Source organism: Phyllobates terribilis, unplaced genomic scaffold, assembly GCF_046119375.1.
Source record: "Phyllobates terribilis strain yellow unplaced genomic scaffold, ASM4611937v1 Scaffold_9__5_contigs__length_417890890, whole genome shotgun sequence".
NCBI classification, from domain to species: Eukaryota; Metazoa; Chordata; class Amphibia; order Anura; family Dendrobatidae; genus Phyllobates; species Phyllobates terribilis.
The window spans coordinates 57,939,103-58,227,460 of NW_027362769.1; the positions used below are offsets into that span (position 1 = coordinate 57,939,103).

Sequence of the window (288,358 nt, forward strand, 5' to 3'; positions counted from 1 at the left end):
CAGCCGGATATGTTACGCATCAGCTGCAGATATTCACAGCAGAAAAAAAAAAACTTAGGTTTTTGCACCAAAAATGCAGCATAAACCTGATACCTGAATTTTTGCACTTACCCATTGCTTTCTATGGGTAAAAAAATGCCGCAAAAACACTGAAAGAAGTGACATGCTGCAGTTTGAAAACACTTTTTTTCCGGATATGGAAAACTGTGTGCATGAGATTCCTGAAATCTCATAGCTTTTGCTGGTATTGTAAACTGCAGCAAAAACGCAATGTGTGAACATCGCTTAATATGCCGCCAGATTCTCAGCGGCTAATCTGCAGCAGAAAATTTGATCCATTTTCACACCATGGGAATGTACCCTATTGGCCCTTTACAAGGTGATCCGGTCATGAGCAACACACAATATAGCATGCTGTTTAGCCCTCAATGTACTTCCATTAAGGCCTCAGAGACATCAGTGTTTTTCACGTATGAGAAAAACAAACCAACTCTGAATGGACTTTGATCATTGTGTGAGCCGAGTGTCAGTTTTTGTCGGACGAGAAAAAAAGTTTCTCCACATTCTCCATTCTGACAGTCGGTGAAAATTGGGTTGTACCCGAATGTTATCAGTGTTGTCCGATTTTTTCACGGAACCATAGACTTGCATTGCTGATTTTGATCCAACCCTTGGATCTAAATCAGACATGTCTCCGTGATTTTTCACAGTCCGTGTGGTCTGCGAAAAATATCGGACATCTGAATGGCCCCATAGACTCACAGTATCTGTGAAAACTATGGAAGCATTCGTATGCGAAAATCTGATGTCTGAATGAGGCCTAACATAGAGCAATCATCCACAAGGGTAAACTTCATGGGGATGTTGGTGGTTAGTCTCCATACAGTGTGCATATTGTCAGCAGTGTATCCCTCGTTTACACAGGGAGATGTGCTGCCAACGAACAAGGATTGTAGGCTTACATAAAATAAGAAAGTGATCACTATTCGAACGATTGCATATTTGTTGGCTGATCGCTAGCATATAGATATGGGGCTGGGTTGCTGGCCTCCTACGGCCCCCTCCATGTCTCCTGGTAGCGGGGTCTCCTGTATATGGGGCAATGATCAAACTTTCCTATAAACGTCTTTCGGGCAATCATCAGGCCTTGTAAAATGTTTTGTATCCATTTGTCTTGATAATGGCATCACACAGCAATGTCACATGGCTTGTTCACAACTTTTTGGTGTAGAAAAAGTCCTTAAATATGATGATCACAGCACAAACGGTGAGAAAAAAAACAGCAAATTTTATTACATTTGATAAAATGTACATACACTTTCTTGGCTAATTAAATATAGGGCATGTTTATTAATAGTTTACATTGTGCTTGAAATAGAGAATTCAATACGATAAAAAATAATGGGCGGCAAGAGGAAAGGGAATGGTTTCCTATCAGAGATTTGATACCCACTCTAGTAACCAAAGGATTATTTTCAGTTTTTAATCAAAAGTAACAAAGCAAACTGTATATATAATCTACAATATGTATAGGTTAATTGCACAAATCAATGCTTTACCTAGTATTTAAGGACCTGTCTGTCTCATGTATCTACTGTCCAATGCTTTTCTACAGGGTTGTGCTTGTGAGGTTGGTTGTTTTCTCAGTTAATCCGCATTGAAGTTTATGGGGCAGACTGGTACTTTTAGATTGATTATATCATTATGGCCTGAAATAAGCATGGCTCCTAGTCTTGGGCTCCAATCTGTTCCCTAGTCCCCAGTTAAGCCTCATTGATGGTGATGAGCTTTGTAATCAGAGCTTGAGTTGTCCAAACTGGATGGTCCTTGGAGTATAACATTTTGAGAAGCTCGTAAAGAGTTAGTTTATAAACCCTATTAGGAACGTCTACGTTAAGAGAGAAGATGGGGTGGGGGGTCCTCGGTTCAGGATCATCAGCTCTTGGCCAGAATTTAGAAAAGTTACAAAGAGCATCACTCTCTCTGGAGAGTCTGTCCTGTGTCCTGCATTACACACACACAACCCATTGATTTGAATAGGAACTGTGCAATAAGGGGGACACTTCTGTTTATCGAGGGCCCCTTTCTAACAATTAGACATGGTCTAAAGTGAAGAACCCCATTTAAAACCATGCTTCATATATGTTCATTGAACAGGGACTCCGTCCAAGCCCATTTACACTGTACGTTCGGTCAAATAACTTTTTGGGTTTTTCATATGCGCAATGACTGATATAGGATTGGAGAGTGCGCCAGTGAAATCTTCCCAAAACTTGAACCGTTAACTTTAAAAAAATGAATGGGATAAAGAACAAAAGAACATTTGATTTATGATGAAGATCATATTTCTGTGAACTTAACACTACAGCTGGCCATATACATTAGACCATCCAATGTGTATAGGGAACACTTGAGCGTTCATGTTTATGGTGGTGGTCAAGAGAGCTGTTCACTGAATAATGTTCATCCATCATCTATGTCCAGCCTAAGTCAATGTACGGTACTCATTGAAAGTAGGTATTTTGGTGGTAACAAAATATTGTATAATATTTTGACAATCTTTATGACTGCAAACCTGTGGTTCTCAAAATGCTGGAAAACTTCAGCTTTCCCTTTTCTGTGGAGTTCTTGGATGAGCTTTTTTTTTTTCCCCTGAAGTGGTTTTGAAGAGGTGTTTTTTTTGCAGCCTTTTGCTTGGACAGTGCCTAGTTTTGGTGCAGATTCCATCAGGAACTATTGCAAAGAAGTTACATCATGCATGTTTTCCTACCAGACAATTTTCAAAACCTCTTTAGGGAGTAACAACAAGCTAAAGAAACCCTTCCTCATATGAACAGCAAAGTGAATTTCCTAGAGCAATGAATAGAAGTTTTCCCAATAAGTTTTTGGAGCAGATACGTGCCAAAACTCATCAAACATGTGTAAACATAGCCTTAAAGTGTGTGACAGTCAGAGCATAGTGTGAATTGGCACAAGCTAGAGCCCGACAGGTTGAAGACCATCATCCTATACTGACTGCTAATATTGTTGGGATCACTTGTAATTACAGCAGGTTATCCAGTAACAAAAGAAACGCTGAGTGTACAGCCAACGCCGACAACGCCAACAGCCCACAGTAAAATGACAGTAATTTAGCCACTTGGCATGGGAGACTAGTGGTCTGCCAAGTTCGTGTTTGTCATATAATTCATCTTGTTCTGTTGTGCAGCTCTCTGATTCAGTATCGCAATAAATTAAAGTTTTTATATTAGAAAGCACGAGAAAAAATATATTTCTAAAGAAAACAAAATTGGCATTTCTGATGGCATTAACACATTTAGCAATGCTCCTATTCTATTAATCAGTGGTTAGCACTGTAGCCTTGCAGCGCTTGGGTCCTGGGTTAAATCCCACCAAGGACAACATGTGTAAGGAGTTTGTATGTTCTCCCCGTGATTGCGTGGGTTTCCTCCGGGTTCTCTGGTTTCCACCCACACTCCAGAGACATACTGATAGGGAAGAATTAATGGCACTATATAAGTGGAGTAAAATAAATAGAGCAGCATGGATAAATGCGAATTGCTCACATGTATGGTGTCACTCCATTTGTCCCACTAGTGGTAAAGTACATATTAGTGCTCGGGCCATGGCTACCATAATCCCGACAGCAGTCACAATGGGCAGAAGTACATTCCATAATTTGCTCCCTCCATCCAGCCATAAATAGAACAGCGCACAGGTTAAAAACAATAGGCAAGGCAAAGTATGCTGCGGGCAGGAATCTTTCCTTACATCTGCCGCTCACATACTGAGCTTTTCAGAGACGGAAAACACAGCACGGTTTAACCTTCAGTCGGTAAAAGAAGACGCTATGAAAAATAAGTCCACGCTGGCATAATTATTCCTAGAAGCCCGCTGAGATAAACCTGCTGAACTGACTTTCAAAGTATATAGGAAAGTATTTCTCTAACCGGCTTAAGGAAGTCCACAGGGAAAACTTGTTGCAGAAAGTGTTACCAGCTGCAGCCAGTGATTAGAGAAGACACAAAGGCAAGGAAGGCGACTGTTCTGGAAAATAACAAATGCTCGGATTTACATTTACCATACATTTCAATGAGATATTGCATTAAGACGATGGAACAGTTTCCTGGGGAAGGATATAAATCTATATATGTATTAAAATACATGTGGATGGGCTCTTCATTCACTATTGTGATGGGAAAAAAAATTGGGGATTATCTTGGAACTGTACTTTCAACACACTTGGCATAAATCAATAATACAGGCGGCTATAACAAAAAAATTGTAATATATCCTATCAGAGAAATCTGCTCCTTCCCCACTTATAACACTGTTGTTTACCTCCATCTAAGCCTGAACTTGTCATCCACTCAGAAAAAAAAACAAAAAAACACAGCTCAAATCCATTTTGCTGCCACCGCATTGTGGCTTGATGTGACATAGCCCATTATAATCTATGGAGTGAGGAGAAAAGTGAGGAAACAGGCAGAGGAAACACAGCAATATTGTGTTGAGCTGTCCAACAAGTCTTTTACCTTCCCCCAGAGCTGAATTGTCATCCATACAGCTCAGCATTGCTGTATATTGTCCTCCATGCTTGCTGTTGCTTGTCAGATTGCTAAAAAAGTAAATAGCAAGAATCCCTCTCTATGTACTGTTCTAAATTTATGAAGGTAAAGTGAGTCTTCATGTGATAGATCTATTCTAGGGGACCGTCAATATTACGCAACACAATTTAATGCTATGGCTGATCAATGTTATTACATGCTTAGTATCTTATCTTAGTATCTTATTGTTATTAAAGTAGCGGCCATAATTTTTTTTATTAAATGAATTAATTAAATTAGTCCTCCAATATATGTAATTCAGCAAGCATTACCTTATTTAGTTGTTTCTATCTAAAAACTCACTGGTTCGGTCTCCTGACTTAGGTCATGTGATGTTGTGGTGACCCCTTTGTGAGACGGTAAAGGCATGTAATTCCAAGGGCAGGGACAGCACATGACCCAACTGAGTAAAAGGAATCCATGAATCTCAGCCACCAGAAAAGCCTTTATAATAAAAGAGCATGGACTGTAATCACTGAAGTTCTCCACAGGGGAAGGGGGCAGAAACTCCTATCACAGTTACTGATGATGATTACACATATACAATGGACTTAGAAGAGTGAATAATCACATAAGGCAGAGATGAAACTGACTCTAGCTGGTCATGTGATGCAGTACTCATGCATCATGGGATTAATATCTGAGCATAGAGGAAAGAAATGCAAAGTGAAATCTGGGACTTAAGATGGAGACTGAAGAGAAGAAAGTGGAAGCTGAACTGCATAGAGCTATAAGTACAGAGATCAGAGAAGTGCAGAGTGTGAAAGGGTGCAGGAATGGAAAAGTTTTACTGGACCATTTCTTTGTTTTTTTTTTATTATTATTATTAGGGCCTGGTTTTGGACTAAATGAATGAGACTGAGGTCTTATAGTATATTATAGTATAGCTAAACAACTACAAATTATAGGAACAGTGTAGTTGATCCAACCTTACAGACCCAGCATTGATGTAGGGAATTATCAAATAAAGCATCTAGAGATGTTATCACTTCTACAAACAGTCCTTTGTATTTGTTTCAAAGTAACCCTATGGCTAAACATTTTAGGAAAAAGTTACTAAAAGAGTAGCTGAAAAATATAATTAGGATAGGTAAAACAAGAAAATACCATATGTTCAGTCAATGCTTCGCTAAATCTTTACAAATTGGAAAATCCCTTAAAGTCTGTTGCTCTCTTGAAGAATTACTGCATTTCAACCGTAAAATTTACTATTCCTGCCATTTTTAGAACTGGAAAATACTGTACCAATCATAGTAACATGTCTCAGATTAACATTAAGGAGACCCCTCTACCATACGCATGCTATAATTCCACCTGAACTATAAGCAGTTACTTTAAATCTGGAGAAAATCCATATCATTGCTGGACAATGGAGTCCAGAGTGTTTTCACCTACACTCCAAAACAAACATGTATTCTAAGCTTACTAATACGTTTAAATATTAATACTTGCGGTGCGGGAATCCTGCGCTATAATTGCAGTAAACGAAGCACGCGTGAGGCCATCCAGAGCTCCTACAACTCATTCTAAAGGTTTTATTCTGTCCGCTGCTGACTCAATTACAATTTGGCCACCTATGGTTTGCCATTTCCCTTTGAAGACGTGCTGCTCTTAAGGTCACGATAACCTAATTGCATCATAATTGACTCCGGTTGCTCTCATCCATTCAGTAAGTGCAGAGTGAAGGAGACAGAAGTGAGAGCTGCCTTCTGCGTACCGAGCAGGTGTCAGGTCTATTTATCTGCACAGGATTGAGAGGTGAAACAATTCAGCTTCAAGTGGGTTATCGAAAGCTGTGTAACCAGAATAAATAAAGCCAGTTACGTTCCTTTTATCACAGGCTAAAAGTTGATTTAAACAGTCAATATATCGATTTAAAGAGCTTAACGTTGCAAAACGTTAGAAGACAAGAAGCACGTTTGGCGCGGCCAGTCACAAATTGGTTTCTACGCTTTGTTGTGCATTGCAGCAGGAGCAAAATATTATAGGTGTCTCTCCTAATCTTATGGGCCATTTGTTGGTGAAGCCTTGTGAAGAATTATTACGATGGCAGGACTATAAAACGTAACCTTCTTGTGGGTGTTAAGATGATTCATCTTTTATATTGAATTCCTTTTATTGCCAATGGTGTAAACAAAACATGTTTGCCTTGATCAACTTGGTTTCAATGCTTAAGTTGGGTCCTTTAACGATAAAGGCAGAGTTTAAAGGTTATGTTTTTCTGTCTAAAGAACATCTATGTACTATGAATACTGGATAAGAGTGGGTAAGCTAGCTAAATGTGTACACAGGATCATACAGAGACATGTCAGCACACGATCCTTACCATCTAGTATACAGGGAAAACAGTCATTGGTCCTTTTACACGTTTCGGTACAACACTCGTGAATTACTGATGGTCCCAGTGAACAGCTAGTGACAAGTATATGTACAAAGCAGCTCCTTCTGGTTCCCAGAATAAGAATACTGAGTTGTGGACCTTACCGTTACTTACTATATCCAATTAATACTTGAGGAATGTGAGATATCATCTATTAACAGTGAAACGTCCCTTACAAGACATCGGAATAATATAACACTGGTACACAGTATAGTTTTATATTCATTGCAGCATACCCAAGATAAAGGCCCCATGTTGTGACCGGCACATATACATAAGATGGTACTGCAGGTTACACGCTGTGACAACTTCTTTAACCTGTTAAGAGAAATTAATCACAGCCAACCATTGTCATCAAGGCTATAATAGACTATCTCATGATAAAAAACAGAGATTTATCGAAATTGTGCAAATAAATCAGTCGATTCAGCCATCACTCACTTATCCAGTTGTATAACACCACTAATGAATATGCCTTAATGAATATAAAACGTGTTCTTATGCAAGGATGTTGATCTGGAGGCTTCTCAGTGCCTCAAACCATGTTTTTTATTCCACGGTGCAAGTCTTTAGGAATTGACCCATAAACTGGAAACACATTCTTGGTGACTTAACCATATTTGTAGGTATGTGTGCAATATGATTGTATTGCTAGGTCTCTTAGCAGCTGGTTACTGCCGAAATGTGCTTAATCCACTAAATGTAACATCCCCTTCTGTACAACCAACTCAGACTGTGGTCTCTATAGTTTCTATGATCTCAAGATCAGTCTTGGAAGGTGATACCAAGGGAGAAGGCTCCTGCCCCCAGCAACCATCTGGACTGCAGTCTTCTTCTGAACTAAGGTCTGCTCCTTCCTCTGTATCTTCATCGCATGATTCTAAGTATGGAACTCCAACTGCATTGATTCCAGAGTCCTCGGAATTAGAAGGTGAAGAGCAGTGATCTATTTTTGGTCCTTCTGTGTCTTTTGGTGGATATACCTCCTGAAGGAACTCTCTTTCAGGCCGTGACCTGATGCAGGGCGGTATAGAAGGTGGCGGTGGCTGTTGGCGCTGGACATAGCACATCTTCCCATTGATGCATTTGACCTGATAATTATCAAGGAAGAGGTCCGAGATGGTACAGTAGCGTGGAGATTCTGGTATGAATGGAGGCTGGAAGGAAGAAGCTACTTTGAGAAACTGCTCGGCCAGCGAGACAGATATCTGCATTGTGTTAGTTTCTTCCTGGGGTTCCACTGGAATTTCTGTGCTCGGAAGCTGTTCCACAGGAGTCATTGGTTGGTATACATATTTGCCTGAAACACAAAAAAGGCCTGTAAATTCAGGTTGATCTACCTCAACCTAGCACATTATAAAAACAAATTTTCACATTTATAACAATTTGAAATGTTCACCCAGGTGGAGTCCACACGCTGCGGCTGGCTGCAAGCGTCCCAATCTCTGCTCATAGTAATGCCCAATTGCACCAAGAATTTGAGACCAAATGGCAAGGCCATTGGGCATCACAGTGGGCAGAGATTTTGATGCATGTAACCAGTCAAAGCATGGGGTCTCACTCTAAAGTTTAGCACTTTCTTATTCTTACAGTGTAGGAAATGGAGACAGCACTTCTATCAAAATCACAAGCCGTGGATCATCTTATGCAATGTTTCAGCTTCTGTGAGCCATCCAGTATAACAAATGAGCATGAATGATCATTGATTCAATTATATTAACATATGGGCATTCATGCAAATCAGAGTGTAAGAATCAATACATAGTGTTATACACTTGCAATACATAAGTGCGATTCAATCTGCAATAATCTTTCACATTGCGATCCAAATTAATCAAATGTGTTAATTAACCCTATCATTTCATAATCCATCATACTCAAGCGAATCATTTCAATCATCATGTAATCAAACACCTTCCTACACCCCTATAGTACATCTTTGCAGAGAGTGTTCCAGGTATCCTGGCCACTCAAGTGCGCATGTCAAAGTTATTGACCGTCAATTCTCTGGTTGCATCAAAGTCGATGCACTGCGCATGCGCCCGTCTGCTCCTGCTGTCCCACAGCCGGAATAAAGTGTGCAGCTGCGAGTGGGATTCAGAGCACCTTGTGTGCAATCTTACACTAAGGGAAATTACACCCATGTTGGCTCCCTAGAAAGTTATCTACAGCATACTTCTTTTCACTTGTTTTTTTAACTTAAATAGGACTAGGAGACACAAGGCCCGTTGTCCTGTAGCGATAATGTCCTGCTGATAAAAAACGGATTGTATTGAATCAGCAAAACACAGCCAAGTAAGTGACATATCGCTGGACTCAGTTTCCTTATATCAGGTGCGCTCAGATTACATATCAAAAACCTGGTGACAAATTCCCTTTAATAACAGGGTGTGGCCATTCCTATTGGTGCCACAGGCTATTGTTCGGCTGATTACCCGCCCATGTAAAGGGTACTTAATTTCAGAAGGAGTCTAGAAATTCCACATTCAATCAGCAAGTGACGACATATTTTAAAGGTGCCATAATGCGCTCACTTTCTTTTTTTCTAAAAGGGGTTTTCCCACGAACGAAACTTATTATTATTCCAAGATCTATTGAATAAAATTAAGTTTCACAATTGGATGTGATTAAATAAAATGTCCCTGTGCTGAGATAATGTTATAAATGTGTCCCTGCTGTGTACTGTGTTAGGCTATGTGCCCACGATGCAGAAATGCTCTGGATTTTTCCTGAGCGTTTCTGCATCTCCCTGGCAGAAAAAATGCATGCGGATTGTACATGCGGATTGTTCATGCAGATTGTACATGCGTTTTTCCTGCCAGGGACATGCGGATGTGAAGCGTTCTTCACATGCATTTCCGCATGCGGGTTGTCAAGCGCTTTCCAAGCGATTTTAGCATCACTTGGAAAGTGCTTGACAACTTGGTCACACTATATAAATCCATGCAACCGGCATGGATTTATATAGTGTGACCGTAAAAGAATGGTAAAAAATAAAAAATAAATATTATACTTACCTTCTGATGGCCCCCGGTCTCCTTATCCGATCCGTCCTGGCTGCCGACAGCTTGCGATGGTCTAAAAGGACCTGCCATGACGTCATTTAGTCATGCGACGGTCACGCGACCGCTGACATCATGGCAGGTCCTTTTAGACCATCGCAAGCTGCCGGCAAGCCAGGACGGATCGGATAAGGACACCGGGGGCCATCAGAACCGCATAATATCCGCATGTGCACATGTAGTGATGCGGATGTCATGCAGTCCAATGCAAGTCAATGGCGGCGAAAAAGCCGCGATTCCGCAAAATTGGTAGTGCTGCGGATTTTCCGCAATGATAATCCGCAGCGGAAATTTCCGTAGCATGTGTATAACACATGCGGATTATCATTGGGGACCATGGCAGACCTTCTACCAAGCGTTTTTTAAGCATTTCTGCAGAAGAATTGCCGCATAGTCTGACCAAGCAGGAACATGGTCTGATCATACCACATCTCCTGGGCAGGAGGGAAGCAAAAGGGTATACAGACATTACAGCAGGGGATCACAGCTGATTCTGCTTCCTCCCCTGCCCAGGAGATGTGGTATGATCAGACCATGTTCCTGTACGGTCAGACACAGCCATTACACATTACACAGCAGGGGCACATATATAAGATTATCTCAGCACAGGAACATTTTATTTAAACACATCCAATTGTGGAACTTATTATTCCAAGATCTATTGATTAAAATTAACTTTTTGACAGTGGGAAAAACTAAATATGTGAAATCGTATTGAAATGTGTTCGTGACCATTGGGTTGAACTCAACAGAATGGCATAATATGGAAGTGGGTGCCAGTGAAGATGATAAAACAGATAGTAACCATTTTCTGGAAATAAATGGGTAGACGTATGTCTTCCGCAGTCTGTAACGAGTACGAAAGGATAATTTGAGAGATTGATCCAGGTAAATAATCTGATTTTCATTGTGCTCCAAGAAAGGATTTTTATCTGGATTCCTGCGGTCGAAATAAATTGGCAGCTGCTGAATTCATGGGGATTTTGCTCTACTTTAGTCTGAACCAAAACAAGGATTTAGGAAATGATGAACTTAATGGTTGTAGGTCTTTCTGCCGCCCTGATAAGATAATGGCAGAGCTGCTCTTAGGTCAATCACGGCACCAACTGCTGAGTGTCACAGTCCTGTAACTCATTCTGTGCCCGCACACAATCTGACCAGAAGGCTTCATGCACACATGTATCGGAGCTTAATACAGACTGTGAGTCCTACACAACCATAATCCAGCACCCACAGACAAATACAGTCAGTACCTCTCTACGCTTACAATTATGTGGTTTTTCATCTTTATTCAAGAAAAAAACGGCAACTGATGCCATATTACATTACAAGAACAATTCTTCTAAAAAGCACCAAATGGTGGCGTATAGAGTGCCTACTGGACCAGGGGTATTTAGTGTACCAACCTTGCAGCTTCCAACACGGCTCTACAGCGAGAATGATGTGTGATGGGGACCGTGATTAGAGAAGGTTATCACTGACTCTTGTCCCAGGTTTCCACCAGCCTTCATGTTTGCCGGTTGTTCAATAGACTGTTTATACAGGCCAACCGCACTTACGATGTAAACCGTATGATCAGTAATAGCTTGTTCTGTGTGCGTAGACTGCAGTTGTTCTCGGCAGCACAGATCCTCTTTATGCTGCCGAGAACCATGATCTTTAAAAGAAGCCAGGAGATCATTTCAATTGACAAACGAGCGCTTTGCTCATTCATCAAGTGATCGGCAGCCTGTTTAACCTGCGCGATTATAGGGAAAATAGTGTTCCTAGGAATGCTTGCTCTCTATAATCGTGCGGTGTAAATGCACCCTTACACCAATGTCAAATTGCAAATATTATGCCATTGTTAAGCAAGGACCAGAACTGTCTTAAACTTTTAAAGCAAAATTAGAACTGTATATGACAGATTAGAATTCCAAAATAAGTGCAATACCAACAGTAAGATATATCTTCCACCACTTTTGCCAGGTCCCCTGATATGTATTTTAATATATACCTGAATGGCCTATGACATAATTCCTGAGCTTCTTTTTTGGATCCCTATATTGTGCATTCGGTGTACTACTTCTCCTAAAAATGGATGAATAAATTGACAGCTGAATGTTATCACTTGAATGTCCCTGCACAGTCCTACACTATCCAATCAGTGGTTTCAGGGTGCATAGGGACAAGCCCCATTGTCAGAGTAAAATAAATATTTTTTTCTAAAGCCGTTCACTGTGAACTCTCTGGAGATGCGAATACGGCCTTGCTTTCCAAGAATTCCCTTATGAATAGTCATGAACATTCCAAAATAGGAATCCACGACATTCAGCAGAATGATTGCAATTGCACTCTTCCAATAATAAATCCTTCTTGCTGATACGCCAGAATACAGCCTGTTTGTTCCCATATTGCAAAGGTTCCACAAATACATCGTATAGCATAATTCAGCAGACAATGCAAATGTAAATTGTCAACTAGTCATTGAAAATAATCCAAAGTGAAGATCGTTGTAAAAATATTCAATAGGATTATTCGGTAAGGTGGATGCAACGTTACAAAGCAAATTAAATACTTGAGGTTTCATAAACTCCATCTTAAAGAGCATTTAATCTACGGTCTACAGTACATAGAAACCCTAAATGGAGTTGTCACAGTTTTATGCAAATTGAGCACCCCTAATGATCAGTTGATCAGAATGGAGAGCAATTGTGTACCAGCAGCTCCTCTTCTGGGGGGACAATTACTCAAATCATCAGACTAGTACCCATGTAACTCCATCCCACTGCTACTGCATCTTTCCCAGTATTAGGATCAGGACCTGTGGCTATTAGCAGATTGCCACAGCATCTGCATTTTGAAAGTGGTTGTCTGTAATGAGGCCCTTAAAGGGTGTGTGCATCACAAAATGACTGGTGAAACTAAAGCCCAGGCGCTCCGTGCGCTTTTGGCATGGCCAATTAATGTAGTGCACCTTCCCAGCTTCACGTTTTTCATCTATTTCTGACTTTGTCTTCTTTGATTGACAGCTCTGGCTCTACAGGAATGAGAAGAGGGCAGAGAAAGAAGGTTCACTGAACTGCTTGGCCACACCAAGGGTGCACTGAGCAGCTGTGCTTAATTTGAATAGATACCATCCGAGTGCTCTCCATTTGTCACGGACTGCTAGACAGAATATGGCAGAGAAACTTTTTTATTTTTTTGTTTCTCATCCGAGAACTCCGATGAAACTCGGATCACACTCTGATTAACATGCAAATGGCCATGGTAGATCTGAAGCCTCTGTCGTTCCAGCTCTATTCCCCGCCCCGCGCCACCGCCTCCTGCTTGACTGTCTGTGTTTATGCTGTGTAATTTCAGGCAAAGAAGCCGTTCATCAAGCAGGAGGCAGCACTGGCGGGCAATAAAGCTGGAGTGACAGAGGCTTCAGATCTACCATAGTTTTTCAGCCTGCTTCAGCTTGTCAATTCAAATGCCGATTTCTCCGTAATGAACTGACCATGTAAAAAAAAAAGGTATAAATAGTTTGGGGTGTGAAATCCTGCTGACAGATTCCCGTTAAAGAGGACCTTTCACTGGATTTTTCAATTTAAATTGAGTACCTCCTTCATTTGATGCTGTTTTATTCTTCTTCTGTGCCCTTCTGTTCCCAAGTTATACCCCCCCAGTAATAATGGTGCAAATTTTCCTTTCAACCAACTGGGCGTATACCACAGAACTTTCCTGTGGGTGTGTGTGTGATTTGATTGGCCAGCATTAGAGGAGAAAAAGCAAAACGCCCACAGAGAAGTTCTGGGGTATACGCACTGAAAATGTGTACAGTTATTACCCAGGGACATACCGTATATTCCGGCGTATAAGACGACTTTTGAAGACTGAAAAATCTTCTGTCTAGTCTGGGGTCGTCTTATACGCCGGTAATGCTTTTAAACTTTCAGAAATTGACATGCGGGGATACTCTGGGGGTGTTAATAAGCTGCCGTGGCCGTATCCCTGCCATGTCGGAGTTAATATAAGGTGGAGGGAGTTAAAATACGGCGGCGGTAGGTCCAGACAGTCAGCGCTTCTGTGCTGAAACGGACACATCGCTGCGTATTCCCAGCTCCGGACACAGCGCAGGGCTTCTGTGCCGACAGCTTTCACTTGTCACAGAAGCGCTGCGCTGTGTCCGGAGCAGGGAAGTTCGCATCACTTCTGTGACAATATATGAAAAGCCGGCAATTCAGCAGCGGCATAAGCCGGCACCCGACAATTTAGAATAGAAAGAATAGAGCTTCACACATAGATTAGATAGATAGAAACATGTCAGTCACATATATATGAAGTACAGTGACAGTGTTGCTTACTGTACTTGTCATTTAGTGTAAAGGATTTATTAAAACAAATAATAGTGTTTTCATGCACCGTCTCTTTAAAAAAGCCGGCCGGCAATTCAGCAGCGGTACCCGACAATTTATAACAGACAGAATAGAGCTTCACACATAGATTAGATAGATAGAAACATGTCAGTCACATATATATGAAGTACAGTGATAGTGTTGGTTACTGTACTTGTCATTTAGTATTAAAATAAAGGATTTATTATTAAAAAAATTGGCGTGGGGTTCCCCTTAATTTTAGGCTCTAGCGGAGGTTAAGCAGACAGCTGGGGCAGATGTTTGAAGCCTGGGAAGGGGGTAATACCCACGGAGCTTCCCAGGCTACTAATATCAGCCCCCAGCTGAATACCTAGTCTTTACTAGCTATTAAAATGGGGGACCCCCCCAAAAAAATGACGTGGGGTCCCCCCTAATTTAATAGCTAGCAAAGGCTAGGCAGACAGCTGGGGGCTGATATTAATAGCCCAGGAAGGGAGCCATGAATATTGGCCCCCTCCCAGGCTAGAAACACCAGCCGTCAGCCGCCCCAGAAATGGCGCATCCATAGGATGCGCCAATTCTGGCACTTAGCCTCGCTCTTCCACGCTGCCCTGGTGCGGTGGCAGGGGGTAATAGGGTTGGGGTTGATGTCAGCTTATAATGCCAGCTGACATCAAGCCCAGGTTAGTAATGGAGAGGCGTCTATAAGACACCCCCATTACTAACCCCATAGTCAAAGTTAAAAAAAACACAAACACCCAGAATAAAGTCCTTTAATTGAAATAAAGACACAATTCTTTATTGTTCTAAATTAAACCATACTTACCGTCACGCCCATTCCAGCTGAAGCCAACGATCTCCTGCAATAAAAGAAAAATAATAAACCAACCTCATCCTTACCTTTCCATGGTTCCCAGGACCGGTCCAGCTCTGCTACATCGAGATGACAGGCTGGACCGCAGCAGAACGCTGCCATCCAGCCTGTCATCCTGCAGACACTGAAGCGCAGGCATGCTTGCGCTCCTCAGTGTCTGACTGTGACGGCATCCAGATGAGCCGACAATGAACTCAGCTCACCTCCTGGACGTCCGTCACTGACAGCGTGGGAAACTTCTACTGCGCATGCGGGGAGCAGGAGAATTTTCCCACGCTGTCAGTGACGTGCATGAGGTGAGCCGAGTTAATTGGACATGATCTCGGCTCATCTGGATGCCGTCACAGTCAGACACTGAGGAGCACAAGCATGCCTGCGCTTCTCAGTGTCTGCCGCATGCTGAACGGCAGCGTTCTGCTGCGGTCCAGCCTGTCATGTGAATGTAGCAGAGCTGGACCGGTCCTGGGAACCATCGAAAGGTAAGGATGAGGTTGGTTTATTATTTTACTTTTATTGCAGGAGATCGTTGGCTTCAGCTGGAATGGGCGTGATGGTAAGTATGGTTTAATTTAGAACATTAAAAAATTGTGTCTTTATTTCAATTAAAGGACTTTATTCTGGGTGTTGTGTTTTTTTTAAATACTTTACTAGAAATTCATGGCGGTCATGTCTAATATTGGCGTGACCCCATGAATTTCGGGCTTAGGGCCAGCTGATAATGCCAAGCTGGCCCTAACCCCTTTATTACCCAGTGAGCCACCGCACCAGGGCCCTGGATGAGTTGGGTACAGCGCCAGAAGATGGCGCTTCTATGAACGCGCCATTTTCCGGGGTGGCTGCGGACTGCAATTTGCAGCGGGGGGGGGCCCAGAAAGCTTGGGTCTCCCTGCGCTGCAGATTCCAGCCCCCAGCTGCCTAGTTGTACCTGGCTGGACACAAAAATAGGGCGAAGCCCCACGTCTTTTTTTTTTAATTATTTCATGAAATAATTAAAAAAAAAGGGCTTCCCTATATTGTTGTGTCCGGCCAGGTACAAATAGGCAGCTGGTGGTTGGGGGCAGCCCGTTCCTGCCTGCTGTACCTGGCTGGACACAAAAATATGGCGAAGCCCACGTCAACATTTTTCGGAAAAATTAATTACAAAATTAATAATAATTTAGGGACTGCATCTTTATTAACCCCTCAATTGTCATTTAGTGTTAAAATAAAGGATTTTTTAAAAAGAAAATTGGCGTGGGATCCACCATCATTATAGTCTCTAGCGGAGGTTAAGCAGACGGCTGGGGCAGATGTTTGAAGTCTGGGAAGGGGGTAATACCCATGGAGCTTCCCAGGCTACTAATATCAGCCCCCAGCTGAATACCTAGCCTTTACTAGCTATTAGAATGGGGGACCCCCCCAAAAAATGACGTGGGGTCCCCCCTATTTTAATATGTTTATGAGTGACAGTTTTCCTGCTATATACCTGCATGTCATAAGAATTTAAATTAAAAAAGGACCATGTTAAATTCAAATCTGTTTTTTTTTTATTTTTACCGGTGTTTGGTATGCGTTGGAAAAGGGGTAGTCTTATACGGTGAATATATCCTAAACTCTATATTTTAACAGGAAAGTAGGGGGGTCGTCTTATACACCAGGTCGTCTTATACGCCGGAATATACGGTAACTTTGGAACAGAGGGGCACAGAAAAAAAAAAATGTTCCAGAATCAATAGAGCAGCACCAATAGGAGGAGGTACTTAGATTAAATTACAAAAAAAATCCAGCGAAAGGTCCTGTTTAAACAAGATTTTGAACAACTTGATACAAGTAGACAGCTGAATGACTTGTATTAATTCTTAACACCAAAGCGCTGGACTATATAGTCTTTATAATAGCTAGGTATGGCTGTGGCTCATAAATATGAATGCCATATACCTGGCATCTGTGCTGGGAGGTATAATTCAGTAGACTGCATGTAGAGATAGCAGCAAGTCAGGACATTAAGCCTTCAGCTGCACACTACAATTGGCAGGGTAATTGAGTCCTCATGAATAAACATTGTGAACTGGCGGATTAATGTAGTTACAATAACGGAGTTATTATGGTGATGGGAGGAGGGTGCATTAAAGTAATAAACAGAATGGGGAGCATGAAAGAGGAGGCAAAAATAGAGGTTGCAAAACAAATTGTAAAGTGGGCACATGTGTGCATCTGAATATCAAATGATACAGGGTGCCAATCCACACTCAGCACTTCTCCAATCCCATCATGTTTCCACCAATAAATCCTGCAATTAGTGCACACAAGAGAAATTAGAATTTAGACACTAAAAATGGAGTTTCCGGCACTATAGAAAGCAGCAATTATCCACCACTGCTTCTTGGGCTCAAGCACAACGTAATATTGCAATTCCATTCATGTCCAAAGCAGGAATAGGACACCCATAAAATCATACCAGACCATACTGTGTGTGATAATGCCCTGGTAATGACGTTTAAGAATTATGAGAACACTCACCAAAGCTAAAAAACCATTACAAAATTGTGTACACCATTTTATATCTTTTACTATATGAGGCAGTGTTCACACAATGAGCTTGTGATGTCTCTTTCTGAAACAGCGGTAAAATTGCAATGATTATACCATTGTCCTAGAAAATCACAGAAAAATGGGTAGTTTGGGCATTACTGACTCCAGTCCAATTTCTCGATGCCACATTCTTCACTCGCAGTACACAGAGAGCAGGTAGAGTAACAGACCCCACGCTACACAAGGAGGACAGGTAGTGAAAGACCCCACGCTACACATGATGGGCATGGAGAGGTAGTGAAAGAACCCACGCTACACATGGAGGGCATGGAGAGGTGGATGACAGACCCCACGCTACACATGGTGGGCAAGGAGATGACAAACCCCACGCTACACAGGGTGGGCAAGGAGAGGATGACAAACCCCACGCTACACATGGTGGGCAGGGAGAGGATGACTGACCACATGCTACACATGGTGGGCAGGGAGAGGATGACAGACCACACGCTACACATGTAGGACAGGTAGAAGGTGACTGACCACATGCTACACATGGTGGGCAAGAAGAGGATGACTGACCACACGCTACACATGGGAGGGCAGGTAGTGACAGACCTCGCACTACACATGGAGGACAGGTAGACCTTGTTAGATCACACACATACTACAGGTAAAGTGAAGTAAAAAATGAGAGACCCCTTACTATACAGAGATGATGATCCAGTACAGCATCAGTCAGTGACATGTAAACAAGGTTCTAATTGGTTCTGAGTGGAATGGCATCACAGACATGAAGGACTCTGGTATTGTTTCCCTCATTCAGTAACAGAATCCTATTGTGTGCATGAAGTGCGAGTACAGGACATGGGCAAGATGCTATAGACCTACAGGCAACAGGAGAAGTGTTCATGGTGCGGGTTGCAACTTTTCCTTAAAGGGAATCTGTCACCACATTTGACCTATCTAATAATGCTGAAAAAAAGTCCTACCGGTATGCCTCGTATCCGATGCCTTGTTGTTGAGAAATCATCTTTTATCACTTTATGTAAGTGACCTCCTCCACGCTCTGGGGAGGACATTGTCTGGAAGATCACACTGGTAACTACACCTTCATGTATAATAATTTCTGGGGGCAGAGTTGTGTGTAATGGCCGCTCTCTGCTCTCCAGATCTCACTGCAGAGCTGTGTGTGATTATACCTGACACATCTGCAGGCCCCTCTCAGCTTCAGCTTCCAGCTCACAGGCAGACAGGGTGTATGTAATATTGTTGCAATTTAGCAGAGCTGAGAGAGAAGCAAAAAACCAGTTTGTAAGAAGACCGATTTCATTTCTCCTGTCCTGTGTTAGTTACTTGTCTCACACTGGTAACTCCCCCTTCATATAAAATAATCTCTGGAGGCAGAGTTATCTTACAGGCACCATCAGCCACCGGAGCCTGGAAGAGGTAATTTACATAAAGTTATAAAAGATTATCATCATTGGGTGATCATGATCAGATCAGCTGTCATGAGCAGGAAAAGATGCAGGCTCAGTGCAGGAGCCCGCATCAAATGCTGGGACACGACCGAGGATATATCTATAAGTTATCGGTCAGGAAGGGGTTAAACCCTGGTGATGTGAACTATACTATTACTAGCCATGAAGAGTTTTTCATGAGGGAATGTTACACCTGTCGTACTCTCATGATAATGGTGTGGGGTGGCATAATGCACGGTGGCCGGACCTCTCTAGAATTCAATCCAGGTACACCAACAGCTCGGCGTTGCACTGATTTGGCCGTGCCAATATTGTACCAATATTTCTCCAAAGTGCCTCAGGAGCTGTTTTTCAACACGACAATGCAGGCTTGTGTTACTGTCAGCAGCATGTGTGGCCTGAACGTGCTACCACGGCATGCAGCATCTCCGTACTGTATATCTAGACGGAAATAAAATGTGACCCTTTCCCACAACCTAATATACAGCTACTCAAAATGAGGACAGAATACATTAGGTATTAGTTAAAGAAGTTTTCCAAGAATAGAGAAAAATAAACTAAATAGCTTCAATTAGAAAATCCCGCTTATTTTTTCTATACAAAACTAGAGAAAAAACGAGTGTACTGGCATAAAAAGAACTTTATTAATAAATCATTAAAATGTCATATAGATAAATACATAGTATAAAGTGCAGACATGCGGATCAAAACCTCATTAGGTCTCCAGCCCAAAACCTGTGAGGACATATACCAATCATCTAGGGCAACATATAAACGTACCTAGATCATCCTAACATCAAATCAAGCAATAAGAGAGGAGTGAAATATAAGGATACATAAGAATAGTAAGGGGTAAGATGTTTAAATGAATGTGACACAAATTAAATTGGGATAATATCGACACAGTCAAATGTTCAATATTCGCTTCCAGCGTACATAGCATTCGTAGAACAATAGTCGCTTACCCCAAAATATAGTGTCACAGATGGTGCAGGGACCACAAGAGGGTGGGTGCCAGGAACACAAGGAGGCCTCGACGCGCGTTTCGCGTGAGCTTTTTCAAGAGGCGTCTAATGGTGCATGTACCAGGACCTTTTTATATTTCCCTCCCAATCCGATATGTCACGTGTATAGTCACATGACACATTCAAGATGGCCGTGATCGGGACGGGGAGTAACGGCGCATGCGTCGGGGTGGACCCTGCCCAAGCATGAACCCACACCGCCCATCATGATGCGGGCGCGACCCGGAAGTGTCAATGGACTACTTCCGGGGAGCGCCGACACCATGGAGACAGGGGACGCGGGGGGGCGGGAGCAACCCAACGCATGCGCACATCCCCGTCCCAACCCACACAAATACCAACAAATGACAGGTCAGTCATCCTGCAGCTTTTAATAGAAAACGGAAAGGAAAGGGAAAAAGTGAAAGAAGGGGGGATGAGAACATAAGAGAAAACAACAAAGGGATAGACAGAAAACTAATAATAATAATCAATATTTATAAACAGATAAGGAGAAGAAAAAATATTCACCATAATAAATACACAAAATAAACAATAATGGCATGATGAATCATTCATCCCATAATGTTGCTAGAGCAGAACAGGAAATTCAAAGATGTCAAATCAAAAAGGTAGAGGCAGAAATAGGGTCCTTGAAGAGAGATCACTAGATAAAAGAAAAAAACACCATAGTTACTAACAAACACAATTAAAATAAATAAATAAAAATAAAAAGACACGAGAAAACCCTCTTGTGATAGAAGTATATATATTTTACAGCACAGGTTCGCAGGAGAGCATATAGACTTCAATTCACTAGAATCCATAAAATAGAGTGGCAAATGGTAGGGCATCACCTCATCACAACTAATAGAGGCAAAAAGGCGCAGAATGGGAACGAATCTCATCAAAGGAAAGGAACGAACCCCAAATTTTCATTAAGACCCCGCGGCACCAGGGTATCTAAAGTGATAATCCACCTCGCCTCTTTTTGGGCTAGAAGACGTTTGGCATTGCCACCCCGAGAGCCCCGATGTACCACATCAATGCCTCGAAGTTTCAATGACCGTGAAACAGAATTGTGAACGGCCTTGAAGTGTCGAGGCAGCGTCTTAAGCTCCCGGGAATCAACGACCGACCGAGCTGCATCAATGTCCCTCACATGTTCACGAACTCTGACACGAAGCTCCCTAGAGGTTAATCCAACATCTATCAGTCCGCACCCATGTGTGGTGCTGCAAGAAACAGTGACGAATCTCAAAATAACGGGAGCCGTCAGTTCGTGAATGACGTGCTGCGTAGGACATTGATGCAGGTGTCTTTAATGTAAGATGGAAGATTTCCAACCAATGGCCGAAGATGGCCATCAATATACCGTGAAATCGGGCCACATAAGCCGGCCAATCCGGACACAATCAGACGTCCCGGCGGGTTGAGGACGTCCTTATGAATTTTTGGAAGCAAATAAACCGTGGCTGTCTTCGGAAAGCGCACCGTGAGGGCCTCCACGGTCCGCCTGTCAATGAGGCCAAAATCACAGGCACGACCCAAAATACCCTGGAGCTCGCTAGAGAAGGAGGCCGTGGGATTAAAAGATAATCTTTTGTATGTCTGGATATCTCGAAGTTGACGTAAAGCCTCCTTCTCATATTGAGAGCAGGGCCAAAGAACGATATTCCCCCCCTTGTCTGCTGGTTTAATGACCGTGTCAGGCAAGGCCCGCAGTTGATTAAGTGCAGTGCGCTGGGAATAAGTGAGATTATCAGAACGCCTTCTTGTAGGGAGGCATTTCAGATCCTCACTCACCAGACGCACAAAAATCTCAACTGCAGGACTGAGAGACAAAGGGGGGAACCTCGTAGACTTAGGCTGTCTTGTTTGTAATGACCCACCTGTGGTCGATGATTGAGCCTGCTCTCGAAAGAGATCTTCCAGATTTTCCAAGGCCTCCCTCTCTAGCGAAGTCACAGGATCCCCCTCACCAGGCACTCTGGAATGTAATTTTTTTAGTATTAATTTCCGGGCAAACAGATGGAGGTCCTTAAGGGCAGTGAAGTAATCAAATGAGTTGGTGGGAGAGAAAGATAAGCCCAAACTAAGGACCTCCATCTGTGCCAGCGTGAGCATGGGTGGTCAAATTAATAACCCGGAGTTCCCCCCGGGAATCACTAACCTGATAGGGGGTAGTCCGTTTTTTCTTATTTATAGGTCTCGTCTGAATCCTTGGTGTAACCTGAGGTTCCGATGTAACACGAACAGTCGAACACTCAAGGGGAAGTGGTTCAGAGTTAGAGAATGTAGAGGAAGCCGAGGTGGACCTGGAGCGTGAGGGATGGGTACCCCGAAATCTAGACCGAGGTCTGTTATGCGGATTGCGCCATCTATAAACATTACCCGATTGTTTATCGTAGATGTCACGCTGTAATTTTTTTAAATTTAGTGGCATGAATTTCCTTAACCCATCTCTGACACTCCAGGTCGACCTCGTCATTGAGCTGTTTAAGTTTGGTAGCATCCAGCTCTTTCTGGAGATGTTTCTGGATAAGTTCAATCTCCTTCTCCATATCACAAATAGATGAATCGTTCAGTTCCTTTAAGAGATTCAAAAATCCGAGGGAACATGAATTCACCAGATCCTCCCATTTATTTGTAATACTCCTCGGGACCATCTGATCCATCCCCCTCCCAGACATACACACCTATTACCTGAGAGGATCCGCTACATCTCTACATTTAACAATGAGTGGGGGATGATGCGGCGGATCCTCTCACGGCATTGGAACATTTTGGGTGCGGAATCTTCCCTTCGGGAATTTATTGGAGAATCTCCATGTATGACACCACGGCGGTCGAACACTTTGGGGGATTTATTGGTATCCAGTCACTATGTCCCTCAGATAGCAAATCCATTTGGATCCCGCGGCCCCAGGATGGGCACCTTTCCTTGTGGACATTGTGCCGCCTGCATCAATGTCCTACGCAGCACGTCATTCACGAACTCTGACGGCTCCCGTTATTTTGAGATTCGTCACTATGTTTCTTGCAGCACCACACATGGGTGCGGACTGATAGATGTTGGATTAACCTCTAGGGAGCTTCGTGTCAGAGTTCGTGAACATGTGAGGGACATTGATGCAGCTCGGTCGGTCGTTGATTCCCGGGAGCTTAAGACGCTGCCTCGACACTTCAAGGCCGTTCACAATTCTGTTTCACGGTCATTGAAACTTCGAGGCATTGATGTGGTACATCGGGGCTCTCGGGGTGGCAATGCCAAACGTCTTCTAGCCCAAAAAGAGGCGAGGTGGATTATCACTTTAGATACCCTGGTGCCGCGGGGTCTTAATGAAAATTTGGGGTTCGTTCCTTTCCTTTGATGAGATTCGTTCCCATTCTGCGCCTTTTTGCCTCTATTAGTTGTGATGAGGTGATGCCCTACCATTTGCCACTCTATTTTATGGATTCTAGTGAATTGAAGTCTATATGCTCTCCTGCGAACCTGTGCTGTAAAATATATATACTTCTATCACAAGAGGGTTTTCTCGTGTCTTTTTATTTTTATTTATTTATTTTAATTGTGTTTGTTAGTAACTATGGTGTTTTTTTCTTTTATCTAGTGATCTCTCTTCAAGGACCCTATTTCTGCCTCTACCTTTTTGATTTGACATCTTTGAATTTCCTGTTCTGCTCTAGCAACATTATGGGATGAATGATTCATCATGCCATTATTGTTTATTTTGTGTATTTATTATGGTGAATATTTTTTCTTCTCCTTATCTGTTTATAAATATTGATTATTATTATTAGTTTTCTGTCTATCCCTTTGTTGTTTTCTCTTATGTTCTCATCCCCCCTTCTTTCACTTTTTCCCTTTCCTTTCCGTTTTCTATTAAAAGCTGCAGGATGACTGACCTGTCATTTGTTGGTATTTGTGTGGGTTGGGACGGGGATGTGCACATGCGTTGGGTTGCTCCCGCCTCGCGTCGCCTGTCTCCATGGTGTCGGCGCTCCCCGGAAGTAGTCCATTGACACTTCCGGGTCGCGCCCGCATCATGATGGGCGGTGTGGGTTCATGCTTGGGCGGGGTCCACCCCGACGCATGCGCCGTTACTCCCCGCCCCGATCGCGGCCATCTTGAATATGTCACGTGACTATACACGTGACATATCGGATTGGGAGGGAAATATAAAAAGGTCCTGGTACATGCACCATTAGACGCCTCTTGAAAAAGCTCACGCGAAACGCGCGTCGAGGCCTCCTTGTATTTCTGGCACCCACCCTCTTGAGGTCCCTGCACCATCTGTGACACTATATTTTGGGGTAAGCGACTATTGTTCTACGAATGCTATGTATGCTGGAAGCGAATATTGAACATTTGACTGTGTCGATATTATCCCAATTTAATTTGTGTCACATTCATTTAAACATCTTACCCCTTACTATTCTTATGTATCCTTATATTTCACTCCTCTCTTATTGCTTGATTTGATGTTAGGATGATCTAGGTACGTTTATATGTTGCCCTAGATGATTGGTATATGTCCTCACAGGTTTTGGGCTGGAGACCTAATGAGGTTTTGATCCGCATGTCTGCACTTTATACTATGTATTTATCTATATGACATTTTAATGATTTATTAATAAAGTTCTTTTTATGCCAGTACACTCGTTTTTTCTCTAGTTTTGTATTGTTCTATTTGAGTTGGCAACATGGATTTGTGGTGTGGATCATTTCTTTCCACACCACTTCTCCATACTCTCTAAAAAGTTGGCTGCTGTGTTTTTCATTATTTTTTCCATAGAAGTAATGTCTTGTTATACTAATAATATTCTAGGACAGATTTCTGTTAGGCTAAGTGCCTGTGAGCATGTGCAGTAGAAAGCACCAGGAGTGCTGAGATAAGAAGAGGCTGCTCACACTGCTGTCCATCATGTGTTTTCTGATCTAATACTGGAGATACCAGGGGTGCTGTGGTAAGATGGGGCTGCTCACACTGATGTCCACCTTGTACATCTGATCTAATACTGGAGATACCAGGGGTGCTAAGGAAACAAGAGGCTGCTCACACTGCTGTCTGCTCTTTAGGAATGCTGAGCAGCTGCTATGACTTGGAAATGACTACATTATACCAGTACTATGAAGTCATCTCCAGATAACAGTGGTCAAGTTTGCTACTGCACATACTGAGAGGTACCTGTGGAAGTATCATTCTAGGACAGGTTTTTGTCCAGAGTAACAAGACAGCAGTAATTTTCATATACCGCTTTAGACAAAACAAATAGAGATGGGAGAATCAATTTGCTGGACTCTGGTCTGGTCCATTAGTCAAGTCCGTAATCCGTGCCCTCTGCCTACAAATCTCCTTACCTCCAGACAATCAAAGTTCTTTTGATTAGCTGGGCTGGCGCAACAACGTGTGTGTGTCACGCCACGATGACGACGTCACTCCAGCCTGAATAATCAAAAGAAGAGCTGGGGAATGCTGGAAGCTAAGGGGCTTCACAGGCCCTCGGCCCAGCAGTCAGATACAGACCTGGCTGATGGACCGGATTCCTGCAAATCAATTCTCCCATCTCTAAAAAGAAGTATAAGTTGCTAATAGGACTGGAGACTGAGTACGTGCAGTAAAATACGAGCGCTGTGGATATCCAGCTCCGCACCACATTGAATATGGATACTAAAGAGGCAGACTCTGTTCTGCTGCCAGGAGCATAAGGATCTGCAAATAACAGAGGGTTCATGTACATTATGGTGAATTTACTGCATTCATCTCAGCCTGGTACCTGCCTAAAAACCTTGTGTCTGCATATTATAGCATATGCATGAACTCTCCATTGATTTTCTACGCTTTGTCATTCTATAAAACATTGCCAATAAAAGTCCTGTGCAGACACCAATTTGTCAGAACCTGTGCATAGAAAATTAAAATAGACAAATGCACATTGGTATAGACGTCATAGCAGATTACTACGGATAACTATCCTCCCGACACTTCCATCCTAATGCTCCTAATGCAGATTCAATTGATTTTAAAATGTCTTTCAAAAGAGCAACAAAGGCAATAAAGTAAAAAGGGGACGCTGTCAGACGCGCTTTTCATCTAGATAAATTGCCGCTTGAGTTTGAAAACGCTAAACTGTAATTTCACGTGGGGGTGAAAAGCTCACTGTAGTCCAGTATAAAGGAGATGCGGGGAACAATGTCCCTCCAATACATTGTGGGCAGCACGGGCTGAGCGACAGTCAGGACAATCCAATAATGGACTCTGGGTCATTGCTGCACCCAAGATCTGACTATATATATATATATTATATATATATAGTACAGACCAAAAGTTTGGACACACCTTCTCATTTAAAGATTTTTCTGTATTTTCATGACTATGAAAATTGTACATTCACACTGAAGGCATCAAAACTATGAATTAACACATGTGGAATTATATACTTAACAAAAAAGTGGGAAACAACCGAAAATATGTCTTATATTCTAGGTTCTTCAAAGTAGCCACCTTTTGCTTTGATGACTGCTTTGCACACTCTTGGCATTCTCTTGATGAGCTTCAAGAGGTAGTCACTGAAAATGGTTTTCACTTCACAGGTGTGCCCTGTCAGGTTTAATAAGTGGGATTTCTTGCCTTATAAATATGGTTGGGACCATCAGTTGTGTTGTGCAGTAGTCAGGTGGATACACAGCTGATAGTCCTACTGAATAGACTGTTAGAATTTGTATTATGGCAAGAAAAAAGCAGCTAAGTAAAGAAAAACGAGTGCCCATCATTACTTTAAGAAATGAAGGTCAGTCAGCCTGAAAAATTGGGAAAACTTTGAAAGTATCCCCAAGTGCTGTTGCAAAAACCATCAAGCGCTACAAAGAAACTGTCTCACATGAGGACCGCCCCAAAAAAGGAAGACCAAGAGTCACCTCTGCTTCTGAGGATAAGTGTATCCGAGTCACCAGCCTCAGAAATCGCAGGTTAACAGCAGCTCAGATTAGAGACCAGGTCAATCCCACACAGAGTTGTAGCAGCAAACACATCTCTACAACAACTGTTAAGAGGAGACTTTGTGGAGCAGGCCTTCATGGTAAAATAGCTGCTAGGAAACCACTGCTAAGGACAGGCAACAAGCAGAAGAGACTTGTTTGGGCTAAAGAACACATGAAATGGACATTAGACCAGTGGAAATCTGTGCTTTGGTCTGATGAGTCCAAATTTGAGATCTTTGGTTCCAACCACCCTGTCTCTGTGCGACGCAGAAAAGGTGAACGGATGGACTCTACATGCCTGGTTCCCATCGTGAAGCATGGAGGAGGAGGTGTGATGGTGTGGGGGTGCTTTGCTGGTGACACTGTTGGGGATTTATTCAAAATTGAAGGCATACTGAACCAGCATGGCTACCACAGCATCTTGCAGTGGCATGCTATTCCATCGGCTTTGCATTTAGTTGGACCATCAATTATTTTTCAACAGGACAATGACCCCAAACACACCTCCAGGCCATGTAAGGGGCTATTTGACCAAGAAGGAGAGTGATGGGGTGCTACGCCAGATGACCTGGCCTCCACAGTCACCAGACCTGAACCCAATCGAGATGGTTTGGGGTGAGCTGGACCGCAGAGTGAAGGCAAAAGGGCCAACAAGTGCTAAGCATCTCTGGGAACTCCTTCAAGATTTTTGAAAGACCATTTCCGGTGACTACCTCTTGAAGCTCATCAAGAGAATGTCAAGAGTGTGCAAAGCAGTCATCAAAGAAAAAGGTGGCTATTTTGAAGAACCTAGAATATAAGACATATTTTCAGTTGTTTCAAACTTTTTTGTTAAGTATATAATTCCTCATGTGTTAATTCATAGTTTTGATGCTTTCAGTGTGAATGTACAATTTTCATAGTCATGAAAATACAGAAAAATCTTTAAATGAGAAGGTGTGTCCAAACTTTTGGTCTGTACTGTGTATATATATATATATATATATATATATATATATATATATATATATATATATATATATATATATATATATATATATATATATATATATATATATATATATATATATATATATATGTACACACATACAGTGGTGGCCAAAAGTATTGGCACCCCTGCAATTCTGTCAGATAATACTCAGTTTCTTCCTGAAAATGATTGCAATCACAAATTCTTTGGTATTATTATCTTCATTTAATTCAGCTAATTATTAGCTTGTTTTTCTTGAAAGAAATGAGCCAAAAAAGATTTAACTGATTCTAAAGAGCCAAAAATTGTTAAAATCCTTAGGCTACGTTCCCACGATGAGCTTTTGATCAGTTTTTGATGCTGCACAATTTCGGCACCTATTATTTCAATTAGGTTGCTTGCAGTTTTTCATTGCGCTTGTGTGCATTTTCTTAACATGTGTTATCACTGCATTTTTTGGTCTCGGTGTGTCATGCTTTAAATAAAGCGGCTTTATTTTTGATCCTTCCTGTTTTTCGGCTTTGACAAAACTTTATTGACATACTTAGGTCAGATTGCATGAGTTTTTGATTCATTTCTGCTGTGGAAACACACTAAAAACGCATGTTTTGTTTTTACCTGCAGATTTTCCGCATCTAATTTAAGTCTATGGGGAAAATCAGAAAACTCAGCGTACCCACAAGAGAAAGTGACATGTTGTGGATTTGAAACACGCACCGTAGATCCGCTTATGCTGCGTTAAAAAGTTTTTTTGTAAATCGTCAACAGGTTCGTAAAAAAAATTGTTGCGAAAAAAAGCAGCACATTAGCTGCCAAAGAATTAAGAGGACTCACACATGAAGCGATCAGAAACCCATTCTCCTCCAGATCTGTCATATTCCAGAGCTGCAACCTCCCTGAAGCGTCCAGAAGTACAAGGTGTTCAGTAGAGATGAGCGTTGTTCTACTCGAACTGTTCGCCAATCTCAAATTCGAGCTGTTTTGGGCGGTGTTCGAGCCGTTCGGCGAACACGAACGATTTTAGAAAAATACGGCTGTTCGAGGTTATGTTCGGGGTGGGGGGAGGGGCAGGGGATGGATCTCTGCAGGAACAATGAAGATCTCCATTTTTTTTTTCTCTTTCCCGCATTTGCAGTGGGGAGGTGCAATCTGTCAGCCTATCAGCAGCGCACACACGGAGCGAAGTGCTTTTTTTCACACAAGCAAGGGCATGTGTCATTGGCAGTGTATGTCACATGTCCTTGCCCTATAAGACCAAGCCATTTTCCCCGTCGCCACCATTTTCTCACTGCTGCAGCTGCGTGTTAGACGGCACCGCTGTTGCTGTGTGCGCTATACCTTGTTAATTTCAAGCCAATTTTCGCACAAATCTACAGATAGCTTGGGAGTAGGGAATAGTTGTGATTGCAGTCCTTTTCAGGACTAGGTTACATCAGTTCCTATCAGTTTTTGCCAGGCAGGTCTGTGCCAGTGCTGTGCAAGTTTTTTTCACAGCATTTGGCTGAATCTAGCAAAGCTAATCCTTTTTGGCCTATTGCAGAGTGTGTTAGTCAGTGGAGTAGCCTATCTGTGTTGCAAGATATACCACCTGTGTATAGAATACCAATTTTTTTACTGCACCTAGTGAAGTAAAATCTTTTGGGCATAGCATCATTCTATTAGTCCATCTATACTGACCTCCATCAGGTTGCAAATTGAATATAATTTTTTTCTGCATCTAGCTCTGAAAAAATATTTGGGCTTCTAGCAGTGTGTGGGACTTTCTCTATTAGTCCATCTATACTGACCTCCATCAGGTTTCAAATTAAAAATAATTTTTATCTGCATCTACCTCTGAAAAAATATTTGGGCTTCTAGCTGTGTTTGGGACTTGTTCTATTAGTCCATCTATACTGACCTCCATCAGGTTGCAAATTAAAAATAATTTTTTTCTGCATCTAGCTCTGAAAAAATATTTGGGCTTCTAGCTGTGTGTAGGACTTGTTCTATTAGTCCATCTATACTGACCTCCATCAGGTTGCAAATTGAATATAATTTTTTTCTGCATCTAACCCAGCCAATAGTTTTGGCCTAATACCACAGTTTGGCCACTCAGCTCTGCTCGGTTCCCATCCATTGTTTTTTTGTGCAAACAACTCCAAAGTTGTGAATTAGTTAACCACCAAAATGAGTGGAAAAAGGCCTGCTGCTGGTGGAAAGGGGAATAGGCGTGTTGGGAAGGGGAAAAAAGGTAGTGTCCGTGGGGTAGGTGTTAAAGCAACAGTAACATCTGCAGAAGAAAGACCATCTTCCAGCCAAACTAAAATGTCTACTTCTTTTAGCGGACAATGTGATAAGATCCCTTTCTTACGGCCACGCCAATCGCTACAAATTCCAGATGAGGCACAAAAACAGCAGGTGCTTCAACGGATATCAAGTGCTCCTTTAAGTGGGCTCTCCTCCACATCAACTTCAACATCACAAATACTCCAGTTCTCAAAGGTGTCACCCCAATCGCACTTGCTTCCTCACAGCTCCCAAATCTCCAGCTGCCCGTCTGTGTATGAGGTAGAACAGATGGTTGAATCTGCAGAGCTGTTTACTCATACTATAGCCTGGGAATCAGAGGTCGACTCCAGCGCTTCTGTGAATCCAGACGAGGAAATGATCTGCACTGATGCCCAGAATCTTTATGAGTCGGATCCAGGACCAGACACAGAAGGTTCTGACCATAATGTAGACCCTCATTCCCAAACTGTAACTCCTGTTGGTGGAGACAATGAGGAAGACGATGATGAGACTCATATACCTGATTGGAGCGACAACTTTAGTTTTTTGTCAGGGCAGGAACAGGTTGGCTCTGAGGACGACGGGTGTGATAACGCACAGGGTGATGATGATGAGGTTGGAGATCCCACTTACTGTCAACCCACAGTCAGCCAAGAGATGAGGTCAGCAGAGGAGGTGGAGGAACATGCTAGTGACGACGAGGTCAGGTTGCGCCTTCCTGGACAGAGACGTAGTACTGGAAGCACGTCAACAACTGCATCCTCAAACACAACTCTGCCTCTCACCACAAGTCGTGGTGGCTCTTCAGGTCGCATGGGTGCTAAGCCTTGCATAGCCTGGGCATTTTTTCAGATCGATAAAGATGACCCAACTCGTGTTATCTGTAACATTTGTCAGCAAAAGCTAAGTAGAGGCCAAAAAATACATAGTTTGAGTACTTCATGCATGAACTGGCACATGGACATGAAGCATAAGTTGCAGTGGGAAGCTCAGTGTGCTACAATGCGGCCTAGCCGGCCGGGCCAACCACCGTCTGCCATATCTTGTGCATCCGCGGCCTCTTCATCCTCTGTGACTGGGGGGACAGCAGTCACACCTGTTTTGGGGCGCAGACCTGCCACCTCTTTACCCGCAACAGCCAGCGTGATTGGCAGGTCATCATTTTCTTTGGAGATGGTAACACCAGCTGGTGTTGAGCGCTGTCCGACATCGATAGCACCACCTTTGGATCAAGGCAACCTAACATGTCCGCCTGCATATTCCTCACAGACCGGCAGTTTGCCGGGGACACCCTTATCAACTCCGTCTAAGCACAATAGCCAGCCCTCGGTCCCTCAGATGTGGACAAGTAAAAGACCATTTCCTCCTAGCCATGAGAAAGCTAAGAGGTTGAATTTCACCATCTGCAAGCTCTTGGCTACAGAAATGCTGCCTTTCCGCCTGGTGGACACAGAGGATTTTCGAGACCTTATGTCCGTCGCAGTGCCCCAGTACCAGATGCCCAGTCGGCACTACTTCTCAAAGAAAGGTGTGCCTGCGCTCCACCAGCATGTCGCACACAACATCACCGCTTCTTTGAGAAACTCTGTGTGTGACAGGGTGCATTTCACCACAGACACTTGGACGAGTAGGCATGGACAGGGGCGTTACATGTCGCTGACTGGGCACTGGGTAACTATGGTGACAGCAGGACAAGGGGCTGCTGTCCAAGTCTTGCCGTCCCCACGAGTTGTGCGTCAATCCTCTTTATGTCAAAGTTCCTCCACTGCTTCTGCCTCCTCAACCTCCTCTCGGTCTTCCACCTGCACCCAAAGCCTGTCTGGTCATGCCACAAGCTTTCTAACTGCGCAGAAGGGATCCTGCACACCTCCTTACTATGCTGGCAGTAGGGCTCAACGTCATCAGGCGGTTTTTACATTGAAATGTCTGGGAAATGTGAGTCACACAGCTGAGGAGTTGTGGTCAGCTCTGGAGAACCAATTTCATGAATGGTTGTCTCCACTGGACCTGAAACCAGGGAAGGCCGTGTGCGACAATGCTGCAAACCTGGGTGCGGCCCTTCGCCGGGGCAATGTCACACACGTGCCTTGTATGGCTCACGTGTTGAACCTGGTTGTCCAGCAATTTTTAGCCCACTATCCCAGACTAGATGGCCTTCTGCAGAGGGCACGGTCGCTGTGTGCTCACTTCCGCCGTTCGCATCCCGCAGCTCAGCGACTTACATCTCTACAGAAGTCGTTGGGCCTGCCACTTCACCGGCTAAAATGCGATGTGCCTACCCGGTGGAATTCAACTCTGCACATGTTGCAGCGACTGTGGCAGCACCGACAAGCCCTGGTGCAATACGTTCTGACGTATAGCCTGGGCCAACGAGATCCAGAGGTGGGGCAAATCACGCTGGAGGAGTGGTCTCAGATCAGGGACCTATGCACCCTTCTGCACAGTTTTGAAATGGCGACGAAGATGTTTAGTGCTGACGATGCCATTATCAGCATGACTATTCCGGTGATTTACATGCTGGAGCACATGTTAAACAGAATTCGGAGTCAGGTGGTGGCACAAGAGGAGGTGGAGGAAGTAGAGGAGGAGGAGTTGTATGCGGAAGGGCTAACATCTGCAAGGTCCAGACGGTCGGCAGCACCAAGGCGGCAGGCATGTGAGGGTGGGGGGAGATGGTTTTACCAGGGCGCATGGTAGCAGCCAAACTAGTGAGGAAGGTGCAGGAGCCCAGGAAGAAGTGGAGGACGAACTGATGGAAGACTCATCAGATGAGGGAGACCTTGATCACATTTCTGTTGTGCGAGGTTGGGGGGAGAGGACAGAGGAAGGAAGCATGATTGTTACCTCGCCACCAACACAACAGGGACTTGGTGCTCCTGGATGCGCAACACACATGAGTGCCTTCTTGCTGCACTACCTGCAACATGACCCTCGAATTGTGAGAATTAGAAATAATCCTGACTACTGGGTTGCCACACTGTTAGATCCCCGGTACAAAAGTAAATTTGCAGAAATTATTCCTGCCATAGAAAGGGATGCACGCATGCAGGAGTATCAGCAGAGACTGTTGCAGAATCTTACATGTGCTTTTCCACAAAATACCAGTGGTGCACGTAGTGAATCTCACAGTTCCAACTTGCCAACCGTGGGACCGTCAAGTGTTCAGCACTCAAACCGTAACAGAACCACAGTATCTGCTGGTAACATCAATTTTGCAGAATCATTTCACCACTTTTTTAGCCCATCCTTTGCAAGGCCACAGGAGACAAGAAGTCTGACACATAGTCAACGCCTAGAGACGATGGTACAGGAGTATCTCCAAGTAAACATTGAAGCCATGACTGTGTCACTGGACCCTTGCTCTTTTTGGGCTTCCAATCTGGATAAATGGCCGGAGCTAGCCACTTACGCCTTGGAGATCTTGTCATGCCCCGCAGCCAGAGTTCTGTCTGAACGTGTGTTCAGCGCTGCTGGTGGTGTGCTGACAGATAAGCGCACGCGGCTCTCCACTGATAATGTAGACAGACTCACGTTCATAAAGATGAACAAATCATGGATCCGAAATGACTTTTCTACCCCTGTGTCATCCTGGGGAGAGTAAAAGCTTGATGATTGTTTAAAATCACCCTACCAACCGTTTTAAGCTTTCAAATTACTAATCATGTTTATCTGTATCTTGGCTGGAAAATAATTTGGGCTTTGTAGCAGTGTGCAGCACTGATTCTATTAGGCCATCTATAATAAGCTCCACCAGATTTAAAATTACTAATCATGTTTATCTGTATCTTGGCTGGAAAATAATTTGGTCTTTGTAGCAGTGTGCAGCACTGATCCTATTAGGCCATCTATACTAAGCTCCACCAGATTTAAAATTAATAATAATTTTTAGCTGCATCTAGCCCGGAAAATAATTTTGGGGCTCCGAGATGCGCAAGACACATAAGTGCCTTCTTGCTGCACTACCTGCAACATGACCCTCATATTGTCAGAATTCGAAGTAATCATGACTACTGGGTTGCCACACTCTTAGATCCCCCAAACTTTTCGATCAACCTTTTCATTTTAATAAAGACCAAAAAAATGGTCATTTTTGAAATTATAAGCATTAGCAGGTTATTAGAAACTGAAATCAAACAGTTTTCAACTCAAAACTTTATTCTAGGTGATGTTACATTTTCACATAGGACCCCTTGTTCGAAAGGAGCTTCTGAACTCTCTCATCCATTGAATTTGTCAGGTTTTGGATGGTTTCTGCTTCAATTGTTTTGCATGAGGACAGAATACCCTCCCAGAGGTGTTGCTTAGATGTGAACTGCCTCCCGCCATCATAGACACTCCTTTTGATGATGCTCCAGAGGTTCTGAATGGGGTAGAGGTCAGGGGAGCATGGGGGTCACACCATAAGTTTGTCCCCTTTTATGCCCATATCAGCCAGAGATGCAGATGTTTTATGTGCAGCATGAGACGGTGCATTATCATGCAAAAAAATGATCTTGCTGTGAAATACACGGTTCTTCTTCTTGAACCATGGCAGGAAGTGCTGTTTGAGAAAATCCACATACATTATGGAGTTCATCTTTAGCGCCTTCAGGGATCCTAAAGGGGCAGACAATCTCTCTCCCCAGGATTCCAGCCCAAAACATTACTCCACCTCCTCCTTGTTGGCGCTGTAGCCGTGTTTGCGTGGGGTGTCCATCAACCAGCCATCCTCCACTCCATCCATCTGGACCATCGAGCGCTGCACGGCACTCATCCGTGAACAAAATAGTTTTGAAATCAGTCTTCATGTAATGTTTAGCCCACTGGAGCCGTTTCTGCTTGTGTGAAGTGGATAGAGGAGGTCGACAGGATGGCGTATGCACAGCTGCAAACCTCTGAAGGACCCTGCATCTTGTTGTTCGGGGGACGTTGGAGGCACAAGCAGCTTCAAAAACTTGTCTGCTGCTATGACAAGGCTTTTTTGCCGCTGCTCTTTTAACCTGACGTAATTGCCTGTAGGAAAGAGTCCTCAATTTGCCCTTATCAGCACGCACACGTGTGTACTGTGAATCAGCTACATACTTCTTGATTGCCAAGACACTTCATCCTGATCATCGCACAATGTTGATTGTAGTCATGCCTTGACCTAAACACTCCACAATTTGTTGCTTCTCAGCAGCCGACACATCCTTTTTCTTTCCCATTTTGGCAGAAAATGTAGGCTGCTTAATAATGTGAGACAGCCTTCTTAAGTAGTCTTGCCTTTCATTGGACACACCTGCCAAACTAATTAGCACAGGTGTCTGCAATTGCTTACAGTGATATAAAGAGCCCTGACACACATCACCATCAATGAGTTTAACTGACAAACAGACAAATTCTTCCCTTATCACTCCTAAACATTTTGCATAATAATTTGGAACACAGTGTACATGTGCTTTTCCACAAAACACCAGTGGTTCACGTAGTGAATCTTACAGTTCTAACTTGCCAACCGTGGTCTGTATGGAGTTGTTCAATAAAGGGCCCAAAATTAAGATAACATAGATGGGAGAGGTCTCTATGAATAGGAATTCCTAAGTATTTGATACCCTGTGAGGGCCAGGCAAAGGGAAAGTTGGACTGGATGGAATCCTATATGGATTTGGGGAGGGAGACATCGAGGGCCTCAGACTTCGCTGCATTGATTTTAAAATTTGACCATGTAACAAAGTGATCTATTTCAGCCATAACAGCAGGGATGGATATATGTGATTGAGTGATATATACTAGGACATCATCAGCAAATAGAGAGCACTTGTACTCGGTGCCTCCCACCTCAATCCACCTAATATTGGGGTTATGGCGAATTGATGAGAGCAGGTGCTCCGTCACTAGGATGTATAAGAGAGGGGACAGAGGACATCCCTGCCTTGTCCCATTGGTGATTGTGAAAGGTGATGAAAATGTTCTGATGCACCCCCTGGGCCTTGGGACACCCGGAGCCGGACCCTTTTTGGTTGATGCTGGTGGTTGTAGTCTTCGTGGCGGCGACCCGGTTCCGTGGCTCAGGGTGGTCAAACCAGTGGCGGAACTATTTATGTGGTTTTGATGTTTAAATGTCCGACTACGCCACCCGTGGATTGCGGTCAGAGTGAACCGCCGCTGCAGGGCAGACCGCTGAGGCTGGTGTTGTGGGTGCAGCAGAGCATAGCATAACTCCCCACGGGAGGAGTATAGCCTCAGGGCAGTGTATGCGGAGGATGGGGGTGATGGTGCAGGGCAGCAGCAGTAACGACACGGAGTCAGTGATGCAGTCCAGGGCCTTTACTCACAGTTCTTATTATCCAGACCACGTCTGCAGGTAACGGCTGCCCACGTCGTACTGTGCTCACCAGGTGAGGGGCTCAGACAACTCCCAGATAACTTTGGAGCGCTTCACAGGACCCCCTTTGTGTGTCCTTTGTCTGGCCTTTCTTACCAACCCTTCTGTCCAGCTGCCTCGGGCCTCCTCTTGGTAAACTTGGCGCCAGTTTCCCTGACCCTATGTGGTGCCTTCCTAGCGGGTGTAGCGAGGGGCTGCGCCACATAAAATGTCACAGCCTCCGGTTTCTAGCTGAGGGTCGTTTCCTGCCTCCACTAGTTTCGGGGACCGGTCTCCCCCTTTGGCCTGACCCCTCCACGCAGGTGGATTCGGGTGTGCGGTGGCGACTCGCCCGTCCGCACCCCTGGGATCCCTTCATTCCTCGTTCCTGGAGCCTTCTCCGCTCCTCTTCCAGGCCTGGGCCTCTGTTACTAGGCCCGCCTCCGGAGCAGAGCTCATGCAGAGCCCCTGCTCCCTGCCACTTCTGCTCAGACTTCTCTGCACTGAACTAAGATGGTGCCCACCTTTTATACTCCCTTCTCAATGCACCCAGGAACTGCTTCCTCCCTGCTCCTGCACTACAGGGTTCCCCTTCCTCAGTGTTCCCTCCCCCCACTCCAGCCAGGGACAGGGACTGTCGTGCCCATCTCAGAGGCATATTGGTCGCCCTGCCCCACGGCAATGTGGTGTAATGCATGCAGGTGTCGGGTCCTGATCCACACTCCATCCTTACCTGAGAGTGAGATATCACACCTCTGGGTGAGGTGCAATACCTCTGTAGCAACCGAGCCCTCAGGGTGCTACAGTTCCATTTATCTTCAGCCTAGGTGACGTATTGTGATACAGGGCCGTGATTTTGGCTATAAAAGGGTCCCCTAGACCCCTACCCCAAGCTTTTTAAGAGAATCATATATGGCGTGCCAGGAGACTCTATGGAATGCTTTCTCAGCATCCAACGAGAGTATCTAATTACAAATTTTTAACTGCATCTAGCCCAGGAAATACTTTGTGCCTAGTAGCAGTGTCTGCTAGTCAGCGGATTATCCCAGCTGTTAAGCAAGCTACACCACCTGTAGTTTGGACACTAAATTTTTTCAAAGGAAATGCTTCGGGACCACGGGATACTCAGTGAAGAGCATCAGGTGGCACCCCAAGGCATAGGGGCTGGGACTGGCAGTAGGATGCCTTGCGGTGGACAGCTGAGCTCGATCCCTATAAAAGCTTTTTAACTGCAGCAGCTTTAGTGGACGCTACTGGAGCTGGAATTACGCGGCTGCTGGCATGAGACTTGCCCTCCAATAGATCCTTGTAAATGGATTTAAAGTGTATTCATTCAAATTAGAGAGACAATTTAAATTAAAAAGCTTAGAGCTGCCTCCACCACAGGGGGGCTCGCTCGACCCACCAGCGGACAGGCACCAGTATTGGGAGAGGGGGGCTGGCCGTCAGGGTTCACCGCGGCTCTGGCACAAACCCGGCGACACGGAGGTGGCACGGGCAGGAGCGGACTGAACGTGTCGGCTTCTCACTTTTTGGATTTTAGAAGGGCATGACATGCCTATATTTGTGTCTCCCCCTCCTTTTACTCCTCCACCTCTTTTATTTTCGCATGACTATATGTACTTGTCACTTTTCCATGTGTTAGTTGTGTCTTCTGAGCAGTTTGTCAGCTTTTGGACACCTTTGAAGGTGTTTTCTATGTGTTTCTATGTGTTTTTGTTTGCCTGCCATTGGTTTTAACGGTGTTCGAAGGTGTTCGACGAACAGTTCGGCGAACACACGGGTGTTCGACGAACCGAACCGAACTCGAACACTACGGGGGTGGCTCAACACTAGTGTTCAGTGCTCAGAGACATGGCCGAGGAAAGGAGGGCTGAAACCCGACCACCACTGAACCAGATGGAAAATGTGAAACATCAGGACTGGGCCAAGAAATATCTGAAGACAGATTTTGCAAAGGTTTTATGGACTGATTGGATGAGAGGGACTTTTGACGGACCTGTGGCTACATCAATAACGGGCACAGACCTCCACTTCAACTCAGGCTTTGAAATACAATTTTTTAATGCCATAAATTAATTTTTTTACCTGAGTTTATTTACATTTGTTAAATTGAGAATAATAACTAAACAATTGAGATGAGAACATTTTCGTTTTTCATTTAGTTGCACAATAATTCTGCACACATAGATATTCTCCTTAGATTGACAAGACCTCACTTTACCTTTCTTAAATATTAAGGTTTATTAACCTTTGGGACTGATCGACAGCACTGTAGTTGTTCAATAATAAAATTAAATCAACAAAACATACAAATTGCCTAATAAAGGTGCACACAGTCATTGTAATCCTGCCTATGATAAAAAGCCTGCTGAAAACTCGCCCTGAAAAGACAGAAGTATAGGTCTAAACAGCCCAAATATAAAAATGACAAAACAACTAATTTTGTATTTTAATTCAGATGTACTCAAAAACCTGATTTAAATAACAGATCATGTTCTGATTAAACATTCCATTGAAAAGTTACTTGTAACAGTCATTTTAAGAAAGATGTGACTGCCAATGGAGCTGCCACTGACAACCCTGAAGTCTTGAATAATAAAGCAGTCTCATTAGGGACATGCTAGATTGCCTTTTCAAATATTGCTGTACAGCTGGACAGGTTTGGAAATAAAGTAAAACTGATGATTTTATTATTACTGCTCTTTATTACCGCTGCAGACAGACTCGGGCCATATGTTCTACTTTACAGAACATTATATTTTTTATATAAAAGGGTATAGCCAGGGGGTGTTTCTCCATGACCGCATTTGTCCAGGATGCAGAGCGGTAAGAGGGGTGCCAACAAACCACTCTGCCTTGGATAGGTAATTGAGATACAGCATTAGGCCACATTCACACATTCAGTATTTGGTCAGTATTTTACATCAGTATTTGTAAGCCAAAACCAGGAGTGGAACAATCAGAGGAAAAGTATAAAAAAAAAAAAAAATACGTCACCACTTCTGTATTTATCACCCACTCCTGGTTTTGGCTTACAAATACTGATGTAAAATACTGACCAAATACTGAACGTGTGAACGTGTCCTTAGGGGAATAATCAGATATGCGATGACAGCAGGTCAACAAGTACTAATTCTGAGGTAGGGACTGAGCATGTGTCACCCACAGAACTCAGCTCATTAGGTGGACATGAACCTCGTAACTAAAAGTCAACTTTTTTTTTTTTTTTTTTTTAACAGCATGTACATGGCAAAGGTTATTAATTTAAGAAATTATATAATGAATATGATATACATTGGCAGGACAGAAGGTAACCACTTAATTTCCATAACATGGTTAAAATGTACAACCCCTAGCAAAAATGATGGAATCACTTGGCTCGGAGGATGATCATTCAGTTGTTTAATGTTGTTGAAAGAAAGCAGATCACAGACATGGCACAAAACTAAAGTCATTTCAAATGGCAACTTTAGGGCTTTAAGAAACACTAAAAGAAATCAAGATTAGAAATGTGGTACTCAGTAAGGGTAATTTTTTTCAGACCAAGCAGAGGGAAAAAATTATGGAATCACTCTATAAATTTTCATTTCCAAAACTAACACCTGCATCAAATTATATCTGCTTGTTAGTTTGCATCTAAAAAGGAGTGATCACACCTTGGAGAGCTGTTGCACTAAGTGGACTGACATGAATCATGACTCCAACACGAGAGATCTCAATTGAAACAAAGGAGAGGATTATCAAACTCTTAGGCTATGTGCCCACGATGCAGAAATGCTTAGGATTTTTTCCTGAGCGTTTCTGTATCTCCCTGGCAGAAAAAAACTCATGTGGATTGTACATGCATTTTCCTGCCAGGGACATGCGGAAGTGAAGCGTTCTTCACATGCATTTCCGCATGCGAGTTGACAAGCGCTTTCCAAGCGATTTTAGCATCACTTGGAAAGTGCTTGACACCTTGGTCACACTATATAAATCCATGCAAACAGCATGGATTTATATAGTGTGACCCGAGAGAATGTCAAAAAAATAAAAAATAAATCTATACTTACCTTCCAATGCCCCCAGTGTCTTGCTTCGCTCGGTCCCGGCAGATCGCGGTACACTGAAGGACCTGCCGACGTCAGCGTCGCGTGACCCGTCACATGACTATGACTTCAGCTCAGGTCCTTCAGTCCATCGCGATCTGCCAGCATGAGAGGAGGAGCACACCGCAGGCCGCCAGAAGGTAAGTGTGTGTGTGTGTATATATATATATATATATATATATATATATATATATATATATATATATATATATATATATATATATATATATATATATATATATATATATATATATATATATACAGTACAGACCAAAAGTTTGGACACACCTTCTCATTTAAAGATTTTTCTGTATTTTCATGACTATGAAAATTGTACATTCACACTGATGGCATCAAAACTATGAATTAACACATGTGGAATTATATACTTAACAAAAAAGTGTGAAACAACTGAAAATATGTCTTATATTCTAGGTTCTTCAAAGTAGCCACCTTTTGCTATGATGACTGCTTTGCACACTCTTGGCATTCTCTTGATGAGCTTCAAGAGGTAGTCACCGGAAATGGTTTTCACTTCACAGGTGTGCCCTGTCAGGTTTAATAAGTAGGATTTCTTGCCTTATAAATGGGGTTGGGACCATCAGTTGTGTTGTGCAGAATTCAGGTGGAGTCACAGCTGATAGTCCTACTGAATAGACTGTTAGAATTTGTATTATGGCAAGAAAAAAGCAGCTAAGTAAAGAAAAACGAGTGGCCATCATTACTTTAGAAATGAAGGTCAGTCAGTGCGAAAAATTGGGCAAACTTTGAAAGTGTCCCCAAGTGCAGTTGCAAAAACCATCAAGCGCTACAAAGAAACTGGCTCACATGAGGACCGCCCCAGGAAAGGAAGACCAAGAGTCACCTCTGCTTCTGAGGATAAGTTTATCCGAGTCACCAGCCTCAGAAATCGCAGGTTAACAGCAGCTCAGATTAGAGACCAGGTCAATGCCACACAGAGTTCTAGCAGCAGACACATCTCTTCAACAACTGTTAAGAGGAGACCTTGTGCAGCAGGCCTTCATGGTAAAATAGCTGCTAGGAAACCACTGCTAAGGACAGGCAACAAGCAGAAGAGACTTGTTTGGGATAAAGAACACAAGGAACGGACATTAGACCAGTGGAAATCTGTGCTTTAGTCTGATGAGTCCAAATTTGAGATCTTTGGTTCCAACCACCGTGTCTTTGTGCGACGCAGAAAAGGTGAACGGATGGACTCTACATGCCTGGTTCCCACTTTGAAGCATGGAGGAGGAAGTGTGATGGTGTGGGGGTGCTTTGCTGGTGACACTGTTGGGGATTTATTCAAAATTGAAGGCATTCTGAACCAGCATGGCTACCACAGCATCTTGCAGCAGCATGCTATTCCATCCAGTTTGCGTTTAGTTGGAACATCATTTATTTTACAACAGGACAATGACCCCAAACACACCTCCAGGCTGTGTAAGGGCTATTTGACCAAGAAGGAGAGTGATGGGGTGCTGCGTCAGATGACCTGGCCTCCACAGTCCCCAGACCTGAACCCAATCGAGATGGTTTGGGGTGAGCTGGACCGCAGAGTGAAGGCAAAAGGGCCAACAAGTGCTGAGCATCAATGGGAACTCCTTCAAGATTGTTGGAAGACCATTTCCAATGACTACCTCTTGAAGCTCATCAAGAGAATGCCAAGAGTGTGCAAAGCAGTCATCAAAGCAAAAGGTGGCTACTTTGAAGAACCCAGAATATAAGACATATTTTCAGTTGTTTCACACTTTTTTTGTTAAGTATATAATTCCACATGTGTTAATTCATAGTTTTGATGCCTTCATTGTGAATGTACAATTTTCTTAGTCATAAAAATACAGAAAAATCTTTAAATAAGAAGGTGTGTCCAAACTTTTGGTCTGTACTGTATATATATATATATATATATATATATATATATATATATATATATATATATATATATATATATATATATATATATATATATATATATATATTTTTTTTTTACAGATTCTATGGTACCCGGGTGCTGAGGAGACTCTCCTCTCCTCCACACCCGGGTACCATCCGCACATTAGAACGCATGGAATGCGCATCTACATATACAGTGATGCGGAATCCATGAGATCTAATGCAAGTCAATGGCGGCGAAAACGCAGCACTTCCGCAAAATAATTGGTAGTGCTGTGTTTTTTTCCGCAATGATAATCCGCAGCGGAATTTTACACAGCATGTGCACAGCACATGCGGATTATCATTGGGGAACATGGCAGCCTTCTACCATGCGTTTTTTTAAGCGTTTCTGCTGCGTTTTTGCCGCTGCGGAAATACTTAAAACACGCATCGTGGCCACACAGCCTTAAAAGAAGGTAAATCATCACGCAATGTTGCAAAAAGATGTAGGTTGTTCACAGTCATCTCTGTCTAAAATCTGGACCAAATACAAACAACATGGGAAGGTTGTTAAAGGCAAACATACTGGTAGACTAAGGAAGACATCAAAGCTTCAAGACCGGAAACTTAAAGCAATATGTCTCCGAAACAGGAAATGCACAACAAAACAAATGATGAATGAATGGGAGGAAACTGGAGTCAATGTCTGTAACAGAACTGTAAGAAACCACCTAAAGAAAATGGGATTTACATACAGAAAAGCTAAACATAAGCCATCATTAACACCTAAACAGAAAACAACAAGGTTACAATGGGCTAAGGAAAAGCAGTCGTGGACTGTGGATGACTGGATGAAAGTCATATTCAGTGATGAATCGCGAATCTGCATTGGGCAAGGTGATGATGCTGGAACTTTTGTTTGGTGCCGTTCCAATAAGATTTATAAAGATGACTGCATGAAGAGAACATGCAAATTTCCACAGTCATTGATGATATGGGGCTGCATGTCAGGTAAAGGCACTGGGGAGATGGCTGTCATTACATCTTCAATAAATGCCCAAGTTTACATTGATATTTTGGACAGTTTTCTTATCCCATCAATTGAAAGGATGTTTGGGGATGATGACATCATTTTACAAGATTATAATGCATCCTGCCATAGAGCAAAAACTGTGAAAACATTCCTTGAAAGAAGACACATAAGGTCAGTGTCATGGCCTGCAAATAGTCCGGATCTCAATCCAATTGAAAATCTTTGGTGGAAGTTGAAGAAAATGGTCCATGACAAGGCTCCAACCTGTAAAGTTGATCTGGCAACAGCAATCAGAGAAAGTTGGAGCCAGATTGATGAAGAGTACTGTTTGTCACTGATTAAGTCCATGCCTCAGAGACTGCAAGCTGTTATTAAAGCCAGAGGTGGTGCAACAAAATACTAGTGATGTATTGGAGTGTTCTTTTGTGTGTTTGTTTTTCATGATTCCATAATTTTTTCCTCAGAATTGAGTGATTCCATAATTTTTCCCTCTGCTTGGTCTAAAAAAAAATAACCCTTACTGAGTACCACATTTTTAATCTTGATTTCTTTTAGTGTTTCTTAAAGCCCTAAAGTTGCCATTTGAAATGACTTTAGTTTTGTGCCATGTCTGTGATCTGCTTTTTTTCAACAACATTAAACAACTGAATAAACATCCTCCGAGCCCAGTGATTCCATAATTTTTGCCAGGGGTTGTAATACGCATCACTAACCACTTACAGCTTCTTCAAGATAGATAAAGAAGAGTTAGAAGCGTGGAGAGGTTAAGTCTACCCTTATAGGATGAAATCTGTGGCTCTCCATGGAAATATTTGAGGCTGAGTTGAATGTTTATTTTTCTGTGCCATGTTGATATACTACTTGTTTATTCGGTATGCATCTTCTAATATCTTTTTAATTTTGTCTTGAACCTATCTTTTTCATAGCTTGTATTTGACGCGCCCCCTGGGACATATTCCTTTTTGAGGGGAATACCCGGCACCGGATCAGATGGGGGGTTGTAGTCTCCGAGCGGCTGTGACCCGGTCCCGTGCCCAGGGCGTCAAGCTCAGTGTGATGTGGCAGTTCTATAGATGTTGCTAAAGTTCTTTTGTGTCGACTACGCCACCCGTTGTGATGCGGTCACTGTGGCCGCCGCTGCAGCAGGGTCCGCTGAGGCTGATGGTGGATGCGCAGCTTGGTGGGATCACCCCCAACGGGAGGGGTATAGCCTCAGAGGGGACAGGCGCAGAGGATGGGGGTTGTGGTGGTGCGGTGCAGCCGGCAATGAAGACAGACTCGGGTTGTGCAGTTAAGGGTGTTTACTTACTGCAGATGTTGTACTGGTCACTCCAGCTGCTAGTGACCACCCGAGCCGTGCTGCGTCCACCAGGTCCTGGATCCAGCCAACCCCCAAACAAGTCCGGAGCGTGGCCCTGAGCTCTCCCTCTGTCCTTTCTTCAGCCGTCCCCACCAGTGATTCACCTAGGTCCAGCTCCCTCGGGCCTTCTGTTGGGACACCCTTGGCCCTGGGTTCCCTGACCCTTCACGTGGTGTGCCTTCGGGGTGAATGTGGTGGGTGACCGTGGCAAACGCTGCCCACGATCTCCGGTCTCTGGCTAGGGATTGTTTTTGCCCCCACCAGCTTGGGTTCCGGTACCCTTTTGCTGACTCCTCACCCGGTGCTCTAATTTGGGTTCTTGGGTCCCTTCTGTTTTCCCCTCTGGGTACTCCTTCTTTGCTCCTCTCTCACTCAGGGTCTCTCTCTTGCTGCAGGCTGACTTCCTCTCTGCTTGCTGTCTGCTCCTCTGCAGCTGTCTTGCTGTCTGCGCCTGACTTGTTCTCTGCATCTGACCCTGATCTTAGTTGGTGCCCACCTTATATACACCCTCTATGTGTGAGCTCAGGTGACCAGCACCCAATGAGCTCCTATCACTACCCAGACTGCTCCCCCTATCTGCCCCTACACTACATGGGATGTACCACCCCCCTCCCACTCCAGCCAGGAACAGGCTCGGTTGTACCTGCACATTTCTAAGTGGGAGTACCGTCGGCCTGCTCCTCTGAAATGGGATGTGTGTAGTGCATGCAGTCTATCTGAGCTCAGTTCCACACTCCTTCCTTACCCGGGAGTGGAATATCACACCTCTGGGTTGAGGTGCAATACCCCTGTAGCAGCCGAATCCTCAGGGTGCTACATATTTGTTTATGTTTTTAGTCTTTTTAACTTAAGTAAACTGTATTATTTCACTTTGTCATTGTGTGTGAACAAATGTATTCTCGCATCTTTGAATCTACTGTAAAACTGCATTTTCTTCATAAATGTGAACAAATTGGGACCAAGAAAAAAAAATTTACAAAACCGATCATTTGAGATTTTTTTTCTTGCCAAAATACATACAAAAGGAAACACAGACCACAAATGCAGACACAAAAGCAATACATAACTTATCTCACACCTCGTAAACATGAGAATGGTATTAAAGTGCCGTCATAACAGAGAAGAAATCAAAGTGTCTCCTTAGTTCTTTATGGCTGGGCAGAACACTCATACATGGTCATTATCCTGGAAAAGGTCTCTGTACCATAGAGATTTGCCTTCCAACGGGGTCTATAACTCACACATCAGACTCATAAGGACTAGAGATGATGTTAAAGTAGATGCATATTCCCACCTTAAAGGGAATCTGACAGCAAGTTTTTGCCATGTAATCTGGCAATAGCAAGATGTAGGGGCAGAGGCCCTGATTCCAGCAATGTGTCACTTAGTTTATTGGATGTAGGAGTTTTGATAGAATCAAAGTTTTCTCTGATGCTGCAGATCTAGCAGAGCTCTAAATGCTGAGCCCTTTATAACTCCCCCCACACCACTGATTGGCAGCTTTCTGTATACATTGTATAGATATAGATACAGAAAGCTTGGGGATGTGGTTGGACCATGAGGCATGCAGGCAGCTTGTATTGATTGTATTGAAACAGCAAAGCACAGCCTAGTAATTGACACATTCCTGGGAATCGGGGTCTCTGTCCTTACATCATGGTGCTCTCAGATTACAAAGCAAAACCTGCTGAGAAATTAACTTTAAATGATGATTTCTATTAAAAGAAGTGGTTCAACTCACAAATGCATTACTTTATAAAAAAAAATCACTAAATGATATATAGTGTTATCAAATGAGAACTAGCAGCGGCTTGTCTGTAAATCATGGTTGTAAATGCTTATTTTATAGCAAATTCTAGACATACTGAGAAAGTGCTCATCATCAGCACTTCTACAGCAAACCCTGCATATTTATCTGTTCCGCTTTCTATAGGTCACAACTAGGAAATCTGAACTATCCTAGCCAAATATTATCGGAATCTTCCTTTAGCAAAAAGAAGCATTTATAAGTATGATATCCTAGAAAACATTTATTTCTACACATATGAGGGAGTTAAAGAGCAATCCCCTAATCATCCCGGAATTCTTTCCCGGGCAGGTGATGGAATTCTTTCCCGGGCAGGTGATGGAATTCTTTCCCGGGCAGGTGATGGAATTCTTTCCCGGGCAGGTGATGGAATTCTTTCCCGGGCAGGTGATGGAATTCTTTCCCGGGCAGGTGATGGGCAGTTCAAAGTATATCAGTAGCTACTAGCGCCATCTATTTTGCAGCAGATGCGAGAAGCTTTGACGTCCACACGAGCCGCTATTCCTGCAGAACGATTTCAATACGTAGTGGAAGTTATGCAAGAACGAATTGCTGCAGTTCTGAAGGCCCGATAAAGTCCAGTGCGCTACTAGATGAGTGTCCGTAAACTGGTCATTCAGAGCACACAAACTATAGGCTATAACAGGGTATCAAGGAGTTTGAGTCTAAGGCCACGGCCCCACTATCAGTATTTGGTCAGTATTTTTGAGTGATAAATACAGAAGTGGTGACGTGTTTCTATTATACTTTTCCTCTGATTGTTCCACTCCTGGTTTTGGCTTACAAATACTGAGGTCAAAATACTGACCAAATACTGAACGTGTGAACGTGGCCTAAGACATAACATGTGCACAGCAATGTCGCTTTGATATTACTCTGCACCATGTCCATTTTTTGAGTTTTCATGCACTGTGTCAGGCGGAATCCACCTCAAAAAAACACAGTTCGGGACAGGTAAATGCTAATATAAGTTTTATACATGTATCTTTAGGGGCAGAACTTTTTGATAAAAGTATCTATCGTCTGTGATGTCTGTACAATTTAAATTGAGGGGTGGGGATCAGTTGTGCCACAGTCTCACCAGGATACCCGCTTGCATTATGTGGTATCCATTTGACAAGCATTTACACACCAAAAACCCACGCAATCTCGCAGTTTTTACTATGCTTAAGCAGGTTGCTGAAATGGTTCCTGATGATAAATAATCCCTGGCTTCCTCTCCCAGCTGCATACTTTCATTTATTTTCCTGGCAATTTTAGGACAAATGTGTGCATTTATGTGCCGTGTTCCCATGGCACCTCAGAAAGGATCACTTAAAAAAAAAAGAGCAGCATTTTTTTTTTTGTGCTTTATTTATATTAGGCTTTTATTATTCTATTCTTAAAAAAAAAAAAGTGGTGCACAATGCAGCCTGCAAAATCCAGTGCAGAGCACACCAAATAGAGACTTATGTGCCTTATAGATTACAGTAAGGAGCAAGATAAATATCCCCACTCCATAAAAGCCCGTGCCTACAACATGCCCACTATACCTCTATGTCCATTTTATACAGGATTATGTGCCACCTACAGTAAATTATAGAATTAAAAAAAGGAGCAGAATTACGCGCACATAGGTGGGGATTGTTGAGATGGTTGGTTATGCCTAATAGCATTATTATACCCCATGCCTGCAGCTACAGGACCTCTAGGGTGAGTATTAAGAGGTTCTGCAGTAGCTAGGACAATGAACACTTATTTTCTTATACAAAAGAGGATAAATATAAGCTTTATATCACAATATGAATTACAATTGGCACTTTAAAAAAGGAAAACGACCCATTTTCCAAAGCAAATGGTGTGTGGGCATCCCCTTACAACAGGTTATTCATGAGCCATATAATATAACATAGTACAAATGTAACCCAGCATGATCGGCATATTCATAAAGAAGAAGAAATCCGAACACAAACCCATGATCAAGAAGTCCGACCACGTGGCAGCAAATTTTTTATCGCCTATATGACTGTTTTGATGTCATAATATGTCAGAAAGCACTTAACCAATGCAAGTATATTCAATGTCATTCTTTGCCTAATGCGCAACAGGTTTTCCACCCCATTTTTAAGAAGTGGCTACATGAGTTCTTTAAAAAAGAAATAAATGGGCTCCAGCACTATTAATAAAGGGGCTTCCGCCATTATCGGAGGTGATGATGTCCAGTCCATTAGTCACCTGACACTGCAGCCAATCAGTGGCCTCAGAAGACAGGTGACTGTATAGATCATTGTGTCCCGGCAGAGATCACAAAGGCACTGGACACTTTTGAAAAAGAAGTGGAAAACCTCTTGAAAAACTTGTCACCAAGTTTTTGTCACCTAATCTGATAGCATAATGTAGAGACAAAAATCCTGATTCCAGCGATGTGTCACTTACTGGGCTGCTTGCGGTAGTTTTGATAAAATCACTGTTATCAGAGGGAGATTATCACTAGAGAACTGATAAACCTGTGCCAGGTAGTCCTCCTTATCATGAGTGCTGTATAACCCTGCCCCCACCACTGATTGGCAGCTTTCTGCCTCTGCACAGTGTACACCGAAAATCAGTGGTGTGGGCGGGGTTACACAGGGCTCAGCACAAAACTGTGGTTTTGATCAAAACTGAGGCAAGCAGCCCATTAAGTGACATCACTGGAATCAGTCTCTGCCCCTATATCATGCTGCTCTCAGATGGGGAAGCAATACCATGGTTTTTTTTTTGTTTTTTGTTTTTTTTACACAAAACCAACCAAAATATTCCTGTATTCACACATTTCACTAATATCAAATATTTTGGTTAATTAAAAAAAAGAGGAAACCTGGTAGAAACTACAATGTGACTGCAATATACAAGCTACAGCTTCAAAATCTCATTCACTACGTAAAACCGCTTTTCTGTGCTTTTTCATACACTTTATCCCACATCCTCTGTATTAGATAGATAGAGTTATCTCCATGTATAAGTCCTGCCTGTATGTCTGGAGGGATAAGATGTGTGGGGGGCGAGCAGTGAAGAGGACCCATCAACTTTAATTTTTATTTCTTTTACCCCACACAAGAAATCAGATTTTTTTTTTTTTTCAGGGACCTATAATTTAGATTATAGGAAAAGAAATCTTTGTGTTTTTACATAGAAGGCAGTAATAATTCTGCCTCCCAGATTCGGGATAAGTGCTTCTTGCACAGAATCTGCTCTGCTCTTATGTATTTAACATGGCAGCAATCATTGTATTATACAAAAAGCACAGAAAACACTGCACCAATGTGTAAATTATGTACAGAAAAAAGGTAACAATGAATCTCCAACTGCTGTAAGCAACAAGAAAAAAAAAGGTCTATGGGTCTGTGAAATTCATGGACATCTCACATTGCCATCTGTTTGCTGGCCGGTTGTAATACTTACGGGTACGAGAAGCTTTGACATTTGTTTTTTTTTTATTTTTATTTTTAACAAAACAAAGAATCACTGATTGCCAAATCCGTTCCACTGATCAGACACTGATGGAAACTGGTCCGTTTTTTAAGTGTGATAAAAAGCACTTCTGTCTGAATGAGCCCCAAGAACTAGCATCCTCCCTCCCCCGTCAGCACTGACGAATACATCTTTCATGATCTGTCTACATATATACACCTCTTATAGAGGACTGAAAACACAGGGAAATGTCAGAACCAAGGCCATCCGGCTGCGTCAGCGCAGTCCTCGGCTATAAAGCTTCATCTATAATGCAAATTGAAATAAAAGCTTTAAGAGGATTGCATGCACTTTAAATTCATTCACTCCCCTCTCCATGACTTATCCAACGCTGAATTAATCATCGTTCACAGCGTCTTATACAACTAATTCCAACTCCATTTCAGCGGTTTGCGAGGAAATGGGAGGATTAAAAGTAAAATACTTAAAGAACTCAGATGGGCGGAGAACAAAATTGTGCAGCATAGGAAGAAGAACGTGTCCGAGCTGCCAACTAGTGTCCTAGTATCCTATTATACTGGCTTCAGCAGTCACGCTGCGAGAGTCACTTTTTACTAGCTGTGTTATAGAATCTCCTTTTCCTCAATATACTTGCATAGATTAAAGAGAACCTGTCACTAGGTTTTCCCCTTATAAAGTACGGCCATCACCATAAAGGTCTATTTTAAAGCATTCTAGAATGCTGTAAAAAAATAAGTCCCCAATCCAGTCGGCAGATCCCAAAAAAACACTTATTATACTCACAGACAACACGGTCCGGTCTGAAGTTGGTCTCTAGTCTTGATCCAACGCCTCCTGTCTTCTTATGTTCGCCGTCCTTCTTCCCTGCTATATGTGGATGATGTGTCCTACGTCATCCACACAGTGTCCAGCATTGCTCTCATGCGCAGGTGCACTTCTCTCTACCCTGCCGAGTACAGAACACAGTACTGTATTGCGCATGCGCCGAGAAAGGCCAAAGCGCACACAGAACCCGGAAGTAAAGCCACCACATGGGCACTACAGTACTGTGCTCTGCCCCCGGCAGGACAGAGATAAGTGCGCCTGCGCAGCATCGTGATTGGGGGACACTGCATGGATAACAGGATGCATCATCCACGAGAAGAAGGGAAGGGAGACGGCGATTGAAAGGAGAGGAGGCGCCGATCAAGACCAGCGATGCCCATCAAACTGGACCGCCCCCTCTGAGTATAAGAAAAGGTCTTCTTGGGGATCTGCAGGGAGGCCTGGGGACTATTTTTTTTGGAGCATTCCATATGCTGTATGAGAGGCCTTAATGGTGGTGGTCGTACTTTATATGGGGAAACTACACTAGGGTTTACTACTTTAGTGTAAAGCTACATGTGTTTGTACAACAGATGTATTTTGCCATTTAAACGGGCTAATGTGTCCTTGTACTTGATAAGGGATGCATTAGGGTTGTACATCGTGGTTTACAGTAGTGCCAACCACTGTTAAGATGAAAAAGTAACCGAGAAATTAATAGCATAGATGAAAAAGACTTTGTAATATATCTTGTAGATTGTGAGCCCTCGCGGGCAGAGTCCTCTCCTTCTGTACCAGTCGGTGACTTGTTTTGTTCAAGATTATTGCACTTGTTTTTATTACGTATACCCCGTTTCCACATGTAAAGTGCCATGGAATAAATGGCACTATAATAATAATATAACTTATCAGAGAAATCTGCTTCTTTCTCCACCTGGACTAATCATTTTTTGTCAAAAATTCTCAATTATAAGGTAAAATCTGTCTACAGTGAACACAGATTTTCCCTTTATGGATATAGAATATGACAGTTGGTGCTCATAAAATTCTATGAAAAGGGAAAGGAGGGGAGGAGCAAGAGGCAGCCACAGACATTCTGCTGCAAGTTCTCCTGAAACAACAGTTGCACATTAAGACCTTAAAAAACAATTCTGGAATATCTTAATATTTTGATCCACAAATCCCAGGATCCAGAATTGTTATTTCATGGAGAATACCGAAATAACCACGTCTTGAGAGCTATGCACATGGGATAATTCAATACATGGAATAGACATCAATTTGCAGAAAAAAAATGGAAGAGAACGGACAGTGCTATCGGAGTATAGTATAAGCCACTCGTACGACGGTAAACAGAAAAATCAATCGATGTATTCTCACCTTCTATGGTTGTGCAGACGGAGCACAACGCCTAGTGGGACTACCTTGATTTATTGGGAAAAACGGGATCGACTGCAATATCCAAATAGGGTCTCAGGATCAATTAATCAGATTCCAGGTACGGAGACTTTAATTATTTTGATCTTGAGTCTCTCTCACCTGGATTCCAATATTTGGAATGGAAGTTCCAGGAGGGGGTTAATATGGCTAACATTGCTCCTCTATCTTGAAAATAACCAAAAGCTGGGGTAAATTTAGCTCCGGTGCATATAGTTAATTATCCCGTGCTGCCTGATACAAGTTTAATTAGCGTATGTCAGGATCTGATGGAAAATATCCCTGTAAGCTGACAGTAATGCTTTCAGAAGTGCATCTGCTAGGAGGAAGCGTGGGAATACGTTACAAAAATATATTCCCTCTCACAGAATATAAATATTGTATAAGGGCAGATCTGGAAGAAGGACACTCAGCGTATAGACCGCCAGGAGACTGTTAACCCTGCCCTCTAATTGTGCGCTGCGATATTAGTGAAGCACTATCAAGCGCCCACTGCAAAATGTCTACTGCCGGCACAAAGTCTCGAAAAAAAGAAAAACTAAAGCGCACCCGGATCAGTACTTTTTGTAAAAGGTTCACGGGTCCAATACAGACGTGTGGTGGAGAGTATACCTTCCCAAATCCTTATTCTTAATACAAAGATAGACCTTAGTCCTTATCAAAAATTTCCTATTGTCATCTGTAATTTTTATAATTTAGCCTCATCTGATCGCCAATACAATGATTAACAAATATCACAAAGTACTTTATTTAAATAAAATAAAATTTTTTGGGCTGAAAACAAAATTATTTCAAAAGTGCCAGTCAGTTGGGGACTTCCTTCTGTGTACCTTGTTGTCTACATAGTGACTTCCTTCTGTGTAACTTGTCTGTTAGCTGCATCTGTCTCTAGCAGCAGAGACGCCGAGATGGAATACAGAAGTGGTGTGGGGGGTTTTCCGCTTGCTCTATTGTCTGGGGAACTGCATCCATGTCATAGCAGGCAAGTCATTGGACAATGCATGCTGGAAAGTGGGAAGAAGATTCCGACACCTATAGTGCTGGCAGAATGCTTCTGAAGAAGAACCCTCTGCTGGAGATGGATGGCAAGTTACATAGCATGAGGAACAGGCCAGTTAATGGATATATTAGACTGGTATATGTACCAAAAACAGTTGTAACTTATTATGGAGGAGGTTGAAGGCAGTAAGACTATTCAAGCTTTTACCTAAGCTTTGGGTGAAATAATAAGCACATTTTAACTCATGACTTTCTTAAACCAATTGTATGTAATATTTTTTTTATACAATATAACATTTAGATAAGTAGTGGTAAAGGGAACCTGTCACCAGTTTTGTCACTTTTAAACTATGCTCATCACTTTTAAGATCATAAGAATGAGGATCCTGCAACTCCTTTATATCCTCAGAGGTGCCCCTGCATACCCCAGAGAAAGTGTTTTATACTTGTCCCGTGCAGCTTGTATATTGGGCGGTCCGGTCCAATCTGATGGGTGTCTCCACATTGTGACCAGCGCCGCCTTAGTCCCTACAAACACCGGCTTTTCTAACTGCATATAAGTGGATGACGTCTCTCCGTCATCCACATATGCACTTACAAGAGGAGCCTTTTTTACATAAAAAGTCTATTTAAGATACACAATATGGACAAAAGTATTGTAACACCTACACATTACATCTATACGGGCTTTTATGAGGTCTCATTCTGACTCTATAGGCATTAATATGAAGTTGGTGCCCCCTTTGCAGCTTCAACTTTCCTGGGAAGGTTTTCTACCAGATTTTGGAGGGTGTCCGTAGGAATTTTTTCGCATTTGTTCAGAGGAGCATTTGTGAGGTCAGACACTGATGTTGGAAGAAAGGGCCAGCCTCACAATCTGTGATCTAGTTCATCCAAGAGGTGTTGGATGGGGTAGAGGTCAGGGCTACGTGCGGCCTGTCAAGTGCTTTCACACCAAACTCACCCAATCATGCCTTCATCGCTTTTCCTGTAACTTTATGTGATCTGCAACTTTATGGCAGAGTTGTTCTGGATCCTAAACACTTCCACTTCTCAGTAATCCTACACACAGTTAATGGAATATATTGGAGGGAAGAAATGTCATGAACTGACTTGTTACACCGGTGGCGTCCTATTACAGGACCACGCTGGTATTAGTGAACGGCAGACGACATGGCGAGGGGCTAGATATTCTACACCTGTGGCAATGGGACTGAATGGAAACCTTGAATTCACTGATTCTTTAGTACATGTAATGTAAGGGTGTATGGGCAAATTTATTTTGGCAAGGCTGGGCATATTCAAAGATCCATATAGCTCACACACCACAAAAATGCTTGCTGGTACCTACATCTTTCCTTTGGACTTTTAGGAAAATTCGATCTCCTATTCAATATGGGTACTAAAATTCTGATTTTTTTAGTAAATTCATCTTATAGACAGCATATTGAGTACAGCGGTCATCTATTCCTTATGCATTGAAACTATATCTTACCACAGAGCATCCCAGAAAACTATCCCAAGTGCCCCATATATTTACTTCAGTCCATGAAAATTCTAATGATTTTCTAGCTAGAGAAAAAAAAAACAACCCCTTAAAGAGAATCAATCAGTCTCCGGGTTTTTGCCATGTAATCTGACAGCATGATGATGTAGGGGAAGAAAGCCTGATTCCAGAGATGTGTCACTTACTGGGCTGTGTTTTGCCATTTTAATACAATCAGCATTTTATCAGCAGGAGATTATCACTATAGGACAACTGCACTCTCACCACTGATTAGCAGCCTTCTGTCACTACAACAAACAGAAAGCAGCCAATCAGAGGTGTGGGAGGGGTTATACACAGCTCATTATTCTGAGCTCTGCTAGATCTGCAGCAGAGAAAATTGTGATTCTGTCACAACTGCGGCACCCAGTAAACTAAAGTGACTCAACATTGCTGGAATCAGGGTTTCACCCCTACCTCATGCTGATGTCAGATTAGATAGCAAAAAGCTGCTGACAGATTCTCTTTAATTCTACAATATTTGTATTTTTAGGATAGCCATCTATATAAAGCTCATGTCTTTAATGGTGTATGAAGAAGTTTCTAAAAACTATTCATCATAAGTATATCAAAAAAGATGATGTGAGCTTGAATGGCCCCGATCTTCTAAGATGACATCTAAGACGTGATCACATTTAATGCACTACTCGGGCCATCCGAGGTGATGGATGACAAGCGTGAGAGATGGTTCATCATATCCTTGTTCATTTCCAGCTGAATAAATTCAAAACTAGTTTCCTTCTGATAAAAAAATCACTATTGCCTCAACTTGCAGCAATGTAGCTCGCCCCTTAGGAGGTAATTATACATATTTTATGGCATGTAGTGCTGCAATCATGTAGATAAAGCTAGGGATCCATTGTGAAATGCAGTCTACGGCAATATTTTGGTGTATGTTGCTCATTGTCTATGGCACAGAATTGATCCATGTCAGTCATTAACAGGACATTTTGTGTAACGGATGACTATTCGTCATGTACGGAAACCGCTTACGAAGCAATTGTACTACTGAAACCATGATTATCATGGAACTTTGGGACTACAAGATAAAATACATTATCCAGTGACCAAGGTGGAAACCTTTTATGAAAACGTAAAGGGCACCATTCATTGATTACAGTACTGGCAGGACATAAAACAAGCATCTCATCAGTATACATTATCTAAATATAATAAATCATGTATCGGCCCCATTTCCCAGCAACTCCAGCACTCAGGAGTGATTTAGACATGGATTTGTCCATAAAATGGCCTCATTCATGTGACCGCATCGGCCATGAAGGGATGCGAGTACACGAGTGGTCAGATCTATTTCGGCGCTGCCTGACGGTCCGCACATGCTCTTTTCTCACAGCACCGCCTCAGCAAAAGCCTGTGCTGGAGGAGAAAATTACATGGCCGCCAGTGACCGTGTACACTACAAATAAGGATCTAATATCCCACACCCTACCCACTTCCCCCAGCTCTGTTACCTCAGGTGTTTGAGGTAGTGACGGTTTCACAACTTATTACCACAAATGATTGATGTACATTTTATATGTTATGTGGTAATAATATGTCGTGAATCTGTGACTACCTCAAATACCTGAGGTAACAAAGGAAGGGATTGTTATAGGAGAGTAAACCTTCACTAGTAATGAACAGTAAGGCCACGGCCCCACTATCAGTATTTGGTCAGTATTTTTTCTCAGGAGTAGGAGCCAAAACCAGGAGTGGGTGATAAATACAGAATTGGTGACTTGTTTCTATTATACCTTTTCTCTGATTGTTTCTCACATGCTTTTGGCTCCCACTCCTGAGAAAAAATACTGACCAAATACTGACAGTGGGGACGTGGCCTCATCCAGCACAGGCTTCTGCTGAGGCAGTGCTGTGAGAAGAGTGTGCGCGGGACAGGGTGGAGATAGCGACGCTATAGGAGATCTGACCACTCGTGTACGTGAATCTCTTCATGGGCGATGCAGTCACATGATCTGCCATGGATGCCATTTTATGGTAAAATCTGTGTCCAAATTACTCCCGAGTGCGCGAGTTGCTGGGGCAGATGCATAGTTTATGATTAGTAAGGAGTACTCGCCCGAGCAGCTCACTGTTCGAGATGATGGGCGAGTACTTCCAGGATGCTCAGGCAGGAGCTCGGGTCCCCGCCCCGCATGTTTGGTGCTCTTTAGACAGCAAATAAACATGCAGGGATTGCCTGACACTCACTGTAATGCTGTAGCCATGTTGGTTGTGGCATTACAGTGATTGGCTGGCCGCATAGCATCATCAGGTCTATATCAGAGCCGGTGACCCTATGCTCATCACAGTCTACCCTTCAGACAGGCAGAGTAGGGAGAACTGCAGCTGAGTGAGGGAGAGAATTGGTGATTTATTAGTTAGATATAGGCATTCCACAGCAAGATATATATCCATCTGAACTAACAGTCCTTCTAAGGACTAATCCAGCTGAATATATTAATCCTGGTGATAGCAGGAGTTAGGCAGGCAGGGTTTGTGGACAGTGTATACAGCAGAATAGGGTCTATTGCACGTTCTGTCTGCTGCTGCTGTTACAGATATCCATAGTCCTAGATAACAGGGCTAATATTCTTTTTGCTCTAAATCCTGATTATTTGCTTAAAAAGCAATAGAATACAATTTTAAGTGCTCCATTTGCTTGTTAGCAGCATAAAGCCAGATTTGTTTAATTTTACTTGCATTGCAGTATTGTGGAAGCATAGAAACTTGTCCATCCTCAGACGTGATCACAATATTACTGCTGTAATAATACAGACATTTTGTGGAGCCTGCCAAATATACTCAATTTCAAGTCCAACAGCTCTGTGTTGTTGAACCTGGGAATTGGATGTTTCGCCCCCAGCAATTCGCTCCCGGGTACATTTCGACCCCAGCATTTGGCCCCCAGGATGTTTTGCCACCGCACATTTCACCCCCGCACATATTGCCCCCAGTTCGCCCCGGTCCGGGGGAGAAACGTGGGGGGGGGGCGAAATGTACCTGGGGGCAAACTGATGGGGGCGAACTGCTGGGGGCAAATTGCTGGGGGTGAAACTTCCTATAACCGTTGAACCTATCCACACTTGGTCGATGACCAATACCACATTACAAGGCCACTGCCTAAACCCGAGGTCATCACACGTGATCCCATATTACTGCGGTAATATTGCAAACATTTTGTGGAGCATGAAAAATATTATACTATATTTAAAATGGGAATGGCGCATGGCAAGGGACGGGAAAATGGACGTGATCGTGATGGTGCACGCAAAGGCCGGCCGAGGCCATGGGCAAGATGAAACTGTGCCTGCTGAGGGAGCACAACAAACACCCACATCATGTCGAACTACCTTCCTGTCCAAATTTATAGGGGGCCACGGAACACAACTCTTGAAGCCAGAGCACTGTGAAAAGGTTGTTCGCTGGATAGCAGATAATGCTTCTAGTCAGTTTGCCACCACCATCAACCTGTCTTCCACACGGTCCAGTCTCAGTAGCCGTGAGTCTGGACCACATATTCCTCACCCTGATCCTCCTTCCTCCCACCACGTTGAGTGCCCGGAGACAAGTGATCCCACACTTGGACACTCCCAAGAGCTGTTCACTTTTCCATTTATAGATTCGGGCCTCTCACCCGGCCCGCTTCAAGTGAGGCAAGAGGAGATTGCATGTAGCGATGCCCAAATATTTGAACAGCCACGGTCACATGAAGGAGACAGTGGAAAACTGTCGAAAGAGTTGGATGATGACGATGAGACACAATTGCCACCAAGTCAGGAGGAGGCGTACGTGGAAGATAAGGTGGTGGACGATGAAGTCACTGCCCCAACCTGGCAAGGTGACATGCATAGCGAGGACAGCAGCACAAAGGGGGGAAGGAGGCGTAGCACCACAACAGGCAGGAATAAGCAGTGGGTTGGCCACATACAGAAGGTGGGCAACTGTTACCTGGAACACCAACACGAGAGAAGTTGCCAGTCCGACTGTTAGGTCTTCCAGAGTCTGGCTCTTTTTTTAAAAACTGTCCAGATAGCCCCAAAAAGGCCATTTGCAACATCGGCCATGCCAGCATCAGCAGGGGCAGCAAACCTACCAGCCTGACCACCACATGACAGCAAAGCACTCGACTAGGTGGGCTGAATGCCTGGGTTCACAATCAGTGTCTGTGGTAGACACCACTGCCTCTTCTGTTGTTGGGCGTGCACGCCAATCCCCTGTCCCAGAACATTACCCGAGCCCTCAACAATGCAGTTACTGGGAAGGTCCACCTAACCACAGACACATGGACAAGTTCTTGTGGGCAGGGACGGTACATCTCGCTGATGGCACACTGGGTTAATATAGTGGAAGCCGGGTCCCAGTCATACCCTGGGATGGAACACGTACTCCCGAAGCTGAGGAATGCAGGCCCTGGGTCAATCAGGGTTGCCCCCACATTCTACAGCTCCTGCACCTCGTCCTCTTCCTCAGCCTTTATCCCCGAAATGACCACATCAGTCGGAAGCTGGAAGCACTGCCTCGGCCAAGCGGCAACAGGCTGTGCTGAAGATAATATGCTTAGGTGACAAACCGCACACCGCTGCAGAGTTGTTGACAATTGTAAAAGAGCAGGCAGATCTGTGGCTGTCACTGCTGAACCTACAGCCAGGCATGGTCGTGTGGGACAATGGCCGGAACCTGGTGGCATTTCTGAAGCTAGGCAAGCTCGCACACGTACCATGCCTGGCCCATGTGCTCAACCTAGTGGTTCAGCGGTATCTCAAAACCTACCCTGATCTGCCTGAGCTGCTTGTGAAAGTACGCTGCATGTTTGCCCATTTTCAAAAGTCACCTACAGCTTCCGCCGCTCTCGCCATGCTTCAGCAGCGTTTGTAGCTTCCAGCTCACCGACTGGTGTCATGTGCGATGTCACGTGTTGGAACTCAACGTTGCAGATCTTGGAAAGGATTTGTGAGCAGCAGAGGGCAGTTGTTGAGTATCAGCTTCAACACGCCTTTCGTTATTCGGTCAGCCTCCGCACATAAGAACTGATGAGTGCGCATGGATGTCTGACATCTGTGCCGTCCTCCAAAACTTTGAGGACTCCACCAAGATGGTGAGTGGCAATGATGCCATAATTAGTGGCACCATCCTGCTTCTTTGTCTACTGAAATGCTCGTTGCTCAAAATTAAAGAGGAGGCATTGCACACGGAGAAGGATGGAATGGAGCAAGGAACTATACAGGGTGATGCTACGCAGCCCAGCCTCATCTCATCTCAACGCGGATTGGGTGATAAATGAGGAGGAGGAACAGGAGCTGGTGTCCTGAGCTACAGATGGTACTACCCACAGAGCTGTCATACCATCTGTTCAGCGTGGATGGCCTGAGGAGAGGGAGAATGAGGAGGATGACCAGGAGGAGAGCATGGATAGTCGTCCTCTTGGTCAGGACAGGTAAGACTTGACTGTTGGCAGTCTGGCACACATGGCTGACTTTATGTTCCTCTGCCTTTCCAGTGACCCTCGTATTGTACACATTTTGGCTGACCGTAATTATTGGTTGATCACACTTCTAGACCCACGCTACAAGGAGAACTTTCCATCTCTCCTTTTCCTGTGGCAGAGAGGTCTAATAAAATGTTGCAGTACCAGAAGGCCCTTGTTAAAGAATTATTTAAAAAAATCCCATCTGAAAACGCTGGCAGCAGAGGTCACAGTTCCTTGGACAACCAAGGAGTACAGGCGAGGGAGACACAAATACGATACAGCAAAGGCAGGGGAACACTGTCAAAGGTGTGGGACAGTTTTATCAGACCCTCCCAGCGCCTAGGCCCTGATGCGCAGGGTACTCTGACAAGGAGGGAGAAGTTTTGGAAGAAGCTGAAGTAGTACCTTGCCAACTGTACCAACGTCCTCCGTGATTCCTCTGTGCCTTATAACTATTGAGTATCTAAGCTGGACACATGGAATGAATTGGCTCTCTACGCCTTGGAGGCCTGGACTGCCCTGCGTTGTCAGAGCGGGTTTTTAGTGCTGCCAGGGGCATTATAACTGATAAGCGCATCCACCTGTCAACTGAAAATGCTGACAGGCTGACTTATGAAAATGAACAAGGGCTGGATTGGGCCAGACTTCTCAACACCATTTCATGATAGCAGCATAAACTCAAATCCAGTGGCTTTCTTGGGGGGAGGTCTATTCCCATGCACCTCTTTACACCCAGACATGGGTATACGCTTCCTAATTTTGTCTATTTTCTGTTGTCCTCTTCCTTCTCCTCATCCTCCACCACCATATCACCAGGGTGACCGTGATGCAACACCCACAAAATTTTTTAAGGGTGTTTATGATGCCAGTAGGAAATTTTTTTTTAGAGGCCTACCTCGAACATACTGTATAACATACAGGATGTTAATGTATGCCCCCAAGGGTTAAATGTTTTTCAGCCCATGCACTTAGTGCATGGGCATTGCCAGTATAGGAGACCCACTCCTTAACAATGGTAACATTTTTTTTAATGAGGACCTTCTCTATGTCTCTTCAAAGGGGTACTGGGGTGCGTCCAAATTTTTGCCAACCCCTCAAGTCACGACATACGCAATAACAGTATAGGAGACCCACTCCTTTATAATGGGAACAACAACGCATAACCGGCTGATGGTCCTCTAACAATAGTAAAGGCCGCCTGATGGCCCTGTAAAAATAAGCTTTGTGACTTGCAGAGTCCCTCCTTCATAAATAAAACAGGATGTGTCTGATCATGTCTCACACACCACATGGCCAGATAAGGTAGGAAAATGTTAAAATGACATTTACTGGTGAATGTATTTTTCACAGTTGAAAGCAATGCAAAAGTGCAAAATGCATCAAAAATGCTATGTGTGAATACAGCCCAAGGTGTGGAGGAGCATTTTTTTTGTGTGTTTTTTTTGCCTTATATACAAGTCATTATCCAGGAAAGAATGTTCCTTAAAGTTTTTTTCCAGGCAAATCCATTTTGGCTTAGTTCTTGTATGTTTTATTGTGAGTCCGTAAAAGTTGCGTAATACTCTGACAACATTGTTTACAGCAGTGACCTGGGAGTCAGACGCTTTCAGGGGTCCTCCCCATGCTGTTCCCATGTAATTTCAGCACTGTTCTCATCGATTTGAGCAATTTTTAGGCCCCCTGGAGACTTCCAGGGGAGGGGGGCCGCCGGAAAAATGCTTGCGTTTCCCCATTGACTTACATTGGGCTCGTTACTCAGGTCGAGCACCCGACCATTACGATTTGCTCGACCCAAGCAACAAGTACCCGAGCATTTTAGTGCTCGCTCATCACTATTTATTATATTTAATAAGGTATATTGATGAAATACTTGCACATCATCTCCTATGGACGTCACTTTATGGACGAATTAGAGTTCATATCATTCCTAAGTACACAAGTTGCTGGGAAATCAGGCAGATACAGATTTTATTAAATTTAAATAATGTATATTGATGAAATGCTAGTTTTATTTCCTGCCAGGTCTAGAATATATAATAGATTAATAGTAGCTAACCCCTGTAACATATAATGCAATTAAGCAGCCATATATCTTTCATGTGATAAAAACAGCAGCATTTTTGGGATCAGTTTGATGAAGAAAGTGTTTTTGCCAAATGTAGATTAATCACATAAAATGAAAAAAAAAAAAATAATTTAAAGGGGTTCAGTTACAAGAAAAAAAAAGTCATTACTTGTTGAAGCTATGATCAGAAAAAGACCTATTGTTTAAATCAGGTTTTTGTATTACATGTATTTTTACATTTTATTTAATTTGGCAATTTTTTTCTAAATAAAATTTTGCAATTTTTACAATGGCCACTGGAACTTTTTAGACTGATTCTTCCTGTCCTTTCAGGAAGAGTTTCCATGAATTTTCTTATAAGTAGAGTCAGGATTACAATGACAGGTAACACTAAACACAGCTGATGAAGGATCCACCAATTACAAGAGGTGATCTCTCTGACTTCCTCAGGGTGTATGTGAAATGTCAGAAGGCGGGGAGAGTTAAGCCAGCGAGGATTGCCCCCAGGGATCGCATGACATAATGTGACGCAATCCCCGGGAGAGTCTGTGCTGACATTGCTGGAACGGCACCGGCACTGGAGGTGAATATAAGTTTTATTTTAGAGGGGAAAACATCGGGATTCAGAAGGGGTTGTCCGAGTAGTGGACAATCAATTTTAATGGCACAAAGGAGTATTGTATTTACTGTGGACACATGAACTACTGTATGTAGAATAGTAACTAGCCAAACTAGGCTTTTGTGCTTTCGTTTTTTTTCATACCCTTGTTCCATGAGCCAAATCTTTTTTTATCTTTCTGATGACAGTCATATGAACTCTTGTTTTTTTGGCGGGACAAGTTTCAGTTTTGAATGACATCCTTTCTTTTATTATATGCAGAAAAAAAAATGGCACAAGATTTAAAGAGGAGTGAAATAATAAAAATGCAATTCTGCCTTTGTTTTTGGAGTTTAGTTTTTACAATGTTCATTCTGCGATAACAACAACCTGGCAATGAGTTTCTCCAGGTCAGTACCATTATGGCGATAAAACAAAACAAAAAAAAAAAAAAACAATTTGTAAGTTTAAATATTTTAGTGGTTAAAAAAAGTTTAGAACTTTGTAAAAAATGTCACCATATTCTGAGACCTGTAACTTTTCTGCATTTCTGTCCATGGAGCTGGGTGAGGGCTTTTTTTTGTAGGTTTTGCTTCTATTTTATTCATTGTAAGGTAAAAAATAACTTGTGAAAATGATTATCCAGGCCAATGCCATATCAAACTTTCATAGACTTTTTTTCTGTTAAATAAAAAAAAGCAAAAAATAATTTGGTTTGTGATGCCATTTTTTGAAACTCGCAAGATTAAAATTTTCCTTCCACGGCTCTGCATGAAGGAATGTTTTTTGTGCGTTGAGCTGACAATTTTAATTGACACCACACCATTTTGGAGGTACATACGAGATAGATTGATTGCTTTTTATTATATTTTTGTTAGGTAGTGCAGGAAACACAAAAATGGCTATTGTGGCCGTTTTGATTTTTCTTTTCAGTATTTAACCTAAGGTTTAAATAATTTTATAGATCTACTTTTTCAGGGACAAGGTTGCCAAATGTTTTACTATATACAGTACATACCAAAAGTTTGGACACACCTTCTCATTTAAAGATTTTTCTGTATTTTCATGACTAAACAAAAAGTGTGAAACAACTACCTCTTGAAGCTGAAGAGAATGCCAAGAGTGTGCAAAGCAGTCATCAAAGCAAAAGGTGGCTACTTTGAAGAACCTAGAATATAAGACATATTTTCAGTTGTTTCACACTTTTTTGTTAAGTATATAATTCCACATGTGTTAATTCATAGTTTTGATGCCTTCAGTGTGAATGTACAATTTTCAAAGTCATGAAAATACAGAAAAATATTTTAATGGTGTGTCCAAACTTTTGGTCTGTACTGTATATTTAAAAAATAAATATAATAATAATAATTATAATTATTATTATTATTATAACAACAATAATAACAATAATCATAATTAGATTTAATTTTAAATTTCTTTATTTTTGAGTGTGGAAAAAGGGGTGATTAAAACCTTAATTTTATTTTTACCTTTTTTTAAAACTTTTTAGCTCTTTTAGTGGATTTTGAACCAGCAAAGAGATGATTACTTATTCAATCGTATGCAAGAAGAAAGATGTATGTATGGACAGGGATCACCAATATTTAATCATATACTTTTATTGAACAAACAACTAGACAGACATTCCAAAAATTAAAAATGTTAAAAATAATGATTCTTCTCCCCTGATGAAGCCACTCCAGTAGTGGAGATACGCGTGGGGTGGGGGGGTGGGGGGGGGTCTCTTTTTTTTTTTTTACCACCTCTTTGTGTAACCTTGTATACACCACATGCATGGCATTATGGGTCTCTCTCCCAGGTAAAAGTTCTCCATTTTTCTAAATATGGTTGCGTCTACAGCATAATAGATTGTATTAATGTATCACTTCTCATGTCCTTTGCCTTTCCTTGTATTTCAAGTGGGTATTCGGTATAATGTTATAATTTTGGAGTGTGCCAGTTTGTATTTACCATGACTCTATGCTTGAGGATTAGTCCACACAATATTGTGGTGTGACTTGTCGTTACATTTAAGCCTTGTGCTTTTTAGATGTTTTTAATTTTTGGAATGTCTGTCTAGTTGTTTGTTCAATAAAAGTATACAATTAAATATTGGTGATCCCTGTCCATACATACTTCTTTCTTCTTGCATACAATAGAATTATAGCCTTTTAGTATGTGACGGGTTGAGCACTATAGCGTATTATTATTGTGGTGCCCTCTGCCTCTCTTCCTAAAAGAGATGATTACTTCTACTACATACTGCAATGCTACAGTAATTACATTATATAGTGAAATCCCGGTTCTCCTATGAAGTCCAGCCTATGGCTGAGCTTCACAGGTGAACTTTAATATGGCAGCTAGAGGTGTCTTCAGTGACTGCCATGGTAACCCATCAGTTCCTCGCAATCTCGTGTCAGGGGGAGAGGTTATGCCCAAATTTAAATTAGACTTTCAAAGATTGACAGCGGCATTTAAACCGGAGTAAGCTCTGATTCATGTAACGTAACCAGTATGAATTGGGCTCAACTCCTGAGCCAGCTTGGCTGCATTCATACCTTACCAACCTATGATTACAATGTACGTCGTTGATCTTTAAAAGGTTAATTCATACATTTCCAGGAGGAGTTACAGACAATGCAGAGTTGTAAGAAAGATGTTCTCTAATCCTGCAGCAGCATAGGGATGTCCCTAACTGTGTGATTAGGCAGGCCCATGCTGAAATTACAATACAGACACCAGGATTACTGATAGGAAAGAGTGAAACTTTTCGTCAGCTCTCATGTGTTAAAATGTTCGTACTGTACCTGTCAGCTGCGATGTTACCATGGTGACGATGCACCCCAGGAGTTGGGCTGCCAGTAGATCTGAACACCCACTGATTTCCATTAGTGCAGTGCTTTATTTATAAGACAGTGGCACTAAGTATATGTTGCAGTTCAAAGCCAGGGGAGATGAACAGTGCAAAGAAGCCTGAGTGCAGCAAACTGTCATTTACAGATATAATAGGAAAGGACAAGCCTGCTCGGGGGGACTGCACATCTAAAGGACAAAGCAAGAGCAAATCTGTCCAAAAGCAGCCCTTTGATGAGAGTGTAGGCTCAGTGATGAGCAGAGCCGGGCTGATCTATAATAAATCAGAAGCCGAGCTATGTCTTCTCTTAGATACCAGGGGCACTGAACACTATTTCCCAGGTTCTAGCTACAGAGTATGTGACTACCACATATGAGGCTGTCATGAAAGGGGGTGCACATTGGGATAGATTATCTAGTTATGGAGTTGGATACTGTCGATAGAGAACAATACATTCAGCCTCTGCAGGTCATCCTATTACCTTGGGTATAAAAGCTTCTCCAGAGAAAATTGGTGCGTGAGGATTTTTAGAGTTCATCTCGGAGTCTGCAATGACACAAAAGTGCAACGTGGCACTTGGCTGATCAGGTTTTGGCTCATTGAAATCCAATAAGGGTGATAAAGCGATCTTGTGCCCTAATGGCCAAGGAGAAAGCGAAACACAAAAGGCACAGAAAAAGTTTACTAGTTTTTTCCCCAGAGTTCTATGTCCTTGTCCTCCAACGCTCTACATGTGGAATGACAGGAGGAAGAAACTGATTGTAGAGGGATGAGAACTTCCTTTACCCGATACAGAACCCATCAGCTGCTAATGTGAGCCTTAGGCTCTCTGCTCCTCTCCGGATTATGGACACCGGCATATGGAAGCAGCAGGCTCACATAGGTGGTCGCAGGAAGGCACAAATATAGAAGGTCACATTAAAAGATGGTTGACTCTACCCTTCGCCTTCCATTAAACTCCCCTACCACATTTCTCCTAGTTTTAAAATCTCAAACGGAAGAAGACAGAGGTGCCCCTGTCACCCCTATTAATTGCATTGTGTACTGAGCCATTAGCAGCGGTTACCTATCAAAACTCCAATATCTTAGGTGTGGAAATAAAAGATACAATTTTCAAAATTTCTCTATTTGCAGATGATGTCCTATTAATCCTTACTAAGTTTCATAGTACACTACGCCTACGAGGTACAAGATTAACCCCTTAGTGACCACCAATACGTCTTTTACAGACCTGCGATATAAGAGACTAGCATCCTCTGACGGGTGACAATCCAGCAGCTGTCAGTTGTACATTATAGCTGACAACTTGCTGCATCAGCCACGATCAGTATTGGTACAGATTATGGCCATTTAACCCATTAAATGCTGCTGTCAATAATGACTACAGCATCTAGATGGTTAACTGAGCGTAGAGGCTTCCTCTTTAACCCCATCGGCACCTTGAGGTCTTGATCGTAAGGTCCTGATGTTTGCCATGGCAGGTAACAGCAAAATAATGGCCTTTAAGTCTGCTGGCTACAGTGACCTATTCAGAAGTTATTACCCTTTAGAAGGTAAAAATACATTTCTTCATTCCTGTTATGCCACTTTGCATTAATTCTTGAAAAGCACCTGAAGGGTTAATAAACTACCTGAATGCAATTTTGAATATGTTGAGGGGTGCAGTTTTTAAAAATGGTATTACTTTTGGGGGTTTCCAATATATAGGACCCCAAAAATCACTTCCAAACTGAATAGGTCCCTAAAAAAATAAGTTTTGTAAATTTCCTTGAAAAAATTAAAAATTACTGCTACATTTTTAAACCTTCCAAAATACTAACAAAATAAAACACTATACAACTAGTGCTGATGTAAAGCAGACATGAGGGAAATGTTATTAATGTTTTTGAGTGGTGTGACTAGCTGGATTAAAAGGGATAATCATTCAGAGTTTAAAAATTGCTAATTTTTTGACTTTTGAAAAATTTCTGATATTTTTTATAAATAAACGCAAAACATATCGACCTAAATTTACCATCATCATAAAGTACACTGCTCAAAAAAATAAAGGGAACACTTAAACAACAGAATATAACTCCAAGTAAACCAAACTTCTGTGAATTCAAACTGTCCACTTAGGAAGCAACACTGATTGACAATCAATTTCACATGCTGTTGTGCAAATGGAATAGACAATAGATGGAAATTATTGGCAATTATCAAGACACACTCAATAAAGGAGTGGTTCTAAGGTGGGGACCACAGACCACATCTCAGTACCAATGCTTTCTGGCTGATGTTTTGGTCACTTTTGAATGTTGGTTGTGCTTTCACACTCGTGGTAGCATGAGACGGACTCTACAACCCACAGAAGTTGCTCAGGTAGTGCAGCTCATCCAGGATGGCATATCAATGCGAGCTGTGGCAAGAAGGTTTGCTGTGTCTGTCAGCGTAGTGTCCAGAGGCTGGAGGCGCTACCAGGAGACAGGCCAGTACACCAGGAGACGTGGAGGGGGCCGTAGGAGGGCAACAACCCAGCAACAGGACCGCTACCTCCGCCTTTGTGCAAGGAGATACAGGAGGAGCACTGCCAGAGCCCTGCAAAATGACCTCCAGCAGGCCCCAAATGTGCATGTGCCTGCACAAACAGTTAGAAACTGACTCATTGAGGGTGGTATGAGGGCCTGACGTCCACAGATGGGGGTTGTGCTCACAGCCTAACACCGTGCAGGACGCTTGGCATTTGCCACAGAACACCAGGATTGGCAAAGTCACCACTGGCGCCCTGTGCTCTTCACAGATGAAAGCAGGTTCACACTGAGCACATGTGACAGATGTGACAGAGTCTGGAGACGCCATGGAGAGCGATCCGTTGCCTGCAACATCCTTCAGCATGACCGGTTTGGCAGTGGGTCAGTAATGGTGTGGGGTGGCATTTCTTTGGAGGGCCGCACAGCCCTCCATGTGCTCGCCAGAGGTAGCCTGACTGCCATTAGGTACCGAGATGAGATCCTCAGACACCTTTGTGAGACCATATGCTGGTGAGGTTGGCCCTGGGTTCCTCCTAATGCAGGACAATGCCAGACCTCATGTGGCTGGAGTGTGTCAGCAGTTCCTGCAAGATGAAGGCATTGAAGCTATGGACTGGCCCGCCCATTCCCCAAACCTGAATCCGCTTGAGCACATCTGGGACATCATGTCTCGCTCCATCCACTAACAGACTGTCCAGGAGTTGGCGGATGCTTTAGTCCAGGTCTGGGAGGGGATCCCACAGGAGACCATCCACAACCTCATCAGGAGCATGCCCAGGCATTGTAGGGAGGTCATACAGGCACGTGGAGGCCACACACAATACTGACCCTCATTTTGACTTGTTTTAAGGACATTACATCAAAGTTGGATCATCCTGTAGTGTGTTTTTCCACTTTAATTTTGGGGGTGACTCCAAATCCAGGCCTCCATTGGTTAATAAATTTGATTTCCATTGATGATTTTTGTGTGATTTTGTTGTCAGCACATTCAGCTTTGTACAGAACAAAGTATTCAATGAGAATATTTCATTCATTCAGATCTAGGATGTGTTATTTGAGTGTTCCCTTTATTTTTTTGAGCAGTGTATAATGTGTCACAAAAAACAGCATCAAAATCAATGGGATATGTTGAAGTGTTCCAGAGTTATTACTACATAAAGTGACACTGGTCAGATTTCAAAAATTTGGCTTGGTCACTAAGGGGTTAATGCCTCAAAAGGCACACCCATTGAACATTCCCCCAATATATTGGACTATCTTAAAAAAAAAAAAAAATTTTTTTACACATTCCGCTGGAAAACGGAGGCAATTAAATACCGAAGTCTAAACTTAACCTCCTCCTACAAAACCTTGTACTCCAAAAATTTCCCCTCCCTCTTTAGGGACCTGAAGAACTTGCGGGTTAAATGGAAATTATTTTCAGTTTCTATTGGGTCGCATTGCAGCAGTGAAAATGTCCCTTCTTCCTAAACTAATGTACTACTACGAGACTTTCCCTGTAAAGGTCCCTTTGGGATAATTTAAATCACTTCCAGCCGGTATAATGAGATTCATCTGGAATGATAAATGCCGCAGAATCTCTAAGCAAATCCTCATTGCTCACAAACTGCAGGGAGGCCTTTCAGTCCCAGGCATTACTAAATATTTCTGGGCCACCCACCTAAGGAGGATCCCATCCTGGGCTTCACTATGGGCTTACATCCAATGAACAGAGATAGAGAAGCTGTGGTTGGCTCCCATTCACCCGAATTCCCTTTTGTGGTCAGTCTGACCCATTAAGTTATCAACCCCTCTTCTAAGCCTTATCCAGATCACTAGAGACATCTGGCTTTCCTGCATAAGAAGCTTCGGTCTCACATGCCCAAACTCACCAATGATCGCTTTCATTTATCAGCCCTTAATTCCAAATAGTCTAGAATCGCTGATGGCTCATCCATGGACCTCAGCTGGATTGTTTAGATTTGTTGACTTGGCTGTCAGAAACTTATTGGAAATTCACTCATTTGACTATATTTAAATTTAATCCAGTTCATGCAGATTAAAACATTTAGCATTACCTCTTTCTGGTTCCACAAGTGTCTCCCAACCGAGTTTGAAAGGCTAGGTAGGAGAGGCCATCTACTAAAGGGCTGATTTCTGACATCTATAAGATAATAAACTCCTCACAGGTGGATCCTCCGGCAAAGCATTCTTATATGATTAAATGGGAGGGAATTATCGCCTCAGACCATCTAGATGAGAAGGCGGCGAAAACTTCAATATGCACTTTGTATAAGGAGAATCAATATAAGATTCGGATGTTCTGATACCATACCCCAGAACTCCTTCACAAACTTAATCCCCAGTTTCTGGATGTCTGTTGGCACTGTAGCTCCTCATCGGGCACTTTGACTTGTATCTCTGGTCCTTTCTCCAAATTAGCAAGGTTTTGGGAATCCCTGATACAGAGCGTGCTATACACAGAGGTTCCATCAGACCCCTTGATTAACTTCCTTAACATTACCCCTAAAGGGATGGGGAAAAACTCTTCTAAACTGTTCGTGCACTTGTTACCTGTGGCCAGGTGCTTGGTAGCTCTCCACCGGAAGTGGATCAACCCTCCCTCCTATCAGGATTTGCGAATATAGGCTTATCCCTTATGAGGCACCCATCAACATGTATCTGGAGAGTTTTGCTTTTGTTAGAAATGCGCGTTAGATTGCAAAGACTTATTTTAAATTATCTATTCTTTTGAGAAGAACACTAGACTAAATGACAACTTATAGGTTACAGGTTGTCCAGTTTAGAAAACTATGGCTGCTTTATTTCAACAATGGCGCCTCAACTGTCCATCAGATTTGTCTGATACTTCAACTCATGAAGTTGCATTAAAGGGGCTGTCCGCTAATGGTCATGAGCTGCAGTACCACACAGCCTGTGAATAGGTGTGGCACTGTTTTGGGAAGAAAGTAGGTTTTCCACAAGAAGAAAGAAAACAGTCCTTTTAATTCACTGGGGATACGAGTCTATGGTGCACATGGTGCTGTTTCCAGTTTACAGAAAGAAGCAAAAATGACAATTCTTGAGATGTTTATACTTGAAAAAAATGCTCCAAATTTGACCACTGATCTAAGTGCAGCAAAAACTGTCCCATTACAAAAAATTATAGCCAAAAATACACTAAAAATGCTCCCCAAAAATGTATCAGCCAGAAAAACCCACTTCAAAAACTCAGTATAACATATTTGACCTTTTACATTGTGGAAAAAAAAAACAGCGCCATATTTCGGCATGTTATTCCATTGAAATTAATAGGCCGTTTATTTATGGCATGTAAACCTGACTTCTTTAAGACGCTGGTAGGTTCTCCTAAGCAAAGCCGGTTTAGGAAAAAGGCAGGGGTCTTTTTGATGAAGTGACCTCGCTGGGGGTTTTGCCGTTATTTTTATGGGGATTCCACTGTCAGGATATAGTTTAAATGATAGAAAAAATAACACAGAAGTTGCCGGCAGGATGAAAATGACTTCTTTTAACCGCTTCATGGTTGCTGAACCTCGAAGCAATTAAAACAATTCACAAAATGATTAAACTAGTGCACAGCAATGTCGTTTATACATTGCTGTGCATTATCTTCAAGTCTTGAGGTGGCTTTGCAGCACTTTTTCAGGCAGTTTTCAAGCAGAATCTGTCTGAAAAAGATGTCATGTGAACATAGGGCATATGTAAACATTTATCATTTGCAACAGAAAAAAAATCGAAAAACGAACGTTGGTAGGAAAAACGCTGCATAAAATACACACATTTTTTGATGCATTTTTACTTGCGTTATTTTCCTATTCCTTTGTATAGGTGCAAAAACACTGAAAGGATTGACATGCTGCAGATTTGAAAAAAAAAAAAAAAGCTTTAAGTCTATGTTCCTGCTGAGCTTTTGGAAAGTTTTTGATGTTGCAGATTTTCTGCACCTATTCGGTAAATTAGGTTACTTACGTCTTTTACATGAGGTGTTATCATATTTTTGATGCTGTAGTTTTTGCCTCTTTTTGGTATGTAATATTTTAAATCAAGCTGGTTTGTTTTGGACGCAGCAAAAATACAGTGTTAAAAATTCACCATGTGCACAAAGCCTAAGGTTGCTTTTGGTGTTGCAGATTTTCTGCACCATTTTGTAAACTAAGTTACTTGCACTTTTTTCAAAAATAAGCAGAGTAAAAAAAAAAAAAAAAAAATCACCAAAAGCTCATTGTGGGAGCGTAGCAATATTAAGGTTCAAATAAGCAAGGAAAAAAATAAGCAGCATGGTGCATGAAATTTCAGAAATCTTGAAGCATATTACAGTACAAGCAAAGTGATTTATTTGTTTTCACAGCAAAAACACAATGTGTTAACAAGCTCTTAGACTATGTGCACATGTTGCTTTTTTGCTGCTTTTTTCCTGCAGCCAAAACCTGATATCTTGGCAGTAAAAAAAAGCTGCACACAAAGCAGATGTTTCTGTTTTTTTGCTGCGTTTTTCAGGATCCCAAAGTTCAGCTTTGCTTCCACTATACCAGCAAGAACAATGCAAGGTGTTAGGCCACCAATGCAAGGCATATGTGAAAACATAAAAATGTTTTGAAATAAAGGGCAATTTGATCAAATTATTTAGTGGAAAAATATTTTTAATGTCTGAAAAAAATAGTGACTATTCAGAACCAAAGAGTTCATGAAAAAATACACAAAATTGTAAATGTACAAAACAACGGGGGGGAATTGAATTTGTCAGGCATAGTTTACCTAAGACATTGGCAGAAGGTTGAGTAGGTCAGGCAATGTTTACTTTCACACATTGGTAGGGCCATTGAGTTGGTTGGACATGCTTTACTTGGGACACATTGGTTGGCCATTGAATTGGTCAGGCCTTGTGTAATTTCACACATTGGTCAGGCAATGTTTACTTTCACACATATGGCTAATTTAATTAAACTGTACTAATACTAGCATTCAAGCTCAGGTGAGGACACCAACACATTTTGGTTTAAAATTGAGGAAATCACAAAAAATAAATGTATTTCACGTCCTTCTGTACCTGCTTTTTTGTACTTACTGCTTTCTATGGGTGCAAAAACGCTGAAGAATTCACATACTGCAGTTTTCCAATTCAGTCAGGGAAAAAAACAAAACAAGCGTGTGCATGGGATTTCTCAAATTTCATAGCTTTTGCTGGTACTGTAAAAAGCAGCTTTTAATTTGCATAAAAAACACAGCAAAAACGCAACGTGTGAACAAGCCTTAGAGTATTTGAAGCAGCTTTCCTTGTCGATTTTGGAGCAGAATCCACATCCAAAAATTCCGTGAGGACATACCCTTATAGGTTTTACTAATCCTGCACAAACCAATTTAGGGATGGCAATGTTCTAGTCCAACATTTTAGCCTCTATCGGACATGTACATTGATAAAGTTATTTACTAAGAAATAAATATATAATGAAGTAGCTACAAGTATTCAACTTGGAATAACCTTCACATGATCTTACTGTATATGATTGAAGGGCTGGATCTCTAGTCCGCCCACCTATAACTCCGGTATTATTCTGCATACATTTGTGTCACTCATCTTCTATTCGCATCTGTATGATATTCAGGGACTGGTCTATGGTAGGTGTCTGTATACAATGCTTGCACACATTATAACTAGTGTTGAGCGAGCACTAAAATACTCGGGTGCTCGAAGCTCGGGCTGAGCTCGCCGTGATACTCGGGTGCTCGACCCGAGCAACGAGCCCAATGTTAGTCTATGGGAGACTCGAGCATTTTTGCGGCGGCTCCCCCGGCAGTCTTTTAAAAGCCTAACAAGTGCCCAAAACGATAGTGACAGTGCTCAAATGACATGGGGACAGCATGGGGATCGCCCCAGGAAGCATTTCTGACCCCCAGGTCACTGCTGTCAACAACGTGGTCAGAGGTATTAAGCCACTTTTACAGGCTCACAATAAAACGTTCAAAAACGAAAGTGAAAGTGCTTTCCTGTGAAATATGTTAAGGATAGTGTTGAGCGATACCTTCCGATATCAGGAAATATCGTATCGGATTGGATCGGACCGATACCCAAAAAGTATCGGATATCGCCGATTCCGATACCGGAAACCAATGCAAGTCAATGGGACACAAATATCGGAATGAAAATAAACCCTTTCTTTCCTTGTAGGTTAATTCTACATGAAGGAAAACAACTAAGAATAATGTAGAATGTATTACGCGAAAAGCCGGCAATTCAGCAGCGGCATACACCGGTACCCGACAATTTACAACAGAAAGAATAGAGCTTCACACATAGATTAGATAGATAGAAACATGTCAGTCACATATATATGAAGTACAGGGACAGTGTTGCTTACTGTACTTGTCATTTAGTGTAAAGGATTTATTTAAAAAAATAATTGTGTTTTCATGCACAGTCTCTAAAAAAGCCGGCCGGCAATTCAGCATCTGTACCCGACAATTTAGAATAGAAGGAATAGAGAATCATACATAGATTAGATAGATAGAAACATGTCAGTCACATATACAAGAAGTACAGTGACAGTGTTGATTACTGTACTTGTCATTTAGTGTTAAAATAAAGGATTTATTTAAAAAAAAATTGGCGTGGGGTTCCCCGTAATTTTAGTCTCTAGCGGAGGTTAAGCAGACGGCTGGGGCAGATGTTTGAAGCCTGGGAAGGGGGTAATACCCACGGAGCTTCCCAGGCTACTAATATCAGCCCCCAGCTGAATACCTAGCTTTTACTAGCTATTAAAATGGGGGACCCCCTCAAAAAAATGACGTGGGGTCCCCCCTATTTTAATAGCTAGCAAAGGCTAGGCAGACAGCTGGGGGCTGATATTAATAGCCCAGGAAGGGTGCCATGAATATTGGCCCCCTGCCAGGCTAGAAACACCAGCCGTCAGCCGCCCCAGAAAGGGCGCATCCATAGGATGCGCCAATTCTGGCACTTAGCCTCGCTCTTCCCACTGCCCTGTAGCGGTGGCAGTGGGGTAATAGGGTTGGGGTTGATGTCAGCTTATAATGCCAGCTGACATCAAGCCCAGGTTAGTAATGGAGAGGCGTCTATAAGACACCCCCATTACTAACCCCATAGTCAAAGTTAAAAAAAAAACACAAACACCCAGAATAAAGTCCTTTAATTGAAATAAAGACACAATTCTTTATTGTTCTAAATTAAACCATACTTACCATCACGCCCATTCCAGCTGAAGCCAACGATCTCCTGCAATAAAAGAAAAATAATAAACCAACCTCATCCTTACCTTTCCATGGTTCCCAGGACAGCTTCAGCTCTGCTACATCGAGATGACAGGCTGGACCGCAGCAGAAAGCTGCCATCCAGCCTGTCAACCCGCAGACACTGAGAAGAGCAGGCATGCTTGCGCTCCTCAGTGTCTGGCTGTGACGGCATCCAGATGAGCCGAGGTCATGTCCAATGAACTCGGCTCACCTCATGCACGTCACTGACAGCGTGGGAAAATTCTCCTGCACTCAGCGCTTCAGCGTGAGAATTTTCGCACGCTGTCAGTGACGTGCATGAGGTGAGCTGAGTTCATTGGACATGACCTCACCTCATTCACGTCACTGACAGCGTGGGACAATTCTGATATTAATAGCCCAGGAAGGGTGCCATGAATATTGGCCCCCTCCCAGGCTAGAAACACCAGCCGTCAGCCGCCCCAGAAATGGCGCATCCATAGGATGCGCCAATTCTGGGACTTAGCCTCGCTCTTCCACGCTGCCCTGGTGCGGTGGCAGGGGGTAATAGGGTTGGGGTTCATGTCAGCGCCAGATGCCATGAAGACCAGGTTAGTAATGATGGGCGTCTATAAGACACCCCCATTACTAACCTACAAAGTGTTAAAAAGAAAAAACACACTACACCCAGAAAAAAATAATTTATTTGAAATAAAACACACAATTTTATTTAATTCTTAGTTTACTAAAAAAAAATAGTTACCTGTCCACGTTCCTGCGCTGATCTCCCATGCACAGCTGTCACATCTGGAGATGGTGACAGCTGTGCATGGCTGCTGTAAGCTCACACTGCCGGGAACACGTCCGCTTCCGGCAGCGGGAGCCACTGACTGAGGTCACCGGAGTGCATTCAGGCAGCGCAGCTCCGGAGACCTCCTTTACAGCACTGCTGTACCGTGGGAATTTCTCACGATACAGCAGGGCCGTAAAGGAGCTAACCGGAGCAGCGCTGCCTGAACTCCGCGAACCCGCTTATGCAATGACGGGGCTGCTTTACGGCCCCATCATTCTAGCGGCGGCAGCGGTTCAGAGCGGTCACATTCTATGTGGCTGCTCTAAACTGGAGATCATCGTGGGACACTCGTGGACTACTACGGAGGGGTAAGGATAAGGTTGTGGTTTATTATTTTATATTTTATTACAGGAGATGGATGGCTTCGGGGAATTAGGTGTCTAGGTGAGTATAGGTGTAGTTTTTTATTTTTTACTTTATTTTAGGTGGCGATCGGCAGGGACAGGTAATGTATGAACTAATTTATTGTAGGCAACCACTGGCCACCAATGACATTATTTAAAATTTATTGGGGACACAGTAGGGCAATTTAAATAGCAGGATCAGGCTGATGGGAACTACTGCTCCCATCGAGCTGATCCTGCTGGCACGAGTGGACCAGGGACAGACATAGGCCGATGGGAGTAGTAGTGTCACATCGGTCTATGTCTGCCTGCACGCACACACCTGCAGACATCGCACAGACACCGCGCACACCCGCAGACATCGCACAGACACCGCACACACCCGCAGACATCGCACAGACACCGCACACACCCGCAGACATCGCACAGACACCGCAGACATCGCGCAGACACACGCACAGACACCCCGCACACACACCCACACACACCAATCATGACGGGCTGATCGTCTGGGAGGTGACGCTGTGCGGCCAGCCAATCACTGTAATGCCCACAAACAACATGGCTGCGGCATTACAGTGACTGGCTGGCAATCCCTGCATGTTCATTGGCTCTGTAAAGAGCGACAAACATGCAGGGCGGAGACCCGAGCTCCCGCCCGAGTAACCTGGAAATGCTCGGTGCTCGCCGAACATCCCGAGTAGCGTGATGCTCGGGCGAGTACCGAGCAGTGTTGAGCATGTTCGCTCAACACTAATTATAACCTATCTATATACCGTACCCCAGGGTACAGGTCACTTAATGAATAAAGCCGTGTAATCTTCCTGAGGATTTTTTTTCCAGACCCAACTTTTGTTACAATGAGCTTCTGCTGACCTTCTTTCATGAAAAACTTGCAACATATTACACAAATGACTGATTAGTAATAATGTAAAACCTGCCATATCCACAAAAGAGAAAGTGACAGCTCAGCTAAAACCATCTGTCATTTCTGAACAAAGACAATTTTCCCCAAAGGAACATTACCAAACACTGCTGGCATCTCAGCTAGTATATAGCGCTTTGACACCCAGACAGAAAAAAGCGCCGCTGGAAGAACAGATGAGAGTAGTGTGTGGAAGAGAACATTAGAGAGGAGCTAGAAAAATCAGCTGAGCCAGATGTAATGGCCGACTAACGAGAATTCAGTACGGCTAATGGAAAGCCTTACACTTTTGTATCCATTTCTAAAGGAGATGTGCGTGTATCTATAGAAAAATACTCTCTTACATAAATCCCTTTAAATTATCTTAAGTATATTAAAGGGGTTGTCCAGTTACAACAAGTTGATTAGTTGGTAACTTCTTGATTGGTTGGCATTTAAACACTGGGACACTTACTGAGCAGAATTTTTAATCCCCGTTCCATTCATTCCATAAAGGGCTTGACCCGCAACTCCATTTATTCCCTACTGGGCTACCAAGCACATCTCTTGGCTTCTTCCAGAATCTTTTTTCTGGCAGCCCATGGTTGGGCTTCCAACTTGCTACACATCTTGCAACAGGGAAAAAAGTTCCCCGGTCTAATGATTGGTGTGGGTCCCACTGATCATCATCATGCCCATGTCACACACTAATATATTCATTATAATCTTCTTGCGTTAACTAAAGGGTGTCTTTGTCATATGTTTGGCAGGGTAACATGTTTAGGGCACTGCGTTACACAATGAATTAACAGCGGACCTATCACAACCTCAAAAACTTCATGAAATAAAAGACCAAAGTATAACATTTGTTTTAAATATATTATAATTAGGAAAACAACAACAACAACAACAACAAAAAAAACATTCTAATTTAGTGAGAAAAAGGGCATCAGGTAAAGAATAAGATCCTGGATGGAGGAGAGTAAACGTTTCTCCTGACTTGCGTTTTGCTGATTCAATGCCTATTAGGATGTATTGGGGAATTAATTCACCTGGTTTGTGATTTTATTTTGCCGGATTTACAAGGATAAAAATAGGTGAATCAATTCTCCCATTGTAGTCTATGGGATCAGCGACTGGACAAAACACAAACAGACCTGAGCTTTCAAAGACTACGTCACCAGATTCTGCTCCCTGTAACAGTAAGGCTATGTGCACACGGTGCATTTTTTATGCAGCAAATCCGCGTGGATTTAGCCCCAAAACCGCATGGCAAATCTTATCGCGACATTTTCTATGGGATTTTGGAAGATCTGTGCACATGATCAAGAATTTTCCTGACAGGATTTCATGTGCGGAAAAAGAAGCAGCATGTCCATTCTGTGTGTGGATTTTGCCTGCGTTTTTTCCTATACAATGCATTGGAAAAAAAGCATGGCAAATCCGCAGGCAAAAACGCACATAAAAACGCATGTAAATGCAAAAAATGCATCAAAAGCAAGCAGAATTTCCTCTGCGTTTTTTTTGATGCCAAGAGGTGCAGAAACGCTGCAGAAATTTTTGCAAGCAAATACTGAACGTGCGCACATAACCTAAAAACCTTCGTCCCTGTAAGGCCTCATTCAGACATCCGTTCTGTTTCTTGTACGTAAAAACAGTCAGCGTACATTATCCATCAGCGTTTGGTCCGTGTGTCAGTTTTCATATTAGTGTACGTGACTCAAGGTTGTCTGAATGAGGCCCAATACTGCGGGAAATCAGCTGTTCTGCTAATGACATAAGGTATATCGGAGAGAAGGTCTACAATTCCATCTGCTGTCACTTTGTATGTTTTTCCCATAGCCCATAGGCCCGACACCTTTTGTATACGGGTGATCTGGTGGAGCCTACTAAATATGTATTTGGATCTATGTGAAGGAAAATAAAAAACAAAACCGTGTCTCTACTAACCCGTAGGGCGATATAAACACCGTGGCCATATAGATTACATCAGAGTAAAATCAGTAATGATTGCTTATACTTGTAAGTACGGACCATTTATCTAGAGGATGATTGTGACATGTTGGAGCACATTTTCTACTGCTTCTCCTAATTTTGGTGGCCATAATTTTTTTATTTTACTTTTCATTGACGTGGCCCTGTTTTATGTGGAATACATTGAAGCTGAACGGACATATAAATTACTTTGTTTATGCAATTCTTTTTCGGCTCATTATGGTCTGGGGAATACTAGATGCAGGTTTATTTTCATGTGATATGTAAAACCAACTTTATTTTGTGCTTAATAAATCACATTTATTGGACATTTTTCTACATTTCTTTTTTTATCCCATGAAGAGATTACTATTAAACTCTGTATACTACATTTAGAATGAATGAGCAGACTTGTGTAGGTGATTATATTAAGCTTATAGCCCAGGTTATGGCTAGGACTGTATCTTGCAGGATGAGTGTGTACACAGCCCTGGGGTCCTTTCTAGGTCCCTCAGGAGGATTGTACCAGGGTTTCCTGTAAACCTGATGACGCAGTAATCATTGGAGGAGACCCATATGATTACTCCACAGTGAAGCTTGGCAGTGCCAATCAAGGGGTAGGTGCACACCGAGCATTTTGGCTGCAAAAGACACCTGAAAATAAAAATCACTCATTGCTGTGCACATGTTCCTTCCATCTTACACAACTACTTTTAACTGCTTCAGAGTTGGAAACCTTGAAGAGGTTAAAAGAAGAGAGATGTTCATTCTTCAAGCAGCTTTGTTCAGAAGCCATCCGTACTATATACTTGAAAGCACAAAACAAAGACGCCGGTTGTCACGAAGACTGTCAGCAAGGACGCTTCAGGAAAACGACTGCCAGGATTTTCCTGAAGCTTTTTTGCATTGGAAAACTCAGAAATTCTGGGTGCGTCTTAAAGACGCTGCATTCACAGTGTCACAGTATAACTACACTATCATGATTTTAACCAAAGAAAACACTTTGGCAACGAATTTCCATATGATAGTACATACACACCACGTATTTTAATCTGTGTATACAGTCAAATTATAAAAGTGACAAGTGCAAAACTCACTAACCACTCAAACCATAGTAACACGATGTAATGTCTTACATCAATCAGTATCTGCATATTATAAAGAGACAAGTGCATACAGCATGATAGAAGACAAGTGCAATTTTACACCAACTATGCTAGCTTAGGGAATACATAACTGATTTATAGCTATGAAGTGACAAGTGTCCATAAACATAGTAATCTATAGCATTTGACCATTAAGTCAAACAGTATGAATAAATGTAGCAGATTAATAAAATTGCAGCAGGCTGTAAAAAGACAAATGCATATACTTGCAATATCCTAAAGTTAGTCCGTTCAGACCGAGTTTATAATTAAAGTTAAATGCACTTACATGTCTATACACAGAGTGGAGTGAGATCCCCTGCACTCCCAACGCGCGTTTCGCCCTTTCTCCGTCAGGGGGCAAAGATTTGAATTTTTATGGAATTAATAAAGATTTATGGTTAAATATACTCTGGTTGTTGGGCTTGTTTTCAGTGCACGTAGTTATGCTGTGATATCTACGTTGATTTATGACCTTTTGAGCAAAAGTATATGTACTTAAATAACTTAATTCTGTGATTAGTACACAGTGTAGTAAGGCTGAAAAAAAAAAAAAAAAAAACACTTCAAGAAATAAAACTCCAAAAACACTTGAAAAGAAAAATCTTCAAAGCTGCATCTAGAATGAAAAACTCCTCCAAAACTCCCCACAATAGGAGTATTACCTGTAGAAAATTTTACTAGAAACATTGTTTTTGAACGCCTCAAAAATAATGCAATGTGCACAAAGCCAAACGATTGAGATCCTTCAATTGCAGCTATTTAGACAGCTACATCCCTGCTCAGCGAGGGGCATCTGTATAGGACTTATCCTATTCTACGGCACCGTAAAGCCCCATAATGATGCCACAAAGTCGCAGCGGCAGTCATTAAGGAGTTAAACACGAGATCACGCACCTCTTAAATACACCGCATACATAAAATATGCATTTCGTTCATTTACTGTATCTAGTAGCCAAATAGCATACTTTTTTGGGGGGTGTAACTGAACGATAAAGCCACAGCCCATAGAAGGGAGGAATAGGTAAGTATAATGGAGCAAGTGCAGGGAGCAGGTTTCTGGAGCCAGAAAGGAATGTCACATGGCACTGTGACAATGATGGGAGGGGGGTGCTATTTAAATGAAGACAGGAGGCGGAGATTTATTCCAGGCACCTCACGCCCTGGAGCCTTTAAGAAATCATTTGCATAACAGAACAAAAGACGATTTCTGCACATCAAGACCAGAGATATGGGCATACAGGCAAGACTAGTTTAACCATTCTATTACCTGTATGCCCATAGTAATAGGTAAAAAATCCATAGTATAAAGTCCATAGACAGTGAGGTGCTTATTACAGGGGGAGGGGGTGTTACCGGACTAGTGTAGTCCAGCAATGTTAATCTCTTAGTGATCAATCCTTCAGTTAGTAAACAGCACGCACTTTGACAAATGAGTAGTGATGAAGCAAGCGTGTTCGTTTAACCCTTTCACAGAGCATGCTCGGGTGCTTACCGAGTATCGTCGGCGTGCTCGTATATTATGTTCGAGTCCCTGTATCTGCATGATTTATGGCTGTTACACAACCTGAACATATGCAGAGTTTGCCTGTTTGTTAGGGAATCCTCATAGGTGTTCAGGCTGTCTAACCGCCATAAATCATGCAGACGCAGGGACTCTAACATAATATATGAGCACGCCAAAGATACTCGGTAAGCACCAGTGCATGCTCGGTTAAAGGGTTAAACAAGCACACTCACTCATCACTACAAGTGGCACATCCCTGAATTCTGTGTTTCAGCCTCTATCTGCTGCTGCCCTCAGATTACATAGCAAAAAGCTGCTGACAGATTCCCTTTAAAATGTTTGTCCATGCCACGGGTGCATCGGAAATTGTACTTGGCTTGAACAGTCATTCTGTGTTGACAGAGTCCCTTTAATTAACTTTGAGTTTTAAGAGTCAGTCACACATGCAATCTAAAAACACTCATAGCCTCTCCGACATGTTTAGCCTACCGGCGTCATCAGCCGTCTCACATACATTTACTCGCAATGCCAGCACATGTGAATGGCCACTAGTACCAGTGCAATGAACTGTCAGCACCTGTGAAAGGTCTCACGTGTTGAAATAATGAATTGCACCAAGTGCTGGCAGTATTTCAATAGCTGATCAGTCTCGCATTGTGATTTTAATCAATTGTGTATTACATCTTACATAAGTCACGCTAGATTATTATTAATGGGAATAAATAAAAAGGTCAGGTTTATATTATTTGCCTCGGGCAGTTTCTGAATAGTAGTGATTTCATCCTGCTCCTGCCTGGACAGTTGGGCAATAAGTGCTGTTATACACAGCGAACACTCATCATCCGATGATGAAAATGCACGCGAGCAGGAAAACCCCTAAAAAAAGAGAGAACAGCTATTTTTGTAGCTAAAAATGACTGCTGAATAATACATAACATAGAGATCAACTACTTTGATTATAGTCATCTTAAAGGAACACTCCACGAATAAGAATCAGATGTTAGATGCAGCAGAGCTCAGAAGGCTGCCCCCACCCACACCACAGCTTTCTATGTACACGGTCTATTGACAGCAAGCTGCTAATCAGAGGATGGGACGTGTTCGGACCATTTGGCACCGAGCACCAGTCCGGGCATTGATAATACACTCATTTTATGGCAATAACAGCACAGAGTCTAATAAGTGACACATCCCTGAAATCAGTGTCTCAGCCCCTATCTCATGTTGCCCTCAGATTACATTGCAAATACCTGCTGACAGATTCCCTTTAAGCACCGATTGGTTGCCTATACCAAAAACTTTTTTTTTCGGTTAGATAATTTTGATATGTGGGGTTCATATCAGCATTTCCTGGAGGATTCCTTTAAGCACCAAGTAAATGAAGAGCAACAACGCTACATCACCTCAGCCTGTGCCAATTCATTGAATTGTGTCCATTCTAACTAATGAGTAGTGCTGAGCGAGTATGTTCTGTCCGAGTATGCTCGGGCCGAGCTCCGAGTATTTACAGCTGCTCGGTGATCAGGTTAAATCGCTCCCGTGTGCATGATTTGCAACTGTTTGACAGCTTTATTACATGTGAGTAATGTGTAAGAAATAGACATTCCTCACATGTAATAAAGCTGTCAAACAGTCGCAAATCATGCACACGGGAGCGATTTAACCTTATCACCGAGCAGCTATAAATACTCGGTGCTCGGCCTGAACATACTCGGCGAAAGGGTTAATAGAACATACTCGCTCAACACTACTAAGGAGTAATAGTTTTTTTTCTGTTTGTTTTTGCAATAAACCAAAAATGGGAACAGAATATTTACCCTGTGCCTTCCGTAGCTGAACCACCTTCTGCACTGTCTTCTAGAAAGATTTTTTTGGTGACTAAACAGGTTTCTGAGCATTTACAAACCTTCTGCAAACCCTGAAAGGGGAACCGAGATGTGAGGAAGATGACACTTCCCCTGGACAGTATACATTGCTTTTCGTGTTACGGGTTTATTCAAAACAATTAATACAATGGGTATAAATTGAATGGGTTTCCCCGGAAAAAACATACTTGTGCAAGGGTTTTCTAGGGTTCTCTCCATTAGCCTTCTTACACAGTTAGCAAACACAATGTACCATTAAAACACTGGAGTGGTGGTTGTTGGAAATGGGCCTCTATACACCTATGTAGATATTGCAATAAAAACAAGGCGTTTGCAGCTAGAATAGTCATTTACCACATTAACAATGTACATAGAGTGTATTTCTTTGAAAAAAAAGGGCTTTTCTTTCAAAAATAATGAAATTTCTAAATGACCCCAAACTTACACACACACTAGTAAATCTATATATATTTATTATGTGTATGTTATTAACTGCAATATATATATATATATATATATATATATATATATATATATACATATACATATATATATATATATATACACATATACACACACACACACACACACATACACATATACATACACAAAATGTAAAAATAGTTTCTATGGAAAATAAAAAGCAATTTAAAAAGGTTTTTTTATTTTTTTTTATTTTTTAGCGGTCCTTTTTGTGACAAAAAACAATAACATGAGGGCTATAACCGAGATCTGACTAATCAAAAGAATTCCTCCTCCCCCAATTAAAAATTACCTTTATTTATCATAGTTAAAAGTATAACATACCATTGACGTTCCCAAATTATTCAAATATATAATGGACCATCTCTTTGATATTGGTTAATCAGGAGACATTTGAAAGTAGTCCAGAGCAGTTTCTTGGAGTCCTGATGCCCAGATATGAGAAAGGGCTAGACGATGGTGAGCGGTGGCGCCAATCTTGCGTAGTGTACCTAGGTTGCCAACCTCTGTGGGCAGGTAGGGCTATTGGGACAGTATGGTCCAGGGAAAGTATCAGGTCCCTTCATTACCCCGTCCCCTGACCAGTCTAGTCTCATAGGTCACTTGGAACAATAGTGGAGATTCAAACCACTTGGGCGATTATATATTTGGATAATTTGGAAACACCAATGATTATTTATCACAATTAAAAGTATAAAAAATTAAGGTCATCTTTTATTGGGGGGGATTATTTTGATTAGTCAGACCTAGCAGTCCAATACAAAAATAAGAAATTTTTTCAATTTTTTTCTATTCCCCCCCCCCCCCAATATCTGCAAAAAAAAAAAAAAAAAAGACAAAGATTGTATGAATATCTGAGTGGAAACAGTTTTTTTTTTAATTTCTTTTAGCGTTTCTTTTAACAGCACATTATATGATTAGTAAATCTGCTGCTGTGTTGTCCTCCATATTCATGAGCTGTGTATAACCCCACCCACACCACGTTTTGCCTATACACAGTGTACACAGAAAGCAGCCAATCAGTTGTGTGGACGGGGTTATACAGAGCTCAGCATTCAGAGCACTGCTGGATCTGTAGCAGAGAAAACAGGAATTTTATCAAAATTGCAATAAGTAGCTCAGTAAGTGACATCACTGGAATCAGGGTCTCTGTCCCTACATCTTGCTGCTCTCAGATGGGATAGCAAAGCATCGATTACAGATTCATTTTAAATCAGATTTCCAGATATTTAAAGGGGTATTCCCATCTCCAATATCCTATCCCAATATGTAGTATGTGTAATGTTAGGAAATGCCTCCAGTTAGAAATGTAGTATAGTTTTTCTGATTTGCTATGTCTCTTTCCTCATGTGCAGGCATTGCAGGACCTTGGGTATCCATGGTTACGACAACTAGCAACTAGCTAACTGTCACTATATCAGTGGTCATAACCATGGTTACATAAGGTCCTGCAATGCCTGCACATGAGGAAAAAGTCATAGTGAATCACAAAAACTATACTACATTTCTAATTGGAGGTATTTACTAATGTTATTATTACACCTACTACATTTTGGGATAGGATCTTGGAGATGGGAATACCCTTTAATTTTGCCTTGAAAACCTCTTTAATTGGAAGACCATGAAATTGGAGCAAGTGTTTATACCAGGGTTGTGAAGTAGGTAAGCCAAACCTCCGACTCCTCAATTTCCATGACACAGACTCCAACTCAGTCTCCCTCATTCATGGCTCATGTTTAAGTGAAAAATTTACTGTAGCACAGATTCATCTCAGCTAAAAGTCTAGACCAGGGGTCTCAAACACGCGGCCCGCGGGCCGCATGCGGCCCCTGAGGCTGCTTTATGCGGCCCGCAGGCACAGACCCCTTGACGATCCCGACCTGGTCCAGGAGGAGCCGCCGACAGCAGCGCTGAATTGACACACAGAGACTGTCTCCCAGCACTGCATTTCCAATGCCAACCGCTGGCCAATCAGAGGCCAGCAGCTGATATCTGCGTGTCGGCGCAGCGAGTATGACGTCATTGCAGATGTCAGCTGCTGGCCTCTGATTGGCCGGCGGCTGACATTGAAAATGCTGTGCTGGGAGACAGTCTCTGTGCGGCAATGCAGCGCTGCTGTCGGCGGCTCCTCCTGGACCAGGTCGGGATCGTCAAGGGGTCTGTGCCTGCGGGCCACATCTGCAGGAAGGCCGCCGAGGGAACGGAGGACAGGTGAGAATCATCTTTTTTTTTTTCTATTTTATGTGTGTGAAGAACAGCACAGGGGGCACAGAGCCACAACATGGGGACCTGGATGGGGCACATAGCCACAGGATGGGGACCTGGATGGGGCACATAGCCACAGGATGGGGACCTGGATGGGGCACATAGCCACAAGAGGGGACCTGGATGGGGCACATAGCCACAAGAGGGGACCTGGATGGGGCACATAGCCACAAGAGGGGACCTGGATGGGGCACATAGCCACAAGAGGGGACCTGGATGGGGCACATAGCCACAAGAGGGGACCTGGATGGGGCACATAGCCACAAGAGGGGACCTGGATGGGGCACATAGCCACAAGAGGGGACCTGGATGGGGCACATAGCCACAAGAGGGGACCTGGATGGGGCACATAGCCACAGGATGGGGACCTGGATGGGGCACATAGCCACAGGATGGGGACCTGGATGGGGCACATAGCCACAAGAGGGGACCTGGATGGGGCACATAGCCACAAGAGGGGACCTGGATGGGGCACATAGCCACAAGAGGGGACCTGGATGGGGCACATAGCCACAAGAGGGGACCTGGATGGGGCACATAGCCACAGGATGGGGACCAGAGCCACAACATGGGGACCTGGATGGGGCACAGAGCCACAAGATGGGGACCTGGATGGGGCACATAGCCACAAGATGGGGACCTGGATGGGGAACATTGCCACAGGATGGGGACCTGGATGAGGCACATTAGTACAAGATGGGCGCCAGGATGGGGAACGTTGCCACAGGATGGGGACCTGGATGGGGCACATAGCCACAAGATGGGGACCTGGATGGGGCACAGAGCCACAAGATGGGGACCTGGATGGGGCACAGAGCCACAAGATGGGGACCAGAGACACAAGATGGGGACCTGGATGGGGACCATTGCCACAGGATGGGGACCTGGATGGGGCACATAGCCCCAAGATGGGGACCTGGATGAGGCACATTAGTACAAGATGGGCGCCAGGATGGGGAACGTTGCCACAGGATGGGGACCTGGATGGGGAACATTGCCACAGGATGGGGACCTGGATGGGGCACATAGCCCCAAGATGGGGACCTGGATGAGGCACATTAGTACAAGATGGGCACCAGGATGGGGAATGTTGCCACAAGATGTGGACCTGGATGGGGCACATAGCCTCAAGATGTGGACCTGGATGGGGCACATAGCCACAAGATGGGGACCTGGATGGGGCACAGAGCCACAAGATGGGGACCAGAGCCACAACATGGGGACCTGGATGGGGCACATAGCCACAAGATGGGGACCTGGATGGGGCACATAGCCACAAGATGGGGACCTGGATGGGGCACATAGCCACAAGATGGGAACCTGGATGGGGAACATTGCCACAGGATGGGGACCTGGATGAGGCACATTAGTACAAGATGGGCGCCAGGATGGGGAACGTTGCCACAGGATGGGGACCTGGATGGGGCACATAGCCACAAGATGGGGACCTGGATGGGGCACAGAGCCACAAGATGGGGACCTGGATGGGGCACAGAGCCACAAGATGGGGACCAGAGCCACAAGATGGGGACCTGGATGGGGAACATTGCCACAGGATGGGGACCTGGATGGAGCACATAGCCCCAAGATGGGGACCTGGATGAGGCACATTAGTACAAGATGGGTGCCAGGATAGGGAACGTTGCCACAGAATGGGGACCTGGATGGGGCACATAGCCACAGGATGGGGACCTGGATGGGGCACATTAGTACAAGATGGGGACTTGGATGGGGAACATTACTACAAGATGTTTTCCATTATTACTATATGATGCTAATTGTAAGACAGTATTACTGTATGTGGCCAATTGGGGGAAATAAAATTGTAAAAAAAATAAAAAATAAAATAAAGCATGAAAAAATATTGGGCACTAAAAATGCTGTTTTATATGTAAACTAAAGTAAACACAAAAAAGTGCACGTTTATTATCGCCACATCCATAACGACCCAAGCCATAAAAAAATAAACACGGCAAAAATGTTCAAAAGGTGTATACAAAAAAAATGGTATCACTAAAAATGTCACATTGAACAAAGAATGCGGCCCCCCAAATTCAAATTTTTTCCATGTGCGGCCCATATACCCAGCCGAGTTTGAGACCCCTGGTCTAGACCCTTAGATCAGGAATAGGACAGACATTTATAGGACATTTCATAACTTTCCCAAATTCTTATGAAAAAATATTCCCCACAAACTGCATTGAACTACTGTACCCAATTTATTATATATTTTAGGAGTTGGTCCATTTTATACAGACTCCAACACAGACTCCACAGCCCTGGTTTATACCGATGTGTGCATCTTCTACACTGTGTGCAGAATTATTAGGCAAGTTGCATTTTAGAGGATTACTTTTATTATTGATCAACAACTATGTTCTCAAATCAACCCAAAAGACTCAAATATCCAAGCTTAATATTTTTGGAAGTTGGAGTGTTTTTTTTTTTTAGATTTGGCTATCTTATGAGGATATCTGTTTGTGCAGGTAACTATTACTGTGCAGAATTATTAGGCAACTTAATAAAAACCAAATATAATCCCATCTCACTTGTTTATTTTCACCAGGTAAACCAATGTCAGTGCACAAAATTTAGAAATAAATAATATTTGACAAACAAAAAAATTAGTGATCAATATAGCCACCTTTCTTTATGATGACACTCAACAGCCTTCCATCCATAGATTCTGTCAGTTGCTTGATCTGTTTTTGATCAACATTGCATGCAGCAGCCACAACAGCCTCCAGACACTGTTCTGAGAGGTGTACTGTTTTCCCTCCCTGTAGATCTCACATTTTATGACGGACCACAGGTTCTCTATGGGGCTCAGATCAGATGAACAAGGGGGCCATGTCATTATTTTTTCTTCTTTTAGCCCTTTACTGGCCAGCCACACTGTGGAGTAGTTGGATGCATGTGATGGAGCATTGTCCTGCATGAAAATCATGTTTTTCTTGAATGATACAGTCTTCTTCCGGTACCACTGCTTGAAGAAGTTGTCTTCCAGAAACTGACAGTAGGTCTGGGAGTTGAGCTTCACTCCATCCTCAACCCGAAAAGGTCCCACAAGTTCATCTTTGTTGATACCAGCCCATACCAGTACCCCACCTCCACCTTGCTGGCGTCTGAGTCGGAGTGGAGCTCTCTGCCCTTTACTGATCCAGCCTCTGGCCCATCCATCGTCACTCTCATTTCATCAGTACATAAAACCTTTGAGAAATCAGTCTTAAGATATTTCTTGGCCCATTCTTGACATTTTGTCTTATGTTTCTTATTCAAAGGTGGTCGTGTTTCAGCCTTCCTTACCTTGGCCATGTCTCCGAGTATCGCACACCTTGTGCTTTTTGATACTCCAGTAACGTTGCAGCTCAGAAATATGGCGAATGGCATCTTGGCAGCTTCACGCTTGATTTTCCTCAATTCATGGGCAGTTTTTTGCGCCTTTTTTGGTCAACACGCTTCTTGCGACCCTGTTGGCTGTTTGCCATGAAACGCTTGATTGTTCGGTGATCACGCTTCAAAAGTTTGGAAATTTCAAGACTGCTGCATCCCTCTGCAAGACATCTCACAATTTTGGACTTTTCAGAGCCAGTCAAATCTCTCTTCTGACCCATTTTGCCAAAGGAAAGGAAGTTGCCTAATAATTAAGCACACCTTATGTAGGGTGTTGATACCATTAGTCAACACCCCTCCTCATTACAGAGATGCACATCACCAGATTTACTTAATTGGTAGTTGGCTCTCAAGCCTATGCAGCTTGGAGTAGGACAACATGTATAAAAAATATTATGTGATCAAAATACTCATTTGCCTAATAATTCTGCACACGGTGTAGTATGTGCAGTGATTTTCTTAAATTATACTATGGCGGTGACTCATAGGGTGCTAGGTATCTATTGCTACTATTAAAATACATGGTAATTATAAAAGCTGGTAAGATAACGGATTCTGTTTCCCATTTCATTTACACAAGTAAGGAACAAGCCCACCTACACAGAAAAAATAATCCCCTCTCCTTGTGGGCGTCCAGACACCTGTTATTATACCAGAAATAAAACAGAAATTGAGATTTGTAGTGAATATAAAATGCAGGCTTGTGCGATGTAGACGGGACCACCCTGGGCTCGCTCACTTCATGCCGATAATATATAGCACTCGGCTGCAGGGCAAACAGTGGCACCATCTGCTGAAATCCCAGCGGGTGCAAAATGAGAGAAAATATTGTTTTCTCCCTATGAGGGACACCAATTTGTATAGCTCCTTTATGATATTTTTTCTTCACAACTTATCTTTTATCCTGTAAAGTATCTGCCAGCTAAACATTAACAAATCTTCTACGAAGTCTTCGGAGAAGTAACACACTCCACGCAATTATTTCTTGACCCGTGAGATTGTGAATGCCAGGTTCTGACCTTACACGGGAAGCAATGCCTTCTGTCTCCATCATTATGAAGCATTGCTGGAGCCGAAGTTAGAAATTCAGCTACACTTATAGCTTGTACTGACAGGATGACCACTGGAAGAGATGCAGAATGCAGGCCTTACAGATGAGGAGGCATACTTCTGGTCTTAAAGGGAGTCCGATATAACGTCTGCCAAAGCTTGGCCTGGTCATTTCCATTACTGGGAGTTTAATCTTTGCATTTCATTCACCCCATACTAGCCATATCATGAATGTGTCGCCATAAAATTATTTGTTCAAAATCAGGTTTTTGTGTTACATGCATTATTGAAATAATTTTTTTTTTCATATTATCATTTTTGTTAAATAAAAAAAAACTAAATTTAGTAATCTTGCACTTTTCACTGGGGCTATTTTAGACTCATACTTCCTGTTACAGTAAGAGCGTTCAGCAGGCTCCTTATCATCAGAGGCAGGACTATATCGATAGGTAACACTTCTATATGCAACTGATAACACAAGGTACTCCAAGGCAATGTCACCGCTGATCCTGCTCCTCCTCACAATGGCCTTTCCACATGCTCACTAGATGCTTAATGGGAACCTGTCACCAGGTTTGGCCGATAAGAGATACGGCTAGCACCTTTCAGTGCTGATATACAGCAATCTATAATGCTGTATACAAGCCCCCGATTCAATCTGCAAAACAGGAAAAAGCCTTAGTTACTTACCGGTAACGGGATTTTTCGGAGCCCATGACAGCACCACGTGAGAGAGAGGATCCGCCCATCAAGGACAGGAAACCTACAGGTTAAAAAGGGCGGCCCTCTCTTCCCGCCTCAGTTTAGTTAACAGAGCATGAGAGTACCGCCAAGGTTAGTTATAACAAAACATAATCACATTAAGTACATTACTTTTCATCAATTTCCTGCAAGGGTGCACAAGAAGAAATCAACTCTACGGGAGTGCACAACACCAGTGAAGGGAGGGAATATTAAGGTGCTGTCATGGGCTCCGAAAAATCCCGTTACCGGTAAGTAACTAAGGCTTTATTCGGTCTCCCATGACAGCACCACGTGAGAGAATTACAGAGACGAAGGAAATTAGGGAGGGACCACAGCTTGAAGCACCCTTCTCCCGAAAGTGAGATCTGCAGAGTCAACCAGATCCAATCTATAGTGCCTATAGAAAGTAGAGGGAGAAGACCAAGTGGCAGCCTTACAAATTTCCTCCATGGAAAGCCCTGTCTTCTCCGCCCAGGAGGTTGATACCGCTCTGGTAGAATGCACCCTCAATCCCTCCGGTATCTCTTTATCCCCTGAGGAGTATGCGAGGGAAATGGCCTCCTTGATCCATCTAGCGATTGTAGCCTTTGAGGCATTACAACCCTTTCTAGCCCCCTGATAGCATATAAATAGGGACTTATCCTTTCTAAAGCCACGTGATACTTCTAAGTACTTTAGTACGCACCTCCTAACGTCTAAAGTGTGAAGCCTCTCCTCCTTTTGATTTTTGGGCGGGAAGCAAAAAGTCGGGAGAACTATCTCCTGGGTTCTATGGAATCGAGTGGCCACTTTAGGAAGAAAGGATTATATTAAAACCTGATCTAGCCTATCGTCCAGAATTTGCGTAAATGGAGGGCATATTGAAAGGGCCTGTAGGTCACTGACTCTCCTGGCTGAAGTTAGGGCTACTAACAGGACCGTCTTTAGGAAAATAATTTTGGGGGAGACTAAATCTAGTGGCTCAAAAGGAGGACTGGTCAAGGCATCTAAGACAAAATTCAAATCCCAGGGCTCCGGCCCCTTCCGGTGACGTCACGGGGACTTCCTGTCCGGCGCACCGGAAGTCACGTCACTAGGTCGAGCCTGTCACGTGCCCCGCCGGCGCGACCTGGATCTCCTGCGATTTGTAGCGGGGAGAGGAAGCCCGCTAGCGGCCCCACACCTGGCGGACATCTACCTCCCCGTGAGGCGATGTCGCGCCCGCCGCAACGCTCACGGAGGCGCCCCACTGAGCCCTACCGTGGCGTCTCCAGAGGACCGGGACAGACCGGCTCCAACCACCTGCTGTGGCCCTCTCTGGGACAGGAGTCCAACTTCTGCAGGTAAACCTGCGAGGTCTCCCATCATGGACAGGAAACCTAAACTGAGGCGGGAAGAGAGGGCCGCCCTTTTTAACCTGTAGGTTTCCTGTCCTTGATGGGCGGATCCTCTCTCTCACGTGGTGCTGTCATGGGAGACCGAATAAAGAGCTTTTATTATACTCACCTGAGGGGGCGGGGCGGGGCGGTCCGGTCCGGGGGACATAGCTTGTCTTGGTCCGGCGCCTCCCTTTTTTGCGATGCAGTCCTCCTTCTTGCGGATGACGCAACCCTACGTCATCCACACAGTCTCTCCAGCAACGCGCTCCTGCGCAGGCGTACTTCTCAGCCCTGACGAGGGCGGAGCAAAGTACTGCAGTGCGCAGGAGCCGGGTATGGTCATAGAGCCCCACCGTCTGTACACTGCAGTACGCCTGTGCAGAATCACGATGCCGGGGAGACTGTGGATCATGTAGGGCGCGTCATCAACACGAAACAAGGAGAACGGCGTCACAAGAAGGGAGGTGCCGGACCAAGACGAGAGACACCCCTCGGACTGCACCGCCACCCAGGTGAGTATCAAAAAAGCTCTTTTTCTTGGTCTTGCAGGTTGGATCAGGGGCTTATATACAAAATTATAGAATGCTGTATATTAGGTCTCAAAGGTGCTGGCTGTATCTCATATCATCCAAACCTGGTGACAGGTTCGCTTTAAATACCAAAGATAGGGTAAGAGTCTGTTCATTGTGGCTAATGGCCATCTGGATTTTCTGAAACAGCAAGTTAAAAAAGCCACAATGGCCAATGTGAAAATTGCAAGGTTTCTAATTTTTATTCGACAAAAAAAAAAATCAGGATTTAAACAATAGGTAAATTTCTGAGAACATATTCCCTTTAAGAGCTGTTTTCTTTAATGACACTTTCTTCTGGTGCGACAGGGAGGAGAGTGCGCGCGGCTGCACACACCCCGGCAGCATTCAGATAGCGCTCGCTCTGGGGAACGGAGGACTGTCAGATGCAGGGGAAGGGCCCCAATACGCAAATGAGGAGGCATAACCGTGCACCAAACGCTTGGCCATGCCAAGGGTGCACCGAAGCCTCCTCATTTGCATGCGTCTTAAAAATTATTTTCTCAGGCACTGTACCAGTAATAGGTCCAGTGCCAGTATGGTTGTGATAGAGGCTGTGTCCTGTACAACACTGTATAATCCATTTAAAATACATTTTAGGGGGCTGTGACTGACTCTACATTAGAGAGTTTTATTACAGTGGTGGCCAAAAGTATTGGCACCCCTGCAATTCTGTCAGATAATACTCAGTTTCTTCCTGAAAATGATTGCAATCACAAATTCGTTGGTATTATCTTCATTTAATTTGTCTTCAATGGAAAAACACAAAAATAATTGTCCTAAAGCCAAATTGGATACAATTCCACACCAAACCTAAAAAAGGGGGTGGACAAAAGTATTGGCACCCTTTGAAATATCATGTGATGCTTCTCTAATTTGTGTAATTAACAGCACCTGTAACTTACCTGTGGCACCTAACAGGTGTTGGCAATAACTAAATCACACTTGCAGCCAGTTAACATGGATTAAAGTTGACTCAACCTCTGTCCTGTGTCCTTGTGTGTACCACATTGAGCATGGAGAAAAGAAAGAAGACCAAAGAACTGTCTGAGGACTTGAGAAACCAAATTGTGAGGAAGCATGAGCAATCTCAAGGCTACAAGTCCATCTCCAAAGACCTGAATGTTCCTGTGTCTTCCGTGCACAGTGTCATCAAGAAGTTTAAAGCCCATGGCACTGTGGCTAACCTCCCTAGATGTGGACGGAAAAGAAAAATTGACGAGAGATTTCAACGCAAGATTGTGCGGATGGTGGATAAAGAACCTCGACTAACATCCAAACAAGTTCAAGCTGCCCTGCAGTCCGAGGGTACAACAGTGTCAATCCGTACTATCCGTCGGCGTCTGAATGAAAAGGAACTGTATGCTAGGATACCCAGGAAGACCCCAGTTCTTACCCCGAGACATAAAAAAGCCAGGCTGGAGTTTGCCAAAACTTACCTGAGAAAGCCTAAAACGTTTTGGAAGAATGTTCTCTGGTCAGATGAGACAAAAGTAGAGCTTTTGGGAAAAAGCATCAACATAGAGTGTACAGGAAAAAAAAAGAGGCATTCAAAGAAAAGAACACGGTCCCTAGAGTCAAACATGGCGGAGGTTCCCTGATGTTTTGGGGTTGCTTTGCTGCCTCTGGCACTGGACTGCTTGACCGTGTGCATGGCATTATGAAGTCTGAAGACTACCAACAAATTTTGCAGCATAATGTTGGGCCCAGTGTGAGAAAGCTGGGTCTCCCTCGGAGGTCATGGGTCTTCCAGCAGGACAATGACCCAAAACACACTTCCAAAAGCACTATAAAATGGTTTGAGAGTAAGCACTGGAGACTTCTAAGGTGGCCAGCAATGAGTCCAGACCTGAATCCCATAGAACACCTGTGGAGAGATCTCAAAATGGCAGTTTGGAGAAGGTACCTTTAAAATATCAGGGACCTGGAGCAGTTTGCCAAAGAAGAATGGTCTACAATTCCAGCAGAGCATTGTAAGAAACTCATTGATGGTTACCGGAAGCGGTTGTTCGCAGTTATTTTGGCTAAAGGTTGTGCAACCAAGTATGAGGCTGAGGGTGCCAATACTTTTGTCTGGCCCATTTTTGGAGTTGTGTGAAATGATCAATGATTTGATTTTTGCTTCATTCTCTTTTGTGTTTTTTCCTTGCAAGCAAATTAAATGAAGATAATAATGCCAAAGAATTTGTGATTGCAATCATTTTCAGGAAGAAACTGAGTATTATCTGACAGAATTGCAGGGGTGCCAATACTTTTGGCCACCACTGTACATGCAGATTTCGGTTCCGGCTTTGTTTTCTAACAGATCCTTTCAGCTGGAGTGCGGGGTGCTCTCCTTGCTTGGCGGGGGCGGTCTATGCTGGTGCCACTGGGAGGGGTGACAGCCTGGCTCTAGTCTATGAGTGGGAGCACCAAGCCACCAAATGCATAGAAGGCTGTGAACCTTGTCAGCAGAGCCCATTTTATTGTTTCCATGACAACTTGGTGACCAGTTACTATTATGGCTATATTTATTAAGAATATCATAAAAAGAAAGCTTAGCAGGGGGTCCTTTTTAGGGGATCAGTGGGAGACCGTTTCAAAGTGGTCAACCATGTACAGAATTAATTTTTTGTGAGATCATACCTTAGATATTTTTGGATGTGGCAATCATTTTACTCTGTAATGTAATATTACATCTTTGTGCAGTGCAAGCAATACTGATAATAGCATATGCCATTGGTGATTGTGAATATTTAACTTTGAAACCAGTAAAGGGAGATCTGTCAGCAGAAAATGACTGTCCAAACCAAGCACAGCATCTTGTACACCACAATATTGATCAGTTCTCTAGTGTCAGTATCTGTTGCTGCATTTGCCAGAAATTGTCTTTTATTCATGTATTCTGATGAGGAGCTGGGTGCACCCTTGGTGTGGCCGAGCAGTTCAGTGATTTTTCATCTATCTCCTCCCGCCCCCAGCTCCTGTAAAGTCATATCTGTCAATCATACAAGAGGACGGAGAAAGATGCAAAACAACTAGATGGGACGGCGCTGGGAACTTGCTTGGCCACCTCATTTGCATACTTGAAGAATTTTTGACAATGACAGCTGTAGATTTGGACACTAAATAATTGATTTTTATCATGGCTATGACCCCTAGAAGGTGCTGGGCTTGGCTTGAACAGTCAGTTTGTGCTGACAGACTCCCATTTAAGTACATTTACTTCTAAATTATACTTTATGTAAATCATCAGGCACGAGAAAATGATTTTATTCCTCTCTAAGCCCTGATTGAAGGTAAACAAGATTAAAAAAATACTTTCCCTTGAAGTCAGCAATTATGTAATACACAAGAGACATTAGCTATCATTAGCGGCCTTCCCGGTGTATGGTTGGTAATGAGTACTAATGCAATTCTCATCTACAGGATCAAGACCTGAGCTGCTCTGCTCCTAAAAGCACTCATGCATACATATGTACAAGTACACAAACACAATGGCTGCAATGTAACAATCATTTATTATACGTCAGCATTACATGGTACTCAGTGGGGGAAGCATTATAGTATGGGAATAATCAGCCATTATTTTACCATAGTAATTAGTTTTCACCCAGCGGGGCTGCCAGGCGACTCTGATGTCTGAGAGTCGCGGAGTAGACAGAGGTTATTAAAGACACTAACGGCATGCGCCATACGGTGATAAGACTGGAAATTATGAGACGCTCCCTTGGGCCCTTTCACTCATTCGATTTTCGCTTACTTGTTATATCCATGTTTTTCAAAGATAGAACATGTTCCTATTATAGCCTATGGGGCCGTTCACATATCCGACTTTGTGGACCGCATAAAAAACACAAGTTAAAAAAAAAAAAAAGAATAGAAGAAGAGGAAGACATATCCAAGTCACAGATCAAACTTCAAACTCAGAGTTCAAATGTATGGATAAGAGAAAACCTCAGACAGTACTCAGATGGTGCTCGAAGTGAGCTGTGCATTTTACACTGACTGCTCGGAGGACCTTGAGAAACCTTCATTAGGGTTTTTATTGGGTTATTTTTGCAAGCAAGGAAAACTGATGAAACTCTAATGGTAAAAACGGACCAAGCACTGCTGGAAATGTGATATAAAACACTGATGGAAATCCGTTTCGCAGGTTTGCAAAAATAAAAAAAAAAAATTGTGTGAAACCAACCTTACCCTTCTTTAACATGTGCCTCACCCTGAAGGTACATAGTCAATGGCACATGTACAAAAAAAAAAAAAATCTAGAAATGATAGCCATTTAATGTTATGTACAGATATATCCTACAGCAATAAAATATTGAAATAATTTGAATCCATTTTTCATATCCATTTAATTATTAATTATAGATTTCTAAAGCTTTTTTTATCCAGAGTAATACAGTTTAGATTATTGAATAGTGAGCAGTCTGTACACACAACCAGTATCAGACTGCGGGGCATGGGCCCACCACTAACCAACTCTGGGAGCTCACTGTCCAGCTACATGCAACTATTACATTACCCTCTTTCACAAATGGACCTGTGCTTCTATATAATAATAAACTAAGTAGCTTGTTAGCTGAATGATGAAACGCTGCTTCTGTCTGTACATAGTGAATTAAACGTATTGGGCCAACTACAGATCATGTTGGAGGGGTAAGTGGCTTATTCCTGCACAGGGGCCCACCAGGTGATTCACCTGTTCTCCTGTGGGCCAGTCCGAGTCTGCATATAACACATTGTTTAGGTCATGGCCATTTCAAACCTTCCGATTGCTCCTGCTTCTTATTGTCAGCTGTTTTGACAGGAACATTTCTTTTTATGGGTTAAGGCCGGCATACGTAATAAGAAGTAATCAAAATGAATGGCTTTTCATAGCTGGCACTGTCTGTAAGAGATATCTCCTCACAGAACTGAAGATGTCTGGCTAAGTACCCGGCACAATGACTCCTTCACTCAGTGCAATAGATCGTCCTTACAGATTTATTCTTCTGACCCTATAGTAAGGTCAATGAGACACAGTACAATTCCTGAATTAACCATCCTGATGCCTCTTTATGAGAAAATAATGAATATTAGACATTCCTAAAACAAGAAAAGGAAAGATATAAAGGGAAGTTTTATCATATGAAATGGAAATGTCAAGGACTTTAAACTAATGGGGTTCCCACTTTCATGCTGTCTGGCAGCCAGCTAGTCTACAGCGAACCATGGATCTAGTAAAACAAAATTTATGCTGCACCCTACCCTGTTCTGCTGGAGAGAGCAATAAGGAATTGAACGTATTAAAACATAAATCCCACCAGACTGTAAATATAACATTGGTGATGGAATCCATAGGAGACCACCATTCTTAATTTATCTCTTCCGGGTCCGTGATCTGTCAATCCCCTAAAAGAGAACTTGTCGCTGGGCTTTCCAAATTTAAACCGAGTACCTCCTTAATTGCCGCTGCTCCACTGACTGAGACAGTTTTTCTTTTTCCTCTGGTCCCCTCCATTGCAATATTATGGCCTCTGCTAATAATGGTGCAAATTTTCCCTTCAACCAATTGGGCGTATACTCCAGAAATTCTCTGTGGACATTTGTTTTTTCTCCTCTGATACTGGCCAATCAAAACACGGCCACGCCCACAGAAGTTGTGTGGTATACGCCTAGCTGTTTGATGGGAAAATTTGCACCATTATTTCTGGGGGCATAACTTTTTAACAGAGGGGCACAGAATAAGATGAAAAACTGTTCCAGTATCAGTGGGGAATTGTCAATTGGAGTCAATTAATTTAAATAAAATAAAAATACAGTTAAAAGCCCTCTATAAATATGTATAAAACTAATTCTGTCCACTACTCTGGCAACCCCATCTTAATCTGTATGTTTGCTGGCAGTAAAATAACACTTATGCTAACCTACGGTGCTGTTCCAGCGGTGTTGGCACTGTCTCTCTCGGGGCTCGGGTGACGCAACAGTGCTACTGCTCGCTCACCTCCTCTGTATGCGATACGTCCGAAGGCAGGGAGAGTGAGGTGGCCTCTGATTGGCTGCAGGGATCATTGTTACATCAAGCAATCCCTGTGGCTAGTTCACTCTCCCCACCTTCGGACGTATCACATACAGAGGAAGTGAGAGAGCAGCAGCACTATTACGTCACCCGAGCCCCGAGAGAGACAGTGCCAACACCGCTGGAACAGCACTGGCACCGGAGGGTAATATAAGTGTTAATATTTTACAGAGGGAGAAAATAGGGATTCTGAAAAGGAAGAGGTTGTCTGAAGAATGGACAACCCCTTTAAGAAGACCTTGTTCTCAAGTTTAAAAAAAATGGTACCCATCTATCAACCATTTATATATGACATTATAATCATATTTGAGCGGACCGGTCACTTCTTAAGGCAACTTTAATACTAGGGTATAATTTCAGGCAACTCATTTTTGAGCCACCCATTAGCTATTCATCCTGGAATAACTTGTCAACTGGACGATATCATTCCCTCTGTGGAAATTTGCACAGTCTGTAATTGGTCGCACTGATTGGATAGTGCCAGTGATTATAGGTACATGCTAAGTTATAAAGATGAATAAGAAGGAACATTGCGGAGTAAAGATCCAAGAGACGGTGCTACAGTCACTTCATGAGAAGTAGAAGTGTTTACTGATCTAGACATGTCAGGAGAACCGACAGCTTCTCTGTAAAAGTTCTCCAGCAAGTCATCATCTTGTTTCCATATGCCACAATATACAGTTTTGTATATGCAGATATGTTGCTGAGAATTAAAGGGAATTTGCCTCCAGATTTCTCAGTGCAAACTGGATACTAGACGGGAGGTGAAGTAAAAAAAATAAAAACAAACATACAGAAAAATGCAGCTTGAATTTTTGTCACTTCTTTATATCTGGACTTTTCTGCAGCCAGATTGTCTATCCACATTCCTAAAAGAATTCCTCAACAAAAGGAGTTTCCCCAGACAAAACTAAGTCGCCTCTAGTTTTCCGAAAATTTCACATTCAGCCGAATACAATTTTTTTGTGATTCGCTTTGTGAGGGATCTAGCCAAATGGTGTCCCAAGTTAAATAAAAAAAATAAAAAAATAGTATACTCACCTACTCATGTGTCCCACTGCAGCAGATGGTCCTTTGCTGGCTCCAGTCTCTTCTGGTCTTCATGGCGCCAATGTCCGCTTCATCATCATCTTGCTTTCTGTGCTGAATAGGTCTTGTCCGGATGTCCTGACATATGAAACCTAATCAGGAACTTATCTGGATCAAATGTTATGGCCACATTCAAGTGAACTGCCAATTTTTTCATTTTGGCACACTTGCTCATCACTACTGGATACATAACTAGATAGATATGTGATGGGGCTGATTTACTTACCTTGAAACTTCATGTTACAACGGCTGTATAATCCAGATCTTAAAATAAACAATTATTCTGATATGGATTTTAAAAGCAAGTACATCAGATGTACGAGTAACACCTAATAGTGTATGCGGATTCTATGGTGTAATCATGGGACATGGGCACTTTAGGCTCCACATGTTAAGGGTAGTCTTTGATTCTATTAAAAAATGGTGGGCAAATATATGCTGCGACGTAAGCAACTGTATGCCACCACTGCACAGTGCCATCACTGATCCTCACAACACTATTTTTTCAGATTATAAGACACACTTTTTGGTGTGAGTCTTATAATCCGAATGTAGCTTATCAGAGGGGAGGGGGGGGTGGGAGACTGGGTTAGAGCGGGGTCACAGGAGGCAGGGTCGCTGCTGCTGGAAGCTGGCAGGAGTGTGGCGATGCTGCCGGCCCTAGACTGGAAGGAGGGGGTGTTCGGTGGTACAAGTCTGCAGCGGGTCCCGGGCTTTCAGAAAATGTTGGCGAAGTCCCAGAACTTTCCATTGTTTTCACTGTGGAGGACTTCGGGAAAATGGCCGCTGGAGGCAGCGCATGAGCAGATTGATATCTCGGCTACCGAGCAGAACAATAAGCCCAAAGATACAGCCAATGTCATTAAGAACAATCTTCAGAAAAGAACAAGGAGTTCTGGAAGTGATAAGGCCCCCACATAGCCCTGTTCTCAACATCTGTGGTTAGTTCTCCAAGATGTTTGGAACATCCTCCTTAGAGTCCCTTCAAAAACTGTAAGTGTACCTAAAAGAACTGATGCGGTTAAAAGGCAAAGGCGAGTCAAACCAGATATTGATGTGATCTAGATTTCCTTTTTGTTCATTCACTTTGCATTTTATTAATTTATAAAAGTAAGCTATTATTTTTTAAAGCATTTACACTTTGCAGCATTTTTTTCACACCTGCCTAAAACTTTTAGATTGTACTGTAAAGGTGAAAGGTTGACCCCCCAAACCCGCTGTACCCCGGCCTGACAAAGTGTAACTGTAATAGAAACTAAAATAAACATCTTGAATGATTTAACAGTGATCAGAATCAGTGTCATACCAAACGACCATACAGTGAAAGGATGATGGATTTCATTATGTGTTTTTGCTCTGATCTGTTCTCTGTCAGAACCATCCGATATAAATAATCACAGCAGGAGTCCGGAAGCATAAGACTGACTTTTTATCGATTTGGATTGGATATAATCCTTGACCTAGATCATCAAGCAGGATGCTATTCTCTGGATGTGCAGAGTCCAGGCTGGAAGGAAGCAGCTACAATAGAGAGAATGTAGTGGAAAGAAGTCATCAAGTACAAGATTAGATTTAGTTTAAATCAATTTCTGATCTCCTACAGGTAAAATAAACTGTTCTAGTGGACTAATCATGAGGAGTAAGAATATATGATAGCCCAGCTGGTTTGTGATTAAAAGAAGCCATTAGATATTCCCCATCCATTTCCAGGGGCAGGATCAGGTTCACGGAGGGTGTGTAGAGAGCACAATGAGTTCATGTGTCTATTCACCACCGAACTATATCTAGTTTTTTTTCTGCTGATTATGGGGAAATTGGAGGCTTAGAGCTCGTTCACATGTAGCACATTTGATGAGGTTTTTTTACGTTCATATATATATTTTTTTATACGTTTAAGGGTATGTGCACATGTTGAATATCTGCAGCAGATTTTTCTGGACCAAAATCCAGAGTGCTGGCAGGAAAAAAGCTGCATAAAATACGCACTTTTTTTATGCGGTATTGAAGCATTTTTAATTTAGTTTTTTCCCTCACTTCAACTGAACATGAGAAAAAGCTGTAAAAATGCAAAGAGAATTGACATGTTGCAGACTTAAAAAAATACAAAAACGCTTGGATGGTTCAAATCTGCAAGGAAAAACTAAGCATCACGTGCATGAGATTTCAGAAATCCAATTCACTTTGCCAGTACTGTAAAACGCAACGTTCTTGAAAAATGTGCGGAGAAAAAAAAAAAAAAAAACCTCTGCAAAACTTTAGAGAGTGTGAATAAGACTTTACAGTAACAGGAAAGTGAATACAATTTCTAAAATCTCTTTCACACGGTGAGTTGCATATTGACTGGAGGTGCGTTTTTCTTTAAAAACGGCAGTGTGTCATTTCTTTTTATGGTAGTTTTTCTGTATTGAGATAAAAATGGCTTAGCATAAAATAAAACAAACAAAAAAAAGTATATAATTAACATAGCGATTTTCCTGCCATAGACTTTCCTAGGGAAAAAAAACGCATCAAAGATGCTAGGTATGAAGATACACATACAGGGGTAGAGACGTGCAGTATTTGCCCCTGACATTTCCGAGATATGACTGCTGCCCCCACATAAGCTGCACTGTTATCAGGGAAATATCTCGCTCACATCATGGCTGAGACAGAATGCCATCTCTTCTGTGCCAGGCGGTAATTCTGTTTTACCCAGCAATGTGTTGGCAGCAGGACTGGCACAAGAATGAGCAGTTAAAGTTACACTTAAAAGGTGGCTGCCCGAACATCACGTCACTTATCTGGACCATTTAAAAGGCTTTAACGGCACCATTAATGCTCACCCACAATGTGCCGCATTTAACATGTGAGAGGTTGTAATCGCGGCTTTATTGTAGGAATTAGAATAATTACATACAATGTACAATTGCCCAATAATGGGCTAAACACCAACTCAAAGAATCCAACCCGCGAGTATAGAGCAGAGTCAGAAGATGCCAATTAGGTAAATGAGTTCATGCAGAGCAAACAGCCGCCAAATATAATTGCCCGGTATTGTAACTCTGTCACCTTCCAAACTAAACTCCAGTGTTTTCTGTACCAAATGTGCTGGTTCCCAGAATGCAGAGCAAATTACAGATCATGCCAGGCACGAGCGCCACACAACAATTTACTAGATCTGCAGTGAGCAGCCTTCAAGTCAGAGATAAAGCGGGCTCTGCACAGTAAATAGGAGCTGATCAATGACTGGGCCCTGGGTTTGCCCCATTACTTCTTTGCTGAAACTCTTTGGGCCAGAGCTACAAAGGACTGTTCTTGTTCTGGTACACCTGACCCATGTGTATTATAAGGAGGGAAACCTACGCCTGAACTGATCTCATTCTTTTCTGATCTTGCACTGGATGGGTCCAGCAGCTGGACGAAAAATTGTCAGTCAAAAACCAGACCGATGCACAACGAACAGGACTGCATTTATCAGATGCATGATCTGGTTGAACATGACATATGTAAACCCTGCCTAAAATTACAGTTCCTGTAAATGTTTGGAGATGGCTGTAAACGCACCCCCAGCCGTGTCTGACAGACGACCCCTATGCAGAGCCAGTGTCAGTCAGTGCTGTGGGCGCAGTTACAGCGGCCGCTCTCTATACTCAGAGCAGTGATTGAACCTGCACCGGCGCCGCCACCATGCCTGAAATCCAAACACTGCTGAGGGGAATAAAGTTCATTTTCTCCCCGCAGCGCTCGGCTAAGTGCAAGCCCCGGGCAGGTTAGACTTTGATGGAGCATTGTCCTACATAAAAATCATGGTTTTCTTGAAAGATGCAAACTTTTTCCTGCACCACTTCTTCTAAACTGGCAGTAAGTTTGGGAGTTTATTTTGAGTCCATCTACCTGAAAAAGGTCCAACTAGCTCATCTTTAATAATACCAGCAAACAGCAGTACTCACCTCCACCTTGCTGGTGTCTGAGTCCATTACTGATCCGGCCACGAGCCCATCCATCTGGTCCATCAAAGGTCAATCATCTCATCAGTCAATAAAACCTTTAAAAAAAAATCTGATATTTCTTGGCCCAGTCTTGACATTTCCCCTTCTGTATCTTGCTCAGCGGTGGATCAGTGGTGGACATCTTTAAGCCTTCCTTACCTCGGCCATGTCTGTTTTCTCTCATATATTTCCAGGATTAAATCGTACCACTGCGTAACTCTGTTTAAGCCAACAGTGCCAACTAGCAGTTTCATCACATGGACATCTGTGCGGACCCCCACAATGAGCGAAGTACCCCTTCTTTAAGTGAAAACCGTGACTGATGGAACGGTTCCTGCTTGGGTGGATCAAAGTCATCCTTGTACTACATATAGAGGGCCAGTCATCTGAATGGCCATCATATAATGTTAAGACTCGGACCTTCGGAGGGGTATACATGCCATTATTATGCATTGTGTTCCTCTCCTGAAGGGGTTAAATGGCGGGAATTATTTTGCGCAGGGTCTTCCCGCTTTCCACGGGTTGGTCAGTGGGGTGTTGCAGGGGAAGATTTATTCTTCCCCTATGCGCTGCTGATAGGGCTGGAATATTTGTAAACATTGGTGGTGCAGGGTATTAAAGATGGCCGCACCAGAGGGGGGTGTTAATCCTCACCGCTGCTAATCTAGTGTTGCTGAAATACATACATGCAGTTTATTTGTCACGGCCGGTAGGGTTAGTCGTTCAGGAGACTGAATGGACAGCAGGTTTGGTATGGTAAACGGGCTTGAGCTTTTGGCTAAGCCACGGTGTCGGTTATAAGAGTTTTATTAAAGTTATTGTTTTAGTAATATATGTAAGAATTTTTAATAAAGGCCGTGGCCATAAATTTTCCAACCAAATCAATGTGTGTTATATTATTGAGTTATGGTAGTAAATAGGTTATTTAATGGTTAATATGCAGTATAATGCCATATCACCGAGTAAAACATTTCCCCTATAGCAGGAACTGCAGGGAATACGTCAGGCTGGCTATAGCATTCACTGGCACAATCAACTAATATTTAACTTTCAGACATTGTACTGTATTGTCTGATATTGTCAGTTGTCTTCTGTTTCCCGGGTGTTACAACGTGTCGGTAATCTCTATTGGAAACAAAGGAGTTAAGGCTGCGGCGCACTTCATGGCCTTCCATATTTCCTATGCGAGTTGCTTTTCAAGGCTCTTGCTTTCTATAGCCCTCGATAAAACACAATTGCAATCACTTGACAGCATGTTCTGAAATACCCCGACATAAACATTTTATAAGGTTGGTATATAATTCATGGACTTTTCTGCGCAAAAAAAAAAAAAAAGAACTTTCTTTTATATTTTCCTGAGTCTCATAAAATGTTAACAGCTTTTAATGTCTTTGTGTATTCAGGTTTTTCCTGACAACTATGACGGTACTTCATGAACTGCAGCAGATCGAAGAAAACAAAACGTGACTTTCGTAAAATCATATATATTCCCTCATAGAATACATGGTCTATAGGACTAGAGGAGGTAGACCAGTACAGCTCCTGATCATCATATCATGGAGTACATGGTCTATGGGACTAGAGGAGGTAGACCAGTACAGCTCCTGATCATCATATCATGGAGTACATGGTCTATGGGACTAGAGGAGGTAGACCAGTACAGCTCCTGATCATCATATCATGGAATACATGGTCTATGGGACTAGAGGAGGTAGACCAGTACAGCTCCTGACCATCATATCATGGAATACATGGTCTATGGGACTAGAGGAGGTAGATTAGTACAGCTCCTGACCATCATATCATGGAATACATGGTCTATGGGACTAGAGGAGGTAGACCAGTACAGCTCCTGACCATCATATCATGGAATACATGGTCTATGGGACTAGAGGAGGTTGACCAGTACAGCTCCTGATCATCATATCATGGAGTACATGGTCTATGGGACTAGAGGAGGTAGACTAGTACAGCTCCTGATCATCATATCATGGAATACATGGTCTATGGGACTAGAGGAGGTAGACCAGTACAGCTCCTGACCATCATATCATGGAATACATGGTCTATGGGGCTAGAGGAGGTAGACTAGTACAGCTCCTGACCATCATATCATGGAGTACATGGTCTATAGGACTAGAGGAGGTAGAGCAGTACTGCTCCTGACCATCATATCATGGAATACATGGTCTATGGGACTAGAGGAGGTAGACCAGTACAGCTCCTGACCATCATATCATGGAATACATGGTCTATGGGACTAGAGGAGGTAGACCAGTACAGCTCCTGACCATCATATCGTGGAATATATGGTCTATGGGAGTAGAGGAGGTACACCAGCACAGCTCCTGACCATCATATCGTGGAATACATTGTCTATGGGACTAGAGGAGATAGATCAGTACAGCTCCTGATTATCTTAAACTTGAATGTGGGTGACTGCCGCTCCATTCAAATGGGGGATACTGGACCAGGAGTGGACACAGACAGAAGAGGGCCCTGTGCAAGAACAACATATGGGCCCTTTCCAGTCCAATAGCTCAAGCACAATTCCACCTGCTTTGTAGGTAGAAGTGCCCCCTGTGTGTCTGCAAGACTGCACCAGTATTGAACCCCCTTCTTGTGATCAGTGGGGGTCCTAGTAGGAGCCTTAGGCTGTGCGCACATTCAGGATTTCATTGAAGAAATTTCTGCAATTTTCTGGATCTCTTGGCAGCAAAAACCACATGTACTGACAACACAAGTGGGGCATTAGGAGTAATGGGATTAGGTGTCGCTGACACATAACCCTAGCTTTAGTAATGAAGGTGTCAGCCAGACACCCTCATTTCTAAATAAAGAGTTAAATAAACACACACTGAGAGTAAAACACTTTATTTGAAATAAACAGACGTATTTATTAATCATTTCAATTAACCAATATACTCACTACAGGTCGGACGGAAATTCAAAAGGTTAAAGCGATGTCCCAGATTTATTTTTTCAAATATCTTTACTTAGCTCCAAAAAGCATTCATTGCTGTACAAAAACGCATAAAAAAATGCACCAAAATTGTGGCAAAACACATGTTTTTTGCTGCCAAGAGATGCAGAAACCTTGCAGAAATTTCTGCAATCAAATACTGAATGTGTCCACATAGAATCAGTGATCGTTTTCCAGAAATAAATGGCAACACAGTGATTCATATTTTTCTAGTTATTACTCTAACAAATGGTTGTTTGCATAAAGCCATGGCCACACGTTCAGTATTTGGTGAGTTTTTTTATCTCAATATTTGTAACTCAAAACCAGGAGTGGGTGATAAATACAGAAGTGGTGACGTGTTTCTATTACACTTTTCCTCCTGGTTTTGGCTTACAAATACTGAGGTAAAAAACTCACCAAATACTCAACGTGTCAATGTGACCTAAAGCCTCAATGTGTGCACGGAACCCAAGGATGACCCCAATTTATACTCCCCATTATGAATGGGGGGACCATACTTCAACTGTATAGAACGAAGTTAGAAATCAAACCAATCTCCACTTGCATCTAGGCTTCTTCAGCCTTTCTACGTGACAGAAATTCCTAATAGTGACTATGTGGGGGAAGCGACCTGTGGACAACACAAAATTTATTAATCTTTGTTCCCTGGTTTAGTACCAGCTAAACCAAGTTAGGAACTTGTCAGGGTAAAAAAGAATATATATTTTCTCTACTTTTATACGCTTTGCTTATGTACTAACCACCATTTTGTGTCTTATAACAATAAGCTTTCCTTGCTACGTGTTACTTAGATCGAAATTTATGCTAAGATAGCGCCGGTATCAGCCAGCACCTGTTTCAGAGAAGTGAAACCGAATCATCAACTGACGGTTGTCTGCCCAGAGACTGAGTTAAGGAGACATGGACCAATCAGGAGTGGCCGGATACTAGACATTTATGGCTTACCCCGCCCCGAACAATCCATTTATGGCTTACCCCGCCCCGAACAACCCCTTTCCCCTCCCCATTATGTAGTGTATTTAAGTTTGTGCATGCGGAAATAAAGGAGGAACATTGCTGAGATCGTGGCTTGCCAGTAGCCTTCTGAGCATGCTCTGAGTTTGAACCAGCTTGTTGTCTGACTCATTCTTTGAATGGTTGACCCATGCTCATAGGCTTAATTTGGAGTGACTGGAGGACGAGTGGAATGTCGCTACGACCCCGACAAATGGCGCCCAACGTGGGGCGTGGCTAGCGGTACGCCGCCCTCCCGGACCCATATTGTTGACTTCCCTGGTGGTGACCGCGGCGGCTGAATCTGAGGCCTGATCAACCTCCATCGAACATGGTAAGTCGAGATATATTTTATATGTTTCACTTGCCTGTGTGTCAGCCGCAGCGGTTCCTGTGGGGTTGTCAGTTTGGATCTGGGTGGGTGACCCGTCGAGTGGTGAGACCTCAGGCGTCCCGCGCCACGTCCTGAACCAGCAACTGTGAGACCGAGTGACGTCGCATGCCTGCGCGTGCTCGTGTGCACACCACCTCCTCCTCCCCCGGTCACTGTTCTTTTCTTAGATAGTTGCCTCCCGTGACTGATAGTCGATTCCAAGCCATCCCTGAATTGAAGTGTAAGGAAGAAAGAATCTGTGACGCATTGAGGAGTGCTCTTCGTCTACCACAGAGACTGCTGTAAAGTCAAGGTTAAGAAAGGAGATAGATTGAGGTGTCTCTCTATCTCACCAGTGTATTGAGGTGTGCTCTACACTGACGGGTGGCGACCTGTAGTCAGGGTGCCGTGGTGAGTCGCACTGTAAAGTCGCCATTCAAGGTTAGGGAAGGGGATAGATTGAGGTGTCTCTCTATCTCACCAGTGTATTGAGGTGTGCTCTACACTGACGGGTGGCGACCTGTAGTCAGGGTGCCGTGGTGAGTCGCACTGTAAAGTCGCCATTCAAGGTTAGGGAAGGGGATAGATTGAGGTGTCTCTCTATCTCACCAGTGTATTGAGGTGTGCTCTACACTGACCGGTGGCGACCTGTGGACTGCACCAGTGATCTGAGTCGCGACAGATCATTGCATTCTATAAGAAAATGTTGCGTATGTTCAAATCTGAAAGACTTCACAAGTTGCCGGATGGTGCAGTGGGAGTCATCCAGCTAGTAGAGTCACGGGAAGGCAAGAAGGCTGTTAAGAATGTTAGGAATCTATATAAAATGATAAGCTTACCCAGTACGGGCAGGCTTCAGCCTTCAGTGTGAAAGAATGCGTTATACAAAATAAGGGGAAGTTGAGTGATGTAGGACTCCTGCACCAGGCTCAGGCACATTTTAGAGTAGCAAATGATTTAAAGGTTGAGGGCTGGAAAGAAGTAGATGGTGCAGGGGGAACAGAGAATGCCAAGCCTTTGTTCGGATACATGAAAGCTGCAGAATGTGATTTGTTATGTGACCCTAAATTGGCCGTAACCCCGTTGATGCCTGTTACTACACCGAGCCCTCAGCCACCACCCTATAATGGCGGCGACGCCAAATCATCGGAAGGATGGACGTGTCGTATGTGCGGAGAGCAGAACCCGCCCTGGGCGAAGTTCTGCTGTGTCTGTGGGGCGGGCCGCCCATGGCACGATGCCCAGCCTGTCTCCAAGAACAATCTCACCCCCACTCCAACTCCTCCCTCCAACAGCCATCTTACTACACCTTTTACTTGTTGTGGGCGGCCCGGGAAACCCCAATCCGGCCTATATCCACTACTAGATCCGTCCGGTGCTTATTACCAGCCGCCAGCACAGGGTGGAAAAGCCCACAGTCCCAGAGCACCCATCTGAAACTAATGCGATACCCTCTGCTCCAGTCCACGATGCTGAGGCGCTCCCTCTGTTCCCCATGGGGGTCGCCCATAACCCTGGGGATATCCTCCTCAGCTCCCCAGAATTTCAGGCCAGACTGCTCTCCCTCCGCCAACATACTGTTACTCAAGACGATACGGAGCCAGATGAGGGATGGGCTCAAGATACTCCAGCGCCCCCCCCTTTACCCCATACGTCTCCTGTGGCATCCTCCACCCCACATTCATTACCCATACTCCGGCCCTTGCTCCAAGCAACTGCTGAAAGAGCATCACCCCCCAGCCCCTCAGAAGTCTGGGACCCCTGCCGCTCCCGGGACCTAGTAGACCCATCAGGACGCCCCGTCACTCTGTCAATAGGCTATGGTGACATCCTTACACATCGGGTGGGGGCCATAGTCAACCCTGCAAACACCCGTATGAGCCATGCTGGAGGATTGGCTCGTAAAATTGCCCTTGCTGCTGGTTCCACTCTGGCTGCAGAATGCCATGCTCACTTAGCCGAAAACGGAGAGCTTTCAAAAGGCCATGGATTCCACAAAAGCAGGATCCCTTAGTACGTATGAATCCGGCCTAGAATACATGAAACAGTTAAAAGCCTGGGCTCAGGATCGCTTGTCAGATCAAGCTGGGTCTGTACAAGATGTTCAACAAGACCCTGATGAATCTGTGGAAAGATATGCTGCAAGACTCAGCATGCATTTTGAGGATCTCGGATACAGTCCTCACGTCAAGACGCAGGCCGCCCTGTTGGTTCAGGCCCTAGTAGATGGCCTACAAGACGCTCTCAAAGATAAGGTTCTGAGGGTGCGCCCCGAGATTCGTTCTTCTTCTTTTAACGACGCGGTGGACATTGTCAAAGCTTTCCAAAAAGCTATGCTAAAAATGGAAAAGGATACTAAGCCAAAGAAGAAAGCCGCTCCTGCCATGGTATATCAAGCTCAAGAAAGCTACCCACCCCCTGGCAACCAACATGGAATCAAGTGGGTAATGGTTAAATGCACAGGTGATGATACTCCTCCCACATATAGAAAACAAGACAGAAGAAATGACAGGGGGCCACCTAGAGACAATCTCGTGATTCTGAAGGACGCATACTGTGTTGGAAATGTGGTAGCCCTAATCACATTCTCAGAGACTGTCCAACCCGCAGACAGTACCATGACCGCTCGTTTCATGACGGTCCACGCAACCATGGACCTTCCCGTGAACCATCTCACCCACGCCAATGACGGCCCGGTCAACCAGTGTCCACTTTCCCGGCTACGCACCCCACGGCCTCCTGTGGGACTGTCACTTTACAGGTGGACCATCAACCATTGAAGTTCCTGGTGGACACTGGGGCGGCCACATCTGTCATTTCTTCCACACAGCTCCCTCCCTCGGTATCCCTATCACCGGATACCCTCACCTGTGTTGGGGTGGAAGGCCAACATATTTCCTCTCCACTCACAGTCCCTGTGTCTGCAGGACCATTCACTGGAGTACTCACAAGATTCTTGGTCTCAGAAACTTGCCCCGTTAATTTGCTGGGAGCCGATCTCTTAGAGAGGATGAAGGCAACTATTACCTTTGGAAACCATGGCATGGAGCTTCTTCTGCGAGATCCTCATTCCGAACAAGGGACTGAAGACCGCTGCGTTCTCAAAGCCTTCCCTCTCATGATGATGACCATACAACCTCACACTCTTCTTGATACCTCACAGTTCCCTCACTCTCTGTGGTCCAGAGGGCCAGAGGACGTTGGCCTCCTGCAGGTTCCCCCGGTCCAAGTACACCTCAAGCCTGGACACAGGTACCCACGGTTGCCACAATACCCCCTCAAGGCAGCACAAGAACAAAGCTTGGGTACCCAAATCGCTTCCCTCCTGGAGTCAGGAGTCCTTGTCAGATGTGTATCTCCATGCAATACACCCCTCTTTCCTGTAAAAAAGAAAACCGCTCCGGGAGAGCCTCCAAGATACCGGTTGGTTCAGGATCTCAGAGCCGTCAATGCAGCTACCATTTTAGAAACTCCAGTGGTACCCAAACCAAACACCCTCTTGTCTCAGGTGCCTCCAACGGCCACCTTGTTTACGGTGTTAGATCTGGCCAACGCCTTCTTCAGCATACCCTTGCATGAAGATTCGTGGTTTCTTTTTGCCTTTACCTTTCAAGGAGCACAGCGTACATGGACCAGGACTCCACAAGGAGCCCAGAACTCTCCTAACCAATTCATTCATTCTATGAAGTCTATTCTGGAGCCATGGGTTCAAGAGAACCCTCAGGTCACTCTTCTACAATATGTGGATGATCTTTTACTCTGCGGCACTGAAGAAAATTTGCCAGAGATGTCAGCATCCCTTCTCTGGTTTCTTCACTCAGCTAACTGTAAAGTCTTGAAAGGCAAAGTCCAATGGTGTCTGCCCAAGGTCATTTTCCTCGGACATTGTATATCACAAGGTGCTAGACATCTGACTGAAGAAAGAAAACAAGCCATCATGGATATCACCTTCCCAACCACCTACTCCGCTATGCAGACTTTCCTTGGTCTCATCACTTACTGCAGGCAATGGATCCCGGATGCCTCAAAGCTTATGCAACCCCTGTATGACTGTCTTAAGGACGAAGGCTCCGTCTGGTTTCATGCTGAAGATTCACGTATCTCTCACCAACGCAGACTATGTTTTGACAGCCTTAAACAGGCTGTTGTCTCTGCCCCGGCCTTGGGCTTACCAGACTATACTCAGCCATTTCACCTCTTTGTCTCTGAATCGGAAGGTCATGCCTCTGGAGTTCTAGCACAACGCTATGATCATAAGTATCGGCCTTTAGACTACTACTCAGCCCGCCTGGACCCTGTCGCCCGAACTGCCCCCACGTGCCTTAAGGCGGTCCACGCTGCTCACATCCTCCTTGACAAGTCAGCTGATATCATCCTTGGACATGATCTAGTTATACAGGCTGGCCATGATCTCTCGGCTGTTCTGCAACAAACCTCTCCGAAACATCTAACCAACCAAAGACACCTGCGGCTGCAGTGTTCCCTATTGTTGCCCTCCAATATAACATTTACCAGATGTCTGACTATCAACCCTGCCACTTTGCTTCCACCTTCTAGGGGGGGAAGACGAACAGGGTGAAGGTCCATTGGTGGAACCTCATGATTGTATAAAAATTTTGCAGGAAGAGACTTCTGCTCCAGAGAATATGGTGGCACATCCGCTCGCACACCCTGCCTTACACCTATGGACTGATGGATCCCGTTTCGCAGACCCTCAAGGGAAGTTCCACACGGGATATGCTGTCACAACAGACCTAACAGTCCTCAAGGCTGAAGCTCTACCACCATACATGTCTGCACAAGAAGCTGAACTTGTAGCTCTCACAGAAGCCTGCCACCTGGCAGATGGAACAACGGCAAACATATATACCGATTCTAGGTATGGACATGGAATTTGCAATGATTTTGGACTCTTGTGGAAGTCTAGAGGATTCATCACAGCTGCAGGTACACCAGTGAAACATGCCTCATGGATTAAGGCCCTAATGAAGGCCCTGGAACTACCCATTCAGGTTGCTGTTATCAAGGTCAAGGCTCATGGGAGACTAGATTCCAGGGAAGCCAGGGGCAACCACCTAGCTGACCAAGCAGCCAAGACTGCGGCAGTGGAGAATGTGTCATCAAAGTGGCAGGAAAAGGAAGAAGAGATGGGGGAGACCCAGCAAACCGTAGCTGTGGCGCTCACTAGATCAAGAGCCAAGGAACAGCCGGCAGAAGACCATACAAGTCCAGCGGAGACACGAGTGGAATCCAGGGGGGTCAGGATGCCTGAAGAAAAATTGTGTGAAGAACAAAGGAAGACCCCCACTGAAGAAGTCAAGCAATGGAAAGCGGCGGGAGCCGTGCTGGCAGGTCGCAAAGATTTAAAGGTCGACTCAACTCTTTATCAAGTGGACGGAAAACCTTGCTTGCCCAGGCGCATGTATTCAGCCGTGGCAGCATGGGCTCACGGGCCTACACACAGAGGAAAGAATCAAGCCTTGGCATGTATCAAGAAACTGTACTTTGCACCCGGAATCTCTTCCACTGTGACTGCATACTCAAAATCCTGCTCTGTCTGCGCTACCTGCAACCCAACGTGTACGGCACGGGTCCCTCTCCAACACCTGGCTAAACCAGACTACCCTTGGCAGAGAATACAAGTCGACCATATCCAAATGCCTAAAGCAGGAAAATATGAGTACGTTTTGGTAGCCGTGGATATGTTCTCAGCCTGGCCCGAGGCCTACCCGGTTGTCAACATGACTGCTAAAGTCACAGCCAAGAAACTGATCACTGAAATTGCCTGCAGATTTGGAGTTCCCCAAGTCATAGAATCGGATCAAGGACCAGCTTTCACAGCAAATATCTACAAAGAATTTTGGAACATGTTGGGAACAGATTTGGGCCTCCACACTCCATACCATCCTGCCAGTTCAGGCAAAGTGGAAAGGATGAATTCCACACTCAAGACCCAGCTCTTGAAAATGACCCAAGATCATCCCCTCCCCTGGCCCGACCTACTCCCTATAGTATTGTATCATATCAGACACACCCCACAAGCTAAACATGGGCTAACTCCCTATGAAATTTTGTTTGGGACCCCACCTAAAATAGGAGAAATTAGGCCCCAAGAGTTGTCTGAAACACATGATAGAGTAGTAAAATTTGTGATTGCTCTGTCTAAAGAATTGACTAACACCCGCTCTACAGTATCTGCTTCTCTCCCAGAATCCACAGGTGATGCGGTACATGATTTCACCCCAGGCGACCTGGTGTACGTAAAGAAGTTTGTCCGGAAAGACTGTCTCCAACCCAGATTTGAGGGCCCCTACACTGTGATCCTGACTACTCCTACAGCTCTGAAGCTTGAGGGCAAGAGCACCTGGATTCACGCCTCCCACTGCAAGAGAGACAAAACGAGCCTATAAAAGATGACTACCTTCTTCTATATCCTTTCTATATGCTTACTGTCTGTCCCAGGGTGGACAGCTACCACATTTTGGGTAGATACTCACGCAAAAATCCAGACGTATCGATTTGATTACTGTGACATAGTGAATTGCGCAGGAATGACATGGTATGCTGCATAGTCCCCTTATACAGGAAAGCTATAAACAATGCTGTTCCAACCTCCGGGACCTTTTTGAATCAAGAAACCACATCTCTGTTACATGATGATACCAGTAAGGAAGATATGGAGAAATACACTCCTTTGAACAAGTCTAACCAGACCCCCCATGACAGAGTCCAATTGAGAGATTTAGTTTAGGGTCAGTTGGGAGAACTCCATGTGTTATTTAGGGTAGGGCTCAATTGTTTGGGGGCGTCCCATAAGGGGGCAGCTTCTAAGATAATTGGGTGAAGAAATCCACCTCCCCTCTCCCCACACATGGACAGTCTCAAAGGCCCCGAAGCAAGGGAAAGCTTAGTGTTTAGGGGGGAATGTCAGGGTAAAAAAGAATATATATTTTCTCTACTTTTATACGCTTTGCTTATGTACTAACCACCATTTTGTGTCTTATAACAATAAGCTTTCCTTGCTACGTGTTACTTAGATCGAAATTTATGCTAAGATAGCGCCGGTATCAGCCAGCACCTGTTTCAGAGAAATGAAACCGAATCATCAACTGACGGTTGTCTGCCCAGAGACTGAGTTAAGGAGACATGGACCAATCAGGAGTGGCCGGATACTAGACATTTATGGCTTACCCCGCCCCGAACAATCCATTTATGGCTTACCCCGCCCCGAACAACCCCTTTCCCCTCCCCATTATGTAGTGTATTTAAGTTTGTGCATGCGGAAATAAAGGAGGAACATTGCTGAGATCGTGGCTTGCCAGTAGCCTTCTGAGCATGCTCTGAGTTTGAACCAGCTTGTTGTCTGACTCATTCTTTGAATGGATGACCCATGCTCATAGGCTTAATTTGGAGTGACTGGAGGACGAGTGGAATGTCGCTACGACCCCGACAAACTCAGTGGGTCCAAATGGTTTGTTGGGCACATGATGTCTGCCATGCAGGAGTCCAAAACATAGGACGAATGTTTGTTCCTGTATTGCTCTAGGTAGGTTCAATTTTTCTACAACTGATCTAATGGTGCAAAATGACTTTATCTGGGGTCTGTTGGGTTTAATTTCATAGGCATTCTACTCTAAATGATTTAAAAGGGGTTTCCCGGTTTTGTAAATCCCTTTACCCTGGGGTTGCAGTTTGTGTTTGAAAAATAAAACTGAACTTTACTCACCCTCCCCAGGTGCAAGCCATGCAGAGCCGTTGAGCTCACAGATTGGCTGCAGCTCTATCTATGTGAAATCAGCGCTACAAAAAATAACAGACACCGGGAGCAGCAGCGAAGACTCCATGCTGGACCCCGGGAGGGTGAGTAAAGCACACGGTTTTTATCAAAAGAAAATAAAATACAGCCAGGAGACAGCTTTCTTGACTATAGAGGTGGCATACTACCAACCACCAGAAACAATATTGATGCGCGTTTCTCACACCAATAGAGGATAGCCGTCCTTGGCAACACAGGCACCTGCTCTTTCACATGACCCCCATTTAAAGGGCGCACAGTGAGAACCTTTATCAGCCCAGTAACAAGTTAGGCTTTACTGAATGCTACAGAAAAAAAATAGGACTGATAGGTAATGGCAGGCCTGCTACCCAAATATGCCTTTCATTCCATAAAAATCCAGAACCAAAAACAGCACGTGACAAAGCCCAAACTATACTTTTCTTCCTGGAGCCCAGTGAACATAGAGGAATCCCAGGGAAATAGGGCAATCCCCAACCACTTTGAATGTCCCTTCCTCACAAGCCCTAGACAATCTGAGCTCCAATTCATCAAAAAATAAAACTTTAATTATTTTATAGCAGCTTGAGGTGAGAGACTGCAAGAGACAATGGAAAATCAAAGTGGGATCAGAGGTAAGTGGCCAAATCCCCTGATGACATAACGCGCTCTACAGAGGGAATAAACCAATTACTACGATTAAGTTTTATAAGCATTTGGTCATGGGTGTTTGACCGAAGACTAGGAGTCAGGTCTTTTCTCTGACCATTCATGGAATCAGTGTTCGGTGGGAACATCCATGTGCTGCCAGCGGCGATGGCCGAGCATGGCCCGTGACAACAACAACCCAAAGACAGCAATTTCTGCCGAATCTAAAAATCTCCACACCCCTGCGACCTACTATCTGTGGGGAAATGTGAACGATTGCAGAGGAGATATATTTGTACATGGGTAACATAGCCAAAAATCAGTAATTGTGACCTTCATAATGAATCATGAGATCTGCACAATTCACATTACAGAACAGATCTCTCATTCATTCGATTGATTACAGACAAGACATAAGAGCTCCTTCCGCACAGGTCAAGCAGCTCTTAAGAATCACATTTAAAGGGGTTGTCCAGTGTTCTGTCTTCAGGAGTGCACTGCTCCCCAGCCTTCCTGATAGCGGCATGGCCTAAATTGTGCGCTCGCCCAGTCTGCAAGCACAAGCGTGCTGACGGGATCCACTGATTTACTGCAGCGGTGGCAACGAGTAGTACATTATAGAATTAGAAATTCTCCTACTCTTGAGAACAGAGGAACTTTAATAAGAAGTAAATTGCACGGTTGTTTGTTCTTATTATACCCATTTAAAGAAAAGGAGGTTTCGGTAAGTTGCATTAAACATAGAAATACAAAAAGAAAAAAATGTAACACATCTCCTTGTTATCTTGTCCTTTCTTTTAGGCATATTTGGTCTGATAATGAAGTTTTAAAGAAATCTATGTCCCAGGAGATCAGCCATGATCGCCTGCCCCTCACAATCCTGTTTGGCGCTAAGACAACTAGCTTCTTGTTAACCCTTTACGCAGAAGGTCTCTCCTGTCAATCGACTGAAGCAGGAGAGGCCGGTCAGGACCCTCCTCGGACTACTCAGTCTTCTCAAAGTATGTTTTCACTGAAACTTTGCAGCATTTCAGAGCATAACGTTAAAAATATACCTGGTGCAATCAAATTAGGGAAAATTCCCAAATTGTTTGCTTTTAAAACAGCAAAGCCGACAAAATCTAAAGGGGCAAGGCAATCAGCTTAGTGCCGACACCCTTAAAAGCATAAGGGGCAAGGCAATCAGCTTAGTGCCGACACCCTTAAAAGCATAAGGGGCAAGGCAATCAGCTTAGTGCCGACACCCTTAAAAGCATAAGGGGCAAGGCAATCAGCTTAGTGCCGACACCCTTAAAAGCATAAGGGGCAAGGCAATCAGCTTAGTGCCACCACCCTTAAAAGCATAAGGGGCAAGGCAATCAGCTTAGTGCCGACACCCTTAAAAGCATAAGGGGCAAGGCAATCAGCTTAGTGCCGACACCCTTAAAAGCATAAGGGGCAAGGCAATCAGCTGAGTGCCACCACCCTTAAAGGGATTTTATACTACAATCAAATTGATGTCCTATCCTTAGGATATGTCATTAATATCAGATTGGTGGGGGCCCAACAGATCAGGTGTTATTATTTCCAGATGCCAGATGTATACAGCACAGACATTGCTGCTCACTTCATTTAGTGACTGCACCCAGGTACTGATGAACATTTCCTATTATATGGATAGAAGTACCCAGCAAAGCTGATAAAAGCTGATCAATGAAGTTCTGGACCCTCTCCGACCTCTCCTAAGATAGGTCATTAACATCATTGTAGTGGACAGCCCCTTTAATTTCAGCCATTCATGGTGATCTGATCACAACTTCTGGCCGGTCTCTAGTGACCCCTCGATTCATTCTTTTGCATCAGTCAGTACATCTGCATATGGGGAAAGTGATATCTTCACAACCTTCCAGCATCCTTTTTGAAAGAGAACAGTCAAAGGAAAACCAGTTCACCTATTACAGAGGCCTAGTTTGATCCACGGTACAGACAGCGCTTCCATGGATGTGTGAACAGTAGAAACAAATGTGAAAAGTCCAAGACTAATAAAAACATATTCAATTATACTGCAAGGAGTTTGTATGTTCTCCCGGTTTCCTCCCACACTGCAAAGACATACTGACCGGGAATGTAGACTGTGAGCCCCAATGGGGACAGTGATGACAATATCTGTAAAGCGTAGTGCAATATGATGGCGCTATATAAGCAAGCATAATAAATAAGCATAATTTTTACATTATTAAGGACTAGAATAAGTCTGAATCATGTTGGTTAATGCAGTGATTTCTTCTTGCAACACTTTCAGGGCTGTGGAGTCGGAGTCGTGGAGTCGGAGCTCATTTTGGTGGAGTAGGTATAAAATGGACCAACTCCGACTCCTAAAATTGGGTACAGTAGTTCAATGCAGTTTGTTGGGAATATTTTTTCATAAGATTTTGGAAAGTTATGAAATGTCCTATAAATGTCTGTCCTATTCCTGATCTAAGGGTCTAGACTTTTAGCTGAGATGAATCTGTGCTACAGTAAATTTATCACTTAAACATGAGCCGTGTATGAAGGAGTCGGAGTCGTGGAAATTGAGGAGTCGGAGGTTTGGTTTACCAACTCCACAGCCCTGCTTTCTATATGGATCATGTTTTCTGATTTTTAAAAATGTTGACAAAATGAAACTGTGAAGAGGTTTTAAACATATCCTGTGGACTATTCACATTTCTTTCTATGGTTCCTCTTTCTCTGTGAATGGGCAGAAATCAACTTAGCCACTTCTGCAGTCACACATTAGATGGTATTGGGGTTGCAGTTTCTCTCTGTTTTTCTAGGAGATTAAGAGGATAACTGGAAAATACAATAAGAAGAGGTTGTCCGAGTAGTGGATAACCCCTTTAACCTTTAAGGGAATCTGTCAGCAGACTTTTCCTGTGTAAACTTAGGGCAGCATGAGATGGGGTCTAAGACATTGATTTCACTGATGTGTCACTTATTAGGCTGTGCACTCTTTCAATCAGCAGGCGATCACCACTAGAGGATTACAGCTCCAGTGCATCCTGGTCCAACCCCGCCCCCAGTACTGATTAGCAGCTCACTGTCAATAGACAATGTACACAAAAGCTGTGGTCTGGGCAGGGGCAGTTTTTGAGCTCTGCTGCATCTAAAAACACTGAGGGTATCACAATTGCTGCACCCAGTAAACTAAGTGACACATCGCTGGAATCAGGTTCTCTTTTTCCCACATTATGCTCTCAGATGAGGTAGCAAAAACCTGGTGACAGATTCCCTTTAAATACTATATTAAAACAGTGTAAAAGAAATGTGTTGTGGTTTCCATTTTTAGAGAACACAGCCTAGCACATGATAAAGATGCTTTTAATGCCTCATTTATAAATCGGCTTTTAAAAAATGACAGAAAGGTAGGGATGCCTCCATTATTAGTCCGCGGCGATACTGGACTTTCAAGAACGCGGCGAGGCTAAATTACACACGTTCAGCATCTTCTTCCAGTAAGTTCATTAGGAAAACACGATCTTGTAACAAGCAGCATTAAGAGCTGCAAATGGATGGATCCTGGGAGAGACTAATAGAATCCATTTGTTTCAGCTAAAGATTTTCTGTCATCTCTGGAATTTCCTGGCGCCCACCCATTTATGTTAACCCACTCGTAATAACCCTCCAGCATTACAGAAATAAACACTTGAGAGCCAATGCTGGCTAACATGGCAGGCAGGACGACATAACAATGGGCTATCACAGCACTGTCAGGAAGAAGTGAAAAATAAAGACCATAAATATACAACATTTTACACGTTTTTCACCCCCATTAAACCTAAAACTGCCCTGATCTGTAAAGCCTATTAACCGTGGGAACTTAAGCTCTCATAGGGGTGTAGAATCTGCCTGTCCTGGGTTAACCCTTCTCTTCTAAAAGATAGCTGTAAAATACAGGATATCTGCACGAAACTAAAGCATTGATTCTGGTAATGCGCCCAGTGTTTCCTCGCTGTTCTGGAAACTGGGCACATATGGCACGCCTGTCACTCAGCACTGAACAGTAAGCCATATGTAGCGTGGGAGTCCTGATCACTACAGAATAGCACAGCCTCCGCTGCAATCCTTTATTACTGCAGAATTCAGATATTTTGGTTTCCATATATACACACACACACGTGTACATACATACAAACGTTTTACCAGTGATTTGGTAAAGATCTGGATATCCCATAAGCAGCATCATTATACATGTATGGGGGGGATATGTGGTACCCCAATATGATACACATACACAGAGAACAAATAGGACATTTTATGTTACTTGTCACATAGAACACGTATAAAGAGCGGTGATGCAATTTATGTCTTATAGCATTTAAAGGTTTATCCACATCTCTGTCTTTAAAGAGAATCTTTTACCAGGCTTTTGCTACCCCATCTGAGAGCAGCATGATGTAGGCGCAGAGACCCTGATTTCAGCGATGTGTCATTTACTGGGCTGCTTGCTGCAGTTTTGATAAAATCACTTATCGGCTGCAGATCTAGCAGTTCTCTAAATGCTGAGCTCAGTATAATCTGGCCCACACCACTTATTGGCTGCTGTCTGAGTATAGGCAGAAAGCAGCCAATCAGTGGTAGGGGCAGGGTTATATAGCAGTTATGAGTATGGAGAACTACATGGCAACAGATTTACTAGTCCTCTCATGATAATCTAAACTACAGCAAGTAGCTTAGTAAGTGACATCACTGGAATCAGGGTCTCTGCCCCTGCATCATGCGGTTCTCAGATTAGACAGCGAAAACCTGATGGCCAAGATGCAACTGATGTTTCGATGTCCCGGCCACCAGAGACAGGGTTACAAAAACAGAATAATGCAATTGGTTTTTTTTTTTTTTTTTTTTTTTTACTATGGGTTTAAGATCTGATATCTGCCGGTCCTAAAACCCAGCGCCGGCTCAGAGCCGTTTTGGACTGCTCCTGCTTCATGTCAACAGACCAACCCGAAAGAGAAAGAGCTGCTCTGCTGATGGCATGACTACCGCCATCATCCTGACTGATAGGCAGCTCCCTGCAGTTATGCAGTGGGGAGGCGGCTATCAATCAGTATGACATCGGCAGTCACGCTCCATCAACAGAGCAGCCCTGAAGAGAAGCAGCTGCTCTGTCGACATGACATTAACGGAAGCAGCAGAATCGGAGCAGGAGCGCTCTGTGACTGCTCTGAGGAGTCAAAAATCGGCAGTGGGCAAAACAGGTAGGTAGTTACCAACTACCTGCCGGTTACTTCTTAGGCCCACAGTAAAAAAAATAAAATCGTCCCGGATAACTCCTTTAACTCACAAAGAAGTGAATGGGAGTTACAGGAACAGCCTAGCAGAGCAAGCTAGGCAACTCCTGAGCATTAATTCACCTTCATCTCTATGGGTGTTAGTGCGGTGCCACTACACTCAGCTGTTTTCGGAACACCAGCCTTTGGTGGCCAGGACCTAGAAGGGGAAGCAGAGGTGTGACAGCAGCTAACGCTCCTTTCCCCATTAAAAACACAGGCCCTCTCAACCAAACAGACTACACGTGTATGAGGGAGAGCAACAGAGATAATCCACAGACGATTGTACAGCCCTGTTCACACTGACATCATGATTTCTCATACCGGATACATAACACAAGTCAGATTTTACACTGCAGCAGTTGAAAACCAGAACAAATCTCCGTCCCATCCTGTGTGTTTGTTACTGTGTAACAGCGTAGGTGCAATGTATCAGCCTGGAGTCCGCAAAACATTCCCTACAATGTACTAAGCCGCCAACTCTGAGTTTTCAGCCTCTGGATATAAATAATGTTTTTATTTACTGACCGCAAGCAATTATCAACTGATACTGCCTATATTATATTGCTATGCTGGTGTGTATATACTCCGCTAAGAATAATGGTGACAAGAACAGCTCCAAGTGCAAATCATACTAAAAACACACAACACAGTTACAATGTCTCACTGCTCTGGTATTGTAGTTAAAGGGAATCTGTAGATTGTGAGCCCTCGAGGGCAGGGTCCTCCTGTACCGGTCAATGTCTTACATGGTCTAAGATTATTGTACTTGTTTTTATTATGTATACCCCTTCTCATATGTAAAGTGCCATGGAATAAATGGCGCTATAGTTATAAATAATAATCTGTCAGCAGATTTTTGGTACGTAATATGAGAGCAGCATAAAATAGGGTAAGAGTTTGAATCCAGCAATGTGTCACTTACAGGGCTGCTTGCCGCAGTTTTGCTAGAATCTCTCTTTTATCTGCTGTACATGTAACAGTGCTCTGAATGCTGAGCTGTGTATTACCCCGCCCACACCACTGATTGAAAGCTTGCTGCCAATCAGTGGTGGTGGGCGGGGTTACAGATTCACTGGACTGCAGTGCACATGAGACCTAGTCAGGCAGTGATAATCTCCTGCTGATAAAACACTGATTGTATTGAAACTACAGCACACATGGTAATAAGTGACACCTCCCTGGAATCAGGGTCACTTGCCCTATATTATGCTGCTCTCAGATAAAACAGCAAAATCCTGCTGACATTTTTAAAATAGCGACAACCAATATGTACTTCCATTATGCCTAATTATATTGCACTAGCTTATTGTATAGCAGCACAATTAAACTGTCTGGTACAGGATCTGCAGGCCATAATTATGCTTCCCACAGATAGGACTTTATTCACACCCTAGAGATAATAAATTCTCTTTCCCCCAACTTGTAGTCCAAGAGGGAAGACAGGGACACTTTGTGAATGATGAGGTCCTGAAAACTTGTTTCTCTAGCATTAAACCAGGTAGACATGAAAGCAGACCTGGCTGAGAATACACATTATATGGATTTGATCAGTCGTCTAGCCTGCAGCCATCTTGCCCTTCTCTCCCATACACAGGAGATGGCTGTGTATGGCGCCCCCTTACACATTAGCGTGTCGGATGAACCCATTGATAGGTTCGGCCATCATTAATCTAACGTGTATGGGGGCTCAAGGCCCCACATACACTACAGACAGCTGGATGGTTAGGCGGGCGGGTGAACTCGCCTGACCCTGCCATACATTGGAGTGCTCATTTGGCGGAGTGCTCCTGTGCTCTGTATGAGAGAGCCGCTACCAGATATGTCTGCCGGTGGTCAGTCTGAAAATCCTTAACTCTCCCCGACAATCAACTGTTGGGGGTCCCCATACACAAGACTATCAGAGGGTTTGGCCGACGTCAGTAGGGGGCTTAACAATTATTCTGTAATAGTATATTTATCAGTAATGAGATAACCGGGAGTCTTTCATTTCAGGATTTTTACTGTACAGATTTTCTACACGTTCGCACCCTAATAGCAGCACCTGCACACAATTCTATTAGTTGTGAACAACCAGATATATTTGATACAAGTTTATGGAAATACTTTATATAAGCATCATGATTGCAGAAACAACAGAAAGCTGGACCATTAAGGGGCTTCCGTACCCAAAAGTGGGCATGTTTCAGACAATCGTAAAAGTTATTTTGTTAATCTGATGTCTATGAAAGTTGCCAAACCATTAAAAACAAGCCAGACGGGCTCCTAGATTACTTTACTGGCCCCCTAATATTGACATTATTTTGTCCATTTCCGTATTTGATGCACAATTTTACGGTTGTTTTACACAGATGAGGAAAAAAAACACCATATACTCTAAGTTTCAGACAAGAACATCACATCCTGAAAAGTAGAGTAAAGAAATGTGCACTTACAGTGGCACCAGCCTAAGTGACAGCACCAATGGAGTCTGAAGCACTTGCCATGGCTGTGGGTCGCACAGATGGATAGTCCGTCACAGGGCTTGAAATCCGGTCGTCCAGCACAGCTCCGGGCCAAAGCTTGCGCTTCATCCACCTTATCGTTTTTCAGGCACTTTTGGGCAGCTGTGGCTGTCATCTCTGCCTAGGCGCCTCTTACGATGGCAGGAGAGATGTGCCGAAAGCTGAGAGAACGCAGGTTGCCTGAAACTGAAAGAAATGTTCTTTTAGAATAAAGTGACAAAACAAATGAGAAAAGTCACACAAGAGCGATACAGGTTCACAAACAGAGAAAAGCAAAGCCGACAGATAAGTGTCACTACCACATTGTTATTCCAACTGTCATAACACGGGTAAGGCTGAACACACATGCCCCCTAGAGGGCTACACTGTGCACAACAAGCTAAAAACATTGATAGCTGAAAAGCCAACACAAGTGAAGTGCTGTTCACACTTAGCAAAATGGCATCAGATGCCATCAGTAAATATTTGCTGTATATATTCAGTATATTTGATAACACCGATAGGAAAAAATCATTTGCTCCGTGAAGGACTCCAAAGACATACTGATAGGGAACTTAGATTGTGAGCCCCAATGGGGACAGTGCCGATAAGGTCTGTAAATGTCTATGGAATTAATGGCGCTATATAAGCGAGTAAAATAAATACATTTTACTATTATAGCCTATAATTCGAGCGTTATTGACATGAAGCTTGAGGTAATAGCACCTCTCTACCACTAGGTGTTGTTACATTACTTTTGTCCTCTATATTCACCCACAGGTCTGTTAGTTCATACTTATTTCCAAGCATGCCAGACTGCGCACCAACAAAGCACCAGTACAGTGGGATTGTCCATATGATGTTTGGCTTTGTCAGTGCGGCCACTTCTTCACCACACCGGGTAGCCTTGCAATTACTAATTATTCAAGTCTTATTATTGGTTGTTCACTGCTTATACACACATATTACATAAAGCTCATCATATAGGAACCTTTGTATCCCCTGAGGGAGCCAACGCTGCTATATGCCCAGGCCTAGAGACACCCCTGTCATTGTGTCATGTCATACAGACTATATAAAGCTTATTATATAGGATCGTCTGTTAAACGACCAAAGCCACCAGCATAGACAAACCCTATAGACCAGTAAGGAAGTCTAAGGTTCTGGCCAAGGAGGCTACCATTTTAATAAAAGATGAAAAAGAAGCTATCTGCTGCAGATGTGAACAAAGTATTTATCCATCCAAAACATGGAATTTCCACTGTCTGGCTATCCTTTACAAAGTCCCCTTAATCAGTAGCAAGTTGTATTGTGGAGTCATCATTTTTAAATACTGGGGAACTGCATCAAAATAATTTCTAATTAAACCCCTATAACATCAATTACAAATTGTACAAAACAAATCCAATAAACAAGCAACAAAAATCACATTACACCAGTGTAGTATGCAAACATTGAATATATGAAATTGGAACTGCATTACTGCTATAGAAAAGAAGTTAAAAATGAAGATACTTAGCGCATAAATTGGCCAATTCATGTATGCCCAATAGCCAACGAAAAGGCGACCCTCTTTGCTGGGAACCTAACCTAATATGATGCCTCTCCTGGCATACAATTTATTCATCTATAAGCAAAAATCATGGCAAAACATCCCAGCATCTTTTGAGCTTTCCCATTGGCTTGTATTGTAAAGTACTGAGTGTCTTCCAAATGGAAACCACCAGAAGAATGGAAAGGTCACTTTTCACCGTTACGTGTTTTTAGAAATCTGAACCGGTTAAAAGACGGGGAAAAGCCTGAACATCTGCACAGCGAGTCATTTTTACACAGAAATGCATATGTTCGTTCTTTTGAGTGGTTTCTGAAATACTGCAAATACTCTGAAGGAAGAGAAATTCATAAAAATAATTTTATTGAAAGTAAAATTAAAAAGTTGCAAGTCCAAAAACCCACAATTTACAAGCAAACGCGTTTCGGACCGCCATCCTTAGTCATTGCTTGAAATACTCTTCCTATTGATTTCAATGTTAACCCCTATTTGCTTTTCATATGTTCAGTCTTTAGAGCATTTTCTTTTCTCCACTTAAGTTTTTGAAAAACGCCTGGTGGAACAATAGACGGTGCATGGCACATCTTTATGGCAGATCCTAATACGCTCCAAATAAACCCAAAAAACACACATACAACAGCCCTATTACAGCTCAGTGCAAAAGGAAGCCATAATGCAGCTGCATTTATAACCTTCTAATGCCTACAGCATTTCTTATATTTGGGCAGCTACAAAAAGGAAATATAACGTCTGGAGAGGACGAATATTTCCCTAATGTCTGACGATTTTTTACAATCTTATGAAATAACGGTGGCCAAACGAACATATTCTAGGCTGCTTGCTGCAATTAAGATAAAATCCCTGTTTTATAGGCTGCAGATCTAGCAGTTCTCTGAATGCTGAGCTCTGTATAACCCCACTCACACCACTGATTGGCAGCTTTCTGTATGCACTGTGCATAGGCAGACAGCTGCCAGTTAGTGGTGGGGGCGGGTTACACAGAGCAGGAGGACTATATGGCACTAGAAACCAAGTCCTGTAGTGATAATCTCCTGCTGATAAAACACTGATTTTATTGAAACTACAATAGCAGCCCTGTGAGTGACATTATTGGAATCAGGGTCTCCGTCTCTACATTATCCACCTCTTAGATTAGGTAGCAAAACCTGGTGACAGATTTCCTTCAAAAGAGGTGAAAGAGGGCAAGTAATGACACTTAATTTTGTTAACACAAACTGTGCAAGGGAACGAGGGTATTCCAAATTCAGAAAACCCCTTTAACACGGTGAAAATTTAAAATTCTATAACAGAAAAAAAAAAAAAAAAAAACAGCATCATGTGAATACGTTACCAGCCAAACAATGCTATAAACTTTAGCTAAAAACGCTTGTGTAAATGCTATCAAAAATGCTTCAGGAGAACAAAATGCCAGAGAAATGCAGCGATTCCTGAAGCATCTTACAATTGAGAAACAGATATTTTTGACAGTCTGGAAAAAAATAATGTCAACACACCCAATCTGTCCCTTTCATGGCAACTGCAGAAATGCATGTACATGCTCCAGAAGTAACCCTGATCACATGTGGAACGGGGTTTATTAGTCTCAGAAATGTATGAAACAAGTCTGCTGAGTGTGACTATGCCCTACGGCTGCAATCACACCGGATCGGCAATTCTGTTTGTTGCATTTTTAGGAACAAAGAACGTCCAAAACAGATCCGTTGTGTAACTGGTGCAAACAGAAGCAGAGTGATCCCAATGACTACTATGGGCTTTCTCTGAGTTTCATTACTTGTCCATTTTTCAGGAAAGAAAGAAAAGTGCTGCACGTTGCACTTTTACTTCCACTCTAAAAACTGACACATAACGGAACCCAGACAGACCCCATAATAATCAGTGCGGTCCCTCTGCTGCCATTTGCATCAGGTATAAAAGAAACTTGTTTGGGACATTAATTCTGTTGGTCTTTTCCTAAAAATACAAGTCCAAATTCAGATGTGGATGTAGCCTAAGGCAGTGACATAACATTTACCAGCCTTTGACTATGTTCACATGTTGCGTTTTTTTCGCAGGCAAAACCTACTCTCTTGGCAGTAAAGAAGCTGCTTACAAAAAGCAGGTTTTGCTGCACTTTCAGGATCCCAAAATTCAGCTTTGCTTCCACCACAGAAGCATGAACACAGGTCACCAATGCAAAACATACAGGTGCATCTCACTAAATTAGAATATCATCAAAAAGTTAATTTATTTCAGTTCTTCAATACAAAAAGTGAAACTCGTATATTATATAGAGTCATTACAAAGAGAGTGATCTATTTCAAGTGTTTATTTCTGTTAATGTTAAGGATTATGGCTTACAGCCAATGAAAACACAAAAGTCATTATCTCAGTAAATTAGAATACTTTATAACAACAGCTTAAAAATGTTATTAAAATCTGAAATGTATGTTCAGTAAATGCACTCAATACTTGGTCGGGGCTCCTTTTGCATCAATTACTGCATCAATGCGGCGTGGCATGGAGGCGATCAGCCTGTGGCACTGCTGAGATGTTATGGAAGCCCAGGTTGCTTTGATAGAAGCCTTCAGCTCGTCTGCATTGTTGGGTCTGGTGTCTCTCATCTTCCTCTTGACAATACTCCATAGATTCTCTATGGGGTTAAGGTCAGGCGAGTTTGCTGGCCAATCAAGCACAGTGATACTGTTGTTTGTAAACCAGGTATTGGTACTTTTGGCAGTGTGGACAGGGGCCAAGTCCTGCTGGAGAATGACATTTCCATCTCCAAAAAGCTTGTCGGCAGAGGGAAGCATGAAGTGCTCTAAAATTTCCTGGTAGACGGCTGCGCTGACTTTGGTCTTGATAAAACACAGTGGACCTACACCAGCAGATGACATGGCTCCCCAAACCATCACTGATTGTGGAAACTTCACACTAGACCTCAAGCAGCTTGAATTGTGGCCTCTCCACTCTTCCACCAAACTCTGGGATCTTGATTTCCAAATGAAAATTGCAACTCTGGGACCTTGTGGAGTGTGTCAGTGACTGCCTTCTGGACATCTGTCAAGTCAGCAGTCTTCCCCATGATTGTGGAGCCTACTGAAACAGACTAAGGGACCTTTTTAAACGCTTAGGAAGCCTTTACAGGTGTTTTTTTAATTTACTGAGATAATGACTTTTGTGTTTTCATTGGATGTAAGCCATAATCATCAACATTAACACAAAAAACCACTTGAAATAGATCACTTTGTTTGTAATGACACTATATAATATGAGTTTCACTTTTTGTATTGAAGAACTGAAATAAATTAAACTTTTTGATGATATTCTAATTTAGTGAGATGCACCTGGACATAAAACCATTTTTGGGTAAAAGAGCAATTTGATCAAATTATTTAGTGGAAAAAGATTTTTACATTTGAAAAAATAGTGACTATTTTGAACAAAAAAGTTCATACGAGTTCATGAAAAAAATGCACAATTCCAAATGTAACAGCGGGGGGAGGTGAATTGGTCAGGAATAGTTTACCTAAGACATTGGCAGTGCATTGAGTTTGTAGGATACTGTTTACTTTCACACTTTGGTCGGCCCTTGAGTTGATCAGGTATTGTTCAATTTCACACCTTGGTCAGCCAATATTTACTTTCTTTACTAACACATCTCTAATTTAATTAAACTGTACTAATCCTAAACTACCATTCTCAGGTGATGAGACCAAGACATTATGGCTTAAACTTAAGGAAAAAAAATCAAATAAAAAAATAATCACAAAAATAAGTGTTTCACATACTGCTGTACCTTCTTTTTTTCACTAAAAATGCAGCAAAACCAGATATGAGTTTTTTACACTTACTCATTGCTTTCTATGGGTGAAAAAGCGCTGAAAGAATTGAGATGCTGCAATTTTCATAAACAGCAGTTTTCCAATTCAGTCAGGAAAGAAAACAATGTGTGTGCATGAGATTAAAGAAATCTCAGCTTTTGCTGGTACTATAAAACGCAGCTTAAAATTTTCATAAAAAAAAAATAAACAACCAAAAAAAACAGCAACATGTGAACACAGCCCTAGGGCTCATTTGGATGTCAGCATTTCTCGGATACAGCTAGTACCTATTATAGTCTATGGGACTGTTCACGTACGCAAATATTTTTTCAAGCTGCACGAAACACGGAGATATATCCAATTTGGATTCGACTCACGGTCCAAACTCGACAATGCAAGTATGTGTGTGGCTGTTAAAATCAGACAGCACTCATGAGATCTGCCGTCTGATCTTCAGGTTTGTTAGATGAGAAAAGCTTCAGAAAACTTCTCATACACAAAAAAAACCCTGTGTGATGGTAAAATCTGACACTGGTCAAACACCAATGAAAATCTGGTCTAAAACACCGATGGAATCAGTCAGTATTTCTGCGTAGAAGAAAAATCTCTGACATCTGAACGAGCCTTTACTTTTGGCACCAAAACAACCAGGGCAGGAATCTAAGACATCTACCACCCTCAAACATCTCCAATCATCTGGTGCGGAGCAGAGCCTCCAGCACTATATCTTCTGGAGGTCGCCACCCTCACCCACATCCTAGGTCTCTGTGCAGACAGCCGGACATGAATGTCTCTATAAATCACTCACATCTGCATCAGCCTAGGTCTGATGATGCCAACATGACCCATGTTAGGACTACAAGAACCGCCATTTGCCGATGGCCATGGGAAGGTCCAGGCTTTTTGGCCAGTGGCACGGATTCCTGTACTGTGGGCACACAGCCCGCATCCTCAGATTCACAGTTCTCATTGTGACTTCTTGCTGGAGCAGATCAGAGAAATGAAGTCCACATGTTCTGCCAGGTGTATGTGCTCCAGGTGTGTCCGGGGTACGGAGGGCTTCCAAAGCAAACCACTAAGCAGAACATTTCGCTGTAAAGCCCGCTCCTCCACCCTAAATCGGGTCACTCACATCTAGGACAGCACATTGGCTTTTAAACTGTTGCGTAATTTGATGGTAGACACAACGGTATAATCAGCGGCTGAGACCGGTCCCAATCCCGGAGATGAAGCAGATGCTGGGGGATAATGACACGAGGGTCTGAGCGGCCGCCGGGCACAAGGGTCACAGGCCTGACCCTAAATGTAACAGCCCCCAGGACAGCCAGGCACACTGGCATCTGCCAGCACCCAGACCAGAGACCCCCAGGCTGCACACAGCACGGTGGGCTCAGGGGACGAGTATTAACACTTAGTGGTCCAATGCATCCTCGCAGTGAGTCCCATAGATGGTAGGGGCGCTCCGCAACCATCTGTATGCCCAGTGTGCCCAGCACAAGACCCCAACACACATCCCATAATCCCCCTCCATGTACTAGCACTAGTGCGTCCCGTGCTCCCACAGACACAATGGGGGTTGTACTGCACACACAAATACACATACAATGCTGATGGATCTGCAGGTGACACAAAGTGATCAAACTCTCACCGATCTCACCCGGACGGGTGTGGGGCAGCCGGGCGAGGCAGGAGCTCCATGCCCAGACAGCTCCTCTTATTCCCCGGGGAGCGCTGAACTTCCGAGCGCCGGGATCTCGGAGCCACGAACGTCCCCGGGCGCTCAGCAGTGACAGCCGCAGCTCAGCTGTACATCCCGGCAGCAGGTCAAGAGCAGCCCCCGGACCGCTGTGTGCGAGTGAGGACGATGTGCGGGAGATGCAGACTCCACACCGGCCACTCACCAATGAAGTTCCGGCCGCTCCTCTCCCTGTACCCAGCTGAGAGTGCGGAGGGAGGCTGAACTGCGCAGGCGCGACATTCCTCTCCATACACAAAGTGACAGGAGCAGCCGAGGAGAGACGGGCACAAAGCACGGGCGGCTGCCACACGGGCGTGTACTACACAGGGCATACACACAATATGTACCACACAGGGGCATGTACTACACAGGGCATACACACAATATGTACCACACAGGGGCATGTACTACACAGGGCATACACACAATATGTACCACACAGGGGCGTGTACTACACAGGGCATACACACAATATGTACCACACAGGGGCATGTACTACACACGGCATACACACAATATGTACCACACACGGGCATGTACTACACACGGCATACACACAATATGTACCACACACGGGCATGTACTACACAGGGCATACACACAATATGTACCACACAGGGGCATGTACTACACACGGCATACACACAATATGTACCACACAGGGGCATGTACTACACACGGCATACACACAATATGTACCACACAGGGGCATGTACTACACACGGCATACACACAATATGTACCACACACGGGCATGTACTACACACGGCATACACACAATATGTACCACACACGGGCATGTACTACACAGGGCATACACACAATATGTACCACACAGGGGCGTGTACTACACAGGGCATACACACAATATGTACCACACAGGGGCATGTACTACACACGGCATACACACAATATGTACCACACAGGGGCATGTACTACACACGGCATACACACAATATGTACCACACACGGGCATGTACTACACACGGCATACACACAATATGTACCACACACGGGCATGTACTACACACGGCATACACACAATATGTACCACACAGGGGCATGTACTACACACGGCATACACACAATATGTACCACACAGGGGCATGTACTACACACGGCATACACACAATATGTACCACACAGGGGCATGTACTACACACGGCATACACACAATATGTACCACACACGGGCATGTACTACACACGGCATACACACAATATGTACCACACACGGGCATGTACTACACAGGGCATACACACAATATGTACCACACAGGGGCATGTACTACACACGGCATACACACAATATGTACCACACACGGGCATGTACTACACACGGCATACACACAATATGTACCACACAGGGGCATGTACTACACACGGCATACACACAATATGTACCACACAGGGGCATGTACTACACACGGCATACACACAATATGTACCACACAGGGGCATGTACTACACAGGGCATACACACAATATGTACCACACAGGGGCGTGTACTACACAGGGCATACACAATATGTACCACACAGGGGCATGTACTACACAGGGCATACACACAATATGTACCACACAGGGGCATGTACTACACACGGCATACACACAATATGTACCACACAGGGGCATGTACTACACACGGCATACACACAATATGTACCACACAGGGGCATGTACTACACACGGCATACACACAATATGTACCACACAGGGGCATGTACTACACAGGGCATACACACAATATGTACCACACAGGGGCATGTACTACACAGGGCATACACACAATATGTACCACACAGGGGCATGTACTACACACGGCATACACACAATATGTACACACACGGGCATGTACTACACAGGGCATACACACAATATGTACCACACAGGGGCATGTACTACACAGGGCATACACACAATATGTACACACACGGGCATGTACTACACAGGGCATACACACAATATGTACCACACAGGGGCATGTACTACACACGGCATACACACAATATGTACACACACGGGCATGTACTACACAGGGCATACACATAATATGTACCACACAGGGGCATGTACTACACAGGGCATACACACAATATGTACCACACAGGGGCATGTACTACACACGGCATACACACAATATGTACCACACAGGGGCATGTACTACAGAGGGCATACACACAATATGTACCACACAGGGGCATGTACTACACAGGGCATACACACAATATGTACCACACAGGGGCATGTACTGCACAGGGCATACACACAATATGTACCACACAGGGGCATGTACTACACACGGCATACACACAATATGTACCACACAGGGGCATGTACTACACACAGCATACACACAATATGTACCACACAGGGGCATGTACTACACACAGCATACACACAATATGTACACACACGGGCATACACACAATATGTACCACACAGGGGCATGTACTACACACGGCATACACACAATATGTACCACACAGGGGCATGTACTACACACGGCATACACACAATATGTACCACACAGGGGCATGTACTACACACGGCATACACACAATATGTACCACACAGGGGCATGTACTACACATGGCATACACACAATATGTACACACAGGGGCATGTACTACACAGGGCATACACACAATATGTACCACACAGGGGCATGTACTACACACGGCATACACACAATATGTACCACACAGGGGCATGTACTACACAGGGCATACACACAATATGTACCACACAGGGGCATGTACTACACACGGCATACACACAATATGTACCACACAGGGGCATGTACTACACACAGCATACACACAATATGTACACACACGGGCATGTACTACACAGGGCATACACACAATATGTACACACAGGGGTATGTACTACACACGGCATACACACAATATGTACACACAGGGGTATGTACTACACACGGCATACACACAATATGTACACACAGGGGTATGTACTACACACGGCATACACACAATATGTACACACACGGGCATGTACTACACAGGGCATACACACAATATGTACCACACAGGGGCATGTACTACACATGGCATACACACAATATGTACACACAGGGGCATGTACTACACACTGCATACACACAATATGCACACACAAGGGCATGTACTACACAGGGCATACACACAATATGTACCACACAGGGGCATGTACTACACAGGGCATACAAACAATATGTACCACACAGGGGCATGTACTACACACGGCATACACACAATATGTACACACACGGGCATGTACTACACATGGCATATACACAATATGTACACACACGGGCATGTACTACACACGGCATATACACAATATGTACACACACGGGCGTGTACTACACACAGCATACACACAATATGTACACACACGGGCATGTACTGCACACAGCATACACACAATATGTACACACACGGTCATGTACTACACACGGCATACACACAATATGTACAAACACGGTCATGTACTACACACGGCATACACACAATATGTACAAACACGGGCGTGTACTACACACGGCATACACACAATATGTACACACACAGGTGTGTACTACACACAGCATATACACAATATGTACACACAGGGGCATGTACTACACACTGCATACACACAATATGTACACACACAGGCATTTACTACACAGGGCATACACACAATATCTACACACACGGGCATGTACTACACACTGCATACACACAATATGTACACACAAGGGCATGTACTACACACTGCATACACACAATATGTACACACATGGGCAAGTACTAGACACGGCATACACACAATATGTACCACACAGGGGCATGTACTACACACGGCATACACACAATATGTACCACACAGGGGCATGTACTACACACGGCATACACACAATATGTACCACACAGGGGCATATACTACACAGGGCATACACACAATATGTACACACACACGCCTGTACTACACATGGCATGCACACAATATGTACACACACGGGCGTGCACTATACACGGCATACACACAATATGTACAAACACGGGCGTGTGCTACACACGGTATACACAATATGTACACACACGGGCGTGTACTACACACGGCATAGACACAATATGTACACAGGAGCATGTACTACACACGGCATACACACAATATGTACACACACGGGCGTGTACTACACACAGCATACACACAATATGTAAACACACGGGCGTGTACTACACACGGCATACACACAATATGTACACACAGGGGCATGTACTACACACGGCATACACACAATATGTACACACACGGGCGTGTACTACTCACAGCATACACACAATATGTACACACACGGGCGTGTACTACACGGGGCATACACACAATATGTACACACACGCGCCTGTACTACACACGGCATACACACAATATGTACACACGGGCGTGTACTACATACGGCATACAAACAATATGTACACACACGGGCGTGTACTACAGACGGCATACACACAATATGTACACACGGGCGTGTATTACACACGGCATACACACAATATGTACACACCGGGGCATGTACTACACACGGCATACACACAATATGTACACACACGGGCATGTACTACACACGGCATACACACAATATGTACACACAGGGGCATGTACTACACACGGCATACACACAATATGTACACACAGGGGCATGTCCTACACACGGCATACACACAATATGTACACACAGGTGCATGTACTACACACGGCATACACACAATATGTACACACACGGGCCTGTACTGCACACGGTATACACAATATGTACACACACGGGCGTGTACTGCACACGGCATACACACAATATGTACACACACGGGCATGAACTACAAACGGTATACACAATATGTACACACACGGGCATGTACTACACACGGCATACACACAATATGTACACACGGGCATGTACTACACACGGCATGCACACAATATGTACACACACGGGCATGTACTACACACGGCATACACACAATATGTATACACACGGGCGTGTGCTACACACGGCATACACACAATATGTACACACACAGGCATGTACTACACACTGTATACACACAATATGTACACACACGGCATACACACAATATGTACACACACAGGCATGTACTACACACTGTATACACACAATACGTACACACAGCATACAAACAATATGTACACACACAGGTGTGTAGTACACACGGCATACACACAATATATACACACACGGGCGTGTACTACACACAGCACACACACAATATGTACACACACGGGCATGTACTACACACGGCATACACACAATATATACACACACGGGCATGTACTACACACAGCACACACACAATATGTACACACACGGGCATGTACTACACACAGCATACACACAATATATACACACGCGGGTGTGTACTACACACAGCATACACACACGGGCGTGTACTACACACGGCATACACACAATATGTACACACGGGCATGTACTACACACAGCACACACACAATATGTACACACACGGGCATGTACTACACACGGCATACACACAATATGTACACACACGGGCGTGTACTACACACGGCATACACACAATATGTATACACATGGGCACGTTCTACACACGGCATACACACACTGGCATTTACTACATACAGCACACACACAATATACACACACTGGCATTTACTACATGCAGCACACACGGGCATGTACTACACACGGCATACACACAATATATACGCACACAGGCATGTACACACAATATACACACGGGCTTGTACAGACTATATACACACACAGGCATGTACACACAATATGTACACACACGGGCATGTCCTGCACACAGTATACACACACACAGGCATGTACACACAATATACACACGGGCTTGTACAGACTATATACACACACAGGCATGTACACACAATAGTACGCAAGGACTTGTACACAATATATACACACACACACAGGCATGTACACACAAGGGTACACACAAGCTTGCACACACACAATATATACACACATAATATAGACACAGACATGTACACAATATCAACACAGTCATGTACACACAATGTAAGCACACACGGGCATGTACTAGAAACAAGAGTACATACAGGCATGTACACACACACTATACACACACAGGCATGTGCACACACGAATATATATATATATGTATATATATACACACACACACACAGGAATATACATATACATGCAGGAATATACATACAGTGCTGCTCACCATTATTGGCACCCCTTCATTTTTTTCATAGTCTGTACAATATCTTCAGAAATAAATGGAAATGTACCAAAGTTATATCCTCAGCATTTTTTAATTAGTGATTCAAAGGAATACAAAAATAGAACATTGAAATTGCAACATGGAAGTTGAAAAACAAAGAAGAAACGGAATAAACAGCATGTGCAGCAATAAAGGCACCCCTAATTAATACTTGGTTGCAGACCCTCTGGCATTGCTGACAGCCTCCAAACATTTCTTGTAGTCATCTATAAGCTTCTTGCACTTCTCATCTGGAATTTTCCCCCACTCTTCCTTTGCAGTTTGTTCAAGCTCTTGAATGTTTGCAGGGTTCTTTTTCCTAGTTGCAGATTTCAGCTCACCCCAAAGATTTTCAATGGGATTGAGGTCAGGACTAACTGCTGGCCATTTTAAAACAGTCCATTTTTTCTTTTTCAACCATTCCTGTGTACTTTTGGATGTGTTCTTTGGGTCATTGTCTTGCTGGTGGACCCATGATCTTCGACTCAAACCAAGTTTTCTTACACTGGGTAGTACATTTCGCTCTAAAATCTCTTGATAATTCTCTGATTTCATGATTCCTGAGATACAGTCAAGGCCTCCAGTATCAGACACAGCAAAGCAACCCCACAGCATTATGGATCCTCCACCATGCTTATCTGTTCGTACAGTGTTCTTTTCCCAGAACATTTACAGAACATTTTTCCAGAAGGATTGTGGTTTGTCAAGGTACTCTTTGGCAAGGACCAGTCGTTCCTTTTTATGTATTTTCTGCAGCAATGGTTTCTTCCTTGGCCTTCGCCCATAAAGCTCTGCTTGGTTTAGTGTGCGGCGTATGGTACTTGTTGAAACCGTGAGCCCAGACTGTTCCAGGTTGGCCTTCAGGTCTTTGGATGTTTGACCTGGTGTTTTTTCCACCATTCGCACCAACCTTCGAAGACATCTCTTGTCAATTTTCCTCTATCCCCCATGTCCAGGGAGGTTCTTGACGGTTCCATGCTTGGCAAACTTCTTAATAACATTGTGCACTATTGAAACTGGGATACCAAGGTCTTTGGAGATGGCCTTATACCCTTTGGAAGTCTTGTGTTTGCTAATAATAGCAGTTCTGATGTCCTCAGACAGCTCCTTTGTCTTTACCATTGTGACAAAGGAACAGGGCCTACCATGTGGCTTTTTAAAACACTGTAGTCATCATTCATTGGCTAATTCTTGTCACATGGGCACTGAAAATTAATCACAGGTGAATCTCTTTTGTGATTTACCACAGGCTAGTCAAAATGTGTTTCCATACTAAATTAATGTAAAAGGTGCCAATACCAGTGACACAGCAAGCTTTAGGTTTTTCTATTTTGCACTCCAATTGTTTTTTTATTTAAATTATTGTTTATCATTTGCTCTTTTGTATTTAACCCCTTACTTACCGGGGACGTATTAGTACGCATATTTGCGTACCCCCCGTTCAGTGAGGGCTGCTGCGCTGAGCCCTCACTGAACGGAGCACATGTCAGCTGATTCTTACAGCTGACATGTGCCCGCAACAGCCGCGGGTGTAATCGCGATCCACCCGCGGTTGTTAACCAGTTAAATGCTGCTGTCAATCTCCAACAGCAGCATTTAACGCGCGCTTCCGGGTAGCGCGTCATAAGCCCCGCCCACCGGCGACCCCGTCACGTGATCGCGGGTCGCCGATGGGCGTGCATGACAACCCAGGGTCTGCAGCAGACGCCTGTGGTTGTCATGATCTTGTCGCTATGAGCGCCACCTAGTGGTCGGCGCTCATAGCACAGGACCATTTCTGCTGCCTGCAGGGGACCTGCTCGTCCCCTGTATGTAGCAGAGGCGATCGGATAGTTGCTGCTTCTAGTCTCCTATGGAGACTATAGAAGCATGCAAAAAGTAAAAAAAAAAAGTTTTTAAAAATATTAAAAAAAATAAAAAAATATAAAAGTTTAAATCACCCCCCTTTCGCCCCATTCAAAATAAAATATATATAAAAAAAACCCCACATACACATATTTGGTATCGCCGCGTTCAGAATCGCCCGATCTATCAATATAAAAAAAGAATTATTCCGATCGGTAAACGGCGTAGCGAGAAAAAAATTCTAAACGCCAGAATTACATTTTTTGGTCGCCGCAAAATTGCAATAAAATGCAATAACGGGCGATCAAAACATCGGATCTACCCCAAATGTTATCAATAAAAACGTCAGCCTGGCACGCAAAAAATAAGCCATCAACCAGCCCCAGATCACGAAAAATGGAGACGCTACGGGTCTTAGAAAATGGCGCTATTTTTTTATTTTTTTTTTTTACCAAATTTTGGAATTTTTTTTCACCACTTAAATATAAAAGAACCTATACATGTTTGGTGTCTATGAACTCGTAATGACCTGTAGAATAAGAAGGGCAGGTCAGTTTTAGCATTCAGTGAACATGGTAAAAAAAATAAATAAAAAACAACTGTGGTATTGCACTTTTTTTGCAATTTTACAGCACTTGGAATTTTTTTCCCGTTTTCCCGTACAGGATATGATAAAACTAGTAATGGCGTTGAAAAGTACAACTCATCCCGCAAAAAATAAGCCCTCACATGGCCATATTGACCAAAAAATAAAAACGCTATGGCTCTGGGAACAAGGGGAGCAAAAACGAAAATGCAAAAACGAAAAATGCTCCGGGGCTTAAGGGGTTAACACAAGTCTCTCTACAAAAAAACAGTTTCACTTGATTCATTTTTTTCAGACGTTGTTCCATATTATGTTCTTAAACTTCATGTGTGCCAATAACGATGAGCAGGACTGTATACACACACAGGCATGTACACACAAGAATATACATATACACACACAGGCATGTACACACAAGAATATACATATATATACACACACAATAATATGCATATACACACAGGCATGTACACACAAGAATATACATAAACACACAGGCATGTACACAAGAATATACATATACACACAGGCATGTACACAATATATACATATATACACAGGCATGTACACACAAGAATGTACATATACACACACAAGAATATACATATACACACACAGGTATGTACACACAAGAATATACATATATATACAGACATGTACACAATATATACATATATACACAGGCATGTACACACAAGAATGTACATGTTGTAGGGATTGTACTCAGGTGCAATGAGAGGCAAAAAGGAGGCACGTTTCTTTAAATGTCCATAGCGGTTTATTGGCTTCATAAACCGTGAAAAGAAAAATGCAAACAAACAGCCTTTAGTCCAGGCAAAAGCAAAAGTAAAACAGTCCTTTTAGTAAAGTCTCTGGTAATGCGGACCTGTGGGCACACAGGCTGGTAAGCATCCAGCACACAGCTCAGTCTAGAGGCAACACACAGGAGGCCTTCTCCCTCCAAACACAGACCATGTGCCAAACAACAGCCTCCATTATATAGGTTGGTAACAACACCCAGAGGTGAGGTGTGTGGGTTGCTGGACCCGCACATCTCTCCTAGCAACCCGCAACCCGTCTCCCAGGTGCACCAATTAGACCTCTTAGTGCATGCGTGCACTAGAGAAATACACCGGGCTACATCACAGAGATCAGCCATCTCTGGGATACATACCTCCCATCTACTACGCGACCATTAGCCACCTTACAATGTACACAAGAATATACATATACACACAGGCATGTACATACAAGAATATACATATACACACAAGAATATACATATACACACACAGGTATGTACACACAAGAATATACAGTATTTTTCAGATTATAAGACACACTTTTTGTCACCCAAATTTGGGAGGAAGAAGGGCGTGTGTCTTATAATCTGAAGGTATCTTACCAGGGAGGGGTGGCTGTGGTGGTGGGTCACAGGAGGAAGGGTTGCTGCTTCAGGAGGTCGGCGGTGGCAGAATGGGGCGATGCTGCAGGCCCTGGGCTCTCAGAAGATGTCGACCAGCATCCTCTTTCCCGTAGATTTCCCTGCAGTGGGCTTCGGGGAAAATGGCAGCAGGAGGTGGCGCATGCACAGATTGAGATCTCGGGAGACGTCTCCGCTCACCGGCGCTGACATCTTCTGAGAGCCCAGGGTCCACAGCATCTCCCCACTCCTGCTGCCGGCCTCCTGAAGCAGCGACCCTGCCTCCTGTGACTCTGCTCCACCGCTGCCGCCCCCCAGGTAAGCTATTGTTTAAAAGAATATAAAATGCATCACAATTTTATTTAAACATTTTTTTTCCTATTTTACACCCCACAATTTGGGGTGTGTCTTATGGTCCAGTGCGTCTTATAGTCCACAAAATACGATACATATACACACACAGGCATGTACACACAAGACTATACATATATACACACATACATACATACAGTCATGGCGGAAAGTGTTGGCACACTTGAAATTATTGCAATTACATATGCTTTGTTCTAATCATGCTTATTTCCTTTGTATGTATTGGAACACAAAAAAGCAGAGAAAGAAAGGCAAATTGGACATAATTTCACATAAAACCCCTAAAATGGGCCGGACAAAATTTTTGTCACTTTTCTATAATTGTGGGTAAACAACCAATCCCAAGGGCTGCAATTTTTTTTTAACCTCTTCACCTCTTTTCCGTTTTTGCATTTTCGATATTGCTCCCCTTCTTCTCAGAGCCATAACTTTTTTTATTTTTCCGTCAATATGGCCATGTGAGCGCTTGTTTTTTTGCGGGACAAGTTCTACTTCTGAACAACACCATTGATTTTACCATATCATGTACTGGAAAAAGGGAATAAAATTCCATGTGCTGTGAAATTGCAAAAAAAGTGCAATTCCACAATTGTTTTCATTTTTTTTTTACCATGTTCACTAAATGCTAAACCTGACCTGCGCTTATGGTTTTCCAGGTCATTATGAGTTTTCAGATACCAAACATGTATAGGTTATTTTTGATTTAAGTGATGAAAAAAAAAAATAATAATTTGTAAAAAAAAAAAAAAAGTCACCACTTTTCGAGACCCACAGAGTCTCCATTTTTCAGTATTTGGGTCTGGGTTAGGGCTTATTTTTTGTGATGAGCTGACATTTTTATTTATACCATTTTAGGGTAGATATGATGTTTTGATCTCCTGTTATTGCAATGTTGCGGCGACCAAAAAAATCATAACTCTGCCTTTTCTTTTTTCTTGTTACACCGTTTACCAATCAGATTAATTTAGCTTATATTTTGATAGATCAGGCAGTTCTGAATGCAGCGATACCATATATATGTATTATTTTTTCAGTGTTTTAATTTGAGTGGGGCGTATTTGAATGTCTAGATTTTTTTTTTATTTTTAATTTTTTTTTCGACTTTTTACTTGTTTCAATAGTCCCCTTAGGAGACTTGAAGCTGCGATCAGCCGATCGCTTGTGTTACACATAGCAGGGCTTCAACCCTGCTATGTGTAGCAAAAATCACCATATCCTATGAACGTCGGCCACGGACCGGCATCCATAGAAGATCTGCAGTGACAAGCATGGTGGTCTTCTGCAGACCCCCGGCAGTCATGCCAACCCATAGACGGCCCGCAATCATGTGCCGGGCAAGATGGGTGGGGTTTGTGACACGCTTCCAGTAAGCGTGAGTTAAATGTCGCTGTCAGAGATTGACAGCGGCATTTAACATGTTAATAGCCACGGGTGGATTGGGATTCCACCCGCGGCTGTTAAGGATACATGACAGCTGATCAAATAAGCTGTTTTGTGCCTGATAAGATGTGAGCTCAGCTCCAGAACCCGCATCAAATGCCGGGACACGAGCTATGACGTACCTACATGTCATAGGTCGTGAAGGGGTTAAAGAGGTAGTTACATGAATACATCATCAGAACCACCATCAGTGCATTAATACATCACCGGTACCAGATTTTGAGTATTTAAGGATTTGGAGAGTTTCTGCTAAAAAAAATCAGTGTGAACATATGCTTACTTCAACTGAGTTTTTTGAAGGAGAAACTCATCAAACCCTCCTCATAATCTCAAATCTCTAATTTTTGACACTTTTTAAGTTTTAACATAGTCATGAAACATGTTATGGATTGTTACATGTGTACAAGATCATAACCACTGTCAGCACATGAGGGCAGCACCAGAACCACCATCAGTACATGAATGCAGCATAAGAGCCACAATAATTACATGAATGCAGCACCAGAACTGCCATCAGTACATGAGTGAAGCGCCAGAACCACTGACAGTACAAGAGTGCTTTCCCCAAACCACCATCAGTACATGAATGCAGCACCAGAACCACTCTCAGTACATGAGTGCAGTGTCAGAGCCACCATCAGTACATGAATGCAGAGCCAGAACTACCGTTAGTACATAAATGCAGTGCCAGAACCGCCATCAGTACAGGAATGCAGTGCCAGAAACACCGTCAGTACATGAATGCAGCAAAATAACCACTGTCAGTACATGAATGCAGCGAAACACCATCAGTACATGAATGCAGCACCAGAAACAACGTCAGTCCATGAATTCAGCACCAGAACCACCATCAGTACATGAATGCAGCTCCAGAACCAAAGTCAGTATATGAATGCAGCGAAAGAAACATAGTCAGTATATGAATGTAGCGAAAGAAACACTGTCGGTGTATGAATGCAGCACCAGAAACACTGTCAGTACATGGATGCAGCACCAGAAATACAGTCAGTACATGAGTGCAGCACCAGAAACACAGTCAGCACATGAGTGCAGTGTCAGAACCACCCTCAGTACATGAATGCAGAGCCAGAACCACCATTAGTACATGAGTGCAGCACCGGAACCACCATCAGTGCATGAGTGCAGCATCAGAGCCACCATCAGTACATGAATGCAGTGCCAGAACCACCATCAGTACATGAATTCAGCGCCAGAACCACCGTTAGTACATGAGTGCAGCACCGGAACCACCATCAGTACATGAGTGCAGCACCAGAAACACAGTCAGTACATTAATGCAGTGCCAGAACCACCGTCAGTATATGAATGCAGCACCAGAACCACCATCAGTACATGAATGCAGCGAAACACCATCAGTATATGAATGAAGTGCCAGAAACACCGTCAGTACATGAATGCAGCACCAGAACCACCATCAGTACATGAGTGCAGCACCAGAAGCACCGTCAGAACATGAATGCAGCAAAAGAACCACCGTCAGTGCATGAATGCAGCGATACACCAACAGTACATGACTGCAGCACCAAAAACACCGTCAGTACATGAATGCAGCACCAGAAACACCGTCAGTACATGAATGCAGCACCAGAAACACCTCAGTACATGAATGCAGCACATGAACCACCATCAGTGCATGAGTGCAGTGCCAGAAGCACCGTCAGTCCATGAATTCAGCGCCAGAACCACCGTCAGTACACAAATGCAGCTCCAGAACCACCATCAGGATATGAATGTAGCGAAAGAAACATTGTCAGTATATGAATGCAGTGAAAGAAACACCGTCGGTGCATGAATGCAACACCAGAAACACTGTCAGTACATGGATGCAGCGCCAGAAATACCGTCAGTACACGAATGCAGCGAAAGAAACACCATCAGTACATTAGTGAAGCGCCAAGCTTAGTAGAATAATCAATTGTAAGATCAGGTCAGCCCCATATACTGCACAGTTGTATCGCATGAACCTACAATTCTCAGTATGTCCTTAACAATAGTAAGGAGATGCTGGGAGTTTTTGTTACCAGCCATCATCAGACAGCGGACCATAAAGAAACCACGGCACTGATGAGACACAGGCAGGATCTCCATGTAGCACAGACGACATGATGAAATTTCATGCCCAAAGCTCCTTTTCCAATCTTGCCCTTAAAAATAAAAGCATTATTATATTGCCCCATAAATGAAAATATGTCCAATGCTCTGCCCCTGAATAAATAATTGTACCTCACTGTATAATATCCCCCCCACACTGCCCCTCTCCAAAATATAATATCTCCCCTCTCCAAAATATATCCCCACACTGCCCCACTATATAATATCTCCCTTCTCCATAATGTCCACCCACGTACTGCCCTTTTCCATATCTCCCCCAAACTGCCCTTTTCCAAGTCTCGCCCACCCCACTGCCCCTTGCTATACTATGCTCCCTTTCACATTGCCCCCTAATTGTCCAGCCTGTGGCTGGACATCACAACATGAAAGACATTGGGGTCTTCTGCTGGCCATCTTATGCCTGTGATCACTTCGCAGAGTGTAGGGTTCAATGGGCTCCTGAAGAATGCCTGCACTCAATTCCAAAGTGTTAATGCCCTGTAAATGATTCACAGCAGGATTTAAGAGGTTAACTGTGTGGCGCCCATGAGTGTTCAGTCGCCACAGAGGGACTGCACCTCACCCAGAGGTGTGGTGTCTCTCTTCTCTCAGGTAAGGAGGGAGTGCTGCCCGGAACCCCAACACCTGCATCCAACACTACACTGCTCCAGGCCAGCTGGAGGGGCAAGACGCAATGTATGTTTCTGCTGAGCCTTGACCCTGGCTGGAGTGGGGGAAACCCAAAGGTAGGGGGAACCAGTAGTGGGTGTGGGTGGAGGAAGTAGTTAGAGGGAGCACTTTGGTAGGAGTATAAGATAGGGAAGCCATCTTAGGGTGGCAGAGAGATCAAAGTTAGGTTCAGTGAAGAGCAGTTCAGAAGAACAGTCCGGGAGCAGAGGCTTATTAGGAGCTCTGCTCCACAAGTAGGGCCTGGTGTCAGAAGCCCAGGAGGGGAGCAGGGAGTAGGCTCCGTTCTAAGAAGGGATCCTAGGGGGTACGGCGCGTGCAGGACGGCACCCGTACGCCCCGCATCTGTCAGAAGACAGAGGGATCATAAGCCGCATTCTAGTCCCCTGAGGGTCAAGCAAGTCTGTGTAACTCCGACGGACAGGAGGGACTTCAGAGTACCCGAACAGGAATCAGAGTGGGCAGCGCAGGGCAGGAGGGAGAAAGACCCAGTGTGAAGACAGTCAAAATAGGAACATGAGAAAGTGGGGTTCTGCCAGGTATTCCCAAGCTGCCTGAGGAAGGATTGAACCCCTGCCCGGTGAACGCAGCGCGACGCGGGAGGCCTTCACCTGTACAGTGCACCTGTGGACTGTCTTAAGAACTGTGAGTAAAATCTCGGATGACTGCACTGCACTGCCTCCGTCCATTCTTTCATCGGCGCCATTGTTCCCCCTGCAGTACAACGGCCAGCGCAACCCACGCTCTCATTCTCACTTCACTGCCCTGAGGCCTGCTCCACCTGTGGGGAGCCGTCCCATCACAAGCTGCCCTAACATCTGCCTCAGAGGACTGTTGCAGCGCTGGTGATCCTCACCATGCACTACAGGTGGCATCACAAACTTTCTAAAAATATCCCCCTTTTTGCACTGGCTGCCCTGGGTCACAGACCGGGCCAGCCACCGTGATATCCCCTAACCGGCATCCAGAGGCCCGGCTGCCGAGTACCCCACGGCCCTGGGGGCGCATCAAGTTTGGCGTCACGAACAGGATATGCTGTGACCAGCCCGTATCGGCGGGTGAAGTGTGCCTAAAGAACTGTGTTGTGTTACTGAATATGGTGCCCGCCCCAGAAGAACGGGCGCCATTATGTGCGTGCTGAAGAACAACAAAATGTAACCTCCCATCATGGGACGGGTCCCAGAATGGCGCCAAAAGCATACCCTGCCCCTTGCAACAGTGACTGTCCGCATAGATGTATCCGTCAAGGCAGGGAGGCCGTCACAGGGAGTGACCGACAGCAGATCACCATGGGGCCGCCCCCGAAAGAAGAGAGGAGGCGGAGAGAAGGAATGGAGACAAGGTGTGGCCTTATTCCGTCTGGCCAAACGGCACCCGGCAGCCAGGATGGAAGGATGCGAGAACCAAGCCTCCGCCACTGGCCTGCTGGAATGTCAAGCGGTTCCCCCCACCCTGGAGGGAGAAGCTGAGAAGTTGTCCCCGGAGGACGTGGAGTTCCTCCAGAGCGAAGTCCTAGAGCTGGGCCAACAAGTGGAGCAAGCCCAGCAAGCAGCGGTCGCAAAGTGGAGGAGTGAGCACTCCAGCCCCGGCGGAGTTTGCCGAGTACCAGGAGGCCGTATACGACACAGGAGCAGGTAGGAAACCGTCCCCTGTCCCTGGTGCTGTATGCGCCGACCTGTTCCTGGGCCTCATCCACCAGCACTCCCTGTGTACTGCCGTACCCTGGCTGGAACAGCTGTGCAGCCCGGAACCTCCACCCCCGGGCGCTAAACCAGAGGACCTCCCATGTAGTGCCCACCCGGAATCTCTACTCCCGGGCGCTGAAGCCACGGGCCTGTTGCTGGATGCCCTCCCAGCGTCCCCACCTCCGGCACCCGACTGGATGTACAGGGCGCCGGACTTCGATTGGTCCGCCCGGTTTGAGGACCAGCAGCCGTGCCTGCTCCTCTCCCAATACCAGCGCCCCCGGTTGCCTGCCCCAGCGAAGAAGAGTTATGCTGGGACAACCGGGGGGGGACCTGATGGGGCTCTCACAAGAGACCGAGGCCGCCACCCTGCAGAGGAAAGAGTTCTGCAGGCGGGAGCTCCGGCAACTGGGGAGGGAGCGACGTGCGCGGCAGGCACGCTGTGAGCGCCTGGAGGCCCGAGACAAGGCCACCAAGGCGCAGGTCTGCCAAGCGGAGTCAGCCCACCCCAGCCCCCGCGAGGAAGGCCTCGTGGTGAAGTTCAACCTGAAGATTGGGTGGGGCTTTATCAGGAGTCCTGATTTCGAGAGGGACATATTTGTAAATCGGCGGGATGTGGAGCCCGAGTTGGAAGAAGGCCATCCCGACCGGAACCTGTATCTGGGGGGCAGCGTCACGTACACCCGGCACCATGGTAAACGTGGCTGGTACGCCCTGCACGTGTACCGTGTCAGCGAGGACACACCCCTGCAGGACATCCCTCATGACCCGGCTGGGTCAGGGAAGAACGAAAAGTTCCCCAGGCAGGGTCCCCACTATTGAGCCAGCTGGTGGGACTGAACACTAATTGTATATAGTCGCCTGTAAGGGTGCAGTGTTGAGAGTTGAAAATAGTATTTTGCCTTATAGTGTGTGTTTACATAAGTACCCGCCAGGGTAAATAGACTTGTAGGCTGGGGACAGTGAACAGCCAAGAACCTGTATTGTAAATAGTTCAGCACCTCTTAAGGTGCACCCTATTGGTTTTATATTAGTAACCATGACCACAGAACAAAAACCCGTTTGGCGTGGCGGAAGACGTGGTCCAACTCCAGGATCACCCATGCCCTGAAGCCACGCCCACGGCCTACGTTGAGGGTTTGCGAACGGGTCCCTCATGCTGCTACTTGTTGCACCTGTTTAAAGTAAAATGGACACCCGGTTACAGCACGAACTGTAACCTGTTGCAAGAAACATTTATGAAAAGTGTTTTATAATGTCTCTGAAAAATGTAACCTGTAACGTTTGAGGAAGATGTGCCTCCCATAAAGGGAAGAGATGTTGAGTTTTACAATCTTATATGCGGATGCATCTAAAAATTTGCATGTCATGTACACCCTGTTTTGCTCTGTTCCAGCCCGCGGACGTGCTGTGTTTTACCGGGGGGAATGTGGTGCCCCTGAGGGTTCAGTCGCCACAGAGGTACTGCACCTCACCCAGAGGTGTGGTGTCTCTCTTCTCTCAGGTAAGGAGGGAGTGCTGCCCGGAACCCCAACACCTGCATCCAACACTACACTGCTCCAGGCCAGCTGGAGGGACAAGACGCAATGTATGTTTCTGCTGAGCCCTGACCCTGACTGGAGTGGGGGGAACCCAAAGGTAGGGGGAACCAGTAGTGGGTGTGGGTGGAGGAAGTAGTTAGAGGGAGCACTTTGGTAGGAGTATAAGATAGGGAAGCCATCTTAGGGTGTCAGTGAGATCAGAGTTAGGTTCAGTGAAGAGCAGTTCAGAAGAACAGCTCGGGACAGTTCAGAAGAACAGTCCGGGAGCAGAGGCTTATTAGGAGCTCTGCTCCACAAGTAGGGCCTGGTGTCAGAGGCCCAGGAGGGAAGCAGAGAGTAGGCTCCGTTCTAAGAAGGGATCCTAGGGGGTACGGCGCGTGCAGGACGGCACCCGTACGCCCCGCATCTGTCAGAAGACAGAGGGATCGTAAGCCGCATTCTAGTCCCCTGAGGGTCTAGCAAGTCTGTGTAACTCTGACGGACAGGAGGGACTTCAGAGTACCCGAACAGGATTCAGAGTGGGCAGCGCAGGGCAGGATGGAGAAAGACCCAGTGTGAAGGCAGTCAAAATAGGAACATGAGAAAGTGGGGTTCTGCCAGGTATTCCCAAGCTGCCTGAGGAAGGATTGAACCCCTGCCCGGTGAACGCAGCGCGACGCGGGAGGCCTTCACCTGTACAGTGCACCTGTGGACTGTCTTAAGAACTGTGAGTAAAATCTCGGATGACTGCACTGCACTGCCTCCGTCCATTCTTTCATTGGCGCCATTGTTCCCACTGCACTACAACGCCCAGCGCAACCCACACTCTCACTTCACTGCCCTGAGGCATGCTCCACCTGTGGGGAGCCGTCCCATCACAAACTGCCCTATCATTTGCCTCAGAGGACTGTTGCAGCGCTGGCAATCCTCACCAGGCACCACAGGTGGCGTCATGAACTTTCTAAAAATATCCCCCTTTTTGCACTGACTGCCCTGGGTCACGGACCGGGCCAGCCACTGTGATATCCCCCAACCGGCATCCAGAGGCCCGGCTGCCGAGTACCCCACGGTCCTGGGGGCGCGTCAACTGCAGCACAGACGGCTGCTGTTAAAGACAGATGCCAGCTATGTAATATAGTCAGCATCTGCCCTGTGCGGAAGGGGCTCAGCTCTTCAGCCTGCTCCAAAAACACACTGACACTCTCTGTGACGTAATAGTATGTTGTGGAGTGGTAGGGGGTTAATTCTAACCAAATACACAACTCAATTTGCTGAAATGCACCCCCAAACTTACAAGGAAACTGCACCACGCTTCATTGTTGCCTGCAGACACTCATTATTGTACGAACTCTCCAGCCCATTCGGCAAAAAACCTACCTTATGTTACAGCCAAATATTTCACATTTTGACTCATCAGTCTGGAGCACCTGATGCATTTTTCAACTTATTATTATTATTATTATTATTATTATTATTATTATGCTTTGCTTATACAGCGGCATCATATTCCGCAGCCCTTTACAGACATCATCATCTTTGTCCCCATTGGGGCGCACAATCTATATTTCATATCAGTATGTCTTTGGAGTGTGGGAGGAAACAGCAGTACCTGCAGGAAACTCATGCAAACACGGGGAGAACATACAAACTTCTTGCTGATGTTGTCCTTCATGGGATTTGAATCCAGGATTTTTCAGCTTCCCAGTTCCTATGTTTTTGAGCATAGTTGAGTCGCTTGGCCTTGTTTCCATGTCATGCTTTTTTTTATTACAATTCTTCCATGAAGATCCCTTCTGGCCAGACATTTCCGAAACATTAGCTGGAACCTACTGGTTGCTACCAATTCTGAGCTGATGATACTACTGGACATCTTCCGATTATGAACGGAAGTAAGCTTAATGTGTCTTTCATCTGCTTAACTAAGTTTCCTTGACTGACCACGTTTACAGTCCTAAACTTTGTCCATTTCTTGGTGCTTTTTCAAAAGAGCTTGAACAGCACATCTTGAATCCCCAGTCTGCTTTGAAATCTTTGGCTGGGAGATACTTTGCTGATGCAGTATAACTACCTGGTATCTTGTTGCTGTGCTAAGTCTTGCCATATTGTATGACCTGTGACAAGCAGAGCTTGGTTGTTACTCAGCTGTTTCTGTTTTAGTTAATGATTGTGTTTCAAATTAAATATGACAATGATGATCATTATCACCTGTGTGATATAATTGCTTACCCATACATCTAATACAGTGCATTGTGAAAGTATTTGGCCCCCTTGAACTTTTCTACCTTTTGCCACATTTCTGGCTTCAGACATAAAGATGGTAAATTCTATTTTTTTGGGGAAGAATCAACAGCAGCTGGGACACAATCGTGAAGTGGAACGAAATTTATTGGATATTTTAAACTTTTTTAACAAATTAAAAACTGAAAAGTGGGGCGTGCAATATTATTCGGCCCCCTTGAGTTATTACTTTGTAGCGCTACCTTTTGCTGCGATTACAGCTGCAAGTCGCTTGGGGTAAGTCTCTATCAGTTTTGCACATCGAGAGGCTGAAATTCTTGCCCATTCTTCCTTGCAAAACAGCTTGAGCTCATTGAGGTTGCATGGAGGGGTTTTTGTGAACAGCAGTTTTCAGTTTTTTCCACAGATTCTCGATTGGATTTAGGTCTGGACTTTGACTTGGCCATTCTAACACCTGAATACGTTTATTTTTGAACCATTCCATTGTAGATTTTGCTTTATGTTTGGGATCATTGTCTTGTTGGAAGATAAATCTCCATCCCAGTCTCAGGTCTTTTGCAGACTCCAACAGGTTTTCTTCCAGAATGGTCCTGTATTTGGCTTCGTCCATCTTCCCATCAATTTTAACCATCTTCCCTGTCCCTGCTGAAGAAAAGCAGGCCCAAACCATGATGCTGCCACCACCATGTTTGACAGTGGGGATGGTGTTTTGAGGGTGATGAGCTGTGTTGCTTTTACGCCAAACATATTGTTTTGCATTGTGGCCAAAAAGTTAGATTTTGGTGATTTTGGTTTCATCTGACCAGAGCACCTTATTCCACATGTTTGGTGTGTCTCCCAGGTGGCTTGTTGCAAACTTCAAACAAGACTTTTTACGGATATCTTTGAGAAATGGCTTTCTTCTTGCCACTCTTCCATAAAGGCCAGATTTGTGCAGTATATGACTGATTGTTGTCCTATGGACAGACTCTCCCACCTCAGTTCATCCAGAGTGATGATGGGACTTTTGGCTGCATCTCTGATCAGTCTTCTCCTTGTTAGAGATGAAATTTTAGAGAAACGGCCGGGTCTTGGTAGATTTGCAGTGGTCTGATACTCCTTCTATTTCAATATGATCGCTTGCACAGTGCTCCTTGAGATGTTTAAAACTTGGGAAATCTTTTTGTATCCAAATCCGGCTTTAAACTTCTCCACAACAGTATCTCGGACCTGCCTGGTGTGTTCCTTGGTCTTCATGATGCTCTCTGCACTTGAAACAGAACCCTGAGACTATCACAGAGCAGGTGCATTTATACAGAGACTTGATTACACCCAGGTGGATTCTATTTATCATTACCAGTCATTTAGGACAACATTGGATCATTCAGAGATCCTCACTGAACTACTGGAGTGAGTTTGCTGCACTGAAAGTAAAGGGGCCGAATAATATTACACGCCCCACTTTTCAGTTTTTAATTTGTTAAAAAAGTTTAAAATATCCAATAAATTTCGTTCCACTTCACGATTGTGTCCCACTTGTTGTTGATTCTTCCCCAAAAAATTAGAATTGTATATCTTTATGTTTGAAGCCAGAAATGTGGCAAAAGGTAGAAAAGTTCAAGGGGACCAAATACTTTCACAATGCACTGTATATAATTGCCAATCGGCTCTGTCACAGCTTCCGGTGATTGTGTCGCTATCCCACAATCCACCGCGGCAGACAAACTGAGCCTCCACAAGTGACAAAAACGGCACCGCTATTCCGTCGGGAGATCAGCGGCTCATCTACTGACATAGGGAGGTCAGCGGCAACGCAGCCGGGAGATGAGCGGCACCAGCCGCTCATCTCCCGGCTGCTCGCATCGGAACTACGCCGACCGCCATATTGGAACATCCAAGTTATGGGTATTCCGATATGGCGGCCTGGATTCATATCCCTCGCCAAGCCGCGCGGCACCGCTCATTGGCTGACCGCCCCGCCGGCTGAGCCAATGAGCGGTGCCACGCGGGATTTGAATCCCCCGCCAAGCTTCAGCCGGTGGGAGGCTCAGCCAATGAGCGGTGCCACGCGGCTTTGAGCGGCGCAGGATTCAAATCCCCCAGCCAATGAGCAGCGCGGGATTCAAATTCCCCGCCCAGCCGGCTGAGCCAATGAGCGGTGCCGCGCGGGATTTGAATCCCCAGCTAAAGCCACGCGGCACCGCTCATTGGCTGAGCCGCCCGCCGGCTGAGCCAATGAGCGGTGCCATGCGGGATTCAAATCCCCCGCCAAGGCGCGCGGCACTGCTCATTGGCTGAGCGGTGCGGCGCGGCTTTGGCGGGGAATTTGAATCTTGCGCCGCTCATTGGCTCAGCCGCCGGCAGCTCAGCCAATGAACGATGCCGAGCAGCTTTGGCGGGGGATTTCAATCCCACGTGGCACCGCTCATTGGCTGAGCCGCCCACCGGCTGAGCCAATGAGCGTGGCGCGCGGGATTTGAATCTCCTATCACAGCTGGCAACCAATCAGTTGCTAGCGGTATTGGCGCCAGATTTGAATACCGCTAGCAGCTCATGTGATTAGTTGCCCGCTGCCGGGTTGCCGATCTATCAGCTGTTAGCGGTATTGCCGATCTCCTGGCGGTGTCGGCGCGGGAGATTAAACACAGCTGTGTTTACATCTCCTGCGGCCACACCGTCGGGAGATCAGCGGCGCCTGCCGGACACGGCTGCCATGGTGACAAGCGGTGACGTCACCGCAACAGCAATAGCGGCGACGTCATAGCAATAAACACTTTCGTATTACCTCACGGTGACGCAGTTTGAGGCAGCTGTATACCTATATACTGTCTGAGGTACACAGTACTTTCTGGAGAGCGTACTCTACTATTCAGCAGCTATTTCTACGGCACCTGTATACTCTCTGAGGTACACAGTACTTTCTGGAGAGAGGACTATACTATTCAGTGGCTATTTCTATGGCACCTGTATACCTGTATACTCTCTGAGGTACACAGTACTTTCTGGAAAGAGGACTCTACTATTCAGCGACTATTTCTACGGCACCTGTATACCTGTATACTCTCTGAGGTACACAATACTTTCTGGAGAGAGGACTCTACTATTCAGCGGCTATTTCTATGGCACCTGTATACTCTCTGAGGTACACAGTACTTTCTGGAGAGAAGACTGTAGTATTCAGTGGCTATTTCTACGGCACCTGTATACTCTCTGAGGTACACAGTACTTTCGGGAGAGAGGACTGTAGTATTCAGTGGCTATTTCTACGGCACCTGTATACCTGTATACTCTCTGAGGTACACAAATACTTTCTGGAGAGAGGACTCTACTATTCAGCGGCTATTTCTACAGCACCTGTATACCTGTATACTCTTTGAGGTACACAGTACTTTCTGGAGAGAGGACTCTACTATTCAGCGGCTATTTCTACGGCACCTGTATACCTGTATAGTCTCTGCATATCAGTGCTCCTGGACTTCCGCACCACTGCCAACATGGCTGCTCCAAAAATATACAAAAATGAACTTGAAAAAAATAAGGCTCGGGTTCTACGTCAACAACAACACCGCGGTAATGAGACTTCTGAACAAAAACGCCATCGTCTGGACAAAAACAATGCATGTAAACGTAGACGTCTGGCTCAGGAGTCACCTCGCTCTAAAACTATTGGATTGGCAATTTCCAAACAAAAACGCTGCCACAATACACATTCTATCCCAACATTTCTACCACAATCACAAGGTGACGCATCACAATCAGAACACCACACCACAGATTGTACTACTTCAAGGTGTATGACCTCTCGACAACTATCTCCACTAGCCACATCAATGCCACTGTTACACAATCCTGGGCACCCTTCTTGGGCAATTACTATCAGCCCCCAGCTGTCTGCCTAGCCTTTGCTAGCTATTAAAATAGGGGGGACCCCACATCATTTTTTTTTGGGTCCCCCATTTTAATAGCTAGCAAAGGCTAGGTATTCAGCTGGGGGCTGATATTAGTAGCCTGGGAAGCTCCGTGGGTATTACCCCCTTCCCAGGCTTCAAACATCTGCCCCAGTGTTCTCCTTAACCGCCGCTAGAGACTAAAATTACGGGGAACCCCACGCTAATTTTTTTTAAAATAAATCCTTTATTTTGACAATAAATGACAAGTACAGTAATCAACACTATCACTGTACTTATTATATATGTGACTGACATGTTTCTATCTATCTAATCTATGTGTGACGCTCTATTCTTTCTGTTATAAATTGTCGGGTACCGATGCTGAATTGCCGGCTGGCTTTTTTAAAGAGACGGTGCATGAAAACACTATTATTTTTTTTTTAAATAAATCCTTTAACACTATATGACAAGTACAGTAACCAACACTGTCACTGTACTTCTTATATATGTGACTGACATGTTTCTATCTATCTAATCTATGTGTGATGCTCTATTCTTTCTGTTCTAAATTGTCGGGTACCGGTGTATGCCGCTGCTGAATTGCCGGCGGGCTTTTTTAAAGAGACGGGTGCATGAAAATCGGAGGGCACTAGTGTGTTCCAAGTGCCCTGCTATGTTTTTCATGCACCCTTCTATGTACCCTGCCTGCCTGTCTGCCTATATATTCTGCCTGCCTGACGTTTAATTGAGCACTGTTCCCATCGATTTGGGCAATTTTTGACCTTCTGCAGACCGCCGGGGGGACCGCCAGAAAAATGCTCGAGTTTCCCATAGACTTACATTGGGCTCGTTGCTCGGGTCGAGCACCCGAGTATTGCAATGTGCTCGACCCGAGCTTCGAGCACCCAAGCATTTTAGTGCTCGCTCATCACTAATTACATGTAAAAGGAGCAACAAGTTTTTAGGACCTTAAATCTGTCAATGGTATTACACATGAAACCTTTCGAGATGCTGCCTTAGCACTTGGATTATTAATAGATGATAGTGTCTGGAGAAATACTATACTAGATGCAACTGTTCTGAACATGCCTACACAACTTCGGGAGATGTTCGCTTACATCTGTATTTTTGGAACACCTATAAATCCAATAGAATTGTGGAAAGAATTTAAGCAACATTTCATACAAGACTACTGTTACCGATACCACAACAACAGTGAACAGTGTATCAATTGTGAAAGCTACTGTATGCTATGAAAGATGTTCAAGATGTGCTAATAATACATGGCAAGTCTTATTGGATTTTAATTTACCACGCCCTGCAACAAACATACACCAGCCTCAAGAAGACTATGATAAAGACTATGAATTAGCTACAGCTACTGAGATGAAAAATACTCTTAATCCTGAGCAACCGTTGGCTTTCAATGCCATTGTGGATGCTCTACAAGACAACACGTCGACACCTAAGTGTTTCTTTATTGATGGTCCAGGTGGCAGTGGAAAAACCTACTTATACCATCTACTTATACATTATGTCAGAGGACAAGGACACATGGTCTCACCTGCCACCCCTACAGGAATAGCTGCAAACTTGCTACCAGGAGGATGAACTATGCACTCTCTGTATGGCATTCCAATTCCAATTAATGAAACATCAGTTTCCAGGATTAAAACTGACACTAACGATGCCAACAAGTTAAACAATACTACACTTTTTATACTTGATGAGTGTACAATGGCACAAAACCATTCTTTGAATGTCATTGATAGACTTCTACGTGATGTCATGACAATACATGTTGATGACAAAAATAATGTTCCCTTTGGTGGTAAAGTTTTCATACTTGGAGGCGATTTCCGCCAATGCCTTCCTGTACTTACACATGCCACCAGAACTGAAATTGTGGATTGTTGTCTTAAATATTGTCAACTCTGGAAACACTTCACAAAACTCCCACTATTCAACAACATGAGATCCAGGGATCCAGAATACAGCACTTGGTTACTTAAACTAGGCAATGGTCAGCTCTCAAACTAATACAATCTTGGAGAGGACGTTATTGAAATGCCTCCAGACATGCTGTCCTCTGCCTGTATAATCACAGACATATTTGGCACAAACATTCATATTAATGTTAATGACACTGAAAGTGTTTTGTATGCTGCATCACATGCAATATTGTGTCCAAAAAATGAAGATGTTGAATTTCTCAATTCTCAAATTATGGACCGATTGAGTGGCCAATATGTCTTATATACAAGTGATGATTCTGTGGATGCGGATGATGCTTATGAAACTGAACACTACCAAGTCGAATTTTAACATTCTCTGACACCATCTGGAATGCCACCACATCGCCTACAACTAAGAATAGGAACAACTGTCATGCTACTGCGAAACCTGAATACAAAAAAAGGATTATTAACGGAACTCGGCTCATTGTAACGTCCTTAAATCCACATATCATACAGGCAAAAGTCATCACAGGATCAGCTGAAGGAGACTTTGTTTTTATTCCACGCATTGATTTGTGTCCATCTGAAACTGGTTTACCATTCAAACTACGAAGACGACAGTTTCCTGTTAAGCCAGCTTTTGCAATGACAATTAACAAGGCACAATGACAGACCCTAAATCGAGTGGGTATTTATCTACCTCAACCAGCCTTTGGCCATGGGCAGCTATATGTTGCTTTCTCCAGAGTCAAGCAACGCTCCCATGTCAAAGTTAAGGTTTTAGAAACACCACTACAAGGACAGTTGTTACATGGTAGTGATGAAGTGTTCACTAAAAATGTAGTTTATAAAAATGTTTTCAATTAATTTACGTCTTAGTAATCTCAATAACATGTACATAGTATTATATCACATCAATAGTGATTTACTTTTTGAACACATATTTATATGCCTTAGATACATACATATGTATAGATACGTATTAGATACATTTCTATGTATGTATATACATATATAAATACATAGTAGAACATACACATTGTTATATGATATATATAGATAACATATATTTTGCACCATTATTTTTGTTGTAAATACATATACGGTATATATAGAAGTATTTAAGGTCATCACAGGGGAGATATGTATCATCAACTTTTAAACAGTTGGTGATGGAAACCCATATTTGTAACTACAATGTCAAAGATGCTGAGAGACTTATTTGTCTTTCAATTGGCTGGGGTTTTTGTGAACAGCTGAAGAGATGGGTGGGACGGCTGTTCACCATATCTCCTCCTCTGGCTCTAATCCATGTGGATAGAGACATCGCTGCATAGATATATATTCATATATATCTCTATTTATACCTTAAAAAATTGTAGATTTTAGACATATATTATACATAGATATAAGATAGATATAATATGCTTTAAATAATTCTATATTTTTAGTACATATATACATCATAGCTAAACACATACATATATTAGTTTGTTAATGTGATAAACATTGATGATATATATATATATACATATATATATATAGACACATATAGATTGAGGAGACATTATAGATACATACTTACATAGTTTAACCATATATACATAAATAATATATTTATATAATATAATAATGTATAGAATAATATTTATTCATTTACATAGCACTATTAATTCCATAGTGCTTTACATACATTTGCAACACTGTCCCCATTGGGGCTCACAATCTAAACATCCTATCAGTATGTCTTTCAAGTTTCATAGTTACATCTATCTATCTAATACATAAAAATAGAATATAATAACATTTCTATGGATTGTCTTTCTGTTACTATTATGTAAAGTATGAAGCTTTGCCATTATTTTTGACATGTTAATAAATTGTATCCTTTCACTTACTTTCAGTTTTTTGCTCCACCTTGGAAACGGACAATCACACACACATCAAACTACACAAAACAATGTACCACATCCAATTATAGTCACAACAGCTTCCAAGAGACCATATAGTGTAAACACACAGCACACAGGGGAGACACCACATAGTGACCATCACTCAAGAAACACCAGATACAGCACACAACAAGGAAGAGACAGTGCACAGGTGTGAACAAAGTCAAATGATGCAACAAATACAAGACACAAATGCGGAAGGATGACATAGAACAGGGATGTTGGAAAGCGCAAATGGTGTAACACATGTCCACTGCTCCTGTTAGCACCACTAAGGGCACACAGAGGTTCATTTCACCGCACTCCCGATGCAATAGCATCGGGCCCTTTTCTAGTATGACTATAATTTTACAAAATCCCTGATTTTCTCTAATTGTACCTAGAAAAATTTATTTTGTTTTGAAGTATTTTTTTACCCATTCAATCACCCACTGCTCGGGGGCTGGTATGCCCACTGGTTCTGCAGTGATATCGTCATGTCCATAGTTCATATGATCTCTGATGCCAATCACTGGCCTCAGCAGCCACAAGTCATGCATGTCAGTACAACCTCTGTGGCTGGTTATTGCCTACAACAGCAGCATAAGCTTATACATAGCAGTGCCTGGGCTCAATAGTAAGGCTGTGTGCCCACTATGCGTTTTTCAAGCGTTTTTGTAGCGGAATTTCCGCAGCGAAAACGTTTGGTAATACGTGCCCCATGGTCCCCAATGATAATGCGCAGGTGCTGTGCACATGTTGCGGAAATCTCCACTGCGGATTATCATTGCAGAAAAATCTGCAGCATGTCCATTATTTTTGCAGAAAAGCGGCATAATTGCCGCCATTGACTTGCATTGAATTGCTTAATATCCACATGACTACATGTGCACATGCGGATATTAAGCGATTCAATGTGCGGATGGTACCCGGGTCTGGAGAAGAGGAGACTCTCCTCCAGACTCGGGTACTATAGTACCTGTTAAAAAAAAGAATTAAAATACAAAATAAAGATTATACTCACCTTCTGATGGCCCGCGGTCTTCTCTCCGGTGCGTCCTGGCTCCCGGGTGGTTCGCGATGGTGTTAAAGGACCTTCCATGACATCATTCGCTGACGTCGGCGGTCGCGTGACCTGTCACATGACTAAATGTCGTCATGGAAGGTCCTTTTACACCACCACGAGCCGTACAAGAAACCGGACGCACTGTACAGGAGACCGGGGGCCATCAGAAGGTGAGTATAAAGTTGTTTTTTTTATTTTTTACAATTTTTATTCTTTTTTTAACTATTAACTTGATCACACTATATAAATCCATGCCGGTTGCATGGATTTATATAGTGTGACCAAGTTGTCAAGCACTTTCCAAGTGATGCTAAAATCGCTTGGAAAAGCGCTTGATAACCCGCATGCGGAAATGCATGTGAAGAACGCTTGACAAACGCTTCTACCTGGCGGGAAAAATGCATGTACAATCCACATGCGTGTTTCCTGCCAGGGAGATGCAGAAAAAATAAGCAGCATTTCTGCATTGTGGGCACTTAGCCTAAGTCTATGGGTCCATACGCCTCTCTGCACACATGGTCATGCAGCAACTGAGCTCTGATGCTTAGAGAGGTGAGAACTTGTGAGAATCATTTTGATCAATTGTTGGAATATGAGCACCCTGACCCCCATCTATCTGCATCAAACTTAAGGGGAAATATCAAATTAAAAAAAAGTAAAATGTTTGGCAACATTAAAGTATCAGTTTGAATATCAATTTTTTGTCTTACTTACTCATGCTTAGCTAAAGAGATCATCACCGAAACAGTTGCCATCTTCTATGCAAATGAACCAAATTCTCATCTATGACAATCTTGCGCGGAGGGAGCTAGGTAATTGTAAGACTCATGTCTCAAACGACTGAGCAGAAAATCGTAGCTGACATACAGCAGGAAAAATACTCTTTATAAATTTTACTGCAAAATGTGTTGCCACGTCTGTGTGTGTGAATTGCAACATGTTACCACTGTGTGCAAAGTGGGATTTCATGATAGAAAATGTATTGTTACTTATTCTAGATAGTTTTGCATATACTAAAGTGACCTCTGGAGCAGGGGGCCACCATACACCTCTAAAGTAATACCTGGTCCCTATTGATTGGTGTTTCTGTAGGTCACTTCTGTTTCTCACTAAGGTTCTCAGGTTTAGCAGTAGTTGGTCAAAAACTTGTAAAAGAAAACCTCATGCACGCAGAAGGGTCTTGAAAAAGATTTAATTAGGTAAGTGTAACTTTACAGGAGTCCTGGCCACATTCCTCTGGATTTATAGCGTTCACCGAAAAGGTCAATGTAAAGTCTGTCTGTCCATTCACTTAAAACCTGAAGAAAGTCATGATTTTGCTGCCTTCTTTTTCTACTACTCCTTATTACAACTGTTATTGAGGGCTATTCCAGTCTAATATGTCCAAGATTCTCATGTTATATTATATTATGGTATATGTTTTTAAGTTGGCAGTTTCTATTTATCAGCATCCTGCCTGCGTTATAGGTGCTAGAGCTTTCTTACATTAATTTCCGAACATATGTTGCTTCTGCCACCATTGTTCGATATCTTGCCTTCCCTGAACTGAACGTGTTTATTTCTGTTATACCTGTATGTAATCTGACTGGAGGGCAGGAACATAGAGACAAAACGCCCCCATACACATTAGACTAATGTCGGCCAAACCCGTTGATATCGATGGATTCAGTTGACAGTCTAATATGTATGGGAGCGCCAGCTGATCGTTGGGAGAGATGATGATCGCACATGTCCAATTTAAGATTGCTGATAGCTTTGTTCACCCAGAGAAAAGCTGCCAACTGAAATGTCAGCTGGCAGCTTTCTTATAAGGAACACAGTGCTTAGTCAAATGAGGGCTCCTGTGTATGGGAGAGACAGGCAAGATGGCTGCCGGCCAATTTATTGGCAAAGCATCGTTCAGCAGTCAGCCATCTAATGTGTATGGTCAGCTAAAGACCCATCCCCAAATCCTCTGTCTCTGCTGCTATAGATGGACTTGAAAACAGGCAGAGGAAAGAAAATTACACAGAAGTAAGACACGTCGTAGCCAGGATATATGCAGATTGTCTATTTAGCACATTATCAAATGAGATCAAGTTAACCTAAGTTAGCATAAGTTACCCTAACTCAGATCCACAGCATAATGGATTTGTGATGTGGATTTTGTCAAGCTTAGAAAAAGCTCTACAAAGTCCTAGGCAAGAATGCAAGTCACAGTCCTATTATGCCCTCTGGATTCTGATAACACACTCTAAAATTTGTAAGTGCGAAGAAATAGCATCTACTTTCTAGCTAATGTGTTGCATTAAATGGTGTCATTTGTGTGAGCTCTGATTTAATGCCTCTTTGAAGAACCCGTTGTAAGAGACACACGGAAATATTTTCAAGGTTATTATATTCAGTGAATATTCCATCTTGTCTTTAAAGTCTTATTTATATTCAAGCCCATCTAAAATGATGAAGCGCATTCTGTTTATTGGAATGCATGAATTTCAATATGAAGTGTCCCTGAAATGTATTCTTCTTCTTTGATATAACTCTCTCAGTGTTTAAAGAGCAATAATAATATTATTTCTCCAAAGCTAAGGAATCACATCCATTATATTTAATTAACGTTAAAAATCTGAAGTGTACTTCCAGTTTAAAGGTAATCATATAGACAGATTAGGGAAATACATTTTCTTTAAGTTCCTAAGATATTTCATTGCCTGCTGAAGGAATAATACATTCTCCACCTCTGCCCTTCAAGCCAAGACTTGAGGCTCCAAGGTACTATTAGGCTCTGCAATCATTGTGATATCACACATTAGCACTGCTAATGTCCGCTGGAGTCACATGAAGTAGCATGTGTCCTTGTTGTTTATTCACACCCTCTAGTCTACTAGTCTGCTACATACCTACCATGGTTACAAAATGCATTAATTACCTTAGTGCTCCAGCCTATAGAGATGACTTAAGTTTGTTGATTTGTTCCCTATCTCTAGCCTCATATAAAACCTGTTTAAAACCTGTGCCTCTTTACATCGGCTGAGGAAGAATGACGGGTACAGAACGATCACTAATAGATCAATCTTTCTCCATGCATATCATGTTATCAGCAGCACATCTGCAGTTTTCACCGGCAATGTGCTGCTGAGAACAATGATTTTTGTTCCGGCATAAAAAAATCCAATGACCTGATAAAAAGGCAGCATTTTGCTAGTTTAGCATAATGTGCCCCATAGTCCTCCACATAGTATAGTGCACCTCATAGTCCTCCATATTGTATAATGCACTCCCCATAGTCCTCCATATTGTATAATGCACTCCCCACAGTCCTCCATATAGTATAATGCACTCCCCATAGTCCTCCATATACTATAATGCACCCAATAGCCCTCCATATAGTATAATACACTCCCCATATTCCTCCATATAGTGCAATGCACTCCCCATAGTTCGCCATACTATATAATGCACTCCCTATAGTTTTCCATACAGTATAATGCACCCCCATAGTCCTCCATATAGTATAATGCACTCCCCATAGTCCTCCATATACTATAATGCACCCAATAGCCCTCCATATAGTATAATACACTCCCCATATTCCTCCATATAGTGCAATGCACTCCCCATAGTTCGCCATACTATATAATGCACTCCCTATAGTTTTCCATACAGTATAATGCACTCCCATAGTCATCCATATAGTATAATGCACCTCCATAGTCCTCCATATAGTATAATGCAGCCCCCATAGTCCTGCCTACAGTATAATTCATCCCATAGTCCTCCATAGAGTATAATGCAGCCGCCATAGTCCTTCATACTGTATAATGCATCCCATAGTCCTCCAAAGAGTATAATGCACACCCCATAGTCCTCCAGTATTATGGCCACCACAATGAACTCACTGATTTAAAAAAAATAAATACAATACTCACCTTTCCCCATTCCCCCGCTACTCCAGTCTCCGCAACATGTCTCCTCAGCAGCTCCACTGCCCGTCATTGCACCCGCTGGCTGAGACGTCAGATCCCAAGGAAGAATGATGGGGGAGGGAGCAGATGGCTTCCCTCCTCCATCATTGCTTTCAACTGTATCGGCATCCTGGATGCTGCGATGAATGTGCGATGTTGAAGGGGGGCAGATCCGGTGCTGGCATCGGGGCCCCTGACTCATAGGCCCCATAGCAGCTGCGTGGTGTGCCACTGTTAGCAACACGCCACAGGTTGTGGGCCCCTGGGTGAGTGGGGGCCCAGGGCAAATGCCCCGTTTGTCTGCCCCTAACGCCGGCCCTGCCAGTAAGTTCCAGCACTTTTCTTCTAAGATAAAAAAAAAATCTGAATTCTTAATTTCATAAGATTTAAAGGGAATCTGTCAGCAGGTTTTTGCTAAGTAACGACAGCATGCTGTAGGAATTAAAACACAGAATTCAGCGATGCCTCTCTTATCAAGCTCCATAGTTTTGTTTATGTGCAGTTATTGTTTTAGCACCAGGAGCTTTTCATTGCTCAGACACAGCAGCATGTGCCTAGTAGTGCAACACGCCCCCTCCTTTGATAAGCAGCTCACTGTCTATAGCTATGTACACTGAGAGCCTGATGTGGGCGGGGTTAGCTTTGTATAGGCGGGGGCAGCTTATTTAGCTCTGCTTCAAGATAAATCTAAAAACTGTGATGGTGTCAGAACCATTGCACTCAGTAGTATAAGTGATACATCATTGGATTCAGAGTCTCTTTGCCTACATCAGACTGCTCTCAGATGAAGTAGCAAAAACCTGCTGACAGAAATCTACTATGTCTTATTCCAGAGAAATCCGCATTTTTCCTATATGTAAATGAGTTGTTAGGATTTATGAGCTGGACATAGATGTCCCTGAGAATCTGCCTCCAGAGATTATTTTAAATAAAATAAAAAGGAATGTTATCAGTGTGAGACATGTAATGACTGACACTTTGCTCTCATCATCACACACGACTCTGAAGTGAGAACAGAACTAACACAGTACAGCAAAAGTGAACTTTGTCTCATTACAAATATTTGCAGCAGCACTTCTCCTCTCATAATACTGGCAGCTTAGCTGCAGAGCTGTGCCTGATTATATATTAGTTGACCCTTGTCTCATTAAAAACAAAAAGCACATTTGCAGTTGTCCTCTCACAGTGCTGTCAGCTTTCCTCTGCTGCCCTTCCCCCATAACGCCTGTCTGTGAGATGGAAGCTGAAGCACTGTAAGAGAACTGCAGCTGCAAATGTTTTTTTGTAATGAGACAAACTTCACTGCTGCTGTACTGTGTTAGTTGTAATCGCATTGCAGAGTTGTGTGTGATTATGAGAGCGTATCAATCATTACGTGTCTCACAATGGTAGCTTCCCCTTTTAATGAAAAAAAAACTCTGGAGGCAGATTCTCAGCGAGATCTGTGTCCAGCCCATAACTCTTAACAGTTCATTTGCATATAGAAAAAACATGAATTTCTCTGGAATAAGACAATGGATCGCTGATATCAATGTATCATTTTATTAAACTCTTCAGGACCTACATACCCATATAGATGGCTTAGGGAGGTTGATCCTATGTACAATGTCCTTGTAAATACAACATGATAAAAAACAACAACAATCAAGTAGAAAAAAATTGCCTTACAAGTAAGAAGTGGAAATTCCCTTTTAGAGGTGCTGTGCAGCAGAAATTGTAGTTTCCTGACTTCAGAATAAAGAAAGCTGAATCCAGCATGGGAATAAAAAAAACTATTTTATTATTAAGGCCACGGCCCCACTATCAGTATTCGGTCAGTATTTTTTCTCAGGAGTGGGAGCCAAAACCAGGTGAGGAACAATCAGAGAAAAGGTATAATAGAAACAAGTACACGAATTCTGCATTTATAAAGTGTCCATCACCTTAAGTGTGTCCATTGCTTAAGTGTGAGATATGAATTATACCTGAATAATATCATGCATATAGACTGTATCTTGTGATCTGCCACTATTGCACTCTAATCAGCATCTCTGTTTACTCATTCCTCTTGCAGGTACATGACCAAGCTTTCCCATCCCGATTTCCATGCTGATTTCTCTCTACCTCCCTGCTCCTATATACTAATGGTACGTTTTTCAACTAACAACTACTACCCCCCAACTCTTCTTTATGACTGTTTACTTGGCCTTTGAATATCCAGCATGTGACTCAGCCTTAATCAGTTGGTCAAGATGAGCACAGACCACTCCCCTCTGGTTCACAGCTGAATGCATTCTGTAGCAAATATATTGTGAAATAGGAGTCTGTTAGACTTTAGTCTGTGTCCATCACCTTAAGTGTGTCCATTGCTTAAGTGTGAGATATGAATTATACCTGAATTGGAACTGAAGGTAACTGAAGGTAACTGGCTACTAAGTCACAGTAAACAATGTTTGTGTTTGTTTTCACTTTCACCCCTATAGTCCTTCACTTATAACAACCACCCCTAATCCCTACACCTAGTAAGGAACTCTTCATTTCTCCCTCCATCCTCCCCATTCATCTCACCTCCTCCTCAGAAATATTCCCCAACATTCTATCCTGTGTCTCAAAACACAGACAGCCACCTCATGCCCTCTCCTGCTCCCACCTACTCACACTTTCTCTGCTCCTCCTCACTGTTAGCGATATCTCCCCAAATCCTGGTCCTCCTCACCCCATCCCCACAGTCACTTCCACCTCCTACCCACGATCTATCGCAAACTCTCGCAACCCTTCTAACCTTATACCCATCTGCCCAGCACCCGCTTCCGCAGTCCCACTAACAGGAGCTCTATGGAACGCTCACTCCGTCTGCAACAAACTTTCCTACATTTACGATCTCTTCATCACTACCAAGCTTTCCTTCCTCGGCATCATTGAAACCTGGCTCACCCCCTCCGACATGGCCTCTTCTGCTGCACTTTCGCATGGTGGATTCCACCCCCCCCCCCCGCTCCAATGGCAAGTATGGTGGAGGAGTAGGTTTCCTCCTATCAGATAACTGCTCCTTCACCCAAATCCCACTGCTGCCCTCCGTTACTATCCCCTCTTTTGAGGTGCACTTTGTGCGCATCTACTCCCCCTTCAACCTCCAATTGGCTGTCATTTACCGTCCCCCAGGGTCAGCCATCACCTTCTTTGACCACTTCACCACCTGGCTATTTCATTTCCTTCCCACTGACAGCCCCACTATCCTCATGGGCAACTTCAACATCCCCATTGACACTTCCCTCTCAGCTGCCTCAAAGCTTCTATCCCTCACTTCCTTCTTCAGCCTTACTCAGTGGTCTTCCGCAACCACCCACAAAGATGGCCACACTTTGGACCTCATCTTCACCCGCCTCTGCTCCCTGTCTAACCTCTCTAACTCACCCCTCCCTCTTTCTGACCACAACCTACTTACATTCTCTACCCTCTCCTCTCCAGGTCCTCAATCCCCACTCCACCAACTTGCACACCCTCGCAGGAACCTTGACCTACACTCACTCTCTGAATCCCTTCTCCCTCTTACAGACATTAGTTCCTTACACGATGCAGACATTGCTGCCACTTTATACAACAACACAACAGCTGCAGCTCTCAATTCGGTTGCCACCCTCACACATACTAAAGCTCGCACAATCAACAGGCGACCTTGGCACACCAACTTAATCAAAGAACTGTGACGGGCCTCCAGGGTTGCTGAGCATAGATGGAAAAGGTCCCACTCCAATGAGCACTTCATCGCATTCAAACAGTCCCTCACTATCTTCAAGTCCACACTCACTGCAGCAAAACAAACATACTTCTCATCTCTCATATCCTCCCTGTGTCACAACCCCAAACGACTATTCGACACCTTCAATTCTCTCCTCCGCCCCCCAGTGCTTCCTCCATCTCCTCTTATTTCAGCCGAAGACTTTGCCTCATTCTTCAAGCAGCAGATTGACACCATCAGGCAAAGCGTTTGCCTAAAGTCCCCACAGCCCCTCCTCATATCCACTCAACTCTCCTCCTCCAAAACCACTATTACGGAAGATCAACTTTCCTCTTTACTCTCCAAATCACACTTCACCACCTGTAAACTTGACCCAATCCCGTTCCACCTTATCCAAGACCTTACCACTATCTTCATCCCAACTCTAATTCACCTTTTCAACCTGTCACTAACAGCTGGCGCCTTCCCCTCATGCTTCAAACATGCCTCAATCACACCCATCCTCAAAAAACCCTCCCTTGACCCTTCCTCTCTGACTAGCTATCACCCCATATCACTTCTCCCCTATGCCTCAAAACTACTAGAACAGCACGTCCATTCTGAACTGTCCTCCCATCTCTCCTCCTGCTCCCTCTTCGACCGCCTACAATCTGGTTTCCGACCACACCATTCTACTGAAACTGCACTGACTAAAGTCACCAATGACCTACTAACTGCCAAATCCAAGCGACACTACTCTGTCCTCCTCCTGGACCTGTCATCTGCCTTCAACACAGTGGACCATTCCCTCTTACTACAGACTCTCTCATCTCTCGGCATCACAGACTTGGCCCTATCATGGATCTCCTCATGCCTAACAGACCGGACATTCAGTGTCTCTCACTCACACACCACCTCCTCATCTCGTCCCCTATCTGTCGGTGTTCCCCAAGGTTTAGTTCTAGGACCCCTGCTCTTCTCCATCTACACCTTAGGCCTGGGACAGCTCATAGAGTCTCATGGCTTTCAGTATCACCTCTATGCTGATGACACACAGATCTACCTCTCTGGACCCGATATCTCCTCCCTACTAACCAAAATCCCACTATGTCTATCCGCTATCTCATCCTTATTATCTGCTAGATTTCTAAAACTTAACAAGGTTGAAACAGAATTCATTATCTTTCCGCCATCTAACTCAACCCCCCTAACTGACCTATCTATCAACGTCAATGGCTGTCCACTCTCCCCAGTCCCGCAAGCTCGCTGCCTTGGGATAACCCTGGTCTCTGACCTCTCCTTCAAACCACATATCCAAGCCCTTTCCACTTCCTGCTGACTCCAACTCAAAAGTATCTCCCGGCTCCACACATTCCTCAACCATAAATCTGCAAAAACACTAGTGCATGACCTCATCATCTCCCGCCTCGACTACTGCAAGCTCCTGCTCTGTGGCCTCCCTTCCAACACTCTCGTATCCCTCCAATCTATCCTAAACTCCGCTGCCCGACTAATCCACCTGTCCCCCCCGCTATTCCCTGGCCTCTCCTCTCTGTCAATCTCTTCACTGGCTCCCCATTACCCAGAGACTCCAGTTCAAAACCCTAACCAGGGCATACAAAGCCATTCACAACCTGTCTCCTCCATATATCTCTGACCTAGTCTCCCGGTACATACCCGCACGCAACCTCCGATCCTCACAAGATCTCCTTCTCCACTCCTTTCTTATCCCCTCTTCTCATAATCGCATACAAGATTTCTCCCGTGCATCCCCCTTACTCTGGAACGCACTACCCCAACATATCAGACTCTCTCCTACCGTGGAAACCTTCAAAAGAACCTGAAGACCTACCTCTTCCGACAAGCGTACAACCTGCAGCAACCACCGCTCCACCATACAGCTGCATGACCAGCCCTACCCTCACCTACTGAATCCTCACCCATCTCTTGTAGACTGTGAGCCCTCGCGGGCAGGGTCCTCGCTCCTCCTGTACCAGTCGCCGTCACGTTTTGTTCAAGATTATTGTAATTGTTTTCGCTATGTATACCCCTTTCTCGCATGTAAAGTGGAATAAATGGCGCTATAATAATAATACATAATAATAATATTAATAATAACCCACTCCTGAGAAAAATTACTGACCAAATACTGATAGCGGGGCTGTGGCCTAACACAATTAAAATCCAAAAGTGCAGGGTTGGTACTGCTGGCATGTTTTGAGCTCTTGCCCCAGTTTCCTGACTGCCAGTTTGCATATACTCACCTTCACCTCTTACTGATGCTGTTGCGGTCCCGCGGCGCCATCTTGTTCCTGAAACTTCTGACTGGCCGGAAGTCAAAAGCTGCATAACAAGAGCTCAATGTAAGTCTATGAGAATCATAACGAGGCTCTCATAGACTCGTATTGAAAAGCAACCTCGGGTGCGCTCCATGAAACACTGGAGCTGCCGGCAGATCACTTTTCACCGGAAACCGATGGGTGCGATGCTGGAAAAGGAAAAAGGCCGCGGCAGAAGAGTATGGGACGGGGCAGGGGAATTACATTTAAAGCACCACTCCAACGGTGCAATAAAAAAACCCACTGAAGTGGTGCTTTAAGGGCAGTGTTGGAGCCAGAAGAAGAGCGTGCAGAGAAACACTTGCAGTGTCTGGGAGACCTGCCGTTAGCATAAGGCCCGAATCAAACGTCCGTTTTTCGGACATGTGTTCTATCCATGCTTTTCATGGATAGGACATATACCCATTATATTCCTTATGGCTGTTCACATATCTGCGTTTTTTTGTGTTATCAGTGGGCTGTAAAAAGAAAATACAGACATGTCCATATTTTATTTTTTGATCTGTGTCTCGGATTAAATCAATGATGGGTCAATGAACATCGTGAACAGCACATTGATGCCATCCGTGTGCAATTCACGAGCTGCTTGTTTTTAACATTGTAATGGATAAGAGTGCCTGTGTAATTAATTTTTTTTAGCATATGAGAAAATCAGTGACATCTGAATGAGGCCTGAGAGACAGAGAGAGAGAGAGTTGGCCTGAGCTTGTCCACCAAGGTAGCAATTAGTAGGCTGGAAGCTGAGTGGGGTAATGATATTCCTGAGCAGCAGTTGGACCCAGAGTTGGAGAAGTGCCTGATCAGTACAGCATAACAAGGCCAAATTACACAGATCTGCAAAAAATAACATTTCAAGAGCTGTTTTGGTTATTCCATGTAATCTTTATGTTTTTTGGTGCACTGAATCTGAAAATGACCTCCGTTTTGTCGTAGGACATCACGTTTCCTGACAATTTAGGTAACTATGTTAAATAAGGCAATACCGCAAAATAAATGAAAATAGACTGATAAAATAAATTTTTATTACAAATTTTTCATGAAAATCATTTTTAGAACTGAAATGAGCTCACTAACACTCACTAAAATCATTTTTTCCCCTGTGAAGCTCCTCTTGGTACATTTACTCTTGTGAGTAGCATCTGGAATGTCTCTCTGAAGCATCTAACAGTAGTCTGCCATCATTGAAATGCTCCATTTTCCCTGGTATCTTCTTTCCATCTCTTTAATGAATTATTCACCTTGCTCTTCACTCACAGCTCCAAAATTTTCAGGAAAGTAGTCAAGGTGGGAATGGAGAAAATGCACTTTAAGGCTATGTGCCCATGTAGCAGAAATGCTTAGGATTTTTTCCTGAGCGTTTCTGCATCTCTCTGGCAGTAAAAAACGTATGCGGATTGTACATGCGTTTTGCTGCCAGGGACATGCGGATGTGAAGCGTTCTTCACTTGCATTTCCGCATGCGGGTTGACAAGCGCTTTCCAAGCGATTTTAGCATCACTTGGAAAGTGCTTGACAACTTGGTCACACTATATAAATCCATGCAAACGGCATGCATTTACAGTCATATGAAAAAGTTTGGGAACCCCTATTAATCTTAAGCTTAATGTTTTATAAAAATTGGTGTTTTTGCAGCAGCTATTTCAGTTTGATATATGTAATAACTGTTGGACACAGTAATGTTTCTGCCTTGAAATGAGGTTTATTGCACTAACAGGAAATGTGCAATCTGCATTCAAACAAAATTTGACAGGGGCATAAGTATGGGCACCTCACCAGAAAAGTGACATTAATATTTAGTAGATCCTCCTTTTGCAAAAATAACAGCCTCTAGTCGCTTCCTGTAGCTTTTAATGAGTTCCTGGATCCTGGATGAAGGTATTTTTGACCATTCCTCTTTACAAAACAATTCCAGTTCAGTTAAGTTTGATGGTCGCCGAGCATGGACAGCCCTCTTCAAATGATCCCACAGATGTTCAATGATATTCAGGTCTGGGGACTGGGATGGCCATTCCAGAACATTGTAATTGTTCCTCTGCATGAATGCCTGAAAAGAATATAAAGAACACCAATCATAGATGGGTAGTATAAATCACACCATGTGTGTAGATATAGGTATGATATGTACCTTTTATTATTTACTACCCTATATGGACTAAATGCGACTCCATCGCCAAATATAGAACTACCAGAGAAAAAAGCGAAGACCGAATCAACAATTCTGTAGCAAAAAATGGTCAATATTTATTATGATACAAAGATCAGACATATACAAAGGTCAGTACAATATTATAAAAAAGGACAATAAAATCAATAACAGCCCTCTCCACATGTGACTCCACACAGGGACCCATAATATAGGTAATCCATAGCAGACCTAGATCCTATGTATTTACTTTTATTATATCATATCTGCTGTATATATAACACGTATAAGCATTGGAATGGATACTATATATGCTGATTACCCTCACTGCTGTGTGATAGAAACCAATAGAAGTCATTTACCATATCACCCTCCTATTATCTACTATTATTGTCATGTGCGGTGCACTAGATGAATAGAGGGAACATAGGAGTCCCCATTGAATGCTTACCGCAACTCTCCAGTATCCAAATGTAATCACCAGGGGGCAATAACACTGTTAGGGGTCCATAATGGGGAGGCACATGTCGAGAGAGACGCCCCTACGCGCGTTTCGGCTGTTCCCTTCGTCAGGGGGCGTGTTCATTGCATCTCTATTGCTTGTTTTTATAGGCGCTGGAGCTGCCGTAAGACAGGAAATGATGTGTGTGTTGTCATAGTGATGAGGACGCCAGCAGGCCTCCGCATCACATGACCGCGGGTGGGCGGAGCTAAGTCCGCATCACATGACCACGGGTGGGCGGAGCTAAGTCACAACCCCGTGAGACAGGACATGATGCGTGCGTCGTCATGAATGCCTGAGTAGATTTGGAGCGGTGTTTTGGATCATTGTCTTGCTGAAAGATCCATCCCCTGCGTAACTTCAACTTTATCACTGATTCTTGAACATTATTGTCAAGAATCTGCTGATACTGAGTGGAATCCATGCGTCCCTCAACTTTAACAAGATTCCCAGTGCCGGCATTGGCCACACAGCCCCAAAGCATGATGGAACCTCCACCAAATTTTACTGTGGGTAGCAAGTGTTTCTCTTGGAATGCTGTGTTTTTTTGCCACCAGGCATAACGCCTTTTTGTATGACCAAACAACTCAATCTTGGTTTCATCAGTCCACAGGACATTCTTCCAAAAAGAAATTGGCTTCTCCAAATGGGCTTTTGCATACCTCAGCCGACTCTGTTTGTGGCGTGCTTGCAGAAACGGCTTCTTTCGCATCACTCTCCCATACAGCTTCTCCTTGTGCAAAGTGCGTTGTATAGTTGACCGATGCACAGTGACACCATCTGCAGCAAGTTGATGCTGCAGCTCTCTGGAGGTGGTCTGAGGATTGTCCTTGACTGATCTCACCATTCTTCTTCACCTGCCTTTCTGATGTTTTTATTGGCCTGCCACTTCTGGCCTTAACAAGAACTGTCCCTGTGTTCTTCCATTTCCTTACTATGTTCCTCACAGTGGAAACTGACAGGTTAAATCTCTGAGACAGCTTTTTGTATCCTTCCCCTGAACAACTATGTAGAATAATCTTTGTTTTCAGATCATTTGACAGTTGTTTTGAGGAGCCCATGATGCCACTCTTCACAGGAGATTCAAACAGGAGAACAACTTGCAAGTGGCCACTTTAAGTAGCTTTTCTCATGATTGCATACACCTGGCTATGAAGTTCAAAGCTCAATGAGGTTACAAAACCAAAAAAAGTGCTTTAGTAAGTCAGTAAAAAGTAGGTAGGAGTATTTAAAACAAGAAAATGATAAGGGTGCCCATACTTATGCACCTGTCAAATTTTGTTTGAATGCAGATTGCACATTTTCTGTTAGTACAATAAACCTCATTTCAAGGCAGAAACATTACTGCGTCCAACAGTTATTACATATATCAAACTGAAATAGCTGTTGCAAAAACACCAATTTTTATAAAACATTAAGCTTAAGATTAATAGGGGTGCCCAAACTTTTTCATATGACTGTATATAGTGTGACCCGAGAGAATGTCAAAAAATAAAAAATAAACCTATACCCACCTTCCGATGGCCCGGCGTGTGTTGCTGCGCTCCTTTGCTGGCTGCCGGCAGATCGCGGTACACTGCACTGAAGGACCTGCCGTCACATGACTGTGACGTCACCGCAGGTCCTTCTGTCCTGCGTGATCTATCGGCAAGCACAGGGAAGGAGTCCAGGGGCCGTCGGAAGGTGAATATAATCTTTATTTTTTATTTTATTCTTTTTTTTAACAGCTTTTAATGGTATCTGGGTGTGGAGGAGAGTCTCCTCTCCTCTACACTCGGGTACCATCCGCACATTAGAATGCGCCAATTACGCAAGTACAGATGCAGTCTTGCGGAATTGGCGCGTTGTAATGTAAGTCAATGGCGGCGAAAATGCAGCGCTTCCGCAAAATAATTGGTAGTGCTGCGTTTTTTTCCGCAATGATAATCCGCAGCGGAATTTTCCGCAGCATGTGCACAGCACATGCGGATTATCATTGGGGAACATGGCAGGCTTTCTACCATGCGTTTTTTAAGCGTTTCTGCAGCGTTTTTGACGTAATTTAGTCAGCTGATGGTCACACGACCATCACCTGACCGCTGACGTCAGCGGTCGCGTGACCATCAGCTGACTAAATTACGTCACCACAGGTCCTGCAAGTACACCGCGGGACGCCGAGGAGAGAGGACGCGGCCGGGAGAAGACCGGAGAGGTGAGTATACAGGTTTTTTTTATATTTAACTTTTTTATTTCTATTTTTCACCGCGTGGTAGCCGGGATGAAGAGGAGTTGTAGTCTCCTCTTCATCCTGGGTACCACACGCACCGCGATTATGCCGCAAATTCATGGCCATTGAATTTAATTGAAACACAGCAAATCCACATATACCTGCGGGGTTGCTGCATTTCAATGTTCCTCAATGGCCACGAATTTGCGGCGTAATCGCGGTAGAAATGGTCATGCTGCGTTTTGCAACGCAATGCGAATTCGGTGCGCTAATTAGCGCATCATGTGCACAGCACATCCGAATTCACATTGATTTGTACGGCAGACGATTTTACAAGCATTTTTGCGGCCGTAAAAACGCTGCAAAATCGCTACAAAAACACTACGTGGGCACATAGCTCAAACTCCTCAGGCAACCTAAAGCTTGAAATGCTTTCAGCAGTCGTCTGACAATCTTTTTGTAGTCAGGATTAGTGATGAGTGAGTATGTTCTGTTAACCATTTTGGCGAGCATGCCCGAGTGCTCATCGAGTTTATGTATGTGAGGAATGCGTAAAAAACAGGCATTCCTCACATGTATTAAAGCTGTCAAACAGTCGCAAATCATGAGCATGGAGTGACTAAAACATAACACCTGAGCACACTGAAGATACTCGGAAAACACCCGAGCATGCTCGTAAATCTCAAGTAACGAGCATGCTCGCTCATCACTAGTAAGGATTTTTTGTATTGCCTAAAAATTTCTCTACGACCTCTTTAAATGCAATCCACCTTTCTTTTTGAGGATCCGTTATGGTATTGACAAACTCTTCATCAGCTATAAGCCTTCTAATGTCTGGTCCGACGAACACACCTTCCTTCAATTTTGCCTCTGAGAGAATTGGAAACTTGGTGACCAAGTATTTGAAGCATTCCCCATCTCTTGGAAGTGATTTTACGAATTGCTTCATCAAGCTCAATTTTATGTGGAGAGGTGCTGGAAGAATTTTATAGGGAGGTACTAAAGTTTCTCGGAGGACATTTTTTTCACTGACTGTGAGCGCCCTCGGCTGCCAACTCTTCTTGGTCCAGTGATTTTGTCGGTCTCAACTGTCCCACAGACGCAGAAAACAAGAGTATTTGGTATACCCAGCTTGTTGCCGAGCAGCATGCACAAGACCTTCAAATCCCCACACACTTGCCAACTGTAGTCTTCATATTTCAGCTTACGAAGAACCAATTCCAAGTTCTCGTAGGTTTCCTTCAAGTGTATGGAATGACCTACAGGGATGGAAGCGTAAAAGCTGTCATGGAATAAAGCTGCTTTGAGACTTCTTTTTGAAGAATCTAGAAAAAGACGCCATTTCAATGAATAATGTTGGATTTTTAATTGACCCATCAAACCTTCGACATCTATGCAATAAACCAACTTGTCTTATTGGGCAAAGTAAGGAATGAACTCCTTTTCACGATGTCTGAACCATGAAAAAGACACTCCTGGTAACACTAAATTCCTGCTTTTGAGCCTTGATCCGAGTAACTCAGCGGCATCTTTGGGAAGATTCAAGTCTCTTACTAAATCTTTCATCTACTCCTGGGAAAAAATTTTTGATCTTGTATCATCTTCAAAGTCAGAACTTGATTTGTCATCTGGTTCAGGTATGATTCCACCTTCATCAGAGCTAGGTATCTCTTCCAAGGGGGCAGGGGCCTTGGGTACTGGTATATCTGTGCCATGGTGGATGGGGCGAATTGCTAAGTGAAGATTGGGGTATGGAATGGAATGCTTCCATTTGGAATTATACCCTTTCTCATTGCATGAACAAAAGTAATAGTCGTCACTATTAGTGTTGAGCGATACCTTCCGATATCGGGAAATATCGGATCGGATTGGATCGGACCGATACCGAAAAAGTATCGGATATCGCCGATTCCGATACCGGAAACCAATGCAAGTCAATGGGACATAAATATCGGAATTAAAATAAACCCTTTCTTTCCTTGTAGGTTATTTCTACATGAAGGAAAACAACTAAGAATAATGTAGAATGTATTGGGGGAGGTGGGGGAGACAATAAAGGCATAGAGGTTTAGCCCAGTCAAATGGAATAGCAGGAATTACTATTTTTTTATTATGTTCTGAGTTACGGAAATATTAACTATGTTAAGTATTTTTATATTTTGTCAGATATTTATGTTTCACTACTTCCATGCTCTTCACCTTCTTTTTTACTTCTCCCACACTTTCTCCTTCATCATCCTCAGCATCTTTTTCATCCACTTCTTCTTCACCTTCTTCTTCTTCACCTTCTTCGTATTATTCTTTTTTTTACATTCTTCATATTCTACTTCTTCATCTTCTTCATATTCTTCTTCTTCATCATATTCTTATTTGTGACAGGCATTCCTGTAGTTGTTATCTATAAAAGGTTGGACATTACACCTTTCGTTCTGCCCGTCACAAAAGATTTACAACAGGATTTGTCCGCGTTCAGTTTGGCCTGCAGCAGCAGGTCTTTTCCAGGGGCACCACGAGAAGGAACGGACTCACCCCCATACACTGCTTAGTCATCTTCTGCTTATAATTTAGATATTATCTTTTGCTCTGATTTTTAGTCTTATGCTTAATGTTCTTCCGCTTTTTGTTCTGCAGCTTCTTGTATTTCTGCTTCTTGGTTTTCTGTCTCTTGTTCTTCTGTATCTTGGTGCTTGTCTTCTCTTCTTTGTCTTCTTGGTCAACTTCTTCAGGGTCATCTTCTTGGTCTTCTTCGGGGTGGTCTTCAGGGTCGTCGTCTTCGGGGGTCCTCGTCTTCGGGGTCCTCGTCTTCTTCGGGTTGGTCTTCTGGGTCCTCGTCTTCGGGGTCCTCATCTTCTTCGGGGTGGTCTTCAGGGTCCTCGTCTTCTTCGGGGTGGTCTTCAGGGTCCTCGTCTTCTTCGAGGTGGTCTTCAGGGTCCTCGTCTTCAGGGTCATTGTCTTCGGGGTCCTTGTCTTCTTAGGGTTGGTCTTCAGGGTCCTCGTCTTCAGGGTCCTCGTCAGGGAGATCCAGAGTGATTACCAAGAACCATTTCAAAAAGCTTGAACTTGGAAATGTAGCAGAAGGTACAAGAAAGCTGAGGAACTACCGAGGACCAGCTGACGGTACTGGAACCCGGATGGGTAGCAGAAGGTACAAGAGCCAATGGAACTACCGAGGACCAGCTGATGTTACTGGAACTCGGTTACTAAGCAGGAGGTACCTGTGCCAGAAAGCACTACCAAGGACCAGCAGACGTTGGTGGAACTTGGATACCGAGAAGGAGGCACCTAATCCAAAGGCACTGCCGAGAACCAGCTGACGGTACTAGAACCCGGATGGGTAGCAGAAGGTACCCATGTAAAAAAAAGTTCAAGGCCGCGAGCCGGCCGCAGTTACCAAAACCCACAGTCCTACAGGGGGTGCTTGTCCTATTGGCACTATGGAACCAGCCTTCATTGCCAGATCCCGCAGCCCACATAGGAGTCACCTAAACTGCAGGCACCATAGAGTCGGCTAACCCGACCGCAACACGACAGGACAACGCATTGGAGGCAAAGTGACGTTGACACTACCCGGAAACAGCTGGCGTGCTGGAACCAGGCTGGGCAGGAGGGAGTACCCGTGTCAAAGACACTGCCGAGAACCAGCTGACGGTACTGGAACCCGGATGGGTAGCAGAAGATACAAGAGCAAATGGAACTACCGAGGACCAGCTGACGGTACTGGAACCCGGATGGGTAGCAGAAGGTACAAGAGCCAATGGAACTGCCGAGAACCAGCTGGCGGTGCTGGAGCCCAGGGTAAATACTAAAAACAGAGGAGCCAGAGGTGTATTTGGAGGAGGTTTTAAATCCGTAGTACAGTGGATGTGGACAAAGCAGGAGAATTTGCCGGACACACAGCTGGGGATCAGCTGACGTTACTGAACCCCAATAACACTGGAGCAAGCGTTGACTGTGCAGACGGCACTTCTGAGCAGCAACTAGCGGTATTGGAGCCCAGGGTAAATACTAAAAACGGAGGAGCCAGAGGTGTAATTGGAGCAAGTTTTAAATAAGTAGCACAGTGAATATGGACAGAGCAGGAGAAATTGCCGTGAACACAGCAGGGGAACAGCTGACGTTACCGAACCCCAATAACACTGCAGCAAGTGTTGACTGTGCAGACGGCACTTCCGAGCGCCAACTGGCGGTGCTGGAGCCCAGGGATAAGAATGAAAACAGAGGAGCCAGAGGTGTAATTGGAGCAACTTTAAAATGTGTAGTACAGTGGATGTGGACAAAGCAGGAGAAATTGCCGTCCGTACAGCAGGGGAACAGCTGACGTTACCGAACCCCAATAACACGGCAGCAAGTGTTGACTGTGCAGACAGCACTTCCGAGCGCCAACTGGCGGTGCTGGAGCCCAGGGATAAGAATAAAAATAGAGAGGAGCCAGAGGTGTAATTGGAGCAAGTTTTAAATAAGTAGCACAGTGAATATGGACAGAGCAGGAGAAATTGCCGTGAACACAGCAGGGGAACAGCTGACATTACCGAACCCCAATAACACGGCAGCAAGTGTTGACTGTGCAGACGGCACTTCCGAGCGCCAACTGGCGGTGTTGGAGCCCAGGGATAAGAATGAAAACAGAGGAGCCAGAGGTGTAATTGGAGCAACTTTAAAATGTGTAGTACAGTGGATGTGGACAAAGCAGGAGAAATTGCCGTCCGCACAGCAGGGGAACAGCTGACGTTACTGAACCCCAATAACACTGGAGCAAGCGTTGACTGTGCAGACGGCACTTCTGAGCAGCAACTAGCGGTATTGGAGCCCAGGGTAAATACTAAAAACGGAGGAGCCAGAGGTGTAATTGGAGCAAGTTTTAAATAAGTAGCACAGTGAATATGGACAGAGCAGGAGAAATTGCCGTGAACACAGCAGGGGAACAGCTGACGTTACCGAACCCCAATAACACCGCAGCAAGTGTTGACTGTGCAGACGGCACTTCCGAGCGCCAACTGGCGGTGCTGGAGCCCAGGGATAAGAATGAAAACAGAGGAGCCAGAGGTGTAATTGGAGCAACTTTAAAATGTGTAGTACAGTGGATGTGGACAAAGCAGGAGAAATTGCCGTCCGTACAGCAGGGGAACAGCTGACGTTACTGAACCCCAATAACACGGCAGCAAGTGTTGACTGTGCAGACAGCACTTCCGAGCGCCAACTGGCGGTGCTGGAGCCCAGGGATAAGAATAAAAATAGAGAGGAGCCAGAGGTGTAATTGGAGCAAGTTTTAAATAAGTAGCACAGTGAATATGGACAGAGCAGGAGAAATTGCCGTGAACACAGCAGGGGAACAGCTGACGTTACCGAACCCCAATAACACCGCAGCAAGTGTTGACTGTGCAGACGGCACTTCCGAGCGCCAACTGGCGGTGTTGGAGCCCAGGGATAAGATTGAAAACAGAGGAGCCAGAGGTGTAATTGGAGCAACTTTAAAATGTGTAGTACAGTGGATGTGGACAAAGCAGGAGAAATTGCCGTCCGCACAGCAGGGGAACAGCTGACGTTACTGAACCCCAATAACACGGCAGCAAGTGTTGACTGTGCAGATGGCACTTCCGTGCGCCAACTGGCGGTGTTGGAGCTCAGGGATAATACTGAAAACAGAGGAGCCAGAGGTGTAATTGGAGCAACTTTAAAATCTTTAGTAGTGAGAATGTGGACAGAGCAGGAGAAATTGCCATCCGCACAGCAGGGGAACAGCTGACGTTACTGAACCCCAATAACATGGTAGCAAGTGTTGACTGTGCAGACGGCACTTCCGAGCGCCAACTGGCGGTGTTGGAGCTCAGGGATAATACTGAAAACAGAGGAGCCAGAGGTGTATTTGGAGGAGGTTTTAAATCAGTAGTACAGTGGATGTGGACAGAGCAGGAGAAATTGCCGTCCGCACAGCAGGGGAACAGCTGACGTTACTGAACCCCAATAACACGGCAGCAAGTGTTGACTGTGCAGACGGCACTTCCGAGCGCCAACTGGCGGTGTTGGAGCTCAGGGATAATACTGAAAACAGAGGAGCCAGAGGTGTAATTGGAGCAACTTTAAAATCTGTAGTAGTGAGAATGTGGACAGAGCAGGAGAAATTGCCATCCACACAGCAGGGGAACAGCTGACGTTACTGAACCCCAATAACATGGTAGCAAGTGTTGACTGTGCAGACGGCACTTCCGAGCGCCAACTGGCGGTGTTGGAGCTCAGGGATAATACTGAAAACAGAGGAGCCAGAGGTGTATTTGGAGGAGGTTTTAAATCAGTAGTACAGTGGATGTGGACAGAGCAGGAGAAATTGCCGTCCGCACAGCAGGGGAACAGCTGACGTTACTGAACCCCAATAACACGGCAGCAAGTGTTGACTGTGCAGACGGCACTTCCGAGCGCCAACTGGCGGTGTTGGAGCTCAGGGATTACAGTTCAGGTGGTAGAAACATGAACAGAACAGGAGACCTGGATACTGTTGCCAACCAATTATTTATTCTGGAAGAGGACTGGCAAATTCATGAGAGATCCAGGCCTTGTTCATTTTGAGAAAAGTAAGCCGGTCAACGTTATCGGAGGATAGTCGCATGCGACGGTCTGTTAGTACACCACCTGCGGCACTAAAGACGCGTTCCGATAATACACTAGCAGCAGGGCAAGCTAGCACCTCCAGTGCATACTGACTAAGCTCTGGCCATGTATCCAGCTTACAGACCCAAAACTTGAAGGGAGAAGAGCCGTCTGGGAGTACACTAAGAGGGCAAGACATGTAGTCTGTCACCATCTGACGGAAACGTTGCCTCCTGCTGACTGGAGCCGTCTGTGATGGTGTAGACATTTGTGGCGGCGGGGACACAAAACTTTGCCACATTTCGGCCATACTGGTCTTGCCTTGTGCTGAGGCGCTGCTTCTGCTCCCTCTTTGTGCAGAGCTTCCTCCACTGCCTCGACGCACTGAGCTGCTTTGTAAAGCACTAGCAGCACTGCTCTCGGTTGGAGTGGAGAACATGATGGAATGCACCAGTGCGTCTTGGTACTCCCGCATTTTACGCTCCCGGTTCAACGGTGTTATGAGGCTTTGTAAGTTGTCCCGGTAGCGAGGATCTAGGAGGGTGGACACCCAATAATCAGCCGTGTTGAGAATGTGGGCGATGCGGCGGTCGTTTCTCAGGCACTGCAGCATGAAATCAACCATGTGCTGCAGACTGCCAACTGGCCAAGAAACGCTGTCCCCTGCTTGAGGCGTGATCTCTGCCTGCTCTGCATCACCCCACCCTCGCTCTAGATACTGACTACTAGAGCATTATGTACCTCCCTCCTCTGGACAGATGTCTTCCTCATCCATTGACTCCTCCTCATCCTCCTCACAAAGTGTCCCCTGCCTAGGCCTTTGTGAGGAACCACGTTGCGCAGACTGTAGAGAAGCAGATGGCATTTGTGACTCCTCATCCTCCACCTCTTCCAAAACCTCGTCCCTTAGTGCTTGCAGTGTTTTTTCAAGCAGGCAGATAAGGGGGATAGTCATGCTGACTAGTGCATCATCTGCACTCGCCATCCGCGTGGAATAATCGAAGGCACGCAAAACGTGGCAAATGTCCTTCATAGAGGCCCACTCAGTGGTGGTGAAGTGTGAACGGCGCGCACTGCGACTTGTTTGCGCCTGCTGCAGCTGGTACTCCATTACTGCTGCCTGCTGCTCACACAACCTCTCCAACATATGTAACGTTGAATTCCACCTGGTGGGTAGGTCACATATGATGCGATGTTCCGGAAGATATAATCGTCGCTGCAGAGCTGCAATGCGTGATCTTGCATTGCTGGAACGCCGCAAGTGAGCGCACTCTATGCGGACCTTGTGAAGCAGTGCATCAAGATCCGGATAGTCCCTCAAAAAACTCTGCACGACCAAGTTGAGCACATGTGCCAGACATGGGATGTGAGTGAGGTTGCCTAGGCCCAGAGCTGCCACCAGATTTCGGCCATTGTCACACACTACCATGCCTGGCTGGAGATTCGCTGGCACAAACCACACGTCACTCTGCTGCTTGATGGCATTCCAGAGCTCCTGCGCTGTGTGGCTTCGATTCCCCAAAGAAATTAATTTTAATACGGCCTGTTGACGTTTGGCCACGGCTGTGCTCATATCGGTCATCATAACAGGTAACCGTTCACGGGTCGATGTGGAGGTAGACCGTGACGGCTCCTGCAGCGCTGATTCAGAGGAACTGGAGTATGAGGAGGAGTCAATGTGTACAGACTGGATTCCTGCAATCCTTGGAGTTGGCAGAACACGTACAGCGCCACTCTCAAGATCTGTACCCGGCTCCACAACATTTACCCAATGGGCAGTGAGGGAAAGGTATCGTCCCTGTCCATGCTTACTGGTCCACGCATCAGTGGTCAGGTGGACCTTGCTACTGACGGCGTTTTGTAGCGCATGTTTAATTTTTCCCTCCACATGATGTTGCAGGGCAGGGACGGCTTGCCTGCTGAAATAAAAGCGGCTGGGCACGTTGTATTGTGGGACTGCCAATGCCATAAAGTTACGGAATGTGTCAATCTCCACCAGCCTGAATGATAGCATTTCAAGGGCCAGTAGTTTAGCAATGCCAGCATTCAGAGCCTGTGCTCGGGGGTGGTTTGCCGAGTATGGGCGCCTTTTCTCCCATGCCTGTGCTAACGATGGCTGTAGACTGGCCTGGGAGTGTGAGGATGACTGGGAAAGTGGTGCTGTGGGTGGAATTACACTGTGTCTCTGTACAACAGTGCCAGAGATTCTTCCATGGCGATCCTGTGAGGAAGCCGAACCAGCTGTGTGTGAGCTGGAGGAAGAGGCTACAACACGAGCTGAAGAGGTGGTAGGTGGCGCTGTAGGTTGGCCTAGGTCTTCAGTGTGTTTGTGTAACTCCACCACGTGCTTGGTCCGCACATGTTTCCACATATTTGTGGTATTGAGGTTGCTGACACTTTTCCCTCTTTTCACCTTCTGATTACACAGCTTGCATTTGACAAAGCAAATGTCATCTGCAACTGTGTCAAAAAAGGACCAGGCACTGCAAGTCTTGGGAGCGCCCGCTTTGGATTTTGGAAGAGCCATGCTCCTAATGGGTGCCGAAGTGGAGGCTACAGGCAACCAAGTCTGCCCCCTCCCTCTCCCTCCTTTTTGGGCCGTTCGGGGAATCTCTTCCTCAGAGCTGCTCCCACCACCTTCCTGTCCCTCACGCCATGATGGGTCAAGGACCTCATCATCTACACCACCCTCTTCAAACAACTGCTTCTCCTGGGTAGTCTCGACAGCACAGTACGCACCAGAAAGTGGCACCTGAGTCTCATCATCAGATGCGTACTGAGGTGTGCTGCTGACCATAGGCACTGGCCCACCCGCCTCTTCAGATTCAGAGAGACAAAACGGTTGCGCATCACTGCATACTACCTCTTCTTCAAATTCTCGAATTCTGCTTGGCTGGCCCCCTCTTTCCAAGCCAAGAGATTCAGAGAACAGAAGTAGAGATGGCTCCTGTCCAGGGCTCTCTGACTGCCTGGGCAATTTGGCAGGTGGTGAAGAGACAGATGGGTGCTCTTCAGTGCTCAGGACCTGAGAGGATCTGGAACTAATTGAAGTCGATGCGTTAGCTGCCATCCATCCGACAACGGCTTCAATTTGGTCCTCGCGCAGCAGTGGGGTACGGCTAGCTCCTACAAAGCTGCGCATAAAGGACTGTTCCCTGGTAAAACTGGGGGATGCTGAGTCACTGGTGCCCGCAGCAGGCACAGAATCCCCACGTCCTCTCCCTGCAGGCACAGAATCCTCACGTCCTCTCCCTGCAGAAACTCCACGCCCACGCCCACGACCACATGCCTTACTCCCTGCCTTCTTCATCTTGGTAGACTGATAAAGATAGGCAGAAAAGTACTAAGGGCTTAGTGTGCTTATTCCTGAACAGCTGCTAACAGGTATAAGAAACACTAATTTTATAAAGTGTGGACTAGACTTTAATATGAGCTAATGTGGCCTACACAACTGTAAAGTGGAGTGTTTGGTGAACTTTATTTAGGTTTTTTTTTGTCACAAAAAGACACTGGATGTGCCTAAAGATGTAATAACGATAGTATCACAAACTTTTTGTAGCTATTACAATGTAGGAAGGTAACCTACAATGCAATAGATGAGGCTGCAAAAAATAGGCTAATACTAAGCTGGCTGGGGCTGCAGGGCCCAATGCTGCAAAAAGGCTCCTCTAACTACTCCTATATAGTGTGTTTGGAACCAGCTGAATACGGATGGAACCACCACACTAATAGGAGAAATCAGGAAAAATTATGAATTGGCAATAAAGGACAATGTATGAGGCAGTGACACACACTGAGTGCACTACAACCAGACGGGGTTGAAGCACACACTACAGGGTGAGCTGCACTCACACACCAGACCTTGCAGACAGCGGTGAACAGTACAGATGCAGAGCACTGTGCACTAGTGCTGCAAGACGGAAAAAAATTTCTCTATCTACTCCTATATAGTGTGTTTGGAACCAATTTAGCTGAATACGGATGGAACCACCACACTAATAGGAGATATCAGGAAAAATTATGAATTGGCAAAAAAGGACAATGTATGAGGCAGTGACACACACTGAGTGCACTACAACCAGACGGGGTTGAAGCACACACTACAGGGTGAGCTGCACTCACACACCAGACCTTGCAGACAGCGGTGAACAGTACAGATGCAGAGCACTGTGCACTAGCGCTGCAAGACGGAAAAAAATTTCTCTATCTACTCCTATATAGTGTGTTTGGAACCAATTTAGCTGAATACAGATGGAACCACCACACTAATAGGAGATATCAGGAAAAATTATGAATTGGCAAAAAAGGACAATGTATGAGGCAGTGACACACACTGAGTGCACTACAACCAGACGGGGTTGAAGCACACACTACAGGGTGAGCTGCACTCACACACCAGACCTTGCTGACAGCGGTGAACAGTACAGATGCAGAGCACTGTGCACTAGTGCTGCAAGACGGAAAAAAATGTCTCTATCTACTCCTATATAGTGTGTTTGGAACCAATTTAGCTGAATACAGATGGAACCACCACACTAATAGGAGATATCAGGAAAAATTATGAATTGGCAAAAAAGGACAATGTATGAGGCAGTGACACACACTGAGTGCACTACAACCAGACTTGGCTGAAGCACACACTACAGGGTGAGCTGCACTCACACACACAGACCTTGCAGACAGCGGTGAACAGCACAGGGAACTGTGCACTAGCACTGCAAGGCACAGTGATTTAGAAAGTAGCTTGGGTAAAGCAGTATAGAGCAAATAGGTAGCTAAAACTGTCCCTCAGAACAACAGCGTCCTATCCCTAACTGAATTCACAGCAGAGTGAGCTCAAAATGGCGGCGGTGGCTTTTATAGTGCATCATGACATCATTTCAGCAGCCAATCACAGCCATGCCATTAGTTAAGATGCCTACATGCCTAACAGGATGTGCCCACACTTCTTAGGATCCTCATTGGCTGAATAAAATGAAAATGTCTCATTGCATTATGGGAACTTCCGATTCCGGTATACGATATTGCAAAAGTATCGGAATTAAGTATCGGAATTCCGATACCGCGAATATCGGCCGATACCCAATATTTCAGTATCGGAATGCTCAACACTAGTCACTATGGTTCTTTTGCTCTCACTATACCATAGGAACCCCATAACGGAAAGCTTTTTTCTTACCCTTGAACCAATTTCGGAGGTCCTCAACACACCATTTTCACACTTTATGAGGCGCCCAAACTTTATCTTAATTTCCAAGTTTCAGTCCGAACTATGCGAAGTATACTTTTTTCACAAAGTCTGTAATATTCAGCTGTTGATTCAACACTGTATATTCACCATAAATGAAACAGAAACGGTCAGGTGCATTAATACACTTCCGTAAAGCCATAACACTAATTTGGGGAAACACGGTTGATGAATGAAATTCCAATGCAAGTTTCTTGAAAGCATAAGGACCTTTCATTATGCCATTAACCACCTGACTGCCACCAGCCAATCACGCAATTCCTATTGATGTTAATGGGGAAAGAAAATTAGATGCCTGCCAATGATTCACACCAGAGTTTGCAGAAGAACCTATAGGTTTGTGGTTGTGGCAAGTCTGGACATTTAGGATTTTTTTCAATATTTTCGTTATCAAAACGCCAAAATATATGGAAATTATATGAAAATAATCAAACAGCTTTTTAGTCGCCGGCCTGTGCTATTATCTCTTTAGCAAGATGAAGCTAACCTGTGACAAACCCAAACTGGTTGGTAAACATTGATCTAATTAAAGAATTATTCTCATCCTCTTAAGTGGGTAAAATTGCAAAATGCTTGTAAAAAGAAGCAACTTATTTTACTTGTGATTAAAAATACTCTCTGTTCTTAAAAATGGAGGGATTTTTAATTGTATCACTTATTGCTCATTACCTACGTTACCAGCCACCACCGCAGCTTAACAGCAGAGACCAAGTATGTGCAGTGCTCACAAACTCTTTGCAATAGAGCTTGTAATCACTGCTCTGAATTTGGCTGGGTCACTGGAAAACACTATTACCTCTCGATCTGGCCAGCTTCAGCTGCCCTGCAATCCTCTGATGCTGCAGAGGTAAAGCTTCTCTGCTTCCAGCATCCGATAGCGCACAGTTTAGCCAGCAGTACAAACTACCTATCAGGCAGGGACACACTGCTCCTTAGCGAGCAGGCTGGGGAAGGGTGCGATCTTGAAGAGTCGAGATGAGACAACCTTGTTTTGTGTGATCACCTTTATTCTTTTACTACTGTGTTGCTGTTACTACAGGTTGAAGTTAGCAGTACTTTGAGCAGTGGTGCTCTATAACCTTTAGGCTGCGTGCCCACAATCAGTAATACGAGCGTTCTGGATGCAGCGTATTTTTGCTGCATCCAAGACGCTGCATTGCACAGTACATGCACAGTGAATAGGATTCATTGAAATCCCAAGCTAACTGTGCTTCTTTTTTACGCTGCGTAAAATCACCTTCGGTTTCCAAGCCGCAGCATGTCGATTTCTCTTGTGGAGATGCTGAGTCTTCTGTGCAGAATTTCCCAATTAGACTTGCATTAGATGCGGAAAGTCTGCAGATAAAAAAAAGCACATGCGTTGTAAAGTGCATTTACGCAGGTGTTTTTAAAAAACAAAAATATCAAAAAGAGAGAATAATGCATATACGGGTGGTATAAGTATTATGTATCATGAATATATAAATCCTGGGAAGATACCCTACTACCACCATTTGTGTACCTCAGGCTATTTAGAGACTCATCTGTGAGGATACAGGAAAACACAAACGGAAAAGAAAATAGCGAAAGGAGTCCATGGTAAGTGTAATTTTTAAAAATACAATTTTTATTAGTCAAGATTTTTTTAAATTAATAATAATTGTGGGAAAAGATAACCAAGTAGAAAAGCGGACACAATTCCAAGTGAAAGTTTAGCAATTAATACAGGTAGTTGACAAAAATATTATTGTGAGGAGCTGCCCACTTACTAAAGACTATGATACTTTTCCAGCAACGGACCACCATTTTTGTCAATATTATTATTGTGTTTTATTAATGATTTACTTGTTATGTTTTATATAGTTCTGCTAACTTGTCAGTATGTGCAGTAGATTCACTTGTAAAATGTCCAGCATTCCACTAATCTGTATCTCAGGATATCTGTATCTCAGGAGTATCTAACCATTGCTCCAACAGTCAATAATCTCATTATGTGTGTGTAGATTATAGACACAGTGGAGCAGTCACCACAGGGGGTCTTACATGCAGTATCAGATGAAGGCTTTTAGAATATTCTTCATTGTTTTAGCTAACAGTAAATGCTTAAGGGGGAGGGTGTGATCACTTCTGACCTGGGAGGGGACTGATCCCAGTGAAAGAAAGGAGAGACATGTTTTAGTCAAAGTTGTGTGGAAGGATTGAAGGAAGAGGATGGAGACTGTGGACTTTGAAGGATCGGTGGATAAACATGTTACCATTATGGATTATGTCGTTTGGATTTAAACTTTCTTAAATGGACTGTTGCTACTGGATACCTGTGCTTTCATCGTTTTATCTGCCGTCTACACTGTGTTCCAAATTATTATGCAAATAATATTTTCTCAGATTTTCCCAAATTACCTATATGAATTGCAGTCATTGTAATTTTCCAGTCAAATAACTATTAGAGTACAATTGAAAGGTTTTTGTACAAACTGCCTATGATAACAGTATATTTTTAAAAAAATAAAAAACTCAAACTGCACTCAAAATGCATGTTCCAAATTATTATGCACAGCAGAGTTTTCAACCTTTTCATTTTAATAAAGAACAAAAAAAGTGTCATTTTTAAAATTATAAGCATTAGCAGGTTATTACAAACTGAAATCAAACAGTTTTCAACTCAAAACTTTATTCTAGGTGATGTTACATTTGCACATAGGACCGCTTGTTCGAAAGGAGCTTTTGAACTCTCTCGTCCATTGAATTTGTCAGGTTTTGGATGGTTTCTGCTTCAATTGTTTTGCATGAGGACAGAATACCCTCCCAGAGCTGTTGCTTAGATGTGAACTGCCTCCCGCCATCATAGACACCCCTTTTGATGATGCTCCAGAGGTTCTCAATGGGGTTGAGGTCAGGGGAGCATGGGTGCCACACCATAACTTTGTCCCCTTTTATGCCCATAGCAGCCAGAGATGCAGATGTGTTATGTGCAGCATGAGACGGGGCATTATCATTATGTATGTTACTTCCTCAAGGGGCATCCTCTTTAAGAGTAATTACCTGTTTGAGACACTTTGAATTTAGATAACGTGGTTGTTTGCCACTGTCCCTCACAGTTTGAGGCCTATTTTTAGCTTGTTTGTATATCCTGTTTACCCATTGTGTAATAAAGGTTTGTTTTTATTATTATCTATTGTTGCTCTGCTGTGATTTGGGTGAGTGCTGGGCCGTTGCCTATTGTATACACTTACCCTTTTGATTATTATATAATATCTCTGGCATAGTTAAATGACAACCCTATAGCCATCATCGTTTTCCATATGTCATAGTAACATAGCCACTATGTGGACTCCTGACATTGATGCACCTGCACTCTACTGACCAGTTCCAATCACTCACAGCTACATACAGTGAAATAAATAATTATTTTATCCCTTGCTGTTTTTGTAAGTTTGCCCATGGACAAAGACATGAACAGTCTATAATTTTAAGGGTAGGTTAATTTTAACATTGAGAGTTAGAATATCCCCCCCCCAAAAAAATTAAGAAAATCACATTGAATAAATTAGATAATTTTTTTTGCATTTTGCAGTGAGAAATAAGTATTTGAGTCCTCTGGCAAACAACACTTAATACTTGGTGGCAAAACCCTTGTTGGCAAGCACAGCAGTCAGACATTGTTTGTAGTTGATGATGAGGTTTGCGCACATGTCAGGAGGAATTTTGGTCCACTCCTCTTTGCAGATCATCTCTAAATCATTAAGATTTTGAGGCTGTCGCTTGGCAACTCGGAGCTTCAACTCCATCCATAGGTTTTCTATGGGATTAATGTCTGGAGACTGGCTAGGCCACACCATGACCTTACTGTGCTTCTTTTTGAGCCACTCCTTTGTTGCCTTGGCTGTAAGTTTTATGTCATTGTCTTGCTGGAAGACCCAGCCACGACCCATCTTCAATACTCTTACTGAGGGAAGGAGGTTGTTGGCCAAAATCTCGCGATACATGGCCCTATCCATCTTCCCTTCAGTACGGTGCTGTCGTCATGTCCCCTTTGCAGAAAAGCACCCCCAAATATAATGTTTCCCCGACCATGCCTCACGGTTGGGATGATGTTCTTAGGGTTGTACTCATCCTTCTTCTTCTTCCAAACACGGTGAGTTGAGTTAATGTGAAAGAGCTCAATTTTTGTCTCATTTGACCACAGCACCTTCTCCCAATAACTCACAGAATCATCCAGGTGTTCATTGGAAAACGTCAGACGGGCCTGCAATTGTGCCTTCTTGAGCAGGGGGACCTTGCGGGCACTGTAGAATTTTAAACCTTTAAGGCATAATGTGTTACCAATGGTTTTCTTGGTGACTGTAGTCCCATCTGACTTGAGATCATTAACAAGTTCCTCCTGTGTAGTTTTGGGCTGATCTCTCACCTTCCTCATGATCAAGGATATCCCATGAGGTGAGATTTTTCATGGTGCCCCAGATCGCTGTCGATTGACAGTCATTTTGTATTTCTTCCATTTTTTTACTTTTGCACCAACAGTTGTCTCCTTCTCACCCAGCGTCTTACTTCTGGTTTTGTAGCCCATTCCAGCTTTGTGCAGGTCTATGATCTTGTCCCTGACATCCTTAGAAAGCTCTTTGGTCTTGCCCACTGTAACATACCTGGCGGCGTCCTTGCATGGTGGTCCATCTCCCACTGTGCAAGAGCGCGCACTTGATCTCCAGTCCAGAATGTCTCTCTGGCTTCCCTCCTTGCTGTCTGTTTGTCTGTTTTGGCTGCATAGGGCGACGCCCGCTGAACTTCCTGTTTCTTGTACCTGCTGCGGACACGCCCCTGTTGCACCTTCAGCCTATTGCTGTCCATCTTTGGGTATTTATACCACCTTCTTCCTCAAGATGGCGCCTGAGCATTGTGTCCTGTCAGTTGGCTTTTTTGTCTCTGACATGCCAGGTCCTATCCTGTTTTCCTGCCTGTTTTCCAGTTCTGTGTCTTGAACTGTGGTCTGTTCTTGTGAACACGCTTCTTGCCTGTTCTTTCGCCTTCTAGGGGCTGTATTCCTAGATCTGCCTGTCTGTGCCTTGCGGTATCTGTTCCCGTCTGAACAGAGTCCTGTTTGTGTCTCTGCCTTTCGGTATCTGTTCCCGTCTGAACAGAGTCCTGTTTATGTCTCCTGCCTTGCGGTATCAGTTCCCGTGTCTGAACTGAGTCCTGTCTGTGTACTCTTTCCTGCTGCCTTTCCTGGAGGCTGTATTTCCAGGCCTGTCTGAACACGCTCCTAGCCTGTTCCTCCCGCCTTCTAGGGGCCGATTACCTAGATCCGTTCCTGTATCTTGTCTGTCCTGTCTGAACACGCTCCTTGCCTGTTCGTTCCGCCTCTCTGGGGGCCGTATTCCCAGACCCGCTCCTGTATCCCGCTGCAGTGTCGGTCTCTTCCGTACACTCAGTTCCAGTCTGAACTCTCTCCTATCCTTTACCTGTTTTGCCTCTATGTCCGTTCCTTTCCTTTTTCTGCAGAGTCTGAACTCGTACCTAACTCCTGCTTGTTGTCTCTGTACTCCCGTTTGTGAGTTTGTGGTCCACGTGCTACTTCACTGCAAGTACCCTGTGGGTATCTGGCTCTGCCTTTCCCTTCCTGTCTGTTCCGTGTGAACAGAGCCCTGTCCGTCCTGCTCTGACTCCTTGCTCACTGCTCCGGCAGCCTTGCTCCGCTCTGACCCTTTTGCTCTCTGCTCCGGCAGTCCTGTCCTGCCCTGCTTCTGCTCGCTGCTCCGGCAGTCCTGTCCTGCCCTGCTTCTGCTCGCTGCTCCGGCAGTCCTGTCCTGCCCTGCTTCTGCTCGCTGCTCCGGCAGTCCTGTCCTGCCCTGCTTCTGCCCGCTGCTCCGGCAGTCCTGTCCTGCCCTGCTTCTGCCCGCTGCTCCGGCAGTCCTGTCCTGCCCTGCTTCTGCCCGCTGCTCCGGCAGTCCTGTCCTACCCTGCTTCTGCCCGCTGCTCCGGCAGTCCTGTCCTGCCCTGCTTCTGCCCGCTGCTCCGGCAGTCCTGTCCTGCCCTGCTTCTGCCCGCTGCTCCGGCAGTCCTGTCCTGCCCTGCTTCTGCCCGCTGCTCCGGCAGTCCTGTCCTGCCCTGCTTCTGCCCGCTGCTCCGGCAGTCCTGTCCTGCCCTGCTTGTGCTCGCTGCTCCTGCAGCCCCGTCCTGCTCTGCTTGTGCTCGCTGCTCCTGCAGCCCCGTCCTGCTCTGTTCTTGCCCACCGCTTCGGGCGTTCCCTCTCTGCTGTGGTTGTCTACCGCATCTGCGGTTCTGTGACCCAGTCTGTACTGGGTCTTAACCTTTCTGTGCTCCAGCCCGTCCTTTCGGCCAGTACCTCCCTGCCTGCATACTCGCCTGTATCCACCCATCTGCATACCTGCCGTGTTTGCTTACATCCACCAGTCTGTGCCAGCCTAACCTGCCTGTTCCAGTAATCCCAGTGTGGGTCAACCCCTGTGTCCGGAGTTTGACCTGGAGTAGCACCTGGTCCCTCTGCCCGGTTTCTCCCTGGTGCACTGGCGTCGTATGCCGTCGTGCCACCTTGGTCGGATCGGCCAGATACTTAGTCACGGCCCTCCAGGCACTCTCCGGTCCATGGTCCAGTGGAACCACAACACCCGCACACGCCAGTCAGTCCGGGCGTGTGCATAACACCCATGTTGTAGAGGTTAGAGTCTGACTGATTAATTGAGTCTGTGGACAGGAGTCTTTTATACAGGTGACTATGTAAGACATCTGTCTTTAATGCAGGTAACGAGTTGATTAGGAGCGTCTAACCGGTCTGTAGGAGCCAGAACTCATAATGGTCTGTAGGGGATCAAATACTTATTTCTCACTGCAAAATGCAAAAACAAATTTTCTAATTTATACAATGTGCTTTTCTTGATTTATTTTTGGATATTCAATCTCTCCAGCAAAGTGCCCTGGCAGTTAGAAAATGGCATTGCTAATATTCATCTTTCTTCTCTTCTTACAGGTATATATTTTTCACTGCTTGTGTGATCTGTCCTGAAAACTGCATTATATCTCCATGCAATGCTCTGCAGCCTATCAATTTCTGGTATATATTTTTCACTGCTTGTGTGATCTGTCCTGAAAACTGCATTATATCTCCATGCAATGCTCTGCAGCCTATCAATTTCTGGTATATATTTTTCACTGCTTGTGTGATCTGTCCTGAAAACTGCATTATATCTCCATGCAATGCTCTGCAGCCTATCAATTTCTGGTATATATTTTTCACTGCTTGTGTGATCTGTCCTGAAAACTGCATTATATCTCCATGCAATGCTCTGCAGCCTATCAATTTCTGGTATATATTTTTCACTGCTTGTGTGATCTGTCCTGAAAACTGCATTATATCTCCATGCAATGCTCTGCAGCCTATCAATTTCTGGTATATATTTTTCACTGCTTGTGTGATCTGTCCTGAAAACTGCATTATATCTCCATGCAATGCTCTGCAGCCTATCAATTTCTGGTATATATTTTTCACTGCTTGTGTGATCTGTCCTGAAAACTGCATTATATCTCCATGCAATGCTCTGCAGCCTATCAATTTCTGGTATATATTTTTCACTGCTTGTGTGATCTGTCCTGAAAACTGCATTATATCTCCATGCAATGCTCTGCAGCCTATCAATTTCTGGTATATATTTTTCACTCCTCTAGCTTTTTTATTCCATGATACTTAAAGGTCATCACACTTACTTTAAGAGTTTATGATCCATGCCGAGTTTACTAGTCTTTTTTTTTTTTTTTCCCTGCACTTTATGGTCTCCTGTTGTCTTTTAAGCTAGTGATTGATTGTTAATGAGTTAAATCTGTGCAGATCTAAGCAGATACGTCCCTATATATTGAGACTTAGTTAAGGGGAGGCATTTATGCGGGGGCATTTATGCATATAGCATTTATGCATACTTTATCGAAGTGCCATAATTTAGCAAAGTGCCCTGGCAGTTAGAAAATGGCAGTTGGACAGGGCAGGAGACAGGTAAGACATGCAAGACAATTAAACAAACTTGCTTACAGGTCATCTTTTTGGCAAACAGTTTTCACCATTTGTATCTGTGCCATTTATTTTCTGGTTGCTACAATCATCCACATTCACCGTTCTCCCACAAATGCACACTTCATCCATATTAATCCCTCACTCCTCTCTTCTCCTATGTACAGTTGTCATGCTCTCTTCACAATGTTATACCACGCAGATCCATTCATTCCCACCATACAAAGCAGGAAACGCTCTCACAAATCACTCAATCATCTGCTCACTCTCTGTATCTTCCTTCTATTAGTCGCAGGTGATATTTCTCCCAACCCAGGACCCTCCAGTAATAATAACACTAACTCTTTCCCTGTTACATTCAGAAACCCTGCTAATCTCATTAATATTCCCTGCATATCTTCTGTCTCATTCAACTGTGCCCTTTGGAATGCACGCTCAGCTTGTAATAAACTCTCTTACATCCATGACTTTTTCCTCTCTAATTCCCTCAACCTTCTGGCTCTCACTGAAACCTGGATCCAGCAGTCGGACACCACCGCCGCTGCAGCTCTCTCCTATGGTGGCCTACATTTCTCTCATACCCCGCGACCTGACAACAGATCAGGTGGAGGTGTTGGTCTGCTTCTTTCAACAAAATGTACTTTTCAGGTTATCCCCCCTGTACCCTCCCTTATCTTCCCGTCCTTTGAGGCCCACACAGTCAGACTCTACCGGCCCTTCTCCCTGCGAGTGGCGGTTGTCTATCGCCCCCCAGGTCCCCCCTGTCAATTCCTGGATCACTTTGCTGCCTGGCTTACAAATTTTCTATCCTGCGACATCCCCACGATAATCATGGGAGACTTTAACATCCCAATTGGCGATCCTCTTTCCCCATCTGCCACGCATCTTTTATCATTAACCTCCTCCTTCGGCCTTTCACAGCTTGCTAATTCTCCTACACATGAGGACGGGAACACATTGGACCTGATTTTCTCCCGGCTTTGCTCAGTACATGACTTTACTAACTCTCCCCTTCCACTCTCTGACCATAATCTTCTTTCATTCTCTGTCAAGAACTGTGACTCTACTCAAGACACTCCCACCGTCCACACTTATAGAAATTTACGCGCCATTAACACCCAGAAATTTATAAAAAGGTTGCAATCATCATTGGCCCCAATCTCCTCCCTCTCATGTCCCGAATCTGCATTGAAGCATTATAACAAAATAATGCTATGTGCCCTGGATGAAGCCGCACCTCCTACACAAAGAACAATTCGGCATAGACGGCGACAACCCTGGCACACGCCTCAAACACGTCTTCTCCAGAGGTACTCCAGGTGCGCTGAACGGCTGTGGAGAAAATCAAATCTGCCCGAAGATTTCCTCCACTATAAATTTATGCTGAAAACATATAACTCTGCCCTTCACCTCTCCAAACAAACCTACTTTAACAACCTCATCATCTCACTTTCCAATAATCCTAAACGACTCTTTGACACGTTTCATTCTCTCCTCAATCAAACAGCACAGGCCCCGACCACCGACCTCAGCGCTGACGTTCTGGCTAACTATTTCAAAGAAAAAATTGACCATATCCGACAGGAAATTTTCTCCCAATCCCCAAATGTTATGCATGCTCCCCCCCGCCACATTGTATCTTGCTCATTTTCTGACTTCGAACCAGTCACGGAAGATGAAGTGATCAGGCTCCTTGCATCTTCTCGACCTACCACCTGCACCAGCGACCCTATTCCCTCACATCTCCTCCAGTCCCTTGCTCCAGCTGTCACCTCTCACCTAACTAAAATTTTCAACCTTTCCCTCTCATCTGGTATCTTTCCCTCTTCTTTTAAACACGCCAGCATACAACCATTACTTAAAAAACCATCCCTCGACCAGAACTGCACGGCCAACTACAGACCTGTTTCCAATCTTCCCTTTATCTCTAAACTCCTGGAACGCCTGGTCCACTCCCGTCTAATCCGCTATCTCTCAGACAACTCTCTTCTTGACCCTTTACAATCTGGTTTCCGCTCTTTACATTCTACTGAAACTGCCCTCACTAAAGTCTCTAATGATCTACTAACAGCTAAATCTAATGGTCACTACTCCCTGCTGATTCTCCTGGATCTCTCTGCAGCATTTGACACTGTGGATCACCAGCTCCTCCTCACTATGCTCCGCACTATTGGCCTCAAGGACATGGTTCTCTCCTGGTTCTCCTCTTATCTCTCTGACCGCTCCTTCTCTGTGTCTTTTGCCGGCTCCTCCTCCTCCCTACTTCCTCTTACTGTCGGGGTTCCTCAAGGATCAGTCCTAGGCCCCCTTCTTTTCTCCTTATACACCGCTCCTATTGGACAAACAATCAGTAGATTCGGTTTTCAGTACCATCTCTATGCTGATGACACCCAATTATACACCTCTGCTCCGGACATCACCCCTGCATTACTACAAAAGACCAGTGATTGTCTTTCTGCTGTGTCTAACATTATGTCCTCCCTCTACCTAAAACTGAATCTGTCAAAAACTGAACTACTCGTCTTTCCTCCCTCCATTAATCTACCTGTGCCCGATATTGCCATCTCCGTTTGTGGCTCAACCATTACTCCCCAGCTACAAGCCCGCTGTCTTGGGGTCATTTTTGATTCAGATCTTTCTTTCACTCCTCACATCAAATCACTCGCTCGTTCATGTCATCTACACCTCAAAAACATCTCAAGAATCAGGACTTTTCTCACCTTGGACTCGGCAAAAACTCTTACTGTCGCTCTTATTCATTCTCGTCTTGACTATTGCAATGCTCTACTAATCGGTCTCCCTCTTACTAAACTCTCCCCTCTCCAATCCGTCCTGAACGCAGCAGCCAGGATCATATTCCTCGCCAACCGCTACTCAGATGCCTCTTCCCTGTGCCAGTCATTGCATTGGTTGCCCATCCAATATAGAGTTCGTTTTAAACTTATCACGCTTACCCACAAAGCGCTCCATGCTTCAGTACCCCCCTACATCTCCTCCCTTGTCTCAGTCTACCACCCTACACGTGCCCTCCGTTCTGCAAATGACTTGAAACTAAAATCCTCCATAATCCGAACTTCCCACTCCCGTCTCCAAGATTTCTCGCGTGCTGCGCCAATTCTCTGGAATGCACTACCCAGGACAGTTCGATTAATTCCCAATACCCACAGTTTCAAGCGAACCCTAAAAACACATTTCTTTAGACTGGCGTATCACCTAAACACACTCTGTCCATCCCAGCTTTCCCCCATATTAAAATCTTCTTCAACTTCGGGTTCAAACCAACCATGCACATAAAAGCCTCTGTCAGGACTGCACACATACTGGCTGGCGACCAGTCCATGTATTATTATTTATCCTATTCAGTATATCAAGGCTGCATTATACAATATATGTACTTTTTACCTTTTGTGTCTCCCCCACTTCCTCATAGACTGTAAGCTCGCGAGCAGGGCTCTCACTCCGTTCGATATGAGATATGCTTATTCTGTATTGTCTGTATAAGTCCCCCCTAAAATTTGTAAAGTGCTGCGGAATATGTTGGCGCTATAAAAAATAAACTATTATTATATTATTATTATTATTATCTCTCAATGTTGAAATTAACCTTCCCTTAAAATTATAGACTGTTCAAGTCTTTGTCAGTGGGCAAACTTACAAAAACAGCAAGGGATTAAATATTTTTTTCCTTCACTGTACCTATACTGATACTAATTATTTTATATAGCTTTATCCTTTGGCTAGTATAACTGGCCCTGATATTTATACTTCGTTATCAATCCATGCACGGTTGCCCTTTCTTTTTGAATATATATTTTTATATCCATTGCACTTGCTTAGGGTAATCACAAGATATATTATTATATATGTTTGTAAAGCGCTGTGGAATTGATGGTGCTATATAAGTGAGTAAAATAAATAAATATTCTCATTTTATTTAGATTTATGTTTATTAATTAATTTCTATAATCAAAATATTTTTTTCAACTACTTGTATTAATTTCTAAACTGTCACTTGCAGGTGTTTTTAGCCTGGTTTAACCTAATAAATAAATAATTAAAAAAAATGATGTTGGGGTCTTCCCTGTTTTTGATAATCAGCCAAGATAAAGCAGGCAGCTGCGGGCTTATATTATCAGGCTGGGAAGGTCCCTGGTTATTGGACTGGCCCTCCCAGCCTAAAAATACCAGCCCGCAGCCGCCCCAGAATTGGCGCATCACAATTCTGGAGCTTTGCCCAGCTCTTCTCAATTGCCCTAGTGGGGTGGCAATCAGGTTAATGGTAGTTAGGGTTAATACATGTACAGTAAGGCATTAATTATATATCTCACAGATATCTATCTACCCTATATCTATTCTATCTATCTACAGTGGGTACGGAAAGTATTCAGACCCCTTTAAATTTTTCACTCTTTGTTTCATTGCAGCCATTTGGTAAATTATAAAAAGTTCATTTTTTTCTCATTGATGTACACTCTGCACCCCATCTTGACTGAAAAAAACAGAAATGTAGAAATTTTTGCAAATTTATTAAAAAAGAAAAACTGAAATATCACATGGTCATAAGTATTCAGTATTGCTCAGTATTGAGTAGAAGCACCCTTTTGAGCTAGTACAGCCATGAGTCTTCTTCGGAATGATGCAACAAGTTTTTCACATCTGGATTTGGGGATCCTCTGCCATTCTTCCTTGCAGATCCTCTCCAGTTCCGTCAGGTTGGATGGTGAACATTGGTGGACAGCCATTTTCAGGTCTCTCCAGAGATGCTCAATTGGGTTTAGGTCAGGGCTCTGGCTGGGCCAGTCAAGAATGGTCACAGAGTTGTTCTGAAGCCACTCCTTTGTTATTTTAGCTGTGTGCTTAGGGTCATTGTCTTGTTGGAAGGTGAACCTTCTGCCAAGTCTGAGATCTGGAAGAAGTTTTCATCCAGGATATCTCTGTACTTGGCCGCATTCATGTTTCCTTCAATTGCAACCAGTCGTCCTGTCCCTGCAGCTGAAAAACACCCCCATAGCATGATGCTGCCACCACCATGTTTAACTGTTGGGATTGTATTGGGCAGGTGATGAGCAGTGCCTGGTTTTCTCCACACATACCGCTTAGAATTATCTTTGTCTCATCAGACAAGAGAATCATATTTCTCATAGTCCTTCATGTGTTTTTGAGCAAACTCTATGCAGGCTTTCATATGTTTTGCACTGAGGAGAGGCCTCCGTCGGGCCACTCTGCAATAAAGGCCCGACTGGTGGAGGGCTGAAGTGATAGTTGACTTTGTGGAACTTTCTACCATCTCCCTACTGCATCTCTGGAGCTCAGCCACAGTGATCTTGGGGTTCTTCTTTACCTCTCTCACCAAGGCTCTTCTCCCACGATTGCTCAGTTTGGCTGGACGGCCAGGTCTAGAAAGACTTCTGGTGGTCCCAAACTTCTTCCATTTAAGGATTATGGAGGCCACTGTGCTCTTAGGAACCTTGAGTAATGCAGAAATTCTTTTGTAACCTTGGCCAGATCTGTGCCTTGCCACAATTCTGTCTCTGAGCTCCTTGGGCAGTTACTTTGAGCTCATGATTCTCATTTGGTCTGACATGCACTGTGAGCTGTGAGGTCTTATATAGACAGGTGTGTGCCTTTCCAAATCAAGTCCTATCAGTTTAATTAAAGACAGCTGGACTCCAATGAAGGAGTAGAACCATCTCAAGGAGGATCACAAGGAAATGGACAGCATGTGACTTAAGTATGAGTGTGTGAGCAAAGGGTCTGAATACTTATGACCATGTGATATTTCAGTTTTTATTTTTTAATAAATTTGCAAAAATGTCAACATTTCTGTTTTTTTTCAGTCAAGATGGGGTGCAGAGTATACTTTAATGAGAAAAAAATTAACTTTTTAGAATTTACCAAATGGCTGCAATGAAACAAAGAGTGAAAAATGTAAAGGGGTCTGAATACTTTCCATACCCACTGTATCTAACCCATATCATATCTATCTGAATCTTTGCACATCGAATCTAACAAACCAAAGAGAGACAATAACGCAGGCATTAAAAACGCATGAAAAAGGCATGTGGCAAAACCGCATGCAAAAACACAAGAAAAAACGCAAGTGAGCTGAGGTGTGGGCTTCATGTGGAAATTCAGCTGCGTGAAAGCCTAAACAAACACTGATCGTGGGAACGTACCCTTCCTGTGATTGTGTAGCCACGTGGTGGTAAGGAACATACTCTTGTGATTCAAAGAGCTGTTGAATTTGCTACTAAGGATGGTTTGGAGCAATTCTGTAGCAGGTAATGACTCACAAGGACCTTCGGAGGTGCTGGTAAGACAATAATGAGTGGCTGGTTTTACACCCTTGAGTAACACTTAGGAAGGCTGAGTTTAGGGGGTAAAACAACAAAGTTAAGCAGGTTGCCCTCGACCACGCCAACTGGACGGCCACGTCAGTAGTCGGGGCATGACCTCGCTCAATACAAGTGTATAGAGCAAGGCCGCGCCCACTAGACGGGCTCTGGCCGGGAGTATGTATAACACATATATACCCTCCGATCCCGGCTCAGAAACCCGCGAATCCCCGCAGCACACAGTGTGTGCGCTGGGGGGGTTCATACAGTTGTGCTCAAAAGTTTACATACCCCAGCGGAATTTTTCCTTTCTTGGCTTTGTTTCAGAGAATATGAATGACAGCAAAAAAACTTTTTCTCCACTCATGGTTATTGGTTGGGTGAAGCCATTTATTGTCAAACTACTGTGTTTTCTCTGTTTAAATATTAATGACAACCAAAAACATCCAAATGACCCTGATGGTAGTGGGGCAGATCTCTCCCTCCACTCTGAGTCTTGGGAGTGGCCCATGTCCACGAAACCGATTTAAACTTTCAGTTGAGGTCTGGGTGTGTGAGTGTTTTGTTTGCAAGTAGTAGAGCAGGAGGCTCCATGCAAGACATGTGTATGTGTCTGAACTCAGGCCAGAAAAAGCAAAGCTACTGACACACTCACGAGTGCAGTAGTAACGGACTGTTAGGGAAGGTCCAGATGCAAACCAGAGGATAAAGTTCTGGATTTTTTGTGAGTTTGAAAATAAAGACATTTAAGTTGCGCTTATTTGGGTCACTGCCTTTTTTATCGCACTGTTGTGAAAACTGCTGCTTTACAGGGGGAAGAGATAAGCACAGAGAAAAGGAGGAGAGATCAGAGCCGCTCCCGTAAGTGACATCACTTGCTAGGACGGCGCGGGTCTCTGCACACCGGGTATTCTTACAACGTGCACTGTTGTCAACTTTTCACTTCTGATCAGAGCCGGCGAGAGAGCGAGTTGCCACTGTCCACTGAAAAGAATAGTGCACAGTGACAAGAATCTACTAAGCATACGTAGGAATTGACAACCAACACATGCTCAATAGAACAGGGACTAGCCCAGCCCCTGAAAGGGAGATCACTGATGACACACTGTTTCAGGGAAGGGGAAGAAGGCTGCAGCAGTAACTGCAACCCCTAACCCCTGATGACACTACGTTTGAGTATCCCAACATGCCCTGGGATTCTCAAACAAAGCATCATCAGAGAGGAAGCAGAAAACTAATTAAGCAGTTAGATAGTGTAGTGAAGGAAGTGTAAGGAATTTTTAATTAAAGTGTATTAGAAAAAAGATTAGATTATGACATTTAATAGATAGGGATTTAGAATTAAAATTAATTTGTGTTTCGGAACACCCCTTTAAGAATTACATGTTGTACATCTTTTTTTTACTTTAATAGTGTAAGACATAAAATGAAACAACTAAATGGGCCAATATAAGGAACAGTCATGCCAGAAAAACAGAAGGAAATTGTTGTGTACCTATTACTGCTTATTCAGCATTACTTAGATTACTAAATTGGTGCATTCATATATTATATTATTAGAGTGTACACACTGACATAATTATCTGTAAATATAAATTGATGACCTGTTAATTTATTAAAAAAGATCTTTTTTTTTTGGGAAAGCCGCAGGCAACCAAGATGGCTCAATTACAGCTCCACCAGGGACAGTCTCTTAGTTGTTCTCAACTATGGAATGATGAACCAGTTTAATTCTACAGCAATGCATCCCCTGATAATAGATCACTGCTTAACTAAGCAGATCTGCTATTTGATAATTTATTTAATTATGCTTGTTTATATAGCGCCAACATATTCTTCAGCACTTTACAGACATTGGCCTAAATTCATCAATTGCCATTTTTTTTCAAGTCATCTTCCTTATTTGTCTTGTGGTACTAGATGCAGTTTTTGGTGCCAAATTCTTCAGAATGGTGCATGCAAATCATGAATATGACACAAAGTCAAAAATGTTTTTTTTTCCTGTCTTGAATTGTTTATGCGACTTTTTAACGCCAAAATTCACATGCTTCAAAAAATTTGGACAAAAATTGTGCCAAAATGTTGGCTTGCTCAAAAGTACATCAGGGGTGACTGAAATTGTGTTGTGGCAAACTTTGCAACTTTTTAAAAGGTCTCAATTAATGAATCAGGAGAAAAACATATGGAATCGTTGAACTCCACTGACAAAATGGAAAACAAAAAAAATAAGCGAGCACATATAAAATAGACTTAAAAAAGGCACAGATTGTATAATAAAAAAGGAGCAAAACAGGCGATAAAGTGATGAATCGGGGCCATTATCATGTATGTCCCCATTTAGGGGCTAACAGTATGTCTTTGGAGTTTGGAGGAAACTAACGCAAACACGGAGAGAACATTTAAAATATTTCACGCATTGTTCTTGGTGGGATTTGAACCCAGGACCCCAGTGCTGAAAAGCAACAGTGATATTGTAAAATTACTGGGCGATCACAGCTATTGAAGCTTTACTGGTGGTTTATTTGATTTATTTTAAAGGGGGAAATTAAAAATGAAGCTTGCAACAAGCCAAAAAAATTATAAAAAAACGCAGAAACAATGTCAGCTCACCCTCATGGCAATCCGATGCTCGGATCCCGCAGTGCAGCAGAGTGCATGCACTATTCTCTTCTGAGTCTCGGAGGAGACTCACCCATTCATGTGTATGGGTGTGTGAAAAAAAATCGGATGGCACAAGCAGGGTTGCCAACTTCAGTTTTTAAGTTTTCAGGACAACTTATTAAAAAATCACGGACAGACAATATTTTTTACGGACGCAATGGAAAACCATAATAAATGATAATGATTATAAGTGATCCATGTCTACAGCCCACAATTCTGATATGAAGACATTATGTGCATTCACTGTAAACTGTAAAATGATAATTACAGTCAAAATAATCTGTATAAGTTTCTTCAGCTTCAAAAAAATCACGGACCCCTTAAATTTGCTTTACAGACAGGGCAAATAAGTGCTCTATTTTTACAGACTGTCCTGGAATTTCTGGACGGCTGGCCTCCCAGGGCACATGGATGACAATATGAATGAAAATAGGATGAAAATCATCTGAGTTTTTTGGACAAAACATGGACGATTTTTCATATTCTCATCTGACCCTTGGCCTAACCCATGTATATCAAAGACTACATATCAGGAGCTCATCACTGAGTGGACTAGCAGAGCTACTGTTTTATCAAAACTATAGGAAGAAGCCCAGTAAGTGATACATCTCTGAAATCAGAGTCTCTTCATCTACATCATGCTGCTCTCATGTGGGGGCAGCAAAAACTTGGTGACAGATTCCCTTTAAATGCAAATGTATATCTACAAATAGTCACAATTTCATCCATGAAGAATTCTCCATTTTCTCTTATTTTGTATTCTAGCTCATTGCTTTATTTTTTTTTTCTGAACCACCTTCATGCCTTGTACTTAATTTGATTTAACGCCCCATTTACCACAGGCTTCAAGGCAGTGCTTCTCATGGCTGCTCATCTTTAGCAGGTATTCTTTTTTCAGGCAGTTTCTTTCCATCAGATTCTACTCAGTCGTATGCCAGAAGTCTTATATGATGTTGTAGTAAGAAAGACATTGCTGGGGGTAATATAGAGGGACAAAGATTAAATGTGCTCAAAAAGTATGTAGACCATCATAATTAAAGAGGTTATCCAGGACTATTTTATTTTTCTCTCATGGGCCTAAGAACTTACTGGTAGGTAGTTGCTAATTGCCTGCCTGCTCTGCCCATCTCCAATCTCTGCCGGCTCAGATCATTCACGGATCGCTCCTAGCACCGATTTTGCAGTCTCCAGTGACATCACATCGGCAGGGCAGCTGCTTCTCTTCCTCTCTGCTCTGTTGACTACCAATGTCATACTGATTGACAGCTGTTCCCTGCTGCCTAGCTGTGGGAAGCCGGCTGTGAATCAGCATGACATCGGCAGTCACACCCTGTCGACTGATCAGCCTGGAAGAGGAAGAACTGCTTTGTTTACGTGACGCAGCAGAATCACCGACAGGAGCGGTCAGTGATCGCTCTGAGCCGGCGCTGGGCTCAACAGTTGTTAAAGGGGTTATCCAGGACTATTTTATTTTTTCCTCAAGGTTTTAAGAACTGAGAGGTAGGTAGTTGCAAGTTTTTTACAGATAGAACACATAACTATTATAGTCTAAGGAGCTGATGACATATCCATGTTTTTTTGCAAAAAATCATGGAGACATTTCCTTCTAAACCACGTAGAAGTATAGATGCTGCACACTGCTCCAACCCTCAGGCTATTCTTCTACATGGACTGAGACTTAAAGTGAAATTACTGTTACACACACGCCGCTAGGTTCAGATAGGGCGAGACGGGTTTCATGAATTCGTTGGAATCCTGGGGGAACCGTTACTCAGGGCAACCATAGGCTGCAGCTTCTCTCAGGCACACAATAGATTCAGTTGCTGACCAGACACATCTGACAAGAGTCTTTTTCAACAGTTTAACAGTGGAATTTAATCTGAAGCATGGCCAGTGCAATTCAGGGATATTACAGCTACAATATTCATTACAGTACAGTCTCATAAAGCAGGCACAATAAGGTCAGTCTCTTGAGTAGCATAATTCAGCACAGATTAGATCTCTTGGCAGCACACTTCTATGCATAAACAGCAGGCTTTTCCTTCACAAGGACTCACTAGTGCACAGCATTCTTTATCCTGCATGGAGATGGAGGGGGGAAGGGCTTTATGAGGGAGATGATCTCTGTGACACAATTCCTTCCAGTCCTTATCTTCCTGCCCGATGATAGACTTCCTGAACTAACAGTGCAGGGTATCTGACCTGTGTTGAGCTTCACCCTGGACTTGAATCTTGTTCTCTTTCCTACACTTCTGTGAGATACAGATCACACACACCACTTCTCCCTTTGACTGCAGCCAGAATAGTAAACAAGTTCCCCACAATCACCCTGGGGCTCTGCTAACCACTCCCTGTCTCTTGTGACTGTGTTAACTCTTATAGTTGCTGGATTCTTTTGAAGCAACAGCACTACTTCTGCATGTCACTGTGGCAACCCTGCGGGTTCAGTCGCCACAAGGGTACCGCATCTCACCCAGAGGTGTGGTACCCCACTCTCAGGTAAGGAGGGAGTGTGACGGGGTATGCGGCAGAGCAAGAAGAGACCACCGGACTAAGAACGATCTAACGGGATTTATTAAGGCAGGCAGCATACCAAATCAAAAATCTATGTTATTCCTAAGGTCCATAATAAGTCCACAATCACCGACGGGCGTGAGGTCTTGCCGCAGCTAAGAGCCCCCACTCTTCTTCCTCCAGAGATCTCCCAACACAACACTGGTCACGCATAAGTCCATTGTCTTGGGCTACCGGGAACAGCCCAAGGGTAGGGGAGGAGAGGTTTCCCCCCTCCTAGTCGATGGTTTAGTCCATGGCATGGCTCCGATGTGTCTATAAAGATGTGTACTGTGAGTTCTCCCCCTGCTTAAGAGAACAATGGGGAGTCCTCTAGCGGTATTGACACAAGCCCAAGTTAAATTATGGTTGAGGAACAAAGATCTGGGAAAGGGCATGGGTACTTACATCACATCATGACATTTTATACAGAAATGCAGGACAGGGAAAACTATGTACCATGACAATTCCTTCCCCTCCAATTTTGTGTACGTACGAGGGACCTCTACAGGTCGCTTGTTAAGTACACACAGGCAGGGCTGACCGGACTCAGGGCTCCTCCTGCCTGGACAGTCCATCTGCATTTTGGTGTTGGCTGCCTCTTCTATACTGTACTGTAAAGTTATAGGGCTGCAGAGCCAGGCTCCATCGTAGTAAGCGTCCATTGTCCCCAGAGGCTCTGTTCAGCAGAGGGGATTGTGATCAGTTACCACAGTGAATTCTCGTCCATACAGATACGGCTTTAGTTTCCGGAGGGCCCACACTATAGCCAGACATTCTTTTTCCACAGCTGCATAGGCCACTTCCCGGTCCAGCAGTTTCCTGCTGAGGTAGGCGACGGGGTACTCGTCCCCCGCTGCATTCACCTGGCTGAGTACAGCTCCCAATCCATAAGCAGAGGCGTCCGTCTGCACAATGAATCGCCTCTTGTAGTCCGGAGCAGCCAGAACAGGGTCACAGACCAGGGCGTCCTTCAGCCGGTTAAAAGCCTCCTCACAGGCTGGAGTCCAGAGTACCAGCCTGGGCATCGTTTTCTTGGTCAGGTCGGTAAGAGGCTTGGCCACAGTGCTAAAATGAGAAACAAATTTTTGGTAGTAGCTAGCAGTGCCCAAAAAAGCCATAACTTACTTCTTAGTTTGGGGTACAGGCCAGTCTCTAATAGCCTGGATTTTTGCAGGTTCTGGACGGAGCTTCCCTCCCCCTACTCTATGCCCTAGGTACTGGACTTCACCCATCCCCAATTGACATTTATCGGGTCGAATGGTTAGGCCGCCTGCAAGAATCAGGTCAAGAATGACGGTTACTTGATTTAGATGTTCCTCCCACGTCTGACTGAAGACGGCGATATCATCTAAGTAGGCACAAGCAAAGTCCCCACATCCCCGGAGGATCTGATCTACCATTCTCTGGAAGGTTGCCGGGACATTTTTCATTCCAAAAGGCATGCTTAGAAATTCATACAGACCAAAGGGGGTTATAAAATCGGACCGTCCTCTCCCTTCCTCCGTCAGAGGAATTTGCCAGTATCCCTTACTGAGATCTAAGGTAGTGACATATCGGGATCCAGCCATTCGGTCTAGACGTTCGTCAATACGGGGCATTGGGTAAGGATCACTGACAGTATGGTCATTAAGTTGTCTGTAGTCCACACAAAATCGAGTACTCCCATCCTTCTTTGGTACTAACACCACAGGAGAGGCCCAAGGGCTATGAGAGGCCTGGATTACCCCCAGCTGTAACATCTCCACTAGTTCGTGCTGCATGGTGTTTCGAACTGATTCAGGTACCCGGTAAGGAGCCTTTTGTATGGGACGGATACCCTGAGTGTCTACATGATGTTGGGCGACGGTGGTTCAACCTGGTTGAGATGAGAAAGCAGCCCGTCTCTGTTGAAGCACTCCCAGCATCTGGTCTTTCTGTAAGGGGTCCAGGTGATCTCCCAGAGGAACCTGTTCCACAGTGGACGGGGCTCTCGTGGCTTCCACGAGATCCGGTAGGGAGTCCTCTTCCTCGGGACCATCTTCTGAAGCTAGCCGACAGCTTGCTATCATTGGAAGGTTCCGGTCGTGGTATTCCTTAATCATATTCACATGGACAATCTTTTGTCTTAGTCCCTGATCATCTAGAGCAAGAAGGTAATTGGTGTAATTTAGTTTCTTGAGAACCCGGAAGGGACCCTCCCACGTGGTCTGCAGTTTATTTTGTGGATGGGGAATAATCATTAAGACCGGTTGTCCTTCTACAAACTCCCGATAGCGTGCTTTACGGTCATATCTGGTCTTCTGTCGGGTTTGAGCCATATGCACATGACTCTGGGCGAAACTAGCAAGTTGAGCCAGGGTTTCTCGCAGCTTTAGGACATAAGGGACAACAGGGGCTCCTGTATCTTCAACTTGCCCCGCCCTGTATTCATTGAGCAGAGTTAAGGGTCCTCGGACCTTTCTTCCATAGAGGAGTTCAAAGGGGGAAAACCCGGTGGACTCCTGAGGAACTTCCTGATAGGCAAACAAGAGATGGGGTAGGTACTTCTCCCAGTCTGAATCTCTGTCCGTGAAGGCCCTCAGCATATTCTTCAGAGTGCCGTTAAATCGTTCACAAAGTCCATTTGTTTGTGGATGATACGGTGTCGTTCGAATCGCTCGTACTCCACAGGTGCGCCACAGAGACTGGACTAGTTCTGACAAGAACTGGGAGCCTTGGTCCGACAAGATCTCACTGGGAAATCCTACTCTGGCGAAAATGGTAACCAGGGCCTCGACCACCTTGGCTGCAGAAATACTGTACAAGGCCACAGCTTCCGGATATCGGGTGGCGTAGTCCACAACAGTGAGAATGTACTGCTTTCCTGATCTACTTGGCTTAGCTAGAGGCCCAATGATATCGACAGCTACTCTTTGAAATGGCTCTTCTATGATAGGGAGTGGATGCAGAGGGGCCTTTGGGTGATCTCCGGGTCGCCCTCTACGCTGACATATATCGCAAGTTTGGCAGAAATGCGCCACTGCCTGAGAAATCCCTGGCCAATAGAAGGTTTGAGTCAATCGTCTCTCGGTGCGGGTTTTACCTTGATGGCCAGCAGCAGGGATATCATGAGCAAGGTGTAGTAGGGGAATCCTGTATTTCTGAGGAACAATCATCTGTTTGTTACAAGTCCAGGGCTTATCTGGGGAGGCAGCATTGGTAACCCTATACAAAAGACCATTTTCTCGGATAATCCTTTCCCTGTTCTCCCCTAACTGCCCTGTCTCAGCTCGTGCTCTAAAACTAGCTAGGGTGGGGTCAGTATCGACCTCTTGTCGAAGCTGAACTCTATCCCAGGTATCACTCACATTGTCCCCACAAGAAGAATCACTCACCGGCGGTGTCGGCGGTTCTGGTGGCCTCATTTCCATGGATGAGTTGTATGCGTCCCCATCTGCTGCTCTCTTGGCTTGACTTCTGGTTACCGCACCGACGAAGTGGCAATGCAGATGTCCCACATCATTTCCTTAAAGAACGTCTGCGGGGAGGCCGCTCATCACACCGACCATGCATTGTTTGGCCCCAAAGCCATAATCCAGGGTCACCCTCGCTCTTGGAATATATCTCTGGGTGCCTCCAGCCAATTCAATGGCAATTCCTGGTCCCCTTTGAATTGCTTCTGGCTGAAGTACGCGGGGATCGGCTATGGTGAGAAAAGCCCCAGTGTCACGGAAGCCGACAACCTTTTGGCCATCCAGCACGACCTCCTGTAGATGTTTGTGCTGACGGTCAGAAGAACAGGTGGCTTGGGCTCGCACCCCACAGACTCCTGGTATGAGAGCCAAGGTATCGGAGTCACTTGGCAAGTCGTCAGGGACTGAATCCAGCTCTTCTCCTGGTGAGGGAGTCTGTAGATAATGAACCGACAAAGGCGGTCTGTAGCTGTCCTGCCTCCGAACACCTGGACATTGGAATTGCAGATGCCCAGGCTGCCCACATCTATAACATCTGCGCTCTGGGACTCTTCCTCCACGTCGTAGTCCCGAAGGCGGAGCAGGAGTAATGCGAGGCACAGTCACACGAAGGTCACCATGAGTGGATGGTCTATTGGGATGTTGAGTATGGGAGGCCGAAGGACCAGGGGCCGCCATCGTCGGGGGGCTGGTAGTTCTTTTCTCACTGAGTAGTAGTTTTTTCCATTGAGGCTTGAGGGTGAGAGCCTCATACGCTAGAGCTGCAGCTTCCTCCATCGTGGCTGGTCTCCTTTCACGCACCCATTCTCGGATCTCAGCGGGACACTTGAAGTAAAACTGCTCTTACAAGATGACCTGGAGGAAGTGTTAGAACCTTGCTCTTAGTTTTTTTTTCCTTTGCTGGTCACATGACCTTGTTGGCCTATTTAATCCTGCTCCGCCCTTCTGGCTTTGCTGGACTTCATTGTATATCTACTTTCTAGCTAGCCTGTGCTCTGTGTCTTGCTCTGTTAGTTTGCTTGGTCTACTGACCTCTATGTTCTATATATTTTGTTTGTTCGTCTGTCTGCTACTATTTCTGTTAGGAGGTGTCCCATATTCCTCCCAGTCCTTAGTACTTGTAGGGATTCCTTCCCCACATCTATAGGTCTCCGTACAGACTAGCTTAGAACTTTAGCAGGTCTGATCGCATGATCAGGTTCCCTGTTACATCGTAGGGATTAAGCTGAGTTCTATCGTAGGGACAGATCTCCTCTCTTTCCTTAGCTCTGGTAGCAGAACATAACAGTAAGTCCAGCCAGCAAATTCTCTAAGGAAAGATTTTTCTGTTCCATCATGGTGTCGGTTCAGGATTTGGTTCATCGCCTGCAGGGACTCTCTCTGGAGGTGGCCGAGCTCCGTCAGCACGTGAGTAACTGTCCTGGAGCACATTTCTTGGAGCCTAAGGTATGTTTGCCGGATTTATTTTTTGGTGAACACCGAGAATTTTTTTCATTCAAAAATGCTTGCTTATTGTATTTTCGTTTGAGACCTAAGTCCTCTGGGGATGAATCCCAGCGCGTAGGGTTCATAATGTCACTTTTGCGCAAAGAGCCTCAGGAGTGGGCCTTTTCTTTGCAACCTAGTGATACATGCTTCAGATCAGTGGATAGTTTTTTTTCTGCTTTGGGACTATTATATGATGATCCTGACCGTGTCGCATCAGCTGAGACTGAGTTGAGACGTTTAAAACAAGGATCAGGTAATGTGGAAAAATATTGTACTCATTTCCGTCGTTGGTCTACTCAAACAGGGTGGAACGATTCTGCTCTGAAAAGTCTATTTCTTGCTGGGCTCAGTGAAAGGGTTAAAGACCTGCTAATTGCTTATCCTACACCTGAAGATTTGCAACAAGCTATGCAATTAGCTATACGGGTGGATAGAAGACTGCGTGCAAGGGTTAATGAGAGAAAATCCTCTGCTATGTCAGTTTCTGGTTATGAGAATGTGTGTACTAACAGTGGTGAACCGATGGAGATTGGATCGGTGGCACCTCGCTCTCAAGAAAAAGACCGTCGATTTTTTGAAGGCTTGTGTTTCTATTGCGGAAAATCTGGTCATTTGATTAAAGGCTGTGAGCTTCGTATGAAGAAAGAAAAAAAAATGGTCAGTCATGCCCGTATTGCCTGTTTAAATTCCAAGGGTGTATTTTTAGCTGCTTCCACGATTGCTCAGGAAAAATTAATGGAATTTCGGGTGTTTGTCGATTGTGGGTCTACTCTGAATGTTATTGATGGGGGATTCGTGGAAAGACTCAATTTAAAACCTGAACCTTTATCATTCCCCATTGCTGTGGTTTCTGTGGATGGTTCCCCTTTGAAGAATATTACTCTCAAGGTCTGTGAATTTCCTCTCACTATTAATGGTGTTCACCATGAGAAATTGGATTTGGTAGTGTTGAATAACTTGCCTTCTCCAGTAATATTGGGATTGCCCTGGTTAAAATTTCACAATCCTGTACTGGATTGGTCTACCAGTGAAATTAAATCCTGGAGCCATAAATGTTATGACAAGTGTTGTAATGGGCGTATTGCAGCTTTGGATAGGGGAGAATTGCCTGTTCCTATTCAGGATTTTTGGAGAGTTTTTTCTGAGAAGGAATCGCAGGTTTTGCCTCCCCATAGAGACTATGATTGTTCTATTGAATTTGTCCCTGGAGCGACTCTTCCTAAAAGTCGTTTATTTAACCTTACTATTCCTGAGAGGAAGGCTTTGGAGGAATACATACAGACAAGTTTGGCCGCCGGTCACATTAGGCCCTCTAAGTCTCCTGTGGCGGTTGGATTTTTTTTTGTAAAAAAAAAGGACGGCGGTTTACGTCCTTGTCTGGATTTTCGTGAGATTAACAAAATTACTGTACGCAATCCTTACCCACTGCCATTGATTCCTGATCTGTTTAACCAGTTAATGGGGGCCAAGTGGTTCTCTAAAATTGACCTTAAGGGGGCATACAATCTGTTGCGCATGAAGGAGGGTGACGAATGGAAGACTGCTTTTAACACTCCTGTGGGTCATTTTGAGAATCTGGTTATGCCTTTTGGTCTTACTAATGCTCCTGCATTTTTTCAGAACCTGATTAATGACATCCTTAGACCTTTGATCGGTAAAAATGTGGTTGTGTATTTGGATGACATTTTGATTTATTCGCCGGATCTGGAGTCTCATTGGCGGAGCGTGCGTGAGGTATTACAGTTATTAATGGACAATTCGCTTTTTGCTAAGCTGGAGAAATGTGAGTTCGCTGTACAGAGAATTAGTTTTTTGGGCTACATTATCTCCAGCAAAGGTTTTGAGATGGATCCGGTTAAGGTTCAGGCTGTGCAGGAATGGCCTAGGCCTATTGGTTTGAAATCGATACAGAGGTTTTTGGGTTTCGCCAATTACTATAGAAAATTCATAAAAAATTTTTCTAGTATTGTCAAACCTCTGACTGATCTCACCAGGAAAGGTGCTGATGCGGTTCAGTGGTCTTCTGAGGCCATTGAAGCTTTTGTGTATCTCAAGGAGAGGTTCACCTCTGCTCCCATCCTTATGCAGCCAGATGTTACCAGGCCGTTTTTGGTTGAGGTTGATGCTTCCTCTGTGGGGGTTGGCGCAGTATTGTCTCAGGATAACGGGGATGGATTACATCCCTGTGCCTTTTTTTCAAAAAATTTTTCGGAGACTGAACTGAATTACGATATTGGTAATCGGGAATTATTGGCTATTAAACTCGCATTTGAACACTGGCGCCACTTCTTGGAAGGTGCGGAATTTCCCGTTCAGGTTCTTACGGATCATAAAAATCTGATATATCTTGATGCTGCCAAACGCCTGAATGCCCGTCAGGCTAGGTGGGCACTGTTTTTCTCGCGGTTTAATTTCTCCGTTACTTACATCCCTGGTACTAAGAATGTTAAGGCGGATGCCTTGTCTCGCAGTTTTTCTCCCATAGTCGGTGCTGAGAAAGAGGAGAACATTTTACAAGAAGGTGTTGTGATAGCTGCTTTGGACTCCGTTTTGGAAAATGAGATTCTTAAAGCACAGGAGAATGCCCCATCTAACACTCCTCATGGGAGGTTGTTTGTGCCTGGGACCTTTAGGAGAGATTTGTTTGTTGAGTGTCACGAATCTCGGTTGGCAGGTCATCCCGGAATCTCTGAGACCAAGAGACTGGTGGGTCGCAGTTTTTGGTGGCCTGGATGGCAGAAGGAAGTCATTAAGTGGGTGCGTCAATGTACTATATGTGCTAGATCTAAGTCCTCACATACTCCTGCTGCGGGGTTGCTTTGTCCTTTGGAGGTTCCCAGTGCTCCTTGGACACATTTGGCTATGGACTTTATAACTGACCTTCCCCCCTCTGAGGGTTTTACTGTCATCTGGGTGGTCGTGGACCGTTTTAGCAAGATGTGTCACTTGGTTCCTTTCGTCAAACTGCCCTGCGCTAAAACTCTCGCTAAGGCCTTTGTCAAGGAAATTGTCAGACTTCATGGCGTTCCTACTGACATTGTTTCTGATAGGGGTCCTCAGTTCGTGGCTCGTTTTTGGCGTGCCTTTTGTGATAGGTTGGGAGTTCATTTGTCGTTCTCGTCCGGATATCATCCTGAATCTAATGGCCAGACAGAAAGGAAAAACCAGGATGTTGAGCAGTTCTTGCGTTGTTTTGTGGCAGACAATCAAGAGGGGTGGTCTGAGTTTCTGCCACTTGCTGAATTTGCTCTGAACAATCATACATCTTCTTCTGCTGGTTGTTCGCCTTTTTTTTGTTGTTCTGGGAGACATCCGTCGTTTGGGTCGTTCTCCAAGTTGGGATCTGCCGTGCCTGAGGAGGAGAATTTTTCCGGTGATTTGGAGAGAGTTTGGACGGATGTGCGTGGTAATCTTCAGGAGGCCAACAGAAAATCTAAAGACTACTTTGATAGGAAACGACAGGAGGTTTTGTTCGCTGTTGGTGACATGGTTTGGTTGTCCTCTAGGAATCTGCGGTTGAGGATTCCTTCAAAGAAATTGGGTCCCAAGTTTGTAGGGCCCTTTAAGGTGCTTCAGGTTGTCAACCAATCTGCTGTTAGGTTGGAGGTTCCTACCTCCTGGAGAATTAATCCGGTATTTCATGTCTCTCTGTTGAAAAAAGCTGTTGTATCGGATTGTGACGCCTCTGCCTCTGTTCCTCCGGTGGTGGAGGACGGGGAATATGAAATTTCTCGCATCCTTAACTCTAGACGGTATAGAGGTAGTTTGCAGTATCTTGTGGCCTGGAAAGGTTTCGGTCCCGAGGATAACTCTTGGGTGAGGTCGGATGATGTTACCGCGTCCAGACTTATCAGAGCGTTTCACAGGAGATTTCCTGATAAGCCTGGTCCTAGGGGATCCGGAGGATCCTCTTAGAAGGGGGGTACTGTTAGAACCTTGCTCTTAGTTTTTTTTTCCTTTGCTGGTCACATGACCTTGTTGGCCTATTTAATCCTGCTCCGCCCTTCTGGCTTTGCTGGACTTCATTGTATATCTACTTTCTAGCTAGCCTGTGCTCTGTGTCTTGCTCTGTTAGTTTGCTTGGTCTACTGACCTCTATGTTCTATATATTTTGTTTGTTCGTCTGTCTGCTACTATTTCTGTTAGGAGGTGTCCCATATTCCTCCCAGTCCTTAGTACTTGTAGGGATTCCTTCCCCACATCTATAGGTCTCCGTACAGACTAGCTTAGGACTTTAGCAGGTCTGATCGCAGGATCAGGTTCCCTGTTACATCGTAGGGATTAAGCTGAGTTCTATCGTAGGGACAGATCTCCTCTCTTTCCTTAGCTCTGGTAGCAGAACATAACAGGAAGGGCCCCCAAGTTAAGGCCTCCTCTCCCTCCAGCCAGCGATGACATATTTGTTTGAGTCTGTGGGCATACATCTTGAAGGACACCTCCTCATCACAGGCCAAAGTACGAAACTAGGTCCTATAAGTGTCTGGGGTCACAGCGTAGTGTTCCAGAATAGTCCGTTTAATGTCTGCATACTCACAGTCCCCCCAAGGGTCCATAGCTCTATAGGCTGCGGCAGCTCCACCCTCTAAGAGCCCCACCAGATGTCGGACTCGCTCCCTTTCTGGGACTTCCATTAATCGACACTGAAGCTCAAAGTCCTGGAAGAAGCCCTTAATGTCACCTGCAGCCTCCTGGAACGGCTTGAAATCTTTGCGGGACACTCTGGGGAGTTCCCTCATGGTGGGTGCTGGGGTTACAGTCTGTCTGGCGCTTCTAGCTGCTTTCAAAGCTATCTGCCTCTCCAGCAATGCCATCTCCTTAGCTCCTCGCATGACCTCCATCTTAAAGTCTATGGAGACCTCCTCTCCCATCATTGCCATCTCCTCCTCATACCACACTGCCCACTGACTTTTTTGGGTATTTACCTCTGCCTGTCGCCTTTCCTCCATTGGCCGTGGAGGTGCTTCCTCAACGTCCTCTTGCAGGCAAACTCCTTCCAAAGCCTCAGTTAGCGGCTCCTTTGAGAGTCCCTTGTAGCTGACCCCCAGTTCACGGGCCTTTGTTTGTAAGCTCACCACAGTCCAGTTCTTGTACTCTGAGGCTCTGGTTCCAGCAGTTGATGGGCCGTTGTCCTCCATTCCTTCTGCTCTGATCCCACCGCTGCCAACCAGTTTGTGACGGGGTATGCGGCAGAGCAAGAACAGACCACCGGACTAAGAACGATCCAACGGGATTTATTAGGGCAGGCAGCATACCAAATCAAAAATCCATGTTATTCCTAAGGTCCATAATAAGTCCACAATCACCGACGGGCGTGAGGTCTTGCCGCAGCTAAGAGCCCCCACTCTTCTTCCTCCAGAGATCTCCCAACACAACACTGGTCACGCATAAGTCCATTGTCTTGGGCTACCGGGAACAGCCCAAGGGTAGGGGAGGAGAGGTTTCCCCCCTCCTAGTCGATGGTTTAGTCCATGGCATGGCTCCAATGTGTCTATAAAGATGTGTACTATGAGTTCTCCCCCTGCTTAAGAGAACAATGGGGAGACCTCTAGCGGTATTGACACAAGCCCAAGTTAAATTATGGTTGAGGAACAAAGATCTGGGAAAGGGCATGGGTACTTACATCACATCATGACATTTTATACAGAAATGCAGGACAGGGAATACTATGTACCATGACAGGGAGTACTACCCGGGACCCAAACACCCGCATCCAACACAATCCACTTCAGTAGGGAAGGGCGAGATTGCTCCTAAGGAAGAGCACAGTCCCTGGTCCCTAGCTGGAGGGTGGAACCATATAGTGGGTGTGGGTGGAGGAAGTAGGTCAGGGGAGCACCGTCAGGAAGAGTATAAGAAGAAGGGGAACCATCTAGAAGGGTCGAGTCCTGGTCAGGAGAGTAGTGTAGGAGGGTCCAGGCTCCTGGCTTCAGTGTATGGAGCAGGAGTTGAGTGGAAAGAGAGAGAGGAGTCGGGCCTAGTCTGAGAGGCCCCAGGAGAGAGAGTGAGAGAGGACGGGAGCAGAGGGAAGGCTCCAGAGACCGAGGGGATCCCAGGGGCATGGTGAGTGCAGGAAGCCACCCGTGCGCCCGAATCTACACGGACGTGGAGGGATCAGGCCGCAGAGGGGACCGGCCCCTAACTAGTGGAGAACAACCAGGCTCAGCTAGATAACCGGAGGCTGCTGTATTTGCAAGGTGCAGCAGCCAACCACCACAATTACATCGGCAAAAAGGTGGCCACGTAGGGTCCAGGGGACTGTACATCGTCCAACAAGACCCAAGGCTACTGGCTTGGTCTTAGAACCTTGCTCTTAGGTTTTTTTTCCTTTGCTGGTCACATGACCTTGTTGGCCTATTTAATCCTGCTCCGCCCTTCTGGCTTTGCTGGACTTCATTGTATAACTACTTTCTAGCTAGCCTGTGCTCTGTATCTAACTCTGTTAGTTTGCTTGGTCTACGGACCTCTATGTTCTATATATTTTGTTTGTTCGTCTGTCTGCTACTATTTCTGTTAGGAGGTGTCCCATATTCCTCCCAGTCCTTAGTACTTGTAGGGATTCCTTCCCCACATCTATAGGTCTCCGTACAGACTAGCTTAGGACTTTAGCAGGTCTGATCGCAGGATCAGGTTCCCTGTTACATCGTAGGGATTCAGCTGAGTTCTATCGTAGGGACAGATCTCCTCTCTTTCCTTAGCTCTGGTAGCAGAACATAACAGTAAGTCCAGCCCGCAAATTCTCTAAGGAAAGATTTTTCTGTTCCATCATGGTGTCGGTTCAGGATTTGGCTAAACACCTGCAGGGACTCTCTCTGGAAGTGGCCGAGCTCCGTCAGCACGTGAGTAACTGTCCTGGAGCACATTTCTTGGAGCCTAAGGTATGTTTGCCGGATTTATTTTTTGGTGAACACCGAGAATTTTTTTCATTTAAAAATGCTTGCTTATTGTATTTTCGTTTGAGACCCAAGTCCTCTGGGGATGAATCCCAGCGCATAGGGTTCATAATGTCACTTTTGCGCAAAGAGCCTCAGGAGTGGGCCTTTTCTTTGCAACCTAGTGATACATGCTTCAGATCAGTGGATAGTTTTTTTTCTGCTTTGGGACTATTATATGATGATCCTGACCGTGTCGCATCAGCTGAGACTGAGTTGAGACGTTTGAAACAGGGATCAGGTAATGTGGAAAAATATTGTACTCATTTCCGTCGTTGGTCTACTCAAACAGGGTGGAACGATTCTGCTCTGAAAAGTCTATTTCTTGCTGGGCTCAATGAAAGGGTTAAAGACCTGCTAATTGCTTATCCTACACCTGAAGATTTGCAACAGGCTATGCAATTAGCTATACGGGTGGATAGGAGACTGCGTGCAAGGGTTAATGAGAGCAAATCCTCTGCTATGTCAGTTTCTGGTTATGAGAATGTGTGTACTAACAGTGGTGAACCGATGGAGATTGGATCGGTGGCACCTCGCTCTCAAGAAAAAGACCGTAGATTTTCTGAAGGCTTGTGTTTCTATTGCGGAAAATCTGGTCATTTGATTAAAGGCTGTGAGCTTCGTATGAAGAAAGAAAAAAAAATGGTCAGTCATGCCCGTATTGCCTGTTTAAATTCCAAGGGTGTATTTTTAGCTGCTTCCACGATTGCTCAGGAAAAATTAATGGAATTTCGGGTGTTTGTTGATTGTGGGTCTACTCTGAATGTTATTGATGGGGGATTCTTGGAAAGACTCAATTTAAAACCCGAACCTTTATCATCCCCCATTGCTGTGGTTTCTGTGGATGGTTCCCCTTTGAAGAATATTACTCTCAAGGTCTGTGAATTTCCTCTCACTATTAATGGTGTTCACCATGAGAAATTGGATTTGGTAGTTTTGAATAACTTGCCTTCTCCAGTAATATTGGGATTGCCCTGGTTAAATTTTCACAATCCTGTACTGGATTGGTCTACCAGTGAAATTAAATCCTGGAGCCATAAATGTTATGACAAGTGTTGTAATGGGCGTATTGCAGCTTTGGATAGGGGAGAATTGCCTGTTCCTATTCAGGATTTTTGGACAGTTTTTTCTGAGAAGGAATCGCAGGTTTTGCCTCCCCATAGAGACTATGATTGTTCTATTGAATTTGTCCCTGGAGCGACTCTTCCTAAAAGTCGTTTATTTAACCTTACTATTCCTGAGAGGAAGGCTTTGGAGGAATACATACAGACAAGTTTGGCCGCCGGTCACATTAGGCCCTCTAAGTTTCCTGTGGCGGTTGGATTTTTTTTTGTAAAAAAAAAGGACGGCGGTTTACGTCCTTGTCTGGATTTTCGTGAGATTAACAAAATTACTGTACGCAATCCTTACCCACTGCCATTGATTCCTGATCTGTTTAACCAGTTAATGGGGGCCAAGTGGTTCTCTAAAATTGACCTTAAGGGGGCATACAATCTGTTGCGCATGAAGGAGGGTGACGAATGGAAGACTGCTTTTAACACTCCTGTGGGTCATTTTGAGAATCTCGTTATGCCTTTTGGTCTTACTAATGCTCCTGCATTTTTTCAGAATCTTATTAATGACATCCTTAGACCTTTGATCGGCAAAAATGTGGTTGTGTATTTGGATGACATTTTGATTTATTCGCCGGATCTGGAGTCTCATTGGCGGAGCGTACGTGAGGTATTACAGTTATTAATGGACAATTCGCTTTTTGCTAAGCTGGAGAAATGTGAGTTCGCTGTACAGAGAATTAGTTTTTTGGGTTACATTATCTCCAGCGAAGGTTTTGAGATGGACCCGGTTAAAGTTCAAGCTGTACAGGAATGGCCTAGGCCTATTGGTTTGAAATCGATACAGAGGTTTTTAGGTTTCGCCAATTATTACAGAAAATTCATAAAAAATTTTTCTAGTATTGTCAAACCTCTGACCGATCTCACCAGGAAAGGTGCTGATGCGGTTCAGTGGTCTTCTGAGGCCATTGAAGCTTTTGTGTATCTCAAGGAGAGGTTCACCTCTGCTCCCATCCTTATGCAGCCTGATGTGACTAAGCCGTTTTTGGTTGAGGTTGATGCTTCCTCTGTGGGGGTTGGCGCAGTATTGTCTCAGGATAACGGGGATGGATTACATCCCTGTGCCTTTTTTTCAAAAAATTTTTCGGAGACTGAACTGAATTACGATATTGGTAATCGGGAATTATTGGCTATTAAACTCGCATTTGAACACTGGCGCCACTTCTTGGAAGGTGCGGAATTTCCCGTTCAGGTTCTTACGGATCATAAAAATCTGATATATCTTGATGCTGCCAAGCGCCTGAATGCCCGTCAGGCTAGGTGGGCACTGTTTTTCTCGCGGTTTAATTTCTCCGTTACTTACATCCCTGGTACTAAGAATGTTAAGGCGGATGCCTTGTCTCGCAGTTTTTCTCCCATAGTCGGTGCTGAGAAAGAGGAGAACATTTTACAAGAAGGTGGTGTGATAGCTGCTTTGGACTCCGTTTTGGAAGATGAGATTCTTAAAGCACAGGAGAATGCCCCATCTAACACTCCTCATGGGAGGTTGTTTGTGCCTGGGACCTTTAGGAGAGATTTGTTTGTTGAGTGTCACGAATCTCGGTTGGCAGGTCATCCCGGAATCTCTGAGACCAAGAGACTGGTGGGTCGCAGTTTTTGGTGGCCTGGATGGCAGAAGGAAGTCATTAAGTGGGTGCGTCAATGTACTATATGTGCTAGATCTAAGTCCTCACATACTCCTTCTGCGGGGTTGCTTTGTCCTTTGGAGGTTCCCAGTGCTCCTTGGACACATTTGGCTATGGACTTTATAACTGACCTTCCCCCCTCTGAGGGTTTTACTGTCATCTGTGTGGTCGTGGACCGTTTTAGCAAGATGTGTCACTTGGTTCCCTTCGTCAAACTGCCCTGCGCTAAAACTCTCGCTAAGGCCTTTGTCAAGGAAATTGTCAGACTTCATGGCGTTCCTACTGACATTGTTTCTGATAGGGGTCCTCAGTTCGTGGCTCGTTTTTGGCGTGCCTTTTGTGACAGGTTGGGAATTCATTTGTCGTTCTCGTCCGGATATCATCCTGAATCTAATGGCCAGACAGAAAGGAAAAACCAGGATGTTGAGCAGTTCTTGCGTTGTTTTGTGGCAGACAATCAAGAGGGGTGGTCTGAGTTTCTGCCACTTGCTGAATTTGCTCTGAACAATCATACATCTTCTTCTGCTGGTTGTTCGCCTTTTTTTTGTTGTTCTGGGAGACATCCGTCGTTTGGGTCGTTCTCCAAGTTGGGATCTGCCGTGCCTGAGGAGGAGAATTTTTCCGGTGATTTGGAGAGAGTTTGGACGGATGTGCGTGGTAATCTTCAGGAGGCCAACAGAAAATCTAAAGACTACTTTGATAGGAAACGACAGGAGGTTTTGTTCGCTGTTGGTGACATGGTTTGGTTGTCCTCTAGGAATCTGCGGTTGAGGATTCCTTCTAAGAAATTGGGTCCCAAGTTTGTAGGGCCCTTTAAGGTGCTTCAGGTTGTCAACCAATCTGCTGTTAGGTTGGAGGTTCCTACCTCCTGGAGAATTAATCCGGTATTTCATGTCTCTCTGTTGAAAAAAGCTGTTGTATCGGATTGTGACGCCTCTGCCTCTGTTCCTCCGGTGGTGGAGGACGGGGAATATGAAATTTCTCGCATTCTTAACTCTAGACGGTATAGAGGTAGTTTGCAGTATCTTGTGGCCTGGAAAGGTTTCGGACCCGAGGATAACTCTTGGGTGAGGTCGGATGATGTTTCCGCGTCCAGACTTATCAGAGCGTTTCACAGGAGATTTCCTGATAAGCCTGGTCCTAGGGGATCCTCTTAGAAGAGGGGGGGGGGGGTACTGTTAGAACCTTGCTCTTAGGTTTTTTTTCCTTTGCTGGTCACATGACCTTGTTGGCCTATTTAATACTGCTCCGCCCTTCTGGCTTTGCTGGACTTCATTGTATAACTACTTTCTAGCTAGCCTGTGCTCTGTATCTAACTCTGTTAGTTTGCTTGGTCTACGGACCTCTATGTTCTATATATTTTGTTTGTTCGTCTGTCTGCTACTATTTCTGTTAGGAGGTGTCCCATATTCCTCCCAGTCCTTAGTACTTGTAGGGATTCCTTCCCCACATCTATAGGTCTCCGTACAGACTAGCTTAGGACTTTAGCAGGTCTGATCGCAGGATCAAGTTCCCTGTTACATCGTAGGGATTCAGCTGAGTTCTATCGTAGGGACAGATCTCCTCTCTTTCCTTAGCTCTGGTAGCAGAACATAACACTTGGGACACTGATTGTGAGGCGCAGGGCAGGAGGGAAGACGAGCGAAAAAAAAGAACATAGAACGAGGTCCCGTTTAAGTACTCCTGAGAGACTTGAGAGTTGCTGAACCCCTTCCCTGGTGGACACAGGACGACGTGGGAGGTTACACACCGGCCTTGGTAACCTGGAGTCTTGAACAACCGTGAGTAAAACCTGAAGACTGCACCCCACTGTATCCTGGAATTATTGCTGTGCCATCACCAGCCCTGCACTACATAGCACCAGCAACATCTACCTAATAACATCACTATTTCCTGCCCTGGAGCTAAGCTCTGCCTGTGGAGAGCTGAACCAACTCTGCTGTGACACCATCAGCTCCAGTGGATCTGCACCGCAGCGGCAGCTCCATATAGCCACATACCACAGGTGGCGTCACAAACATTAGCTCTAAAAACTTTATTTCACCTTTTACTTTTCCCCTTTAATTGACCGCCCTGGCTGACGGACCGGGTCACTGCCACTGTGACATCCCCCAACATCGACCTGCCCGGCTACAGAGTACCCCATGGCCCAGGGGGCGCGTCATACTTAGCGTCACGAACACAGTGAACCGACCTGTTACACCGGGTCCTGTGTGCCACAAAGATTGTGTATAACTGTATAAACTGCAGCCATTACTGTAGCACATGCGGAGTTAATGATATGTGAGGGGTCCCATTGTGGGCGGAGCCTCGGAAACGGCACCAAAATAGGCCCCTCCCACTTGCATAGACTGTACCTGAGTTGTCTGTCACTCAGGCTGAAAGGTGTCAGCCTTCCCCTTTGCATCAGACTGAGGGGGGAGATTGTCGCCTCCCCCTGCAGAGGGCTGTGTGATCCCATCCATCCAGCTGCTGCAGCTCTGTGCTGTGTGATCCCATCCATCCAGCTGCTGCAGCCCTGTGCTGTGTGATCCCATCCATCCAGCTGCTGCAGCTCTGTGCTGTGTGATCCCATCCATCCCATCCATCCAGCTGCTGGAGTCCTGTGCTCTGTGATCCCATCTATCCATGTGCTGCAGCCCTGTGCTGTGTGATCCATCCACCCATCTGACGATCCAAGCTGCTGCAGCTCTGTGAATACAACACCAGTGTGAGAAGCTGTGCAGCAAGAGAGCAGCTGTACAGTGACCAGCAGAGCAGTTGTGTGACTCGGACGACGCTCGCCTTCTATAAGCCCTACCCTGGGAGATGGGGGACTCGGAGCCGGGTCCTGTGATGTAGATGGGGTGCAGCCGTGGCCCGGACCCGCTCCGTGCCCAGGGCCGTCACACTAAAAAAAGAGATGGTACGGGCTTATCCGGGTTGAGTGGCTGATCTCGACTACTCCACCTGTGGCACCTGGTGAATGCCACCAGCGCTGCTGCAGTCCGCTGAGGCATGGTGTTATCGCAGCCGTTGTTGTTACTACTCCCCACAGGCAGAGCAGGACCTCAGGGCAGAGGAACAGGATGGAGAGGGTAGTAGTCTAGGAGGTCTAGTGCTGCGTAGTGCGGTGTAGTGCAGAATAAGAGTCCGGAGGCCATAGGGATTAACTTCCAGGGTTTTTACTCACGATGGAGATAGCAGTAGGAAGGCGTCTCCCTGCTCCTCACGGAGTTCTGCGGTCACAAAAGACGAGGGTCCGACAACCTCAGAGTAAGTCCAGTGTTAAATCAGGACCCCACAACAGAGTGTTCCTAGACTTTAGACCGGGTCCTTTCCTAGAATCATAGAATAGAATCATAGAATGGAAGAGTTGGAAGGGACCTCCTGGGTCATCTGGTCCAACCCCCTGCTCAAAGCAGGATTCACTAGATCATCTCAGACAGATGTCTGTCCAGCCTCTGTTTGAAGACGTCCATTGAAGGGGAACTCACCACCTCTCGTGGCAGCCTGTTCCACTCATTAATCACCCTAACTGTCAAAAAGTTTTTTCTAATATCTAATCTGTGTCTCCTCCCATTTAGTTTCATCCCATTGCTTCTAGTCTTTCCCTGTGCAAATGAGAATAAAGATGATCCTTCTACAATGTGACAGCCCTTGACATATTTGTAGACAGCTATTAAGTCTCCTCTCAGTCTTCTTTTTTGCAAGCTAAACATTCCCAAATCCTGCAACCGTTCCTCATAGGACATGGTTTGCAGACCAGTCACCATTCTGGTCGCTCTTCTCTGAACTTGTTCCAGTTTGTCTATGTCTTTTTTAAAATGTGGTGCCCAAAACTGTACACAGTATTCCAGATGAGGTCTGACCAAAGAGGAGTAAAGACCGATAATGACTTCACGTGATCTAGACTGTATGCTTCTGTTAATACATCCCAGAATTGTATTTGCCTTTTTTGCTGCTGCATCACACTGTTGACTCATGTTCAGTCTATGATCTATTAGTATACCTAAGTCTTTTTCACATGTACTGTTGCTTAGCTCTATTCCTCCCATTCTGTATATGCTTTTTTCATTTTTATTGCCCAGATGTAGTACTTTGCATTTTTCCCTGTTAAAAACCATTCTGTTGGTTGCTGCCCACTGCTCCAGTTTATTTAGGTCTTTTTGAATCCTCTCTCTCTCTTCTCTAGTATTAGCTATCCCTCCTAGCTTTGTGTCATCAGCAAATTTAATCAGTTTACCCTCAATTCCTTCATCTAAATCATTGATGAAGATGTTGAACAATACAGGTCCCAGGACAGAGCCCTGTGGTATCCCACTTGAGACATTCATCCAGCTGGATGTGAAGCCATTTACAACCACCCTTTGAGTCCGATCACTAAGCCAGTTATGAATCCACCTAACAGTTGCCTGGTCCATTGCATACTTGGTCATTTTTTCAATAAGGATGTTGTGAGATACTTTGTCAAATGCTTTGCTGAAGTCAAGATATACTATATCTACAGCATTTCCCTGATCCACCCAGTCAGTGATTCTGTCATAGAAGGAAATTAAGTTAGTCTGACATGACTTGTTAGTTACAAACCCATGCTGACTCTGGTTAATCACTTCATTCTTATCCAGGTACTTACATACATGATGTTTAATAATTTGTTCAAAGATCTTTCCTGGTATAGAAGTCAGACTCACCGGCCTATAGTTCCCTGGGTCCACCTTCTTCCCCTTTTTGAAGATAGGAACAACATTTGCTCTTCTCCAGTCTTCTGGGACTTCTCCTGTTCTCCAAGAATTTTCAAAGATTATGGAGAGTGGTTCTAAAATTTCTTCTACGATCTCCTTCAGTACTCTGGGGTGTAATTCATCTGGACCTGGAGACTTGAACTCATTTATGTTAGCTAAATATTCCCTCACAATCTTTCTGTTTACAGATAACTTGGATTCTTCTATTCCTTTAAAAGGACAGTGAAAATCAGTTGATGTTACATTTTCTTTCTGAGAGAAAACAGATGCAAAATAGGAATTAAAAAGTTCGGCCTTCTCAACATCCTCTCTTACCATTTCTCCATTTTCATCCTGTAAAAATCCTATAGCATCTTTGACTTTTCTTTTACTTTTGACATACCCCCAAAATCCTTTTTTATTGCTTTTGACATCTCTTGCAAGCCTTAATTCATTGTCAGCTTTAGCTAACCTGATACGTGCCCTGCAGGATCTGCAGACTGCATTATAATCTTCTTTAGATATGCCTCCCTCTTTCCATTTAATAAACATTTCTTTCTTTCTTTTTAGCATGTGTTTAAGTTCTGTGTTCATCCATCCTGGTTTCCTTAAATGCTTCCCATTCTTCCTACTTTTCGGGATTGTTAACGATTGTGCTTTGAGAATCTCATTTTTAAAAATTTCCCATCCTTCCTGGACATTTTTGTCCTTAAGGACATCCAGCCATTGGATCCCTCCTATTCTCTTTCTGAGTCTCTTAAAATCTGCCTTTCTAAAATCTAACCTTGAAGTTTGAGTCTTCACATGTCTTCCTCCTCTAGTTATCCAAAATTCTATAATAGCATGATCGCTGCCTCCTAGGGTCCCAGCCACCTTTACCTCCTCAACCATTTCCTCCCTGTTTATAAGGATTAGATCCAAAGTAGCAGATCCCCTTGTTTTCTCCCCTACCTTTTGGAAGATAAAGTTGTCAGCAAGAGAGGATAAGAATTTGCTTGACCTGTTAGTTTTACTTGAGAGAGATTCCCAACAAATGTCTGGATAGTTGAAATCTCCCATGACCACTACGTCATATTTTTTGGAGAACTTGGTCATTTGATACATAAAGAGTTCATCCATATCTTCAGCTTGCCCAGGTGGCCTGTAGTAAATGCCTACAATGGTGTCCTTTCCGTTGTTCTCTCCTTGTATTCTTACCCAAACAGTTTCCACAGAACTCCCAGTCTCTGAAGCATCAATCTCTGTGCAGATATACGCTTTTCTAACATACAATGCGACACCTCCTCCTCGTTTATCAATTCTGTTTCTTGCAAATAAGTTGTATCCTTTTAGCCTTTTATTCCAATCATGTGTATCGTCCCACCAAGTTTCAGTGATTCCAATGACATCATATTTCTTTTCCTGCATTAGTAGTTCCAATTCTCCATGTTTGTTGCCCATGCTTTGTGCATTTGTATAAAAACATTTTAGTTTGTGATTGGTTTCTCTTCCTCCCATATTTTTATTTAGATTTTTTTGTCTTTGTTCTTTCTTTCCACTTCCAGTAGCAGAGATCTCAATAGTATTTGTCAGCTGTATGGCTTTTTCTGGCCTTTTGCTTCCCTTCCCACATTGTTCTAGTTTAAAGCTCTCCTGATGAGTGTAGCAAGGCGACTTCCAAATACATGTTTTCCAGTCTTCGTAAGGTGCACCCCATCTCTAGCAAGTAGTCCATCGTATAGGTAATTCATCCCGTGATCCAGAAATCCAAATCCTTGTTGACGGCACCATCGACGTAGCCAGTTGTTCACCTGTAGAATCTTATTCCACCTCATTGTTCCATGGCCATCCACAGGGAGGATGGATGAGAAGACCACCTGCGCTCCCAATTCTTTCACTTTCTTGCCTAAGTCTTCAAAGTCACTGCAGATGGTTTCCAGGTCCTTTCTTGCGGTGTCATTTGTCCCCACATGTATTAGCAGGAATGGGTAGTGATCTGTAGGTCTGAAGAGTCTTGATATCCTGTCAGACACATCTTTAATTTTTGCTCCTGGAAGACAGCACATTTCTCTTGAGGTTATGTCTGGTCTGCAGATAGCGGCCTCTGTTCCTCTTAACAGGGAATCCCCCATGACCACCACTCTCCGTTTTTTCTTCACAACATTCTTCTTTCTCCATCCAGGAGGATTCTGAGGGCTTACAAGGTTATTCATTGCTGGCAAAGTCTTATTTTGCTGTATTTCTTCATGGTTCTCCTGCGTGAGAGCCTGGTACTGGTTCCTGAGCAGTATGGGTGCTGACTGCCTCTCGATCCTCCTGCTTCTGTGGGTCACATGCTTCCATTCCTCTGTTTCGTCAGGTGCAGTTCGAATTTCTTCTCTTTCTGAATCATGAAGAGATAATTCTGCTCTGTCTAAGAACTCTTCACCTTCCTTAATGATTTTCAAGGTAGTTAACCTCTCTTCTAGATTTCGCAACTTTTCCTCCAACAGGGACACAAGCTTGCATTTCTGGCATGTGAAGTTTGGCTTTTCCACTGGCAAGTCTGTGAACATGTAGCAGGATATGCAGCTCACCAAATGGCTCCTGGACTCTTCCATGTTCTTACTGTTAATGTTCTGAAAACAGTGAAAAATGCTTCAAAATGCGCGCGCCGTACGGCGCGCGGTTTACCGATGTCCTCTTTTCAGCTCCAACAGCCAAAATCCAGTGTTCTTTGAGCTCGCGGAGACTCTTCACTTACCCCAAAATGCAGTGGAAATATGCAAATTATCTCCTCAGGACTCCTCCCCTGGTTTACCGATGTCCTCTTTTCAGCTCCAACAGCCAAAATCCAGTGTTCTTTGAGCTCGCGGAGACTCTTCACTTACCCCAAAATGCAGTGGAAATATGCAAATTATCTCCTCAGGACTCCTCCCCTGGTTTACCGATGTCCTCTTTTCAGCTCCAACAGCCAAAATCCAGTGTTCTTTGAGCTCGCGGAGACTCTTCACTTACCCCAAAATGCAGTGGAAATATGCAAATTATCTCCTCAGGACTCCTCCCCTGGTTTACTGATGTCCTCTTTTCAGCTCCAACAGCCAAAATCCAGTGTTCTTTGAGCTCGCGGAGACTCTTCACTTACCCCAAAATGCAGTGGAAATATGCAAATTATCTCCTCAGGACTCCCCCCCTGGTTTACCGATGTCCTCTTTTCAGCTCCAACAGCCAAAATCCAGTGTTCTTTGAGCTCGCGGAGACTCTTCACTTACCCCAAAATGCAGTGGAAATATGCAAATTATCTCCTCAGGACTCATCCCCTGGTTCCTGTCTGTGTGTGTGTAGATAGGCTGGGTCTCCCTCTGAACTTCACTCAGAAAAAGGGTACGGGTGGCATCTCCACTCTTTCCGTTACCCGGTGGGATCCTCTGGGCCTACAGGGCTTCCCTGACCAGGACGTAGAGAAGCAAGGTCAGGTATCGGGGGCCAGTACCCCTCTTGCAGCCGGAATCCTTCTGAATAGATCAGGTTGGCAAGCACAGGTGGTGTACACCGCTGCGTCTGCATCCTCCCTGGGATCCATTTGCGGTGGAGCTACACTCCTAAGCTCCGGGCCTTCTTGGTCATGGTCCTTGACCGGGTTGAGACATACATTATCTGCAACCTGCCCCTCGACCCAAGGCCAGGGTACGAGGGCCGTGCCTCCATCCTCTGCAGGTCCACACAGGATCCACGCTCAGGGAGGGAGATCACAATCAAAAAGACCAAGAACCAAGATGGCTGTGTATTAAATATGAAATTTAAAGTGTAACTAAAATGTGAATCCTCCACCCTCACCCACTAATTGGTTCCCCTATCTCTTGGTTCCCCAGTCTCCCGAGTGCCAGTAGGGGCAGCACCTAGTGCCTTCTAGCCCCCTCTGGTGGAGAAGTGTGGTGTTGGATCTGGAGGTGGGATCCTGACCATCACACTGTTCTTACCTCAGAGGAGGAACACTACACTCCATTAGAGAAGTGCAGCATCCCTGTGGCGGTCGAACCCTCAGGGGTGCCACATTCCCCCCTGGTGAAACACAGCACGTCCGCGGGCTGCAAAAGAGCAATACCTGGTACAGTTTTTTTTAATATATATAACAGTAAACAATCTTTCCTTTATGGGAGGCACTTCTTCTTAAACATTTCAAACAGCATATAACAATATAAAAGTACAAAGGTATAAAAATATAAAAGTGCTAGAATTATCCAGAGACTTGTATGCACAGACAGACGGGTTAAAGTGCAAGGACTTAAAGGCAGTTCAGAAGCACGAGGGACCTGTCCCAAACCCCCAACATGGGCCCTGGGGTGGCTGCAGGGCATGAAGATCCCGAGTTGGACCTCCAGGAGAGCCACTCCAGACAGGTTTTTCTTCTGAGGTCTGAGGTAGAAATATCCACGGTTTTTACATAAAACCAATAAGGAGCACCTAAAGAGATGCAAACTATTTACAAGTAAGGAGTCTGTCTGCTGCAAGTCCGCAGGGACCAATGTCTCTAGAAACCGGGAATATAACTTAAAACCTAAACATGAACTTAACAACTTTAAACAAGTTACAGCCGCCGGGGCTGCTTAACTCTCGGGTTCCCTCCTAGGAAAAGGCTCATTCCTCCCGACGGAGGCTGACCGGTCCTCTGAAGCTGAGCGCAAGGGGTCGTCGCTCCCGGACACCTTGTGGACATCCAGGGTGTACCACTCCTACACCCCATGGTGGCGGGTGTATGTAACTACATCACCCGGGAAGAAGTTCCGGCCAGGGTGTCCCATTTTCAGATGTGGTTCGGCGTCCCGCCTGCTGACGAAGACGTCGTCCTGATACTGGGGACTCCTTATGAACCCCCACCCCGCCTTATGGTGGAAGCAGACAACTTGCCCTTCCACACGGGGGCTTGGACGAGTAGCTTCCTACTGTCGGGCCCGGGACTTTGCAGCTTTGGCGAGCACCTCGAGGCTCTCGCAGCGGATCTCCCTCTGGCGTTGCTCTCGGCTGAGTTGGAGACCCCGCAACAGAGTGTTCCTAGACTTCAGACCGGGTCCTTTCCTGTCTGTGTGTGTGTAGATAGGCCGGGTCTCCCTCTGAACTTCACTCAGAAAAAGGGTACGGGTGGCATCTCTGCTCTTTCAGTTACCCGGTGGGATCCTCTGGGCCTACCGGGCTTCCTTGACCAGGACGTAGAGTAGCAAGGTCAGGTACATTAGAGAAGTGCAGCATCCCTGTGGCGGTCGAACCCTCAGGGGCGCCACACAGTCTCGGTGACTGGCTGTGCAAGGAACAACAACATAAGCATCTGGAGCGATGAGTCCTACCCCGGCAAGGGTGAACTAGGATAGGAGAAAAATGCCCAACTTAGGCGAAGCTCCAACAGAGGGCTCCCCCTCAGCCCCCATAATGCCACTGTCTATGCCATACATCCCAGGAGCGGCCTGGTTACCACAATACTCAGGAGAGAGGGGGTGGTACACTGTTGATGTGCAGAAGGCGAGCGCGGAGGACATGCCCCTGAGTTCTGGTGTCGCTCTTCCTGGCCGTCCACAAGCAGCTTCTCCTCCAGCTGCAGCTAAGTACCCCAGAGACAGAGCAACTTACACCCGTCACCGTGGTGGAAGAGGAGGACATGCCCCTGCCATCTGAGGCTGGCGACCTGGCTGGGCCTTCTAGTGGTGGATCGTTTCCCCGGAGGGAGCGCCACTACTAAACTGAACTGCATCAGTTAAAAAGTTAAAATGTATATAGTTACCCGGAAGGGTATAGCAATAATGCAGAATGTTAAAGTGTGTGAGTTTAAAGTTTTATAAGTTAAAAAAAGGACTTTTAGGCTGTGGACGGTGAACAACCAAAAAACTTTCCATTGTATATAGTTATCACTTCTTAAGGCGCTTCCTGTTGGTTTTATAAAGACCACCGAACAAAAACTTGTTTGGCGTCGCCGAAGACGTGGTCCAACAAGTGGATCACCTATGCCCTGCAGCCACGCCAAGGGCTTAAATTGGGGGTTTTCGGACGTGCTGTGTTTAACGGGCTGGGGGGGGAAATGCGACGACCCTGCGGGTTCTGTCGCCACAGAGGTACCGCATCTTACACAGAGGTGTGGTACCCCACTCTCAGGTAAGGAGGGAGTACTACCCGGGACCCACACACCCGCATCCAACACAATCCACTGCAGTAGGGAAGGGCGAGATTGCTTCTAAGGAAGAGCACAGTCCCTGGTCCCTAGCTGGAGGGTGGAACCATATAGTGGGTGTGGGTGGAGGAAGTAGCTCAGGGGAGCACCGTCAGGAAGAGTATAAGAAGGTGGGAAACCATCTAGAAGGGTCGAGTCCTGCTCAGGAGAGCAGTGTAGGAGGATCCAGGCTCCTGGCTCCAGTGCTTGGAGCAGGAGTTGAGTGGAAAGAGAGAGAGGAGTCGGGCCTAGTCTGAGAGGCCCAGGAGAGAGTGAGAGAGGACAGGAGCAGAGGGAAGGCTCCAGAGACAGAGGGAATCCCAGGGGCACGGTGAGTGCAGGAAGCCACCCGTGCGCCCGAATCTACACGGACGTGGAGGGATCAGGCCGCAGAGGGGACCGGCCCCTAAATAGTGGAGATCAACCAGGCTCAGCTAGATAACCGGAGGCTGCTGTATTTGCAAGGTGCAGCAGCCAACCACCACAATTACATCGCCAAAAATGTGGCCGCATAAGGTCCAGGGGACTGCACATCGCCCGACAATACCCGAGGCTACTGGTTTGGGACACTGATTGTGAGGCGCAGGGCAGGAGGGCGAGAGCCAGCTCAGGGAAGACGACCGAGAACGGAACATAGAACGGGGTCCCGTTTAAGTACTCCTGAGAGACTTGAGAGTTGCTGAACCCCTTCCCTGGTGGACACAGGACGACGTGGGAGGTTACACACTGGCCTTGGTAACCTGGAGTCTTGAACAACCGTGAGTAAAACTTGAAGACTGCACCCCACTGTATCCTGGAATTATTGCTGCGCCATCACAAGCCCTGCACTACACAGCACCAGCAACATCTACCTCATAACATCACTATTTCCTGCCCTGGAGCTAAGCTCTGCCTGTGGAGAGCTGAACCAACTCTGCTGCATCACCATCAGCTCCAGAGGATCTACACCACAGCAGCGGCCCCATATAGCCGCATACCACAGGTGGCGTCACGAACATTAACTCTAAAACCTTTATTTCACCTTTTACTTTTCCCCTTTAATTGACCTCCCTGGGTCACGGACTGGGTCACTGCCACCGTGACATCCCCCAGCAATGACTGGCCCGGCTACCGAGTACCCCACGGCCCAGGGGGCGCATCATCACACTACCCACTATTCTGTCTCACTAAAACCACCTTGATCCTCTGATATCCTGCTACTTACTCTTGGCTGGCGAAAGGTCTGTGACCTGAAACAGTGCATTCACGAGAAAGTATATTCCTAAATTCGGGTGTGTCTTTTTGGATCTCGGAAAAATGCAATAAAGAGGAAAACCTGCTAATTATATAGGACTGTGTTATCTCTTTCTAAATGTTCACAAATATTCTCCTGCATCTGACTGGACTACATTTATTGTGGTGGCTTTTGGCAGCCAAGAGGAGCCTCACAGACTGCAGACCATTTCACTTGTACTGAGAGAAGCCTAGTCCGCCTAGTTCGAATGTGGCCGAAGAGATGCACATCACATGATTGTGGCCACGTGACCGCCTGGTCTCCAGAGGCGGACATATCATTGGTGCAACATGTGCAGCTGCAGAGGGGCCCTAGAGGTGAGGGGGCTCACTTTCACCTTCAAGTCAGCAAGCATATCCCGACACAGACACAAAAATGGGCCCATATTCTGTTCTTGCACAGGTGCCCTCTTCCATCTGTGTCCACCACTGCTATTCTCACTGGCAATACGGGTGAATCCTGACAGTCTGCACACTGCTTGTTGTCAAGATTCAGAAGTGTATAGTCACGTAGACTTTTATCAGAAAACCGGAGAAACCCTTTAAAACTGATGTTCAATGTGTGTCTTAATTTTTAGGAGACAACTAAGGGACCATTTTGCAAGAGGCATGAGTAATAGTGTTGCACGAACTTGCTCGGATATGGGGTTATCTGAGCACGGTCAAGTCCTAACTAAGTGTCTTCGGCGTGCTCAGAAAATATGTTCGAGGATAAAAACTTTGATGAGAATGGTGCTTTAAATGCCAGGTTTGCTGACCATATAAGGCTACTTTCCCACAATGAGCTTTTGGTGAGTTTTTGATGTTCCAGATTTTCTGCACCATTTCTACACCTATTAGGCAAAATAAAGTTACCTGAGTTTTTTTTATTGTGTTTTTGAGTACCTTTTTTTACATGCGTTTTTATAGTAATATTGATGCTGCGTGTTTTGTCTCTTGTTGATATGTCATGTTTTAAATAAAGCTGGTTTGCGTTTTATACATCCTGATGTTTGGCTTTGACAAAACTTTATTGATACAGTCATGTGCGAATGACATGCGTTTTTGATGCATTTCCACAACGGAAATGCACTAAAAACGCATTTGTATTTTTTTCCTCTGGATTTTCCGCATCTAATTCAAGTCTATTGGAAAAATCTGCACATAAAACTTGCCGTACCCACAAGAGAAATTGACATGTTGCTGATTTGACACACTAACCACAGATCAGTTTACATTGAGTAAAAAAGAAGCACAGTGGGCTGGAGATTTCTATAAATCCCATCCACTTTGCTGGAGCTGTTAGACGCTGCGTAAACATACTGTACTTTAGACATATTGGTGCCATTACTATAATTACCCCAAAGACATTGTGCTACAGAAGATGTGTATCTGAAAAAAAAACAATAATACCACATAGACAGCGCCACCAATCAAAACGCCAGGATTGCATTTTTTTAGCCGCCGCAACATTGCAATAAAATGCAATAAGAGGCCATCAAAATATCATATCTATCCAAAAAAATATTATTAAAAACATCAGCTCAGGGCACACAAAATAAGCTGATACAGCCCAATATCCCGAAAATTGAAAACGTTATGTGCATGTTTGGTATCTGCGTAATCATACTGAACTGGAGAATCATATTGCTGGGTCAGTTTTACCATATGGTGAACAAGGTAAATAAAAAAATAAAAATTGGGAAATTGCATTTTTTTTTGCTATTTCAACGCACTTCTGGTTTTCAGTGCATCACATGATAAAATAAATGGTGTTATTCAAAAGTACAACTCGTCCAACAAAAAATAAGCCCTCATATGGCTATATTGATGGAAAAATAAAAAAAAGTATGGCTCTTGGAAGAAGGTAGGGAAAAAAAAGGAAAATAGCCGGTGCGTGAAGGGGTTAAAATAAAATATAAACATATACATTACTGTGTAATATTTTTTAGGCAGGTGTGGAGAAAATGCTGCAAAGTAAGAAATCTAGAAGTGTTAATAGTTTATTTTTATTAATAATGAAAATGCACAGTGAGTTAGCAAAAGAGAAATCTAAATCAAATCAATATTTGGTGTGACCATCCTTCAGCTTCAAAACAGCATCAAAGCATCAATTCTCCTAGGTACATTTACTTCTTAAATTAACTCAACTGGCAGACTGTTCCAAACATCTTGGAGAAGCAACCATAGATCTTCTATGGCTTGATGATATAGAGTTCAGGGCTGTATTAGGGGACCATACCATCACATCCAGCGCTCCTTGTTCTTCATTATCCTGAAGATACTGCAGTTCTTAATGACATTGGCTGTATGTTTGGGATTGTTGTCCTGCTGCAGAAAAAAAGTTGAGCCAATTAGACGCCTCCCTGATGGTATTGCATGATGGATATATGTCTACTCTTTGTTTTTCAGCATTGTGGACACCATTAAGCCTGGCCAACTCTTTTGGCTGAAATGCAGCTCCAAACTTGCAATGAAGCTCCACCATGCTTCACTGTTACATGCAGACATTCATCATTGTACCAGTCTCCAGCACTTTGACAAACTGCCTTCTGTTACAGCCAAATACTACAATATTTGACTAATCAGTCCAGAGCACCTACTGTCATTTTAGTTGCATAGCTGAGTCGCTTGACCTTGTTTTCTTGTCTAAGGTATATTTTTTGGCTGCAATTCTTCCATTAAGACTTCTTGGCTAACTTCTCTGAACAGTAACTGGGTGTAGCTGGGTCCCTCTGTTTGCTGCCCCTTCTGAACTGATTCACTGTTGGACATCTTCCAATTTCAAAGGGAAGTAACCATGATAGGTCTTTCATCTGCTGCACCAAATTTCCTTAGCCAACAACTGCATCTACGGTCCACAGCATACCTTATCATTTAAAATTATCTTCAACATAAAGAAGAAAAAGGTTTGGAAGTGATAATATTTCCATCACAGAGCCCTGATCTCAATATCATTGAGCTACTTTGGGTTTACATGAAAAGATAGAAGGATTTGAGCAAGCTTACATTCACAGGAGATCTGTGGTTTGTTCTCCAAGATGTTTGGCACAACTTGCTCGTCGAGTTCCTTCAAAATCTGTGTGCAAATGTACATAGAAGAGTTGATGCCTTGATGCTGTTTTGAAGTCAAAGGGTGGTCACACCAAATATTGATTTGATTTAGATTTCTATTTTGTTCATTGACTTTGCATTTTGTTAATTGATAAAAATGAACTATAACACATTTTTTAAAGCATTCTTATTTTGCAATATTATTTCCACACCTGCCTCAAATTTTTCACAATGCTGTACATAAATCTATGCTATTACATTTTCTTCTGTATGTAAGTCCTATATATACATAAAAAAACATAAAAAGTAATACAAGATACAAGGAAGGCGCACTATAAATGCTTAAGACATTGGCATATTAAGATATATTTTATAAATATATGTCTATATATATATCACAGTAAAATAATACATGTTCAGAGATGCCTGTGTGTGATCTGTAATAATCTTGGACTTTACTGCATAATGTACCATTGCTGTAAATAGGAATAGCAACTATCCAGGCAGAATAGCAGCAGGACAAGCAGCCTCCTAAAAGCACCCTACAGTGAAACCATTTTCCTGCTACTGAAAACATTGCTTGAATTAGTGTTTTAAGATTCTTTATTCCCTTCCCCAGATGCCCAAGTGAGCTTTTGAGTCTTGCTGATCAATATCTATTACAGAAATTCATGCAACAGCAGAGCTCGGAGTGATAGTGGATTGTGTTGGTCTGCTATAAACCACTTGATGTCACTTTCACAAAAGTTTTTTTGTAAAAAACGTGAAAGGAAATGAAAGATTATCATCTGTGCCAAGACAGACATTCATTGATCTTCAATTTTAAATGGATTGGTCAATAATCACAATTGATCATCTATCCACTTGACAGCGGCACGACTGTCGCAAAAATGCAACACTGTTAGACTCTCAGTCACATGCCAGAGGCAGGGGAGAATCTGACTTTTCCGCTGTCTGAGTTTAAAACTTCATATGCTAAGACATTATACATGCACATTTACACTGTGGTAGTCGGCTGCACATGGAGGTAAACGTGGAACAATGTCTCTTTAAATTTCAGTTGGTTTATTGCGCGGTATAAACCAATGCAGAGTTCATGAAAAATAAACATAGCCAACCTGGCATAACGGCAAAACAAAATAAGAAAATATCCAGCAAAAGTCCTTGCACTAGCCGGGGTCCGGCTATTCAGGATTATCAACCCACGGTTCAGACTTGTACAACCAAACACGAGCTCCTCACTCTGGAGCTGGTCTCCAGGTACTGAACACCTCCTGAGTCCAAAGGCTGCCTCTTTATAGCCCTCAAACCACGCCCTAGAGAGATGATAGAGTGAATGACTCCCTCCCAGCACTTAGTTATCCACCTGTAAAGCATGCCCTCCTGGCTATTAACCCTCTCTGCACTATATGTGCAGGAGAAAACTTCCATGTTTTCACATCACTGAAGCTAAAAGTCTCAGTGACACATATCTCCCCTCCAGTATTCTGCCAGTGACTCTGTCACAACACATTACACACGCATATACATAGTACAAACATGCACACAAGCATATGTAAAATATGCACATAACACATGCATATACACAGTTACATTTCTGTGAAGCACTTGTTTAGATGATTTATTCTTGATTCATTTATTCATGGACGTAGTAGTCATAACTACTGTAAGCCTCTCTATATGAAGTCCTTTTTTGCGGACAAGCTGTACTTTTCTTAAGTGCAATTTTGTCAAACATAGGCATTACGTTCATGTCATGCAAATTAGGCTGGAAAACTATGGTAGATCTGAAGCTTCTGTCACTCCGGCTCTATTCCCAGCTCAGTGTTATGTCATCTTGATTGACTGATGTCTCCTTTGCCTGAAGTCATACAGCATAGAGGCTGTCAGTCAATCAGGAGGAGGCGGAGCGGGGAGGGGAATAGAGCTGGAGTGACAGAGGCTTCAGATCTACAAATAGCTCTTTATCCTCATTTGCATATCTATTCAAACGCTGATTTCTCAGTAATGGTGGAACAGACTGGCCATGTAAAGGTATTGCTGGACTTGTCTTTTAAAGAGCTACATGCGCATATAAATAGCTTGGGGAGTGAAATCCTGCTGATCGATTCTCTTTAATGTGGTCTCACATTTGGCAATTAAGTTCTATTCTATATGACAGAAAATGTAATAAAACATGTAAAAACTCCCATATCAAGGAAAAATTAAGATCTTTACACATTGTATCCATAGAAAGCATGCCCAGATGTGCATCGAAGGGGTTAGCCATGACTAAGGTGGCCCATGACACTTCCTTATTATACATGCCATCCGAAATGAGTCTCAGTAATCCAGAGAGGAGCCTGTCACTGCTAGCCCATAATTAACAATGAAATTGATGCTGCAGAGCAGTGAACCGGGAAAGGATAAAACCAAGCAATACAACACAGAAATGCATTTAGAAGGGGTCATCTGGAGCCTCTGTGAGTGGATTTATGTCACCGTAATGAGAGCATACGCAGCTGTTTATGGCAGAAAACCACTTCAGTCAACTCACCAGGTCCTTGAGTTTATGCATAACACTGTAATGCTTGATTATAATGAATATATCCTACATAACCAAACACTCAGCACTGGGTAAGATGTGCACTATGAGGGTTACAATATCCCCATATGGTGTCATGGATTTTATGCCAAGAAAGTAATGACCAAAATTAAGCAGTTAAGTGGGAGAAGATATTAGTAGGTTTTCAACAGAACTTGATGGTTTCCCTGTGTGTTTTCTAACATGAGTAGAATATGTTGTATTTTATGTATCTTCTTGTATATTCCACAGTGGTGGAAAGTGACATCATAATCGTGCTATCCATCACTCATCCTTGGGTCAGTCTTATGAATATCAGTTTGAATGGCTCAATATGGGAAATGGGTGTTCTTAAGCTCTAAATATTGGGTGGCCCAAAAGTAAGCATACAATGGAATCAATGAAATGTATCACAACACATTATATGAGGAAACACACACTGAGGCCGAACAAAAAAGGTTTATTTGCATCTTATTATATTGCTTATAACATTTACACTTCTTTAATCTCGTCAGTGCTCGAAATGACTTCCACCAATGTTGCAACATTCCTCGGACCTGTCCAATACACTGTGATACCCAGTAAGACATAAAATTCATGTTTCAATTTGCAAAATAAAGTAATAAAATTGGTTGATATTTTGTTTCATCATAAAAGTCAATATAACAGATTTACTAAAGTCCTTTTTGGCACGACATCTCTTTATACTTAAGTAGGTCTAGTTGATGCCTGCACTTAATCTGAAATACTTGTTTATTTATTTAAAATGGATCTACATACAGATATGGCCACCGTTAATGTTACGTTTTACAATTTGTTATGGCACCGATTCAATCTAATTTTTCTCCATTCAGTAAAAAACATAAACATTAACATACTGTACATTTTTTAACACAGAATTCTAGGCGTAAAGGATATCAGACGTCTGATGGATTGCATCTATCACAGCAATTTAGTAAAAAAGGTCAACATACATGTTTTTTTTAAGATGGGAGCCGATTGGTGATAGATGGCAGAAAGATGGTTGATTGGATGGCATTCAAAGAGGCATCTGTCGGACATATGTTTTTTTGGTTTCCATCTCGTGACATACATCTCAGGATAAGTTGGGTTGAGAAACAAGTTAAGAAAGGACACATCTATGTGTGCTTCCACCTCAGTAGATACTCCACACAGAACGGTCCACCTAGTGACGGACTTAGTGGCAGACCACTAAATGGAGGAACTAAGGGCAAACAGGGTATGAAAGCCTTATAGAAAGTATACAGAGTTTCCAAACCTTATTAAGAGATTATTCCATCTTATAAAGAGATGGCATTCTGCTATGACCACTGGGATCCTCACCTATCCTGAAAATATAAGAGCTTCTGAACTGGTTCCACTCCCAGTGCTGCACTTTTCACTGCACAGCTGCGCTCCTAAAGCCCCTGACTGTCTGAAGAACTGAACTCGGCCCCATTCACTTCATGTAGGTACAGCTGTGTTTATTAAAACAGTTAAGCGGAGGCAGAACTAAATCTCTTCTGCAGGTATTTCATTTTAAAGGGATTGTCCAGGCTTGGAGCTCAAGTTTGCAGTCACACTATGTGACTGCAGACTTATGAATCCTGACAGTGCGCACTGTCAGGATCCTCTGGTGCTGGCAGAAGGCGTACATGGGACCTCAGGTACGCGATTTGTATATGTAGCACCCCGAGGGTTCGGTTGCTACAGAGGTATTGCATCTCACCCAGATGTGCGATATCTCACTTCCAGGTAAGGATGGAGTGTGGCTTAGGACCCTAACACCCACATGCACTACACCACATTTCCGGGGGACAGCTCGACGGTGCTCCCATTAGTTATGCAGGCACGAGTGAGCATGTCCCTGGCTGGAGTGGGGGGAGGGAACACCTAGAGAAGGGAACCCGGTAGTGTGTGCGTGGGGGAAGTAGATCCTGGGTGCACTCTGTACAGGAGTATAAAGGGAGGCACCATCTTGGAAAGGGAGTGAGTTGAGAGAGGAGAAGACAGGGAGCAGAGCTGCTTTATGGGCTCTGCTCCACAGGCAGGCCCTGTCAGGAGGCCTGAGCCTGGAGGAGGGAAGAAGGAGGAAGAGGAGCAGACTGGGCTCCAGGAAGGACAGAGGGGACCCCAGGGGTGTGGACTGGCTGGTAGCCACCACACGCCCGCCGCTACCTGAGTAGGGGGGTCAGGTCAAGAAGATGGGAACCGGATCCCAAATTAGTGGAGGAGAGAAACTACCCTCAACTAAGAACCGGAGGCTGCGACATTACATGTGGAGCAGCCCCTCACCACACCCGCTAGGAAGGCACCACATAGGACCTGGGAAACGCAGGCCAACGTTTGCCCACCAAGAAGGTCCGAGGCAGCTGGACATAAGCGTGGTCACTAGTGGGATTGAAGACCAGAGACAGGGGACATAAAGGGGGTCCTGCAAAGCACTCCAGAAAGACCTGGGAGTTAACCGAGCCCCTCACCTGGTGAGCACAGCGCGACACAGGCGGCCACCTCTGCAGCGGTGGCCTGGAGCAGTAACCGAGTAACCGTGAGTAAAGACCCTGAACTGCACCACCAAGACTCCCGAGTTGTCTTTGTTGCGCTCGTGTACCACCATCACCCCCATCATCTATCCCTGCTGCCCTGAGGCCATACCCCTCCCGTTGGGGGTTATACCACCACGCTGCACATTCTCATACACCTGGCCTCAGTGGACTGTTCTGCAGCGGCGGCTTCAAAGCCGCACTCAACGGGTGGCTTAGTCGATCAAGTTAACATCTACTGCCATAGACCGCCACTTAGTCTGACTCCCTGGGCACGGACCGGATCACCGCCACGAGACTACAACCCTAAAGAGATCCGGCTCCGGGTAAGCTCCCGCGTGCGCAACGCAGCGCGACACAGGCCCAGGGGCGCGTCACCTTTTGGCGTAGTCGGCAGGATTTCGTGCCCGCAACCACCGGGTACTGCGTGCCTGAAAAAGAGACTTTTAAAACTTACCATCCGTGAAGTTTTCCCCGCCATCCGGCGCCATCTTCAGCCTTCTTCCTGCCATCCGTGAAGATTCCCGCCATCCGGCGCCATCTTCAGCCTTCTTCCCGCCATCTGTGGAGTTTTCCCGCCATTGGGCGCCATCTTGAGGATGCCGCGCGGGAAGAAGAGGGGCGTGGACTCCGAAAGCGCGCGAGAACTGAAGCCCCGCCTCACGTCCGGACGTTGCGTAAGGTCCTGGAAGGAGCCCAGCAGACGCCGACGTCACTGGAGCGCGACGGAAGGTCCTCGACCCTGATGATCAACTGCGGAGCCGCGGCCTACGGAAGAGGATCATCGCCAGGTAGGCCACGGTCCACCAGGGGGGAGGAGGACACCAGGAACGGACAGCAAGATGGCGGACCGGCAGCAGACTAAGCTGCCCAGCATCGGCAGCGCCCCAGCCGTCACGGGCCCCGACCAGCACCAGGAGAAGACGCGTGACGCAGGAGCGGTCGCGGGAGCAGGTAAGAGGAGTCTCCCTGTCCCGGATGCTGCCAGCGTCAGCCTGCTCCCGGGCCACCCGGTGGAGCCGCCGATCCCGGGCGCTGCAGACGCAGACCTGCTCCAGACCCCGCAACAAGCCCTGCAGCCGAGCCCTCCAGACCTGGGCACTGCCACCACTAGCCCGCGCCCAGGCCCAAAGTCGCACCCCCTGACCCCGGGCGTCATTAACAGTACCACTCAGACCCCGAGTACCAAGAGGGCCCGGACGGGTCTGAACCTGAGAAAGAGAAAGGAGCGTGTGGAGCACACCGTTAATCGTAAACGGTAAAAGAGGAGATGTAAATAGTTACCCGACCGGGTATAAGGACTGTTGTGGGACTGTTTCCACTAGGAGTGTGGTCCCCGTTGGGACAGAAAGAGAACTGTTTCCCTTACCCCCTACCTGGCTGGGGACTGAGAACAGCCACCCCTTTTCCCTCTAACTGGCTGGGGACTGAGAACAGCCACCCCTACCTGGCCGAGGACTGAGAGCAGCCATATCCTGTAAATAATTATGTGTTTCTAGTAATGTATAGGAGTCCTTGGTGGATTTACCGGGAATCCTTTGTACAGTTAGTGGAGCGTAACCCAGGATGGACTAAAAGACTGTTAAGGACTCGGGGCAGGACAGACCCCTACCTGGTTACGTCTCCCTGTTTTAGGAAAATGGACACCTGGTTGCAGAATAAACTGTGACCTGTTATAAAGAGACTTCTTCGTGGATCTGCTGCTAGAAATGTTTTATATGAAAAATTTATATGCTAGAATGTGTTACTATGAAAAAGAGTTCCAGAACAGTACATATGCACTTATACCGTTTAAGAGAGAGCCGTTCCCATAAAGGGAAACTGAATGTTGATACCTGTTATACTTGTTGTTTATGAAAAATTTGCATGTTCTAATGTATACCCTGTCTTTTGCTCAGTTCCAGCCCGCGGACGTGCTGGGTTTTGCCAGGGGGGAATGTAGCACCCCGAGGGAACGGTTGCTACAGAGGTATTGCATCTCACCCAGATGTGCGATATCTCACTTCCAGGTAAGGATGGAGTGTGGCTCAGGACCCTAACACCCACATGCACTACACCACATTTCCGGGGGACAGCTCGACGGTGCTCCCATTAGTTATGCAGGCACGAGTGAGCATGTCCCTGGCTGGAGTGGGGGGAGGGAACACCTAGAGAAGGGAACCCGGTAGTGTGTGCGTGGGGGAAGTAGATCCTGGGTGCACTCTGTACAGGAGTATAAAGGGAGGCACCATCTTGGAAAGGGAGTGAGTTGAGAGAGGAGAAGACAGGGAGCAGAGCTGCTTTATGGGCTCTGCTCCACAGGCAGGCCCTGTCAGGAGGCCTGAGCCTGGAGGAGGGAAGAAGGAGGAAGAGGAGCAGACTGGGCTCCAGGAAGGACAGAGGGGACCCCAGGGGTGTGGACTGGCTGGTAGCCACCACACGCCCGCCGCTACCTGAGTAGGGGGGTCAGGTCAAGAAGATGGGAACCGGATCCCAAATTAGTGGAGGAGAGAAACTACCCTCAACTAAGAACCGGAGGCTGCGACATTACATGTGGAGCAGCCCCTCACCACACCCGCTAGGAAGGCACCACATAGGACCTGGGAAACGCAGGCCAACGTTTGCCCACCAAGAAGGTCCGAGGCAGCTGGACATAAGCGTGGTCACTAGTGGGGTTGAAGACCAGAGACAGGGGACATAAAGGGGGTCCTGCAAAGCACTCCAGAAAGACCTGGGAGTTAACCGAGCCCCTCACCTGGTGAGCACAGCGCGACACAGGCGGCCACCTCTGCAGCGGTGGCCTGGAGCAGTAACCGAGTAACCGTGAGTAAAGACCCTGAACTGCACCACCAAGACTCCGAGTTGTCTTTGTTGCGCTCGTGTACCACCATCACCCCCATCATCTATCCCTGCTGCCCTGAGGCCATACCCCTCCCATTGGGGGTTATACCACCACGCTGCACATTCTCATACACCTGGCCTCAGTGGACTGTTCTGCAGCGGCGGCTTCAAAGCCGCACTCAACGGGTGGCGTAGTCGTTCAACATCTACCGCTAATACAGCGCCACTTAGTCTGACTCCCTGGGCACGGACCAGATCACCGCCACGAGACTACAACCCTCAAGAGATCCGGCTCCGGGTAAGCTCCCGCGTGCGCAACGCAGCGCGACACAGGCCCAGGGGCGCGTCATATACTTACAGCCACATTCCAACCAGAAGTTTCCGGCTTCTCTCAATTCACTTGTATTGAGTAAGGTCGTGCACGTCTAGTCGGCACGTGACCGCATGTATGCAAATCGCATTCTTGAGGTCACACTCCTGGCATCGGCACCAGAGAACCCTGACAGCGCGCAGATTGCGCTCTGTGAGAATTCAAAAGTCTGAAGCCAATAGAGTGACTGCAGACTTGAGCCATAAGCCTAGACAACTTCTTTAAGGATTGATGGGGTCCCAGAGATAATGAAGTGATGATACAGTCACTTTATTGGATGAGAATACCTATTGGTGCCTATTAGGCAATGAATTTAAATAAATTAAGCAGCTAATAATATTAATAAAGGACCCCCTTTTTTTTATTATTATTATTATTATTAGTCCTTTAAACATTGGCAATTATTGTTTTTTGTAAATGCAAGTCCTTTTGTCCTTTTCCAGCCACAGACTTGAAGATTTATAAAAATGGAAAAAAAATCATGAATGGTTTGTATGGCCTTAAACAGATTACCAAGCAATATCCTGGAGAGTGCCGGTAAAAGAAGCGAGCCTTTATAGTAACCAGCGTATGCACAAGCATTACAGCGTCTCCAGCTATTCCATCAATACCATATCAAACACATACACAATGAGGTGATGTAAAATATTGATCCGAACCCTCTCTGGCTTCATACCTCGTCCTGAACCGGGAAGAACATTAAGTGTACTTTGTCTGAAGTGATGTCTCTCCTTTGCTGTGTCTTTGATCCTCTGACAGCCGTATAACCGCAGGATGCTTTGAGCTCACTAATTGATCTTTCAATCTTACCCATTATGGAAAAATTGATTTAACCTATTGATTGCTAGACGGTATTAAAAACCTTGGCTAAGGCGAATATTCCTTATGTTCATTTGCAATGAAAAGATCAAGAGTGTCGAATATAAGTGCATGCTGTCAAATTAGCTTCAATTACATAATGTACTGTACATCCTCATGTTTACACATGTTTTATTATTTTACAGGGGTTATCCTATTTATGAATTTAAAAAAATTATGCTAAGAAACAAAAAACACACTGCTCGCCTGGTCGTTCCCGGCAATCCAATATTGAGCCTTTAGCGGGGCAGCCAGTCTTCATTTAGATGAGGCTGGCATGTGACTGCTGCTGCCAATCAGTGGCTTTAGCTGTCATGTCCCACACTACTGGCATCATGGCTCCTATTGCTGAGCGGTGATGTCAGTAGTATGGCACATGACCACTGCACCACCTGATTGGCTAGGTGACTAAATGAGTACTGCGTCATTTTAAAAAACTATTTTTTTTCATTGGCATCTGTTTTATTTTTTGTTAATCGCACATTGGATAAGAACATGAACATTTTTCTTTACCTAAATGCATGTATTTTGGCCTAACACAAATTTTTGCAATTAGGTTTATATAAAAAATGAGCGCCATTTGCCTTCTATAACCTTTGCTTTGCACTATCCATTGCTGGCTGCATAAAGAGTTAATTAAGAATCTATCATGAATGATCACATGAAGGTTCAGCTCTCCTTTAATGTGGTTTGCAGTCATAAATCAGCTCAGTAAAAGACAGATAAAAGAGATATAAATTCTCCCATCATAGCTAGCTCACTGACAGGGCCATATTAATTACTAGGCACTGGAGTCCAGTGGAAGCAGTGATGTCCCAGACCAAATAGGTGTCTAAAGAGTAAGGCCACATGCACACGTTGAGTATTTGGTGAGATTTTTACCTCAGTATTTGTAAGCCATAATCAGGAGTGGGTGATAAATACAGAAGTGGGGACGTGTTTCTATTATACTTTTCCTCTGATTGTTCCATTCCTGGTTTTGGCTTACAAATACTGAGGTAAAAAACTCACCAAATGCTCAACATGTGCACATGACCCAATTGTGTAGATACAGGCTTGGACTGGCCCACAGGAGAGCAGGAGAATCCTCCGGTGGGCCCCTGTGAAGGAGTGCTGATGAGCAGTGCTGTTACACTTGATTCACAATTTGCAGAAAAAGGTGTCATCAAACCATTCATTAAACAAGCAATATTACGTAGAAGCGAAAGTTAATTTGGGTATTAGGGTCAGGTTATTTTTGCATTTTGCTGAACAGTGGGCCCCAGGAATCAATGTTTCTGGAATGCCTTTGCCAATATCCAGTCCGACACTGTCTAGATATAATGCAGCAACTTGCCAATAATGGTCAAAGACAGCCAAGCATAGAAGGGCAAGTCCCGGTAAGAGCTAAAAGCTGCTGGGCCCAGGACATAAAGAGGCTGTGGGATACCTAAAATCAAACAGAGAGGAAGGTTATAGAGAAATTATAATGAATATTATCGCACTCACTGGGGCCAAATGTGCCTGTATTATCACTATATCCTCTGCGTGCTGTCTCCACTCCCCCCACTTCACTGATCTACTATGGCATGCAAGCTTAACATTTTATACCTATTTTCACATGGAATCTGCTTCACTCAAGCACCTGAAAATATCCCACCATTGTTCACAGGTCTACGTTTCAGCTCCTCTTTGGAGCATTTTCGAGTCTTGTAATTTTGGAAGGGTTTGCCCTCATCTATTCATCTTTATTATTACCTGTAATGTCCTTTAAAATTTTAAACATTTTACGCACGATTCAGTATTTAAATTTACCTGATAATCTTATTTTTTCACTTTATTTGTTCTCGCAATTAAAGGGGTTTACTGGGAATTTGATATTGATGACATTTCACTAGGATAGGCCATCATTGTTGGATTAGTAAAGGTCTGACTTCTGGCAGCTCCACAAATCATCAGACTGAAGTAGCTGTGGTGCTCCGCCACGTGCAGCATCCCATCCATTGTTTACTAGGCACAGCACGTACATTTGGTATTACAACTCACTCCGAAACACTTAGCTGGGACTAAACTGCAGAGAGCTGCAACCAGACACGGCCTTTACAAAATGTGAGCTGTGCCTGGTAAACAATAAAGAGGACATAGTGCTTGTCAGAGCAACGGCAGATGCAGACAACCATATATTCTCTCATCTGAGAGAATCGGGTCAATTATGAAAATCACCCTCTGATAAAATTCTGATCAGAGTTTGATCAGTGTCAGCATAGTGTGATCCCATTCTCTCAGATGAGGAGAAGATGAAGAAAAAAAATCTCCATTTTCTCCATTGTGTGAGTCCCAGGGTGGCCAACTTGACTTTTTATTTTTTTCTGGACAGCTTATCAAAAAATCGCGGACAGACAATATATTTTACGGAAACATTGGAAAACCTATAATAAATCATTATGATTAAGTGAAGCATGGTTACAGCCCATAATTCATAATTCAGATACAAAGACATCTGCTGCATTCACTGTAAACTGTAATATGAAGATAATTACAGTCAATATAATCTGTAGAGGTTTCTACAGCTTAAAAAAATCACGGACGCCTTAATTTTCTTATTTTTACAAGCAAGTAAAAAAATGCCTTTTTTTTACAGCCTGTCTTGGAATTTCTGGATGGTTGGCAACCATGGTGAGTCCATGGAAATCGGGCTACACTCACGTGTCATCCAAGTGCAGTCCAATGTTTTCCATGGACTCATTAACTTGCACAGCTGAGTGCAATCTGAATATTGGATCAAACTTGGGCATTCAGTGATTTTTTCCTAGGACCGACCCTGTCTGAGTTAAGATGTTTGCGATCACCCAGGTCTACTACCAGAAGGAAGAGAATCCCCAACACACGTTTCGCTATTTGTGGTGCTCTAGCTTTCTCAAGGAGAGTATAAATATATTCCCCTTGAGAAAGCTAGAGTACCACAAATAGCGAAACGTGCGTTGGGGATTCTCTTCCTTCTGGTAGCGGACCTGGGTGATCACAATCATGGGTAAGATGGCTGGTTCCTTAAAAGTGACTATATTCATGTGATATTCATTTACTGACCACTGTGTCAATCACTTTTGGAACCGCACATATGCCCATTAATATGGCACTATATATTTGGATGTATTGAATTCACCAATGTTTGGTACCTGCCTGTCTATCTTATGTATACACCATTCTATATTTTAAATGAATTTTTGCAATGAATAAAATACATTTTTTTACCTTTAAATTCCAATTTGACCTCCTTTTCATATAAAAGGAGCCATAAGTCAGGCAAGAAGAAGTGGTGCTGAGTGGGGAATAGAGCTGGAGTGACAGAGGCTTCAGATCTACTATGATCCTTCAGCCTATATATCAGTTCAAGTGCTGATTTCTCAGTCGTGGAAGAACAACCTGCACAGCTAAAGGTATTACTGGACTTGACTTTGAAAGAGCTACATATAAATAGTTTGGGCAGTGAAATCCTGCTAACAGATTTCCTTTAAGCTGGCATACATGGGACATTTTTTCAGCAAACAGATGTCTCTCCTGACTCCCCCATAAACATGATGGCTTGACTCAACATTTAGGCATTTTCCATAGGAAGAGAGGATAAAGTCGCTGCCAGACACCTATGGCAGCGGTTTGTCTCACCTGAAAACAAAAAGATCAGCCATTGAAATTCCAGTGGCCCGATTCTTCCCTCCCCCTAAGTCAGTAGGCCTCCATACACATCAGATGGTGACTGGTCTGGTAGAATTCTCTTTCATCTACATGTATTGGGGCTTTCAGAGTGGAGGGAGAAAAAAAGGGTTGATTCAACTCATGTGTTAAGCTTATTCAATATTATATATTATATCATTTAAATAAGGTGTAATACTCACAGACAAGACTTCTAGCCTAAAGAGCCGGCACCTCCAGGGTGTGTAAGTTATCTTCTCCATTAGGAATGGATTGTGGTGTTTTTGAAGTGCCTGCAGGGGGATCTTATAACCACGTCACCCTGGTTCTACGCCCTCTGCAGTCCACGGATACAATGTGTAATCAGTGAATGCTGCCTCATCTGCATCAGTTGCACTCAAGATGGCTTCAGTCATGTGATTTACCCAAGGGACCTTTTCCCTGGGTGTGACCTCATCTGTGCTAGCACTGATACACGAGATTCTGCTGCCTGTATCTACACATGCATTGAAGGTGTTTAGTGCTGGCGCAGATGAGGCACAAGCGGAGAAGCGGATATGTTGGTAAATCATGTGACTGTTACCATCTTTTGCTCAATGTTTGTGACACGCCCCCTGGGCCGTGGGGTACTCGGCAGCCGGGCCTCTGGTTGCTGGGGGATATCATGGTGGCTGGCCCGGTCCGTGACCCAGGGCGGTTAGTGAAAAAGGTGGATAGATATGGGGGATTTGGACAGTTCGTGACGCCACCTGTGGAATGCGGCTAAGGGGTGCCGCAGCTGCGGAACAGTCCTCTGGAGCTGGTGTTACGGCAGCAGGGATGGTGTGGCTCTCCACAGGTAGAGCTAGCTCCAGGGCAGCGTGGGGTGTAATGGATGGTGATGCAGGGGAGAGATGGCAGGACGGTCCCGGAGGAAAGAAGGACACTCACACGGGGGTAAGCTTCAGTACCTTTACTGGTGATGCTGCAGGTACGGTCCAGGGTACTCCAGGTGAAGGGTGCACTTTTGGACTCTCCCCAGTGAGTGGGTATAGGGCCTCCTGATCCGTCGCTTTCTTCTCTAAGCTTCTGACCTGCCTGGAGCTAGGCCTAGCTTGGTTACTGTCTCTTTTAGCACCTGCTGACCTGTTGGTAGGGCCTTCTCTTTGGAGATCACTCTCCCTGGACGCTGGGGCCTCTGTGACTCCTAGCCCTGGTACTTTAGTCAGCGTTTGGTGAACCTGGGACCTGTAGTCCTCCAGGCTTTCTGGTGGTTCCTACTGATTATAAATGTCCCTGTAGGCGCGGACCCGGTGTCCGGTATATATATCGGGGTGAGCCTGGTATGCTCCTCTGCCCCCTCGCTACTTCTTCCTTCTCCTCTCGCCTTCAGCCCACTCAAGGCCCTCACTAGGCCTTCACACGTGCTGTAGGCCTTGGCTCGCCTAAGCACAGTAGCCAGCTCGCTGCCTCTTTACTGCTCTCCGAGCGTCAGCACACTCTCTGCTCTACTCTGAGCTGTGTTCCTCTCTGTCTCTGAACACTAATCTGTGCTGCCTGGCTCCACCCTCCCTACATATGTCCCTAACGGGCTCCCTCTGCTGGTGGTAGGGTGGAGGTGTGTGAATGTGTGAGGGCCTCTTGTGGAGAAGTCCATCCATGTACCCTTCTGAGTTCTGTGGCACCAATGCACAGCAGGGCGCCACATTTGCAGCCTCACATATGTACACATCATATTCATGGGTATTGGAGAGACCAAACTAGAGTTTTACGGTAAGAAATGAAGAAGCTAGTTTAAGTGAGTACACACAAGTATTTCGGCCCTGATGAACAATGCCAGTCTTGAGGAATTGGCTTGTTGGAGTCAGAAGCTCCTGATTCATTGAGAGGTGCACGCCTCCTAATGAATCCGGCATGTCGAACAAATACCGTGCACCTCCGTGTGCCTCGCCACTAATATTACTGGTGTAGATTTCTGGTCTAAGATATGCTGCAGCTCGTCATGAATTAGATGATGTGTGGTGTCATGCCCGCATTCCTCCCCACCCCATTTACACCCATTTTGGTGGAGTTGGACAAAACAAGCGTGTAAACACAGAGTTGCTAAATTTTTATGCATCTCCATGTTGGGCAAAAATGTTCCACTTTTTCAAGTGATTTGTACAAGAATTCTAGAACTTTGATGAATAGGTTCCATAGTGTTTTAGACATTTAACTAACCCGTATAAACATAGTTACACATTAGACACCTAACTCAATCTTTTAACCTACAATGACATCTTTCCCATGATTCTCCTTATGCTCTAAATCAGGGTTCCCCAACTCCAGTCCTCAAGGCCCACCAACAGGTCATGTTTTCAGGATTTCCTTAGTATTGCACAGGTGATGGAATTATTGCCTGTGCAGGTGATGCAATTATCACCTGTGTAATACTAAGGAAATCCTGAAAACATGACCTGTTGGTGGGCCTTGAGGACTGGAGTTGGGGAACCCTGCTCTAAATAGTAATAAACTGATATTGTAAAACGTTGCCCTCTCTGGTATTTGGAGAAGCAATAACACCAAGTGACAACCTTTTGATGCTGAAAGAAAAGGACAAGAAGTGTGTGCGTGTCTGTGTGTTGTGTAAATACAGCGCTGCTCTAATTCATAGACTGGGGTGAAACCCTTCCCTCTAATTATTCTGCAGCTGTGAACGTGGAAGGATTTTCAAACTTCTGCAATTAATGGAGTGCTTGAATGGAGACTGATTAAAGGCACCAGGGACTCAAATCCTCAGGGAAAATCTGCAATAATAACCCTGTTCTAAAGTCCATACAAAAAACACATATCTTCTAAAGTAACATTGTGACTGCAAATAGATTGAGAAATATGGGGTAATTATGTTTTATTCTTTCATGAAACATCATTCAGTATCACAATGCATCCTGTCAGCTTCTTATTGTGAGCTTTTACACAATTAGCATCTTGTCACAAAATTATTACACACTTCACAAGTGGTTTTGTGCAGTAATCGAGGTGATAATTGCTCAAGAAATATTTTCCTACTTTTATATTAGCTCAAATACTTTTTGCAGTGCTCATACCCAGTATACCAGGTAGAGCTGGTCATATAGTTGCCAATAGTTCTGAATTTTCAAGGGTTATCCTGACTTTTCAAAAACAATCCTGGCAAATTCTGCAAGGACCTGTGTATAAAAGTGACTATTTTTGCTCTGTTTGGGGCATTCCAGGGACTCCAACATACAGTACAGACCAAAAATTTGGACACACCTTCTCATTTAAAGATTTTTCTGTATTTTCATGACTTTGAAAATTGTACATTCACACTGAAGGCATCAAAACTATGAATTTACACATGTGGAATTATATACTTAACAAAAAAGTGTGAAACAACTGAAAATATGTCTTATATTCTTGGTTCTTCAAAGTAGCCACCTTTTGCTTTGATGACTGCTTTCCACACTCTTGGCATTCTCTTCATGAGCTTCAAGAGGTAGTCACCGGAAATGGTTTTCACTTCACAGGTGTGCCCTGTCAGGTTTAATAAGTGGGATTTCTTGCCTTATAAATGGGGTTGGGACCATCAGTTGTGTTGTGCAGAAGTCAGGTGGATACACAGCTGATAGTACTCCTGAATAGACTGTTAGAATTTGTATTATGGCAAGAAAAAAGCAGCTAAGTAAAGAAAAACAAGTGGCCATCATTACTTTAAGAAATGAAGATCAGTTAGTCAGAAAAATTGGGAAAACTTTGAATGTGTCCCCAAGTGCAGTTGCAAAAACCATCAAGCGCTACAAAGAAACTGGCTCACATGAGGACCGCCCCAGGAAAGGAAGACCAAGAGTCACCTCTGCTTCTGAGGATAAGTTTATCTGAGTCACCAGCCTCAAAAATTGCAGGTTAACAGCAGCTCAGATTAGAGACCAGGTCAATGCCACACAGAGTTCTAGCAGCAGACACATCTCTACAACAACTGTTAAGAGGAGACTTTGTGCAGCAAGCCTTCATGGTAAAATAGCTGCTAGGAAGCCACTGCTAAAGACAGGCAACAAGCAGAAGAGACTTGTTTGGGCTAAAGAACACAAGGAATGTGACGCGCCCCCTGGGCTTGTGCTGCTGTGCAGGGGGAATACCCGGAGCCGGATCGCTGGGGGTTGTAGTCTCCGTGTGGCGGTGACCCGGTCCGTGCCCAGGGTGGTCAAACCAGTGGCAGTCTATTTGTATGGTAATAAGTGTCCGACTACGCCACCCGTGGATTGCGGTCAGTGGGGACCGCCGCTGCGCTGCAGACCGCTGAGGCTGATGTTGTTTGCGCAGCTGAGTATGGGATAACTCCCCACGGGAGAAGTATTGCCTCAGGGCAGCTAATGTGGAAGATGATGGGAGTGATGGTGTGAGGGTCCCAGTGCTAATGGTGCAGGAGCGGCAAGGAATCACAGAGACGTGTGGTGCAGTTCAGGGTCTTTACTGATGGTACAAGGCAGACCCTCCCGGGAGTACTGGCTAGTATAAGGGGCCTGGTCAGTCTGCGAGCAAGCAGGAGTTCCCCTGGCCAGGTGGAGTTGTAGGCCTCCCCGTTAATCTGCACTCTTCCTGGCTACCTTGCTGTCAGCGGTTACAAGTAGCCCAAGTCCCTGAGTATACCGTGTGGTGCTCACCCGTATGGCTGGTGACTTGGGGCCTTCTGTTAGCCTCCGCTCCTGGATGGCGGCGCTGGTCCCTTCTCTGTGACTGAGCCTCCGGGCTTCTATGGCCAGAGGACCTGGAATCCCCTGCCGGCTGGTTTCTGCTGCTGGGTGTATATCAGTCCCCACAGCCTCGGACTCCTGTGTCCGGCTTTAGTATCTTCGTCCAGGGCGAACTCTGCTCAGCTCCAGCCCCTGGACTTCTGCTACTGCTCCTCCAGAGCTCCTGATCTTACTTTCCCTCTCCAGACTCTGACTCTGACTGCTCTAATCCCGCCCCAGACCCAGTTTAAAAGGGCAGATTCCTCCCCTCCCAGGTCTGGGCGGACCGTGTTGCATGCTTAGGGATCCTGACCAGAGAAACCTCCCACTTGCTCTCAGACATAATATCTCTATTACTGTGGCAACCAGACCCCTGGGGTGTCACATTCCCCCCTAGTAAATTTTAGTACTCCGGGACTAAACACATTTTTAAAGAAACATAAATACAAGGTATAACAATAACAAGACAACATATTTACAAGAAGCTTTAGTCTGTAGAGGTCACGGCGTTTCCGTAACCGGGTGTCCATATCACCCAAGGTGAGGTTTATAAAACAAGGGGGTGTCCATGTCACCCAAGGTGAAACTTTAAACGAAGTAGGGGACCTGTCCAAAGCAAACCCCTTGCGTTGTCCTTGGGCGTGGCTGCAAGGGTAGACTAACTACTTTGGGCCGCAAGGAGGCCACGCCAGACAGGTTTTCTCTTCCGCGGCCATCTTCACAAGAGGCACCAAGGTGCAACTATCTACAAAACTGTTCCGGTTATCCAGTGTCCATAACCTGTTAGTCCAAATAAATCTGCAGGGTAACTGAGAAACATAATTAGTAACAGGCAACAAACATAAACCATAAACATCTTTCAATAAACAGTCAACTTTACAGTGCATTGGTTTAGATTCTCCAGCGAGCGGGCATCTGACCTCTAGTGACTCTAGTGGACCTACGGAGCTCACTAACTGGTTCTGCACTACAGGGTGTAGGAGGTGTTATGGGCAAGCTGGGCAGCTTTCTGCGCACTCTTTGGCTCACTAGGGGCACGGCAGGCTCACTACTAGCAGAGGGTTGATCCTCCTGTACTGCTGGTGTGGACTCTTCTGCCTCTTGGGCCGGCTGCTCTTCCAGCTCTACTGGTTCCTCTGTAGGCACTTGCGGGGCTGGCTGGAGAAAGGTGAGGACGGGTACCACGACAGCGCCGTTTACTTGTGTCCAAGACCGGGGGAAGTCTCCGAGTACGGTACTGATCATTTCTTCCCTTTCCTCTGCGGGTTGAGGGTTTCCTTGATCTTCTTCAGGGCTTTGCAGCTGCTCGGGACACTTCTTCAGGTGGTCTCTGGAGACAATGGCTGTGGTTTCTCCTCCATCCTTACTGATTACGCAGATTTTTGGGTTCTCATGGCTTGATGGCAGTACGGTGTACGGGTCCTTCTCCCACTGGTCGTCCAACTTGTGGAGCCGCCTCTTCCTCTTCAAGACCTGCTCTCCAGGTACCAGGGAAACAGCGGGAGCATACTGGTTATAAGCCTTCTCTTGCCTTTCTCTAGCTTGAGACAGACTTCGCTCGACGCTCTCTTGTACTTTCCGATACTGCTGCTGCCGTTCTGTATCCCAGTCTGCCTCTGGTGAGGTGTCCACAGGTGTCAGGACTCCCATATCCAGGTCAATAGGCAGCTTACCAGGTCTTGCTCTCATTAGGTAAGCCGGGGTACAGTTGGTGGAACCTACAGGGATGTGGTTATACAGGTCCACCAGGTTGTGCAGTTTCTCAGGCCACAGACTGCGTTCTTCCAGGGGCAATGTTTTTAGCAGATCTATCACCACCTGGTTCATCTTCTCGCAGAGTCCATTGGTTTGAGGGTGATAGGGCGTTGTTCTTATCTTCTTGCAGCCATACAGGTTGCAGAACTCCTGGAAGACCTCCGCTTCGAAGGCTGGTCCTTGGTCTGTCAACACTTGGTCCGGGTACCCGTGTGGACGGCAGAAGTGCTGCTGGAAGGCTCTAGCTGCTGTTTGAGCCGTTAAGTCCTTGACCGGGACCACCACCAGGAACCGGGAGTAATGATCTACGATTGTGAGGGCGTAGACATACCCAGATCTGCTTGGAGCCAGTTTCACATGGTCCAGGGCTACCAGTTCCAGTGGCTGTCTGGTGATGATGGGCTGCAAGGGAGTCTTCTGGTTGGCACGGTCCTTTCTTCTCAGGTGGCACGGGCCACAGTCTCTGCACCACCTCTCGATGGCTCCTCTCATGCCTACCCAGTAGAACCGTTCACGCAACAAGAACTCCAGCTTCTTCCATCCGAAATGCCCTGCTCCGTTGTGGTATGCCTCCAGAACCATAGCCGCGTCTCGTCTTGGGACCACTACCTGCCAGGTCAACTCATGCGTTCGAGAGTTAACCATTCTTCAGCACAGCTTCTCCCTGTAGAGGAACAGCTTACTTTTCTCCTTCCACAGTTGCTTGGTCTCCTCCGGAGCATCTGGGTCAAGACGGGCATCGGCCTGGGTCAGCATTTCCTTCACCAAATGGACTGCGGGATCACTGTCTTGCGTCTCCGCCCAGTTGTAGTGGGGCAAGGGATTGAACGTCACGGAGCGCCTGTCCTTCACACGGTTGGAATACAGGGTAATCCCATGACGGTGGAACGCAGGGAGCTCAACTTCTTCCAGATCTTCTGGATCTTCCCCTACGTCCGGTAAGTTCGGCATTCTAGACAGGGCATCCGCGTTGGCATTTGATCGTCCTGCCCGGTATTTGATGGTGAATTCAAAGTTGGACAGGCGGGCCATCCATCTCTGTTCCAGGGCACCGAGCCTTGCAGTGTCCAGGTGTGTCAACGGGTTGCTATCCGTGTACACGGTGAATTTGGAGGAGGCAAGGTAATGCTTGAAACGTTCGGTCACTGCCCACACTACTGCCAGGAACTCCAGCTTGAATGAGCTATAATTCTCAGGGTTCATCTCCGTGGGCCGTAGCTTTCGGCTGGCGTAAGCGATTACCCGTTCTTTCCCTTGCTGGATCTGGGACAGTACGGCTCCTAGCCCGATGTTGCTTGCGTCCGTGTGGAGGATAAAGGGCTGGCTGTAGTCTGGATATGCCAGGATTTCATCCCCCGTGAGGGCCATCTTCAACTGGCAGAAGGACTCCTCTTCCAGCTTTTCCCACCTAAAGGGCGGCTTCTGGTTTTTGGCTTTCCGAGATTGACCTATCAGGAGGTCCTGCATAGGGGCTGCCATTTTGGTGAAACCGGGAATGAATCTTCGGTAGTAGCCTGCCAACCCGAGGAACTGCCGCACTTCCTTTATGCTGGAGGGTCTTGGCCAGTCCTTAATTACGGTGATCTTATCAGGGTCGGGAGCCACTCCGTCAGCACCCACCACGTGTCCCAGGTATTGCACCTTTGGTTTCAGGAGGTGACACTTGGAGGGTTTCACCTTTAGGCCGTAGTTTGCCAGAGCTTCGAACACTTCTGCCAGGTGTTTCAGGTGGTCCTCGTAGGTCTTGGATTAGACGATGACATCGTCCAGGTATAACAGGACCGTCTCGAAGTTCCGGTGTCCCAGACAGCATTCCATCAACCGTTGGAAGGTTCCTGGTGCGTTGCAGAGCCCGAACGGCATACAGTTAAATTCACTGAGACCCATCGGGGTGGTGAATGCGGTCTTCTCCCGGTCCGCCTCTGCTACAGGAACCTGCCAGTACCCGCTTTTGAGATCCAAAGTAGAGAAGAAGTTAGCAGATTTTAATGCAGCTAAGGACTCTTCTATCCTTGGTAACGGGTACGCATCTTTGTGTGTGATACGGTTGACCTTCCTGTAGTCTACACACATTCTCATGGTGTTGTCTTTCTTTTTCACTAAGACTAGTGGAGCTGCCCAGGGGCTACAGCTGTCCCTGATTACCCCAGCCTCCTTCATGTCTCTAAGCATCCCCTTGGCGTGTTGGTAGTGTGCCGGGGGTACGGGTCGGTATCTCTCCTTTATGGGAGGATGGTCTCCCGTGGGGATGTGGTGTTCTACCCCCTTTACTCGCTCGAAGTCTAGCGGGTGTTTACTAAACACTCTCTCGTACTCTCGAACCACCCGATAGACTCCCTGTTTCTGGTGTGAGGGAGTGGAGTCAGTACCCAAATGCAGTTGCTGACACCAGTCCTCCATTGGTTTCTTAGAGCCGTTACCTTCCTCTGGTTGAGATGGAGGCAAGGGTTCCACGGCCTGTACAGAATTCTGGTTTATGGTGAACAATTTGGCTAGCGTGGCATACCGGGGCAGGTGTACTTCTCTCTCCCCGATATTTATGATGCGAACGGGCACCCTCCCATGGCGTACATCGACCACCCCCCGTGCTGTCAAAACGGTGGGCCTACTGTCTGAGTAGACGGGCTCTACCATTGCTTGGTAGTCTCTACCTCTTAGACCAATAGCTGCCTGACACCAAATCATCATCTCACTTTTTGGGGGCATGGCAATAGGAAACGGGTCACACATTCTCACGCTACCTATCTCACCACCAGATAGTTCCACCTGTTGCCGCTTCATCAGTGCCCGGATCTCTTTTTGGAGCACACGCTGCTGGCTGGAACTGGCGTTCTTGGCAACCTGCTGTAAAATGAGAATCACCTCTGCAAGACAATTTTCAATCACATTAGTTCCCAAGGTTATTCTAGGGTGACTCTCATGACGGTCTATGTCCACTATTATCAGTCCTTGTGCCGCCAGTTCGACTTTACCGATCTTAATGGTCACCTCTTTGAATCCCACCTGCGGCACGGGCTGACCATTGCTGGCGATGATACTCAGGTCGTCATCTGGGTAGCGGGTTATGTCCGAGTCATTCCAGTACTGCTTGAAGAGCACGTACGGGATGGTGGTGACCTGTGACCCGGTGTCTAGTAGGGCACTCATAGGAATGCCATCCAGTACCACAGGCAAGATTGGACGTCCCCCTACGTATTTATCACGCCAGTTTGATGGGCCTGATGGTCTTATGCCTGGGGGTTGGCCCTCTACCCCAGGTTGTGCCCGTTTAAATGACAGTACCTTGCCACATGTCCGGGTTGATTGCAGCGGCGGCAGATGGGTCGTCCGTCCTCGTTGTATCTGTCGCTGGGTCTTCCTCTGGCCGGTGGGGTCCTCCTCAGTCGGCGCCACGGTACGTCCTCCGGTCCGGATGCCAGCTGGATCTTTCCTGGAGAAGAGACCTGTAAAGACTGCACAGTTCTGGTTAGCGCGGCAACGCTTGTAGTCAGCTCTTGGACCTGATGGTGCAGGTCTGTTGCCGGGTCATTGTTCCAAGCCTGCGCATCAGCTCCCACAGGACCTGCAGACAAGGGCGCTGTCTCCTGGTGATAAGTGATAGCAGGGCGCCTGTGGGTCACAGCGCCACCTGGTGCCGGTTCTCGGAGCACCCTGATGGCTCTGTCCTTGAACTGTGCAAAGTCCAGGTCAGGGTCCTGTAAGGCCATTGCCCGCAACTGGGTTCGGTGGGCATTGCACAGTAGACCCTCAATAAATTGTTCAGTCAACAGCTTATCTTCATTTCCCACGCTGTCAGGGTCTGCCTGCTTAATGGCTCTCAGGGCCTCTTGTAGGTTTAGAGCATAGTCTCTTATACTCTCATGTGCCCGTTGTTTGCACCCATAAAATCTTAGTTTTATTTCGGCTGAGGTGCGGGTGTCAAATGTGTCTTTCAGCCGGGTTAGTATGTCTCTGACGGTCCTCTTCCTCCCAAGTGGCCAGGACTTTACCTCCCTTTGGGCTGCCCCGATTAATTGGGCCACTAAGATGCTCACTTTTTGCTCTTCTGTGAGAGGGTACACCTGGAAGAGGCTATCCAGTCTTTCTCGAAAGTCATTTAGGGTATGTGACTCCCCTGAGTACTGGGGTAGCCAGGCTGCCCCCGGGATATAAGGCATGGTGAAGGGCATGACCGCAGCAGCGGTTGCGCTGGCGGTGGCTGTGGCAGTGGAGCTCTCCTCGGTATCCGACATCCTCCTCTCCCCTAGTGGACCGTGGCCTACCTTGCGATGCTCTTCTTCCGTAGGCCGCGGCTCCGCAGTCGATCGTCGGGGTTGAGGACCTGGCGTCGCGCTCTGATGACGTCAGCGTCGCTCTTCCTTCCTTCCAGGACCTTGCGCGGCGTCAGCGTGGGGCGGAGCTTCGGATCTCGCTCGCTTTCGGCGTCCACGCCCCTCTTCTTCCTGTGCGGCGTCCCGAAGATGGCGTCTGATGGCGGGAATCGGCTGCGGATGGCGGGAAGAAGGCAGAAGATGGCGGGAAACGGTCCAAGATGGCGTCTGACGGCGGGAATCGGCTCCGGACGGCGGGAAACGACTCCGGACGGCGGGAAACTTCACCACAGGTAAGTTCAAAAGTCTTTTTCAGGCACGCAGTACCCGGTGGTTGCGGGCACGAAATCCTGCCGACTACGCCAAAGTTGACGCGCCCCCTGGGCTTGTGCTGCTGCTGCTGTGCAGGGGGAATATCCGGAGCCAGATCGCTGGGGGTTGTAGTCTCCGTGTGGCGGTGACCCGGTCCGTGCCCAGGGTGGTCAAACCAGTGGCAGTCTATTTGTATGGTAATAAGTGTCCGACTACGCCACCCGTGGATTGCGGTCAGTGGGGACCGCCGCTGCACTGCAGACCGCTGAGGCTGATGTTGTTTGCGCAGCTGAGTATGGGATAACTCCCCACGGGAGAAGTATTGCCTCAGGGCAGCTAATGTGGAAGATGATGGGAGTGATGGTGTGAGGGTCCCAGTGCTAATGGTGCAGGAGCGGCAAGGAATCACAGAGACGTGTGGTGCAGTTCAGGGTCTTTACTGATGGTACAAGGCAGACCCTCCCAGGAGTACTGGCTAGTATAAGGGGCCTGGTCAGTCTGCGAGCAAGCAGGAGTTCCCCTGGCCAGGTGGAGTTGTAGGCCTCCCCGTTAATCTGCACTCTTCCTGGCTACCTTGCTGTCAGCGGTTACAAGTAGCCCACGTCCCTGAGTATACCGTGTGGTGCTCACCCGTATGGCTGGTGACTTGGGGCCTTCTGTTAGCCTCTGCTCCTGGATGGCTGCGCTGGTCCCTTCTCTGTGACTGAGCCTCCGGGCTTCTATGGCCAGAGGACCTGGAATCCCCTGCCGGCTGGTTTCTGCTGCTGGGTGTATATCAGTCCCCACAGCCTCGGACTCCTGTGTCCGGCTTTAGTATCTTCGTCCAGGGCGAACTCTGCTCAGCTCCAGCCCCTGGACTTCTGCTACTGCTCCTCCAGAGCTCCTGATCTCACTTTCCCTCTCCAGACTCTGACTCTGACTGCTCTAATCCCGCCCCAGACCCAGTTTAAAAGGGCAGATTCCTCCCCTCCCAGGTCTGGGCGGACCGTGTTGCATGCTTAGGGATCCTGACCAGAGAAACCTCCCACTTGCTCTCAGACATAATATCTCTATTACTGTGGCAACCAGACCCCTGGGGTGTCACAAATGGACATTAGACCAGTGGAAATCTGTGCTTTGGTCTGATTAGTCCAAATTTGAGATCTTTGGTTCCAACCATCGTGTCTTTGTGCGACGCAGAAAATGTGAACGGATGGACTCTACATGCCTGGTTTCCACCGTGAAGCAAGGAGGAGGTGTGATGGTGTGGGGGTGCTTTGCTGGTGACACTGTTGGGGATTTATTCAAAATTGAAGGCATACTGAACCAGCATGGCTACTACAGCATCTTGCAGCGGCATGCTATTCCATCTGGTTTGAGTTTAGTTGGACCATCATTTATTTTTCAACAGGACAATGACCCCAAACACACCTCCAGGCTGTGTAAGGGCTATTTGACCAAGAGGGAGAGTGATGGGGTGCTACTCCAGATGACCCGGCCTCCACGGTCACCAGACCTGAACCTAATCGAGATGGTTTGGGGTGAGCTGGACCGCAGAGTGAAGGCAAAAGGGCCAACAAGTGCTAAGCATCTCTGGGAACTTCTTCAAGATTGTTGGAAGACCATTTCTGGTGACTACCTCTTGAAGCTCATCAAGAGAATGCTAAGAGTGTGCAAAGTAGTCATCAAAGCAAAAGGTGGCTACTTTGAAGAACCTAGAATATAAGACATATTTTCAGTAGTTTCGAACTTTTTTGTTAAGTATATAATTCCACATGTGTTAATTCATAGTTTTGATGCCTTCAGTGTGAATGTACAATTTTCATAGTCATGAAAATACAGAAAAATCTTTAAATGAGAAGGTGCGTCCAAACTTTTGGTCTGTACTGTACATATTTTTCCAGCAGAGATGTTAGTAATTATACTGCCTATGTATAAATGGTTGTTTATTGCCTTTAAAATGCTTTGGCCTTTTATCGGTCAGAAAACAAACTCCACAACACTAGTATGCAACCATCATCTTTAACATCAAGATGGAGCCATATTGGGTATGGCAAAGTGCTATCTATTGCAGTTGCACAGGTCTTAAGGATAGAGGAGCCCAATACCCATGTGAGAGGGTCAGTTTTAGATGTGTAGCTTAGGACCTTTAACATCCCACTGAAGAATGACACAGTGACTGACACCCAATACAGCAATGTTTACCTCGAACACCATTTATTTAATAGAAAACTTGCATGGTGGTTACAGTTTCTCACTTTATACATAAACTTGATACTTACAATCTATGTTGAAGCACAGAGCTTGGTAGTTTCTAACAGAAATAGGAAAAGTCTCATAATACAGTTCTTAGTATAACTCACACTGGCCAATAATTTTACCTCCCTCTAGCAGTTGTCGGGCTAGCAGGTCACTCTGACAATTCAGGGCATCGTAGTGTAAACCATTCCATAATATTGACTATGACTATCAAGTGGTTCAAAAACACATGCAATAGCCAGGGTCATCCATATTGTAGGAACAATCACTCCAGCAACTGTTCCAGAAGTCTAGAACAAGTTCATGGCACAGGCGGCAGTTTTCTACTGTAAACAACAGCCCCGTCAGATCTTCTGGGCACTGCTCTGCTTGGCAAGTCTCCTCACTGCTCTAACTCAGGAAAGGAACACGTTGACAACGCACGTTTTGCCCTCGTTTCATTAGGGGACATGCAATGGCGAAACGTGCGTTGGGGCACAGGACCACATCCCATATCTATTCATTTGGACATGTGAGTTGCCTTCTCACTAATCCTTCCATTTTGGATGTTTTTTTTACATGTAGGGGATTTCTTACAGTGCTTGGATATTATATACTATATATCTGCACCCATTTGGGCTTTTAATTTCATGAAGCTATCCTCTCAGTAGTTTCTATAGACTCTTACATTTTCCCTTTGATTAATGCTAACCATATAGGTCTATATTTAGATGCAATATTTGCGTGCAATTATTAGGACTTCCTGATCTTTTTGTTTTTTAAATCTATATATAGCTTGACTGCTATTTCTTTATAAATATGATATTTGCTGTATGTGTTGGTGTTTTGTGGTCTTCCATTGCTATACTCTGTAGGATTGTTCTTTTTAATCGGCATTTAATAAAAAACATATTTTTTATTGCCGATAAAACATCTATTGTTTTTGTTTGGTGGTATTCATTGCTATTGGTGTTGCCTTTTGTGACAAAAATAATTTTCTGATTATTCATGCTCCTGAAGTTGGTAGGCATATGGTACTTGTTGAAACCATGACCCAAGACTCGCCTTCAGGTCTTTGGATGTTTGACGTGGTCTTTCTTCCACCATTCGCACCAACCTTCGAAGACATCTCTTGTCAATTTTCCTCTTTCCCATACATCTGGGAGGTTCTTGACGGTTCCATACTTGGCAAACTTCTTAATAACATTGCGCACTTTTGAAACTGGGATATCAAGGTCTTTGGAGATGGCCTTATACCCTTTGGAAGTCTTGTGTTTGCTAATAATAGCAGTTCTGATGTCCTCAGAGAGCTCCTTTGTATTCACAATTGTGACAAAAGAACAGGGCCTACCATGTGGCTTTTTAAAACACTGAATCATTATTCATTGGCTAATTCATGTCACATGGGCACCGACAATTAATCAAATGTGAATCTCTTTTGTGATTTACCACAGGTGAGTCAAAATGTGTTTCCATACTAAATTAATGTAAAGGGTGCCAGTACCAGTGTCACAGCAACCTTTAGGTTTTTCTATTTTTCCGTCCCATTGTTTTTTGTTTTAAATTATTGTTTATTATTTGCTCTTTTGTATTTAACACGAGTGCTCTGTACAAAAAAACTTTCACTTGATTCATTTTTATAACCACATCACCCTGGTTCTACGCCCTCTGCAGTCCACGGATCCAATGGGTAATCAGTGAATGCTGCCTCATCTGCATCAGTTGCCCTCAAGATGGCTTCAGTCATGTGATTTACCCATGGGACCTTTTCCCTGGGTGTGACCTCGTCTGCTCTAGCACTGATACACGAGATTCTGCTGCCTGTATCTACACATGCATTAAAGGGGTTTAGTGCTGGTGCAGATGAGGCACAAGCGGAGAAGCGGATATATTGGTAAATCATGTGACTGTTACCATCTTTTGGTCAATGTTTGCAGCCTCCCATATGTACACATCATATTCATGGGTATTGGAGGGACCAATCTAGAGTTTTGCGGTAAGAAATGAAGAAGCTAGTTTAAGTGAGTACACACAAGTATTTCGGCCCTGATGAACAATGCCAGTCTTGATGAATTGGCATGTTGGAATCAGATGCTCCTGATTCATTAAGAAGTGCACGCCTCCTAATAAATCCGACATGTCAGACAAATACAGTGCACCTCCGTGTGCCTCTTTTGTATTTAACACGAGTGCTCTATACAAAAAAACTTTCACTTAATTAATTTTTTTCAGGGGATATTCAACATTATGTACTTAAACTTGATGGGTGCCAATAACGATGAGCAGGACTGTATGTTCTGGTCCCACCTTGCACAAATCCTTTATGGCACAATGCTCGGCGTCCGCATGTGCTTATGTTCTGACTCTGCCAACCTGCAGTCACACCAGTACATGTTTTGCCACCTTAAATGCATCAAGCGCATAATGAACTATTAGGTACATTTTTATTGAACACAGTATGAATAACATTATGGACCATTTTTTCTATTAAGGGCCATATCAAAGACATATTACACTTGCTGCTTGTTTTTTTTAAATGGTCTTTATATCCATCATTTTTGGAGCAATGCCATAAGAAGAAGGCGCTAGATAGCCCATGCCACATGTATAAGATAACAAGACATAGACATGACAAAAGCTATCAGTTACTTCACTGGCAGTCCTAGTTCAAGTATACATTGTGTAGGAAGGGGGTCCAGTGCTTAGACCCCAATCAGAGCACCCCCTTAGACCTAATGACTTGTTTTCTTATTAATTATTATTATAACTATGGGCAAATCAACAATGAAATCACTGGACAAGGTCTTTAAATTGAGGAATAGTTCACTAGTGACGAAGACACGGCTCGTACATAGTTTGGTCTTTTCGGTAGTAACATATGGATGCGAAACCTGGATGGTAAAGAAACAAGACAGAAGAAGAATCAACACCTTTGAAATGTGGTGCTGGAGAAGGATGCTATCAATATCATGGACGGCAAGAAGAACAAACTAATCAATTTTGGAACAAATGAAGCCAGACATGTCACTCAAAGCGAGGATCACCAAGCTACTACTTGCCTACTTTGGACGCATCAGACAAAGCGAGCAATCACTGGAGAAGAACATTATGGTTGGAAGAATAGAAGGAACAGGATGAAGAGGAAGACCAGCAACCTGTTGGCTTGATACAATGAAGATACCGACTGAGAAGACCCTGGTGGACCTATCTATGCTTGAACAAGATCGATCTTCCTACAGAGTGTTCATCCAACAAGTTTTCATGGCTCGAGATCAAGCTGAAGACAGTTAATAATAATAATGATAATAATAATATAATAATAATAATAATAACCATTATTATTATTATTATTATTTAGTGATGTTGTGTTTCTTATCCTTGTGCTGGGACATCAGTGGTCCTTAACTACTCGCTATGACATCACCTTGTTTATTATGTCTGTCCTGTGACATTATCCATATTTTACAACATCGCTGTGCACATTATTTCCATAACTATGTAAGGGTGTGTTCGGGGCAATTCATGCCCTTCATCCCTTCCTCATGAAATAGGTACACTCCTGCTGTAATGTGTACAAGGTTTTGTGATTATTAACGTTGTGAATGATTTAAAAGTATTTTATTGACATTGACAGGCTATAATATTGTATTGTATTAAATGAATAGATAGGGATAGTGTAACGATAAGCAGTTAACATGTAGGTATAGGATTAACATTAGGCATAAGATAAAACTTTAGATAGCGCAGTTGTGGGCACAATAGAGATAGGAAGTGTGAAGTGTCAGTGATAACACAGGTAATTGTTCTAAGAATAGCTCCAGTGTGGGAGGAGCTTAGTTCATGCGTTTAGGGAATTTCCCAGTTGGGAGGGGCATAGTTAAGATAAGAGGGAGAGCATTTCCTGTCAGAGTTCAGTTCAGTCAGAGATAGTGAAGTGACTAGTGTGATGTCCAAGTTCAGGTGCTAGACCAGCATGTGTCAGCCATGCGAGGCAGTGGGAGGCCAAACTGAAATCTATGATGGTTATTGCTGTAACGTCTGGAGCCTACGGCTCAAGCCAGGTGCCAAGGAGCGGGCCTGGTTTTCTGACATCTTGAGATCGGTGGACGTGGAATTACATGGGGAGCAGGTGGTCGGTCCCAGGTACACTGCCAGAATGGACAGCGAATCCCTGAGGCTGATGGAGTCAGCGGGCTTGGGGTTAGTCCAGAATGAGCGTGTGACAGAAGAGAAGAGGAGTTGTGCTAAGGAGGTAGAAAACTGCATTGCTGTGCTCTATCTCATCTGCATCTACCTGATGAACTTGGGCTGTTAAGTAAAAGTTTGAATGTTGCAAAGAACCTTGTGTCCCATACATTGTGCAGCGGCTCCTGAGAGCAGAGGCCTGGAGGAAGCAGAGACCTACAGTCCACAAGTGAGCGTGATGTACCCCACACCCTACAGCACACTGGGACTAGGACAGTCACCCCTGTCTGTAAAGTGCCAGAGCGCATCTGGACAGCAACTCGGTTGCCACTACTGCTCTGCCGCACTCTACAACTACAACATCACTGTGTGCAACACCTTTTCCAGTTACTTCACCGTTTATTATTTCTGCTTGTATATTCACTGTACTATGACTTCAGTCCTTGTTATCCCTTTTGTTAGATATCTTTGTATGTATTATTCAAGTTATATGGCATACATGTAAAATATATTCCCGTTCTGACAGTACTGTGTGTACAGTATTTTCAGGTGCATCAGTATAAAGTCATAGCTGAAAGTGTTGGCACCTTAATAATAATAATAATAATAATAATAATTTTTATTTATATAGCGCTAACATATTCCGCAGCACTTTACAATTGAAATTGTTCCAGAAAATGAAGTATTTCTCCAAGAAAATTATTGCAATTACACATGTTTTGTTATGCATGTTTATTTCCTTTGTGTGTATTGGAACAACACAAAAAAAAAGGTAAATTGGACATAATTTCACACAAAACCTCAAAAGTGAGCCAGACAAAATTGTTGACACCCTCAACTTAATAATTGGTTCCACACACTTTAGAATAAATTATTATTATTATTTATTACCCCCCCAACCTACTGTCTCCTTCTCAGTTCCTGTAGAATGTAGCCCGCAAGGGCAGGGTCCTCTTCCCTCTGTACCAGTCTATCATTGTTAGTTTGTTTACTGTAAGTGATCTCTGTATTTGGTATGTAACTACTCCTTATGTACAGCACCATGGAATCAATGGCGCTATATAAATAAATAATAATAATATTATTTATTATTATAGTGCCATCTATTCCATGGCGCTTTACATATGAAAAGGGGTATATACACTGTGTGCAGAACTATTAGGCAAATGAGTATTTTGATCACATGATATTTTTTATACATGTTGTCCTACTCCAAGCTGCATAGGCTTGAGAGCCAACTACCAATTAAGTAAATCTGGTGATGTGCATCTCTGTAATGAGGAGGGGTGTTGACTAATGACATCAAAACCCTATATAAGGTATGCTTAATTATTAGGCAACTTCCTTTCCTTTGGCAAAATAGGTCAGAAGAGAGATTTGACGGGCTCTGAAAAGTCCAAAATTCTGAGATGTCTTGCAGAGGCATTCAGCAATCTTGAAATTTCCAAACTTTTGAAGCATGATCACCGAACAATCAAGCGTTTTATGGCAAATAGCCAACAGGGTCGCAAGAAGCGTGTTGGCCAAAAATGGCGCAAAATAAATGCCCATAAATTGTGGAAAATCAAGCGTAAAGCTGCCAAGATGCCATTCGCCAACAGTTTTACCATATTTCAGAGCTGCAACGTTACTGGAGTATCAAAAAGCACAAGGTGTACGATACTCAGTGACATGGCCAAGGTAAGGAAGGCTGAAAAACGACCACCTTTGAACAAGAAACATAAGATAAAACGTCAAGAATGGGCCAAGAAATATCTTAAGACTGATTTTTCAAAGGTTTTATGGACTGATGAAATGAGAGTGACTCTTGATGGGCCAGATGGATGGGCCAGAGGCTGGATCAGTAAAGGGCAGAGAGCTCCACTTCGACTTAGAAGCCAGCAAGGTGGAGGTGGGGTACTGGTATGGGCTGGTATCATCAAAGATGAACTTGTGGGACCTTTTCGGGTTGAGGATGGAGTGAAGCTCAACTCCCAGATCTACTGCCAGTTTCTGGAAGACAACTTCTTCAAGCAATGGTACAGGAAGAAGTCGGTATCGTTCAAGAAAAACATGATTTTCATGCAGGACAATGCTCCATCACATGCATCCAACTACTCCAAAGCATGGCTGGCCAGTAAAGGTCTAAAAGAATAAAAAATAATGACATGGCCCCCTTGTTCACCTGATCTGAACCCCATAGAGAACCTGTGGTCCATCATAAAATGTGAGATCTACAGGGAGGGAAAACAGTACACCTCTCGGAACAGTGTCTGGGAGGCTGTGGTGGCTGCTGCATGCAATGTTGATGGAAAACAGATCAAGCAACTGACAGAATCTATGGATGGAAGGCTGTTGAGTGTCATCATAAAGAAAGGTGGCTATATTGATCACTAATTTTTTTGGTTTTTGTTTTTGCATGTCAGAAATGTTTATTTCTAAATTTTGTGCACTGATATTGGTTTACCTGGTGAAAATAAACAAGTGAGATGGGATTATATTTGGTTTTTATTAAGTTGCCTAATAATTCGGCACAGTAATAGTTACCTGCACAAACAGATATCCTCCTAAGATAGCCGAATCTAAAAAAAAAACACTCCAACTTCCAAAAATATTAAGCTTGGATATTTATGAGTCTTTTGGGTTGATTGAGAACATAGTTGTTGATCAATAATAAAAATAATCCTCTAAAATACAACTTGCCTAATAATTCTGCACACAGTGTATAATAGAAAACAAGTGCAAAAATCATGAACAATACAAGTCACCGACTAGTACAGGAGGAGCGAGGACCCTGCCTACGAGGGCTCACAATCTAAAAGGGATGGGTGAGGATACAGTAGGTAAGGGTAGAGATGGTCGTGCAGCGGTATGGTGGAGCGGTGGTTACTGTAGATTGTAGACTTGTCGGAAGAGGTAGGTTTTCAGGTTCCTTTTGAAGGTTTCCACGGGAGGCGAGAGTCTGATATGTTGGGGTAGAGAGTTCCAGATTAGGGGGGATGCACGGGAGAAATTTTGTATACGATTGTAGGAAGAGGAGATGAGAGGGGAGTCGATAAGGATACCTTGTGAGGATCGGAGGTTGCATGAAGGTAAGTACTGGGAGACTAGGTCACAGATGTATGGAGGAGACAGGTTGTCGATGGCTTTGTATGTCATGGTTAGGGTGTAAACTGGATTCTCTGGGCAATTGGAAGCCAGTGAAGGGATTGACAGAGAGTAGAGGCCGGGGAATAGTGGGGAGACAGGTGGATTAGTCGGGCAGCAGAGTTTAGGATAGATTGGAGCGCTTGCAAGAGTGTTAGAAGGGAGGCCACAGGGCAGGAGGTTGCAGTAGGCAAAGCGGGTGATGATGAGGGGATGCACTAGTGGTTTTGCAGATTCTTGGTTACGCAATGCATGGATCCAGGAGATATTTTTGAGTTGGAGTTGGCAGGAGGTGGAAAGAGCTTGGCTATGTGGTTTGAAAGAGAGAGCAGAGTCCAGGGTTACCCCAAGGCAGCGAGCTTGTGGGACTGGGGAGAGTGAGCAGCCATTCACTTTGATGGATATGTCTGTTGGGGGGGGTTGAGTGAGATGGAGAAAAGATGATGAATTTTGTTTGGTTCATGTTAAGTTTTAGAAATCGAGCGGAGAAGAAGAATGAAATAGTGGCAGACATTGTGTTATTCTGGTTAGTAAGGAAATGATATCGGGTCCAGAGTGGTAGATCTGTGTGTCATCAGCATAGAGATAATACTGAAAGGTGTGGGACTCTATGAGCTGTCCCAGGCCAAAAGTGTAGATGGAGAGGAGAAGGGATCATAGAACTGAACCTTGGGGGACACCGACAGATAGGGGGCGAGATGAGGTGGTGTGTTAGTGGGAGACACTGAATGTCCGGTCTGTTTGGTATCAAAAGATTCAAGATAGGGCCAAGTCTGTGATGCCAAGAGATGAGTAGTCCACTGTGTTGAAGGCAGAGGACAGGTCCAGGAAGAAGAGGACAGAGTAGTGTCACTTGGCTTTGGTGAATAGTATGTCATTGGTGACTTTAGTTATGGCAAATAAATAACTACAATCAATTGCTTCCCATAACCAACATCAAGCTTCTTACACCTCTCAACTGGAATTTTGGACCACTCTTCTTTTGCAAACTGCTCCATGTCTCTCCTATTTGAAGGGTGCTTTCTCCCAACAGCAATTTTAAGATTTCTCCACAGGTGTTCAATGCGATTTAGATCTGGACTCATTGCTGCCCACTTCAGAACTCTCCAGATCTTTGTTTCCATCCATTTCTGGGTGCTTTTTGAAATATGAACACACCTAATCTCAGGACCACACAATACATAATGGATGAAACAGACTCAATAACCATGCAAACTCAACCAAAGAAAAAAAGGAGTCATTAAACAACAGCACAAGTTTATTAGTTTTAGAAAAGACAAACATGATATAAAAATATATATGTGTAAAGAGGGTGAAATACCCAGATTACAATAAAGAGAGAATTCCCTTAAGTACAGAGAGGGAGAGCCCAGACAAAAATATCAGGGTTAAACAGCAGGGGTTTATGGAATGTCAGAAGGTCAAAAGAATGCAATGCTCATGTAAGTATAATCCCATCTCACAGCCGACCCACAAAAGAATGACAGTGCTGAATCTCCATTCCATGTATACGAATGGAATGTACAGTGGGTACGGAAAGTATTCAGACCCCTTTAAATTTTTCACTCTTTGTTTCATTGCAGCCATTTGGTAAATTCTAAAAAGTTCATTTTTTTCTCATTAATGTACACTCTGCACCCCATCTAGACTGACAAAAAAACAGAAATGTAGACATTTTTGCAAATTTATTAAAAAATAAAAACTGAAATATCACATGGTCATAAGTATTCAGACCCTTTGCTCAGTATTGAGTAGAAGCACCTGTAACGGGTCTGGGAGGCGGAACCTCTGAGCTACTATACAAGGGGGCGGCCCTTGTAAGGGAGCGGGCGGCAGTCTCTGGATGAACGGACAGGGAGATACGGCAAGTGATCAGGGCAGTCTCTGGGTAAAGGGTAGGTACGACCTGTGATGGCAGAGCCTCCGGGTAGGCTAGCAGGCAGATGGTAGATGTGTGCTCCCAGGTGAGCAAGCGAGAGTCTCTGGAATAACAGGTGGTCACGGCACGTGACGGCGGAACCTCCGGGCTGGCAAGCAGGCAGGTAACGGAGAAGCGCTCCCAGGTGAGCGGGCAAGAGTCTCTGAAGTAGCTGATGGTCACAGCACGTGACAACGGAGCCTCCGGGCTGGCAAGCAGGCAGGTAACGGAGAAGCGCTCCCAGGTGAGCGGACAAGAGTCTGAAGTAGCTGATGGTCACAGCACGTGACAACGGAGCCTCCGGGCTGGCAAGCAGGCAGGTAACGGAGAAGCGCTCCCAGGTGAGCGGGCAAGCTGGTCCATAGACAGACTGACCGGAGTTGTAAGGCAGACCGTCGGACCTCAGGAAAGTAGGCAGGTAGCTGATGTGCGCTCCCAGGTGAGCGGGCAGGCTGGTCCTTTAGACAGACTGACAGGAGTAGTAAGGCAGACCGTCGGACCTCAGACTGGCAGACAGGTAACAAGTATTCAGGCAGGAATCAGGCAGGTAACTGGCAGGAAACTGGCAGGTAACTGGCAGGAAACTGGCAACGGGACCTGAGGGCTGAAGCACAGGTGAGACACAGGTGCAAACAACATTGCTCGGGCACCTCCATTTTGGAGGAGGTGCCTTATATATGATGAAGTCCTCCGGCCATTGGCCGGGGACTCCTTAGGACGGCGCGCGCGGCCCCTTTAAGAGGAGGAGAGCGCGCGCGCGCGCGCCCTAAGCACAGGGGCCGGGAAAGAGCGCGCGCTGAGAGCAGAGCGGGAGGAGGACGCCGGGAAGGAGCTCGCGCTGACAGCAGAGCGGGGAGAGGACGCCGGGCACGGAGCAGAGCGGTGAGGGGAGCAGCGTCCCTGCCTAGCAGAGGGCAGGGACGCCAGCGCTACAGTACCCCCCCCTTTAGGCCCCCCCTTTTTTAGGCCAGACAGAAATTTAGCTAGGATGAGAGGGGCATGGATGTTCTCCCGGGGCTCCCACGTTCTCTCCTCAGGACCAAACCCCTTCCAATCTACCAGAAAAAAGGTCTTTCCTCTTACCCTTTTGGTGGCAAGAATGTTCTCTACCTCAAACTCGTCCTCAGCAGAAACCGGAGCAGGAGGCGTACCTGTAGACTTGGAAAAAGAGTTAAGTACCACAGGTTTGAGGAGAGATACATGGAAGGAGTTAGGGATCCGTAAGTTGACCGGGAGTTTCAATTTATAGGCCACCGGGTTGATCTGACTGATGACCTCCAGTGGGCCGATGAACCGAGGCCCTAACTTATAGGAAGGGATCTTGAGCCGGACATATTTGGACGAGAGCCAGACTTTATCCCCAGGACGGAATTGAGGAGGGTCCAGACGTTTTTTGTCAGCGTGTCTTTTCATACGCTCGGAAGACTGAAGGAGTGCGGATCGGGTACTCTCCCAAATGGAGGAAAATTTGCTAACGAGAGATTCCGCAGCCGGGTTGTCCACCGAGGTGGAGACAGGAAAAGGAATCCGAGGATGCTGACCAAAGACTACAAAAAACGGGGATTTGGAGGAGGATTCGCTCTCGTGATTATTGTAAGAGAACTCGGCCCATGGTAGGAGATCCACCCAGTCAGAATGGTGGGCATTAACGAAGTGCCGGAGGTAACTGGTCAGGTTCTGATTGATCCGCTCCACTTGACCATTGGACTGTGGGTGATAAGCGGAAGAGAAGTCCAGGGAGACGTCTAGTAGTTTACAAGTGGCTCTCCAGAAGCGTGAGGTGAACTGTACCCCACGATCCGACACGATGTGGAGGGGCAGGCCATGAAAACGGAAGATGTGACGAATAAAGTCTCTAGCTAGCTCGGGTGCAGACGGGAGGCCTGGCAGGGGAACGAAATGAGCCATCTTGGAGAAGCGGTCAGCGACCACCCAAATGACCGTACAACCGGCAGAGAGTGGGAGGTCAGTTATGAAGTCCATTGCAATATGCTGCCAGGGGGCAGCAGGTACTGGGAGCGGAAGGAGGCGACCGGCTGGCAGATGTCTCGGAACCTTGTTGCGGGCGCAGGACACACAGGCAGAAACAAAGTCTATTACATCCTTGTGCAGGGTAGGCCACCAGTAGTGCCGGGAAATAAGCTGGAGGGTCTTCTTCTGACCAGCGTGGCCAGCCAGTTTAGACGAGTGACCCCAGTGAAGGATCTTCTCCCGATCAGGTACTGATACGAACGTCTTTCCGGGAGGAAGACGATTTAGACTCACGGGAGCCACCTGCATTACTCTGGCGGGATCGATGATGTGTTTCGGATCTTCCTCGAGATCAGATACCAGAAAGGATCGAGACAAGGCGTCCGCCTTGACGTTTTTGTCAGCCGGGCGAAAATGAAGGACAAAATCAAAACGAGCAAAAAACAAGGACCACCGGGCTTGGCGCGGGTTAAGTCTCTGGGCATGCTGGAGATAAGCCAAGTTCTTGTGGTCAGTGTAAATTATTACCGGGTGAAGAGCCCCCTCAAGCAGGTAACGCCACTCCTCCAATGCCAGTTTGATGGCCAATAACTCTCGATCTCCTATGGAATAATTGCGCTCAGAGGAGGAGAAGAGTTTAGAGAAGAAGCCGCAAGTTACCATCCTCCCGGAAGAAGATTTTTGAGTAAGTACCGCTCCAGCTCCAGAGGAGGAGGCGTCCACTTCCAGGAAGAACTGCTTGTTGCCGTCCGGGCGATGCAGCACCGGGGCGGAAGAGAAGGCCTGTTTTAAGGAAAGAAAGGCTTCTTCTGCTTCGGGCGGCCACTCTTTGGGATTAGTACCCTTACGGGTGAGCGCGGAAATTGGGGCAGTCCGGGAAGAGAAGTGTGGTATGAAGAGGCGGTAGTAGTTGGCGAAGCCCAGGAACCGCTGAATGGCCTTCAGCCCCTCCGGTCGAGGCCATTTCTCGATGGCAGACAGTTTCTCTGGATCCATTCGTAGGCCGGTCTGAGAAATAATGTAGCCCAAAAACGGAAGCGAGGTCTGCTCAAAGAGGCACTTCTCGTATTTAGCGAAGAGGTAATTCTGCCTGAGCCTGAGCAGGACCTGACGAACGTCCCTCCGGTGAGTCTGGAGATCCGGAGAGAAGACCAAGATGTCGTCCAGGTACACCACTACGCAGGAGTAGAGAAGGTCCCGGAAGATGTCATTGACCAACTCTTGAAAGACGGCAGGAGCGTTACAGAGACCAAAGGGCATTACCAGGTATTCATAGTGGCCGTCCCGGGTGTTGAATGCCGTCTTCCATTCATCCCCTTGACGGATACGAACCAGGTTGTACGCCCCACGGAGGTCTAGTTTGGTGAAGATTCTAGCCCCCCTCAGACGATCAAATAATTCTGGAATGAGCGGAAGGGGGTACTTATTCTTCACCGTGATCTGGTTTAGGCCTCTATAGTCTATACAGGGACGGAGAGAGCCATCCTTCTTTTTAACGAAAAAGAAGCCTGCTCCCGCCGGGGAGGTAGATTTCCGGATGAATCCCCTGGCCAGATTCTCCTCAATATATTCGGACATCGACCGGGTCTCAGCAGCGGATAAAGGATAAATACGCCCACGGGGAGGAGTAGTACCGGGTAACAGGTCGATGGGACAGTCGTATGGTCTATGAGGGGGTAATGTCTCTGCCTCCTTTTTATTAAAGACATCAGCAAAAGACCAATAAGGAATTGGAAGTCCAGGTAGATTAGCTGGGGTAGGAGAGGGACGGACGGGATGGACGGGAACCAGGCAGGTCTTATGACAGTCTTGTCCCCAGCGAAGGACTTCTCCGGTTTGCCAGTCAAGCACGGGTGCATGTCTCTGGAGCCAAGGCAGACCTAGCAAGAGGGCGTGAGAGAGTCCAGGCAGAACATGAAAGGAGATACTCTCAGAATGCAGCATTCCCACCTGCAGAGTAATGGATTCGGTGATGAGTTGGATGGGGCGTGGTAAGAGCCCCCCATCCACGGCAGCCACAGACAAGGGTACAGCCAGAGGTTTGGTGGGGATGCGGTATTTCTCTACCAGGGACTGTGAAATAAGATTCCCGGCTGCTCCAGAGTCCAGTTGGGCTAGTTCGAAATAACGGTTCTCCCCGTAGACGATTGAAACTGACAACAGCAGGGATGGAGAGGATTTATTCTTGTCTAGGTGGACCTCTCTGAGCGAACCTAGACACAGGCATTTCCCGACCTTTCCGGGCAGGCACGGATCTGGTGCTCCTTACTGCCACAGTAGAAGCAGGTCCCCTCGGCACGGCGTAAGTCCTGACGGGTCTTGACCATCTTCGTCTGGTCGACCTGCATAGGCTCAGGAGGGTGTACCTGGTTAGAGACAGAAGGAGTGACGGGTTTCTGAAAAGTAGGAGCTAGACGTGGTAACCTCCTCTCACGGGTGACCTCTCTGGCACGCTCCTGGAACCGTAGGTCAATCCGGGTGGCAAGAGTTATTAAGTCATCGAGAGTGGTAGGAGTGTCCCGACCGGCAAGTTCATCTTTAATACGGCCGGACAGACCCTCCCAGAAGACGGAAACCAGAGCGTCGTTATCCCAGGTCAGCTCCGAGGCAAGGGTACGGAACCGTATGGCATATTGGCCCACGGTGAGACTCCCCTGACGGAGGCGTAGCAACGATGATGCAGATGAGGTCTTCCGTCCGGGTTCGTCGAAGACTTTCCGGAAAGCCGTGAGAAAAGCAGGCAAGTTGGACACCAGGGGGTCTCCTCTCTCCCATAGAGGATTTAGCCAGGCCAGGGCCTCCCCGGTGAGATGGGACATGATGAAGGCAATTTTGGCCCGGTCGGAGTTAAACTGGTAGGACAAAAGTTCAAAATGCAGGGTGCACTGATTTAAGAAGCCCCGAGCCTGGACGGAGTCGCCTCCGAAGCGAGGAGGTGCGGAAAGCCGGGGTCCGGGGTAGGATACCATGGTATTAGTGGGCAGCGGAGCTGCCGGATTGCAAGATATGGCACTGGCGGAGGTTGTTGGTGGATCAGACAGAGTGTTCAGGCGAGTATTAACATTCCGCAGGTGACCCAGGATGGACTCCTGTTGGGACCTCTGACGGGACAGTTCAAGACAGAGGTCCGAGAGCGAGGGAGCTTGGGTGCCACCAGGTTCCATGGCCCGAGCAAACTGTAACGGGTCTGGGAGGCGGAACCTCTGAGCTACTATACAAGGGGGCGGCCCTTGTAAGGGAGCGGGCGGCAGTCTCTGGATGAACGGACAGGGAGATACGGCAAGTGATCAGGGCAGTCTCTGGGTAAAGGGTAGGTACGACCTGTGATGGCAGAGCCTCCGGGTAGGCTAGCAGGCAGATGGTAGATGTGTGCTCCCAGGTGAGCAAGCGAGAGTCTCTGGAATAACAGGTGGTCACGGCACGTGACGGCGGAACCTCCGGGCTGGCAAGCAGGCAGGTAACGGAGAAGCGCTCCCAGGTAAGCGGGCAAGAGTCTCTGAAGTAGCTGATGGTCACAGCACGTGACAACGGAGCCTCCGGGCTGGCAAGCAGGCAGGTAACGGAGAAGCGCTCCCAGGTGAGCGGACAAGAGTCTGAAGTAGCTGATGGTCACAGCACGTGACAACGGAGCCTCCGGGCTGGCAAGCAGGCAGGTAACGGAGAAGCGCTCCCAGGTGAGCGGGCAAGCTGGTCCATAGACAGACTGACCGGAGTTGTAAGGCAGACCGTCGGACCTCAGGAAAGTAGGCAGGTAGCTGATGTGCGCTCCCAGGTGAGCGGGCAGGCTGGTCCTTTAGACAGACTGACAGGAGTAGTAAGGCAGACCGTCGGACCTCAGACTGGCAGACAGGTAACAAGTATTCAGGCAGGAATCAGGCAGGTAACTGGCAGGAAACTGGCAGGTAACTGGCAGGAAACTGGCAACGGGACCTGAGGGCTGAAGCACAGGTGAGACACAGGTGCAAACAACATTGCTCGGGCACCTCCATTTTGGAGGAGGTGCCTTATATATGATGAAGTCCTCCGGCCATTGGCCGGGGACTCCTTAGGACGGCGCGCGCGGCCCCTTTAAGAGGAGGGGAGCGCGCGCGCGCGCGCCCTAAGCACAGGGGCCGGGAAGGAGCGCGCGCTGAGAGCAGAGCGGGAGGAGAACGCCGGGAAGGAGCGCGCGCTGACAGCAGAGCGGGGAGAGGACGACGGGCACGGAGCAGAGCGGTGAGGGGAGCAGCGTCCCTGCCTAGCAGAGGGCAGGGACGCCAGCGCTACAGCACCCTTTTGAGCTAGTACAGCCTTGAGTCTTCTTGGGAATGATGCAACAAGTTTTTCACACCTGGATTTGGGGATCCTCTGCCATTCTTCCTTGCAGATCCTCTCCAGTTTCGTCAGGTTGGATGGTGAACGTTGGTGGACAGCCATTTTCAGGACTCTCCAGAGATGCTCAATTGGGTTTAGGTCAGGACTCTGGCTGGACCAGTCAAGAATGGTCACAGATTTGTTCTGAAGCCACTCCTTTGTTATTTTATCTGTGTGCTTAGGGTCATTGTCTTGTTGGAAGGTGAACCTTCGGCCAAGTCTGAGGTCCGGAGCACTCTGGAAGAGGTTTCATCCAGCATATCTCTGTACTTGGCCGCATTCATGTTTCCTTCAATTGCAACCAGTCGTCCTGTCCCTGCAGCTGAAAAACACCCCCAAAGCATGATGCTGCCACCACCATGTTTCACTGTTGGGATTGTACTGGGCAGGTGATGAGCATTGCCTGGTTTTCTCCACATATACCGCTTAGAATTGTCACCAAAAAGTTCTATCTTCGTCTCATCAGACCAGAGAATCTTATTTCTCATAGTCTAGGAGTCCTTCATGTGTTTTTGAGCAAACTCTATGCGGGCTTTCATATGTCTTGCACTGAGGAGAGGCTTCCATTGGGCTACTCTGCTATAAAAGCCCGACTGGTGGAGGGCCGCAGTAATAGTTGACTTTGTGGAACTTTCTCCCATCTCCCTACTTCATCTCTGGAGCTCAGCCACAGTGATCTTGGGGTTCTTCTTTACCTCTCTCACCAAGGCTCTTCTCCCACGATTGCTCAGTTTGGCTGGACGGCCAGGTCTAGAAAGACTTCTGGTGGTCCCAAACTTCTTCCATTTAAGGATTATGGAGGCCACTGTGTTCTTAGAACCTTGAATATTGCAGAAATTCTTTTGTAACCTTGGCCAGATCTGTGCCTTGCCACAATTCTGTCTCTGAGCTCCTTGGACAGTTCCTTTGAGCTCATGATTCTCATTTGGCCTGACATGCACTGTGAGCTGTGAGGTCTTATATAGACAAGTGTGTGCCTTTCCAAATCAAGTCCTATAAGTTTAATTAAAGACAGTTGGACTCCAATGAAGGAGTAGAACCATCTCAAGGAGGATCACAAGGAAATGGACAGCATGTGACTTAAATATGAGTGTCTGAGCAAAGGGTCTGAATACTTATGACCATGTGATATTTCAGTTTTCCTTTTTTAATAAATTTGCAAACATTTCTACATTTCTGTTTTTTCATTCAAGATGAGGTGCAGGGTGTAGAATTTACCAAATGGCTGCACTGAAACAAAGAGTGAAACATTTAAAGGGGTCTGAATACTTTCCATACCCACTGCATGGAGGAGAATCAAAACAACAATAGGAGTGGTAGCCATATGAGAGAGGACACACATAAAGATCTAGCTGAAATAGCTAATACAATAATGATTGAGCATACCAGTAATGAGAAAGACACTCACCCATGGTCGATGTACGTCACGCTCTGATGCCCCAACGCACGTTTCGAACCTTCCTCAGGGGGTAAAGCTATGGTAATGGTAAGTGGCATATGTTTTTATAGGGTCCTGCTGTCACGGGTGTGTCGCCACGAAGATCGTCACGATTACACAGCCTGACTTCTCTCAGCTGACTTTTTGGTGCTTTGTGTTTTTCGGCAGTGAGGGAGTTAATTCTCTCTCTCTCTGTGCTAGACGAGGTCCAGCCTCGCCCAGCTGCAATCAATGCTGCTGTAGTGAGACTCCTTCAAATGCCTGCTGGTCTGTTAGGGAAGTGTCGGTGAAAGCATTTCATGCAGACTAACAGAGCGGATTGTGGTTTTTGGAGTTTCAGAGATAAGTGTATTTGGAGAGTTTTTTCCCTTCCTCGCTTTATCATTTATCTCCTTTCCCGTTGGTGTTCCCTCTGTTGTAGTTGTGTAGTTTTTGTATGCAAGGTGGTTTTGGTTTTTCCCTTGTACTGTCTCGTTCGTCTAAGTACTGTGTGTGGGCATATTATTACTTGTCCCCTTTTGTTGTGATCGGGGTCCTTCTCAGGACTAGATTACTTAGGTGCAGGGATCCTCAGGAGGTAGGGGTTACGCTGGTGGCCTGGACCTCTGTACCTTTAACAGTACCTCCAGGTTGAGGGATTAGTCAGGGCCCCAGCTTAGGGTCAGCTTAGGCCCCCCTCCTCCAGTATACAGAGACAGCGTGACATTTTCACCGACCCACTTAGTTTTTCTCCAGCTACCATGGATCCAGTAGCCGGTCTAGCTCGGCAGTTGCAGAGTTTGTCCATGGAGCTGGCGGACGTTAGGTCCAAGGTTTTGTATCCTCGGGAGCAAGCCGGACCAGAACCTAAAGTAGCTCTCCCTGACAGGTTCACTGGGGGGCGGGACAAGTTTTTTGTTTTCCGGGAGGCATGCAAGTTGTACTTTCGGCTGCGGCCTCGGTCATCGGGGAGTGAAGAACAAAGGGTGGGAATTGTCATCTCGCTCCTACAAGGGGACCCACAATCTTGGGCGTTCTCTCTTCCCCCGGGCTCCCCGGCTCTCCAGTCAGTGGATAGGTTTTTCGCTGCTCTGGGACTCGTATATGATGACCCAGATCGGATCTCCCTTGCTGAGTCTAAGTTACGTAGGATCCAGCAGGGAGATCGTCCGGCGGAGGAATTCTGTTCGGAGTTCCGTAGGTGGGCCACAGACACCCAGTGGAATGACCCGGCTCTTAGGAGCCAGTTTTGTCAAGGTTTATCCGACAAATTACAGGATGTGTTGGCACAGTATGACTCTCCCGCGTCACTGGAAGCCGCTATGGCCCTTGCTATTCGCGTTGACAGACGGCTTCGGGAGAGGTGCGGGATAACTCTACCCCCTGTGATGACTCCACCTCCTACAAGGTCCCCTCATATGGTGGTTCCCCTGGTCAGTCCAGAGGAGCCTATGCAATTAGGAGGGACATCATTTCGGGGGAGGGGACCGGTGGTGCGCCATAAGACAGGAAGGTGTTTCTTCTGCGGGAGAAAGGGACATTTTATTGGGGGGTGTCCATCCCGTCCCTTGCAGAGTGAAGAGTCGTCGGAAAACTGTTGATCCCAGGTTGTGTGGTGGACGGCAATCTGGGAGTAGGTATTTCGTCCCTAAGTTCGTCTCAGTTTCTCGTACCGGCGGAGGTGGTGGTGGGTACGAGAACTGAGAGGATATCTGTTCTTCTGGATAGTGGGGCCGGGGCTAATCTGGTTGATGCTCGGTTTGCCCGGGTTCAAGGTATGCGATTGAGTGAGTTGGCTAAACCCATCCCCATATTCTCGATCGATGCCAGGCCTCTCGGTCAGGGAAGTTTATTGCAAGCTGTGCATGACGTAAAACTTCAAGTGGGGGCGATACATAAAGAACTGTTGTCTTGCTACGTGTTGGAGGGTCTTCCCACTCCTATAGTGTTGGGCCTTCCTTGGTTAACTAAGCATAACCCGGTTATTAATTGGCAAACCAGAGAGATAAGCCAATGGAGTAAATTCTGTAATAAAAACTGCATGAACACAGTCATTGGTGCGGTTACTCCTTGGGTCTTACCTCCATTTCTGGCGGACTTTGAGGATGTATTCTCGGAGAAAGGGTGTCAGGAACTACCTCCTCATCGCGAGTATGACTGTTCTGTAAAACTGCTCCCTGAGGCCAAGTTACCTAAAGCTAGGTTGTATAACCTTTCTGGTCCTGAGAGGCAGGCCATGAAGGATTATATTTCAGAAAGTCTGGCTAAGGGGCATATTAGACCTTCATCTTCACCGGTGGCTGCGGGGTTCTTCTTTGTTAAGAAGAAAGATGGAGGCCTACGTCCTTGCCTGGATTTCCGTGAACTTAATCGGATTACGGTCCGAGATCCGTATCCGCTCCCACTTATTCCCGATCTCTTTAATCAGATCGTGGGCGCCAAATGGTTCTCTAAGTTGGATCTCAGGGGGGCGTACAATCTGATTAGGATGAAGGAGGGGGATGAGTGGAAGACGGCGTTTAACACTCCGGAGGGGCATTATGAGAACCTTGTCATGCCATTCGGTCTGACTAATGCCCCGGCGGTGTTCCAACACTTTGTTAATGACATTTTTCGCCGCCTGGTGGGACAGTTTGTTGTCGTATATCTGGATGATATCTTAATTTACTCGCCGGATCTGGTGTCTCATCAGGAGCACGTTAGGCAGGTGTTACAGATCTTGCGGGATAATAAACTGCATGCCAAATGGGAAAAGTGTGTGTTCGCCGTACAGGAACTCCAGTTTTTAGGCTTCCTGGTTTCAGCGTCCGGTTTTCGTATGGACCCTGGGAAAGTGCAGGCAGTTCTTGAGTGGGATCGGCCAGAGAATCTTAAGGCACTACAACGTTTCCTGGGGTTTGCTAATTATTACCGGAAGTTCATTCGTAATTTCTCGTCCGTGGTTAAGCCTCTCACAGACATGACTAAAAAGGGGACGGATTTTTCTAGGTGGTCTGACAAGGCTTGTCAAGCATTCTCCTCCTTGAAAAAATGTTTTGCCTCGGCACCCATACTCATTCAACCTGATGCGTCACAGCCTTTCATTGTAGAGGTAGACGCTTCCGAGGTAGGGGTGGGAGCAGTATTGTCACAAGGTTCGTCCCCTGGTAAGTGGCATCCGTGCGCCTTTTTCTCTAAAAAATTGTCGTCCGCTGAGAGGAATTACGATGTCGGCAATAGGGAACTCTTGGCCATTAAGTTAGCTTTTGAGGAGTGGCGCCATTTTTTGGAGGGGGCAGTCCATCCGGTCACCGTCATCACCGATCACAAGAACCTGCTATATCTGGAGTCCGCGAAACGTCTGAATCCCAGACAAGCTAGGTGGTCATTGTTTTTTATCAGGTTTAATTTTGTCGTTACATATCGTCCTGGGTCAAAAAATGTAAAGGCGGATGCCTTATCTCGTAGTTTCCCTGGGGCCGGGAATACGGACGACCCGATTCCTATCCTTCAGGAGGGGGTGGTGGTTTCGGCAGTATGCTCTGAGCTGGAGGAGGAGGTATTGGAGGCTCAGGGGGACGCCCCTGTTGGACCTCCGGGGAGACTGTTTGTTCCAGATCAGTTGCGACAAAAGGTGATCGAGGCACACCATAACTCAGTTTTTGCAGGACACCCGGGGAGTAGAGCAACTGTGGATCTCCTCTCGCGTCGGTTTTGGTGGCCTAACTTACATAAGGAGGTGGTAACTTTTGTCGCGTCCTGTGGGGTTTGTGCGCGCTCTAAGACCTCACATACCCGTCCGTCTGGGGCCCTCTTACCTTTGAAGATCCCGGAGCGTCCTTGGACTCATCTGTCTATGGACTTTATTACGGACCTCCCTCCGTCTTCGGGTAAAACGGTCATACTCGTTGTAGTGGACAGGTTCAGCAAGATGGCACATTTTATCGCTCTTCCGGCTCTCCCTAATGCTAAAACTCTTGCGCAGGTGTTCATTGGGGAGATTGTGAGGCTTCACGGGGTACCCTCCGAGGTGGTGTCTGATCGGGGGTCTCAGTTTGTGTCCAAGTTCTGGAAGGCGTTTTGTGCACGGCGGGGGATGCATTTGTCATTCTCATCGGCTTTTCATCCTCAGACCAATGGTCAGACGGAACGTATGAACCAGAGCTTGGAGACATATCTCCGGTGTTTTGTGTCAGAGAACCAGGAGGACTGGGCTTCTTTCTTACCTCTGGCAGAGTTTGCTCTTAATAATAGGCGGAGCGAGTCCACTGGTAAGTCCCCGTTTTTTGGGGCATATGGTTTTCACCCCCAGTTTTGTACTTTCAGTAGGGGGGGCTCTTCGGGGGTTCCTGAGGAGGAACGATTTTCCTCATCACTCGCTTCAGTATGGAGAGGGGTGCTGAAGAATCTGAATACTATGGGGAACCGATACAAACGTATGGCTGATAGGAGGAGAGTGTCTGGTCCGGACCTAAGTGTGAACGATCTGGTATGGTTGTCTACCAGGAATATAAAACTTAAGGTTCCCTCCTGGAAACTGGGTCCCAGGTTCATCGGGCCGTACAGAATCAGTTCTATTATTAATCCGGTGGCATTCCGTCTTGACCTCCCCCCTACGTTTAAAATTCACAACGTGTTCCACAGATCGTTGCTTAAGAGGTATGTGGCGCCGGTGGTACCGTCACCTTTACCTCCCCCTCCAGTGGTGGTCAAGGGTAACTTGGAGTTCCAGGTATCGAGGGTCATCGATTCACGCTTTAATCGCCGGTCCCTTCAGTACCTGGTTCATTGGAAAGGGTATGGTCCTGAGGAGAGGATGTGGGTTCCTGCGTCGGATATTAACGCAGACCGATTAGTTCGGGCCTTCCACACGACTCACCCGGATAAACCTGGCCCTGAGGGTCCGGAGGCCCCTCGTAGAAGGGGGGGTACTGTCACGGGTGTGTCGCCACGAAGATCGTCACGATTACACAGCCTGACTTCTCGCAGCTGACTTTTTGGTGCTTTGTGTTTTTCGGCAGTGAGGGAGTTAATTCTCTCTCTCTCTGTGCTAGACGAGGTCCAGCCTCGCCCAGCTGCAATCAATGCTGCTGTAGTGAGACTCCTTCAAATGCCTGCTGGTCTGTTAGGGAAGTGTCGGTGAAAGCATTTCATGCAGACTAACAGAGCGGATTGTGGTTTTTGGAGTTTCAGAGATAAGTGTATTTGGAGAGTTTTTTCCCTTCCTCGCTTTATCATTTATCTCCTTTCCCGTTGGTGTTCCCTCTGTTGTAGTTGTGTAGTTTTTGTATGCAAGGTGGTTTTGGTTTTTCCCTTGTACTGTCTCGTTCGTCTAAGTACTGTGTGTGGGCATATTATTACTTGTCCCCTTTTGTTGTGATCGGGGTCCTTCTCAGGACTAGATTACTTAGGTGCAGGGATCCTCAGGAGGTAGGGGTTACGCTGGTGGCCTGGACCTCTGTACCTTTAACAGTACCTCCAGGTTGAGGGATTAGTCAGGGCCCCAGCTTAGGGTCAGCTTAGGCCCCCCTCCTCCAGTATACAGAGACAGCGTGACACCTGCCATGTGTCCGTAGTGATCATAGTGCGGCGCATGGTTAGCGAGGTCCGCGCCATCATACACAGGTTGGCAGGCAACCGCAGTGACGCAGAGGGTGAACTTCGCCTAACACAAGAGCGGGTGCCCCACAAGAATTCCCGAGTTGCCGGCAGGCAAACGGACTCATTGCGCATGCACACGATGACAGAATACAGAGGATCACCAAAATCACCATGTTTGTGTAGACCAAAACTGTGCCAAGACTATGAGGAGAATAGGATGTAATCTGCTATGAGGACATAGAGAGGGCAATAACTTGAGGTGTACATACCCTCAATATGCAATTAATAGGTGATATCATACCATATAATATATAGAAAGATTTAAATCCATCATTGAACAAATAGATAAATGCATCTCAGGGACACTGCATAGAAGATTCATAAATAATAATAATATTAGTTACATAATCACACAAAGTCATAGTCCATACAGAATGTCAAAGCAGCATAACCCATATCAGAAAATGTATCAATTGGTGCATAAAAAGCAATGCATGAATTGATATACAGTGGGGAAAAAAGTATTTAGTCAGCCATCAATTGTGCAAGTTCTCCCACTTAAAAAGATGAGAGAGGCCTGTAAGTGACATCATAGGTAGACCTCAACTATGAGAAACAAAGTGAGAAAACAAATCCTGAAAATCACATTGTCTGATTTAGAAAGAAATTTTTTTAAAATTTTGGTGGAAAATAAGTATATTTTTCAATTACAAACAAGCAAGATTTCTGGCTCTCACAGACCTGTAACTTCTTCTTTAAGAGGCTCCTCTGTCCTGGCATAAAAAACATGTGTTTTAGTCATGTGACAGGTCACGCGACCGTCAATGTCAGTGGTCGAGTGACCCATCGCATGACTAAATGACGTCATGGCAGGTCCTTTTAGACCATTGCGAGCCGTAGAAGAGACCGGACGCAGCGGAGAAAAGACCGGGGGCCATCAGAAGGTGAGTATAATGTATTTTTTCATTTTAATTCTTTTTTTTACAGGTACCATGATACCCGGGTCTGGATGAGAGTCTCCTCTTCTCCAGACCCGGGTACCATCCGCACATTGAATCGCTTAATATCCGCACATGTAGTCATGCGAATATTAAGCGATTCAATGCAAGTCAATGGCGGTGAAAACGCTGCGTTTACGCAAAATAATTGGTAGTGCTGTGGATTTTTCCGCAATGATAATCCGCAGTGGAAATTTCCGCAGCATGTGCACAGCACATGTGGATTATCATTGGGGAACATTGAAGACTTTCTACCAAGCATTTTTTAAGCGTTTCTGCAGCGGAATTGCCGCTGCGGAAACGCTTAAAAAATGCATAGTGGGCACACAGCCTAACATGCTAGCGATAGCGCACAGAGATTTAAAAAACAGTACACCAAAAATGATCAAAGACATACGCCTAGTTACATTGCTCGGCCTTCAGATCATAACAATTGCATGATAATTAACATGATTTTTTACATGATCCTTCACAAAAATCTCAGAAAATACAAAGAATTACAACGCAATTACATGCATATTAGTTAATGATCGTCAGGCCATATTGGAATTATGTGAACGGACAAACTAAGATACATCAATGACCCCA

The 288,358-nt window shown here is 44.9% G+C and overlaps 1 protein-coding gene across 2 annotated transcripts; it reads right to left on the minus strand.

Moving 5' to 3' along the window:
• Positions 1-1,268: 1,268 nt before the first annotated feature.
• On the minus strand, positions 1,269-133,372 carry CUNH3orf70 (chromosome unknown C3orf70 homolog). 2 transcript variants are annotated; one of them, XM_073646519.1, is made up of 3 exons: positions 133,277-133,372; positions 125,955-126,209; positions 1,269-8,287 (listed from the first exon to the last, which is right to left on the minus strand). In XM_073646519.1, exons 2-3 carry the CDS (start codon positions 126,136-126,138, stop codon positions 7,716-7,718), a joined length of 756 nt encoding a protein of 251 aa, XP_073502620.1. In that variant the 5' UTR covers positions 126,139-126,209; positions 133,277-133,372; the 3' UTR covers positions 1,269-7,715. The 2 variants fall into 2 exon arrangements, with proteins under 2 accessions (XP_073502620.1, XP_073502619.1); XM_073646518.1 differs by having other exon boundaries at positions 133,024-133,341.
• Positions 133,373-288,358: the final 154,986 nt, after the last annotated feature.

Excerpts from the sequence above, each read along its gene's own strand:
- CUNH3orf70 (XM_073646519.1), bottom strand. The coding sequence starts at position 126,138 with ATGACAGCCACAGCTGCCCAAAAGTGCCTGAAAAACGATAAGGTGGAT. Across the intron at positions 8,288-125,954 it reads TCACTTAGGCTGGTGCCACT|GCAAATATGTATACCAACCA; the intron begins GTAAGTGCACAT and ends TTTGTGTTTCAG.